Raw genomic sequence first — 287,230 nt, forward strand, 5'->3', positions numbered from 1 at the left:
TGCTTTGTCATGCAAAACACACGCAACACACAGCAGCAAGCAGCAACTGTGCTGCTCTGGTAACAGCGGTACTATGGGCAGACTGGGAGCACAATCGCTGCTTTTGAGACACTGCTGGCTCACACTGAATGAGCCTGTGGTGACATCACCCATCACCTTCAGCATCACATGGTAACACACTACCAACAAACACTTTGTCTTTTATTCCACACACACACACACACACACACACACACACACACACACACACACACACACACACACACACACACACACACACACACACACACACACACACACACACACACACACACACACACACACACACACACACACACACACACACACACACACACACACACACACACACACACACACACACACACACACACACACACGTTTTCACTCATAAGTGTAGTGTATTATAGTGAACAGTTCGGGCTGAACATTGTCAAGTATCAAAAGTGGAGGTTGATGCCGTTTCAAAGCACATCAAGTAAAGACGAACCCACTGCTCAACTCCTTTGTTTGGACACTTTACTTCAATAGCATGTTGACATCATCATGTAATTTGTGACGAGCCGATGCAAACACACACGTGGTAGAAATGTCAAACAGATGGGACAGTTCAGTTCACAAAGCAGACAGATGTGAGGACAATGGGCGAGTCCGTTGAATTTAAGCAGGCGAACTGTGGCGACACCTTAGGACACACACACCGAAGACACACAAGCTTCTGACAAGTGTTGTATGCAGTAACGTTGGTGTGTTTCCCTACAGTACATTACAGCGGAACATGAAATCCCCACATTTAAACACCGCATAACATCAGCTTACATTTTCCACCTGAAAAGCTTCACCAGCGTGTGCTCTGTACACACACACACACACAGGCTTTGTTGCTACATAACTGCTTGCCACACTAAAAACCACAGAAATGTAAAAAGCTTCTTCTGTTTGTTTGGAGATAAAATGAGATTAGCCGCTTCAGTTTTCTTCTACATGCTGAGGTGATTTTACAAAAATATACAATAGCTATGGTACAATTAAATATTTTTTAGCTCACCTGTGGGTATTCAAAAATACCAAATATTTCTAAGATGCATCAAAATAAATAGAATTTTCTCTCTCTCATTCCTACCGATTATATTAAATCTTAGATGAGGCTTAAGGACTTTGGCAGTAAGCAGTGCACATACAGTTGACCTGGACTTGGAAACACTTGTTTACTGGCAGTAATGCAGTGTTAGGCTGTAGTGATGCAAAAGCTCCAACTCTGCTTTCAGCTTTTTTTTTTTTTCTAATAACAAATAGAGGCTCTAAAGATGCAGCTCCAAAAAAGGTGGGAAAGCTTAAAAAAAAGGAAGAGACCCAGGAGAGAAGGTTCAGCCTGCGAGCGGTTCCGTCTGGTTGTGGACGTCGTTCCCTGTAAGGTAAAGGTCTGTGCTCGGTCAGGCGGGACGAGGAAAGCTCCCCTGCGCCGGGAAAACAGCCCCGGAAATCTGCCACCCATGAGATATAGAGTGATTGTAACATGAAGGTTTAAAAAAATCAAATAAAAAGGCTAAAAAGGAAGCCAATGTAACCGCCTCAAGTCAGCGTGACGCGACCAGTAGTTGTAGTAATAGTAACGGTCTGAGGAGACTCAATGATGTCACTGGTACAGTCGCCAATGTGCTGGACAGCATGTGAGCATCTACAGTACGTTGTGATTATCCCACATTGTGAGGACGTGCCGACGTGTGTGTGTGTGATTGGCTGCAGCTCAGTAAAATGTTCCACTACCCGCCACAAAAACCGTAAAAGTTTGAAGTTTGTGCTCAGGTTTGTTGTGTTTTCCTATGTACTGTGTGTCTTCATCCCTACGGCTCTGCTGCAGGAGTGGCCTTGTCCTCGATTGGGGACTCGGGCAGCAGTTGGCTCTCTGGACTGTCCATCCACAACTCTAGGGACTCCTGCGTGTCAAAGAACTCGTCGGGACCCTCGGGGGACTGTGGCGTCTGAGAGCTGGAGCCCGCCTCGCTGCTGCTCTCTCGGAGCTCAAGCAGCACAGGGAGAGAACCTGGCAGGCCGCAGAAACCCTCCATTCGACCCAGAGAGAGTTCGGTTAGAGGGGAACAGGGCGGTCTCAGGCTCGGGTCGAGGATTTCCTCTATGGGAGGCTCCATTGCGGCGAGGGGCATTTCTGGCACCTCCTGTATGAGCTGAAGATTATCGTTTAAGGGCTGGGGAAGGGTGACGTCACAGCGCTCCGCATCCTGTGGCGAGGTACCGGGAGTGATCGGGACATCAGCCGGGTGAGTGGAGAGCGTGGGACTATTTGGGTCGAGAATTTGTGAGCCGACAGAGGCTGGTGGCTGAGCGGGGAGGTTTTGACAGGAGTGCGTCTCCTCGCTGCTCTGAGGTGTGAGGCACAGCTTCTCGCTGAAGCTGAAGCGTGGGGACGTGTCTGCTGTGGTGGGAGAAGAAGGCCCTGCGCTGGACACTGTGCTGGACGGTCCGCTGCTATCTGCAGAGACAGAGAAGAGACACGCAGCACTGAGATGAGATGGTTGAATGATGAAACATGATCCAATGTGATGATGCATTTAGATATCATGTGTACATCAGTGGATTCCAACAGATGAGACAGGAAGTAAACGGTTTAGCCGGACTGCAACAGCCGAGGTGTATGCTAAAAATATCTCAACCCAAGGTGACCTCATGGGGACGCTAGGATACGATACTCACACCAGGGAGGTTTGTCAGAGCGAGACCGAGAGATGGAGGAGGAGAGGACTCTCTGAGGCATGTATGAGTCCACTGACGGATGGTTGTGTGTGTCAAACATGGCTGACAGAGCTGCAGGGATGAAACAAGAGCCGCGGTTTAAGTGACAGGAAAAGGCGGCTCTATTTTAACGTTTTCAATCAATAAATACTTAGGATAGACAAATTACTGGCTGGTTTGGATCTTTGAATGTATCCAAGGCATCTGTGCCTCAGAACCAAAGGTCATAGATAGTTTTGAGCTTTCATTCAATAACTCCAGCTGTGATCAAGAGTCCTAAAGAGATGATGACGATGACGGTCACTTACCTCTGGTGGTCCTGGAGTGCGGATCCCCTGCACTCTCACACACGCCGGTGAGGAACTCGTTCACCTGTTTGAGTGACAGGGAGTTGTGCAGCGTTTCCAGAGGGTAGATAGAGGGCACCATGGAGCAGCCTTCAAAGCCTGCGGCAGAGGAGGGACACGACGCCCAAAGGCACATCAAACCTCAGACTGCACCGGGAAGAGCAGAGCAGGCAGAACCAAATCCAGGTGAAACCCAACACACCCCGAATCCAATGATTACACTTCCCTCTCCGTACGTTGCTCTCAAAATCCTGCTTCGGTTTTCCAGCTAAACAAACCCTGCGAGTCCCCGCCGGTCTGTACGGCTCAACGTCACACAGGCAAAGTTGCAAAAAACCATGCTGGACCATACACCATGACACCATATCAAACAGGAAGTCTGCACATCCTCAAAACTCCTCTCATTTCCAGGAAAGCAAGCAGGTCTCCACAACACGTCAGCTTTGTAGTCAATACCAACGCCATCACACTGCAGCTCTGACAGCCCCAAACAGCCGTACAAGCCCTCCAGACCGGAGCTCAGGTCCAAACGCTCGCACTGTTAGTTTACAACTATGTGCATTTCTGAACAGCCATTCGTAATCACAGAGCGACAAACCACAGCTGGGCGAGATGATCTAAAACCTCGGGGGATGTTTGACCTGGTTCATCTGCACAGGGTGTGAGTATGCCACATGTACAGCAGAACAGCAAAGATCATGCTGGTTAACACACGATAGCAACTGGCATTCAAATGTAAACTCAAAGAGGAGCCGAGTCCCGACGCGGACGAACACGGTCGGGGTATGAGAGAGTGAGCGGAGAGAGTGTCCGGAATTGGAACTGAACAAATTCCTTTCACTGCGTCTGCCACGGACGGGTTTTGACACAGTCCGGGACGTCAGTACGCACCAAAGCAGATGCTCAGACACGTGTGGCTAAGCTTCACAACAAGACGGAGCCGTGTGGCCAAATGTAATCTTGGCCCATTACGTCTCATGCAAGAAGGAAGTACGTATGTCAAAGGTGTGGAGACGTTTCCTGCAGCAGGTACAGGAACGGGCTTTGATGTCCCTGAGTCAAAGTGTTGACGTCCAACTCCAGGGAAAAGATGCTGGAAACTGACAACATCCAACTAATGTTTGTCAAGTGTTTCTATTCAGTCTGTTACTGCAGGAGTGAGGGTTGATCAAATCTAGAAGATACTGGATGTTACACTGGATGGATAGTTTATAAACAGAGGTGCAGGCGGATGTTACCAGGCTATTTACATTAAATATCTCTCATTAAAGGTCAAGGTGTTTACAGTGACTTCCTGTCAGGCAGCACTGTGGCATTGATACAATTTAAATATTGATATAACATTGCACCTGTACATCATGTTATAAAAGTGTGATTTGTTGTGTCTTGTGTCATAAACAGTGTGTGTGCTCAGTGCTGCTCTGTACGCCACATCAGGAGAGCGAGCTGTCGTTCGCCATGAATAGAATCGTGAGAAATGACATTTTGAGTTTGAGAAAAGCACCTCGCTTTAAATATAGAAAACTGCTACATTTTGCATAGTGACACTTAAGGAAAAAGGGAATTTTGGAGAGTACAGATGAACTTTTGTGTTGAGGATAACGCCGGTACCTTTTGATTTCCCTTTACAGGAAGATTAAGGAAAATGCGGTTTTAGTCTCATGGCATCTTTACAGCTACATTAACGGCCCCAACACCAATACCAACTCACAGCACTCCAGCTTGCAGTCTGCATAACCACAGTAACAGGCAGGCATGCGGAAACACCAAGAGGCAAAGCAGAGGAGTCAACCACAGAACAAGCACAGTCATGAACTAAACCGTGGACGTGGTTTCAAGAGAACGGGATTAGGATGGCAGGGCCAGGAGCTGACCGTAGAGGTACTCTAGGGGGTCCTGGCCAGAGATGAGCCAGTTTCGGAAGAGGCGGAGATGGTAGGAGCACTGGTGGAGGTGGTGGGCCAGCGCCCTGTCCAGAGAGATATGGCGGCCCAGGCTGAGTTCTGTGGAGAAACGCCTCAATAACTGGGCCACATGGTGCTCCTCCATGGGCTCTGAAGAAGAAGAGGGGAGAGCGAGGAAGGACAGAGCAGTGGAGGAGGAGGGGGAGGAAACAATAGGATATAAGGGGAGAGGAAGGGACGGATGGGAAGGACTGATGCAAGCAATAGATGAGGCAGTAAACCAGACAAGGGGGATGAAGAGTAGGGCTGGGCATCATCAGAGGCTCCAGAATGATACGTGCTATACAAGATCTTAGTAATTTCTTATAAAAAAAATAGGGAAAGAAAGACTAAATCTGTATTCAGATTAAAAATTGAGAGTGGAATGAAATTGTAAATTTTTCATTAAAGTCTAGTACTGAAAAGATCAAATTGGAAGCAAAGAAAAACCAACAAATGTTGTTGTTTTGAGTCCGAGCCCATGTGGAAAAAAAGAAGGAGAGTAAAAGACAAAAGGGGGGCAGGTGGAGGAGAGCAGCTGTAGAGTGTGTGGTGGTGAACCAAAGATGCAGCCAGCAGCTCACCCCGGCTGCTCAAACAGCCAGAGGACAGAAAAACGGCAGCAAATCACGGTCAAGCAAAAACGTCCTGCGCCCAAATCACCCAGAATGCTTTTCCCCTTCCGACCGCACAAGCAAAGCTCAAAAGCAGCAGACTCAAAATAAAGACGTCACATTGCTCCTCTGCAGTATCTCAATTATTCCTTCAGATTCCCCCCCCCCCCAAAAAACATTGGCGCTGTGTTGAAATCAACTTTGACCCATTTAATACGGAGAGCACACAAAGGAGCAACAAAACAGTAACAAGCAACAAAGCCCAAAGGAATCCTTTCTGCATTGCATTTTAGCATAAAAACACTCATTCATGTTCCATCTTGGCCAGTTTCTCTCTGTGGAAGCTGTTAAAACGTGCAGATAAATCTTGCCACATCAAAAGCCTTTTTCAGTTGTTTTGTTTTTTTGGGAGGGGGGGAGATTTGATCTGATTTTAATGTTTCCACAAAGCTGCAGCTGGACATTTGGCATACACACAAAACTGCATCATCCCAGCTCTCATACCTGTCGCAGTCCACCACAAAGGGGAAAACACTGCTATGGCGGATGTGTCATCCTTTGTTCCTGTGGTGAATGACACAGGTCAGATATGAACATGCTAATCTAAAATACGGAGTGACAATCCAGTTAGGAATGACTTTGACTTGGCATTGTATTGACTTCTTCAGTGGCTAAATCTATGCATGTAGAAACCCCGTGAGTGCCAGGGAACATTTGACATATTTCACCTGTCTCCTTGACCGGACGTTCTCGCAGAAACTTTCCACCGTGACGCTTGACGAATGCTGGAAGAACACAATTATTTTCAGCAGTCACACAGACAAAACGTAACGGAACCCTGCAGGGGGAAGGATCCACCGCTATGTTGCCACCAAGTTATCAAAAGCAGCTTCGCAAACCTCCAAAGCCTCCTATGCGCTGACTGAAAGCAGGTCATTCCTCTTATAAGGGGGCAAGAAGAGGGGAAATCATAAAGCCAGCTGCCTTCTGTGCTGACATATAAACTCTTGCCGTCTCTATGCTCCCCTTTTCTCTAAATCATTCATACTTAAAAATTGATCAGAAAAAAAAAATTCAATAAAAAGGGAGAAATATTCAATCATAGCCTCTGCAAACCCCAGAAGACAAAGAGCACTCATGATATTAAGCAATTCAACATCTGCCCTTGTTGTCGGCATTCAAACACAATTTTTAAGAAGCATTTATGTTTTTAATAGATGACAAACAGACAGGTGGTGGAATGAATAATGCTTTAACCCTTTCCCGGTTTGTCAGTGAGAGCTGAGCTGCGTTCGGGTAAAGACTCAGATGTCGCAGTTTTGGCGAGTATCAATGAGAACGGGGGAAAGGGTAAAACACCAATATGCTTTTTGGTGATGTTTAACCATGAGGTCACATCCTCTACAACGATGGGTCACAGGTGCACATTTGAAATAATTACACACGCACGCACGCATACACACACACAAACTGAGTGAAAAATGTTGACTCGTTCAGCGATGGACAACAGAATACAAACTTTATGTGGGGCGATACACAGGGTTCCCACCCTTGGCAGGTCCATGAAGTATGCTCTGTGCATTTCTACGCTCACAATCCAAATAAAGAGGCATTTAAATGGAGGGATTTGGCTAACTGAAGATAATTAGTTGTAATAACCGACACAGAGAAAAGTTTTCAACCTACCAAGTCTTTTGATCCTCGTAAACCAGGAAAAATCAAAGCTAAAAAAAAAAATCATTGTACATACAACATATGGCAACATCCATGTCCCACATACACATTTCATTACCTCTCTGCCCAAGTTACTTCACAGTCAATACACTTGCACTACAAGAGGAGGATGAGACGGTGCCAGAGGAACGGCAAAGGATCTGAAGACTTCCAAAGACTGAGGCCTTCAGACAGATCAGTAAATGTCTGTTAACAGTTAGATTCCTTGTTTACTGTGAGACTTGTTAATGTTGAAGGTACAGGGGGGAAATTCATAAAACACAAACGCCAGATTCAACACATCAGATAGGCCAATTGTGTCACACTAACATGTTCTTCATCCATGAATCCCTTACTGGTCTCCATCATTGTTTGTGCTGCTGTGATGTTTCCTCCATTAACAACATCAGTCTCACTGTAGATTTGACCTATGAAATTACCTATGAGATGGATTTCAACTCTATCCGCCCCCCCCCCACCTGTATCATCTATAACAATTCTCATTAACTGCGATGCTGCACTAAGTAGTACTTTATTATGTACCAGCTCATTTACATGCTGATGTTCATTGGCACCTCTTACAACAATACACCAATAATGTCATACCAGTGTATGAAGATCACTGAAGGATTAGGAAATGGGCTTCAGTTATTGTGGTGTTGTGTGGTGTAGTAAGCCTGTGGTTTTATGAATTATCCCCTTGGTGTGAGGGTCTGGCTGTTAGCTTGTCTCCTAGTAGTTACTGTTGAAAACAGGGGATGTAGTCAGGTGATGAATCTCAGTATCAGAAAAGCCAAACCACCAGAGGCTAATGCTGTTGAGTCGAGGGGAAGCTAGAGATCTGCTGAATGTTAAGTAATGGTATGAAAAAGTACCACAAAGGCAATCATGTTGGCTGGAACAAATGGTAACCATGGCAACAGCAAATGTGGGTTTTGCAATACCGACTATAAGATGGTAGACTGCAGATTTGGTTCTTTTGAGCAGAGTAGAGACTGAATACACAGCACAAGGTCACATCCAATTGGTAATTGTTTACAGTTTTCCCATCTTGAATCTCGCATTGTCAGCGGTGTGAGGATGGCAATTGGTTCTGCTGCCTTTTGCAAAATTCATTGACATTCCCCGTTTCCAAATTTCAAGATATTTCACAAATTCAGTGACCAGTGGGAACCCTGGTTAGAAAGAGAATGTCAGGAAGTGTTAGGAAAGTAACAATCCAAGACTCATGGAGAAATCAAATCAATACAAAAAAAAAAGAAAAAGAAGAGAACCTGAAATGCTGGAGGGCCATGTGAAAAAAAACCCAAGGTCAAAAAAATAACTTTGATGTTTAGCATGCAAGACAAAGGGAGGTGAAGTGGAAATATACTTGAAAGAAGCAGACGTACCATTAGTCGGATACTTTGCAAACGACACAGAAAATCGTTTTACTGCCGGCATAGACAACAACTCTGAGGAAATAAAAAAAAGTTCACTAGCGTTACCTTGAGCCACAGCAACTTAAACCATGTTTCATCATGCCCTGATCTAGAGTAATGTGAACACTGCAGTGTGAAGTCCAATCCAGATTGTACACAAGGGAGCTCTCGGTTTTTTCAAGAAGCCCCAAATAACGATAAAGTCGTTTATAGGGCAACACATGGATTAAATATCATTTGATGAAAAAGTGAGATGGAATGCTTTCAACATAGGAGGTGAAGACACAACCATGAGACACAAGAACAGCCTTTGAGAAACAAACCTTCAGGGCTGACCATTGTGTGTGATGGCTAAAATGCACAACTGCCCCAGTGAAAAGTTAAGTGTAGTTCAGCATCTCTGTCATGTACTGTGACAGACACCACATCCCAATTTGTATACCGGCAGACACGACCGGTTAAGTGTATCGACAAAGGGAGAAAATAAGATGGCGGCATGCCAATCAGAGCGGCGAACGTTTGGACTAATCACAATTTGGGCCGACTGACTCCGTACAGATTGAAAAATGCTTCCTCCGACTATTGAAAATGAGGTGCAACAAGATGGATGACAGAGACCAACGGCAAGACTGCACGTGAGACAACGCACAAGTAAGCGGATGCCAGCCGACATTAAACAAATCTGGGACCACAGTGACACCTACTGGACGACATGAAAGACACCATGTAAACTAGAGAAGGATGTTTGGATGGATTAAAGCCTACAGTTATTATTGACCTTTCACAATTTCTTTTCACATGCAATATTATTCAAACTTGTCTTTGAATAATATTTGAGATAGGTTAAAGCCCAAGCTTCCAAATGCCATCAGTAGGGCTGATGTACACGGAAATAGAGTATGTGCAAAATAATTGTGTGGATGAGGTAGATGTATAATTGCATGTAAATGACCGTCACCACCCATTCACTGTTGGCCACTGTGACTTTACTCTTGTGACAAAATGTAATTAAAAATAAGGAGGGTTTATAATGAAGCTGAAATACGTCTATGGTCAGTGTGTAGATTCGAAATCATCTGTCGGTGGACAATGCAAAAGAACATGGGAAGATAATGAATTTGAGAATAAAGGGGCAATTTACAGAGACATACAGATAAACTGTTGCTCGTGTACACAGTAGCCCTGTAAATATTATTCTATGTCATTCAGAATTAGACATTAACTATGGCTATGGTATGAGCCTTTTTCCAAATTCCAGATTAGAGGCAAAACAGCTGTGGCCTACAGTCTGGACCTAAACCTGATCCCAGGAACAATAACTCAACCCTAACTGATTTAGCATTTTCTCCAAGTAATTGATTAATAGATCTGGAAACTGATACTGTGTTATTAAACGGGCAAGCTGTTCCTGTATTGTATGTGGAGTTTGAGTGGGGCCAAGGCATCACGTTTACGTACTGCTGGAAAGAAGTACATCAATTCTACTGAGAGAGAATTCAAATACTCAGTAGAGAACCAAGTATACATGTATTTTGTTTCCTTCTTCTTCTGACCACAACAACTATAAACACGATCCTTTCCATGTTTATGGATAAGAATTAGTGATAGTTTGAGTTTAAATGCATTTCTTCTTTTATAATTCTCTCATACTGCTCTTATTTCCCCTCAACCTTTTTAAACATTACCGCTAGTACACAATCTAAATAATGTAATGAAAATCTTAACATACAAAGCCAAACCATATATTTCTCCTAAATGTTTCAGTCCCTCATTTCCCCTCAAAGTATGCCTGATGACTTCATTTCTTTGACACTAACATGAGGACAAAAGGATTCCCTGTTCAGTGAAGGAGCCCGGTAAACACATACCGTCTTTGTAGGACAGACTGCTGGTGGAGAATTTTTTGCGGTGTGCACGTGCGTAGTCCTGCAGGTTAGGGGCGCTAGAGGAACCACCTAGGACAGTGGTGCTGAAGAGGCCGGCGCACTGAGAGCCTGCGAGGGGGGGTGGGTGGGGGGGTTAGTCACCACTGTATAACATGCAATTATCCAAACAATTACTCAGAGAAGGAAGAGACAGATAGACAGCTTGAAGTAACACCATGCAACTCAGCTTGAAGTAACACCATGCAACTCATACCAACATTCCTTTCTCCAGCTGAGCATGTATGCAGCTGGAGAAAGGATGGAAGGATTGAAAGAAGGAGTCCTGCAATCCTTTCACGCATTAAACTGCCATGTTCAATGCGTCAAGTACAACTTGTGGAATTACACACTGAATTTCTCTATATTCTCTATTTGCTTTCATCTTCAGTTAGTGATTTCCTGCATTTCCCAGATGCGTCATTCGTACATGCTGGTAGGGAGAGCAGTAGTGGCACAGTAACAAGAGAGAAGTTAGTGCAGACACAGTGACAAAACAACATTGGTTTGCATGATTTCTCTCTGGTGGATTTCCCGATGTATTAGTTAAAGAGCACAAAATTATGTCCAAGAGATAAGTAGATGTTGTTGAGGTGACAGCAAAATGTCATACCACCATCATATCACTTACTGTCTGTGTGTCACGTTTCTCTTATCACTGCCTACACAAACAACAAAACTGACCTCAAAAGGCAACTGAGTTCGTTTTAAACAACTCTAAAATCAATCCATGAGGGTTAATGGCTGCAGAGTCAAGTGTTTCAAGGCTTACGTGGAAGGATTAGTAAGTTTGTGAAAATGAAATCCACTACTACTACTGAAATCTGTCCGGAGAACTGGCCTTTCATTATGTGCCATTTGGACTTTGAGTTATAGTGTTGACTGAGAGTTCCGTCTTTGCTGATATATACTCCAAAAATGAGAATTTAAGTGAGACATCTGTTTGTTAACAGTGAAAATGTTATAAAATACAGAATCTAGAGTAAATAGCCAAACACCAAATCAATCAAACAATGAAACTGTTAATATAATAATACAGAAAATCTCAGTAGTATTCACTTGTGATTGATGAGGAGTCTAATAGACCGATTTCAACTTCTAACAGCCCAGTCCTCACCGCAAGTATCATTAATATGAACCCCTGAAGAGTTTTTAAGCAAATAAAAACAGATAGACTAACAGTCATGTAAATCCATGCATTCCCAAGCACAATGAAAAGTGCACATTAGTTACAGTACATACAGAATACCACCATGCTCACCCAGATCAAAACTTGTGAAATATCCCTCCCTCCCGGCCGCATGAGCTATTGCATAGCATCACCTATAAACAGGGTTGTCATGGCAACGGACACCAGATATTTACCTAATCCACTTTGCTTCATCTCAGGGGACTGACGTGAGCAGAGGGAGAAGAGGCGATAACTGCCTACTTTGGATGATGGCGTCTCTGACAGGACCTGATAGAGATAAAATGCACATGCACATGCACACAACCCTCAGACAGTGGCAATACTGTAGGCTAGATACACCAAGTCTGTTCAAAGGACAACAGTGTGAACATTCTGGCATAACAAGTCTGATTTGCGTGACTAATAGGCCCTGGTGTGTGTCTCACCTCCATTGATCCACTCTTATGATTACGAACAAGTGGGGACCGCCTCTGAATGGTGATTGGCTCAGAGAGTGGGACAGCCCTATCAGTTTCGTCACGCGACAGGTCCTCTAGGCTGCCCGGGTCGGTCTGTTTCCGCTCATTCTGGTTGTGCGGAGCAAAGAAGACAAAGGAAGAAGACAACGTGCTGCTCTTTAGATACATGCACAAACAGGCTGATGTTTCCCCCAATAATTCAGCCTGCAGCCTTACCTCAGCGGACGCAGGCCTGAAACCACAACCAGTTGGTGCATTCTCCTCCTCTTCCACACCTTTGACACCCGGGCTGAAGTGAAGCTCCACATGAAAGCGCTCTTCTGAGGAGATGTCCTTTATGGGGAATAAACACAGATGTTCTCACATATGCAAAGAAACATAAGAACAACATGAGATGCATTTAACACTTGAGGCATTGCTATACCCTCAAAATTATAGGATTATTAGTATCAGCTGATAGTGGTGAGGTGTACTTCAGTGTACTGATATGAAAGTTCACAAAGCAGTCGCACTGATCCAAACGGCTTGTACCGGATAAAACTTTGTGATCGCACCGTTTCATATATACATGCATATTTGAATCAATGCAACAACTCTAACTTGCATAGCTCTACCATTGCCCTTTTCTCCTTTTCAAATACCCATAGTGGGAGCTCTCTGATTGCTCTGAATTCTCGCTATCAGATCAGCTGATAATATATCACAGATACTGCCAGCCTCAAAGAGAGTGATTCAGAAGTGAGTGATTCAGGGGCAGGTATTGGTAGGAAGGCATGTCTTGTGTGGTGTGTACATTGTATTATGCGTCATGTTATATGCTGTTACACTGTTCCGGCAGAGACTACTTAAGTCATACAGTGTTCTGACACCTTTTGACATTTGAGGTACATGTGAAGAAAAAAACCTGACCTTATTATTGTCTTCATACAGCATGATTACGATCTGAGTCATGTAGTTGAGCTCAGAGACAGCACTGAGGTAATCCATGGCACGCTTCCACTGCTGGTCATTCTCCTCCTGTTGACACAGCAAACCTCCATTTCAACTTTTACCTGTTTGATAAATATTCATGGTTTGGAAGGATCTGACTTGGACTGCTTACGTCAAGCAAGCCTCCATAACGGAAAATGCTGAGAAGGGAGTGGACGTGGCTCTCACTGGTGAAATATAATCGTGTCCTGACATGGCGCCCGGGAGACATTACCCCGCGGGAGTACCTACAAACAAGACGTCACTGTATTAGAACTTTTCATATTAGACCTTCATCAAGTTTGAGGAGGAATGTTAGGACTCACAGAGGGTGTAGTTTGTTGACAGACTCATCCTCGTGGGTCCTCTGCAGGTCAAGCCGGATTTTTCTCACCAGTGGAAGGCAGTAGGCATATGCTATGTCCAACTTCTCCACTTTGTTAATGCCATATTCCTGATAAAAACACATAGGAAATAACCAGAGCTCATCCTTTCCTCATTCTGCTGGGTTTGGACCCACTGCTGTTAGTACTGCCCATACCCAACAACTACTAGAAGATACAGTTTTATTGACCATTAAGGTGAACAAAGTGTACTCAAATCCCAAAGCAAAGTTAGCTTATCTGACACAACTCTGCCTCACTCAAAACGTAGGAGAACATGAAGTGATTCCCATTACATCACACATAAATAGACAACCATTTTAAGCTCCACGAAACCTTACCTGTGGGATGACAATGTCAGCCAAAGCCCGGGACAGTCTGAACAGCTCCAACGTGTCCTCCAGCCCCAGGGTTGCATTGTGTATAACATCGTACTTCACACAGTCGTAAATGTCAGGAATCTTGCTAATGTCATAGCGGCCATTCTTCATGTGGAAGTCTCTCTCGAGCTTAGACCAGCGCTGCAGCATCAGCTCCAGTGTCTCGCTGTGGTACAGCTGCAGGTCTGTAGTAAGATCAGAGAGACGGAGATAAGAGGGAGAAGAGCCAGAGAGGACCCAGGAAGAGTCAAACAATTTCACACAGCATAAACTAAAGCCGGGTTGAGATTACTGTAGTGCCGACAAGAGAAATCAGGCTCACCAGCAGATTTGGGATCCTCCATTCTTTTGCGGATCTGGGATGTGAGGCTCTGAATGAGGGCGTAGACGCTGTCACATATGGCCACAGGGTTTTCGACCATTTTCATTGAGTTCACCAAAGAGACACCACAGGTTGGCGCCAGCTGACAAAAAAACAAAACAAAAGAGCTTGTATGAAGAAATCTATGCAAGCAATAAGCTAGCTTGTCATTAGAATTCAATAAAGCAAAAGAAACAAAAACATTTATGCTGTAACAGCTCAAGATATGCACAGTTTTTCCTCTTTAGCAGAAAGTAAAGCCCAGAAGAACAGACAATCATTTAGCTTCATTCCAGTGGTAAACAGCATTAGCAAATCACCCTGTCGTAGTCCTCGTCTTCGAACACTCTGTCCTTCTGCAGAATCTCATGGAGTCGAGCCTTGACTCGATGTTGGCAGCTGCTCAGGGAGTCGCTGTCGTTGTCCAACAGACCGTTCATGTTGGCGCTTTTTACCATCTGGACCAGGATGGGTGTCAGTTCGCCTTCCAGTGCCAGCAATCCCTGCTCACACAAACAACATAAAGTGGTAATGGATAAGGGATGGATGGACGTAAATGGCTGTTGATGCAGTGTTAAGATCATGGGTCTTTGATATGATCCATCTCTGCAAGCACAAGCATGGGCTGTTCTACTTACAAAGGAAGTGATCTGGAATCTAAGATGTTGCCTCACAGTGAACATTAGACATTTGTATACAAAATGATCAACACTACACAGCTGTAGACAAACTCTTTGCAGCCCTCTCTCATATGCTCTCTTTCTCATCACTCTTTCATCATTTTTCTTTTAAAGTAATTTGAGATGCTGTTGGCGCTGCGCTTTACTTTCACTCTATCATTATTGTGTTGCATCAGCTATGACGCAGAACAGCAGAACTAAAATAACAACGACACTGTCACAGATCATCATTACAAATTCCTACACAGCAGGAACCCCTGCTCAGTCGAAGTCTGGAATCTTTAGAGAACGGACACTAAGCTGTGAATATTGCATACCTTTGCAAAAGCTGCAGCCGTCATCTGCACCCGGCCCTCATCAGAAGCGTAGATCTTCAGGTCATGTCTGTAGGTACTGTGTAAGCGCAGCAGCCCGCAGCCTGGGAATCCGGCGTAGTCTCCTGTAAGAACATATCAATATCAAACACAGCATTAATAAACACACACACTGAAAGAGCATAGAGAAACACAGTAAGAGGCACAGAGAGAGACACATTCTATGCTGGCACTCTACACTCATTAACATGTAAAATAGCATTGTCCATTTTTTGGGCAAATTTTAAAATGATTTATAATGAAATATCAGATCATTGATTACATTTCTGAAGATGGAAAATATGTTAAGCTTACTTGGAATTGTATAGTTATTCTAAAAGTATATGCAAAAATAGTATAGTCTTGTATATTTTGTAAAACAAACAAGAAATAAAAACAGACTACATATATCTATAAACCCATCTATTTATTTGGCCTGAGGGGACACCTCAGCCAATGAGGGCAAAGAGACGGCGGCTCTGCTCGACTATGGTACATTGCAACTACAAAAGAGAATTTATTAACCACCGTCTTGCCTGTTATTGTGACCTTATATGGATCAATGGCTGCTCAGGAAAGAAATTCAAGGTCTGTCAACTGCAAAGCCAAAGCCTCTTAGATATATTCAAAGTGTGTGTGTGTGTGTGTGTGTGTGTGTGTGTGTGTGTGTGTGTGTGTCCGTGTGCAAAAACGTGCTTCAAAAATGAGTGAATGTACAATTTGTTAAACCAATGCTTGCAGATTTCCTAATGCTACCTTTCCACTACAAGCTGGGTGCTCATTCATTAACAGCATGTGTGCTCTCATGGCAGAACAGCGCAAGGAATAGAATATTACCGATGTTAACAAAAGAGATGACTTTATTTCATAAATCTGACTAAAACAAAATAGAAACACTCAATAACAATTTCATTCAGCATCATGACTCTAAAATCCGGCGGCCAGCTGATAAGCGTGTGTGTGTGTGTGTGTGTGCGTGCGTGTGCGTGTGCATGTGTGTGTGTCTCACCTTGTCCTCCAGGATACATACAGCGGAAGGCCCTTCCCAGCTCCTCAGCTTGTACTCTGCCAGCTGGAGTCAGCTCTCCTCCCCACTTCAGCACCAGCAGGAGTGACGCACCTTCCTTGCGCGAGTCTGACAAATGCATTACAGGTTGGTCATATACAATTGGTAGGCAGTGCTACAAAAACACCTGAACAATCTTAAGAAATTTAGTGCAATAGCCCTGCAAGCATTGTTTAATAATCTGTAGTGAGTGGTGGTTTAGGAGACAGATTACCACAAACACTTCCAATAACAAACAATATATGCTTAACAAATGTAGCAGGTGCTGATGCCCCACGTCATCAAGCAGCACCCTCGGCAGGGGCTTGGGAACCGTAGGGTCGCCGGTTCGAGCCCCTGCCGAGGTGCCCCTGAGCAAGGCACCGAACCCTCAATTGCTCCCCCCTCTGCCAAGGGTGGTAATGTAATGTAAGTCGCTTTGGATAAAAGCGGCTGCCAAATGATCGTAATGTAATGTAATGTCATGCTTTGATTGACCTGGATTCACTTTCCACATACAAGCACAGACAAGGTGCAGGTTTACAACTCTGCCATTTAACTGTGTAAAACACCTCGAACGCAGACACAGCATGTAAACAAACCACTGTTCACTGTGTAGGGGCTTTTCCTCCATCGTTATGTTAACTCTGCTTATGTCACATACAGCTGATCTCTTGTCGGTAGCACATTTGAAAGACACTGGCAGATAGGTCTAAGCTGAATTTGATTGATCTCAAGCGTGACAGCAAAACCAAACATTTCAGTACAAGGTAGGGCAACTACTCAAATCCATAGAAATAAGGCCAGAGAGGCACATGTTTATCACTGATCGTGCCAGCACCTTCAAAGTATTTTGACAGTGTCCCTTAGTTTCTTCTTACCTTCCTCCTCACTTGAAGTTTTGGGCTGCCCGTATGGCAAGTAGGTTAACTGCACCTTCCTGTTGATCCCTGAGAAGTGGCCATACCTTATCAACAAGAAAATGAAACAAGTGAAATCCTTAGAGCAGGTATTTATCGATACATCTGGTTGTATGCATACTACTTCCTATGATAACCTAACAGGGGCCCGCCATTGGCAAGTGTTTGTTTTCAAAAACAATGTAGCTATGACTGAAAATATATTTGAAGAAGAAGATGCCAGTTTTATAATAGCACTTTGCTGAAATGACCCAGAAATTAATGAGATTAATAAGAGAAAGTTGGGCTACGGTGCCCCAGGTGATTTGTCGCATACATTTCCAGAACAGTCTTCAGCTGCTCTAGTTTGGATTTCTTCTCCTCTATCTCGCAGTCATTGTGCTGTCCCAGATCTGCCAACAACTGGCGTGTGATGTCCAGCACCTCCTGTTGAGATTTACAGAGTAAGCAAACTTTCTTAGCGATTCAAAGAATTCACACCAAGGCTGGGAGGCATATGAAGTTGAGCATTGTAAATCAATCCTACATCACTGGGTCTTGTCTGTCCATTATTTCTTACCTGCAGTTGTTTTGGCTTCTTCAGCTTTAATTTCCCTGTTTTGTATCCTCCATATTTTTCAAACAGATCAAAGAACCTGCATGAATAAAAGACAAGCTTCAAGGAAATCCAAGGGTTTGTAATGCTCTGAACACTAATCAGGAAGACAAAGAGAAAACCTACATGGGATTGCGGACTTCCATCTTCATCTTTTGTTTGGGTGTTCGGTCTCCATGTCGGATCACTGCGATGACACAGCGAAGTTCCATCCTGAAAACAAAAACATTTTGAGGTGAAGCAGCTTCACATGACAAAACTAAGGAACTTTAAAACCCTTAATGAAGCAAAGCACTGGTAAACTTGTCATTTGCCCCCTAACATTCAATTGTTTTGACTCACATGGTCCCAGAGGTTGTAGGAACAATGGGGATGTCCTCTGCCTCAGTAGGGATAGACCAAGGAATCTGAAACTGCGGTGCCAGCTCCCGCATCACAATGTTCCTAAGGATCCACAGAGAGACACAAACTCAAGAAGAGTCACAAGAGAAAACAATGCAGTGAAAGTGGGACTATCAAAACAACAGACATACCCAAGGATCTTGGCGCAATCGTCATAGTATTTCATTGAATTCTTCACAAAACTGAAACCGTTGACATCACAGACATAGGAGTGCCCATTGGCTCGGAGAAGGTCAAAGCCACACACTGTTTGCTGCAGTGGGAGGAGAGGAGGATTCACCATTATTACAACTAAACAGTGAGACAGAGCAAGTGCAGCAACAATGACGTCCAGGATGATGCACAAAAGCAAACTGTGACCAACCAAAGCAGAACCTTTCCCTTACCTTAAAAGCTAGGCAGACCTTACGGGCGACCAGCTTCTCCATGGCTGAGAGCATGACGGGGTAGCGGACCTCCTTCCCCTCACTGTCTCTCTCCACCTTCCCATCCAAAGCAGGTGACTTGCGGGCCTCAGCGTGAGCATAATCCGGCCCCACTGTGTACACCTAACGCCACACAAACAAACACAAACTCCAGCCATTCACTAAACCATTTTATACATTTTGCATTTCAATCCCCAAACAAGCAAAGTTACTTTATGTTCTGTTCAAGTGTCTCTAATTTGAACACAGGGATCATTTATACTCTACCTTCACATCGGTGCCATCTGTTGGCATGAATTCTTCATAGATGTAAGAGCCCGTCTTCCTCACACTGCTCTCTGGTGAGTACACACTGCTGCGGCTGCCAATCTACATGATGCACAGAGTTGGCTTAGTGAGGGGGAAAAAAAGTGCTGCAATGGCGAAAACACTCCGTGGCACTGTTCCATATATAGATTGAAACTGTATGCCCTGCATAGTTCCTGCAGCATCCAACAATCAGAACTAAAGGCTGCAACTCCATATTTATTGAATATACAATCTAACAGATCTTATTCCACCTAACTGATTCATGATCATGCTTTCTCTTAACGCCTGTTTTTACTGAAATGAAAAGAAGAGGAGTGGGTTAACACTAAGTGCCGTTACTTGAGACACACAAGACCACGTGGGGACAAAGGGCTACAGAGTCAAAAATCCAAAACTGATCAAAGCTCAACAGGAACCATTTTTCTTGATCTGGTCTGGCTTCTCATTAAACCACATAAGAAATGGAGTTAAAGTCTGATTAGTATGGCAGAGTGCAACAATTTCTGCAGGTCATATTGATGAAGTTGCAGTTTAACAAGCTAGAGATGATGCATTCAGCACTTCACTTTCTCATTAGTTGCCAGTATTGATCATCCTGGGTATCATCATGCTGTGGGTATCAGCTCTGAGCCGCCCCTGCAGATTGGATGTATAGATGGGAAGAATGAGTAAACAGAGAAAAATGGGAAATAGGCCAAAGACCTTTCTGAAGAGTCGCTGGCTGCCTCCTCCAGCAGAGGTGGGGTAGTAGATGTAGACATTGTGGTCCTCTGCACAGACGGGTTTCTCAACAAAAGGCTTCTGGAATATCTCTCCATTCACTTCCACATGGTCCTCTCCTTCCACCAAGTTACACTCTGACACAGGGATACAATAAATGTTTCCATATTCGGGGAAAGACCTTTTCATTACCCTGATAATATACACAGTTGATGCTTGCCCGTGTCAGTGTTTATTCCCGCGTGCTCTGGAGTAGTCATGCAGTCTGAACTGTGTGAATTTCTTTGGCCATTATAAAAACACTCATTACCATCAAGAAAGCCAGAGACGGAAATCATCTGATGGGTCATCAGTCTGAGGACTATCTGTCTCTAGGCCACTAAGTGAAAACAGGGTTTGAATGCCAGACCCATCATATCACAGCACTTATGTGTGTGTCACTCGCACTTGCTTCACATTTGTTACTATATTTATCCACAAGCTGAAATTAAACCAAAGCCGCCTTCAATTAATGGCCTGGGGATGCTGCGTGGTCACAGGCTTGAGAGCAGTTCCAAAGCTCCAAGAATATAATGAGAGGTGAAATTAGGCGACTTTATTTTATGCTTTTCCAGTGCGATGCTAAAACCGCAACAGTTTTTAGTACCAACAGTACTAGATAGCAGAGATCTGAAATGCTCACTACGTTTCAGGTCATATGTTGGAGAGATTGTTGTAGTGGAGAGGGCTGCAGTTGCATTGTATTCTGGCCTAAAACAATCAGATCTATCTTATTAGCTATCATTGAGAGATAGCAGACTGACCATCTGGTTTGTCTGGGTCACGGTTCAGCACAGCATAGCGTGGCAGATCAATCCCTTCCTCCTGCAGGATGCGATACACCTCCCTCCTGTTAAGAAAGACAACCATGATGATGACTACGTTCATTCTTGGCGTGCATCCCTTCTTCCAACAGTGGTTCATGGGATGTGGAGGATGTACCTGTCCTGTATGAAGTACTGCATGTTCAGGTCATTGATGAGCAGAGGGTTTCTCAGGTTTGCATAGCTCACTGCCTTATCCAGTGGGAAACCTGGCACGCACAAAGAGGAATGATTCATTCAATAAAACTATGGGCTAACTGTGGGCTAAATCCAGAGGATCACGACTCGCCACGTGTGTTGTGACTTTGTATGCACAAGAAGTGGTGGTGTGTGTTGTCAAACCTTTGGAATGGAAGGAGATGAGGCAGTCGCAGAGAGGCCACTTGTCCACGGGTTCGTTGAGGATGGCATCCTCTGGGAAGATGACTACGGTTATGTACTCGAACCTGCACAGCCTCTCCAGGATCTGGGTCATCGGCTTGGACTTGGACTTTTTCATCATGCAGCATATCCCCACCACAATCTGTCGCTCAGGGGGCTGAAGAAGAGAGAGCAGAGCAACGGGAACATTACACAGACCTGTTCATGGACCTCATTCTTGATAATTGTCTCCTAGTTTTTATATGGTACATAATCTTAAGTAGTTCAGTGTAAGCTCATAGAATACATAGTTGTGCATCGACAAACAGACTGAGAGCAGCAGCACTGTGTAACTAGTTCCTGTACCAGTAATTTCAGGTCAGCTAATTTGATGGGTGCCAGGTCAGATCATGGTCACACAGTTACACCGCAATTTGGAGGAGGATGGGATCAGTGGCAAAAGCAGAAACAAGTGACTCTGACCAATCACATGGCACCAGTCACCGGTGCAAGCTTGTGTTGGGGTTAGTGCATGAGGCTGTGTGGTCATCGACACTACTGCTACTGAAGTGAGACAGGCATCTTTGTTTTGGTCTGAAATCCATTAGTTTGTTTAGACACAAATGTGTAAACATCCAGATAAAGAGAATGGATATTAAATGCAAGGTGTAAATCTGGCCCATGTTATCACAAATAAGTTATCGTCGATTGTGAAACACTATCTCCTTAAAGTTGAAGTTTACTTCTCTGGCTGGGTGGGCAACAGCAGCAGAAGTGACACTGTGTCAGTTCCATTCTAGAGACTATGGGTCTACACCAGAGCAGATAATTGAAAGACAAAAATGCTGCTATTCAGAACATAAAGGTCAGGCCTAATTCCCCCCACAGTCATTACAACTGCCAGAGTATCGCTTCTAGATTTTGTGCGTTTGTTTGTCCATCTGAAGTAATATGATTTGACAGAAATCCCCCACCGAGTGTACATCTTCATCGTCCTCATACAGCTCCATGTCAGTCCTCATGCTGTCTTCCTGGACCTCGCTCTCATCGTCCTCGCAGCCCACGAAGAATCTGGGAGCGCCACGCCGGCTCTCGCCCGGGCTTTTGGGCTCTGACATCACAGTCCCCCGCAGCAGCCCTCAGCATCCCACCGCACCATTGTACACCAACACACCGCCAAAGCGGGCCGCCGATGGAAGGGCGCGAGGCCTGGAGAAAAGCACAGGTCCACTCAGTCTGCGCTGGGCGGCAGGTGGAATTTGGAGTGTGAGGTCGAGCAAGAGGGTCTGAACAACAAAATGGTCAAACGTCTGTGTGAAGTGACTGGCTGGTCACGGCTCTGGGATGGTGTCACTACTCCAGTTTCTCATTCTGCCTTCAGCAGATCCACATCTCATATGCGACAGTCCTTAAGAAGACAGAAAACAGATATTATCCGTGTGAGACAGAAAAGTAATTTCTCAGCTGCTAATCACAGTAACACAGTTTGAAGGCCTCGCCACAGCTGTCCACAATATAGTAGACACCATTGGAAACACAGAGGGATTCCGATTCTGGAATAGTCTCATACAGTATTCAAGTGTATAAATCAGTTCCCATTGCTGCATTCTCACACTGAATTACCTCACAACAGCTTATCTGAGGTCAAATGTAATGCTAAAGTAACATTATGTCCCCATGGGCAAGCTTGGCAGGAGGATTCTAACCTCAAAAAGGAACACCAAAACAAGGAAAAGAAGCACACACATTATAGATTCTTCCACTGTATTTCTTTTGGATAATGTAGCTCCAGTGATTTATTGTACATTTTAAAAAAACGTTACATTAAGTTTATATTGTTACTGCATTTAATTAGGTGTTTTTCTGTACATGTTATGATGTACTGTGTGTATTTCATCATTTCACTTTGTTTAAAAGACTGTCCAGTGAACAACTGAATTATAAAAGGGGTTGGGAAAAGGACTGCATGAATGAAAAGCTCTGATAAAGGAATATGGATTAATTCAATAGCCACCTCTACGCAAGGCCCACACATAGCTAGATGAAGAAAACACTGTAAATAATAAGAACAAAAAGTCAGATGACTGCCAGACTGCCATATCATATCATTCCTAGCAGAAGTGGTTGCGTGCTTAAGCAATAATTACCTGCAGCACGTCCACCCCGAGCCCTGACGCTGCAGTCTGATGCTACAGAACACCAGAAGCTCCGGCCTGTTCTGTGTGTGTTCATCACCAGTGAACCCGAGCCAGAATGTGCAGGCAGCAGGCCACGTTTCACACAAACCATAACCACTCATTACACTGACACACAATATCACCAACAACAGGCCACTGTACCATTAGGCGCAGTCAATCAGGAGCCCTGGCCGACTAGTTGCAGAGTAAAATACAGTGAACAAATACATACTAACTGTGCAGGAGGAAAATCTACTTTTCACTCAGTATCGCTAAAGTGATAAAGTGATGTCATGGTGTCTGGCAACCCCCCTCACCCCCTTTATAAATACAATAACAGCTAAATCCTTTGCCATTTGACAAGACAACATCTCTCCCTTCTATTACCAAGCTGTGGGACTGTGACACGAATCAAGAGTGTGTAAACTTAAACCATATGAACGTTCAACCGAGGGTTCAGTGAACGTCCTCTGCACAGCATTTATTAACTTGTGTATTTAAGGGTCCAAATTGGCTGAAGAGTTCAGCACAACTAATCTTCTTGGGTCCACATACATGCAAAACTGTAACAAGTGTAAAAGCACGTGTAACTTTAGTACAAAGGGTTTTTGTGTGGCTGTAGCAGTGATTCAGCTAAAGGGCCGCTTGAGACATGAATGATCTTGCCATTTAAACAAAACTCTTGCTAAACCGTCACGTTGGTTTATGGATATCAGTGAATGAGTGTTTTAACCTTTGTTTACAAATGCTCTTCTGCAGGAACACCCAGCTCATCGATCACAATTACATTTGTACCTGGAAGCAGGCCCCAACAACCAGTCTTATAAAACATGTATCTGAGTGACATTTATGAGCACTTTCTTCAGTTTACATGGAGCCTCTGTGTCTGATAGATGTAAGGATAAATGTTATAGCTCCTCTATCACACAGGTGTATATTTATCAGGCTGTTTGGCTGCTTTGACTCGTGTCGTACACTGTACTGATCTCAAACCAGGCTAATTGTCCAGTAACTTCAACCTCCAACTGCGATTTGTTTTGTAACAGCTGATACACCAGCAATCCTGACAATATAAATCCTAATCCTAACAAATCAACTGACCACAGCAAGTCACATTAACCAGTGCTACTTACAACTAGTTATTACATCTAATCCAGTCAATCATATAATACATGTTGACCAGTCACAAGTAGAATCAGAGGAATCAACTGTTTATGGCAAAGAAATGGCCAAAATTATTTCATTACATTTCTTTAGCACGAATTAAGTCTCTCTCTTTCTCCTTCTCTCACTAACTAACTAACTAATTAATAGAAAATAAAGTCTTCACGTTAATAAGATGCATCTTTCAAATTTAAGGCATGGCAGTTCATCTCATTTATTTCAAAAGTTGTTGTTGTTGTTTTTTTTAAATGAATTTAACCGTCCACAGATGTTCTAACTTCGGCATAATCCACACGAAGTGAAATCAACACAGCACGTTTACAACTTATATCATTATTCTACAGTCGGAACTGGTTGGAGCTCGACGGGACAGATTGATGTGTATTAATCAAAACCATCACACATTATCCCAGAATGGTAAATAAAAATGAGTTTATGCAACAACCACCGCTATTTACAGTTGCTATGTGCAAATGATAGCAATTGAGGATTAGCATTGCAACAACTTTGCTCGTGAGAGCGCCGTCAAACATAAACTAACCCATTGGAGGTATAAGTATGTAAAAAAGATTTTTCCACAAGACATTATTTCACCACATTCACTACAATCGGATGAACTGTTAGTCTGTTAGTGCAAAACACATCCAGCTAATGTTAGCAAACGTTAGCATGGGTCCAGCAGCTATGTAAACACTCTCCCAGACCATTTTGTTCGCGACTGCAGCCCAAAATAAAACGCATGTACCTCTGCCAATGTCAACGATTACAAGCGTGCAGGTGGTATATCATAGTCAGTAACATCAAATGATCCCAGAATCGGATACTTACAGCGGGGCTACAGGTTTAGTAGACCTGCCACCATCGGCTCGCTTCCTCCCGTTTTGACAGCTTGCATGTTAAACCAATCTTATTTTTCAACTTTGAAGCGCACATGATTAGCATCGGACACAGCCAATGGTAAATCAGACATGCAGACTAAGGCGTGGCTTAATGACCGCATAAGCCAATGAGTGACGAGAGAACGTCGTTTACCGTTGTAAACATAAATCCTGATCAGTGGAAGGGCATGAGAGACCTCTAGCGATGAGACAGACGTATTGCATATCGTCGACGTATACTTATCTATTTATTTGTTTACTTACTTGAGAATCTTATCTTTGACGCAATAATGTACCATATATTCAATAATTGATACACTGCAACTAACATTCCAATTACTGACAATTTATATTGATAATAGCGTTGTAGCTGTTTGAACCATATTAATTATTTCAGCAACATTGCAATCAATCATCGAACCTCACATTTTACTGTCAATTAAATTTGATTCAGTTATATCTAATCTGATATCTAACGAATCTAATCTCTTCTCAAATTCAGCATTTTTTGAAAAGGTGAGCCCGCCCTCTTTTAGCAGAGAGTCAGCAGACCAAAGCACTTTCTCTGGATACTGTGTTCAGATGTACAGGCCAAACATTGACGTCAACATGTCTCTCCCTGAGCTGACCACAGGTTTGTCTGACCACATCGGCCGAATGCTTACATGCCTGTGTGCATGCCAGGTGGGCTGTTGTTGGTGCTGGGAACTTCAGGGGTCACAGTGGGCCACTATACTGCTTATGAAAAGGACGTTTTATAAAGACCAGGGCAAAGAGTTTGGAAAAAGAGGCTCTTCTATAATGAAACTAACCTAGAGAAGAGAGGGCGTTACCACTTACTCAAATATTGGAAGTGCAAAATAAAAATGTCTCTCCCTTTCCTGTACATATATTTCACCCAATTCCTATTACATCAGAACAATAAGCTTTAATTTACACACACACACAATGACAGTTTGTGTGTCACATAGGCTTGTATGCAACTGGAAAAGAGTATGACTGAATAGATGTGTTCTTGTACAAAGGACACAAATTTCAGACGTTATAACAAATTTGGCTAAGTAATCCTTTTGCCTTCTGCCTCTCACTACCTCCAGCTCCGGTCACAAAGACCCTCTGTGAGCAGACCCTCTGCTGCTCTCATATGGCTTCCATTTGCCAAAGTCAGTGGTATAAAGCAACAGGTCAGGCCAGGACAAGGAGTCTCATTATGAATGCAGTCCCAGTCTCAGTAGCTCTGTAGCTACTTTACTCAATCTCTGCATGTACTGGTGGGTTTCTGATGCTCATCTGTAAAATGGTATGAACCACTTATTCCACCTTTGGATTTCTAAGGTCATTGGCTGGTAGGTTTTTTTGATATACAGGGCAGCCTTTGAGCCACCAGGTGTGAAACTAAGCAGCTGATGAAGCCATGTGGGTGACATGACATGACAAAGCCCTTCAAGTTACCTTTTCAGTTAAGCTGTAGTGCACACATCTGCATTGGATTTATCTTCTGTGTCCTCAGATTGACATATTGTCTGGAGCTTGGTGATTGCCGAAGTCATCCACAGCCAGAGAGCCCACAAAACTGAGTTTGGGAGGAGCTCCAAAGTAAGAGCTGTGCTCTCTGGGTTTGCTCATACATTCATTCGTATGCTATTTATTTGTAGTTATTTACCGTGGCTATTTTTGCAGTAAGCAGCACACAGGGCAATTATGGTCTGTCCTCTTTATGTTGTGTAGAGCATTGCAGACTAAGGCTCAATTCAGGAAGACGGTTTATTGAGTAAACAGCATCTGTGCTAAGAACCCAGAACCACCTCAAATTTTAAATATGGACGAATGCCAAAACAGTTATAGTGAAGTTTAAACATGGCTCATGGTAGAGAGGTCTTCTAGGGATTGGAAGGTTCCTGGTTCAATTCTTGGCTCCACCTTGAGAGCATGTCAAAATGTTGGCCAAAGATGACGGTGGAGGGGATTCAGACTTTTGTTTCGCTTTCATTTCTTCCACAGAAAAATAACTTCACCAAGATGCACAAATAATAACACAGAAAAGGTCTAAGCTCTATTTGAACATAGGAGCTTCTAACAGTCAAGTGCTGGTTTCAAACCCAGCTTGGACCTTTCTGTGTGGAATATGCATGTTCTCCAAATGTCTGTGGGCCCTACAGTCCACAAAACCTACAGGTTATGTTACTATAGCTCATGTATATCACTTTGGGTAAAAAGCAGACAAATTACTGGACGTAAATCAGAGGTCAGTTTATCGAGCAGCTATGTTGGCTTTGAGTTATTTCAACACTACATGTGAACATGTTCTGTTTCAGTCAGATCAGTGTGCACGGTGTTAGAAGGCCATATAAAACATGTACAAGAGTTCTTTCAGAGGGTGAGCGCACGTGTGCTGTGCCACACCACCCATACAGTTATGTGAGCAATGCAGGGCTTAATGACATTGGGTGTCAAATAAACTCAGACTGGCAGTGGTCTGGTCGCCGATGGACATCGCCTTTTATCAGCTGTGTTTTCCAGCTCTGCTGAGAAGAAAGTCTGTTCTGTGTCCTGCCATAAGGAAACAGTGTTCTGTCAGAAACACACGGAACAAGTTCTCAGATTAAGTACTCATTTACTTAATTTTCACGTTGAAAAGTAGACGTGCATAAACACTATTAAGACATGCATTTGTGCAAAACTGCAGTCTGAAAAAATCCTTTCACTGTAACTACAGGAGCCTCGCTAAGGGCTGAGAAAGCTCCATAGAAGTGGAACTACAAAACGTTTTTGGGGAAAAGCATGGTCATCGAAAAAAGGTCATGAGTTTATCTGCTTATTTAATGGAATCCACTGCTCTCTGGGGTCAAGCACAGCTGAGACTCAACTATACAGCATCTAAAACCAAAACAAACCAGAAAGTCAAAAAAGAAGAAGCTCATTTCAGTAAAGGTCTGATTGATTAAGAATTGAATTGAATAAGAGTGTTGAGGAGTGCTGAATGTTAATATAAAAAATAAATAAAGTAGATTTAACCATATCTTCTGTTGCAATTTGATGAGTATTGAATGAAAATGCACATTCATGTTAGGAATGTTGACATTACGTGACATTCTTGTTATCCATAATTTGTAGTTTGTACCGTGACGGCACATTCTTGTGTCTGAAGTTCGAACCGTGATGTTGTGGACCAACATAAAGTTTGCCAAGGCAAATCTCTGCAAGGACTTGTTTTTTCCACTTAAATGTCAAATCCAAGACACCTCCACTCTTTCAAAATTCTCTTCCAAAATCAACACCAATCGGTAAAGGATATTTAGATTAATTTTATTTATAGACCGAATGAACCTAACAGGAGACTGGACATGTTGCTGGTCACGTAGAACTGGAATCAGGAGCCAATTTTTGATCAGCAGATGAATTTTTACTGCGCAGGTACAGATGAAGCTGTACACAGTCGTCATTCATAAGCACAAGAAAAAATAAACAAGTTCTGCTCTCAACAAAAGCTCCCCTGAGAGGGTTCTAACAAGATCCTCTCAGCAGCAGAGAGCAGACTTCCTGACTTCAGGGACGCTGAGGTCCATCAGAAAGGCATGTCACGTTAAAATCCAAGATTCACTGAAACAGACTGAAGTGTCTGCGTCCTGAGAGAAAGTTAAAGTTTCACGTGATTTACAAATGAGCATACAGCATGTCACTGTCAACAACACAAATGCAATACAAATTATATAGAGCCGATGCCTCAGCTGTTTACTGTTCTTATTTTACTTTTCTTTCATGAGGTCACCAAGAGTGCCTGTTTGTTGAAATAGACAAAACTTGTGATTAAATACAAAACAGATAATTACTATTCACGTTTTTGAAATGTGAATAGATCCATGTTCACCAATGACCCTAGATATTATCAGGATTGTCCAATGACTTTATTGTTGATACAATGAAATGAAATGTATTCTCTGTATGTGCTGTATGGGGTTTTAAGCAAGTGTATTTCTATAGGATATCGTCCCCATCCAGTGGTCAAAAAGCACTTAAAGACTTACATTTCAGTAGTTAAAGTAAATATCCTGTATTAAAACATGTTGAAGTACAACCACATGTATTCACAAATCAAAAGTATGGTAGTAAAGCATTGTTTCATCCAGAGAGTTTGATTATTGATCTGTGCTATCATGACAATTTGTAGAGAGATTTCTTGTCAGTTGAAGGGTTTTATGCTCCTGTACAGTGAGCAAATTCTTTAAAAACAATCTTCTGCTAATGTCCCAGAGTCATAGTGTCGTTAAACTTAAACACACTTGAATTTTGGACATCTGTAATGTAATGTGATGATGGCTATTACATTTAGTAGAGTAAATGACACATTATTTTCCTTTAAAAAATAGTGGAGGAAGACCTGAAATATTCTGGAAAGTACCAGTACAGTTCCACTTCAACGTACTTGGTTCCTGTCTTAACTGAACAGGCAGAGAGCCATTAAATGATTTACAGTTTAACCTCTGCTTATGTTACGTCACTGCATCGCTGCGTGGTAACACAGTGGGCCTTGTTTTACTTTAATGCACTGAGGTGGAGTCTAGAAAACGTGTTCAGTTTGCGAAACAATTTAGTCATACTATCCCTCTATGACTCCAGTATAAATAGACTATAGTTAGTGCCATGTCGCCCCAAGAAATCATTAGACAGACATACTCAAAGTGGAAAAATACAGTTGATAGGAAATAACAGACAATGACACAATTTTGCCATAGATAAACACTCGGCTACGGCCTCCTCTTTGAAGTTCGGTCTAGGTCTTTCAGTTACACAGTTCAGTTCAGTATTCAATCCTCTGAGGCTGACAGAGAGAGCACGTCCAGCCCTAAACCTCTCAAATTTAACATTCTCTCCATTACTGCATCACTTTGCCTCTCATCAGAACAGTCAAGGAGCTCTCCGCTCTTTTGAATTTTACCTAAAAGGGTACAAACAAAAGGGCCAGCAAAGGGACTGAATTATGTAAAATTAAACAAATGGATGAAGGGGAGCACTAGCTGTCATCACCTCCCTACGAAACCCAATCTACACATCCATTATGAGTCAAGTGGTGTTCATTTGTACCCATAGAATCAAGTGTGTGAATATTCTGTAATGGCACATGTTGCTATTTCCTGCCCTGTGAGCAGCTGAAAGAGCGGCTTTGTCCCCGCTCCACTCTGTCTGTTGTCTGTTGGCTTTTTCTTTCCCCTGTTTAACTCTTGGCTGAAAGCTAACGTTAAAGAGGGAGCGGTGTGGCATTCTCTGGTATTTTAGGAGTTAATCAACAGTAGAACAGAGAAGCAGCAAAACATGTTACATTCCTTACACTTTGGTCATCATTTAGTAGCTCTAGTGTCCACATTTGATTGTTTGTAGGTTAGTCTGTAGGATACCTCAAAATCTTTTTAAATGGATTTGAATAAATGTTGTGTACATTTTCTCCTTTTCAGGAAACCTAAGATCCCAATCTTGATGAAAACCTAACTTCAGCTACTCCTTGACAAACCTGCATGTTAATAAAGGCCTTGAGTGGCATCACAGCATGCTATCACAACGGCTGTGCCACTGAAATATAACGCAAACTGGTTTTATTTTGAAAGCCAAAGCAGGAACTTGTCATTTTCACTGAGTATATCTTGACATCAGTGTTTCCACTGAGCCTTGATTTTGGCTCCCAGTCTGCACTCAGTGGAGCATCCTGAGCCTGTTGCTTCTGCTGCTGCTCACTGGGACTTTATAACTCACATCAGACAACCTGGAGCTACACTTGCCCTAAACACATCACCGAGGAAGAGCTTGACTGGAGTGTTCTTCAGGTTTGGAGGTTTTTTTCCGCAACAGGTGAGCAATCTTAGTTATTAAGGACTAATTTTCACAAAAATATTTATGCTTTAAACTTTGTAAAAGATAAACTGTCGTGGTATTATGTATTCGATATTTTGTCACTATACTCACATGAGGCTAAAGCCAGTTTTGCGTTGGTCACTTTATATTTCTTCTTCTACCTGTTGATTCATACACCATTGTATTTGTGATTTTGAGTTTCTTTTCTGAAGACTGGAGATTTTTTACTTGCAATTGAAAGCTATTTTTTTTTATCAAATTTGGACTGTATCCTGTATTAAAATAGAATAAAATAAAATTCAATTCAATTCAATTCAATTCAATTCAATTCAATTCAATTCAATTCAATTGGCAGCAGGTAATTAGAGAGAAAAACAAAACAAGCTCAGCCCAATCTTAAAATAACCTTTACAAAACAGGAGATTCATTACCTGTAAATACACGCTATGTAATATTATATAAATGTTTTTGGGAAGCCACATAGGAGATAAACAGCATAAAATATGACAAAAAGCTTACAAGCTGTTACTTATTGGTAAATTAATATGGAGAGCAAATTGTAAAAATAATTGGTGTTATTTTAAGTACTGCAGGTATTCAGCAACCTTATGTTCAAACTATATTCATACCTAAAAACTATTTTTATTGTCAGGGAGGTAAGTCTCATACAAGGCATCTATTGATTGTGGGGGGCGAAATTGTCAGATTTGACAAATCTGAAGTTTTTAAACCTAAACTTCGGGGTCCTTATCAGTGGATCACAGCCCAGCCATGCTGTAGCCTCATCCTGGACCCCCGGCCCCCCTCGCCAGGTCTGACACTTTCCTCAGTCCTCTGAATGTGAGCAGTGTTGAGACGTGATGGAAAGGGCCTCCTCTGGAATACACACTGCGTTGTTTACATAGGCCCGTATGTCGTCAGAGCTTCATGAAGAACAGATCTGGTCTTATGGGCCCTGGGCTGAACCTCACCGCACTGGCTGAAAGGGCACAGTGTGGAGCCGACCATGAGCCCGACTCACACATAAGCCGACTGCTAATGATCTGTCACTTCATCAAAACAACACATTTTAGTCTGAAATTACACCTTCTCTGGGTTTGAAACACTCCGACCTGCAAGTTAACTCCTTTCATCTTGACCAGCTATTGAAAAACATCAATTGATTTTATTGAAACTTGGTGCAAAGGTGGGGCATGGTCCAGTAAAGAACACACCACATTTTGGTGCTGATCCAGATGCAGGGAAAGATTTCAGGAAATTTAAAAATGCATTCTCTTTCAATTGTTCTGAAGCTCTTCAACAGTAGTACATAATTATCAATAGATACAAATGAAATGCATGGAAAGGGGCCACTGTAACAAATCTGACAGAAACATACAACGGCCACTGATGTGTAGCTGAGACGATGCTTATTCAGGGGCAGGCAAATAGTTTGATGTAACGTTAATCCTTAGCGGGATAGACGCTCTAGTCTTCCTTTTACCTTTGTTTGTTGCGCTCACAAACAAGCTCAAACACCAAATAGCATCATATTCCTGCATCATATGAACACAGTACATAGCCTCATTTCAAGTCAGTGAATGAGTCGTTGTGAGGGAGTGGAAGACATGAGGTGAATATCCTAACAGAGATGCCAGTTGTAAATGGACTGCAGTGTAACTGACCTCACATTCACTCATTCATACACTGATGGCAGGGGTACACAATGCAAGGAGCCAACCAGCACATCAAGACCAGATAGTTAGAGTTTGTCCGTCTCTGTGCATTAGCCCAGTGACAGACGGGTCACCTGGCTGGATAGAATGTGTGGCTGTAGAGAATGAATAGACAGATTTTACTTTTTGCTACTTCACATTGTAAAGGTCTATTAATAAGTGGGTTTGTTCAGGTTGTAGAAAGTGTGTTTGCTCTGTGCTGTTCAGAGGTGTTTGCATGAACATGTTGAATCTGTATTCTGTGCCAGGGCCAGAGTCCTACCTGGACAGATGCCCTCCTGAGAGTTTATCCCAGGATAATGGCCAGCACCAGGGGTTCTGTGCTGCTGGCTTAATGCTTTGTGATTTAGAATATCGTATGTGTGTGTGTTTGATCTCAGCTTTGACACTTTGACTCAGCAGTCCACATCTTTTCTATCAGAGTAAAGATCCCACAGTATAAGCATCTCACAAAATGTCTTGGTAGTGTGTTTGTATCATCCCACATTTGAAATAATGAAACATGGCTACCTATATTGAATATTGTAATGTATTTTTGAGTGCAGTGTGGGTGCTCTGGTTTCCCCCCACAGGCCAAAGACGTGCAGCTTAGTTGAACTGGAAACCATGAGAATGAAGTAGTTAACCTACGTAGGAACCTCTTACTCAGGCTGCTCAGCATAATAACAGCAAACATTTACTTTTGAAATAACTACAGCCCCTTGTCTGCCTGTAAGGAAGTAGGAGGTGGCTGTTGATGAGTAATCAAGGGTCCAACATGCAAATGTCACAGTTGTTGTATGGAGGCTTTATTCCTCTTGGAAATGTTGTGGCTTCATAGGTTGGAAAACTGAAATCAGCTCAGTTTTTCAGCACGGTTTTATTACTCTACACAAACCAGGGTGTGGGCATGAGTCAGACATTACATTACGATCATTTGGCAGACGCTATTATCCAAAGCGACCTACATTACATTACCTCCCTTCAGAGGAGGGGGGAGCAATTGAGGGTTAAGTGCCTTGCTCAGGGGCACCTCGGCAGGGACCCACTAAGCTTCTGCCTACTACAATTTAAAGTCAGACTTGAATCACAAATATGATGACTACTATAGATCTCAGTTTTTTTTTTCATTTACGTTCTATTTTTAACCCTTTGCAATACTTTGACATGCAAAAATACCACACCAGTTCCCTTCTACATGACTTTGCCGCAGTACTATGGTGCACAATGAGTGAAACATGACTTTTTAAGAGCTTTATCTTGAAGGTCCCTTCTAAACTGGCCAAACACTCTGGAACTATGGAACTTTGGAAGTTTTTAGTGCAGATCAAGACCTACGGGTTTGTCTTACTGGGCGCAATCAGTGTCAACCTCAAGTTTTGCATACTCTATACTAAATTATACTTAACATGAGACATTTGCATTTGCAAATGATAAAGCAGATCTTAGCATATGAAAGCCAGATTCAATTTAGAAATGACAAAAATACTTAAAACTTTCTGTCATGGGAACTGGAAGAAAGGGTTACAGTTTACACATTTATTTCTTAGTTCTACACAATCAGGTGTGTTGCAGTTACATAGACTTTGATCATATTTGATTTACGCTCTGTTTTGTTTTGTTTTCAGGTAAAATATGATCAGGTGGACTGTGTTACTGTCTGTGTGTCTGTGCATCACCTCAGCATCATTTGATTACTATGAAGAGCACGCCTTTCTGGGTGAGAATGAGAGCTACACCTCTAATCCTAATTAGATACATTTTACAACAGCTGCCTGACTAATGTGTATTAATAGGTCAATACAGTTATAATACAATTCTATTCTAAAAGGTGCTTACTTGCCTTTTGTCCCGGGTGTATTGTGTGTATTTCTCTCTGACAGACCCTGATGATGTGCTGAGTGTGAGCATCCCTCTGGGGGAACCACAGCACCCTCTGCTGGGAGGAACTCTCGTACTTCCATGTTACTTTGAGGTGTGTGCTATTGATGCATTCTTTTTTACAGTTGTAGTGTGTGTTTGACAGGTTTTGATTCTATTCAAGACTGTGATTCCTTTACTTGACATTCAGCTACAGAAATGGAATTCATGCTAAATGATGCTGTTCCTCATGTAGGACCATACTATCCCAGACCCAGGAGCACCCACTATAGCTCCTTTTGCCCATCGCATCAAATGGAGCCATGTCACCAAAGACAAGGTGACAAACGTCCTCGTGGCTTTGGGTGGCCAGGTGCATATCGGTGACAACTACCTGGACAGGGTTCATCTGCTGGGCTACCCCATGACCCCCACAGATGCTAGCATCAAGATAACTGAGCTAAGATCCAGTGACACAGGAGTGTATCGCTGTGAGGTTCAGCACGGCATCGAAGACAACCATGACATCGTCCATGTACAGGTTCAAGGTAAAAAGTGTTACAAATACACAAACAACACGATGAAACCAGAACCATAGTGACCTTAGAATTAAGGGGCTTATATATGTCCTTACAAAATGAATGTTTTTCTTTTTAATGAGTCTTGACTCTGTAATTTCAAACAAAAGGTCAATTTTTACATTACAATCATTTGGCAGACGTTGTTATCCAAAGCGACTTACATTACATTACCACCCTTCGCAGAGGGGGGAGCAATTGAGGGTTCGGTGCCTTGCTCAGGGGCGCCTCGGCAGGGGCTCAAACCGGCAACCCTCCGGTTCCCAAGCGGAAGCTCTAACCACTGAGCCACTGCCTGCCTATCTAAGTTAATTTAATTTAATTCAATGGATTAGGAAACCTTTAAAGGTGATATGTTTGATTTTTTTCACTTTGACAGAAAGACAATAAAGGAGACTGAAATAAGAGTAAATAGTTTCAGTACGAATTCCACCAGTCGGAATTGTGTTTCCGATCTGCAAGGAGAGAAAGTTAGAGGAAGGGAATGAGAATGGGAAGGATAAGATAAGGGAGAAAGGAAAGAGAAAGGAAAGGAAAGGAAAATTCAAAGCTGAGAGAAAAAATTAAGAAGATGCAACAAGACAAGGAAAGAAGCAAGCAAACGTGGAATAGTTGAACGAAGGATGGATAATCATATTATATTGTGATATTATCTGATTTTATCTCATGTTAGCTAATCACTAATACTTGCTTTAAAAAGTTAAATATTTCCCTCTGGAATGTTCTGGGAGAAAAGTTGAAAGATGAAAATATTCATGGACCAGTCATGGACTTGGAATGGAACAGTAAAAATATAGATGCACCTTTAATGACGTGCTTCTCTATTTCTGTAGGTATTGTGTTCCATTACCGGGCCATCATGGGGCGCTACAGTTTAGCTTTTGAGGAGGCGAAGGCAGCGTGCACACAGAACAGTGCTGTCATTGCTTCACCTGAGCAGCTCCAGGCTGCCTATGATGATGGGTTCCACCAGTGTGATGCAGGCTGGCTCTCCGATCAAACTGTCAGGTAACATGACGAGTGTGAGAGAAAAATGTACACTGTCACACAAACACCTCCAGACTTACAAATGGCTTCACTCTCTAATATTGTTTGCCCTGTTATTGGTATCTCCTTTCTTTTCTTTTCTTTTCTTTTCTTTTCTTTTCCTTTTCCATTTTCTCTTTCTTTTTTACACCATGAAATGTCAATGTATTATGGTTGGGCCATTTTATCATTCTTACAGGCGGTTACACTTTAGGTTATTTCTGGCACGATAACATTTTATGTTTCATTTTCATTTTATTTCATTTCATTTTATCTTACATTTCCTACCAGTATTAATATTTACGTGAAGTGATGATACCGAAACGCACTCTATACTCACTATACTATACTCATGCAAGCATTTCACATCCTACACTATTATTTTGGATTGATTTCTTACCTTACAAAGGCCCATTTATTTCCATACATTTCAGTACATTGCTAAATATGACCATAAAAGAAATTGCACAATGTACTTGTGTTTTGTAATTGGGTGGGTTTTTTTTGGGTGGTTGCATGGTCAACATCAGTCTTTGAAAATCAAATCCAACATGAAAAAAGCAAATAAGGATAATGGGAAAAATATGAACGCGATATTTAAGAGAGTGACCTTAAATGGAAAATTAATATTTCAGAAGAATCCCTTACTGCAACTTGATATTTTAAGTTTCATAATTAAGACAAAACATGTGATATTGAGTAAGACACTTGCAGTAATTTTTTTCAAATTAACCTTAGATATCCAATCCATGATCCTCGGGTCAACTGCTATGGTGACAAAGAAGAGTTGCCTGGAGTCAGGACGTATGGAGTCAGGGATGTAAACGAGACTTATGATGTCTACTGTTTTGCTGAGAAGATGACAGGTACTTAAAATGATCTGGGAACTTTTTTTGCATGTCCAAATGTTCTTTTTTTAAACCCATTCTTCCAGTATTACCTTTTTAATTCTTATGAACCTCTCTTATCTCATATAGGCAAGGTTTTCTACACAGCCTCAGCACCTAAATTTACCTTTGCTGAGGCTGTGCTCGAGTGTTTCAAGCAGGGGGCTCAGCTGGCCACCACAGGTCAGCTGTATCTGGCCTGGCAGACTGGTATGGATGTTTGCAATGCTGGCTGGCTGGGCGACAAGAGCGTCCGCTATCCCATTAACATTCGCCGTCCACAGTGTGGAGGGGGCTTGCTGGGGGTGCGGACTGTTCACCTCTACACCAACCAGACAGGGTATCCACTTCCTGAGTCCAGATACGACGCCTTCTGCTACACTCGTAAGAAGCCATTTAACCCAACACATTTTTTGGCTTGTGACACTGTCGACTGACAACTTATTTCATGTGAATAATTATCAAAACAATATAGTATTTCAGAATAAAAAAAGCAAAGATATGAGAAAAACACTATGTGCAGACTATAATTCTTTGGGGTATATGTTGTACGCAGTACAAAATCAGTCATCTCTTATCCCTGTTGTCTCTTATGTTCAGAGTTTCCTGATGAGGAAGGTTCAGGCACAGATACAGGAAGTGGCATGATTAGTGTTACCACAGTGACAAGGAGCCCAGAGGTGTTCTTCAGGATGACGACCACAGAGAGTGAGGCAATTGGTGAAGTTGAGACTCAGAGACCCACCAAGGTGGACTTCACTTTCACAGAGAGGCCCACTCAGCTGCCTCTGCCACAGCCACCCAACATCACTGAAACACTCATCGAGCTGATACAGCCAGTCACCGCCCTGCCTGGCGTGGGCAGGGAGCCCAGCAAAAGCTTCAAGTTGCCACCAACTGGTCAGTGATGAATTGTCTGCATTTTCTACCATTTTTACATTTTATAGTGATGATAACTGATGTTTGTATTTCTGTATTTCCCTCATGGTTATACTGTAATCTGGTAGGGAGTGTTTGTTTAATATTGCCACAGTGCCAAAACATAGGGTTACATCAATGGAAATCAGAAAAAGCCATAGGACATGAACTGCCCTGAAAGTTTAGTTTTTCATCATTATTTCTTCATAATGTCAACATCTAATATGTGGATTTACACACTTGGTTAGAAGTGCCAGGCTGGTGAGAGACTGTTGGGACAGAATCCATGTTTCACAGTCTGTGGGTACCAGCTCAGGCTTGATACATTTGGCCAATCAGAACAGAAGGTTTAGTCATAATACACTTCATGACAGATGTCTTTCTTTCCATATGCAGGGGTGGTGTTTCATTATCGCTCAGGCTCTGGCCGCTATGCTTTCTCCTTTGTGGAGGCTCAGCTGGCCTGCCAGAACATTGGCGCCTCCATTGCTACTGCAGAGCAGCTGCAGGCAGCATATGAAGCTGGATATCACCAGTGTGATGCAGGGTGGTTACTTGACCAGACTGTCAGGTAAATCTGATATCTAGGAAGGAAATCGAAAAGATCTGCAGAAACTGCAATCTAAATGCACAATGATCATATTTGTCCCTCTCCAGGTATCCAATCGTTTTTCCAAGACAGAAATGTGCTGGTGATATGGGAGATGAGCCTGGAGTTCGGTCTTATGGTCTGACACCAGCAGATAAGCGATTTGATGTGTACTGCTACACTGATGGACTCAAAGGTGACAAGGACTATATTACGCAATATTCTTTACATTTTATTGTTTACAAACTGTTCCTGAGGGGTTCTGATCTTGAGAGTCCACTTTGAAATTAAAGGTGAGAGATTGCGGACAAGTTATGATTAAAGTTCCCTGAATAAGTGAGATTGTTATTTCCTAAATTCTCCTGTTCATATCTGTAACACTGCAGGATAACAGGGGCACACTCACCAACAGCTGTAATGTAACAAATGTTTATCCTGAGGTCTCTTCTCCGTCTGCACCTCAGGTGAGGTTTTCCATGTGGCCTCCAGTGAAGGTTTCACTTATGATGAGGCCATTTCCAGCTGTCATCAGCAGAACGCCATCCTGGCCTCTACAGGAGACCTCTATTCTGCCTGGAAACAGGGCTTTGACAAATGCCGCGCTGGCTGGCTCATGGATGGAAGTGTCCGTTATCCCATCCACAACCCGCGAGTACAATGTGGAGGAGGGAAGATCGGAGTTCACACTGTGTACATTCACCCCAACCAGACAGGCTACCCTGCACCTCACTCCAGATTTGATGCCTATTGTGTGAAAGGTAAATACTTTACTATTGTTTATTAGGAGGGTTTTTACTTCTGTTGATGACAGATTTCGACCAATTTTGACCAAACTTGAGAGCAAGGTTATGGCTGGTGTGGTTTCAGGAATTCTTTTAGAATTAGAAATGTTTCTTACTACTGCACTTACTTGAATTGAAAGAACTATTTGTCAAGATGCAAATTTAAACGTTTTCACCATCACTCGTTAAACTCATTCATTTATTGGTTATTTCCCACAGCGGATATTCAACTTATTGTAAATGAAACTGGCCTGAATATAACAGAAATTGAAGAGGCTATGGTTAACCTCACATCAGTTTTTGATTTGTTGAGGCCCGGTAAGTTATATTTCACATATTATTATCAATGAGAGAACAATGATAAACTGAGATAAACATTGATGATTCACAGTCTTCTGTTTGTCTCTTCAGCTATTCCCTCCATCACACCCCCCATCGCTGTGGAGACCTCAGGCTTTGGTTCAGGCTGGTCGAGCTCAGGATCTGGAGTCACAAGTGCCTCTGGGGAACATTCTGGAGAGCTATCTGGCTCTGGAGATCTGTCTGTCTCTGGAGACATGTCTGGCTCTGGAGCCCTCTCTGGTACTAGAGACATGTCTGGCTCTGGAGCACTCTCTGGTACTGGAGACTTGTCTGGTTCTGGAGACATGTCTGGCTCTGGAGCCCGCTCTGGTACTGGAGACATGTCTGGCTCTGGAGTCCTCTCTGGTTCTGGGGACCAGGTTATCCCTGTAGACATGTCTGGCTCAGGAGTCCTCTCTGGATCTGGAGACCAGGTTATCTCTGGAGACATGTCTGGAACTGGAGGCTTGTCTGTCTCTGGAGACTTGTCTGGTTCTGGAGACATCTCTGGCTCTGGAAGCCGGGTTATCTCAGGAGATCTGTCTGGTTCTGGAGACTTGTCTGGCAGTATGAGTGCCGAGCTGCCCAGTGGAGTGTTCAAGAGCAGTGGGGACACTTCTGGTTCAGGTCTCAGTGGTGAAGGATCTGCAATTGTAGACATCTTCTCAGGCATCGACAGCATTCTCTCTGGAGATGGTTCAGCTTCTGCAGAGGGAAGAGCAGGGATTCTCATCTTTCCCTCATTTGAATCAGGCTCTGGTGAGGTCATTGGCAGTGGGGCCCTGTCCACATCTGGTATTGGGTCTGGTTTTAGCTCCAGCAGCTCTGGGGAAAGTGAACCGTTATCTGGCATTTCTTCTGGTTTCATCACCGGCCAGGAGTTCTCTGGATTCAGTGGTTTCCCATCAGGATTCTCCTCCTCTGGAAGCACCAGTGGGCAGTCAGGAGATTATTCTGGCAGTGGAGATGTTCAGATTTTACTGATCGATGGCAAACTCATTGATGAGTCCATCTTACAAACCAACAAAGAGTATGAACTTGGGGGAGGTCTTCTTGCATTTAGTGGCTCTGGGGACATTTCAGGATCAGGTGAGCTCAGTGGCTCAGCCTCTGGGAGCACCTCGGGGCTTTTCTCAGGTGTGACTTTCATTGGTTCAGGATTCACTGACCATATGATGTTATCCTCTGGAGAGCAAGAACAGGAGGCTTCTGGGGTTCTAGTCTTCGGCTCTGGTCAGGGAAGTGGTGGACATTTGTCTGGATTTGGAAGTTCAGGTTTTCCATCTGGTTCTGGATCGGGAATGTCTGGATCTGAATCCTCTTCCAGCGGAGAAGAAGGCAGTGTTACATTTGTGACTGGAGATTTTCTGACAGAGTTATCAGGTGAAAAAACATCATCTATGGAGCTTGGGCAGGGGTCAGTGGAGTACAGCGGAAGGGGAAGCAGCAGTGGCAGTGGCTTCTTCTCTGGAAGTGGAGATGTCAGCTTGTCCGCAACAGGCATCCTCTCTTCAGAGTCTGCATCTGCACATGTTCCAGTGGAGATTTTGCCCTCTCCAGCCAGTGAGTGGAAACTAACAGAGAGCACTGCAGAACCAGAGGAGATCCTCACAGGCACTGGACTGCCTGAGACCACAAGTGATGTCCACGGCACCGTCAGCCCTGTACCTGCACCTGCAGGGCTGGCTGCCCCCCCAACCACCACTGCAGAAACCTCTCTGCTACCACCAGGCACCAATGAAGAAAAGTATTCTGTAGAAGGTATGTCAACACGAGTATTAAATGGGCAAGTACTGTGTTTTCTCACCTCTGAGTAAGGGCTTCCTGAGGGCAACCCTCACATGATGTGTTTGCTATTTTATTGTTCTCGACACTGGACTTTGGCAAGGAGGTTAGGGCACTATCAGCAAATGTAATTCATGCTCTGAAGTTTCATTCCAAGATTGGATTTTTCGTAAAAATACAATGATATCACTTGATTTCCAATTCAGACATTGATGACCAATGATGGCGATGCAAAATTTTGCTAAAAAGTGGCACATTGTATTGATAGTTGTCATTATTATTCTGCCAATTTTGATTTTGCTAGGTGATTCTAGTCTATGTGAGCCAAACCCCTGTGGTGCTGGCTCATGTACAGTAGAGGATGGGGTCGCTCTCTGCCATTGCTCCCCTGGACTAAGTGGAGATGCATGCCAGTATGGTGAGTGTTCAATTCACAATGATGTTAATATTTCTGCATTTTCTTTCTCTCTTTTTTTCAAACCGTCTTCAGTACTGTCTGATGATGTTTCAGTCTAACATACCTTCAAGTTTTGCCGCATGTTTTGTGTTGTTGGTCTGCATTCGAATACGGTTAGCCTGGAGTAATATTTTCAGACATACACCCAACTGATTTGATTATATTTACTGTTGTAAGGATCAGCATTAATAGATTAAACAAAAATAATAATTTTTCTCTCCCCTCTGTTCCATCCCGATGTATTTGCATCGTATTTGTGTTTTTTTCATTCTGTCTGCATCTGGCTATGGGTCTGTGTGTTTATGTTGCAGAGTGAATACTAGGGTGTTTGTCAAACCTATTGGTCTTGCGATGTGCAAAGTGTTATGGCCTGTGTGTCAAACCTGTGTATCCCAGCCAGCTTTGTCTTATGTTGTTTTTGGTCTGCTGTGCCAGCACGCCGCCGTTCTGTTCTGCTGCATGCATGCTAAGCAACATATATGCTTCCTGGCATTATATGGGTGCTGCCGCCCTGCTGGAAATTAAATACTGATCATCTGCTGCAACTAGCAACTGATTCAAACATAAACTTACTGCAAATGTTAAACTTACTGCAAATGTTATATGCCCTAAAACACACGATAATCCAGACTTCCTTTAATCCTGGTGGGGTTTAGAACAGTGTGTGTCTGGATCTGGATCTGCATTGCAATACACAGTTAGACAATCATGGTAACGGTTGCTTGCCATAAAGGATTCATTCTGTGAGTCAGACCCGTAACCATTAAGTTATTATAATGACTCATGTAGAATACATCATACAGTATATGCCATCATACGTATATGCCATGCTTGGAAGAATTTGGCAAATAAGCAAGCAATAGAATATCCAGAAATAATAAGAAATAAATAATAAAAAGCTCATCCAAATATTTTATGCACCACATTGATAAACTTGGATTACATTTATTATTGTGTTCATGCTCTTATTTTCTCCTAAAACAGTTATAGTATTCCTTGAGACAGGCTGCATACTAACTAAAAGTCAATAAACTAACAAACAAACATGGCTGAAACAAAACACCCTGGGTGGAGGTAAAAAAAAGAGGAAGTAACATTGATTCCTGTGTGCAGCGTCATTGATGCAGTAAATTTAATTTGAATCAGAAGTTGCAGCAGCTTTGTTCACTAACTTCATCAGTGCAGAGGTGTAATACTCCTCCTATCACACCTCCACCCCCCTCACCCTCACCCTCCCCTGCTAAGACAGTAGTGTCACCCCGCCCCTTTTTTGCAGAGGTAGATGTGTGCCACTCCAACCCTTGTGCCAACGGAGCCACCTGTGTGGAGAGTGCAGACTCTTACAAATGCTTATGCCTACCCAGCTATGGAGGGGAACGCTGTGAGATTGGTATGAGATCAGCTTCAGCTAATACTAACAACAGCCTCTCAAAAACAACCGAGAGAGAAGTTCAACAACACCATCAGACCAGTGCCATTATTTGCTGTGGCTCTGTGAAAATACTTGGTGTAGCTGCACTTTTCTTTTCATAAAATAAGTTCAACAAAGCATTCATTTAAAGCAAGAAAATGAATGGAGCCTCTGAATGTTACAGTAGAAGGAAAGTGGAAATTTACAGCTCATCACAGTGCTGTTGGGCAGGACCCTCCCCATCATGTTCCATTTGTATTGGAAGATTTTAGTTAACTTTAAAATTGAAAATTGCCCATCTCCACTATCTTCATCATCATTTGTATGCCAGCTTGAAAGAGGTGATTCCTGCTCCTCACATATACCTAGTATGTGAAACTGAAAGTACATGGTGCTTCATTAATAACATGAAGTACCATATCACCAGCAAGTAGATATCGTGCTTACTCATCCAACCTGTAGCTGTGAATAAGGAATGAAGAAGCTCAGCAATGAGTCGTAAAAAAGTGTGATTATATGACGTCTGCCACAATATTGCACATTGTTCCGTAGTTACTTAATGAATGTTGTGAACTTTGTCTGTGAACTTTGTCCCGATGTACCCTCCTTGGTGTTGCGGCTGCAGATGAGCAGCAGTGTGAAGAGGGTTGGACTAAGTTTCAGGGGAACTGCTACCTGCATTTCTCTGAAAGAGAGACATGGCTGGATGCAGAGCAACGCTGTAGAGACCTGAACTCTCATCTGGTCAGCATCGTCACCCCAGAAGAGCAAAACTTTGTAAACTGTGAGTGCCCCTCTGTGTGTTTGAGCGTGTGTGTGTTTTGTTGTGTTGTGTTGTGTTGTGTTGTGTTGTGTTGTGTGTGTGTGTGTGTGTGTGTGTGTGTGTGTGTGTGTGTGTGTGTGTGTGAGGGAGAGAGAGAGAGAGTAAAAGATTTAGTCACATTATCACTCTGTCTTCCCACAGCAAACGCACAGGACTATCAGTGGATTGGATTGAATGACAAGACAGTCGAAAATGATTTCCGTTGGACAGATGGCACGCCACTAGTGAGTATAGTATAGTATAGTATAGCATAGTATATTTGTGGTACAGTTTGACATTTCTTCCTCTTCCTCAGCAATTTGTGAACTGGAGGCCAAACCAGCCAGATAATTATTTCAACTCAGGAGAGGACTGTGTGGTAATGATCTGGCACGAGAGTGGCCAGTGGAACGACGTGCCCTGCAACTACCACCTGCCATTCACCTGCAAGAAAGGCCCAGGTACCCCAGCCTGAATGTACATGAGATACCAAAACATTGAAATACAGTGATAACATCAGTGTACTGCAAGATTTACTTCATAATGGAAAAACATAATGTATGATGTATGTGTATGTGTGTATACTGTATCTCTCCTTTGTTCCGCTGCTCAGTGTCATGTGGCGCTCCGCCTGAGGTGGAGAATGCTCACATGTACGGGAACAGGAGGGAGCAGTACCCTGTGAATGCCATAATCCGGTATCAGTGCAACACAGGGTTTAAACAGCGCCATCTACCAGTGGTCCACTGTAAATCAGATGGACAATGGGAGAGGCCCCAGGTGGAATGTAGTGACTGTGAGTACACAGAAACAGATACAACAAGCACTCAAATACTCCATCCTATCAGAAAATATAGTACCATTATGCTTTAAAACACATTATGCGCAATTAGAAATAAATGTTCTGTGCTAAAACTTGTAAATGTATAATAAGCTATTAGAAAAATACTAAAAAATACAAGACTTCTGGTGAAAACATTGTATCTGCAGTTTTTAAATAAGTTAATTCCACTGTGTAATTCGTCCTCATGTCTTTGCTTCACCACAGTGAAATCAGGTAGAAGAAAATAACAGGAGGACCAGGAGGAGTAAGACAGCCAGTGGGAAGAAGGAGATTAACTGTTCCAAAGATTGTTTTGGCTGACTGAAATGCATTTTCAATTTTAGTGAAGATGACTTAATGGTTGGATTATTGGAATATCCAAATTATGGGTGCTACATCATGGTAATGTGACTTTGATCTGTTCTTTTCCCTGTCCCTTATAAACTATTTTAATTATATATATATGAATTATATTGCTGAAAGTTAATTGTCATTGTGTCTATTGTAATGTTTCTGTACCCACATACCATAACTTATTCTAATTTATAAGTGAGAGAAAAAACATGACTGAGGGGGAAAATTTAAATTCTACTTCTTAGAAAAAATTCAGGGGAAATACATGTGGGCTTTTTAAAAAGTCAGACATTCATTCAGTAAATAGTTCCTGCTGGTTTCTGCACACAGTCTGTGTAATTGAAGATAGCAGGATAAATATCCATGTGCTGTCAATCAACCATGTGCGGTAAGAAACAAAATTGAACAAAGTGATAAATTTTGCCCCTTTTTCCCACTTTGGAGGGGAACAGATTTAAATGATGTTGGGGTTCTCACATTCTGCTAATGTGAAAAACTCCTGTAAGTCTTTGTTGAAATAACTAATTGTGTATTAGTAAGCATGTGAGCAGATAGCTGTTTGGCTTAGAGTTGTGGTTCTCACATTTTCTGACCAAGTAACACTTCTATGCAAACCATAATCTCACCAGTGAGCCATCTCCAATGGAAATCACAGAACAAACTCATGTGTGCATGTGTGCTGTACTGAAATTGAGCTTGGAGTAAAAAAGAAGACCATTAAAAAATATATTTCTAAATGAAATCAATTTATTTATGATGCAATAATGGAATTTTCATAGATTTGAATTCTCTACAGAAACTAACAAAAACATTTCAGGATAACAAGACTGCAAACACCAAAGCTTCATTTCCCTGCTTAATCAGGTGATAATGTCACCTCCCCTTTTCCTCAGTATGTTTGGAGTTTGTTGAAGGTTTCTTTCCTGGCCGGGGCAGCAATTCAACCCAACATAGGTTGGACACAATTTTTTTTAAATTTTTAAATTATGACTAATGACTCCAATTACATGACCAAAATAGTACAAAATGGAAAAACTGTGTTTGTTTGTTGTAGTGTTCAAGCATTATAAAACAGACTAAATGAAAATAGTAACTCTGTAAATGTGTCCCAACAATGTTTTTATTGGGAACATGAGAAATGGTATTAACTATGCCTATTCAAATGATTGTTAAAGCACAACATGTTTTTAGTTATTTCTTCAACACAGCAAGTCTCTTTTTCACACACTGACAATCTTACAGACTGCATGAGTATCAGTACTGTTGTTAGCGTGGCTACAGCACCACAGATTGTGGATTGTTTTTGATATTTCATTTCTGAGGATGATGAAGGTATAGGTTGTAATTACAGTTTGTCACCTTGGTTGGTGAGTCTTTTGTTGTCTATATGTTGTCATCATCGTCCACAAGGCTGTGCAGTGCACAGTGTTTCTGTGGAGCCAGTGTCAGTAAACTGAATCTGTTATCTGTTTCATGTTCTGTTATCTGAATCACGAGATTCAGTGTTTCTTTTTTGTGCGTTTGTTTGTGTCATAGTTGCTGTGTCTGGAGGCTGTGCCTCTTTCAATCATACTGTCACCTGCTGCATGATAAACCAAAGAACCTGCACGTTTTTCTGTAGCCCCATGACATCTATTCCATAAGCACCATAGCTGCTGCAACTCTCAAGCTGTGCAGTATGACATCATCAGTTGCAATTAATCACTGGTTCTTTGCATGGGGCAAATAAAAGAGATGTGAAATAAATGTTAGATAAGTAAATTAATTGCAAGTAACGTACATAGAAACTGATATATTTTTCCCATAGCAATGTTTTTTCCCCAATTTCTTCTTATTTAACATGGTGTGTGAAGTTCAATAAAATATACCAGTATGTGTCTCATGTCTGAAAACAAAGACACCAAATAAAACAAATTTGTCGTTACTCTCTGCATTGGGTTCAGTTCTGCTGATAGCTAACCTGGGCAGAATCAAGCCTCTTTCATAAGTGTGAAAGTTATGTAATTCCAAACAGCAAACAAACAGCAAAGATCAGTCAATCCAGGTGGGTCACCGCCCAAATATTCCAGGTAATAACAACAAACAAGTCTCTCTCCTTCCGTCTGAGACTCAGTGACCTCAGTGTTTCTCTGGCAGTAGCTGAAGTAAATAGGATACAGTACTGACTCACAGGAATAATAACATTTCAGCAAAGTTCTATTTGCACAGCAGGGTGGGTTGCTCATGGCGTCGGTTTTGCCCTGTGACTGAATGGAGTCCTTTGAGGGTTTCTCTGCACCACACCCAGACTCTCTCACACCGATTCACCTCTCTGCCTCAGCCCTCATCTCTCTGGAGGACACTTGTACATCAGTAGAAAATCTTTGTAAGATAAAATGTAACAGAATTCTGCCTGCGTGGTGACTGATCTCAGTATAGCGAGTCATTTCGGGGTTTGTTTCCTCTTTACCACAGGTTCCATCCAATTTTTTTAAATAAACTATCATTAATTATGTAACCTATTCAAATCTGATGATATTTAATTTTACTACTTGTTTTCTATATTTCTATTCCTTTCTTTGGTGCGAATTTTGTATCGAGGAAAGCATTAAACAATAAATGCATATGATTTGAGCATACGTTTATGAAACAATATATTTATCTTTCTATTTATTTTAAAATGCACCTTTAAAATTGCAATTTTTATTGTTGTTGTCGCTGTTTTTTCGGAATCGAATCTGTGCAATGTCACACACTCGCGTCTCGTCAAGTGAATTTTCCGACTGCACGCCTGCGAATACATGTGCGGAACCATAAGGAACAACAACATTTTTGCCGTGCCGGAACTGTAAATGAACTGGACTTCCGGAGGTTTCTCGTTGGGTAACGATGGCTTTCCCAGAGTTTGCGAGGAAATAAAGTAACGGGTAGGATTGTTGATAAAACTCTTAACACACAACAAATGTACGACTGAATGTTTTGATTCTTGCTCGCTGCTTAGCCTTGTTAGCCTTTTAGCCAACTAGTGCCGATGCGGCTGGAAAACGACTAAGAAACGCAGCTACCTTGAAAGCGAGTGCATGTATAAATGCACTCTTTTTAACTTCTTGCACAATTATTTAAGGAGCTTCCGCAACACTAACCGAATTTTAATACATTTAAGTAGCTGGTTTAAACTCAGAGAGCTACACACGCCGGCGTTAGCTGGAGTGCTGTTGGCCAGAATGCATTTGCCCTGCGTTAGGACGCAACCAGGCTGGGCGGTGACACTTTATTACATTCCATCTGAATGTGTGTCAATTATGAGTTTGCTGCAGGATGGGATAAGCTGTAGTGTAAGACATTCATTTATTTATTTTTCATTTATTTAATACTACAAACTAAAATTTGAATGAATCAATAAAGATCAAAATGAAAAAGCATTTTAGTTTTAGTGATGAATATTTTTATTGAAGAAAGCATTTGACAATGTGCATGCAGTTGTGAGACTTTTTGGAGATTGTTTTTTTAATACCAGAGTGGGGAGGGAAGAAAAAAGAGGAAGAAAATAAGCAAGGAAAAGGAAAGAATTAAATTAATGAGACCTGGGACATGTGACTCACAGATGGACTAGATGCATAAGGAGAGGACTCAATGGTGACTTGTACAGTCAGGTTGGACTTGTGTTGAATAATAACAATATTGCTGATGAATCATTGTGTTATGTGCCAGTGATAATAGTGAAGCCTAGTTTTTAATTCTGCTGTGTATTTGTTTGAATACAGGGTGATGGCCAAACTTTCCCATCTTGCCTCGCTCCTCTCCTCTGTGCTTCCCCATGGCTTCGCCGTGGGTCCGTCACAGACCTGCGAGGGCAGAGTGGGACTCTGGTGGGTCGGCCGCTCTCGGCAAGCTGGCTCCCTGCTGGGGAGGGACGGGGACACAGAGTGGACCGGGGTAAGCTGCACCGTCCCCTGCTGTCAGTCCAGAGGGTGAACACACAGTGACCAGCACAAAGGTGCACTGATAAACATACAAAGAAAAGGCCATCACTTACAGGAATGAACCAGTATTCCACAGTTAATGTTTGAACCACTCCAGAGGCGTATTAGCAACAAAATAGCTGTCAGCTGCCATTTTTGACTATTCATCAAGATTGATTTAGTTTGATTAGTTCCACTGACTTATATACACACCAAAAGAGCCCCTAACAACAAACCAATATATAATATAAAGACCCAAACCTCAAAACAAGAAAAAGATGGCCCGTCACACATGAAACAGCCTGCTTATCAGCTCATTATTCACATTGAGTCATTTTGGACAATAATATAAACCATTTGAAGTATTTGTACACAAATGCTTTCAATTTGTGTGTATTGCTGTGCTTTGTAGGAAATGATGGACATGGTAGTGGATAAAGAAGCTCAGCTGGAAAAAGCTTTTTGGATCAGGTATGTTCACACATTTGTCTTGTTTTCAGCAAGCAAACACATTACCACATCACCAAAGAACTCTAAATCAATATCCCTCAAGCACAAAAGGTCACGACAGAAGTAAAGTATTAAAGCATTCATGTTATAATAGAAACGGCACATTTACATACAGAAAAACACAACATTATTTAAATCTGACCTCAGCCCTGTGAAACTTCCAGATTACTCAAGATGGTGCAAATACTTTGTTTTAGTAATATGTGTGTGTCTGTGTGTGCGTGTCTCCCCCTCAGCTTTGCTTGCCAGGCTCTGAACAGGGCCCAGCAGAATGTGGCCGTGCAGTGTGCGTGCGGGGAGACGTGTGCGTACAAGTGTGTGGACGTGTGTCTGCATGTGTGTCAGGACATCCTGCCGGGAACAGAACTGCTGCTGTATGGAGGCACTGAGGGGAAGAGCAAACCCGACACAGAAGACAACACCACAGGTAACAGCAGTGATGAGTGTTGGTCTAAATGTAATACATAATTAGATAAAGAATTTCAAAAAAGTCATTCTAAGAAGTTGCACTCTGAACTTTCTTTCTGGTTACATTACATTACGCTACATCCTGCTCTTCCCAGGTTGCACGTATTCTGTGATGCAGCTTGATAATTACACACTGTATTGTATAAATCAAAGTAAATGTAGGGTTATCAGTGTGTGAGTCTACTTTTAGCCGAAGGCTCCCTGTGGTCAGTGTGCATCATGCCAACGTAACGCCGGCGTCATTGGCTTTGTCCGTTCAGCACATCGGCTAAACCCAGAATAAGAGCGTGAAACTTAAAGTGGAAACCCCCAATTAGCTGTAAGCCCGCTGTTGTAAATGATAGTGTGTCATTAATAAATGCTTATTTGGCTAATTACTCTGAAACACAGCAAGTCAAACTGCTACAACCACAGGGTGTTCACCAACCCAAGAGCTTTGACAGGGTTAATGCTCTCTCTCTGAATTCTCACAGATGCACACACACATACTCACTCACACACACACTCACACACATATATCATACATCATATTTTTTTTTTACATTGATTTTCTACGCTTGCTTGAGTTAAACAATAATAATCTGCAACATTATCGATCAACATTTATGGATTCGATGCAGCTCTACACGTAGATATACCGTACTATATGTTTAAAAAGTTAGTGTGAGAGTGTTTTCTGCTTTATTTGTGTGTAATACCGGATTATTTTTGATGCATGAAGCCGTAATTATCATGATCAATTGATAGCAGCCTGTATGCCCCTGATACGTTGATCTTTCCCTAACCTGCCACCAAGCATGATTATGTGGAGCAGATTCAGTTCATATTCATTCATACTCTCCATCAGGTGGAGCCAGAGGGATATTTAACTCTGAACTGCTGAACAGCTGGACCCTAAACATCCTCGTTTAGCATTCTGCATGTTTCAGCTTTAGTTGAGGCCTTGCTGCAATAAATGACAATGGGGACAATGATGTAAAGCTGAATTTTCATTTAAATGTCAGATAATATAATATATCAGTTTCTTAAATGACCTGGGTTAAGGAAACCTCTTCAGTCAGCAGAAATACAATAAAATGAGGGTGAAAATTGGACAGTGATTAATTTAGGAGATGAATCATTAATGACACAAAATAGACCAATTAATTAAGTGAAATACCAAGCAAGGGAATTCAATCATAAAAGCACACAGGAACAATAAGCTCTCGCTGTCCTGACCTTTCATTATTTCATATTAATGGAGGATGTATGTAACATGATGGATAGGATATTGAAGAGCGCCTTCATGCAGAAAACGACCCAGCACCATCAGCGTGAACACTGCAGTTGTGTTTACGCGGCTATTATCAGGTTTGCTGACGTCAGCGTTGGGCTGCTGTCATGTTATGACTCTTCTCTCGCAGATTGTTGGTATAAACAGATTATGCCTATAAATCATGATTAAATCTCTGAAGAAAATAATGAATACCAGATGAAAGATAATGAGCTTAGATGAACTTTAACGATCCCTGTGGAGAAATGAGGTCATAGTGTAGCAAATGTGTGTTTGAGTCAACAGGAGAAAACACTAATGCAGCTAACAAGACGAGGAGGATGAAAACAAAATGTATCTCTCTCTCTCTCTCTCTCTCTCTCTCTCTCTCTCTCTCTCTCTCTCTCTCTCTCTCTCTCTCTCTCTCTCTCTCTCTCTCTCTCTCTCTTATGATGGTGTTATATTCAGAAGTGTTTGTTGAGTTTTGGTCCACTTCCATTTTCATGCATAACGGCAACACCTTCAGCCAATTATATCCTCAAGGTTCAATTTCATCCCCTGCCTCATTAAACATAGGGTACAGTGATTTTTCTGAACGGTTAGAAACCTCTGTTGTTTCTACTCCATTTCCCAAATAACTTAAGCAGGAGGTAAATTATACATTTGAATTTGTGCCGTGGTAAAATCCAAATGGCTAAATGTTCTGCTGCTATGTTTCAGGCACGCAGGCTCAGAGAGGAATCCTGATACAAGAATAAAAATGAATCATTTTGTCAATCTGTAATTCTGTCACATTCCACGTTACATTTCCATTAGTGCCCTCTGTAGCCAGAAAATGTCCAATGTGCCCGGAACATTCAAACGTTGCTGTGCTGTTATTAATGTCACGATAGCCGCAACCAATTTACACGATTTCATGTGTCCATTTGCCTTGTGCCTTTTGTCACAATAACATGTATTGATTTGTTTTCATTTGATGTTTCTTTATCTGACAGAGGACAAGATGGAACACAAAAAACACACCAAGATGGTAGCTGCCAAGATGTCAACACAGAAGGACAAGTCCAGGGACGGTCATGGATGCATGAAGAAGAAGAGTCTGCAAACTAGAGACATCAAGAGCAAAGATCAAATCCCAGCTGAGATACAGCAGAGCAACAGTGCTGATGTTCACGCAGACAGAACAACTGACACCAATACCGCCACCACGCCTGGAAGACACACACTCACTACAGGCGTCGACGGTCAGTCAGGCAAACGGATGGAGCCCAGGGGCCAGTCGGGGTCCCCGCGCTGTAGCTCCCGCCTGGCTGCCAAACCGAGGAGGGTTCACTGTCTGTCCGGCCGGGTCAAGCAAATGGGGGCGCCGCTGAACACATCTTGCACCCAACCTCCAGGACGAACAGACATTCCAAGCACGAGCCCCGCCGAGGGGGCAGAGCCCACTGCAGGGGAGGTGGTTTCCATGGATACAGGCAGGGGAGGTGAAGGCGCCGACGCAGCAAGTCGTGTCGTCGCCAAGACTCTTACCCGGCAATCGCAGGTGTTTGAAGCGGTTGGCAGGGAGAGGCGGTACAAGTGTTCCAGCTGTGGTAAAAGCTTCTACCAGCTGTGTCATTTAAAGAAACACCAGTTTATCCACACCGACAGGAAACAATTCAGCTGCCAGTACTGTGGGAAAAACTACAGCTCTGCAGAAAACTACAAAGCCCACCAGGTAATGAAGGACTGAGGAGTCATTTCTCTGGCTCGCAGTTTATTTCCTTTTGGTACAAGAATGTTAAACAGTTATCCCATACAGTATACCACTGGTCCCCCTTTTTCTGCCGCGCCCCCCTTTTGTAGATCAGAGTTGTGGTAGTGGCGCTGCAATAGCTCCTGCGCCTCCCCTTTCACTTTGGGAACCACTGCGATATACTAATATGCGGTTATGTGTCATTCTGAATGAGCACAGGATGAATTCAGGTCACAGCCAAGGTATGTGAGCGGGGGAGAAGGGGAACGCTGTAGGGATTCTTGACATTGCTGCATCTTAGCGTCCCACGTGAGGCTTGTTGAGCAGCACGTTATAGCGTAGGGAGGCATTATTACAAGTCCCTCTGAGGGATTAAAAGAACAGTGCCTGCAAGTGGATGCTGGGAGAGGAGAAGGCAGCAAATGGAAGGAAGAGGGGAGAAAATAAGCAGATGACTCTCTATTCATTCATCGGCTCCTTTAATTGATGTTGTTATGCCCGTGCAGTTCAACACAGCAGTCCAGAAATAAATCCAATCCAACAAAGGTCGGTGCCACTGTGTTTGAAAGGTGTTGATTAAACACAGAAATCGTTTCAGAGAGTGGAGACGGTGCTGATGAGGTCGCTCAAATGTTCTGTCCCTTAAATGGAGGTTGACGGCGTTGAATTGAATATTCTAATTCATATTCATAATGCAGTCCAGCCTAAAGCTACAGCTAACTGCAACCTCACAAATGACAGTTAAATCAATCAAAACTGAACACAGGCATTGAAAACAACTGATATGTGTGAATGCGTAGAGGAAGTCGGTCACGGTCTTAGTCACCATGGAGAGCAGCAGTTTCCCACATCCCCCATTGAATACTGACGGCAATAATAATACCCTTTATCCCAAATAATAATAGTATCATTCCCAGCTGAGTCATCGTGGCGAGCGGCCCTTTTCCTGTCCCCACTGTGAGAAGAGCTACGGCCTGAAGCGGGACCTCAGGGAACACATGGTGCTGCACACTGGAGAAAAACCCTATGTCTGCGAGCTCTGCGGCAAGGCATTCGCCCGCCGGCCCTCCTTGCGAATCCACCGCCTCTATCACTGCAACAGAGTGACACACACCCAATCACCCAAGGTAGGCAGAGGTGTTTTACGCCCCATGCTGTTATCCAATCGTCTGGCTCTAAGTTCCCATTGGCCTTTTTAACAACACCTCTAGGAAGCAACTGTAGTGACTAAGACAGAATATTTATCTGAGACATAAATTCCTCCTACCCCTCACAGAACGGTGTCTGAAAGGTAAAGGCTTTGGTGTCCTTGTACTGCTCAGTCAAATACCAACATCTCTCCACATTAACGGGCCGTTGTGTTGTGTGTTTCAGGTTCAGTGTGCAGTGTGCTCAAAGCTGCTGGCCAACTCTGGCTCTCTGAGAAACCACATGAAGCTCCACACTGCAGAGAAACCCCACGTATGTCAGTACTGTGGGAAAGCCTTCAGACAAAGAGGTATGAGCACCTGGGAGCAGATGTTTCAGAGAGACAAGGAGGAATGTAATATAAACACTCAAACAAATGATATTGAAAATGTTGGATTTAGTCACAAAGTATTCACCAACAAAATCAAATTGAAATATTTCTCTCTGTCAGGGAACCTCCAGGGCCACCTCAGGATCCACAGCGGAGAGAAACCGTTCGCTTGCTCCCAGTGTGAGAAGAGTTTCTCCCAGAAAGCAGAGCTGCGCCGACACCTGCTGTCCCACACGGGAGAGGTGTTCCTCTGCAGCTTCTGTGGCAAAGCACTGAGGGACCCGCACACCCTGAGGGCCCACGAGAGGCTGCACAGTGGAGATAGGCCACATCGCTGCTGTATCTGTGGGAAAGGTGAATTCAATTAAAAAGACACAACACTGAACCAAGGCTGAGAACAACTCTTATCTCATTTTGCCAACATTCCTCTAAGTAATGACAAAATGATGTGAATTTGACGATTTTAGTAAGTATTTCCCTCTGACCTGAGAGTTTGATCTTCACAGTTTCAGCTGTAACTGTGTGGTCTCCCTGTGGGGCGTCACAGATGGCTGTGTGAAATGGATTTTGGGCGTAATTGGAATAATAACCTTTTTCACAGCGAGTGCCAAAGTATTACTAATGACGTGACAGCTCTGTTCCATTTTCTGATCCACTGATTGCGTATAATCTATATGTCATGCGGTCTGAGGACAGCGTGTCTTCTTTGCATAAAGTAAAGCATGTGCAGCAATAATGCCTGACAAGTTAAAATGTCTTTTCTAGGATCTATACTTACATATAATTGGTCTGCAATTGTTCTCAGGCTATATCTTGGCCACCAAACTGAGGAGACACATGAAGTCGTCTCATCTGACGGAGAAACCATTCAGCTGCCACTGCGGCGCCTCTTACACCCTGAGGCAAAGTCTGCTGAGGCACCAGGCCCAACACAGGAGCGAAGAGGAGAGAAGAGGGGCAGGGACTGAAGAGGAAGAGGAGGTGGAAGAGGATGATGCTGAAGGAAGACAAGGAGAGGGGAGTAGGACGAGGAGGAAGAAAGAGGATTTCCAGGAAGCAGAAGCTACTCTTGGGTCCAGCCACGCAAGGCCGGTCAGAGGCAGACCCAGGAAGAGTGTGCTACCCCACCTGGCAGCAGGGAGGAAGGTGGCTGTGGTGGAGCTGAGAGGAGACGGGCAGAAACCTGAAGGTGTGAGGGAGGAGGAGGAACCAGAGCAGACAGCGATCAGGGATACAGATGATGTAAACCAAAGAGTGAGAAGTGGAGGAGGAGGAAGTGAAGAGGAGGCTTCGGGGGAAGTGGAACACACTGTGGTTTATGTCCACGCATGCGGCCTCAGCGCACCGGGCTCCACCCCTCTGCTCCTCGCATCCGAGAGCTCTCTTTCCAATGGGACGGGGCAGGAACTGGTGGAGGTGGTGCTGTCAGAGGGTGGGGAGCAGTGCATTGTGGTCCACCGACACCCAACAATGGGAGAGCTGCTCATCTTACAGGAAGAAGCCGAGCTCTGCTCTGTGGCTCAGACAGTTGAGATAAATACAAGGTAGCCTCAAGTCGAACCACAGCCTGGCTGCTCTCCCTCTGCTTCACTGGACTCAACCTGCTGATCTCACGTGTGTGAAGTGTGACTGAGACAGTTTGCAATCAAAAAGCCAAAATTTCTATTAAAACACGTCACAAAACAAAAATACTTTTCTTCCAGGTCATCTGTCTTAGGTTCTATATAATACATGACTTCATCACTACATGGCTGCTCATGTTTGGTGTGAGGGCTGCTGGATCTGTAGCATTTGTCATCATCTGCTCATTGGCACTTTTCTGGCAAAACTTTCCAATATGGTTGCAATGAATTGTCATCTTCACAGCTTGGTTATTTATGATGTTGTTGTGGTGCAGATGCAGCTCATGGCTCACAATTCCTGATAAGCAGCGTCTGTCTGACTGCTACTGGCAGATAGATAGAACAGCTAAGATAAGCAGTTAGGTAGGATGGCAATATAGCAAACAATGGCATCCAACTAAGATCCATACCATGTGTCCCTATAGAGTATTGTTAAGGATTTTGACTTTAAATTGCGTATAAAAGGGAAAGTTAACAACATGACTTGTGTTTGCACCTCTTTGTAGTTTAAATTCTAGCATTGCACTCCTGTCTTACTTAACATTCCAAGACATAATTCCCAAAACATTTTAATTGGTTTTGCTCCCTTGGCAGCAGTAAATAACTCTATTTCTCAGCTTGGTTATCCGACTCTAAAAGGGATTAAAAATGTCATTTTCTGTGATATCACACATTTTATAAGTTGTTAGCCTTGGAGAAATTGCCTTGGCCGTTTTGGAGAGGGTCTCACAGCCTGTGACTCACAACCGGTCTCTGTGCCTGTGTTGCTCCTTGAGTGTGTGTGTGTGTGTGTGTGTCTGTGTGTGTGTGTTTATCTGCTTTCCCATTCATCTGCCTCTGTCTCCCTCTCTGCATCAACCTGCCTGTGAGAGCTGGAGATGTGACTCATCCACAGGGTCCAATCGTCACTTGGCTTTCCAGACTATTAGATGGGAGGGGGAGGGTAAGTGGCAGGGCAGCATCTTTCAGCTCTTTCTGCTCTTTCTGAAGCCAAAGTATTGCAATTTCTATCCAACGCTCTTTACATTGGGTTGCCACAGAGCTTTGTTGCTGGTTTCTGAGCTCCATGCTGCAGCAGAGGTCAGTGAAGGTCCACTACACTTTGACTCGTTACGCATTATGACTGATGGCGTGTTTTCATTGGGGGAATGCAGTCTGACATTTACTTCAGGAGAGCTGGAAAACGGGCACTGATGAAATGGCAAACACCTCAATGTTCTGTGGTTTTTCCCCAAATATCACAGCTCACACTTGTGGCTCGTCAATTTCATTTACCTCATTATGACTTACTTGGAATTCAGCTCCCACTCATTCTTACTCTTCTGTGCTCTGTGATGGGTGAAAGCTTTCTGTGACATTCATTTCCCAGAGCCAGACTAAGTTCATACATCATAATAAGAACGCTTACTAATTACACCGTCAAAAACTAAAGCTTGTGCTTACTGCAGAGAAAGTAAACACTGAAAGTCTAAAACTAGTCTCCTTATTTTGTACACTGACATTTGTTCTAATCCATTCTTTTAAAATTCCACGAATGAATCCATGTGATGGTGAATCTAAATGGAGCGCTCCAATAAATGAGAGGGAACAGAAGATTTGCTTTTAAAATGCGTTAAATGAATTTTCCATCAAAGTGGTGTCGTTGTTCACTTCTCTATAGGACTCATGCAACCTTAAAGGCCCGGGTTTCATTTCGATGTATAGACATGAACCCAAAGCACCGTTGTGTCGGTGCAGCACAGGAGCCTGCACAGCGGCAAACACTGGGATCATAACACATGAACACAAAGCAAACATGCAGCATTGACGGTTTGAAAGAGTGAAGGCTCAGATAGCCTTCGTGAAGTGAGAGGTCATGACTGACTGACTGACTCAGGGCAGGTGAGGTAAGATGGTGATGTAAGACATGAGATAGTATCTTATGGCCTCTCCTCACCTGTCCCTCATTATATGTATCTTACCCGTAACAAGTCAATCTGTCTTTGAGTAATTCGTTCCGCTCCAGCGATGCTTCTAGGTGACAATCGTGACAAGAGACTCATATTTGGCCTTTTGCCACATATTTATTACCACCGTAATTATTGTGGCCTGCGGGGTAATCAAAGAGTTTTATTGTTCACAGTCTTCTCTGCATACAAATATAAAAATGAATGAAGTTTCTATTTAATTTGAATATCTACACTTGTGGAGTTTATTAAAAGTCAAACGCCTCAGGCCAGAGGCAAACTGGTGCTTGATCCTGTGAGCCACGATCAGGTTGAGCTAAACACCCGGACCTGTTGGGAAATCCTGATGGAATGTGTGGTGAGCAGCGATGACAGCACAGGTCAAGGCCGAACAACAGAGGAATGATAACACCTGCAACAAAACATCAGCAAGAATGACTCTTATCGCTTTCCCTCTTTTCTCCTGCAAAGTGTTGACTTCATTGTACCTCTTCTGTTGTGGCTCTCTGCCAGAATGTGCAGGGTTGTGTTTATTTTCCTTCCAACATCTGCTAAATCACATAAACACAGGTACGCTGGCACCGTGTAACCTGACAGGCTGCATCACGCCTACACACCGCCTACTGACAGAGGAAGCAGCTCTCCTGGCTTCAAACCACAAACGACGCTAACGCGCATTTGTTCTCTTCATCTAAGTACTTTAATGCACTGTGTGTTCCATCAAGCACATTGAGTTTATCACCTACTAGTTAGTTAATTCGCTTCCACTGTGTAAACAAACCACAGCTGAGAACTTAACATTGCTACATCTTTATTTCCCTCGTTGAATGCAACTTTGTTTTAGTCCTGTTTGCTTGTAGGCAGGATAGCACAGTAACTCATTGGTGGAACTCAATGCACTGAAGTTGGTTTGTCCACGATCCAAGGATCAAGTGATTAATTTTTGGCTTCGATCCAGGTTGGTTATGATCACTCAGGGATGTGAGCAGCCTGTAATGTTGCACAGCGACCAGTCAGTGAGAGTTATGAGCTTTAATTATGTTTGCTGTGTTGCAGTGATGTCCTGGTGTTTGGAGAAACCATCTCAGGATGAAGGCGCTCAGCGTGGGGACGTCCAAACCCAGCATGATGCATTTGAGTTCCACCCAGAACTGTAGTGGGTTCCATTAGTAGTACGATTCCCACCTGTAGGGTCATTGCACATTTATAACCCTGCCTTGCTATAACTAAAAATACTACAATGTTACCATACAGGCATATATCATACAATGTGTTCTGAAGTTACCGCAGGTATGTGCTCTCTCAGGATTAAAGCTACAAACAAACAGCTCCAAACTCACCTGGAGGACTCATGCTGGTGTTTATCCCACTTGGCAGAAGTAGCTGGTATCCTCCTGAGAAGACGCAGCATAATCCACTGCTGTGATACTTCAGATCACAGCAGTCTGGAGGCGGCAGAATCTCCGTCTGGATTCATGTCAGGCGGTTTTCTGTGATGGGTGACTTCGGCTGCATTCAGAATCAGGAAATTTATCAATCAAGTTGATTCCAGTCCAAGTCCCACCAAGACTGACCTGCCCGGGTCATCATTCAGCACCAGGCAGCTTAATAAAGAGCAGCAGCGAGCCATTAAATAAATCACTCCCTCTTCTCAGAATACAAGTTATTTAATGGGTGAACACTTCAAAATGGACCTGTATTTAGAGAAAGTTGCTCTCTATTTTCAGAGGTATAAAGTAACCACCCCATATTGTACACGTTTGTCCCTAAAAAAAAAGGCAAAGGGACAGTTGCCCTCTGTATAACTGACTATAATGTGATAACTATTATGAATCAGTATGAATGAATGACGGATGAATGATGTTACGCCATATATGTCTTTCCTGGCTATGATCATGAGAACAAAGGCAGGCGGTGAAAGGATGTGGCCAAGAATAAACAAGTCCTTCACAACCAAGATGTCAGATGTTCACACAGTTCATGTTTATACAGTATTTCTAAGTTATTTAGTTACTTATACCTGCTAACAGCTTATTCTCTCTCATCTCCTCACCCCCCTGTCCTTCTTTCTGTATTTGTATAATGCCATCCTCCTCTTAATTCCTTCCTCTCATCTCTCCTTACAACCCCCTCTTCTACCATCTCTCTCCTTACTCATCTCTCAAATCCCACTCTTCTCCTTACAGCACCTCTCTCCCCCCCTTCTTCTCTCTCTCTCTCTGTCTCTCTCTCTCTCTCTCTCTCTCTCTCTCTCTCTCTCTCTCTCTCCCCCAGCGGTAGAGCAACACTAAGCAGCAGCGGCAGCAGCAGTGTCACACAGACGTGGGATCGACTTGCATGAAAGTGAGGATCTCTTTTTTTCTTTCTTTTTTGTGTCTCTTCTTGCTGGAACTCCTTCCTCTTCAGCTCCTCTGCCGTCTTCAGTCCTTCCCATTTCTTCTTCACTGTTCTCCAGCTCCATCTCCATTCCTCTCATCTCTTATTCCACTAAATTGTTGCTTTTCAGAGCCCAGCAGTGTGAGGATCCAGTGCAGTCTAGACAGGTTTTCTGTTTTGAGTGTGTAGCCTTATGTCTTTCTTTGGTCTTCATGTAGGAGCTCTGGGTTCACATATGCATGTGGATGGTTGTGGTGAAAGCGATGAGTTTTTACAGATTTGCTGAGGATTCAGGGTGTGCAGACACAGACAGTGTCATCTTTATTCTGAGACTGATTCCCTGTGTTTTTTATACTTTTTCCAGTGTTGAGGGCAGTATTTTCAGCCAAAGAAGCACCTTTGGCATTTAGTTCTATCAATTCTGTTTCAATTCAATTCTGTTTTCCATTCTATCCTTCTTTTAGCTGGTTTTAATGTTATTACCTGACTGGTTGGCTTAAAGAGACTCCATGTAAAATAAGATGAAAATGGGCATAATAACCATCATCATCATCATCATCCTCACCATCCCAGTCCCTTAGGCAGGATGGACTTAACAGAGCTGTTAACATCTGGACTGGCCACAATGTCGGCCACCTTAGCGCCTAACTCTTCTTCGGAGAACACCAGCCTAGGATCTTCTTCCTCCTCGAGATCCTCTCCTCTACCTCCTCATTCACAGGTGGCGTCGGTTTTCATCATGTTGGTGGTCACAGTTATTATCTTGGGGACTGTGGTAGGGAACGTGTTGGTGGTGGTGGCCGTGTTCACCAGTCGGGCACTACGGGCGCCTCAGAACCTTTTCCTGGTGTCCTTAGCATCAGCTGATATACTGGTGGCGACGCTGGTCATCCCCTTCTCCTTGGCTAATGAGGTGAGGAAAATGTTCTCTTTCCATCTTTTTATACAGTGTGTATGTTGCAAATGCTTGAGCAAAGTGGATGGTGATGCTAAAAACAGCTTTCAAGATGGCACAGATCATCTGTCGGATAGAAGAATGAGTGGATTTATGGAGAAAGTTTGATCTCCTTGTCCCGCCTCCACAGCTCCTCACATGAAGCTTGATTGACAATTGCAGTAGTAATCCTTCTTGTGGTAAATGGTGGGTGTGTGTTTTTTTTTGGTGGCTCCAAAGTTTTTCCCAAACCACATTCCATCAGTAGGAGGCGCTACAGAGGCGCTCTGATATTTACAAAGAGCACTTTCAAGATCCATGGATTCCAGTCAGGATGTAACGAGGATCTCAGCAAATTCTACAAAGATTCTACTATTTGGTGTTGCTGAAGAGAAACATGACTCTGTTCTTCCATCATCTACCTGCTTATATACCCAACAGACACAGATCAACACAAGCATCACTTTGATTCATATTTTGTGCAACCTGCTCACACAGACAAGGAGAGCAGCGTGTTAGTAACACCCTCTATGCAGTTATATCACCAAAATCTGTCTGAAAAAGGCAGCCAGTGTCCACTGTGCACCACCGTCAGTCCATAACTGCTCCCCCCCCCCCCCCACCCCCGCCCCCCCGTCATTCATCACAGCTGCCGTGCTCCCACAAGCTTCCCGCGGCTGCAACACCATTAAAGGGTTGCAGCCGCAAAGGAAGTTCTCCAGCTAATCCAGCTTAATCCACTCTGCCTCACATCTCACCAGAAATTCAATATTGTCTCATATGAGCCAGACGAATAGAGACAATGGAGAGTTGCAGTGTCTTCGTCTCAGAAAAACGCTGTATATTCTAACAAAGCTGTAGGGGAATTTGATTAAATTGGAATTTCATCAGAGCGGTTGAAAGATCTGTCAGCTTTAAGATGGAAAGACGAATTGATTTGCTTTTCTGACTAACTAAATATAGTTTCTGCTGGTGTGGACATGATGAGATTTGGACTTGATCCTGTGCTCCAGGCATGTTTGGGTGGCTGAATGTGACCAGAGAGCAAAGCACAAACACAACTTTCCTTCTTCCTTCTCTCCTTTAGAGGATTATTTGTGACAGAATTAAAAGGTTCTACCTTGGATTTGGAAAATGAGTCACACACATGATCAGTGAAAGATGTTTTATGCTCTTCAGTTGGTTATTTTTGGATTTACTTTTCTTTATTCATGGGTTTAATAGATGAAAAAGACAGGGGAGGTTGGAGGATAGAGTGGCACAAGTTTAAAGCCCTGCATAGAGTTCATACTGATGTCACATATCTGTGTTTAAACTAGAAATTAGTTTCAGAAAGTCTTCAGATCTGGTTTTAAAGATGGTTCAATGTTTCAGTCAGTATTTTAGATATAACTGACTAGAAACAAAATTAAATGAAACATGGATTTGATTGTTGACACACTTGCCTAAAACGTAAGACAAAACAAGATGGCCTCCACTAGTCACTTTAAATGAGCTGATTGTGATTCGTCATGGCGACATTTTGACGCTGCTTACAATAAATATTTCAGTTTGGCTTCTGTCCGATTTTAGACACAAGTTAATGCAACTAGCTGAGAGGATTCTTTGCTGTTTTGTGGAGGGGGATTATTTGCAGTGCTAACGTGGTTCTTCCTTCTTCCAGGTCATGGGATACTGGTACTTTGGATCCACCTGGTGCTCCTTCTATCTGGCTCTGGACGTCCTCTTTTGCACGTCGTCCATTGTCCACCTCTGCGCCATCAGCCTCGACCGCTACTGGTCTGTCACCAACGCCGTCAGCTACAACCGCAAACGGACACCAAAGCGGATTAAAGCCATGATCAGCGTTGTGTGGCTGATATCAATCGTCATATCCTCGCCCCCACTGCTCATGACACAGAAAGAGGAAACCCAGAGGCCGCAGCTGCAGGAGGAGGACGACAGCGTACAGAGACAGGAGTGTCTCCTCAACAACCAGACGTGGTACATCCTCTCATCCTGCCTGGTTTCCTTCTTTGCTCCAGGAATCATTATGATCCTTGTTTACTGTAAAATCTACCGTGTTGCCAAGCAGCGAGCCTCTACTGTGTTTGTGGCGAAGAATGTGATGGAGCGGCAGCCATCGCAGTCAGAGACCTGCTTTGTGGGAAACTCGCGGACATGCCAAAGACTGGGGAAGAGCTGCGGTGAGTCCGAGTATCAGCTGGACAGCCCGCGGCCCGCGTGCCTGCACGGCTGCTCCAGCGTGGACAGCAGCAGGCGAGGAGAGCTGGATGATATTGATTTAGAGGAGAGGAGTTGTGAATCAAATAGGAAAACAGCCTCCTCCATTTCCTCTGCACTCCGCTTCCCCAGGAGAGCCGGAGTGAGGGTGAAAGTAGAGCACGGAAAAGACTCCGTGGGAACACCAACCAGGCTGAAACCGCCTCCTCCCCCATCCTGCACCTCCGTATCCTGGGCATCATCTGACCACTGTTCCCACCACTTCCTGCTGCCTTCCCCGGTGCCTCTACGGAGCAGGCAGATGTCTTTATCCAAAACTAAAGTGGCACAAATGAGGGAGAAGCGCTTCACCTTTGTTCTGGCAGTGGTCATGGGCGTGTTTGTCCTTTGCTGGTTCCCGTTTTTCTTCACCTACAGTCTGCACGCTGTTTGCAGAGAGAGCTGCACCATCCCAGACACACTTTTCAACCTGTTCTTCTGGATCGGATACTGTAACAGCAGCCTCAATCCCATCATATACACCATCTTTAACAGAGACTTCAGGAGGGCCTTCAAGAAGATTCTGTTCCAGACTAACAAATGAACATACTCTGTGTGTGTGTGTGTGTGTGTGTGTGTGTGTGTGTGTGTGTGTGTGTGTGTGTGTGTGTGTGTGTGTGTGTGCGTGTGTGTGTGTGTGCGCGCCTTACATGCTAACACACACACACACACTCTCTCTCATGCAGTTACACAATCGAACAAACGTGTTCACACTGTTTTAATCTTGGTTTTCCACTGTGCAGTCATACTTGACATTAAAGGGCTAGTCATACTGTCTGTGTGCTGATTTATTATTCAACAGCTCTCTCATTAATGAAACATTGCTATATCAGTGTAAGCAGGTCGGTTACTGTTCACTGGTTTTGAAATCATCAGTAAAATAGCCTCAGGGTCTGGAAATCAGAAAAACAGAACAAGAATCTAAGAGATGAAACGAGTGCATTTGTATTGGAGACAGGTTTGAAAACTGTTCGATTTGTTTCTACTCAATAGAAGCTAGACACTCATCATCTTACTGAACCATGTTTAATATGAAATTGATGCTTAAAAATCCATCATAAATAAATGGTTATCTCAACCTGTTTTCTATGCAAATAAATGTTACTGTCCTGGATGTTAAATACACATACAGAAGATGGCTGCCACACATACCCTGCTGTCATTTGAAATGTAGGTTGTGTAAATGCTAAATGCTGAAATTGATAAAGGCAGAGGTTTGAATTTTGACATTTGGCAGAAGCTTCTACGCTCGACTTTAATTTATGTTTCAGGCTTGGAACTTTCAGATAAACTGTTTCTTCTGACCAGATCGGACATCAGCGAGTTTTTTCATTTCCACTTTTGACCAATGAGAATCGAGAACACAGGTGTTTAATCCCCCAGAGATATGTGAGTATCACCACACTCAGGCACAAATGTATGCATGATTAAACGTAAAGTGAAAAGCAGCCTACAGCACAAGAATCAAAATAAATCACAGTACATTTCGGAAATAACCAAACTTAAATGATTGTGCAGTTACAGATTTGTTTTGTGGAAAGGACTCATGAGGAGGATTAGTGGTTTGTTTTGTTTTGATGTGGGAGTATAACTGTGTAAGGACTTGAGAAAATCTATCTGCACTTCTGTTAAATGCGTTTCTGTGCCTCTGAGTACTGAAACGCGACCATCATCCCAAAGATTTACACTCTGAATAAAGACAAATGAAAGTGTGTTTCACACAGCAGCGATGTGCAGCTGTTGACACTGCAGCGCTCGGAGGAAAGAAACGCTGAAGATGTATGTGCAGGAAGCAGAAGGGCTGAGCTCCTGTAAACAGAGCAGACAGACCAGAGAGAGACCAAGAGAGGGAACATCATCATTATGATCATTACTTGAGCTGTGTGCTTTAAACAAAGTCCTACAATTCCTCTGGCTTAGCTGAGTCCAAAACCACAATTTCGTAATGACTCCATATGCAGCTTCCACCATTCAGTGGGAGAAGCTTTGCTATCTGAAACTGTTTGCCCTAAATGATGCAATAAGGAAAGAAAGAGAGAAGAAATAGATCACCTCCTTCCCCATCCCCTTAGCCTTCTTTGTATCCCTAAAAAACTATAGTATATTTATTGTATACTTCCACAGCTGCCTCCGGTCTCAAGCAACTCATGACCATTCTGCACCCCACAGCATGGAGGAGCATAAAATCATCTCCATCACACATGCAGTGTTCTACGGGTCCGCCTTTCTCTTAAATGGGATTTACACCAAGAGCACAAACTATAAAAAGAAACAAATAGCGATTTTGATTCTCAACAAATCTTCTTCTGTATATTGTGTAATGGCTTGTGCCATAAAAGTGATAAATGCTTTATAAAGTGTTTAATAGAATAAGTCCACTCTTCTCAAACACATAACTCAGCTATGAGTGTCGGTGCTGACTGACCAACAGGCCCAAGGCCACAAGCAGCATTACATTACGCTGGTTGCTATGCAACCTCAAGTTTGGCTGTAACTGGACAATATTGCAATTAACATGAACCACAATGATTTTTCTATATTACTGAAGAGGGGAGGTAACATCCTGTGTTAATAAAACACCAAGGAACATCTTACAATGCAAAGGGATGAGATCTTCAGGATATTGGGCATTAAGCTTATTGAATAAGCATAAAGCTTTTTCTATGTATTGTAAACTAAGAATGTCATATAAACATATAGTAATGTCAGTCATGTGGTGTCATGGTTCCAGTATTGGCTGTGGCTCCTGCAGTGACACTGGCAACTCCCAAATCAGCTCAGGAGCCACTTCATATATTAGCCTACGCAAGCAGGATCAGACCATGACAAAAATTGTGTTGGCCATTCTTCAAGTTATAAATTGTGAATTAACATCATGTAAGAGCAGTAAGAAGAGGGCAGGGTAATGTTGGTAATGTGTCCCAGCTTTATGGAGCACATTTACACTTGGTTAGGTGTGACAGTCACCATATGTAATTATACACTTACACCTGCATTATCATGAGTCCAATAATAACTGGATAAAGATTTCATTGTAACACACTGTGTAAAGGAAACCATGCAGTGTGTGTGTGTGTGTGTGTGTGTGTGTGTGTGTGTGTGTGTGTGTGTGTGTGTGTGTGTGTGAGTGTGTGTTCCATAGGGTGCATTTATTCACAGTCAGTTAGTGAGACTCACTTCATTCAAATGTGAATCTGATGTGTTGTGAGTCCCATGTCTTTTGTGTGAAGGAGTTGTGTGTCTGCTGGATAGACCAGTGAAAATAAGTGTAAACCCTGCGTTGGTGTGAAAAGCATCCTTGAATCAGCTCAAGCTTTTCTCTTAAAAGCTGCTGGTTATTTCTAAAGCTCTCACAAACCAAACAGAGCTCACAATGGCCTCTGCCAGTCTGAGCAGAGTCACTGGAGATGAGACCAGAGCTCCATATTGTTGGTGTCCTGCCGCATCCACATGGTATTTCATTAGCCGGCACATTCACTGACTGTATAGCTGTCAGAGGCAGTTCCTAAGTCAAAACAAAATGATTTTCCTTTTTAAATCAAAAGTTATTTACTGCATTTCTGCATGATTGACAGACTATGTAAAGACATGAAGAACACCGGAAACGGGCAGAAATTACACCAACTGTACCAACAAACACAACACATTGTACAAACAGTAACCCAGTAACATGCTATTGAGTCTTTTTCACAACTTTTGAAAAATAGGTTCCTAATGTCTGGACTTTGCATGTGCTTTAAAAATGTACAAACTTACATACAATACAACATTTTCACCAAGAATCACAAACTTGCTCTCCATATAGTTTAATTTTCAATCATATCCAACAAATTATTATTATTATTTCTATTATTACTATTATTATTGCAAGAAATCTGTTTTTGTTTTTTTTGTGGAAAAACCCCATTTGACTGAAGGAACTCAGAGTGATGGAAGAAAGAGATGAGGAACTGCAGTGTCTTGTTCAACTGAAAAGTGAAAAGCTAAAAAAAGATCCAAACAGTGGAGAGTGGGCTGTGATACAAGAGGAGGTGTGGAGGCGACAGGAGCAGAGTCCATTTTCTCCAGACTGTGAGCTTCAACAGGTCAAACGGGAACAATAAGAGCCTGTCAAACACATGATCTAACACAAAGACCAAGGAAGGAGAGAGAGAGAGAGAGAGAGGAGGAGGAGAAGGAGAGAGGATGAATCAGATTCAACACAGTGAAAGAACCACATGCGAGACTGGAATGTGTTATTGTTTCATCACAGATACTTCCAAGACACCAGTGCACCTGCTCTGAATGTTATCCTGGTTTCTGTCATATTCAAGATACGATGTGTAAGTCCATGATTCTGACATCATCCATGTTTAACCATCTATGTCCACACAGGTGTGTTGTATCTCCATCAAGCAGGATGAGGACACTTTAATTCCAGGCTGTTGCTACATTTATCCAACTGCACTGCACAACACTGCACACATACATGAAGACATACAAAGTCAATACGATGCAACAAATATGTTCTGCGGTTAATTTGGTCACTGAGTTAATAAGAACAACAGAGTTTCACGAACCATTTCTAATTTTCCAGCTCAGTTCATGTCATTCCTCCCACAGTCGGACCATAATTGCATCCTTACATTCCTTGAACCGCTCCAAAACTTCACAAGATTTGCTTGTTTGTCAAAATAGGCTACATGCAAGGAAACTGGTGTGTTGTGTTGTTGCTGCATATGTTCTCACAAAACTCATGAAATACAGTACATGTGTACAATACAGTGCAATACAAATATAGCACCGTGTCACATTTCCACAGACTTCACAGAATTCCGCAGGCAGTAATTCAGCTACCATTACTTACTGTTGAGCTTTGGAGATACCAGATCAAAGGTGAGAAACAACTTGGGGACATAAGTAAAGAAGTAAAAGTTAACATGTCACCTTCTGCTCTCAGCTCAGATACATTTTGAGTAGTAAATGAATTTCCATACAAAGTGTGCACCTTAGTTAAGTATTCATTGAAATGAATGAACTTCCTATCATGGAATATACTGTCAGTTTCAGTTAACACACACAAAGAATCACAGCCACACAACTGTCACACAGGAACACAAATGCAGTGAGAGGGAAATCAACTTAATCCTTGATTGTTCCTCTAAATATCCTCAGTATTATTGCTTATAGTCAACATGACGCAACATTGATTCTTTTTCTGTTTCTGCCTCATCTATCTGCACATTCTACAGTTATCGACTACCAGAAATTGTGACATGCCTTAACATGGAATAGCACACGTAAAAAAGAATTAAAATTGGATGAAACTTGCAGGCAGAACTCATGAGGAAGCTTTGAGTATAACTGAGGTGACAGTGGCTGAGCCTGTAGTGTAGGACAGCAGGGGAGTCAACCACTCCACTGCTGTGCAGGTATTTGGGTTCAGCTCTTTCTAAAACTGGCAAATGGTTGTGTCATCATGTCACATGTTGAGTATCAACTGTCTTCTAAATGGAACTAAATTTGTAAAGCTATCAGCTGAGTACAATGAACATTGGATTCATCTCACAGGGAGGAACTTCTTCTGGACTTTTCACCCTTGTGTCCCTTACAGTAAAAAAAATAGGAGGATTCTAGGATTCTATGAAACGTTATGCGTGACAGGTGGTTATGTCAGACATGGTTGTGTGTGTGTGTGTGTGTGTGTGTGTGTGTGTGTGTGTGTGTGTGTGTGTGTGTGTGTGTGTGTGTGTGTGTGTGTGTGTGTGTGTGTGTGTGTGTGTGTGTGTGTGTGTGTGTGTGTGTGGGTGTGTGTGTGTGTGTAGGCTGGGTGCAGAGTAAGTAGGATGAGCTTTGGCTGTAAAAAAAATTGCCGGTTTTGATTTGTATTGAAAGTCGGTGTGTTTCCATTGTTGTCTCCCTGTGTGTGACTCATTCTCTCACTGTTCAACACCTCTGTTCAGTGTTGAGATCCTCTCACTGTTCTGCTGACAGTCCAGTGTGAATTATGAAGATGTATGTATATTTGGTCAATTTGATATTCAGCTTTTGCCTTCGCCTTCCTATCCTCTTGAAGTAATTCAACTGAGAATGATATAACATATATGTCATATAAAAAGCAAAAGGTTGACTGCTTTGCAAGTTTAATTAATTAATTAATTAATGTTTCACTGACATCTAAAACTTCACAGGAGATGAAGTGGACGCAGACAGAGGGAGAAGGAGAAACGTTATCATTGTCTTTTCTTCCATCATACTGTCCATCAGAACACTGGGATTTGCAATTTAAAAGAAGAATAGACAACAAAAGGAATAATTTAAAAGAAGAAGAAGTAACTGTTTATTTTCCAATGTTTTCAATGATAATGCGTCACAATGCACAGTGAATAATGCAGCGTGGTCCAATCCAAAGTCATGGAATATTTTCTCATATTGTCAGATTGTGACAGCTGGCAGTTCTTGTGACTAAACTGAGTAGACAAGTAGAATGCAGCCACTTTGAAATTCTTATAACCCAGGATGACAAACAATGGCTGTCCCAGTTTCCAGGCAGAAGCTTCTTCTGAACTGCTGTCACACAGACTTTGAGCTGACCGAGGAAACATCTTTAATGCAGCATGTGAAGCATTTTTCTTCCTCCTGGCCTTGTAGTTATGATGAGAGAACAACATGCTGATGTTTAAGAGATGAGAGAAAAGCCCCGTTTGAAAGAACATGGTTAGTTATGTGTAAAGCTAGACTTTCACACGCCGTAGTGAAATGCACTAAAATGAATGAACAAGGCCGAGCGTAGCCATAAATGCTGTTTTTTATGTAATAATACAAAGATCCTTTAAAACTGGTGTGTTTTCATCTAGTCATCATACCTAAACATGTCACTTTACACTGTGCTTCCAAGAAATCCATTCATTGTTTGTCTTTAATAAGCATATATTCTATTGTCCTTCCTCCATTGGGAAACTAGAAAGTCTGTATTTTTCCAGTGGCACAATAAGGTTTTAAATGGAAAACCTCCCCATCTCTCTCAGCAGCAGTGATAACAAGCTGCTAATGAGAGAGGATAATGAGCCGTGTTTCCTGGGCTCGGCGCTGAAAAACACTCGCATTTTAACAAGTCATCTGGTTCAGCACAGAAGATTCTGTTACCTGAGATGACAAGTTTCCTTTCAGTTACATGATAATCTACAATCAAGGAGTCATACCATGATGATGGAACATAATCTCACCTCTCTTTGATTAATAGTCAATAAACTAAAACAAAACACAGACATTTTAATGACACGATACATCACAGCTTCCTCTTCCACTGCTCTGTTGAGAATATGTCTTTCTTTGGCATTCATTTTCATCTCTTTATTGAAATCAACTTTCCAATTCCACCCTCCATCTCTCTCTCTCTCTCTCTCTCTCTCTCTCTCTCTCTCTCTCTCTCTCATTACTCTGTTGTCTCTGTTGTGTGCCTCTTGCTTACCTTGCCCTTGACACATCTTTGAAACATCTCTCAAACAACTTATTTTCTGAAATCTATTGAAGTCGTGAGGTTGAATATATGTATTGATAATGATTGTTGACTCCATTGGAATTACGTGGATGTACTGATTGCTCATCAGATGTTGTCTGCTCTTTATCACAGTCACAGTAAAAGACAAATAATCTGCCTAAAGTGAGGACAAATAATCAATAGTGCTCGATACTAAAGACACTTTTAAAACACTAATGTGCTCTGAACAGTGAATCATTATAAGCGTCATAACAGACACTATTTTCCCACCATGCAAAGCAGAGTAAAAATAGTAAAAATAGTAAAAACAATCGTTAAATATAGTTGTTAAATGGCTCTATAATGCACAATACTGATCGGTCCATCATAGCATTATATGGAAATATACTAAATTAATAATGATGCTGAACTTGTACTACATCCATTAACTCAAGTGTTTGCTGCTGTTTACATAGCTTAGCTACTTTTTTCTCAGCAGTAGTCATAAAATCATTTAAAATGAAGGCACTGTGTGTAATCATTTATTTCCTTTGTGACAAGCGGCCTAATTAGTGTGATAACATCCTACATCCACCATCCTACTGCTCAAGAAGACAATTTTGTCCCGAAACAGAAACTCCAAAAAATAAAGCAATTTGTCTATGTTCCTGGTCCTCTCCAGACTGCGTCATGGTCTGATAAGCACCAGGAAACTCTTTATATATTGTCTGACGTACGAAACTCTTCCAATAGTATTCTGGACTGTTGACTGAGAAGTTAACATACCCCTTTCCAATTGATAAAAATGTATTGATTAGTTAGGAGAAATGTTAATGTGGCATTCATGACCTGAATCATACAGGTTTTGGCAAGATTACAGGCAGGTGCTTTAAAGGGAGGGACAGGCAAGGGAGGGACAGGAGACCTGACAGGTGTGGAGTAGACGCAGCTGATTACAATCATCTAAATGTTCCTTTCTGAAATGGAGATGAGTGCCCTGCATCAGAATCAGAATCAGAAGAGCTTTATTGCCAAGTAAGTTTTCACTCACAATTGATTTGCTCTGGTCGATGGTGCGAACAACATCTCAGCTCTGAATATGAATAACGTCTTTTGATTGAATCAGTCCACCTTAGGTCATCACCTCTGATTCGGGCCAATACTGTTTATCACAATTGCAAATCAGTAGCCAAACGTTGTTCTGGTGGTGCTAATTATGGAACAGGAATTGTACAATAGTCACCTTCGGTTTGCTTCTGCTGTCATTTGGGACCTTTTTGTAAATATAGCTGTAAACATAAACTTTGATGAATTCATCAAGATCTCAATCTGTACCACCTACAATCCTCTCATGAACGTTATACAACACCAAAATCACACTTATATAAAACACTACGTACAGTATACTGTCCACAGCTGACTCAGTAACTACAGAGGCCAGAGAGTGGAGTCAGAAAGTGCTGCTTCAAAAGCCAGAGTGAGAAGGAATGGGAATGGCAATCCACACTATGCTGAGATTTCAGAAAGCAAAAGCAAACAAAATGCTAAAATATTTCTGGAATTAAATGTAAGAAATACACAGTGTAAAGGAACAGTCTAGTGACAAATGGGATTCAAATGTGCCCCATTTACAAATCCATTAATGGTATCTGTACATGTACCCATGTATCCTGATCATGAACATCTTGTGTTTTCTTCTCCATTTCTACAAGAGGAACAATTTTGTTCTGTTCTGCACACTGGGATGCACACAGGATTGCATTGTTCAGCGCATTGCAGTAAATAAAGCCAACAGCAATTAATCATCAATAATATTTCAGCTAAATTTGAACAATATTTGCAGCACTCTGCACTGACGCTTAGGGCAGCAAACTTGACAGGCGCAGGGGAGCACCTTGTTTGTACCCTTTCTATGCAGAGTGCAGGTTTAAGATTTAAACACACAGTTAGGATTTAGATATAATACTTTATACTTGATAAGACTGTCTAAATGGAATTGTGCTAAATCATAAAAAATAGGACGGCTAAAAAAGGGTTAAGAGATATTTATAAACGGCAGGCCGTACTCTGCCAGGGCCTGGGAGCTGTGTCTCAGCTTCAACGCCAAAAAGTTGTAGCGGTCAAGACAGTCCAACTGTCCAGAGTTCAGTTCAGCAATTCAGCATCTCAAGCTGAATCTCATCCACCTTTGGCGTTTTACCAGTGAGTGCACTGAAAATACTTCTTTTTAAATCATCCAAACTTTGCAATACACAAATGCCAGGATTCTGTATAAAATCAACTCAGGGGAAGACAAGAATCATGCACAAAATAAGAAGGGAAGTGCTGTTAGGAGGGGATCACCTCCAGAGGGAGACAAATCTAAATTACCTGACAATTTCACTGAATCATTAGATTTTCTCCTTGAAAAACTAGATAAATAGGCTTCGTCTTACTTCTCCTTCCTGAAAATCTGCCAAGCACTAGATAAAACAGGTAAACATTTCGCTATCTGTCAACATCACTGACAAACTTTGACCGTTGATATTGATAAATTGATGATATATCTATAAACCTTTTTGCAGTTCAGTGCAAAGTTAAACCATCATTTTTGCTGAAGATAAAGCCATCATGTTATTATTAGTTAGGAATCCAACTTTTACACTTTCTTATATGCAAATGACAAGTTAGATAAGCTCGAGCTGAAATGTAACTTTTTTTAACGTTATCAACCGCGAGAGGAAAGGCAGCGGAGAGAGCATGTACAGTTTTGATTGGAACAACTGAGGATCTTACACAGCTCAATTCCCAGCATATTGGTATCCAGCCACAGATGGTCTATGAACTGAAAAGGGACTTGAGATGGTGTGTTTATGTTGCTCCGTGCCTAAGTGCCACCAATAGACAATTTGTGAGATGAAGCAGTGAATCCCAAACATTTTCTGTATTCATGTTTGTTTGCCTCTTTCACTCTGTAATGTCAAATCTCAAGCTGCTGCAGCCCAACACAGCTGCAAGGATCCAGGAGAAATTCTGGCTGCTGGCCATCCTAAACCTCCACCTCCTCATCTGTCAGAGGTGGGAGCTGCACAACTCTAACACTGCTGCGAGGGAAAAAGGGGATGGATGGCTACGAGCGACATAGCTGGAAATCCAAAAACAAGATGATGAAAAAGCAGCTCAATTGGATTAAAGAGCTGACAGTGAGGAGGCAGGCTGGAGGAGGAAGGAGGAAGGAGGAAGGAGGAAGGAGGAAGGAGGAAGGAGTAAGGCTGGAGGAGGAAGGCAGAAGGGTGCATAATGTGTCTTTAAAACCGGCTGTCACATGCATTTATTACAGAATAGTATGAAAGTGGCAGCGACTCGGTGCAGCAACTTCACTTGTAATACTGTCTAACTACATTTTCCACAATGTTGATTTGTTCATTAATATAGCAAATTTGGATGACAGTAAAAAACAAAGAATGATTTTCTTTAGTTTTTTGATATTCCCTCTTTATTTGGAGTTCTTAGCCTCCTTTACAGATTTTTTGATGTGAAACAAATGGACTGTAGCCCCATGCCAACAAATGTCCCCTTGCGCACAATCAATTCTATTCTATTGAATGATATCCAATTAATTTCTATTCTATATTTATCAGGAAGACTGAAGTGATGGAAGCAGACAAGTCAGAGTGTCAGCGTCACCAAAAGAGGAACCCAGGCAAATCAGAACACCAGTTGCTCACTTGCTCCATCCTCGGTCAGAAACAACTTCACGTTCATATTCCATTAAATATGACCCGAAAACTCATTGCAGACACCCACTCTCATTTAATGAGGCAACGCTTTGTGGTTCTGAATTTAAATAATTTATATCATCTTTCTTTAAACCCCTGTCCAAGAAACACTGATTTGTTATGATGGCATGTGGCGACTGTGTACCAGAGACTCGATTAATGAGCTACCCACCCAAAGCCCTAGTCTCACTGCAACCAAAGGGCCTGGTGTGATTTGGAATAATTGTGGAGCTCAATCCTGTGTGAGTGTGCTGTGCCTGTAAAGGTACAAAATAAAAGCATCACAAATCAACTCACAATTTGGGTTTTGAGCACTGACATCTGTTTGTATTTAGAAATGATTCAAAACGTCACTTTTTTGCCTTCTTTCACTGCACTGCCACTCCACAGTAAAACAGCACATTCTAACAAAAACTAATTTTCTTTTGTCATATCACTCTTGACAAACCCCTCTACGAAAAAAAAGTTAAAACAATCAGTTATCACACCAGTGCACCCAACCTCAGCTCATCAACACAAGCTGTAGCCCTCCATTAAGCTAAGCCTGGCTCCCTGCTCACACACCAACCAAAACAATGCAAGAGCAGCGGCAATGAAGAATATCCAAACCTTAATTTAACACGTTCCTTTTTGCAACATAATACTGCAATGTTACGGCTTCATATTTCATCTATTACCATCCCAGCTGGCACAAATTATAATGGAATTTCGAATTAAAGGTAATTTTTCAGACCTGTAATGGATGCCATCAGAGAAATAACAACCTCATTAGTAAGACACATTACACAGCTGAGGGCCGAAGCTTCCATGCTGAGCTAAAAAGGGTTACAGGCGGCTGTTAAATTAAACTCTTAGTTGTCTGAATCCCATCTTTGTGCTACATAATGTACACCAGATGGGAACATTTAATATCTAATATACATCACGTGCTTCGTCAGCTAATGTCGAAGTTTGTTTCCGGTGAAATTGATCAACGTCTTCAGGTGAGTCGGAATCTTCTATCCACACTCAATGTGTTGCACAGCAAACAATGCACTGCACGCAGGTGTTGATTAAGTGTTGATTGCAACATCACAAAGACCATCAACATCAGAGAGGAGTCACAACAGAAAATATTGCAATTATGTAACCTAACTAACTGCATCTGTGTATCTGTTACATCAAAATAACATGTGGCATTGTACCTGAGTTCGGATCCAAACCACAAGGAACACAAACACACTCACACATACAGATCTACTTCAGCAGATCAAACTGCTTTGGGTTGGGAAAGATCTTGATACGAACAAGGATCTCTGGTCACCATGGAAACAAGATGTGCTTTCATGTCTGTTACCCAGATGTGTGTCATCTACTCTGCCTGTCAATCACTTTTTGTTGTATCCTCTCCTTTTTCTATTTGGTTAAATATCTCGACAGCACTGTTTGTTTTGTCTGCTTAGTGTTGTTCCGTCCGCCTGTTCACCCGCTGCTCACCATCTATTTGTACAAGAGCGGAAGAGTTTTGGCAATGAGAGCTCAAGCTGAAGAGCAGAGCCAGGTGGAAAATTAATGAAATCACTGTTCCCAGCTTGTTCCCAGTTCCCAGCTGTATCTAGATAAAAAAACAAGATGTAAAATGCTGTTGTCTTAAACGTGTGGATCCTCTCAACGCCATACACATGGAGGATCAAATATGTGGTAATCAGAAACTATTTACTCAGCAATCTAAATAATTGTATAACATATGGACATATGTGTAGGGCAACTTATGTCTCAACTCACAAACTTCATTACTTCAGTTATCATGGCTGAAGGAACAGTGTGTAGGTGTTGTGTGTGTAGGTGTTGAGACCAATTAGATCAATTACCTATATTCTTTCACTCACAGCTGTCACAGGCTTGTTACAAGAAAATTACACTCACATCTTGACTCTGGTTCCAAGGTCTCAAATTGAATTAGTGTTTGTGAGGCAGACATATGTATCAAAGATAAATCAGAGAACTGAGAAGGAATGTTCACTTTTCTCTTGCCAGTCATTCTTTATTAATCCATGTACCCACTGTCTGGTCAATGTAACAGGGAGCTTGAGTCTATCCCAGAATGCACTGTGTGAAAGGCAGGACACACCCTGCACAGGTCATCAGTCTATCACAGATCTAAAATAAATAAATAAAAAGGGTAAATTAAACTAATTAAACTGTATGATGGGAAGGGACAACAAATACAGATATTATATTAAATGTGTTAATATGCTGTTTATCTAAATCTCTTAAACTTCTATGAGCAGGTGTGTAATTCCACATATGTGTGATCAGTGTGCTGGAAAAGTCCTGATCCCATTTTTCTTACAGTGCTTTCTGTATTGGATGGTAAAGTTCTAAAAAAAAATTAATCTGAGAGCTTTAACAGGTGTCCTCAGGAGTAAGTCCACTTCAGATGGCTATGGCTCAGTGAGACTGAGACCATATAACTGTTGTATTTTATTAAATGGGCACCGAACCCTCAATTGCTCCCCCCTCTGCGAAGGGTGGTAATGTAATGTAAGTCGCTTTGGATAAAAGCGTCTGCCAAATGCGCGTAATGTAATGTAATGTAATGTAATGAGGGAAGGAGCCCTATAACATGAGATGAAAATGCATGTATTTTGCTGTATTTTACTGAAAATTAATTTTTTTCTCTCTCATCATTTTTTCATATACGTAAAGCTTGGACTGTGTGTGTGCATCCTGCATTTCAAATAATTAATTGACAACATTAGAGGGTAAATCAGTGGAGTATGTAGGTCAGCATTGTCATCATGACAGGAGCTAAAATGTAACTTAATTATGGTGTAGTGTGATTCCTTCATTTCTTTGAATGCAGGTGTCTTTGTTTAAAACAGCCGCATTTGGCTGGTTTCATTACAAGTGACAAGTAAATAAATAAACTTTTCTGCTGTGAAGAAGCAGTGAATAGAAGCAACCATGTCAGTCACTTCAGAAATGTTGATTTGAACTCGCTGTTTTGAAGAGGTCCTTAAGTTCACTGAGGTGATTTTGAGTTGTGTGATGAAAGTAAATGAGTCATGTGTCACCTGTCTGACTCACCGTTCAGCTATATTCAGACAGGGAGTAATACAAATTACAACAGATTGAATGAACAATCAATTCACGCACAAATTACATGCAATTGAAATTTTTACATATCACACACACAAACACATGCCTTACAGAGGGGGTGCAGGGCAGCCATTTTTCAGCACCCATGGAGCAGTTGGGGGTTCGGTGCCTTGCTCATGTGCACCTCGGCAGTGCTCTGGAGGCAAACTGGCAACTCACCAGCTACCAGTCTGCTTACTTGGTCCACACAGGGGACTTGAACCGGCGACCCTCCAGTTCCCAGCTGTGGACCCAGCAGACTGCCGCCCCAGACTGAGCTACTGCCGCCCCAAGTGAGCTTCTGCCGCCCCAGATAGATAGATTGATAGAGTGATCGATCGATCCCAAACTGGGAAATTGTTCTGTCACAGCAGCATTAAAGTGAAACACGCTAGAATAAATGAAAACACAACAAACACAGTAGCAAATAAAAACACAGTCATAATAGATCAAATAAAGTAGTAAGATGCTAAATATTGATTAAAGGGCAGAAAGATTGGATGTGTCCAAAACAAAGACTGTGTGTGACTATGACTATGAGGTGTTTTCTGTCAGTGTTGTCTATCAGACAGTGGTGAGGAGTTGTTATTATCGGTTCCACTGATGAAATCATCAATTGTGATGAAAATGAGAAATATCACTCAAGAAACAATAATGAATGGATTTGTCCAGACTATGCCATGTAACTTATAACTTTATTGAGGCAAAGTCAATTAGTACCACGGCTCCACTTGAGTAAATCTGTGGGCATGGCGCCACCATGTGTCAGCATTTTAAATAGTGCACAAAGACAAAATAGTTGCCTGTTCAGATGCAAGAATCATTATTTAGAATATTCATTTTTTTTTTTAAATGAAAACTGTTTAAAGTTCAACTGAACAATTTTAATAATAGTAACAACAAATCTTAAATCTTAGGCCATAGGAATCTCTTAATCTTTCCCATTACCCATCCATTCTCTGTACTCAATTATCCTTTTCAATCATGGTGAGCAGGAGGATTTTTTTCACCTTACCCCTAATATCTGAGGTACACTTTGTGAATCTGCTCCACCATGTAGGCTTCCTTACAGAATTTTTTTTAGTGTCAGAGTCCTTGTTTTTGTCTTTGTCCTCCTCCTGGATCATGGAAGGAGCAGGGCCCTTGCATGGGACCTCATTCACCCTTTCAGTGCAGTCCATGTTGTTCTGGAGCAATCTCTGAAGCAACCGAATGTCTTGGTTGAGGGCAGAAACATATTCCTGTACGGTCTTTTTCGACATGTCCATGGCTTTTTCTTTCATTGCCAGCACCAGTTTGAAAGTGTCATTGTTTGTCTGGGGGGTCCTGGGATGTGGGAGCTCATTATTCATCCTTTCAGTGCACTCCGTGTTGTCCTGCAGCAATCCTGGAAGCAAATCGAAGTCTTGTTCCAGGGAAGCAATGTATTCCTCTTCCTGCATTTTCACTTTGTCCAAGGCCTGTTCTTTCATGTCCACTTTGGACATGTCGTTCTTTTTCTGGAGGGACCAGGGACATTGGACCTCATTCACCCTTTCAGTGCAGTCTGTGTTGTCCTGGAGCCATCGTTGAAGCATCTGAATGTCTTGGTTGAGAGAATCAACATATTCCTCAACCTGCATTTTCGCTTTGTCCAAGGCCTGTTCTTTCCCGAACAGCTCCAATCTGACCATGTCATTGGTTTTCTGGTGAGACCTGAGACAAAGGACGCCTTTCATATTGTCCCTGAGTTTTTCTTGATACAGGAGCTTGCTTCTAGTGAGGACTGCAATGTGTTTTTTCAATTGCTTGTTCTCCAGATTCTGTTCCCTCAAGCATCTTCCCTGAAAGTCCATTGCTGTTCTGTAGCCTCTATTAGTTTCTATGAGGTGTTGGAGGCTGAGCCGCAGCTCATGTCCTGAAGTTGGCATTACTTTCCCAGAGAGGTTGGATGCCATCTTTGAGCTGTTGCAACCTCCAAATATGCATTTTTAATAAACTCTGTGTCACGGGAAATTATGTCATAGCAAAATTGAGAATGTCATCCAACTAAAGGAAATTGACCGAGTATGGTGTCATCATATCCGCAGCGTGGTCAGAATTACACGCAGAAAAACATTCAACGAAAACAGATCTGAGGGCCTTAAACAAAGATCTTCATAAAGCTATTGTTGTTAAACGGTGGATGTCTATTTTATATGTAGAATATGTCGGATGTTTAAATGAATAAATGTTTTTAATCCTTTTTGCAGAGTTCAATTTTTGAACGTAACGTGTGAAATTCTGTATTTATTATTAAATTCAATTTTTATTTTTATTTTATCTATTTATCTGTTATAGTAAAATAGAGAAGGCTTTAAAATAATGATTCAATCGTTTAGTTAGGAAATGGCTCTATGCACAATATGGTTGTGTTTATATTTCTGACGGCGCTGGGTTGGATGGTACCAAAATGACACAAAGGCACAAACTGTAATCTCGTTAAATACATCGTTCTGATTTAACTATTAAGTAAAAAAAACAATAGTTGTGTTTAAAACATATGGCGTTACCATAAATCCAACACAATAGTTAAGAAAAACGTCACAAAAACATGATTTAAATACTTCTGCCACCTGCCCTGCAACGGCATGGAACAGTCTGAGACTGACGTCATCGCTCGGTCAGCAGGCTGATAGAAGAGGGGAGAGGTAGAGGAGCTTGTTGTTTTGACCAAGATTAGACTTATAATTACACATTTGAACTGTGACTCCCAAATTGTTTTTAATATCAGTAACACAGACCTTTAGTATTTACCAACAAGCCTCGAGTTGAGTTTATAATCTGCTCCACTGAGCGAAAAGTCTGGAAACATGAAATGGATGTTCAAAGAGGATCACTCCTTGGGTAAGGGTGGAGAATGATGGGTCATTTTTACTTAATAGACACTAAAATGTAAATTTTTATTAATGGTTGAAACAAATAACAAGTGAGGGATGGATACCAGACATTGCCGTTGGTACGTCGGAGTCACGTCAGCCGCTCAGACTGGCCTCTTCCAGGCTTTTGTTTGTAGCTTTGGCTCGTTCTCTCCACAGTCTCAAACAGGGCTTTTAATGTTCATGTCAGCTCGTTCTAAAGTCATGTCGATGATCACCTCGCTAAACTGCCCTGCGTGATTCGTGCAGGTTTACAGATAATCGTGTCTTTGTTCGTATTTCTACCCGATGACGGCTTGCTATCAGGGTGATAGTGGATACATTAAGCTGCTAAGCGTCCATTTGTGCTGATGGCAGATACAGTGTCACTGGATAGCAAAGGTTCGGGTTAGTCTGATGAAGCTTTGAAACATCAGTGCGTTAGTTTTCCTTCCTCTGCTTTAAACTGGAGAGGAGGCACACAGAGGCGTTACCAAACTGCAAAACAACTTGTTATGACAGCGCAGGCCTGCAGGCTGCTTTGCATCCGCCATCACTGCTTTGCGGCTTTATAAGAGCCATTATTTCTTTGCCGATCACTTTGATACAACGACTCATCGCACGAAACATTTAAATTATTGATACGTTACTATAATGAGTTATTAGACATCAAAATGACGCCATAATATTTCACTTAGCATGAAATCATTACAAAACAGAAGGGTGGCGCTGTTGTTCCAGAGCAAATAGGATTACAGCTCTCATGTTTTGGCTGCCAGCAGTATGAGGCAGATTCACCTCCAACCGCTCTTATCCTCATCTGAAGAAGATTACAAACAGTATGCAGAGCAACATCAGGTGACAAATGGCTGTCAGATTGAGTTTTCCACTCTATAACATCATTGTCTGCCTAAACAGAGGATGGGGGAATGGGGCAAACATGAGCTGTGTTTGAGACCTCAGGATTTGTTTACAAGCTGGGCGGAAGTGTATGATTTCTTTCAAACCAAACTTATGAGATGGTAAAGAAAAGCCAGCTTTAAAGAAAAGATAAGTCAAATCTTTAGCCTCCATAGGGGCAATATTTGAGAGTGTACAAACTATATAGGTATAGATAATACCTTCCAAAACATCACTGACAAGTATATTAGTCTAGTAGCTTAAATGATAAAAAACAAAGTACAGTTGAATTTGAAACAATATTATCAAAGATGACGGCGACAACACATTTTACAACCCATTTGTATGCTACACAAATTTGATCTTTGATATGTCAACTTATTATTGTTGTTTAGTTATAGTTATTTTAGACACAGCTTCTACACCAAAATGTGAATCTCACTTGGAACATCAGTATTCAAAATGTGGTCACTTTTTTATACTCCTGCTGCCACACAGATTCTCATATATACAGTATATATAACTTTTCTTATTTTTTAAAACAAAACCAAAATGTTAGACACTCCAACAACACAAACAACATTGTGATTTCTAGTATGTTCATGTTGTGGGATTAAGAGGTGCTGAAAGAAACTTTTGCAGTGGGTGTTGACATTGAAACCCGTTATTGATTACTTTTTTAGCCCCCTAATGTATTATAGATAAATAAATATAGCCAAATATCAGATAAACAATAAATCCCACACATTTGTGCCGTCAAAATCCTCTGCCTCATTTCAAGGGTCCTTGTAAATGGGACACCCTCGTCGAGCATCTAAACTGTCCTTCCGTGTGTGAGAAGCAGCCAGTACATGAGCAGCACCACCCGTGCAACCTATGTGAAGTTAACGCCACACATAAACCAGGAGGGAATTTGTGATAGAAGGAACTAGGAATGGACATTTTTGATTGACTAAAAACCTTATAAACATCGAATAACTGTTTCAGCACTGTTGCCTGTGTAGAAGAGTAATCACAGCAGAGACTCCAGGTTGATCCAGTTTGCTGCCTGAGAGTATTTGTGTCACCTGAGCTGTTAAATATTGATCCTGGCCTGTCAATGGTCCCCTTTTATGTCAGTACAGAAGAGAAGGTGTTATCTAACAACATCCATCGTTTTTGTCCTCCAGAACATCGATGCATAGAGTCGGCGAAAATTCGCAGCAAGTACCCTGACAGGGTCCCGGTGAGTGAAGATACCCTCATGTTACAGCTGATGCAGAGTTATTTCTTGTATTGTTGCTTATAAACATGTCTGTGTGGTGGTTTGTTAGGTTATCGTGGAGAAAGTCTCTGGATCACAGATAGTAGACATCGATAAGAGGAAGTACCTGGTCCCCTCAGACATCACAGTGGCTCAGTTCATGTGGATCATCAGGAAACGCATCCAACTGCCATCGGAGAAAGCCATCTTTTTGTTTGTGGACAAGACGGTGCCTCAGTCCAGGTCAGGGTCTTTTTTAACTTCTTCCCCAAAATGTCTATACTGCACAAAATCCCAAAACTTTGTTGGTGGCATCTTTGTTTGAACTTTGTACAACTGAACTAAATTGCAGTTCCAACATATCCTCTTCTCTACTCAACTTGCCTGGTCCAAAGGCACAAACATGGGTAGCAGCCAGATAGTGCATACAGTACATGGTCATAGCATATTGGCTTGTTTGACTGTCATGTATAACTCACAGAGGCAGGACCTCTGATAATTAGTTAAAATGACTGAGCACAAATTATTGCCACCAGTGTGCAAAAGCAGCAAAGGAACGATCACTTTCTCCAAAATGCTACAGCCTGTGCACATTTCAACATGTGTCAGGCTCAGAACTTATCAATCAACCAGCACTCATTGAGGTCTTACTTGGGTTATAACAGTTGCTCAGATATGATAAGAAGATGCACATCACCTCAGTTTCTCGCATTTGTTGTTGTCTTTTTATTGATAATATGATAGACATTGGATAGATCAACGAAAATGATTTGCAGTCATACTGTGACACTGAGCCTCTGTTTATGTTTCAGCATCACGATGGGACAGCTGTACGAGAAAGAGAAGGACGAGGATGGCTTTCTATATGTGGCATACAGTGGGGAGAACACCTTTGGTTTTTAAAACAAACCAACACGCCATTATGCTGGCCTTACTTACAGATCCACAAGGCCACATTGATACACACAAACACACACACAAAAACACACAGACACACACACAATCGCAGCCCTTGCTTGTACCCCTGGAGAAACTGAGGGAAATCCCAGAGAGAGTTGGAGACATGAATGTGCAGGAAAGATGGACAGACTTGCCCATTTAGTTGGATGATATATCACTAAATGCACCGGAGTGTTTGTTGTGACCCATGTTGCACCGATTATTCATAGACTCATAGACAATGTTTCATTTGAATTATTTGTTCTGACAATGTCTTGAATAGAGCCATTACGCTTTTTGGATTCACCTTGATTCCTTTTATGTGCCCCGTTTTTGTTTTGCTTAGTTTTGCTTTCATTTATGCTTTCTTTTCCCCAAATTATATTATTTAAAAGAATTTTAATTATTTGAAGGTAAGGTAGCTGGATGACCTAACCAAATAAAAACTTGAAAATTCCTCCTGTGTTTTTCTTCTGCAAAGTATACATCTGTTGTTGTTTATTTTGTTAGACCTTAATGTGTAATTTTACAAATACCTCAACTGTAGCATGCGTCAGTCTGTCTGTCTCTTGGGCAGACAGTAGGTGGCGACAATGAGTGTGTTACACTTTTAAGAAGCTGTGGCCAATCCTTTGTGTAGAACATTAAATTCCATTTCTGTCAGAACAGTAACAAAATACATTATTTCCGGTCTTGAGCATCTGTGTTGCTCTTCATCACTCATACTGTCTGACTTCTCACTCTACTAGTGACTGGCATGTTTCAACACACATTACAAATCAAATCAAAACATTCAAATTACTGTCAGGTAATTATGTAACAAACACCTTTTTAACTGAAAGTATTTACCTTCAATGAACTCCCCTTTATTCTGTTTCATTATTTTAACTTATCTTTAATACTGAAATTATGTCTTTTGTATATACTCTTATTTTGAAAAAGCCACGGGGAACAACTTTTCCTGGGCTGGTCTGCAACTGGTCTGAGCCGGAATCAACGCGGGCTTTATTATAATTTAGTTAGCATTAACTTTGCTTCTTCACACACAAAGTTTTTTAAAACTTTACACATCCTAAATTAACAAGGACTAGCTTTGAATTGTGTTCAACCACTGTTTGTGTTTTTTGTTCACTTTAGAAGGATACTTCTATAACTTTTCAAAATCGGTATCGTCGCAAGACATCCTATACATTCCTTTACATTACTTCAAAGCTGTATACGCCCCCCCAATGCAGTAATAGTATTATTTACAGTAGAAAAATACCAATACAGTAACTTTTTAACATATTTTAAAGTCCATAGCTGTTCTCTACTCTCATTGTTTTGCTTCTTCCACTGCACCGGATAATAATCAAAGGCATTTGGGAGAACAAATATGCCTTTGATTATTAATTGGAAACCAATGATTCCGACATGATAGACAGGTTTACTGTTTATAAGTATCCCAAGAGTAATACTCTTAACTGATCTTTGAAGCATTTGTATGGAAGCCCAGTGAGAGTGCTAACAGCCAAATACCACATAATGTAGGCAGCTTAGAACAGGACCCGATTTGTATGTTGAAATTAAAAGATACAAGCATCTTTTCTCTCTCTTTCTCTCTCCTTTCCCCCTCTTTCTGTATAAAAAATGTCTCGTATGTCTCCAAAATATCCTTTAACTGTCATGTAAAATGTTTGCTTCAATAAAAACAAATAGTAAAAAAAAAAAGAAAGATGCAAACATCGGCCAGACAGTAAAACAGGGGTATTATAACATCATAATTCCTGGTGGTGGTGCAGCAGGTCAAGACACATTCCCTGGCCAAACTTGGAACCCTCCCGATGAATAACATGCACATCAGACTGCAGTACCTATTGTATCAAACATGTGTCATATGCGCAGGGAGTTTTGGTAGGTTAGGCATGAGAACTGTGTGGAATACATCAGGAATGTTCCATCAGGAATCTCTGGACAACACAATTTCTTCAAGTCAGATGTAAGGGTTTACAATAAAAGAGAACAATGTTTATGATATATTTTGAGAAACGTTTGACTACACTTGGAATTTCACCTTTTTTGACATTTTGGTAGTTGAAAATAATAAACATTTTTAGTGATGCATCTAGGAACAATCAAAAAAAAGTAGACTGCATGGTACTTACAGAGCACATTCAGCAAAAAAACGCAAAAAACAACATAAAAGTAAGTGCTGTAATAATAAAAGCCAAGATAATTAAATGATATACGATATAACATATAATTCTAAACGATGTTTCATTCATTCCTTGTTTGGCTGGCCATCATGATGTGACAGTAACACTTGTGTCAGCCTTTCTCCTTTACGAATTGTACCTTTCGAGTTACGGAATGTGATTTGCCTCATTTTTAACATATTTCACGTTGCATTTCGCACCGTGTCCCTACTCCAACTTACGCCATTCTCGATTACGGTTATACCAAATTTCCTGCGTAAGAGAATAGCCCTGTTCCAGGCACCGGTTTCCGCGTGTTTTCTTTTATTATTTATTTCCGTGTATACTGCAGTCTTGATATAAAAACATTGATGGGCGATATTTTAGCCCTGCGTTAAGTCCCCAGGGGAGGACAGGGAAGGATTATACAGACAGCAGCTCCAGCTTCTATCGAGCAAAATGGCTCGACCACGGCCGCGGGAGTACAAGGCAGGAGATTTGATCTTCGCTAAAATGAAGGGATACCCGCACTGGCCGGCGAGGGTGAGTGTGGGATACAGCCGGGCTGGGAGCACGGGGAGGCGGGGTTCATTGACACAATACTGCCGCTGCTTTACTGGGTGAATTGAATGATGCTACGGTGCCTAGAGTTCCTTTTATCTGCTTTGACGACAAAACATTCATTCAAACCTAGTTCGCGGAAGGGTTTAGTAGTAATGTGTAACCATCTAAGTGTGTGTGTGTGTGTGTGTGTGCGCGTGTGTGTGCGCGTGTGTGTGTTGGGGATCACATTCAATACTATCTTCAGCTGCAATTCAGCTTTTCGTGGGCTTCGTAGGATTCGTTCTATTTTCATGCATCTAATTATTATCATTTAGCTATCTATTATACAGCAGCTGACCCCAAGTAACCCATTGCACCTCCACCTTCACAGTAAAATAAAGATTCAGATTCTGAAAGCTAGCTTTATAATTTGTTTTAGTCGACGCTATTTAATACTCACACAATAGACACACAGAACAGCACAGCAATCAGGATCGGCCCTCTAAATGAAATGGCATTTGGCTTTTCATTCATACTGTGGATTTCCACAACATGGGTCAATTTTCAGCCTCAGACACGGAGATACCACCAACAGCTCTGTCAGATTAGTTCAGTTACACCATGCGTGCCCACACTTTTTCAGCTTGCGAGCTACTTTTATAATGTCCAGGTCAAAATTATCTACCTGCATTCAAAATACAAAATATATATTTATATATATATATATATATATATATATATATATACATGTTATGTTGGCGTACCTTGCATCACTGCACGAACCCTTAAGGCACAATACCATTCAATACATGGTACTAATAATAGTACTAATACATAATGGTCACTACCTTACTCTGATGACTTGCGCCGAATCCTCTTTCCCTTCTTTAGTAGATATAAATTGGAAGGTCAACTATGTCACTTAGCTTGCTGGAGTTGTGCAGGAGCCTGCACATTTTGTGCTTGGTGACCCGTGTGTTAGAAGAGAAGAGATCTCATATCTCGTCAATCAAGTGGCAAATGCCATAGGGAGGATAGATGATCGACAAACATTAACATGGCACTTGGTCTACCCGCACTACAGGTCTGAGTTACTCTATGTTTTATTTAACAAGCTCATAGTTCAGTATCAATCCCTCCCCTGTCTTTCAGATTGATGAGCTTCCAGAAGGGGCTGTAAAACCACCTGCCAACAAGTATCCTATCTTCTTCTTTGGCACACATGAAACGTAGGTAACCTTCATCCTGGATGGGCATCACAATAGGATCACTTCTCCACAGCCCCTAGTATAAGTACTATGTAATTCTGTGGAGCTGCGGTGCCATAGTACCACATTTTAGAGTGTTGAAAGTAAGCCTCAAGTTGTGGTACTCAAGTAGTCGCAAATCAAGTCCCAAGATATGATAGACAACTCACAAGTCCAAGTCAAGGCACAAGTCCTAAACTTTGAAGTCTGAAACAAGTCATTATTGGTGGACCTTTCATTTTTTTGTATAGTAATTCAGATGAAATGCATGCTTGTCTCAGGTCTTCAAATCCTCTCCAAATGTCTCCCCCTCCCTTTTTAGTGCATTCCTTGGCCCTAAGGATCTTCTTCCCTACAAGGAGTATAAGGACAAATTTGGCAAGTCCAACAAGAGGAAAGGTTTCAATGAGGGCCTCTGGGAGATTGAGAATAACCCTGGAGTAAAGTTCACAGGCTACCAGGTAAGTTTCTAGTCTAGTATGTTTGTGGTTCAGGGAGAAAACAAGAAGATGAAAATATTGAGGGGTATTCAGGATGCCACACATGCTCTACAAAACTGTATGATGTCCTTGTGAGATCTATAAGACATCAATAAATCTAAAAAAAACCTCCTCAAGCAGAATTCCATTGAATAACAAAGAGGTATTCAATATATATTCAATGGTCCTCTGCATTGCTCTTTCCCTGTAGTCTCATACTGATTCACTAAGGATGATTGAGTGAGTCTGATTCACTTGTGGCATTAGATTGTAATTTGCTGTGTAAAGACTTGGATTTTTGTGTTCTATATAACTATAGCATGATGTACAAGGTACTAGCCCATTTTGTATTCCCTGTTTTTTCAGATCACGTTTTTGAGCGTTCAACCACAAACACTGTCATATTCATTAGCAAAAATGTAAGGCATGGTCAATAATGACTTCAATCAATGAACAATACTTTACTCCAAAGTGTAGTTTTGTACTCAAGTATCATCATAATAAACATATTCAAATACATGTTACCTCATGGGTCCAGGCTGGGTTGGATGCATTGGTATGTGGTGAACAGGGGCATCTGGGTCAGACATGCTACAGACATGCTACAGACATGCTACAGACATGCTACAGCTCCTGACCCACTTTCCACACATATAGTGGAAACTTCCTGAGAGACGAACTTTCATAACATTACCATAACATCTTTTTCTTTTTGTGAGTTAAATGTTTTATATTAATTTAGAAATAACAACAAATAAGATGTGAGATGACGTTCCAGATGCACATATCCAATGTTAAGTATGGATTGATTGAAGTGATATCTTATCCAGGTCCAAAGTATGTTAAAAGTGACATAACCACCACCATAATGAAGCAGTCATGAAGTTATAAAATACATTTTTATTTTTCCACATTCATTCATCCTTCCAAGTAAACAGCATTTTTACAGGACACTTCCCTTCCACAGGCCATCCAGCAAGAAGAGGGTGGAATCACTGCTGATGGCAGCAGTGAGGGCGAGGAGGGAGACTCTGTAGAGGAGGAAGGTGACAAGGAAAGGTTCAAGGGAGACAAAAGCGGGTCCAAACGGACAAAGACAGCCACCTCCAAGGTACAGTATGTTGCACAATTGAAGTAGACCTCTGAGACAAACAGTATCACAACAGCAATAACAAAGCTCATAGGGGTTTTCACATCATATTTACATTTTCATTTGTACATTTCATGTGAATGGAATAATGTTGAAAAAGTCATCCACATCCTGCTCTTTGCTTAGCAACCTGCTGTTGCTTAGCAACTATGCTCCATTATGCTTAGCCCATGTGGTCCATCCAAAGGAATGCTGGAGAGCGTCATATTGCTGAAATATTGAGTGTGAGTGGAAAAGGGCTGAAGAGGAAAACAGAACCTCTTCGGCTTAGGTTAAATGTGTTCTCAATATTGCGCACACACAAACACACACCTAGATTGCTATTGCCATTTGAAATTGAGCACCTGAAATTTTTTTCAGGTGAGTAATACATTTGTAACTCACTGGCAGTGTGATGAATATTTTTTTGAATGAGTGAATGAATGAATTTTTTTTATAATACACTCAGCTATCAAGATGCCAAATTGGATTCAAATTCGATTACAACTATTCAAGTTATTGCTGTGACAAAGAGACAGACCGGTGTGACGGCGCAAAAAAACACTGGATCCAAATACACAACTCGACGAAGGGGTTCATACAGCAAAAATATCTTTTACTCAAGAAAATAACAAACCTAACAAACCTAGGCTAGACTGCTATACTTGGGTTAACACACATAGTGAACTTTACAAGACAAACTGGCACAGGACAAGGAGAGATATGGACTACTTATACATGAGGTAAGGGCACACAGGTGACAACAATCAGGGGCGGGGCAGCCGATCACAGGAGTGGGAAAACACACAAAGGCAGGAATTTAAGTGACCTGGAACGAGAGGGAAAGGTAAGTATCTAGGTATCAAGACAAAACAGGAAGTGCAAGACAATGCTAGACATGAGTGACGGTAACTTAACATAACGTGAGAGACAAGGACGAGACATTAAACACTGAACATGAACTAAACTATAACATGGCCTGACTATGACTTAAGACATGACAATAAGTAAGCTGGCGGGACATGACACTCCCTGCTTCTGTAATTACCAAATCAACCTCTGTATAGTTGGTTAACCCTCAAAATAATTTCGTAATGCGTTTTATTAATAATGATGAAATGGTATTTACACTGCCCTCATTAATCACAATCCATTTTCAGTTCATCATATCCTATCAAGCTCAAGCATACAGAAAGCAAGTGGCAATACCGAGTGTGTATGATCAATCAAACACATATGTACAGACTTTTCGGTGGAAATAGTTATTGCTCATCGTGTTCATCAGTCCAGTCTTATGCTTTTTTGTGTCTGTAGCAGAAATCCTCCAAACTGTCAAGGATCTCGTCTGGAGAGGACAATCTGGAAAAGGATGGAAAAGATGATGACCAGAAGAGCATGTCAGAAGGGGGAGACCCTGACAACGACGTCATCCAAAATACCTCTGACAGTAAGGTGAGCTTCATAAGCATTCTCTCTAAATCAGGGGTCTCCAATAGGTCGCTCACCTCACACCACCCGTTTCTGAGTAGCTTGCTAAAGGGTTAAAGAATACATACATTTGACAACACAGCGTCACTTGGTAAACCTGTTTAAATTTCTGTCCAATCAAATTCACAGATATCTCGCCCCCTCCTGTCACAAAATGATTATAAGCCAATCAGCTGTCAGTTAAACAAATGTCGCTTGAATGCTGTCAAGTTTGGTCACGTCACGGACACGGTATTTCTTACCCTCATGTTTTCCACAGAAGCAGCACCTCACTGAAGAACATTAATTAAAGAAGCATGAAAGGAAGTCATCATTTGTAGCCTGACGTCTCTTCAACATCATCTACTAGCTGCCATTGCCTTTGCTTTTGTTTGCTGGACTTGGTATGAAGATGGCCTCACACTGACAAAGCTATCAGGTGTCATGTTGATACTGTAAGGTGTAAGGTTGACCAAAAGCTCAAACATGCAAAACCTGCCATGGCCATGTCAGAAATCCAATCAAAACCAATTTATTTTCTGAAGTCAAAATAAAAATGTAATAAATTACTCTTAATGAACTGTGTTACCAATATTCTATAAACAGATTCCACAAAGAAAGATTCCAGAAAGTATATGATATTTAAGAGGACATCACATACTAGAATGAGTTACCCCTTATTGGCAACCATTGCAACTTGTAACAACATCAGCATTTACACACCATCTGTTATTGCTTTAAAAATCAGAACAATATTCCAATCAGCATATAATAACAATACAATACATTTGCCCATTCTGTTTGAAAGGCATAGCATAAACCTTTAATTGTATTTTTGTTCACTAATGACGATTACAATTGAAATATAGCCTCCAACTACTTATATAGTATATCTGTGCTCTCTCTGGTTTTGCCTGCTTTGTGTCTGGAAGATAGTGAATCATGGTGTTGACTGGCTCTGTTTTGTCCTTTGAACAACTATAGCATTATCCATTCTGAAACAACCTTCTGATACCAAACATGGCATTAAGAGTAACAGTAACATTGTCTGTGTGATGTTTTTATATATTCATAATACTGATTTTTGTTTCCGATACCTGTGGAATGCATTAGTTTTTTTGTGGGGCCAGTGTTACGAGCAACAATTACAAGAGTTTACGTTTCAGCATGTTACATATACTGTCGTCACTTTTCTGCTTGTATTATTTTGTTGGTAGAATGAGGCTGTGTAGCTTTGGGAGCAGAAATGTATGCAGTCATAGTTGCTAATAGTAATCTTGTTTAATTGGTAAGCAGTTTAAACGTCAGTGGTTGGGTTTTGTGGCACACTACTTGTTTGACTTTGTTGTTTGTTTGACTTTGCTCATGATAGTCCTTACATGATAGTCCTCATATGAATAGAAACATCTTCCCAATAAATCTAAAAGGGTGTAATCAATATTAAAAACATCACATTGGGACACATTTACATATATTTGTACAAATAAAAGTGCCAAAATCCACAAAAGGACAACAGTATGATAAGTGAATTTGTGTCTGAGAATGAAATGTGAAACTGATGATAGAATACATGGCTTTTAAAAAGCAAATGTATATTCCATATATGAGGAATTAACATTGGAATAGTGTTTTTCACTTTTGGACAAGAGAGTACAGTGTATAGACCAGAAGTTCGAAGAGCCAGAAGTCTCAGATTTCAACACAAAATTTGTCAGGGTAGAGAACTGAAAGTGAAAAGCTTCAATACATTTAGCTCATTGTTGTGCCTCTCATATGATTAGTTTTTCGATTTGAAACTTATGCATTAATGATTACAGGATTTTAGTAAAAACATTCCAGTCATAGTTATATCTTCCAACAGCAACACAAGTACTTAGTATGATGTATATGTACACATTATATACCACAGCAAAACCAGCTCCATGATGATTGAAATAAGGTAACAAGCGTAAGTTAATGTCATAGCCAAAAATAGACTTGGAGAAACATGGAGAAATGCTACTACAGCAGCAGTGCCATGTGACAGTGTGGCACAGCTGGAAATGTTGTACAGTTGTAAATGTGCCAGCTGATTTGAACAGTGGACAAGTGGCTACACTGCAAAAATTGGTGATACATCTCGGTGGATTGAGCATGACAAGTAGCTGACTCTCATTACAAAAAACATTTGACTAACATCAAAAAGATCACTTAAGGAAAGTTCCAACCATTATTATAATTCATATATACTTACGTATTCACAAGTTCTTGCTTTGCACAAAATGAGTAATAAGGTGCAGTTTGGCAGTCCGTTATATGTTGAGTATCAATCTAGTTGTTGAAATAGCTTTTTTCATAAAGCTAATGAAGGGATGGCCTTGTGGAACATTCAGTAACTGTACAGCATATTACCCATCACACTATACAGTATGTTACCCTTTTACGTAGCCAGAAAAAAAAGATTGATGGATATACATAGATAATTGTATGACGTGTTGTGCACAACTGGGTTACGCATTGTAACTCTATATTATCTATATATGTATATTTTACTTTTGTTGTAGAATATAATACCATTCTACTTGGACTGCTACAGATAATAACTCAACTTTTCATTGAAAAAGTATAAATCTGTTTGGTGTATCTATGGAAAAGTCTGAATATTTCAAAGCTTTTATAGTGCCATGCTCTTCAGTTGTACCCCAGGTAATGTTGTTATGGAAGTATCTGTTGACTCTTAGTTTGAAATGGCTTATCTGTTGATATGCAGTGGCTGTAGAGACCGAGCAAAAAAAGAAAGAATCCACTTCTGTTTCTATGTGCAGACATCCAGACCTGAAAGTTAAAGGAGACTTAGTGGTGTTAAGAAAGTACATTTTCACCTGACAATAACATCAAGCGTGGTAATGCTCTACTGAAAAACAATACACAAACAAACAATAAATCATTACCTCAGCATTCATTTGAATGGAGTAGGAGAAAATTACCCTGTCTACTGCCTTTAACTGTGTGCCCCTTCCCTTTAGTCTGGCTTCATATGCCTTTTGGTTTTTTGTTGGCAGAGGGGTAGCTGATGTTGTAGACACAGTCTCCATGTAAATCCAGGCCTTTCTAATTCCTTTACTTCCAATCACTATTATGTTTGAATATGGAGCTCTTTTTTTTCATTTTCAAAGTTTATGATTTACTGTTAATTGTTTCGCTGTTGAGACTTTTACAAAATAAATTTTTTTGAATGGATTTGGTGGTGTTACTAAAATGATTTCAGTCATGTATTTATTTGAAAAAGCAAACAGATACACAAGACTTCATTCTTCATTAGTACAATTTATGACACATTTCCCCAAAAAATCTAAAAGCTGAACTTTTAATTGAGTATGTTGTTATGTTTGTTGTTAGTATAGGGGTCTGAATCTCTGAATGGAGCGCCAACCCATCCAGAAGCTACAAAACAGGACTCAGTCACACACTAAAACTTCAAATTGGCACACCACTCATTTTCATTCTGTCACAATTGTTCAATCGGTTCAATATATCGGTTCAATATATTTCATAATGCATCGACGGTGGAAGCAGCATCCTGGCACTTGCACTACCCCCGCTGTCCACTAGGTTGGCTCTGCCACCCGCTTCATCCAGATCCACCGGGTTGCCGCCACTACATACTTGGTGATGTTGGCTAACTTAAGAACGAGGGACTAAAGGAGCGTGGACACAAACATCTGACACTCAACCGCTCACATCCACTAAGGCCCTGGGTGAGATGAACAGTGAGGAACACCCGGCATCAAACAGGAGGGCGAGCTGGAGTAAAAGCTACAATGAAATGGCGGCACCAAGTGACCAGAGGAGAGAAACAACACCAGCAGCTTTGACGCAAGCCTTTAATCCAAGCAGTCGGGGACCTCTCAAGAGCGATGTCCCTGTAAATTCACTGCACCAGCTGAGGTTCCAGGCCTTTCATCCATTCTGTTGGCTCTCGAAGATAAATGGGTTATGAAACAAGTGTATTAGTTCGTCTGCGCAGACCACGCGCAATGCTGTCACTCCTTGGTATTTGTAAGGACGCATGCGTAGTAGGTGGAGAGTAAATCCGCGCTTAAAAGGAAGAAGCAGAGTTTCGCGCTGCAGTGAAAGCGTTTGGAATACTAATAAAATTAGCTTAAGTGGCGTCTTTTGGCCTCGCTGTTGAATTTCGTGACGCAGCGCTAAGTTTGGAGCATGGCCGATAAAGAAGGTAGGTGAAACATAGCTACCTGGCGTTCGGCGAGCTACTTTACCCGCGTGCAGCTCTGAGCGCACATCACTGCTGTTTACTACCATCGCTGCCGCTAGCATGACATGAGTGTTATCTGGAGGCTAATTTGTTTTAGCTACATCGCTGCTATTCTTAGCTCTAAGGATAAAACAACGAGTTGTAAACTTGTATTTTCTTCCGCCGTTCATGCACGGTACAAAACAACACTTATTTCAACTACAATTCAGAATTCGGCGGGGTGTTATTTGCGACTTATTGTCATACCTTAATTTACTACAACTCCCTTCGCCAAAATACGCCGCTGAGGTGAATGTGTTGTGAAACAAAGTAGATGTGTACGGTGTGCTTAATGTCAAATGGCCCTTGAGCTGTAGGCTCACTGAGGCCAAAGGTGACAGGTAGTGGGTTCCGACTTAAACTTCACTGATGAGTGGAATCTAGCTTCGGCGGTTATTGTACTCAGCTAAACTGGAGATGAGCAGGGAAGAAAGATGCACTGTATGCATGCGTCTGCTGAAAGTAGAATCTTTACTTCAGTTACTTCTCACCCTATGATGCGATTTGTACCCCCCTACATTGCTGTTTGACATCATCCTGTAAACACTTTATCCCTATGAGATCATTGCAATTTCAATCTACTTGTATTCTACCTCAGGGTCTACATATAAAGTTTAACAACAACACCATTAATAATCCAACCTTCCTTCTTTCTCTCTCTCTCTCTCCCTCCTCTTCCCCCTCTTTCTGTATAAAAAATGATCTCCAAAATATCCTACAATTGTATGCGCAATATCATGTAAAATGATTGCTTCAATTAAAACAAATAGCAAACAAAAACGTTACTTCTCATGCCTGCTGAAAGTGCAATGAGTAGAACATATCGCTTGATTAGTATTCACTAAATAAACTGTGGTTCGTACATTAATTCGGACAGGTTGATATTCTATTGCAAATGGGATGTAAATATAGAACATTTATGGTAGTTGACATGAGTATCAATCAAGATAAGTGTAATATTTCATCTTGTGTGTCATCTTAAAGTGTATGATGATGCTGTGGAAGAAAGGGTGATCAATGAAGAGTACAAGATCTGGAAGAAAAACACACCTTTCCTCTATGATCTGGTGATGACTCATGCACTGGAATGGCCCAGTCTCACTGTCCAGTGGCTCCCAGATGTCAGCAGGTACCTACTTTTTCTTCATCTTACTGTCAATAAGATATGTTCCTCAAATTCATAGTGATGAATAGACTAATTTGTTCGGTGGCATATGCTGTAGGTGTTGGATGCGCAACACTTTAGAATGTTCAGCAAAGCTGTAGTGAATAATTCATGCACGCCAGTGAACCTGAGTTGTTACAAGTCATCATTTCAGATTATAGACATTTTGGGTCGGTTGGAATACCTAGTGAGTTGCCTACATAGGCAGCTGCCTAAGTAGTCAGCATCATGCTATGCAGCTTATCCTACGTTGCCACAGATATGTCACAAATTGTAAATCGCAGCTTTTTACAATTAGATTTTACTTTTCTTCTTATGTTTAACATCTTAACCCATTACATTGGTAAATATATTCAAACACATTGGTGGTTATATCAAGACTTGAGATAAATTGAATGGCCCTTTTCACAGTACTAACCCATTAATAACAGATTACAACATAGAATACGCAAACAAAAAAATCCTCAGATCCATTACTGTAACTGTTTTAAGCTATGGCATTTTTAATTTCCCTTACAAGTCAGTTTATTTCAGATGTTGTACAAGTTTCCCCGAGAATGCATCATCCTGTATTTGGTATCTTTGATAACACTGGATTAAAATCTAAAATAAAATGTTATAAAGAAGAAACCATTGTTGTTTACCTCCAGTTAAAGTAGAAACTTTTACTCCATAAATAATAACTCTACTTGTATAGCACAGTTTACAAAGTGCTTTGACATACAAGTCAAACAGGAACGAGGCAATTGAGAGTATAACACATGACGATGCATAAATATAGATTGATACAAATAAGAGAGCGGAGCACAGGCACTCTTCCTCTCAGTACAGCTGCAGACTGCAGGCTGTGTGCAGTCACCAGGGAAACTTCCTATTAGAAACAATCGGCCAAGGGGACACAACATGCTAATCCACAAAAAAGATTGATGTAGAAAAAGGTTAAAGCATTTATACAGCTCATGTACAAATTACACCATTTTGTCAAACTATGACAAAACAAATCTAAAAACTCCACAGTAGTTAAAATAACTTAAGTTGGAAAATGACCTGCTAGTGGCTCCACTCTTGCCCGTGTCCGACATTGTGGAGCGAAAAATTTCTTATTGCATTGTGGGGTTGCCTTACTCGATAAGTCAACATTGGCACTATGACTTAGGATTCGGTCAAAATATGGCATCTAAGCAGACAGCGTCTAAGAATTGGGACAGCCTTTGTGTCGCGGGGGTGTGCACATGATTACTTAAAATGCTGACTTTGTAGGCAGCTCACTAGCTTTGTTTTACACGATCACTAATAAATCTGTTGTAACAAGTTCTCATTGAATAGAGCAAACTTTAGCAAAGTTGTACAAAGCTGCACTTGATTCAATGGTTTTTTTCAAATGTTTGGGCAAGTACTTGGGCATCTAGACGCTCCTTACATTGGACAGAAACAAGGTTTTGACCAAACAGGGTTAAACTCGTACAGTGTCTTTCTGGATTAAGGTACTGTGAATGACTAGCAGAAGATAATACCCACACCTGGGATTTTTAACTCTGCAGGCCAGAGGGGAAGGATTATACTGTCCACAGATTGGTTTTGGGGACCCATACATCAGATGAGCAGAACCACCTTGTCATTGCCAGTGTCCAGGTGCCAAATGATGATGCTCAGTTTGATGCCTCCCACTATGACAGTGAAAAAGGAGGTAAATACACCAGGAGTCATTTTGAAGCTTGGACTATAGTCAAAAATGGAATGCTTTTTAGATACACTTAAAGGACATGCTAGAAAACCTCTCCCTGTCAAGATAAAGGATCAAACCTTGAAGTCTTGAGTAGGGCTGTCACAAATAATAAATTATAATGAACTATTAGAGTTTAAAAAAACTTGTCGTTTGAATCTCCCCTTGTCTCTCTTACAGTAAGAAACAGACTTTTAGAGCATATACATATATACATACATATCAATTAACAACAACTTAACAATTAGAATAATCAAAATCAAAACAATCACTAGTGGCAGCCCTAAAGTGAGGTTCTGTTGAATATTGTCTTTTTCAGGAAGAGTTATTCCTCCAGAAATGAAATGTATGAATGAGACCTTTCACAATATTAAGGACTGACTGAAGTGAGACCCATGTCATGATCTGTTTTATCTGTATGCTGAAACTGTCCTTTTCTGTCTTCCAGCAGGTATGTTGATAGGTGTCCCATTGTGTGCTGAAGGCTCTGTGGCGTGGCCTATAGAGGTAGTATTAGTATGTGTGACTGTAAGGGCTCTAGACCATTTGATGGTACAGTTGAAGTATACAGAGAGTGCCTGCTCACAAGGTTAAAAGTAATTCAGGCCTTTCTCATCCAGCAGGGTGAGTTTGAATTTAGTTTCTTTTTATGTGAATAATGTTATAAATAGATCTGCTGATAAGAGCCTCAACAGCTCTTACTTAATGTTTCAATTGAATTACAAAATGCCAACACATCAGAAGGCTTTACATAAAATATAGTGTTGTTTCTACGGCCTTGCAGAACTCCAAATTTCATCAAGCATACATTTATTTGTGGATCTAATCTATTCATACTGAGTGTTAATCACTATGATCACTGGCATCATTAGTGAATAGAATAGCCCACTTATCCTGATTACCTGTCATGAATGTACTAATATCCGACTGAATTGTTTTGTCAGAGTTTGGCGGATTTGGTTCAGTAAGTGGCAAGATAGAGATTGAGATCAAGATCAACCATGAGGGGGAGGTGAACAGAGCACGTTACATGCCCCAGAATCCCTGTATCATTGCCACCAAGACCCCCACCTCGGATGTGCTGGTCTTTGACTACACTAAGCACCCCTCTAAACCAGGTTGGATTTTTGTGTCCCAAACACTGCAGTGAATAAACAATCTGACTATAAGACGTTATGATAAGTGAATTTGTTTTGTTTGTTTTAGATCCCAGTGGAGAATGTCATCCTGACCTGAGGTTGAAAGGCCACCAGAAGGAAGGCTATGGCCTTTCCTGGAATCCCAACCTGAGTGGCAACTTACTCAGTGCCTCTGATGACCATGTGAGTGACAGTGAGCAAAACTCAGTGGGACCTCAAAGGATCCTTTTTTAAAGATCTAAGCCAAACCACAACTGATTTTTATTTTCATGGTCTTTCTCTACATTTCTGACAATTGTATGATTCCAACCTTATAACAGTGTGGGAGAAAAGGGGAGAAACACATTGGTCATGTAAGCTGACTGGCGCATTTGCGGCTCCTCCTAAAGCCCATTCAGCTCTTCAAGTCTCCCCACGGCACTGACATTTACTGTTGGTTGGTTATAATCTAAGTATCGTTGAAGTGGTTACTTGTAGCCGTTGCAGAATGCAATTTACAACAAGTGAAATTATGATGATGCTTTTATTTCACTTCATTTTAACGTTGGTGACAAATATAAACAATTAATATGAAACATGTTAAAGGTAGGCGTAGGAAATAACAGACAGTAATGTTTGGCAGGAGTACTCTTAGAGCAACAGGAGTGCACACAGAAAAGTTTGATAATGGAAAGAGATAGGAAGTTGTTGCAGTGAAATCAAAAATTGTGAAGTCCTTGGGGACTGAATGTTTCCTGAGTTTCATTTTGGTGCAAAAATATCCTTTTGGACCTGAACCTTGTTTGTTTAACCTTCAGTAACAACATGTCAGCCTTTGTCGTTACAGTTCTGTTGTGGTTGTGGTGTCATAAGCCAGTTGTATGTGTAAGACTGCTTTCACATTACAAGAGATATTTATAGCTAGGACCAATAATGGAGTTATGTAATTGCTATAAGATATCTGGAGATTCCATCTTTTCTCTTGATTTCTGAGTTTCTCAAGGTTGGTCACACCAGGCCACAACCCCCCCCCCCCCCCCCAACTCCTCTATCATCCCAATTCTAGACTTGGTCAAAGAGTAAGAAAAGTCAAATCGTAGCAATTGAAATCTGCCATCCCTGTGTGAATTCTCTGCAGACCATTTGCCTGTGGGACATTGGGGCTGGGCCGAAGGAAGGTAAGATTGTGGATGCAAAGACCATTTTCACCGGCCACACAGCAGTGGTGGAAGATGTTTCCTGGCATTTGCTCCATGAATCCCTGTTTGGCTCAGTTGCTGATGACCAGAAACTCATGATGTAAGTTATTTAAGTTAAAACCTCTCCTTTTAATTTTTTATTTCAAACTTTGCCTTTACCTTTTGTCTTATCTCCAGATGGGACACTCGTTCCAACACTACATCCAAGGCCAGTCACGCAGTAGACGCTCACACTGCTGAGGTCAACTGTCTGAGCTTCAACCCTTACAGCGAGTTCATTCTCGCCACTGGCTCTGCTGATAAGGTAGAACAGAGAAACAAGTGAACTGCATAGATCTTCAGTAGGCTGTCATCCTGAAAGCAAATAATTAGTCTCCATATTTGCTGGGTTTTTCTATTCATTTACATTTAAAAGAATTATGTTTTTCAAATGAAAAACCACTTAAGGTTATTTTCCAGTTCCAAACTGATACTGCTCGAGAATGATGATGTGCAAGTCTCCCAGAGTGAGGAAAAGTAGCTTTGGGTTCAATATTGAAGTAGTTAAAATATTTAATGCAGTGTTTGCTCATCTCTGTGTTTCATTCAGACTGTTGCATTGTGGGATCTTAGGAACCTTAAACTGAAGCTTCACTCCTTTGAGTCCCACAAAGATGAAATTTTCCAGGTAATATCTTATGTGATTCAATTGTTATTTCCATTAAGAATGATGTAGTGACTGGGGATCATTCAGTAGAAACATTACTTTACCTTTTTTAAATGATAATAATAGAAAGCCACTATAGGAACATGTCTGTGACATGTCTCCACGGTCATCCAAGGAAAGTAGATCTAAGGCAACTGGACTTGCTAGGTAAGACCTGAAGAGCTTTCACCTCTCACGGGAAAGGTTCTGACACACTGGTGGGAATTCCCAGGATTTAACCTCTGTGAAGTCGTGGTCAGGTTCATCGCTACTCCAATTGGTCATAATCAGGGTTGAACTCCTCCTGATTGTTGTAATGTCATTGTGGCCAGGTGTGGACGGCAGTTGTTGGTGTTCTCAGCAAACAACAACAAACACATGGCTCAACATAGTAGGGCCAGCTCTTCAGGACAAGACTCACCAGTACACCTACACTTGACGGACAGGGGACACTCCTTTGAGGACAACAGAGTGCACACCGCACCACCACAGGGAAGATGGATGCTTGAAAGAGGAGTAAAATAAACTATGTTTATCTACGTGAAGATCGAGAAACCATCTCTGAGCCGAGGAGGTCTATGACACCACTTATCACCCATGTACAATGCTGCTCTCTCATCCCTCCCCAGGAGGCTAAACAATTGTTCAGTCTCTAATGAACAACGTTATGGCACAAAGGAGAACCTCGAGTGCCGTCCACACCTGGCCACAGGGGACTCCAATTACTCTAGCGACGATCCTTCCAACCAGGAGAACTAATCAGGAGTATTGACGTCCCTGATAATGACCCATTTACAGTATCAACAACCCTGACATGGACTCCACAGAGATTACATTCTGGGAATTCAAACCAGACTGTCAGAACTGAAGATGCCTTTCGGGTGAGAGGTGAAACCGCTTCAAGTCTTTACTAGAAGTCCAGTTGACTAAGATCATCTTTTCTTGGTTACCACAGGATCATGAAATGACTGTAATGTATTATTGACAATAAGAAAGTTCCATGAATACCAGCAGCCAAATGGAAATGTAGTATTTGTTCCACTGTAGATTAGATGGGTATTATTGCTCCATCATTTTGTGGCATTGTTCTGATTTAGGTACAATGGTCTCCCCACAATGAGACAATTCTGGCCTCCAGTGGCACTGATCGGCGTCTCAATGTCTGGGACCTCAGGTAAAAGCATCAGCCATATATTCAAGTTAAACATATACTCTCATGACCCGCTCCAACCATCATCATTGGTGGTGGAGAGAGAGTATCCATAAACAATAATTAAACAATCAAACGTGCATGGATGGCCACAAATGTAGATATATATATTGAGGAATACTGATGCCACATATTTGTGTTGCAGTAAAATTGGGGAGGAGCAGTCGGCAGAAGATGCTGAGGATGGTCCACCAGAGCTTTTGGTAAGTGACGCCCTAATCTGAAGCCAAGGCCACATTCCACAAAAGCCCCCTTCAGATTGGAGCCCTGTAATCCATCTGGCATTAAAGTCATGGTTATCAGTTATTCAAACATACAAAATTACAACAATGCAAAGGCTGCCAACAGAATAACATAATGGATTTCATGTCTAGAAGAGGTTTAAAAAATTCAAACCTCTCTCCAGATCAAAACTTGTTTTCCCTTTCACTCTTAAATGAAGCTTATTAAAATCACAAATTGCATTTTCATGTTGAGCTCAAGCAAAAAAAATGTTTTTAAAGTATTTGTTCTCGGTGGAGCACCAATCACAATGCAGGAACAATCTGATAAGGTCTTTAATGTGAGGTGTAAATGTGTGCTTCTCATCAGTTCATCCATGGGGGCCACACAGCAAAGATCTCTGACTTCTCCTGGAACCCCAATGAGCCATGGGTCATCTGCTCAGTGTCTGAGGACAACATCATGCAAGTGTGGCAGATGGTGAGTTCAATTCACCTACTTAAATGTTGACAGACTGAAAGATACTGCTTCAGCTTACCATCAATAAAATGCACTCGTGGTATGCCCACAAAAGCTAGAATCAGGGAAGGTGTTGAGAAAATAGTTTCAGCCTCCTCCTTCAGCAAATGCATCCCAATGTAGCGTTGAGATTAGGCAGTCATAACCACTGTATTGGGAAAATTGGACTCCATGAAATCGAGTGGCAAATGGGATATTTGAACACCAAGTTATAGTGAATGTTATCTAAAGAATTGTCCCTGTTTCGCTTAGTTGGAGTAAGTGCCCTTGCTGTTCCAACCACTAAATGCACATTGGACAATAATGCTTTTGTATCTTCCTCCAGGCTGAGAACATCTACAATGACGAGGAGCCAGACACTCCTGCATCAGAGCTGGAAGCCCAGGGTTCTTAACGCACCTCTTCCTTTCTGCAGGGGTCTTTGAACAGGGACAAGCCCACCTCAATGCTCTGAGCTCTAGACCCAGCCCGGTCAGTCATTTCCCCCTCTGGCTCATTTCTACTAAATGGAAAATGTGCTGCTATTCTCTGAAGAAAGTGGAAAGTGAGAAGTAATATTGACTCAACCTTAGTAAAGAAAAGATGGATTCAGTCTTTGCATACGTTGTATTGTCCCAGGTACCCAAAAGCAGGTGTGCGCCGAGTGTTTTCCTATTGGTCCTGTCAATTTACTTTGAATCAAGGGCAAGGTGGAAGTTTTTCCATGTTTGGATTTATGGTAAATAAAGGCATCAGAAGATGTGTGTATGGAAACCCAGATGAAAGAACCAATCTGAGTACCACAATGCTTTTGGGAAACCTGATCCCTGTGGCTTTCATAGTTTATTTTTTTACATATTACCATATTTACTGGTATGTTACAGGTGTCCTTAAAAGTAACATTCTGTTATTTCTGCACCCCACTTGTAGCTGAGACATGAGGTACACACCCTTTTTCCCACTAAACAGTTTGAGGGGAAGGTGTGGGACTAAACTAGTGCACTTGAGGTGAATGCATGTCTATTTTTCTTTTCTCATGTAAAAATACCATGTTTTATTTCTCGTGCAGTTTTGCAGAAATTGCAATACATTTTTTTTTCTTACTTTGCAAAAAAAACGTAATTGTTAACCGTCATCATTTCCTCAGACTGAAGGCTGACTGGCTTCAATCAGCTCTGTATGCTCTCTATGTAAGAAATGCTGCCGTCTATGCATTTTCAGTTGTGCAGCGCCTACAGACGACTCTGTCAAAAGCCTTTTCAAGAATGAATGCTTCAAGCAGACATAACTTTTGGAGTGATAAGTTCACAACCCTTGGAAATTCTAGAAATTGTTTATTGAAAAGCAAGGCAGGACTATAAGAACATAGTACAATCAAAAAGGGGGTGTGGCTCTTTTTTTTTAAGAAAAGAAATAAAGCTTTCTGAAGCCATGTGACTCATGTCTCTTTCCCAGTCTCACCTGCAGAGGTAGATTCTGACATTACCCTGAGAGTCAATTTGGGGCAACAAAGAAAAATAATGGCTGTGAAACATTCGGCTCAGGGCGTTGCATGAAAACGGCATGCACCCACTGTTTCTCAACCCACATGATGTGGAAGACAAATGGAAATGTCTTTTAAAGAAAACAAGGTGGTGGTCAGGGTATTTTGAGGCCAGGGGAGCTCACATAAGATCAAGCAGACTGCAGTTATTCACACCAAAACCACAGCATTGACAAAATGCTTACACCCACTGCTGCATTTTCTTAGCCTATCGGGCAAAACAATGGGCTGTCTATACCCACTCTGAGAAACTCTTATTTTTAATTATATATTAAGTCTTGCATCCTTCTGTTGATTTGTAGTATCGGTTGTAATTTTGGGATAGCAATGTTTTGTTATAATACAGCTCCATTACCTAAATAGTGACTCTAGTACAGCTATGCAACATATACTGTGCATATGTATTGTATTTTACGAGTTTTGAAGTTTAACAATTTTTCATTAGTCTTAGTGTCATTAGTCTATACCTGCCCATATATAGTACAGCTACATATGCACAGTACATGTTGGTAATGGAGCAGGTGGGCAGGAGCTAAACATGACAAGGAAGCAAAACTGACATGTCTTATCTCTACCAACAAGTTGGTCCATGGGTGATAGGAAATATGTTGGAAAGTGAAATGAAAAATTAGTAAGACATGATTGTGTGAGGTAATTCACAACACTTGTGTATGTGTTGTATTAAATCAAAATCATAATGCAGTGATAATTGTACTATCCTCACTTGGGTAGTACATATGAACAAACCTGATACTTAAATTGACCCCGGTGATTTCCTACTGTCCTCATGAGGACTCTACATCTTTTTACACTACACTTTTCTGCAAAACTGCAGCTCCTATTGTAGCTCCTATTAATATGCACTGCTGATTAAATTAGATTTTATTCAAATCCATTAGAAAAGCAAATCACATTCAAAGACCTGTCAATATAAAGATGACAAGACGTGTTCCTCAAATATAACTCAACATTTTTAAACTTGATACAGGCTCATCATATAGAAATAAAATGTCACTACTCAAAAGCAATAGTTGGAAGTGACAGCTGAAAACAGGACATGGCATGATTGAATCCAATACCATCAAAGCAAATTCACCTGATTCTCTTGTAGCAGTACCTATCCTGCACTGCACACCTCACCCCCACTGAAGGCCTGGAATCACTTACAAAATGTTATAAATCAATTTCGATTTAAAAAACCTGATTCATCTGTGGGGCAAAAGTGGGGGTGGATCATTACCCTGTGGCTAGTCCTGATATCAAGCTCTTCAATTCTTCTATACTGTTGTTTCTTCCCACAGCATCTGAAAAAAGAATCTCACTATTAGGCTCCATTTTGAGTGACAGTGCCCTTTTTTTTTTTTGGCCATTTTGAATTTTTCGATGAGACATGCAATGCTGCAGGGAAACACGGCGAGAGGAATAAAAGTCAATTTGAGTCTGACTCCGTAGCTTCAACGCAACTGCATGGGATTTTCCTATGAAAATACAGTTATGATAGAAAACAGGGAGTACGAAGTGCTCACCACAAAGCCAATTCTTATAACCAATGTAAACATGGGTGAAATATTACAATATAATCCTTGATACAGTCATTGAACTTTTCTAATGCACAAAATATATCAGTTCAGTTTTCAGTTTAGAAACCTGCAGGTGCAGGCCCTGGACCTTAAAAATAAAATGAAAACAACAATGATGTTTTTTTTGTGGCGAGTTGTGGAACTAGGCTGTAAGTTAGTGGACAAGTCTTTCCAAGCCCTTCTCACCTACAGAGGCCACACGGGGAGGAGGTCTTTTCAGTCCTACACTGCAGAGCTGGGCTGGCTGCTCCCACTCAGAGTGATTTCGTCAGCAGCAGTTGGGGCTTTCACTTCAGGAGGTCTTGGTGCTTGGTGGATGTCCTCCCCCTCCCTCTCCAGCTGCTTGCCATCTACCGCGTCGCCATCTACCTCTTCATCCTCATTTTGTTCTGCAGCCTGTGCTTGGCCTTCATGGGATGCAGTGTCCTGACTGTGTCCTTGCTCCTGGAGAAAACCAAGCTGGTTGTTGAGGTCGTTTCTCTCTTTCTGCAAAGCTCTGCACAGCCGCTCCAGCAGCTCCAGCTTCCCCTGCAGGGCCTTGAAATGGCCATCACGCAGAGTTTTCTGAAACATGAAAAATAACATGTGTTTAGACTTTCCAACCATAAGAAATATCACCACACTGCTTTGTTTAGCCAATAACAGCTCTTAGAAGGACTTGTTTACGCAAAAGGAAGGTGTAATCACACAACATCAATTCCAGGACTGAACACTTGCTCCATTTTTGTATACTGACTACATACCAAAGGGTTAAGAAATCCCACAGTCTAAACTTACAAGGCAACATTTGAAATGCGATGAAGTCGCATCAAATTTTATGTCAGCCTTAGACTTCCAGCTTAGAACCACGTTCAGGTCCGAGCTCAACTTGGACAAACTGCAAAATTAAATCAAACTATACAGGCCTGACAGTGCTCCACTTATGCATCGACAGAACATGGCTGTAAATGTAGCCTCCTTGCCAGCAGTTCCAGAACACAGCAGTACATTTCCACACTAATTAAGACCTAAGCAATGTCAAGCAAATAGGAAGAGAGTTATGATGATCACCTCCTCAGCCATCTGCAGCAGGGCCTGGTTGTTGCTCTCCCATTTGGTTCTCCACTGAGCCGTTTCCTTCTCAAGCTTCTTGATCTTTTTGGTCATCTGGAGATAAACACCAACAGTAAGCAATGCACCGTAAACATCAACGGGGCCAAAGCCATCTCAGTATTTACACATGTTCTCACCTTCTCCATCTCCTGTCTAAAAGTGGTGAAGACCTCATTGCTTTTAGCCAGAGTACTCTGGAACTCTTCAAACTTGTCCATGTAGAGGGAAAGCTGTGAGGGACAACAGTAAACAAGGGCAGTGAGCAGCTACACACACTTTCAAGGCTTTAAACTGGTCTGGCAACATTAACTATATCAATGCCTTATAAAGGGTAAAATGATTCATTCCATTATAGCTGTTTGGTGTTTGGAGTGTTAAGGCTTAAGAATGTTATGCATCTATAACTAGTTTGGTCAACAGGGTCCAGAGTCACGTAATATTGCATGATTGTGATGGCACTTCTTCTCATGAAAACTGTCCAACTGTCCACCTTTTGCATCCCTAACCCTAATAAAAAGGATTCAAGGAGACCAAAGCTGCCAATTTGAAACTTGGTGGGCAGGTTGGACATGATCCTGGAAGAACTTCTTTGACCTTCCACATTTGTATCATAACCTTTTAACCCCAAGTCATAGAATAACTTTTCTTGGGTCCCTCTGCATCCATATAGACACACGGATGAACACATGAGGAGATTTTTCACCAAGTAGAATTTCTTTCCCAAAGTTTCTTTAATCTCCTCTAGAGCTTGACATTTCTAACCAAACAGGACCTGATCGTTCACGGAGAGAGTCAGAGTTAAAGAAGTCACGACAAACTTTTGTGAATTGGCCCAGGTGCATCAACACAAAAGCCACAAGGGTAAAGTGCACACACTGTACAAATTACAATTGGTCTATACAAATCCATCTTACTCGACTATACAGGGGGTTCTACAATGCTAGGCACGATAGAATTGTGGAATTAATTGCTAAGGATATAGCACATTCCCAGCTAGCCCATGCCTTCATCTATAAACATTGTAAATTCATTCAAATAGGCATGTTTGAACTGTGTAATGTATTCAGGTGGATCTCAGCTAACACATCGTCACATTGTTACTTAACTAACTAAACCCTAACTCATTTAACAGCATGTGAAACCACTACATGTTCATCAAATAGTGTTTATGTCACTCTGTTCTCTTTTTTATATGTAGATATAAATTAAAGTGTGTGTGTTTACCTGTTGTTTGAGCTGCATTTCCTGCTCCTTCATCACACCACACTTGCGTCTGGACTCTGTGGCGTCTTTGAGCAGCTGAAACAGCAGAACACAGTCTTACACATTGGGCTAAAGGCCTGTTTACAGCCACTCGGAATGTTTCACACAAAATTATAGGATGCCAGCATTTTGAAAGGAACACATTCTATATAAATAATAAAGTAGCCATTTATCTAGTATGTGCATGGGGGCCAGAAATGTTACAGTGGGACGTCAATCAAGGAGGAAAATGAAAACCCTACCCACTTTAACACCACACACACACCTGACCAATAGGTGTGTGAAGTGGTGGATTGATTAAAAGTGACATATTTTGTCAGGTGGTGTGTGGGTCTCCCCCACAGTCCATCTTTTGGACGTAGTAATTGGGTTGAAACTCACTGCAACCTTTACTTTTTTACTTTTTGGGGCAACAGTAGCTCAGTTCATAGGGGACTCGGCTTGGAAAACCGGAGGATAGCCGGTTCGAGTCCCCTCTGGACCAAAAGGCGTGGACTGGAGTGCCAGTTTGCCTCGGGGGCACAGCCTAGGTGCCCTTGAGCAAGGCAACGAACCCCCAACCTGCTCCAAGGGCTGACTGGGCATGTGTGTGTAGGGCGCAATTTCAGATGCGTGTTATTTGCATTGTGCATTGTGTTAAACATTGTGAGTAAAAAGCATGTATGTAAGAACAGCATGAAATGTAACCGCATGTATCTGAATATACATTTCTGTAACTGCTGGGATAATAAAAGGATGCTCTTCTTCTTCTTCTTCTACTACTCTGGCTCGGGTGTCCTGAAACCTAAGAAAGATGATGCAGGAAAAGAAAATACTCACAAAGTCTCTTTCCCTCTGCTGTTTCTCTTCAAGCTCTTTCATCATCTCTGTGATTCTTTGCAGCTTGGCATCCATCAGCTGTTGCTGCAACTCCTTGTGCTTGAACACCTTGTCTATGTGCTGAAAGGGACAAGTGAGACCGATTCAGTAGAGTTCCTACACTGTGCCAGACTGCGCTAAGAAACAAGACTCAGTTTTGTTGTGGCTGTATTTTCCAGCGTAATATTTACCGATCAACTTATAAAAAGACCAAAATCTGGATTTATTTCATTACTGGTAAAAATAGCACTCAATAGCGCTCTGAAAAAACTAGCTACATTTGTAATATTTTCTACAGAGTCTCACATAAGCCCAAGGCAAATGCAGATCACACACACACACACACACACACACACACACACACACACACACACACACACACACACACACACACACACACACACACACACACACACACACACACACACACACACACACACACACACACACACACACACACACACACACACACACACACACACACACACACACACACACACACACACTGAAGGACTCTAATCAGTGCCTTACTAAGCCAAATGACTCGATGGCACCAGTTTCTCATGCCATCTTAACTAGACAATTTAATACAGTATAAAATCAAGAATATTTCAAATAAAATGTATTTCAAATAAAAGCCAACAAATCTCTGACCAAGCACTTGGTGCAAACTTTCTGTTAACATACATGGCTTTAACAACTAGGTCAGTACACCAAGGTCTTAGATGTTTGATGCTGAGCCCTTGTCACTACAGGTTTTGGTTAACTAACAAAATAAATCAGGAAAAGCCTGAGCCTCTTACCTCCTCTCGGAGCTCGTACTGCTCGATAAGTTTTTTTAGTTTCTCAGCCAGCTCCATGTTCTCCTGTCGCAGCTTGGTGTTGTGGGAGCTGTGCTGTTCCATCTGCACCTCAATATCACCAAGTGTCATCTGGAAATGCAGCATGGCCTCCTTACGCTGCTCTTCATACTCCCTGGACCGCTGGGCATTCTCATCCTGCCAGGAGGGGGAAGGAGAGGCGTTGTGCAAAGGTTGCCACATTGTTTGATGGAAATGACAATGATCAACCTACAGAGGGCTTAAAGACACCCTGGAATTGCTGCCCCTCTAGTGCACCTGTTCATTTTATTTACACCAAAGCAGCCGAAATTGATTAACAACCCCCTCTGCTACTTAACTGACCAGATCGATATCCCGCAAGTTCATTCAATGTGATGCTATACTCTCATTAAAGTCTTCCTTTAATTAAAAAAAGAAAGACATGTTTCATGAGGTTACACTGATGCATACCTTGAGTGTCTTGTTGTGTCTCTGCAGCTCTCTGCACAGGCTCTCCAGCTTGCTGCGGGCCAGGATGGCCTTGCTGTGCTCCCCCTGGAGGTGTATCTTCTCCTTCACAATCTGAGACTGCTTCTTCTGTAGGGCTTTAAGCCGCTTCTGCATGCAGCGGCTCTCTTCCAACTAAACAAGCAACATGAGAAACAACATTGGCCACACATGGTAGCAAGGGTCTACATTTTTAAATGCTCTGAACTCAACTCAATAGCACAATGCCAACAGTAATGCAATCAACCCCAAATAACATCCACAATAAAGGAACATACACTTGGAAACATGGGTTCCCAAGTCCAAATGGAAACAATACAAACTGACTAAGGTTGCCTGTCAGGTTGGATTTGTGTTTTTACTTACTGAGATAAGTCAGTTTTAGCACTCGGACAGACTTTGATAGTAAAACAACCTTCTCCCCAAGTGGCTTGACAATGGGTCATTTTAGATGACGTTCAGAAAAAGAACATCATCTGCATGAGTCTTGGTGTGACCTTTCTCCTGACCCCAGATCATCCAGATACAGACTTACTGCCCCAGAACTTACCAGGTCTGCATATTTCTTGCAGAGGGCAGCTAGCTTCTCCTCAGGGGTGGCTAAGGAGTTCAGGGCCTGCATCAAAAGGAGAACCTCTTTCCCTGTGACAGAACAACGGAACAAATCTACCAATCAGTAACTAATTAGTTACTACAAAGTCACGTGACTCACATGCAGAGTGAAATTACAAGATAATTGCCATGACGGAAGGTAATTTAAAAGTGACTTGTTGTTTTTCTTTTCCATAAATCGGAATCGATTCTTTCCAAAACAGCTTTAAAATGTTAAACTTTCAGAAATTGCTGCAGGAAGACAGCATTATGGACCTACCAAAAGCTTTGTCATCTCCAGATTTGATGTCTCCTCCAGGGTCAAGCTCACTCTCTCCCAGGTCACTGGGACTGTCCTCCCTGCCTGGAGTTTCTCCCCTCACCTCCTCAGTGCAGCACAAGCCCAGACCAAACACTGCTACCTCCTCCTGAAAATACACAAAAGGTCCTTCACTCACTTCCCCCGGCCATATTTTCTTCTAAAAATGTGAAGAATCTTCCTACTAGGTGCCAACATTAGTGAAACCAGATCAATAGCTACATTTGGTATAACACTTGTTGAATACAAGCCACCACCTGCAAGCCAACAAACTTTAAGAACAGGAAACATGATACATGGTGTAGTAACTTAAGAGATCAAACAAAACAACATGTTGAGTGTTTACCTGACACGGGCTGTCCAGGTCAGGTGCAGAATCACTGCCTCCAACAATTCTTCTGGTCTCCACATCAATCTCACAAACACCGGTTGTCTCCATTAGTCTTGATCCAAAGCCTGAAATGAAAGGTCACTCATTGATGAGTGGTGGGACAGCAACATCACAGTACTGTTTAAGTTAACCATCAAATAATCTAATCTATTTCAATCATATTACACTTAATGAGAAAAAATAAGCAGTTTTAACTAAAATCACCTATAAAATACTAAATGAAAGTGTTAGATTCTCAATAAAAATCTGTTCTTACAATTCAACAGTCAGTCATCAGTCTTCTTGTCAACCTCCATAAAAATACATTTGCAGACAGATGTTTATTGTTTAGTAGATGCTCTCACACAACTTTAAAAATTAATTAATCAAACAAGAGTGATGTCATCAAACTAACAAAGTGATGTTATCCAAACAAAGGTTCCAATGATGAACATTAGATGTAGTTCATCTTTTGCCTTTCTTATAGAGGAACTTGTTAAGAAACTGCATCAGTTGTATCCAAAACATGATAAGCAGATCATAATTGACAACATCAGAATACCAATATATATACACAGCAGAAACCTCATCACAGATACACAATGTACTGAATAAAGAACAAGAGACTTCAATCAGCAAAGAGGCTAGATAGCAGCTCTTAAAGGACAGGTAGTGGTCTCTGAAGTTTAGAGACCTGTTAATTATTCAATATAAATGTTATATTAACAGGACAAACAATGTTTAAACCTGGGTGGACATCTGTTGTTGCACATGTTCAGCTGGTCAGATGCTTAACCCTGACTAAGAAAAACCCCAAAGATTTAAATTGACTGAATCCTCATTGTAATGCCACATGCTTTCTACAATCAAAAATATATTCTGCAAAAAGAAAAACATGCCTGGAACCATATTTACGACTCAGTCCTAACCAAGATTCAACGAACAACTGCTACACATCAACCACATGTTTACAGCCTGACCGTTTGCCACATGGGACTGAGACTGTCTATACAGAAAACATACTACACGCAGCGATCCACCTTCACACATGGAGATCAAATGTCCGGATTAGTCTACGATGAGAAGACATGCACGTGCGCATGTTCCCAAACCGCTCTATCACTGATGGTGCAATTGGCGCTGGCTAACTCGCCGTCAGCTCTCTGGCCTACAAATATAAATGTTCACTTTCACATCTTGCTACATAACTAGACACGTGGCTTCCACCAGATATGAGCTATTAAAATACAGGTTTGATTCGACAATTAAGTGACACAAATGAAAGTGACGGAAGTCAATCGTGTAGCTATCCTACCGTGTTGTTCGCAGTTTCGTGCTAACGCTAGCGTGCTGTGATTCGGCATCAGCTAAAATAAGCTAACGCTAAACAAGTACTTTAGTTTAGTTCGTTAGTTACATCAATCTGGTGGTGTTCCGCTTGAAGCAGAATGTAGCGTATAAGTTATTTCAGTGAATAGTACTTTGAATTTATGGGCGCGGTAGAAACAACAAAAATCCCCAATAGATCTTATAACTTATTTCCTACTAGATCTCACTAGGTAGCAGACAAGTGGCACATAACTAATAACTATGATTCCCGTACCCAACGTTGTGGCATTTTCACTGCATACTCACAATTACAAGACGACCTCTTTAAAATAATTATAATCCTACCGACACAATTCAAAGATCAGTTTCAAATACATTATATCATTTACTTATAGAATGTGGTTTCGTTTAGGTAAAGGCGACAGAAGTAGAAGCATGTAGAAACGCTAGTCGGTTGGAGAAAAATGTGTAAACCGAATAACAGTCTAGCTCAGAATATACTTCAATTTTCCTGATTAAAATGATCTCGGCGATGCTTTAGATAGATCGACACGGTACCTACAAAGCTCCAGGTTTTCAAAGGCGGACCGGTGTGCCGTCCTCTCCACACTGAGCGGCGCGTTTCTGCTCTGTCGTGGATGTGACTTGGCTATGCGAGCACTAAGCAGCCAGTGTTTACGCCTGATGCAAAGTTGGCCTGTCTCAGTATGGGCGCAACTGGACATGACAGGTGTTATCTTGGATATTAAAAGTTAATGTTAGCCAAATTGTTAACTGTGGAAATGTATAGCTAATTGCAAAGGATGTCTTACATTAGTTTACTGTTGTTATCATTGCTACCCCTGCGCAGCTAGCTCATTGGCTAATACTATAAGTGAACTTTACTCCGGCTAATTTCATATGTATGATACACCTAGCATTCACACAATTGGATCGGTAGACGTCGGTGATATACCACGTTGAAATGAAAAATACCGGGAAGATAATACTTACTCAGAGCGTTACCTGTGTGTGTTACTAAGGGTGGTAGCAGGGCACAATTATTAAGCAACTCAAACTTCCGTCTAGTTTTCCAAAATAAAATACTCTTACCAACGTGACAGCTCTCATCTGGACATTTTTATAATTCGAAAAACCCACCATGTAGTCGTTTGTCGTTTGTAAGTATAAAGTGACGTAGCAATTATTTTTGTAAATATCCGAACTGTGTTTTGTGAATTAATTCAAGTGGTCGGTGCCCTTTTACGAAGTGACAGACTATTGGTCGATGGGAGGAAACGCATTCAGGGCAGAATACAAAAACATCCCTGTTGCACATCCAAGGCAATAGTCTTAACCACGACGAACCACAAATGTATCTCTCTTATATTACTGCCCATGTTGTTTGTCAACATATAGGAAGAAATGATTCCCCTACTTATGTATTACAGTGTTGTGCACTTTTGCAGCATGTGTCATCTCCATTTGCAAATGTTTCTTAAAAAATGCTGGTGAGTTGGTGGTCCATATGGGTTTTGCACATTGTTCTGTGAGCAGTACTAGTTACACTATTACAATTACAGCTGTATTCCGACCTGTGGTTAGTTTGCTTTGTTCTGGTTCAGAGAAGGTTTACAAACAATCCTTGGTTGGCTTTGTGTTCACATAGAAACATTTACTGGTGGCCCAAGATTTGCAAAAAAACTCATCATGCGCTTGCAAACTGCGTTAAGATTTACCAGATTGGAGCAAGAAGTGACCCCACAAACACATTTGAAAATGGAGTATCAGCCCTATGTGTGTATAATTGCTTTTCTTGCAATTAGTTGATTTAACAACGTCAGGTACATCAACAATACATAAGTTTGAGCAAGTATCAAGGCTACAAATCGAAATCAATGTTCTGATTTACATCACTTCCATTGGAAAACGTGCTCTGATGGAGGCAAACAACCATCAATTTCTCTTCTGATATTTCTATATTATATTTATATTTATAATATATATGACCTATACACATTATAAACAAACTATTTTTCATAGCATTTACAGTACAGCCAGAGAGTTGTATCGGTTTATTGTGCTTTCTCACTGCAAATTAACGGCTCTGTGGAACAATTTCAACTGAGCTGAGACCACCCTCTCCAGGTGGTCTCTGCCCGGTTGATTTGGTCCGGACCCAAGTGTGTCCTATCATCTTGTGCTGCAGGGTCAGAGCCAGAGGTCCAAGACGGCAGGGGGCAATAAAAAAGGAAAGAAGCTAAATGGGCAGGGAGCACCCCCCATCCCAACTTCTGTGGCTGACCCCTCCCAACCACCACATTCCCACCCTGCCATTCTCCTCATCCCCAACTAACCTCCCACCATCTGCTCTGCCAAGTTGCCTCCCCCCTGCATCAACCTCAACTACATGCATGAACCGCTGCCCCCATTGTAACATTGTACATCTCTTTCTCTCTCTCCCTCTCCCTGTCTTGCATGCTATTTCCATATCTACCCCCGAATCAACATGAATACATTTGAGATCAAATGTTGTGTATGAGAGAGAGAGGTATAGAGAGAGGGAGAGAAAGAGAGAGGGGGGGAGAAAAAGAGAGAGAAGGGGGAGAGAGAGATGCTAAGAGATACAGAGAGAGGAAGGGAAAAAGAGAGAGAGAGAGATACTGAAAGATATAGAGAGAGAGGAGAGGGAGGCAGGGAGAAAAAGTGAGAGGGGACGAGAGATACTGAGAGATGCAGAGAGAGGAGAGGGAAAGAGAGAGAGAGAAAGAGAGAGAGAGCGAGAGAGAGAGAGAGGGGGGGATGGAGGGAGGGAGTGAGAGAGAGAGAGAGAGAGAGAGAGAGAGAGAGAGAGAGAGAGAGCCTTGAACTATCGCTTCTCCCGGTGCTGTAGTAATTCTAACTGGAAGGTAACAGTTCGCCGACCAATGAGCATAAGGCTGTGTGCTATGAGCAGAATCATTGGCCCTTTGAGCGTGAATGTGGGCATACTGATAGCTGATTGGTCAACCTACCGTAGGACCCGCCCCTTTCTCTCCCCTGAAGACGTATTCGGACAAGAGGCAAAAAAAAAATCCTGTAAAAAGAACAATCGGCGACCAGAGGTGTGTGCTGGAAAAGGAAAGCTGTTTTGTTGAACTGGAATCAAAGGAGACATTACATTGCACACAAGGTAAGTCTGAGCTCCGTTCGTTTTATTTGTGCTTAGCTGATCTTACCATCGCTATGAGACACACTGGTGTCAAATGACACTATTTTATGTCTTAATGCTTTTCTGCATCTTTGTTTTGTCACATCGCACCGTAGCTAACACATCACATGTAAATGTTTATGTGTTGCTTTATCCACGCATGTATTCACAGCAGCTTCATCGTTAGGAAGGGCGCCTCCTCTACATGGACGGCTTTTTTCACACGCATAACTTCCCTTTTTTTCACTCATGTTTGTCATGAGGCCCAAGGTTAAACATGTTGAATGCATTTCCTATTTAAAAGATCTACAGGGATTGTTATCAATGTTTGAAAGCTCCCATTGTTTACACCGAACTTTACTGGTGCATTGCAACGTTTGAAACTACAATACTGACACTACATATTCATATTTACACCCATTTGATTTGGACATAGTCAATCTCTTAGAACAATGTTACCTATCATCTAATGAGACATGTAGGCCCAGTAAGAGATGTTTCCATTCCAGGAGAGGCCTCTTACCATTTGAAGTTGTAGTGACATTCTCCTATTCTTATCACTGATTATTGTATAAAAGGAACCACGCAAAAATAAACTTGAGACACAGGAAATTAATTACCTTAAACTTTCACAGGGGAAAAGGGGAGAGGTCAAGTGGGCCCAGAAACCAAACACAACACTGTACAAAGTGTGCTCAGATCAAGATCATAACATGGATATAACATACCACAACAAGGGATTTGATTTAAATAAAGGACTTATATTGGGTTGCACAGGAAGCAGGTTCATGTCAAAGTAACTGGGAAATTGGTGATCCAGGGCTCTTCTGGTACAATTGAATCACTTTCACAACTAAGTGTCAGTGAATGCTTTCCAAACCACGCACTGGAATGGAAAAATGTTAGAACATAGCACAACAAAGTAAACAAAAAACAAAGTGGAGGGAGGTGGTTCAGATCTGAACTACCTTTAGGTTCCATTACCAAGCTGAATTGTTCTGAAACAAACAGAGCCTTCAGGCCACTTAGCCCTATTACAATTCAAGCTGGAAAAGGAGATTAAAGGTGGGCAGGCAGGAATAGGGACGGATCCCTCTCTCTTGCAGCGTCTCCTTTATGGCCAGATAAATGCCCTCGCCTCCTGTGCATTGCAAGTTGTTTTATCCACTCTGTAACTCTTGTGCATAATGCCCTCTTAATGGCAACAGGATGCTGTCTGCACATCCTCTGCTTCAGATCTGTAGCTGACACAGATATCTACCTCATTTTCCCCCTCAGTTCATCATCAGTTTATGTTTGCTCAAAGTGCAGGGGTTTTGGTTTGTAATGGAGTTGTACTTTTTCACTTTTTGTGATGGCCTCTGAACATAAACATTACAGGACAAATGATTGTGTATTTGTGTTTGGGTTCATCCTCCTCTAGAGCTGTTTTTGGAGTTAACTCTTAATTGTTTGGAACAAGCCATTTATGTATCTGTGTGTGTCACTCTCTTCGCCGATCTGCATTTGTCTGTCCTGTCTCCGCTTTGGCACTGATGCAATTGGTCAGGAAGCAGCAAATGACCATGCAGCTCTGCTGAGCTGCTCTTTTAATGCCTGTCCAAAATCACACCAAACTATTATTATAATTCTAATATTCAATGTTTTTGGGTATGGATAAAAGCTTCTTGCGATCTGGATTTGATTGGGGGGGGATTATGAATGGTGCAACATTTGTTGTGATTTGAAGCTATATAAATAGTTTAAAGTTCATATGTAATTTATAAAAGTTCCATTTAGTTGAGTTGAATAGCAGTGGCAGGATAATGATGGACAAGGTTTTCACTGACTGTTTTGTTCTAGCTTTTGTTGCCAATTCAGCCAGTACATTTAGGCATGTTGACCATACTGGGGCCAGTTTGTAAAATTATAAAGGAAGAAAGAAACCATGTACTCTAAGAAACAAGATATTAAACGAAGTAAGTTCTGGGACTGAAAATCAGGTTTATTTTCAGCAGTGGCACTGACCAGCTCGCCCCAGTTGTGGGTCATCTTGCCATGGGGAAATGCTAACCCACATAAAAGAGTCATTCCTCTTGATTGCATACTGTGTATCCTGTTTCCAAGGCTTTTCCATCCAGACAGAATACTTTTTTGATAGGGAGGGCTGTATAATAATGTAGTTTGTCCTGTGTTTTCAGTATGTAGCCTTTTGTCTGTCTGTCTTCCTGTGCTGTCTTCCTGTGTGGACTGTCAACATCCTGTTCCCCTTCAACTGAAACTCGGGCCTAGCCAGAGGAACGAAGACTTCATAGAATCCCTGACTTACTCTGTCTGCCTCAGGTGATCTCTTTCCCATCTGTCTTTGGATGCTTCATCAATTAACAAAGAATATACTACTCTGTCTTTTAAAGAATAGCATGTCCATACTTTTAGCTTGTACAATAATGGTCTGTAAATGATAGTTGGTATTCACAGGATGGACACAAATACTGCAGGCAACAAGAGCCCCAATGTTTAAATCTACTTGTGTGTGTGTGTGGTTTAATCCAGGGTCTGTTTCAACAGTCAGGAAACTTACATGATGATCCTAGTTCAGTTAAAACAGTCAGTCGTTTTCTATCTTTCTTTTAATCGGTTTGAAATCTGCACAAATATACATTACTGTACTCTAGTAACATTGTTACATCATATGATTGTAACTCTTTTTATTCAAGCATGTAATTGCTTAAATCAATACTCCTGTGATTCACATACCAGCTTTGTAGGCCTTTATACAGACCGCTATGGGTCCATGTTGCTATTTCTTCAGCAGCAAGCAGCAAGTTTTGGTTTTATCTATTATTTATTAACTTAAACGTCCCCTGTGGGGTTAATGAAGTGATATTGTATTACAACTTGTTCGGACATAATGTAAATGCTCCTCTGCTGTGAGACACAGTTAAAAACATGCAAAGCTACATGAACTGTCATTTGGGTTAACGGCTTGCATGTTGAATGCAAACACAAGTCAATGTCCTGTTTTAGGATTTAGAGCCAATCAAAAACATTTATTATACATGACAGCGGTATGAATTATTGAAGCATTGTTTGAAGGTATGTGTGTGTAAACAGTTTGGTAATTTTGGAAGCTGTTGTAAGGGGATTTTTGAAACTTTAGATAATTATTGATGAAGCAAGCGAGAGTGTGTAGAAAGCAGAGCGAAGTGTCTCTATTCTAGCTATGTGTGAGAATTGACTCTGAAAGACCATGGTAGGAAGAATGCAGTCATATTTGTTCTGGTGTGGCTGATGGCTTGTGTGCCAAGTGTACAGTGCCTTCAGTCACTCCGACTGCTTAAACACATTCCAATCCCCATCCAAGCCCCTGCCCTGTCCTTCAGCTTTTCCCTTCTCCTTCCCTGTGAACTTTCTTAACCCTCCTTTTCTGTCCTTTCCAAACAATTCATTTCTCTCAATTGGCATCTTTACATGTACTCAGTACTCAAGAGTATTGGTCCCTAATATGATTAAAGGCAAACATTTGATAAAGCTGAATACGTGCACAGAATTAATAGGATTCTGCTAGGGCTGGGCAAAAAATCGGTATTACTAATCCTTCGGCAATATTCAGAATACTACTACAGTATAATGAATCATGTATGCTGTTTGAGGCAATGGAATGAAATTTCTTTTTGCTTCCAGATTTGGTAGCTACAACCTTTGATTGTATTGTTTCTATTTGCTTTCTTTCTTTACAAAACACCATTGACCGCTCTGACTAAGGTTTCAAATGATATACTTCTGAATGCTGATTCTGCTGCTATCGGTTCTAATCCTCTGCTCATTGAAAATAAGAGCAGGTGTAGCTAAGAAGATGAGGCCTTTTCAACTTTTGAGTGTTTTTTTTTACACTTGTCTACTTGACACGTGACAGTGAGCCTAATGTGAGACCAGATAGCATTCACATCACACTGCATTTTGCAAGCAATTACACCTGGAATTAACATGTAATGTCATTATCCAGATAATGTTGTCAAATAATGGGATTGCATGTTAATGCAAGGTGTAAATTTGGCCATCATTTCCATGTCGCATGTCTAGATTGGGTGGATCAAAGCGAGGAATAGTTCCAATAGGGAAGTTCTGAAAATATAGTAACAACAAGGATTTCTGCATCAGCAGAATAAAGGACTAAATTTACACCATCTTAAAACTGTTTTATTCAACAGAAACATCAGTGAGCTTAGGCCGTTTTCTTTCTCTTGACAAAAGCAAGTAACGACTACAGACAACATTCCTTTTAAAATACCATTCTGTCATGACAACCAGTAACAAAAACAAATAATGTGTTTTGTTCGGGATCCAGGCTGTAGTCCACTTATTGTGGATTGGTAGTTTCAAGTGTAACCATTGCAATGTTTATGTTTTGTTTTATCTTTGTTGAGTTAGTTACTAACTAACTGTTGGACCTGACTCTACAGGTTACACAGTGAAAGAACAAGAGGATGCTCTCCTGACCTGCTGACCTACTCGCCCTACTGTCCTCTTCCTCGCCATCCGCTCCATCATGAACCACAACCCTAGCCCTCACCTGTCGGAGGTCAGCAAGTCAGCTGAAGGGGGCTTGCTCTGCAGTCTAGGTCTGGGACATGACAGGGGGATTCGCTCTCCAGACAGCCTCACCCACACCCCCAGCCCCACCGGAGGAACCCCCAGCTCCAGCCCCCCACTGCTGCTGTCACCTGGGCTTGGAGGACTGAGCCTAGGAGCTCTAGGGGTCATGGGTGAAGGAGCTGGAGCAGACTGGGAGAGCAGGGAGGAGCTAAGGCTCAGGGAGCTGGAAGAGGCCCGTGCCAGAGCGGCCCAGATGGAGAAGACAATGAGGTGGTGGTCAGATTGTACTGCCAACTGGAGAGAGAAATGGAGCAAGGTAGACTAGTCATTTTCAGAATCTAAAGGAATAGTGGCCTACACATACACTAGTTTTAGTTTAAAAGCGAAAATAAATGTGTTGTATAAATCAGTAGTGTCTGTTTTTACAGGTTCGTGCAGAGCGTAACCGAGCACGAGATGAAGTCCGTCAGCTGAGGCAACGTCTGGACGTCCTCACTAAAGAGCTCACCAGCGTTCGACGGGAGCGGCAGGAGCTTGCCTCTGAGAATGAGACACTACGGCTAGAGACAGTGCGTCTCAGTGTTGATCACACAGCTGCTCCTTCTATCGCCACTTCTCCTGCTTTTTCCCCAGCACACCCACCTCCTAGTGCTTGCTCCTCATCATCTCCATTGATGCCTCCCTCCTCTCGTGCCTCATCCTCCTCCTCACAGACCCACACTGACAGCAAATTAGACCTAACGGGTGAGGGACCCCCTGGGTCTCCAGAGCCAGAGCCAGTGAGGGATGTAGACTTGGAGAGACAAACGATTGACCAACAAAAGGTGAGTCAACAGTGCACATTTATTTAAGATTAGATCACCTCAGTTGATCAGTTGGGTTGGAAAACGTATTGTGGTACTGATACACCCCTATGAAACTTGGCTCTTTATAGGACCCTGCTGCAATTCAAACTCAGAACACACCCTGTGTGCCCTCTATGGGGCTTAGTGCTTGATTGATGTGTGTGTGTGTGTGTGTGTGCATTTACCAAGTGATATCCGTCACAGGCCAAACCTGGCTTTTGTTTTATTTACGCCTTGGCTTAGATGCCGTAGAAAAATGCACCTTTTTAAATGAGGAAATTAAAATTTGTTTGTTTTTGGTGTCCATTACTCATAAAATCCATGCAACAGGAGTCAACTGAAGAACTAGAGCACATTTTAAGAAAGCATCTGCTTATGATCCAGTAGATGTCACTGTTTCTAAAGATGAAACTGTCATGGACTGAGCCGGCATTCTTTGCCACAGCATTTGTTTTTTGTTGAATAGTTTTATTGAAGAAAGCATTGGACATGACAATGAGCATACAGTTATGGGACAGTTTGGAGCTTATTTTTTCATACAGAGAGAAGGGGGAAGAGTGAGAGAGAGTAGAGAAAGGAAAACAAATATTGATTGGGACTTAGGGAGTGTGATACACATGTGGACAAAATGCACACGGTGATGAGGAGACGGTGACTTGAGCTAATGACTTATGGGTTGCGTATAGTAGTGTTGTTAGTGGTGAAGAGCTGTGATCTGTGACAAAGTGAAACTAGTGAGGCCACATTGTCACATTCCTGTTAGTTGGGTCCGTTTGAAGCCATACACAGTTTTTTTTTTCCATAACATTCAGGAGATGGAGAGAGAGGAGAGAACTGAAACCCTGAAGAGAAACTATGGCTATTTCATGTTCATGTTAATCAAGATAATAGGGTGACAAGCAGGTCGACAGCAGATCAAAGGTTATGTCAAAATGACACAATCGTGTGGTCGCAGAGTGTTTGATGACATCAGGTTTAGTTTGATGATCTTGTAGGTACAGGTTTTACAGGATGAGATCTTATGGGGAAATTGAGGTGTTGGTGCCCTGGCACAAGCTATGGTGTGCGACGAAATGCTGACTATGACATACTACATTGGTTTTAATACACCTTTGCTAATTTTTCGGCTGCTTATTGGAGGCAGTGAAAATTCATGCAGAATTGACCCCCGCTACTTGTGTGATTTGAAGGTTGAATTAACCACACCTCTAAGATCACCCCCCATCATTTGCATATTCCTCCCTTAAATACATGTGCATAAAAGAAAGAAGCACACCTTGCGATGACATATTGCAAATAAAACTTCCAGGTCTGTGAGACAGATGCATGTGATTCTGATCAGGATGCGTCAAATCTGCGGCCCAAACCAGCACAAAAGGTTTCGTACATCTGTCCCTGGGAGCCAGACATGACCTCACCCACAGAGCTGCAGATTGTAAAAACATTCTGCCACCTTTTACAATGCTAGCGTGAATATCTACTGTTTTTGCAAGAAAATATATTACTTAGATTTTTCTTATTCCTTCCTCCTCTGTTCTGCCAGGACTCGGTACTGCTGGAGTCTGTCTTGCATTCCAGGGTGGCGAGCAGCAATGCCCAAGACCCCTGGGAAAGTCGGAGTGGTGGTGGCTCGCGCTCATGCTCGGGTCTTAGTCGGCAGGAGCGCAACAGACAGCTGTGGGAGGACATCACCACCTTGGAGGAAGACTCTGGCAAACTCAATGCCCTGCAGCTTCGCCTGGATGAGTCCCAGAAAGTCCTGCTGAAAGAGAGAGAGTAGGAGAGATCGAAAACACTCTAAAATGTCTAAATTCCAGTAGAAATTTGACGTGTTAAATATCAGCAGAAATCAGACAGACAGACGGATCACTTCAAGAATGGACTTTCAATTCCACCACAATACAATACAATACATTTTTTTTCTTTTTTAAAAATGGTTTTATAAGTGGGTCAGAGACCAGTGTTACTTTCTCCCAAGCAGATTACCTGTACCTGAGATTTGCATAGTGAAAAAAGCATCAGTTTGGACATGTTGTGTTATAATGTAGATTAACAGAATCATTGATTGTGTTCAGATTTGCCACCAGGGACAAGGTGTCTGTTTGAGCTGCATCAGATAGGCACCTACATCGTAAGGCCATAATAACAACAGGATCTTTGATACTGTAGGGTTAATACCCTTAACATTGTGAATCTGTTACTGAAAACCCCAAATAATAAGATATAATGTAATAATAATGATATGAAATATTTATAATATAAACATATCTTCAGTAGTACTGCAGCTACAACCCTGATCTTGAGTAGTGGAATGTATCTGCCATGTCCCCCTGTAGGTAGGAAGTGTTCTCAGTAAGGTGTATAACACGAGACTGGTGCACCTAAAAGAAATGCAAACACTTGATTGATTAGAACTGACTTTCAGCCTGCCACAATTAATTTACTCTTCCAAATCCACCATGATGTCTATTCACATGATCTGTGGCATTTTAACAGTTTGATTGTTGTTACTTGCGACGCACATTAACAAACACGATTTTACCATTTTATAAAAACAGATCTTATTCCTGACTGCTCTAGCTATGGTTGAAGGTTGACGTAAAGTAAAACTTTAGAAAGTGGCTAAAAAAACACATTTTTCAAACTGCATTGTGATTCCAAAATTGTAAATAATCACCCACACAGGCATTACAGTTGTTCACTTGAAAATCATTAATAGCACTTTGTCTTTCTGTTTTCTACAGAGACAAGCTGGCTCTGAGTAAGAGCATCGAGAGGCTGGAGGCTGAGCTCAGCACGTGGAAACATAAATATGAGGAGCTCAGTAAAAGCAAACAAGAGGCTCTTATACAGGTGAGATCTGCTCTACATATGTTGAAGACCATTTTCCTATGCAAAAGAACCGAGATCATAGCCACATATATGCAATGTTATCCTTCTATCTTTTTATGTTCTTCTTTTTGTCTGCTACAAAACATATCTTTCCTTTCTCTCTCTCTCTCTTTTCCCCTCTCTTTTTGTATCAAAAAACGATCTCCAAAATGTCCCATGACTATGCTCACTGTCATGTCAAATGCTTTCTTCAATAGAAATATACATTAAATAAAAATAGGAGACAGGTTGATGATTTAGATGAGGAAATCATGGAAGATTATTGAGTTAGGTCAATTAGAGAGAAACTATCGAAATATATGAGACGAACACCCCTCTTTATTGATCTCACGAATATTACATTACATGCACACACACAATGCAATCCATAAACCCCCCCAAGGCCACCCCCCCTTCTACACACACATGCACCGGGGGGGCACCGGAGGGGGCACCGCAGGCAGCCAGCAGGCAGCGCCCATGGAGCAAGTTGGGGTTTGGTGCCTTGCTCCAGGGCAGGGGGAGAGAAGGCAGATGCCATAGGAGTATAAAGATTAGGATAGCATTACAGCATAGAAAAGTCATGGGAAATTGTGGAATTTAATCAACAAGTGTTGAAAGACTTATACTGTGTATATATATATATAGTTTTTGATTATTTTCTAATTTCCCAATGCTGGGCAGCTGAACCTGCTGAAGGATATGCACCAGGATGAACTGGGACGCATATCGGAAGATCTGGAGGATGAACTGGGAGCCCGAACCAGTATGGACAGGAAACTAGCCGAACTACGAGCTGAGGTGAGAAGAGGGAGGGAAGAAGTTGTAGCATCATATGATTTAGCAGTTTGTTTACAGGAGCACAAAGGAATACATTTCAGCATGACAGGATGATGTATAATAATATCATAATATAATATCATAATATGATATACCATAATATACCAGCGACATAATCTTATTCATCTTCCTGCAATCTCCTCTTTATTATAGGGTGAAGAAACAAATTCAAAATGTACTTTAGTGCTGTGTAATATAGACACAATCTCAATAAATGATAATGTTTTTGAGTTATTATTTACTATATCATATTTTGGTTGCAAATCTTCTCTCTATACTGGAGGTGGGTGATATAGGCATCAGTTGTTCCTTCACTTCACTGTCCTATTTTCCATAGCCAACGTCCGATCTATCTACTCTCATCATTGCTCTGATTTTTATAGTGTAGCAACTATAAAGTACATAATAATAGCAATTTTATAGTGCACCCCTCAAAACAACTTGCCCATAATATTGCACTTGTTGTAATAATGTCAGTGAAGCTTTATGAATGAAGTACCTCCTGAGAGTGTAACAAACTGAAAGAATTACAGCCATCCTACAGTTGACTCCACCTGTTTAGGTTCCCTTCATTTGTTGGCATCTCCTCTGGTTCGCTTGTTTGGTCCACTGACTCCTTAGAACAATGTATGGGTCTTAGCTTGCTGGACTAAACTTGTTAAGCATTCTCTTTTTTTCTTTTTTTTGTTTGCTCTGTATTTTCCTCAGATGGAAAGGTTGCAGGTGGAAAACGCTGCAGAATGGGGTCGTAGGGAGCGTTTGGAGACGGATAAACTGGCTCTGGAGAGGGACAACAAGAAGCTGAGAGCTCAGGCTGAAGACCTGGAGGAGCAACTGGCCAAGAAACGCAGACAGGCTGCCTCTGCATTGGACACTGACCTCAAAGCCATCCAGAGTGAGCTGTTCGAGAGAAACAAGGTAAGCAGAATTCTCTCCCTTTCCTTGTCCTCTTTCTCTGTCCTGTCTCTCTCTGTGACCAAGGACTTCCCCTATAATATTTGAGAAGTTTCAAATATTTGATGGTCTAGTAGAAGGCACTCATTCATTCATGCTTGCCTCTGCTGCTCTGGTATTGGCCTGCAGTTCTTCAATTGTTATTGTTTTCTTTAACTTGTTGAAGAAAAGTTTCACAGCTCACAGACTGCCACAGGAGAAGCTCATGTAGGCTGAGTAGTTTTAAGATTCTTTGTTTTGTCACATATGCAATTCCATTCAATGTTACCACACAGAATTTGAAATTCTTCTTGCACCTCCTCATATATATCACACACACACAAACACATGCATAACAGAGGCAGTGCATAGCAGCCATGATACGGCGCCCCTGGAGCAGTTGGGGGTTCGGTGCCATGCTCAAGGGCACCTCGGCAGTGCCGTGGAGGCAAACTGGCAACTCTCCAGCTGCCAGTCCACTTTCTTGGTCCATACAAACCCTCCGGTTCCCAACCTGAGTCCCCTATGGACTGAGCTACTGCCGCCCTGGCGATTTCAGTTCCCCAACTCAAATTGTCTGCTTATATCACATTTCCATTCTCGTAAAATACAAAGTTCCTACCTTATTGCAAGATCTGCCAGTACCCAGGTAACTAAAGGAAAGCCTGTTTTGTTCTCCGCATACTTCCACAGCACAGCACAACATGTGCCTTAGGTTAACATAATATAGGTTTTTACATGCAAACGGTTATAGTGCTACTCTATGGTTGCATAGAATGTCAATGCATTCCCATATACACGCAAAGGGTTAACAGATACACAGTAGATATGATTTGCTTTGAAATGTCTCTGGACATTATTATTTATATGTAATTTGTATTATAGAAGACCAACCATAACAAAATAAAGCATGTCGCATGAACATTAAGGCACAGGAAACAACCGAATCATAATAGAAAAGAGCTCCTAAGAAAACGATGTTTGTCTCAGCCTCCTCCTCCATCTCAGTTAGCATTTCTTTTTAACCTTTTTGCTTCTTCTGAGCTTGTGCTTGGGAAAACAGATGATATGGGAACTACAGGGACTTCCCTGAAATCAAGGGAATGTGAAGTGAAATTGCGACAGTGATATGTGGACAGACTGAAAATGTGAAATATGAAAGGTATAGTATTGATAAAACAGGAAAATAAGTAACTAAAAGTTTTGTTTTCTATGAGATTAATATGATGTGAATGTACAAGTGTGAGCTTGACACAAAGAAAAAAAAACATGCTCATGTTGCTGAATTGAAGTGCATTTTGATACAAAATGTGACTGTTGCATAGCAACATTTGGTAAACACAAAAGAGGCTTATTCAGCTGGTTTGGGTGAAGAATCAGCCATGTGGATAAATGTTACTAATAATGTTAAACATGAGGAGCTCTCTTACACTTTTTTTTGGTCAAAGTAGCTCTCAGAGACAAAAAGGTTGGAGACCACTGGTCCAGATTGATGTCTCTCAGTGTAAAAAGCTCCTAATCTTTTTCACTTGCACAGCATTTGTGCATACAAATAATAACAATAATTGTTATTGCATTTTGCACATGATTATTGAATATCAATGAAGCTGAGATTGCTTATCACATATTAGATATTTATATATTATTTAAAACAGAATTCTTTATTCTAATATATAATTCCTCTCATCAAAGACATATACGTATATTGCTTCTGTCTGCATGCAGTAAATGCTGAGAGAAGTCTTATTCTTGGGAATAAAATAAATGAATAATTTAATTAATTAATTTAAGATCTCATCCCTGGGTGCTAATCATTCTGCATTTCTCATTGCTTCATATAGACTTGTGTTTTATTGTTCCTGGTGATCTCATTACTCTCCATTGCACTGCCTCCCATAGAGAAAGGCTTTTTGGAAGCTGGTCTGTCTAGGGAGCCATTAGGTGTGAGACAGTAGAGTTGAAAGCTGAATCAACGCCATGAAAGTACATCAAAGTGCAATGAGTGACAATGGTGCATTATTAATGATTCCATTAGCTTTCATTGCAGGCTGTACTTTGTGATTCCATATGCAAACCCATTGAGATGTTCAACCATGTCTGAAACCACTAAGCCTAGAAATGTTATTTGCATAATTTGAAATCCATCAAAAGTCCAGTTTGTAAAAACTTTTGTTTATTATTATAATAATAATAAACTTAAGTTATTATTCAGTTATTGCTGAAATTGAGCTCCTCTCTATTCAGACTTCAGAATCACACTAACTGTCGATGTATGCCCCTTGTGGGTTAGTTTCATTCCCTTATGTGTGGTCCACAGAGAGCTGTAATAAGTCTTGTGTATTTTAAAAGATCTGCAATGTTAGGAACAAGTGCTAGGTTGTGTGTAGCACGGAAGTGAATAGATTAGTGATCAATGACTGCTTGAAGCTTTGGTTTGGTGTCATTTGAACTACATTAGAACTTTGCCAACAAGTAGTGATTTCTGAACTTTAATTTAAGGAATAATATATGAGCTATAATAATATATGAGGTCAGTGTGATGTTTATTAAAACACAAATTATGAGATCTTCAAATGTGTGCTCATGTTCTAACTGGAGTTTGTTCTCTCTCCTCCCTGTGTGTGTGGTGTGCTTAGGAGCTGGCTGACCTTCGTCACATACACACCAAGTTGAAGAAGCAGTTCCAGGAGAGGACTGCAGAACTCGCCCATGCCCATCGGCGAGTGGAGAGCCATGAGACTGAAGTAAAGAAGCTACGACTGAGAGTGGAGGAGCTTAAGAAAGAGCTTGGACAAGCGGAGGACGAGGTGGGAAAATACACGTTACATTTTACAGTTAGGTGCTTTCAAACTAGTATAGTATAAAAAATACTAAAACAAAATGTTAAAATGAACATTGTTTTTATACTTGTTGGTAACATTACCAGTATAACACTCTGTTGTGCAGTGCACAGGAACACACACGGGATTCAAAATAAAAACGCTGTCTGCAAGAATAGTCACAAATGTTGCCTTGTTCTACAAACATTAATGAGGCTGCAGCGGATGCAGCCATATTTTATATACACTGTTGCCCATAAAGTTGGAATAATTTTGTTGACACATTCCTCTTATATTCCTTATACACGTCAGTAATCACCTTTTGACCAGGTGCATTGTCCAGGTTTAGCAATTGTTTGGAGCTATAACCAGTAACCTGAACCAGGAGCTCAGACAGGTGGGGTCTGATTCTCCTCGTAATGTTCAGGGTAAATCTGCATAACGCCGCAAAAAGATATTTGATTGTTGCTCCATACTTTTGTTGTATACAGTAGACCCAAAAAATTAACAGACAAAAAAAGCATTAGCCGTAGCAAATGTACATTTTATCTGTTATTGTTATGGCCTACTGGCAGATGCAGACAGAATTACAGAAGTACAGAAACACCCTTCATTGACCCGTTGCTATGTTTTTGTGCTAACACATCCACAAAATCGTCAAGATTTATTGCCCTAGCCCTTCTCTACTCTACACTCATCAGACACAGTGTTTCTCAAGACAGTCTTGATTAGCATTAGCAAAGAAGTACTACGCTATCATTATGCAGTGCCCACAGGTAATGTTAGTGCAGTTTTGCACAGTTAAATGTTCTCATGGAACACCTTCTCATATGGCTCCAGGAAGACAGTGAGCTCTGTTAAACTGTTGACTGTATCCAAACTTCACTTAAACTGGGGGATCTCATATTCTAGATCAGTGCTGCAGTTGTATGAGAGAGGCAAATGGAAACAAGATAACATGTGGGACTGCAGTGATTCAAGGCAACCCTGTAGCAGTTTGAAGGCCATGATGTGTCAGTTGAAAAGGAGAATTTCTTTTCTGTGTGTTCTCTCTGTGATGGTAATTCTGATCATCTGGCGCTGCTCCTAGGCCTGAAGAAGAATGAAACAAGAAAGAACACATAATGAAGTAAACTAATCATGGTCATGCTTGTGAATTACAGTTAGACCCACAGTTATTCGCACAGACAGAGTTATTATTTAAGCTGTCCAGTACAGAATGTTGTGAAATAATTAATGTGAACTTAAAATGTAGACTTGAAGCTTTAATTACAACTTAATCAACTTTAAATGAGGCTTTTTACATCTAACCAGTGTAGGAAGTGAGATCTTGAGTCAGTAGCTCAAAATTAACAGTTCAAATCAAATATGCATATGTCTCCTCTAAAACTTGACTGCTATCTTTTATACAAACAAACCTAAATGAAAGTTTATTGAGATTTATAAGTTCTACTTTTAGAAATAACTGAGCGTATGTGTGTATGTGTGTGTGTCCAGCTGGATGAGTCCCATAATCTGACCAGGAAGTTGCAGAGGTCTCTGGATGAGCAGGTGGAGCAGACTGAAAACCTGCAAGTACAAGTGGAACACTTACAGTCGCGGTAAGACACACACACACACACACACACACACACACACACACACACAAAAGTGTCTGTCAAAGTTTATACAACTTTTATATATGAAATAAAAAGTATGTGTAAGTTGCAAGGTTAGACAGAAGTTGAAGAAAAAATGAATTTCTGGCAGAGCAGAAAGCTGTGTGCAAAACTCAACACTCAAATTTCCGGCTTTGTGGCTGATCGATCAGAAATCAAGGTTTACCATCCAGTTCATGTCTCATGTCTGACATATCGCAGAGCATAAGCATTTGAGAGGCTGCTGTCCTGTACAGGCTGTTTCATATGAGGCTTTGTCATCGTATTTATAGCTGTCTGCTTTGGAACACAGTGTTGCTGCTTTAAAGCTGAATGACACAGTGATGGGTCTGACATGTAATTTCAATCATAAATGTATACATTTCAATTGACATATGTAATTTATAATTGACGTGTAATTTCAATTATAACTGTATGTGTGTGTATATATACGTATATAAAGTGTGTGTGTATACAATGTGTGTATGTGTATATATATATATATATATATATACCAGGTTAAGTGATTTTCAAATGGAAAACACTCTGAGTCAGATAGCAGCCATTAGCCTCACCTCTAATGGAAGTTATATTGCTCCTGGTAAGTGCACGGATAACTGCAAATCCAGGAACACATTCACCAGCTGCTGTTGTCTTGAAAAGAACATAGAATTATTGCTGCAAAAGCAACTGACACAATCATCGTTAATGAACGAAACAATATCTGTCAATGGAATATTTGAGTGTTCGCCAATCTGCAGTCCATCTCTATGTATCAATTTTGTAGCATCAATCTAGTGATCATTGCTCAAGGTTTCCATGAAACCTTTTTCACTTATCACTTATTCTTGAATGAACCGAAGTGAAGACAACAGAATTAGGGAGGTCCTCAAAGAGACTGGGTTGTGTTTATTTTTATTTTTTGTCTGTCTGTCTGTCTGTCTGTCTGTCTCTCTCTCTCTCTCTCTCTCTCTCTCTCTCTCTCTCTCTCAATCTCTCTCTCTGTCTGTCTGTCTTTGCAGACTGCGGCGACAGCAGCAGACTCCTGGTCTGTTTGGGAAGATGCGATCGGCTCGATTCAGCCCTGAAAATCCAGATGGCCCAACCAGTGACTTGGAGGAGGAGGACGAGGAACTGCAGCTACAGATCCCATGATGATTACACACATCTAACACACTCCTCATTGCAAAAGATTTTTCAGTAAGAATAAAGTGTCATTTAATTAATTATTCAATCACAACTTGGCCTGCAGATTCTGCAGAGAATCTGCCTTGCAGATTTCTTTATCATATTGTTTACATTCAAAATATTTCATTTATAGAAGTGACATTAAAAAGTCAAAGGAAAAAATACAAAAATGGAGCCAATGACTAAATTCCACTTTTTCAGCAGAGAATGGCACCAAACTCTAACAGTGAAAGTGCAAGTTTAAATAATAGAAAATATCCCTGCAGATGTCTTTGAAAAGCTCTAGAGGCTGGAAGATAAGAAAGTGGACACATTATATACTGAAATATATATGATATGCTTTATACTTTTGTTTGTTGTTTTCTGATGGAGAAATAGAAATAATTCACTCCCTGGCTGTTAAAGGATCTCTGACTTTTGCACAGGTCAGGATTACCCCAATATTATATAAACCCTTTATGTAATATTTTGGGAAATATGCTTGTTTGCTGTCCTTTCTTGAATGAATCTAGAACAGGGCATGTCAGAGGAGTGAAGCATGCTGGCTGCAGGGGGGAATAGCAATACAGCTCCGTTTACATCAAGGGCTCAGACGTGCTGGTAAATCCAGAACGAGATCCAGCTTGGAAGGAGCAATCATTCCCCTTCTGATCAGATTGATAAGATCAGTTTGGGAAAAGGACATCAAGCAGTGGAGTGGGACAGGTTTAGTATAGCGTAGCGCAAAGACAAGAAGCGGGGAGCTACAGTGGCATTATTATTCCAACCAATATTTGATGGACCACAGGAGGAGGTTTAGACTGATGAAGGTTGTTATCAGACTGTAGCATGCCTTTACATAGATCAAATCTTGGTCTGACTAAAGGTCTTGGTCGAAGTAATATGGGACCATTGCTGTGCATGAAACCGTAATTAATGATGTAATTAACCTCAAACCTGGAAGACTCACCATGAGGACAGGACGTTTGAGACTGTGTCCAACAGTTATTGGTCAAGAAATAGTTCAAATACCCGACTGCTTCTTAATCCTAATGTCTCAATTTTTGTGAACAATCATGTTAAATAAACTCGCTGACTGCTGAGAAGTGTGTTTTGACGAGAGCAAGGTTAGCAATTTCCAACTGCTTTCCAGTCTCTGTGCTAAGAGAGGTCAAACATGCCCTGGACATCTGGCTAATGAACTTGGATAGAGGGAAAGGAGGAATAAGACAGCAAATCAGCAGGTTTCCAAAAATGTGTACATCATATCATCATCGGTTATACCACTGTCCCATCTGAACTGTGCTACTGTATTTCAAGAAGAACCATATCCCCATGGTTACACTGTCAGTATTAACTCCCTTTTCCCCTTCAGCTCGACCATGCTGTAAGCTTTGGGCAATACGGCCTTTTTATCGTTACCCCTATAAGTCACAGTGGAATAATACTAACTGTTAGGATTGATATATTACTTTTCTTGACTAAAGCTGGGAGCACACTGCACAACATTGAGGCCACATGTTATCTGGATACTGAAATCATATGTGAACTCAAGATGTTATCATATTGATTGATGATAGTCACAGAATGCTTTATGATTATTATTATTGTTATCCGTGCACACATTTAATGAGTATGAGAGCAGAACCGTTCATTAGCCATGTTTTCCCTTTTTGTCTTAAAAAGTCAACAATGTTTGACTGCAAATGGACGGGGGTTCCCTTACATGTTATGTGAATCAGGTATTTCTCATCTGTAATATCATGATTAGAGGTCAACATGGAGCAGCTTTCCAGCAGGTCTCAGGGAAATAGAATGAGAGAAATAGGCATCAGCATGGTTTAGTTCTAGTAAGGCCCTTCACACAAAAGTGCCCATGTTAGCAACACCATTTGTAACAAAGTTGTGTGAGGTCGTCATCCCAATATTCTCTCCATGTGGTCAAACAAAAATCTATTTAGTCTTCAGTTTCGCTCAGACATGTGTGTTTCTGTAATTATTTATAAAGCAGGACTGTTGCCACAGTCTAGTATACCGCAAGTTCTTTTTCTTAGATTAATTAAAAAACAAATCTCAGTCCCCTCTTTGGTCCAGTCACAATGTGCCATAATTTGTAAACATTTGTCACCCCCATCCCAGAAATGAAACTCTAGACATCATGTTTTATGTAACTAATTACAAACATCAGCTTCACTCCGCTCCCACTTGGCTCTGTTCACATGTGATCGGTGCTGATGCAGCCGTATTTGGCAGTTGTAATGAAATCCTCCTGCTTTTTGTGTTTTGGACCACTTACATCTGTACTATAATTTATGAGGTTGAGTATGAGGCAACGAGGCAGTATAGCTGCTGGAGCTCCAAACACTTTGTTTCATGTCAAGCTCAGACTACAGACTGAGCAGTAGGGAGGATAGTTACTGTCCTTGCCCAGAGAAATCAGTAATGAAAGAAAAATTTACAGTGTTTGAGTATTTAAATTGTGTAAATCAGATGAGCTGGTTCTGTAAGTTACAGTAATTATGGGCAGCAAGAAATGACTTTTTCAGGGAAAATCATTGAAAGTTAAAAATAGAAAATGCACAACTTAGTTGTACAAAACAACAGATTGCGTCTGCTCAGAGAAAAATGAAGGGGGAGACTTGAGTGCTCCCTGCTGTTTCTATGAAAGGAGAATCAGACTGGTGAATGTTCATTAATATTGACTGAACTGTATTGCAACAATACCTGAAATCAGTGGCATTCACCTTGAAGAGGTAAAAGCTCCAACACAGCCGTGTTTGTGGCCCTCTCAGTACCATCAGTGTCCTTTAATCTAACTGATTTCATGTGCAGGATTTGATGATGTGGACCTGCTTACTTTCAGAGAGCATTTGTGCGGAGGATAACGTTTCAGATTTTACTCTGATACAACTCCCCATGTATTGAAAAGCAACATTGGGTGAACTGCAGAGTTAATTGATTCATTCAAACTCCTGCTGGGCTAAATCATCCGTGAAAGAATCATTCAAAACAATGATACATTTATTAAAATCCAAAGTCCTATTGCTTTGGTCTCATCTCTGTTGTTGGAAGGGGGCCAAGATATTTTTACTCATCAGGATTATGAACTATTTATGTTATTGTTGTTTAGATTTTATAAATGATCTGTACTGCAGCGTTTTTGTATTAACTCTATAAATGTTAAATGTACATATAAAGGGATTTGTTTTATTGTCTGTTTTCTCTGCACTTGTCCGTCTGTCTGTCTCTCTGAACCTTCGCTAAGATAAGATACAACTTATACTAGTGGCTGTTGCAGCAAACATTTAAAATACTGAGAGATTTCTCACAGAGCAGCAGTACACCTTATTCAAGTGACACTGTCAGGGCACAGACCTGTTTATATGCGTGTGTGTGTGTGTATATATGTATGTATATATATATATATGTATGTGTATATATATGTGTATATATATATATATATATATATATATATATATATGTATGTGTATATATATATATATATATATGTATGTGTATATATATATATATATATAAAATGTTCTCTTAAATAGGAGGAAACCGACAAATGCAATTGTCAGTCACCATTCTTTAGCCCATATTAAATAGAGCTGATACTTGACTTTTTAATGTAAAATATTGTTTTAAATAAAAATTTTTTTAAATGGTCTAGTCTAGTGTAAGTCATTGGATTGTAGTGTGTAGTAATGTTCTTTAATTAGTATGACTTCAATCTTGTAATCAGTATTTCAGTGTATTGAAATGGAGAGCCTCCTTCTGCTGCACCACACCCACACTGAATTTTGAAAACTTGTTGTGGGACTATTGCAGCAGTAATGTGGTAATGCCCTCCAGAGTGTTGTGTCTCTGGACTGGGATGTAAGTGTGTGAAAGAGACGCAGTAATGAAACTGAACCTCACTCTGACTTCCTACATGCAACATGATTAAATGGCCTGCTCCTTTGAGCTCATACTCATTACTGTGTGCTTATATTTGGGAAAAAGAGAAGACATAAAATGAATATTCTACCCTTGTGTAGACTGGAGTCAGGAAGAGTGAATGGGTGGATAAAACTCTTGGGGGTAAAATTAAGCAAGATTAAGGATTTAAATTCAGACTTGTGTGTCACAATCTTGCCTCACTTCTGATCACACTGTGTCGCCCTGGTAACTGATGCTCTACAGCTAGCCTGGTACAGAACAGATTATGTTTGAACTTAGTTGGGCTGAAATATAAAGCATCTCCTGTTGACCAATCAACTCCTTTGGACTGAAAGCGAGAGCAGATGTTCCTCTGCTGGTACTACTACCCCAACCGTGTCATGTTGTTCTACTCCCTCCCAAAGCTCAAGAGAAAGATCAGGATGTTTGTCACATACCTATCCATACTTGCTTACATGTAGTGAAATGCATTGGCATTGGCAAATAGTATCAATAAAACTAAGCCATATTCTAAGGGTAAAGGTGGTGGTTTGGGGCAGGGGTTGTTTATGTAGCCTGCATTTGCAGGTATGACCAGATTCCTGCAAAACCAAGAAATAAGCGCGACATGTGACAATGTCACATGATAGGGATTGACCAATCACATCATTACAGTAGACTCCCCTCCATTCTAATGTCTACCCGTGTTAAACACAAACGCTTGTGGTCTCAACCGGCTTTTATCAGTATTACGGTAGGATGCAGCGCCAGCTGCGTGTGGCTGCCGGGTGGGCGTGGTTAGTCTTTGTGTATGTTGTTCTGTCTGGCCACCGTCAGCTGCTTCACCACGCCGGGAGGAGCGACGCACGTACGGGCACCGACAAGGGGAGGACGATGGGCCGACGCTGCACTCCTATTGCGCACACAAACAAACAGCCTCGTTCTGCATGGGTTTACTGTCCATCTGCGCCGCGCATCCGTGTGAAGTGAGCCGAGACCAGAGTCGCTGCAGCTGAGCGGAGGGTCGACTCAGGGGCCCCGCTGGACAAGCGGACCCCGCCCGCCCGCCCACAGCCTCCGCTGTGCTGCAGGAGCCGACACGGTCCCAGCTGTGGGAAAGAGAGGGATACCAGCACGCCTCCCCCATCTAAGAAGTCAGTTTCTTGTGACCTGTGTGGTGATCCTGCAGTGGGGAGGGAAACTATTTCCACAACAAGTAATCCCACTTTAAATGTGGTGTCATTTATTTAGATTGATATTGTTGTCATATCCCAGAAGTAAAAGCTAATACTAATAATAATATATCATCATATTATATTATTATCATATATATATATCAGCAATAATATTATGGTTGTTATATGATACTCTGGAATGCCTACTATAATTCAACTGTGGTTGCTGTTGCACAGTAGGTAATCATTAGTGTCGTTATGCTTAATGACATTTGTTTAAGTCTCAGTAATAGATTATCAATGTCATACCAATTCATAAATGTTCTTGGAGAAGTAATCCCAAATCAGATCCCCATTTGTTAAAAGTACAAGTGTGGCGATCCTCCTGCAGAGCAGAGCTGTTTTATTCTGCTAATGAGCCACTATTCTGTCTTATCTCAGCAGTGAGTAAGTACTCAGTTAAGGGTGAAAGGATGAGTCTTAAAGTTGCAATGCGCTCCATCTCACCAGCCTTTTATGAAGTAACTCTGTTCCCTGTTCATAACTGTGTAGCTATTGCAATACACACAGAAAATTCTGAATTCCTGTTAACAACCACTCCCCTCTTCCAAAGTGGAACACATTTATATGATTAATAGAGTTGATCAACACAACAAAGCACACACACACACACACTCACACTCACACTCACACACACACACACACACACACACACACACACACACACACAAACACACACACATACACACACACACACGCACAAGAGAGATAGATTGAAGCTATCTTGTATGAAAGCTATCCGAATGATACGTACATACGTACATACATGATATTACATTTTTATATTCTACTGTGTTTTGTGTGCAGGCCTGTATAAGTTTATGTATACTGAACTCACAGCTTGTGTGCATTGATGTCAATCATGCAGGTGTGTGTGTGTTACAGTCTCAGGTTAAATGGGGAGAACGGGGACTACAAAAGAGAGGGAGGACTTGAGGCGATAGAGAGAAGGAAAAGGGAAGGATGGAGGAAGAGTACGGGGGCTTTTTTCAGTATCGTTGTCTCTCTGATTTGCTGCATTGGCCTGGGCCATGAACAAAACCACTCTGTTGTGTCAGCTTATTGCAACCTTATTACATGATCACCAAGTAACAATTAAGCTTTTGACTTTCAGTATTGTTTCGGCGCATGTGCGCACACACAGACACACAGACACAGACAGAAAGACAGACAGACAGACAGACAGACACACACACACACACACACACACACAACTCAACACAAATCCACCTGAACTGTCAAGCGGGACTCACTAGAGTAGAAGCTAGTTTCCCAAAGTATGGGTCATGGCTCTCTATTGTGCTGTAAAGGTGCAGCTGGTGGGCAGAGATGTCATGTCCAATAGAATAGAAGAAACAGAATTTGGGGTTTCTCTTATTATCAGTAATTCATTTGGAATAGTAGGCAAAGTGAAGTGCTTGTTTATAATCTCATAAGCTATCTGATGAAAAACTTCAAGTTTGGTCAGACACCACTTCCGTTCTGGCCGTCTGCAGGCCTGCTTAAGTGAACAGAAGTACTTGTGAACAAGGAGCCAATTTGTCCCGTTTGCGATCCCTTTGTTTTATAGGAGCAATAGACTCAAAGTACTGGATAATAAGGAATTCATGTTTTCTGTTAGCGTATCCAATGAGGTTTTAATGACTTTAGAGCTTGTGGTAGTTCCTTAGCAAGCTGACTAATAATGCTAAGACTAACACGGCTTAAGAAGGCATTTGACTTGCCTTTGTCACAGATCAGTCCATCAACATGAAAGATGATGAGGGAATGATCTGATAATGTGGGCAGAACAGGGAACACTAGTCAGAGACAGGCATAAGGTCATCATCTTCGAGCCATGTTTTACAGAGGCTCAGCGTATAAAGGTTGTGCTCTTGGATCAGATCATTAACCAGTAAGACTTGTTGGTTAGGGATCAGGCATCAATAAGGCCCAAATTCATGCCAATCACTCTCACATTGGGGCATGACAGGTCCTGTGTACTAATGTGCTAATCAGATTGGAAGTGCCAGAGTTACGAGCACCTCTCTAACCAGTGTGCCGCACAGATACTACATAATACATTTTCTGCGGCATTTCAACAAGAAACCATGGAATGGTGGAGAGAAGAAGCACAGTCTCAATGGAGGAAGCTACACTGTTGGGAGAATCTCCATCCACAGCGAGCGAGTGCCAGACAGGTTCTCTAAAAGCCTGTGACCTGGCAAGCTCTAAGCTAACGAGTCACTTTAATGCATGATTTATGTTTTGAGATAGGAGGTGGGCTCTGGAAGCATTAGGGTGGAGGCCATCCCTCTGGAGCAGGCCAGGTTTGGCCCAGAAGGAGAACCAATTGTCTACAAAAACTAAGTTCTGCTCCTTGCATTTTCCTTTTTCTGATAAATAGCTAAATGTTGTAATGACCTATGGTCTGTAATTGTTTTAATCAAAGAATTCCGTCATATGCAAAGTACAATGCTGGCACTTGTGACTGCCAGACTTTAACTATAAAAAATATGATGCAAACAGAAATGATGTTATAGTACAAAATTAGAATAATTGTACGTTTTACGGTCATTTGATTGCAGTGAATCACAGTAAATATTACAGGATTACAACATCGTGCTTCACTGTTAAATTAGCATTACAATGTATTTTAATACAGCCATTTTCTGTCATACTCATGTTTAATTTATGCTTAATTTACATTTAATCCCATTAGATTTCATAGCTATGACATTTCGGTTTGGTGGATGGTCAGAAGCAAAAACGCTCACTGTCAAAATTTATCGAGCACCTGAGTGTCTGGGTCTTTAAACATACAACATATCTAAAAAAGGAGAAAGTCACAAATGACACATGTAATCTTACTCAGGGTTGCATCATAATGACAAGTCTACTGTAACTATAAACTATAAAACTCGTGAGAAATATGCACGACAGAACTCAAACAGACTACAAGACTGTTGCTACAAGGCATGCAGGGAGATTTCTCTGACAACCTACTCCGGGACGCTGCAATATATTAACAAAATTGTTGTATTGTAAAATTACGATCAAACACTGTATTATCTTAATTATGAATAAATTACACTTCTGCAATTATAATTCTGCAAATCAAATCAAAACACACACTTCTGGTGCAGAGTGAGGACATTTGCAGTCACAATGGCCGTCTCATAAAGTTCACTTGTATAACCTTTTTTTTTTTGCACATGCACACATGCAATTTATTGTGAGTGTGTGTCTGTGTGCATATGCGCGTATGTGCATGTGTGTCAGTGCCATCCGCTTTGGAACAGTGGGGCAGACATTTCCCAAAGCACTCATTGGCAAATCTTGCTGACAACGGTGGAACACAGAGATTATATTTAACAAGGGGATCATTTATACACAAATACACACAGGCTTGCAAAAAATATGGGAAAGAGATAGCTAAACTAACATAATGATAAGCGTATAAGTGGTTCGGACAGCAGTATCACAGACGCATTAACTTACTTCATTTCGAATGAAAGAGATGCAGTGAACACAATCCTCAGGATACCATTGATTGCAAATAGTTTAAATTGATTTTATAAGTGTGTGTGTGTGTGTGTGTTTGTGTGTGTGTGTAAATACAGTATGCTGATACACATACATTTCCTAAACCTGCATAAATCAGCGTTTCAGCTGGCCGAACTACTCTCCAGTGCCATCTTCATTCACCTCAGGTGAAACAAGCACCTTTGGTTTGTTTACTTTGAGCACCAGGTAGGCGAATTAATATGTCACCAGAGCACAGTTCAGTATAAAAAAAACAATAAAAAAATTTAGTTCTGACATTTAGGGGACCGCGGGACTATATAGATTGCTAATAAACATTCTCTAACAAATGTGTTTTTGTGCAATGTAGAATAGTTTGTCTCAAGCGTCAAGGAAGGTGGAGGCTTGAGTTACTAAAGGTGCCCATTTATTTACAGTTAATGTCATTACACAACTCAGGCAAAAAAGAAAGACAAAGAAAAGAAAGAACTGAGAAAACTAAGAAAAATTCATGAATTAATCAAACCCAACAAAAATCCTAAGTATTTATATGCCATTCATTTTAAACCAAACAGCTTAGATGACTTAATTGAGGAGAAGACTTAATTGATAGCTTAGGTTTAGGAAATCCTTGTTTTATAACCACACAAGATCTCACCAAAGGATACTGGCAGGTACCCTTGACTCCAGCCTCCAAGGAGAAGACAGCCTTCACCACCCCGGATGGCATTTTCCAGTATACCAAACTCCCGTTCAGCCTCCATGGCACACCTGCCACATTTCAACGACTGATGAGTCAAGTTCTCAAACCTCATAAAAGGTATGCCGCTGCTTATTCGGATGATGCAAAGTCCTGATTGGGAAAGCCACTTGCCAGGGGTGCAGAGTGTGCTATATTCTCTCCGGGAAGCAGGGCTCACAGCAAACCCCAAGAAGTGCAAGCTGGCCTACAGTGAGACCAACTACATGGGGTACACTATCGGATGCAGACTGGTTAAACCCCAGGATGCGAAACTAAGGGCTATACAAAGCTGCTTACCAAGAGACAGGTGAGATAGTTCCTGGGCCTAGCCAATTATTAGCGGAGGTTTGTTGCAGATTTTGCCGTCCTGGCAGCACCACTAACTGAGCTGACCACCAAGAAGCATTCCAGGATGGTGAAATGGAATTCAGGAGCGTCAGAGGCATTCAGCAACTTCAAGCTGGCTCTGTGTTCCAGTCAGATTCTGATGGCCCAGGACTTCGGTAAGAAGTTCATTGTCCAGACCGATACCTCAGAGGTGGGCCTGGGCGTGGTGCTCTCTCAGGCCCATGAAGGTGAGGAACACCCAATTATTTACCTGAGCTCCCGAACGTTGCTTCCTAGAGAGAGGAACTATTCGTCTGTGGAAAAGCAGTGTCTAGCGGTGAAATGGGCTCTCACAACACTGCCTTACTATCTCCTTGGCAGGCAGTTCACTCTCGTGACGGACCATGCCCCTTTACAATGGATGGCCAGAAACAAAGAAACAGACAGTAGGGTGACCAGATGGTTTTTGAGTCTTCAAGCATTTAATTTTACGATTGTTCACAGATCTGGCCAGCGCCATGTAAATGCCGATGCTCCCTTGCGATGGGATGCCCTCTACATCGCCCTTTAACCAGCCAGGAGAGGCTGGGTCCTGGATATGTCCCCCTCTGCTGGTTGAACTCTGGACTACAAAACCGAAAATGGTGGCCATAAAAGGACTACAAAGATGGTGTACAAGATGCTGTTGGACATCAGGATGGTAATCACCTGTGCCTATATTTAGACAGGCAGCAGACAAAGAACGCCCCGATGGTGGAAGGAATAATCTGGGGCCTGATCTACAGACTGTTAATGTGTTGAAAAACCTGTTTATTTTTCATTTCGCTTTTTGGTAGTGTTTTTTGAAGAGACTCGTGTTTTGCCTATTTGGATAAGAACGCTTTCTGTTGAACCTTTTGGACTAAACCCTGTGGAAATTAAAAGCCTTTTTTTTTTTTTTTAAACTTTGTTTATTGTATTTGTCAATACCGTACACCGCCTAACCCTGACATCCCAAAGAACAGCCTCTCATATTGTCACAACACATAAATATTCCATTGCAGTATGAAATATTTGTATGAAATTGGTCTCAATCATTGGCATGACCAACTTATTTCTGATGTGTTAATTCCCTGAATGGACCACAGTTGTCACAGTTTAGCGTAATCTGACTTGGTCCGATTCTATAAATGAGTCTGTCCATTTCACAACTATAAGACAATCAATGGTTGATGTGTTCACAAAAATAGGGGCGAGATACAGTGATGTTCTAGCACTGACCAGGGCACACAATACATTACAGACAACAGATAGAAAAATAGCATCATGCAACTAGGTTTGATCAAATAAACGTGTTACTTGTGTTACCATTTAATATTGAATTGTCAAATTTGTTGACAACAAATGGACTATCTAGCTCCTGCACATAACACATATGCTTTAACTGTTGTCAAAAGCATACAAAACAACAAGTAGTAATAAGACTACCTATGGGCCTTCTTTACTGTTCATCGAGGAATATGATGTGGACTGGCAAAGTAATGGTTGCTTCCGATAGGTCAGAGTGCAAGCTGCACTTTGAAAAAGCTTCATTAAACATTTCCTCTAAAACTGGGGCAGACACAGAGTTTATAAATCTTTATAAAATCCACCCCCTTCATCAGGACCAGTTTAGAACAAGTGGTGACCAAAACTGTGTTTCAGTATCGCATGCCCATTGAAAATCGGAAAAAAAGAAAGAGAAAAGTTCATATATTGTATATCACCTTCTTCCTGTTTATACATTCACTTCTAGAGGTCATAGTTTATGACAATTGAGCAATCCATAAATGATGCATCCATTTCCTGATTTAACTACCCCACCTTTGGGTGAAATGAAGCACCACACTACCAACAAGCAGGGTTACAAACAGACAAATATGAATGTTGGGATAAATTTATGCAGAAACGGTTAATATTTTTGACTTTTGAGTAACAGCAACATTATGTATTATCTTATATAAGATATGCAGTATTTATATATTATATCTTTCTGGTCTGAGCTTTCTGTGAATTGGGATTGATAGAATACTTAGTTAAAATAGTTCCTATAAATACTTTAATAAAATACTTTCTTTCCTTTTTCTTTCTTCATTCATATAAACAATTTACAATATATATATATATTACATTACATTACATTACATTACGGTCATTTAGCAGACGCTTTTATCCAAAGCGACTTACAATAAGTGCGTTCAACAAAGGTAGATAAAAGAACTTCAGGTCATATATATATATATATATATATATATATATATATATATATATATATATATATATATATATATATATATATAAACCAAGCTACACAGGGAGCCACACGGCTCTCATCTGTCATGAGCTGCATAACACTGACTGACACATTGACTTCAGTAAACAATTTAAGTAATCTACACTAGCATATTCACAAACACCACAGCAATGTGTCACCAGCCATGCTGTATACTTGTCCTCGGTAAACAGTATCTGCCACCAGTATGAACTGGTACTGATGATACTGGGAGATAATATTATGCTCCTCACTCCTCAATGAATAGTTTGTATACTTATACAAACTCTCTCTCTTTCTGTCTGTGTGTTTCTTAGGTGTGCCAAAGAGGATATTAGATGGAAGTCGGAAGATCTGTCTAATAATGAAGAGTGAATGAAAGGACAAACGAAAAAAGGAGGGAAAACAAGAACAAGGCAAAGAAGGAGAAGACAATATCATAAGAGAGCACTAACGCAAACAGCTGGTGAAGGTGATAACAGTGTGGCGCAGAAGAGGGGGAGAAAGGATGGTGGGCACTCACAGGAGAAGCAGTGAGATGGGCAGCTCTCTGAAAGAGGAGAGACAAAGTTGAGGTTAGATACGATTAAAGTTTAACTAGGGAGACAGCACACAAAGTCATCAAAGCGTGAAAGAGGAGTGGGAGAGGAAAAAACAGAGGCACTGAGAAAAAAACAAAACAAGGATTGGTTGAGAGGAAAAATATCTGGATGGTTTTCACAGCTACGGACAGCAGGTTAACCCCCTCCAAAGATGGCATCCAATTTCAATGACATTGTGAAGCAAGGCTACGTACGCATGCGCAGCCGCAAGCTTGGGGTAAGTGACTGTGTCTGTGTGTCATTTGGCTCTCCAGTGATTAGTCTCATTCAAGGAATATCATGTTGCTGTCCACAAAACACCATGTACTGAATACTGACAGTACTAAGTGGCACATAATCATAATTCCTCCATTCAAAGAAGGAAGAATAAGGCAAATTCCTCTCATGATGATGAGAGGTCAATGTGATCAATGTCATGTATTGATGGAAATATGAAAATTCTTTCATATTGAATTATGAAAAAGGCAAAGTGACATCAGGATATGCTTTTTGACCCAGATCGCTGATTATCCCCATCGTCCATTCTGTGAAGCTTTCTGCCTCTGATTTGAGCTGCATAAAATGAATGAGAAATGCTCATTTGAGTAAGTGAGTCACTTTCAAATGGCGTAGAATTCAATCTCTTTTTGCATGAATAATCATAAAGTCACTTAAGTCAGTTTCTGTTCTCCTGGAATATGCAAATAATTCTAATAATAAGTCTCCTCTGCCATGAAGCTGAAAATTTCCACAACATAATGAACTCACTGTTAATTGCTTTTCATTGATTTATATGAAAAACAATTGACCAATTGATGATGACAACTATGATGTGTGATGTAAACTTGAATGGTGTGTGTGTCCGTATGAGGATATGAAAGTGTTTATAACAAGAACAAAACATTTTTTGAGAAATCGGGAGCAGCGAGAACAGGTGTGTTACAGAGAAGAGCTTTAGCTGCCTCAAAAGAGTATTGACATTCTAGGGTCCAACTGAAAATGGTGGTGGGGCTAGTTAAGTCAGCCAGAGGACCCTCAGACCTCAGGGAAGTTCCTGCAGAACCTCGGTAGTAACCAGTGATAGAGAGGAAACCGTGCACTTCACGTCTTGACTGGGGTGTGGGAAAGTCAAGCACTGCCAGAATTTTAGCTGAAAAGTCTTGGCCCACCTGTTTCCCTAGAGACGAGCTGGTGGCCCTATCAAGTTCACATTTTGCTAGATTAAACGTCAGCAAGGCGGCCAAAAACAAGCAAACACAGCAGAAAGGGTCCAGGAAGATTAATACATCATTACATCATCCAAATAAGCTTCCCAGTTCTTACCAGCTAAAACTGGGAATGAGACGTAGGAAAGTGTCAGGGGCATTTCTTAGTCCAAATGGCATATCGTGATACTGTAAAAACAAATGCTGAAGTTTTGGAGGTCCTAACGGCACCTGCCAAGACCCCTTTAACAAATCAAATGTTGTGACAAATTTGGCATCCCTGACCGTTTCCACACAATCTTCCATTCTTGGTATTGGATAAGATTCTGGTTTTGTCACTGCTTTCACCTTAAGGAAGTCAGTACAGCATGGAGAGGTATTATTTGGTTTTGGTACAAGGCGGTAGGGAGAGCTCCATGCGCTGCAGCTAGGGACAGCAAGTCTGTTCTCCAGCAGCACAGGTTTTTTTGCTTTCACTCTGTAGGTGTGTGGTTTAATGCACGCGTGATCACTAATGTCAATGTCATGGCTTATAACTATTGTTTGGGAGGGAGTATCTGAAAAGATAGAGGAATATTCTCCAAACAGCCGGACTGAGTCATCATTACATGCTCCCTCACCCAGATGGGGCAGATGAAAGGGTAACTTGCTCAATATCTCGGAGTTTTGCAGTCTGGAGTCTAAGGCTGGGCTCCTTACACTTAAACCATGACAGTCAGGTGCGTACTGGGGAGTAGTGAGGGATGTGACCGGTGCAACAACCGAGGCAACCTCAGCTTTAAGGGTGAAGTAGAACTATCGTGACACACAATTGAAGTGACACACAATTGAAGTGACACACAAGCGTTTTGCAATGCTGCTCAGGAGTGTGGATCACATAATCAAGCTCACGCAGCCCAGAACCAAATTCTGTGGTCCCTATCGGAAGTAACACAAGGACTTTGTCACGTTACCCTCCAGCACCACTTGTTAGTTTCTCTTCACAGCCTTCCTATCAAACTTCCTTTTTATTTTGGCGTGCACAATTTTGCAAACTTTATGTAACCGCTCTCTGAAAAGCTCACATAGTCACACAGTTTTTGAGGCAAGCTACACTCCTCACTGAGCCACTTCCCTCTGAACAGCCCCAGTGGACCACATACTGTATGCCCTAACACCAACTTGCCTGGCTGAAACTGGTGGATGCCTGTGTGGTTTCCCTAATGGCAAACCAATGAGGCAGACCCTCATCCCAGTCTTTTTCAGACTCTAAACAGAATTTCCTTTACATGGACATCAGGGTTTGGTGGAATCTTTCTAATGCACCTTGTGATTCAGGATGATACACACTGGATTTCTGGTGAGTAACAGACAATGTGGATAGCACCTGGCAAAACAACTTGGACATGAAGTCGAAGCCTTGATCAGGCTGAGCTACTTTTGGGAGAATATGTGGAAAAAAAGAGTGCCTTGACGATAGCTTCTTACATCTCTGGTGAGTAACACAAAGCCTTTGCTTTGCTGAACGGCTGAAAACTATCATTCAGGTTGGAGGTGCTCTTTGTCATCTTCAGTGATAGAGCATTATTCTGCACAAAGGCAATGGGTCTAGTTTTCATCTCACAATGGTTTTCCTCTTTCTTCTGAGGGCTGGAACAGTTTGCAATCAGGTGACCAGTTTCATGACAATAGAAACATTCTCAGCCGTGAGATGGGTTTGTGGGGTCTTTGATAGAAACTGGCACAACGCTCTGGAGCTGTTGTTCAGAGATGGTTTCTCTACATTCACGTAGATAGCCTCTTTTACACCTCTTTCAAACCACCTGTCTTCCCTATCCAGTATGTGTACATTGTTGTGCTCAAAGGAGTGCCCATTAAGTGTAGGTGTAGCTGCTGAGTCTTGTCCTGAAGAGCTGGTCCTGTTGTATTGAGCCATACATTTGTTTAGCGGTTGTTTGGTTTCCCAGATGGAGAGGTCTGTGCATTCCTCACTGTATTGAACTGCATACACCAGGTTGTTCTTGTGCTTGGGTGTAGTAGGGTCTTTCCTGTGGACGAGTTTCCCTCTCAGTTTGTTGCTGGGTTTGAAAAATATTGGGATATGGTGTTTGTTGAAGATCCTCCCGAGTTTATCCGATTATCCTGACACATATTGAATGACAATGTTTTTTGCATTTGTTCTTCTTCTCTTCATCACTCACAGTGCTGGTGTTCTTTCAGTCCAACGACTGGTGTCAGCAGGGCCAGCACTCTCACTACAGGACCTATTTTGCAGCTCGGTGAGTCAATTTGTTTGTTTGATGAAAGAAGTTATCCGCATATCAGAAGATAGACTCAATACGATGCCCATGTGTCTGAGATATGGGAATAGTAAATCAGATCAGATAGTTTTGTTTTGTTGTCAGGGCCGTCCGATTTGAGGGCACCGTACAATTTCTGTGTAGGTAGCAGGACAGACGATTGAACAGGCCCCTTGCATTCCTCCACACAGAGAAGTCAGGGTTGGTGTTGATGAGTTGTGGAGTCTGAGTGATCCTGTGAATACCGGAGCCAGTGAATTACATTTAAAAAAAAGACTGATTTGCAACAAGAGATATCTGAGCTGATTAAGTCTCAGAACAAAAAAATTGCTCATTTGTAAATTGATTAAACACCGTAGTGACTAAGCAAAAAAAAAAGAAAAAGGCATAGTTGTAACATGCCCCTGCTTAGAATTTGTTTAGAATATATCAATGCTTATGATGAGTTGAGAGGTCTGCCCCAAGGTGGCTGCTTGTTTATATACCTTATATTGGAAGCTCTGCAAGTGTGTGCTCTGAGTCTGGGTGTGTGCTTGATGTGGGAGGCCCGGGGTTTGTCCCAAGGCTGGTTGTGTTGATGATGTGGTTAATGTGCTTGATGTGGGAGGTCCATCAGAGGTCCACACCGAGTCTGGTTGGGTGCTTGATGGGCGAAGCGCAGAATGGGTTTGCCTGGAGGTTGGTTGTGTTAACGATCATGCTCAAACTTGTGATTGAGTTTCATGGCATTTGTTACACCCCGAGGAGCATAGTTCTAGGGTTGAGGTTTTCTGTGTTTTGATAACCTGCCAGAAAAGACTGGACCACTCGGTTTGATGTTGCTAATGACTTCCATTCACACTCCAACATCACCACAACCCAAAGCTTGTGTCGTGTTTCTAAGGTGCCTATTTTTTTCATTGAATGCTCAGTATAGCTCTCCATAGGGGACACCACTGACAGGGTTAGAGTGAGTCTGAACATGGCATTTGACACATCTGTAAAAAAAAAAACAGACTTCAATGTATGGCTAACCAAGTATAAGCCACATATTGGAGTCACTGCACAGACATATCTGAATACGCTTCATTCTGCTAAATGTATGCCCCTTCAAATGCTATGGCCACAGTGCTTTTCGCGAAAGAGTGTTATGAATACCCCCATACAGCTGGATGCTAAGCAGTGAATGAAAACATATTTTGAATGAGGAAGAGAATATATTTACTCAAAGAAAACAAAAGCGGTAAAGAACAAATGTCGGAAGTAGATGTGGGACCATCAAAGGAGAGCACTTACAAACACACAAGATGGCTTCCAGAAGGGTCTGTGGAGAAGTTTCCACGGCACTGCATCCCTCCTCCTATGCTTGGTGATAAGAGAAGGGGGGATGTAATGTTATTAGGTTATTCTGATTATCAGGTTATCAAGTCACATTATCATAGGCTACACAGTTTATCCAGGCGTGGTGGTCAATTTTGACATTGCGTGAATGTTTTAAAAAAGTAATACATTTGTGTCTTAATTGTGTAATTGACAATCCAGGCAAACACCTGGACAGCTAGAGACATGTCTTGTCATAAGTGTGATATGGACAACCGGTCTGACACCTGGACAGCTAAGTTGTGTGTAGACAAAAGTACATCCCAAGAAGAGCAAGAATATGTTACAATGCGAAGTTGACCAAGTAGAAAAACATGCCACCAATAGAGTTTAACCAATGATGAAAGAAATGAAGAAATAAAAATGGGTGTATATTTAAAAATTGGTCAAATGTGCTAGGAGGGACCATTTGAGTGTATACAAGTTGATATCCAGAGACATAAAATTCAGTGTCAAGTGTGGAAGGTCACTGTTTTTTGCTGAACTGCAATAAACCTTGAACTGCACCGGAATCTGTGATTCTGCCTGTTGGACTGATTCTTCAGACTCCTTTGACTCCTAGTTTTGCGACTTTTAGAAAGTGTTGGGAGAGAGCTCCAGAACTTTTCTGGGCCGATCTGGTGGCTTTTTCCTTGACAATAGGTTTAAGACTGTAACTACTTAGGATTCATTCTGACCTGACACGTTTCTCTGTGCACATCACTGCTGCTACTATAATTTTTCCAACAAAAGAATTTTACCTCAGTATTTGTCTTTGATCTCCAATAATTCATTGTGACCTGACCAGAGTGACAATCAGACAGATCATGCAAATGCTTGTATTTATTTCCTTATTCAGTGAGAAACTACCTTCTCCTTAAACTTATAATTTTTTTCCCCAGTGTGTTGTCTGCTGTCAGGTGATTCAACTAATCAGATTGTTCTCAGTGTGCTGAATCACATGATACATTGTTGATATTTGCGACATGTGCACGGCAGCCTGTATCTATCTATACCCTTCTCAAGCTCTTCAACCCTTTTCCCATAACATGCTCTGCTACATAGGTCCACAAAGATGTTTACGTGTGTTTAGAGAAGAATTAGTCCAGATGATAAATTTTTTTGGTTCTTTCAAATAAGGTCTGTTAATCAAAACAGGATTTCTTACTGAAAATCAAGTAGGATTGGGAATCTGATCCTTTGTCTGTGTGTTTTGTGCAGATCTACCGGCGTTGCTGGCTGGTGTTGAAGAAGTCATCTAGCAAAGGACCACGGCGGCTGGAGAAATACCCTGATGAGAAGTCTGCCTATGTCAGACCCTGTCCTAAGGTGTGTAATTGTGAGCAAGATTACTGTGGTGCCTAGCCGGTCTCCCGTGTGGAGGCCTAACCCAAACTGAACCCAAACCTGCTCCACGGGCGCCGGCTGCGGTGTGATGTGTGTGTGGATGTAATGTAATAAATGCATGTGTCTGATGCAGAATTAAAGTCTTTATGTTCCTCCAAGACTTTTTTGGGATTTATCCATGGCTAGTGAGTCAATTCAGTTCACATTACTACACAGATGTGAAAATGTATATACATTTAAAATAATTTCCAGATTTATATAAGTTGTTTTATGTATACTGTATTGTTATTATTGTTTATTGGTGAAATTGCACTTGTTTTCTTAAGAAATTTGAGGTTGTTCATAATATGTTTTGTAAAGAGATAGTTCATTAAATGTAAACATTTTCAATATGTACTTGTACTTCTTTGCACTAAAACAAAGACAAAACACATAATTTGAGTCAAACTACATTTTATTCTGTGAAATGTACGAATACAGTTGCATCAGTGGATTGTTGCAACACTCCATTGTGAATTATTTTACCTTCGATTTGTTGACTAGGTGACAGAGATTAGCAATGTCAAGAATGTTACACGGTTACCACGGGACACCAAGCGACAGGCTGTGGCAATCGTGTTTACTGATGACACCTCACGCACCTTCACCTGTGAATCAGGTAGGATATGCACACACACACACACATACACACACACACACACACACACACACAGAGGATCAGATTCTCAATTCTATAGGTCTCATTGATGGATTTCACATATATGGATTCTTTCAAAATAGGTCAATATGATTTGTATGGTTATTCCATTTCTGTCACACTTCCGTTATATACCTTCTATTTCTTGTTGCCATATTTCACAGTATACATGAGACCTATTTATGGTGAGAACACTTATTATTTAAAATAAGCACTGATAAACACAGAGATTTATTTATGATAACATGACACATGATCCTGTTCAATAGTGTGTGACCTTTAATACTGCAGTTGATTTACCCACGTCTGTTGGCCTTAATCATGTCTTTTCAAAAACTTAAAAACCTATTTGTAGATATATATTACTCAGTTTGACTTTATAAGGGTTACAGTTGCAGCAGTATTGTTGCAATAATAACATTAATTTATTAACTAATTACAGTATTGATGATTATTTTGAATCTGGAGTTGCAGCTTTTTGTTGATGGTTTCTTGTTCTTTGGAGTTTGGACAGCGGCAGCCAAAACAAAAAAGGGGTAAAGCTTGTCCAGGCAGCAAGTAGGAAAACTCAAACCACCGAAGGACCTGCCTATCTGATCACAATGCCAAATCCATATAATGAGTATGCTTTTTATTGTTAGTGGTACATGCACTCTTAACATAACCATAACCCAGATGTATGTACCCCTTTCCACTATAGAGCTGGAGGCAGAAGACTGGTTCAAAACACTGTTAATTGAGTGTCTGGGCACACGCTTCAATGACATCAGCATGGGAGAGCCTGACCTCCTGGCTGCTGGGATGCAGTGTGAACACACAGGTTAGTCACCCACAGTTTTGTAGAATTTTGTATAATATAATATATAAGATTGAGATACAGTGTAATGTGTTAAAGAGCTGAGTGTCACACTGTGATTTAACAACACATAATGAACGGCATTGATTTTTCAGTGCATGTAAATGTGCATAAATGTTTACGTTTATTGTTTGTAGATAAGATAAGATAGAACTGTATTTATCCCGAGGGAAATTGTTGTGCAACAGTTGTAGTACAAGTAGGAGATCAAGAGATTCACATCTAGTGCAAAAAAACGTGTATGAATACATAAGAGCAACATACAATAAGGGGTACAAAGTACAGAATGTGCAAACTGTTGTATGGTCATATAATGTGAATATATACAATTTATAAAACTAATTTATATATTGTGCAATACTACACAGATAGTACACAGAGTGGACTTAAATAGATGAAGTCAAGTCCACTTGAAAATTCCTTGACTCACAAAAGTAAATGGAACGCAGTGTATAGGAGGATGGTGAAGGAGGATGGTTGTTCTAAGATTTTAATCAACAGAAAAGGAGAAAGTGAGAAGTAGAAAGAGAGAAAACTGAAAGGGAATTAAATTCTCTCTCCTAACATCAATGTTGTCCTTTCTCAGAGCGTTTCAACGTTTTCCTCCTTCCCTGTCCCAACCTGGACATCTATGGGGAGTGCATGATGCAGATTACTCACGAGAACATCTACCTTTGGGACGTCCACAACCCTCGTACAAAGTTGGTCACCTGGCCACTCTGCTCCCTACGGCGTTACGGACGGGATGCCACTCGCTTCACCTTCGAGGCTGGACGGTAGGGGCAGAAATGGAATGAGCCATTCATATTTTGAAGGAGATGAAGGAGAAGCACACCCTTTTTAAGTTTTACATTTCAGATCACACACACATCTGAAATTCCGCCTCCTCAAGCCGAGTCCCCTTTGGACTAAGCTACTGCCACACATCACACCCACATCAGTGAAATCTTGAATATCAGCTGGGTAAATGTTTCCCGTTGTGTTTAGGATGTGTGACAGTGGAGAAGGCCTCTACACCTTCCAGACCAGAGAGGGGGAGCAGATCTATCAAAGGGTTCATGCATCAACGCTGGCCATCGCTGAACAGCACAAGAAGGTCCTGCTTGAGATGGAGAAGAACAGCAGGGTGGGATATTGACTAAAGCCACACACACGTACACTCTCTCACACACACACACACACACGCACACACACACACACACACACAATTGCTTTTAGTCACACTACAGCCACATCTTTAGCAATATGTTTCATTGATTGTCGTCCATTTCAGTCATCCAGGTAATACGTTAAAGAAAATTAATTTGCAATGACCACAATTAGTTATTAGCAATAGAACTGCAGAGTGACAACATTTCTAAAAAAAGGTGGTAGCCAGAGGCAATCATTTGTGATGGCATTACAGAGCCAAAAGAGTCAGAATCAGAATCAGAAACGTTTTTATTGCCAATGGTCGTTGGTACAATCAACATATTAAGAGCAAAAAAAATACCGTATAGAATACAAAATAAGAATAAAGAGCTTATAAATTAATTGTACATATGAATATGGTGTATATGGTGAGTATGCACAATATAACTATATGTATATAAATAGAATAAATAAAATGTGCAAGATTATTCAGATTATTCAGTCAGCGGGTGACCTCAGCCTCTTACCAGAGGGGAGGGTTTCAAACAGTTTGTGTCTGGGGTGGAAGGGGTCGGACGCAATCTTGCCTGCCCGCCTCAGGGTCCGGGTGGCGTACACATACCAGAGGGACAGCAGATTGCAGCCAATCACCTTCTCTGCACAGCGAATGATACGCTCTGGTTCGCAACCAGATGGTGATGGAGGAGGTGAGGATGGACTCAATGATGGCAGAGTAGTGCACCATCATTATCTTTGGCAGGTTGAACTTCTTCAGCTGAAGAGGTTCAGCCTGCCAAAGACAATGATGACACGCTTCTACTCTGCCATTATTGAGTCCATCCTCACCTCCTCCATCACCGCATGGTTCGCTGCAGCCACAACCAAGGACAGGGGCAGGCTGCAGCGGTCTGGCCGACCCCTCCCACCCTGGACACAAACTGTTTTTGACCCTCCCCTCCGGCAAGAGGCTGAGGTCCATCAGGACCAAAACCTCACGCCACAAATCCAGTTTCTTTCCCTCTGCAGTGGGCCTCATCAACAAGGCCCGGGTCTTTCACTGACCACACAATAAACCCCCACACTTTCACTTTATTTAACAGCATTCAATGTAGTTAATTTATTACAATAAACGTTTTTTTAGCACTTTATTTAACAGTATTCAATTTAGTTAATTTAATTCATTTATTGTGATTTTAATTTAATTATTTGCTGAGCTGCTGTTTCTATATGTTGTTTAAATGTTGTTTTTTGTTGTCTTTTTATATGTTATATGTTAAACGCACCAAGGAAGTGTAAACTTAATTAGCGAATAAAGTTATTCTGATTCTGATACTTGAGGTCCTTGGAGATGATGGATCCCAGGAAGCTAAAGGACTCCACAGTGTCTGCTGGGGAGTCACACAGAATGATGGGGAGGGTGGGGCTTCGTTCAGTTCAAAATCCACAACCATCTTCTTTGTCTGAAGAGCATTAAGGTCCAGATTGTTCCACTCGCACCAGTTCACCAGATGGTCAATCTCCCACCTGTGGGCGGACTCATCACCACCAGCAAGTCCAATTAGGGTGGTGTCGTCCGTGAACTTGACAGGAGCTGGATTGACCAGGTCGTTAGTATACAAGGAGAGGGGCAGAGCGGAAAGAATGCAGCCTTGAGGGGAAACGTTGTTGATGCTCCGCGAATTCAGAGACATGTTTCCACAGCTTCACGTGCTGCTTCCTGTTGGTCAGGAAGTCTGTGATCCACCTGCAGGTGGAGTCGTATGCATGAAGCTGAGAGAGCTTGTCCTGCAGCAGTGACAGGATGATTGTATTGAAGGCAGACCACAAACAGTCCAGGTGCTGGAGGGTGAAGTGGAGGGCCATGTCTACAGACCTGTAGGCAATTCCACAAATGTAATTGTAAGCAATTCCTTAGATGTAAATAAAAAAGTGGGAAACAAATCCACTGGAGTTGTTCCCCTGATGTTTATGAGCTCATCTCTGGTGAGTGAGGCCCAAAAACAGAAATTTATTTCACTTTTGACGATGAATGCAGGAAGAGATGATAAAAGAAGGACAGATTCACAGTTAGGGAAATAAGGGCCATGAAGACTGATTCCTCAAACCCCTGTACGACATGTCGTGGTCATGAGGATTTTGTGCAAAGTCTTATTTTTGCGTGCTGTCCACCTTTACAATTGCCAATGAGAAGGACCGCTACTGCATGAGTTTAAATGCTGCTACATTTCCATCGGTTGTTACAACTGAAAAAGCTTTTTGGATTAATTAATTAATTAAATGATTGCACTCCAGTCGATTGCACTTGATTGCACTTCAGTTTTATACATAAGTCTATATGTTGTTAACTAAATTTACTCTTTATGACTTCTAGTTGATGTTGAAGGGTTCAGAGGTAAGTTCCTATCCCTGCACGCCCACTGCAATCCTGCCCCGATCCGCCTACTGGCACCACATCACTGGAAACCAGACCTGCACAGACCCTGGAATCGGTATGGCACACACAAGACACATTAAAGACTGAACTTTCTTATATCCAGCTGCTGTGTGTTATTTAATGTACAGGTAGTTTTAGGCACTGTAGCATTATTAGCAATTTGCAAGATAGATATTGTCCACCCTAATGAGTAATTTTAAGACTGCATTGTCAAGTGCATTGTTTCTTTAAACAATTTCTGAGTGGCACAGTCAGATTATTAAAATGGGCCACATCCAGACCGCGCCTCTGAGTCTGCAAGGTTAAGTGGGTGTTCGGCTTTATTATTTTCTCAGACATTCCTCCCTTTCCAGTTTTTCTCAGTCGCTTTGGTACATTTCCCTTTTTTGTGTCCTGAATTGATTAATTGCTTGACTTTCACTAATGAAGGGCAATGTGTGAAGTATTAGATCAACTAAGGATCATCCAGGTCCCTAAAATAGCTCAGAGGTGCGTCTCATGAACCTTCAATTGGCAAGCGTACTGTATATAGACAGAGCAGAGAGAAACAGTGTTGCAATGTCTGACAATGGAACAACAAGGCTGCGTGGTGGAAGGGTAAGGAAGCAAAACAGAGGAAGAGGTAGAATAGGCCAAGGACGTAGACACATTCCTCATGAAATAAGGGCCACAACTGTGGACCGTGTTCTCAATCATGGCCTTACAATGGCCGAGGCTGGTCGAAAGGTGCAGCCCAATGTTAGGAGAACAACCGTCAATCAAATGCCTCATAGACGGAACAAGTCTGTACACAAAAATGTGCACTGTACTGTAATAGTCTATACTTACTATATGGTGGTATTCCACTTGCATTTTATAGTACACAGTTAAAGTACATTATGCAGATATACATATATATATATATATATACTGTGCATATACTGTAACACAAACACACACATATTTTTTGAAGTCTTACTCAATCTTGTGTTTTGCATTACTATATTTATAAATGTGAGTCGCATCTAGTTTCTTGCACTAATAAATAAACCTGTCACAGTGCGTGTGTTTTTGCATTTGTTGATAGGTAATCCAGAAGAAGATGAGCTGCTCTCCACCCGCCTGCCTCCTGAGCATCATGCAACTACGCATCCCTTGCACGCACACGCACTTATGCACACACAGACACACTCCCCAACATATAACCCCACCTACCCTGGACAGTGACACAAATGTACATGGACAGACACTCACATATGGACCAAAACTCTTGACATATGACAGAAACACACACAAACACTTACATACACACATTACAATCTCATTCCATCTACAACTCACTCTTTCAGCCATACACTCAACGATCCAAACAGTAAGACCCAGACAGTTTGTGGCTGATGTTTAAATTTTGAGTTTGTGTATGGATCATAACTACATGGAAATGTGCACTCATTTCTTTCTCCTTTCTCCTGTGTATCAGTGCCAGCCCTTCATAATGTCAATCTATGTCCTCACATGGGTCAACGCATTGGATTTAACCACTTTTGACTTTTGCATGAGTCCTCCATGTTGACATTCCACTGTATTCACACATCCCTGTTATTCATTCAGATTATATCAAGGGTTAGGAATGGAAGAGGATTGGCTAATATGTGTGTTTGACTGATATGAGTTTTGAAAGCCCATACTCGGATTTGGTGTCATTACATTTTACTACTTTTGTGCAAGACATTAGCTTTCATGTGAGAAGAAAGTCTGCACTGAAATACAGAAAAAAGTTTTTTGTTTTTTTCAATATTTATGTTTCTGAAAATAAAACAATCCAGTGCAATTTTGTCAGGAATAATTTGCTGTTACTGTGGTTATTCATTTGGCTTCCTCTGCTCTAATGATAGACTAGCAATTCTCAGTATCTATCCTGACAATGTGGTATGTGCCTAGTGGATGCAACTGATGCCATCACATTGAGGGACATCACACTCGTGCCATGCCTCACATTTAGCACTTTCCCACAAACCTAACACCTCTTTGGGGTTCTCCGGCATATTACCAGTGCAGTTTGACTGCAGGTAGCAGGACGTACAATCTCAGTCCTCCAGAAAAAGTCTCCATCCCTGAAGAAAGACTTGGCTTGACTATCCATCAACAATACACATTGCTTAGCCCATCCAGATTTATAATATAATACAATGTAACCTCATTTATTTAAGGCCACTAATGATCAAAACAGTTTTTACATAAATTTAAAAAATCCTAAAAAGATCTCTTTATCAGCACCGAATCTCCTGGCTTCAGGTCTTGTCTCTCTGTCCCTCTGAAGGCTGTGGGAGTGTCGCTTTGACCTGTGTGTGAATAGAGCTCAACATTTTGTTCAGATGAACACAATAAGCATTACCTCTAGAGAATATCTCTATTCTCTCTCGCCACTCCTCCACCGCTCTGTGGGTGAAAAGTACAAGGTTGTTAAATCAAGTTAAGTCAAATTAATCCTCCAAAATTGTGAATGATCACAAATAGCATTATCCACAAAATGAGTTCTGTTGTTGCTACTAATTTTACTCTGTATTCAACTGTCTTATCAGTGTGGCTTTGAGGTGCTGCTACATCTGTGAGTGAGGCAAAGGGAGTTTCATGAAAATTTGACAAACGCTTTTTCGCTGTGCAGCAGGTTTAGCAGCTGCACAGCAATAGCAGTGAGAAGCAGAATTAGTTGGGTAGTAGAGGTAGAGTTTTGAGTGCAGACCTGAGCTATGAGGCACTAACAGAATGGAAGCTACAGAATGTGATACTAAAAGTGTAACATTCTGTTATTCGACTATGTCATGTGACGCTATTATCATTTTCTCTGATGCAGTTACTGCTATCAGGTAAAGTGGCAATCCTATAGCAACATTATCTCGTTTCAAAGATAGTTATTCTACAAGTAGTTGCTTGCCTGCATGCGCCTGTAAAAATCCATATGTCATTTAGCATTTTTTCTCATCAACAGTCTAAAAGGTGAGAGGTTTGCTAGGGTCATCTTATCGGTCAGTCTCCGGGCATGCCCGCCTCCAGCAATGCATAATACCCAAACCACTGTTTACAGTAGCTGGTCACCCTTTTGTTTTTTAAGTGCAGGTTTTGGAATGTTAAGGATGGCGTCCACTCTCTCAGCTCAATGCTTTACCAATACAGGATATTTTGTGTCCTAGGAAGCTGACTTTTTCCTGGACAAACGGCAGTTCACTCAAGCTGGCCTTATGGCTTTCCTATGCTATTTGTTGCCATCGTCTGTACTTCGCAGGCCTGCTTCATTGGTGAACTAACCATTAAATCATGAACATACTGCATCAGAGTGCTCCCTGCAGTTAAATGTAGATTCTCGAAGCATGCAAGCAAAACCTGAGAGTAGACTGCTGGGGATACAACATAGTCCAAGTATATGATTTTTTCCTGAAATGTAGAAGCAAACCAAAGGGTCTGAGGGCCAAAGAGTACTGGGACACCAACGAATACATTGGCCAAATCAACAATAGAGAACCATTTGCTAGTTACTGGTTTAATCCCTTCCACGGCCTCTGACCTGCGTGTGCCCTTGGCTGTCACATGGAGGGATTCAGCCCCTTTAACTCAATCCACATCATATTTGTCTTTGGCCCAAAATGTTTGTGGCACCTTTTGCATCAATGGTAATTTAAGGGAAAAGTTCCCCTGTCTTCTGAGTGGAATTTCCAAGTTTATTTCCTTCGGCAAGGTACTCTTTCATGGCCGTCTATATTGTACTCCTCCTTTACTGTCATGTTTGCTTTTGTGAACACCAGCACCCAAAGGTCCCAAATTCTCGCAGTGCACATTATGGGCTTTAGCCAAAGGTATTTTTGATGTTGATTTGCACACATTTGTAATGATCCTGGATTGTTTGGTTCCCCGTTTCATTTTGTTTTCCACTCTGCTCTCATTTCTGTTAACTTCACTTCCAAACCTTTGTTTTCCTGCCCGTGTCTCCTGATTCCCGTTCCTGATTAGTTTCCCTTTGTTCATTCTCCTCGCCTCCTGATACAATGTCTTTATCAACCAATCATTTGTTTACTCTCTCCAACCTTGCACTCCTGGTCCGCATTTCCTCATTGATTGTATAGTCTGCACACTATACCTGTTTTACTTTCTTACTTCGTCTTATGTCTCTTAGGTTTCGCAGTGGATTAACTTTTTTCTCTGATTTTATCCATTGGATCACATTTCTGCCTTTTTTTGATTCGTTTGCTTGATTATTTTCATTTCCTTCTCTCTTTTTATGAGCTTTGGCTTTGAACTACTTGTATTTGCTTTTCCCGTTTTGCTCCCTTTATTTTGTGCCCTGTATTTGAGCCATCACCCTTAGTTCAGTGAGAGGCTGCTTCGCCGGCGATGCCTCACAGAGGTCTTTCCTTCCTGCAGCAGTCAGACTATCAGCACCTCTCCCAGTAAACCCGGTCTAATGACACACACACACCATGCAATATTCCCGATGTGTGTAGGTGTGTTGTTGTACTTCGGTTACGCTCTTTACTTTTATTAGGCTCTTATTTTATTTTAATGCCCTTTATTGTTTTGCGCTATCCACTTTGCTGCTGTAACAATGTGAATTCCCCGTTGTTGGACGAATAAAGGATTATCTTATCTTATCCTATCTCTGAGGTGTCTTGAGGCAGTGCATCTTCTGATTCGATGCTTCAAGACGTAGACTTGATGCTCACTCAAAATGTATGTTTTGGTGATAAACTGAGAATTGGTAAATCAACATGACTGTGACGGAGAGCTCCATCAACTTCGGGCAGTACCCAGTTAAATGTGTGAGTTCCACCCAATCAGCACACACGCTTAATCATAGCTGATGATTTTTGTTCCCTTCATCACACTGTTTTGCGTGTTTGTTGTCTTAAAATGTGCATTGTAATAATAAGCATTACTCTCATCATTGTTTTGGTTGCAATCCTGGCAGTGTGAAACACAAGACAAAGCAAGTAAGAAGCGAACATAAAAACAATCTGCGTTCCGGCGAGAATCTATTGCGATAGTTAAGAATATCCTCTGGGAAATTAAGTTGATTTTGCCTCTATCTAAATATACCAGCCCTGCTTTATACCGGGAGACCCCCGAAAATTTGTCAAGGGGATCCTGCAGGAACGTCGAGGCTTTCTTACAAGGTGATTGGTCAAGAGGCCGTGGTTTTTATTTCAGTCTGTCTAAGCTCCAGCATTCTGCTCTGAACCAGAATTGCCGTGGAGTGCAAAGTGTGTCCTCCTGTCTGCAACATATGATATTTAGTATGACACAAACAAGCAGGGAAACTGTGTAGAATTGATTGTTTCATGTAATGTTTAGTTAGATTAATAAGCTGGAAACTACAAACAGCTGATGGATATGATATCCACATATCCATTACATTCTGATGACTGTCTTTGTAGTTAATGATCAGAAAACAGAGGTGTGTGTGTTTCGTTGTTTTCAACAAAGTGGGTGTTTGTGTGTGGGCAGTGTAATTTGAGTGCCAGCTCACAGAGACATAACAAAACGATTGGCGCATGTCGACCCCCCTCCAAAGAGGTCCACAGCTAGGTGTATATTTCACTTAAGGGCTTTGGTGCAAAGGGGAAACAGACCCCTCTCACAGGTATAACCAGGGTTTACCATTGTGCCACTGGATTGACACACCCACAGGTGCCCCTCTCCCCCCACTGCAGTGAAACTTGCATCACCAAAATACCCACCTGGTATGACAGCACTGCAGGACAATCTCACTGAAGCCTTGCCTGTACTATACTTGCTTGGGTGACAGCCCCCTCACAATCTCGTGACATGTCGTCAATGGGGCCCAGAGCGCCATGGCTATTTTGCAGGTTACTTTATATGTGGCACAATGAAGCATAAACGTAGCTTAAGACTGCATCTTGGAGGCCCTAAAACTCACTCGTATTCAGTGTCGGAAGAAAAAGCATTCATTATTAACAAGCAATATCACCATGGCGATGAATTTAGGTCAATAAGAATGTTGTTAAATTCTAATGGCCAAATAAGCCAAATAAGACTATAACGACAAAACTTAAACGAAATATAATGCAAACAAAATTAATAATTTGGACTTGGGTTTAGACAAGGAGAGACTCAACATGTGTCCAATGATCCTTCTAGTATGACTGATTACATCAACATCACGTTCACGACCACTGCAACTTTGTTTTTGCCCACCATTAAAGTGTGGGGATTTTTTAAACACAGATGTTTTTCAAAAGAAGTGCAGTTTTGGTAATATTATCTGTTACTTAATTAGCTAAACTTATCAATAATGCATACAGGATCAGTTAGCTAAGGTACAACAAAATAGCTGGGGTGTCTTTCAGAAAAGTTGAACAAGTTTGTTGAACCTGAATTGACAGAAGTCTCATATATTTGCAATCTAGACACCAAGATAAGTTAACTTTTAAAATATATTTGACCAGTTGACAGTAAAATGTTTCTTCCAACCAGCCTCATATAATTCATTATCATAGACTTTAAATAAATATTTTCTTTTAAAATGATAAACCTGTAAGCAAATGAACAAAGAATAACACATTGATTGCCAAATTATCACTGCACAAGAAAAACAAAATAAGACAAAAAAAAAAAATCAGTAGAAAGGATGTTTCCATCCTTTCACCATTTACAAACTATCTCCATAAATGTGCTAAAGTTGTAGAGTACCAAGGCTTGTTAGTGGTGTAACACAGATTGGTGATCAGTTTATCAGTTCTACAGGGATTTTTCCTACAAATGTCTATGAGAAAACGCAAAAACAGCACATCTGTTTGTGAATCTGGATCAAAGGCATTGGCCTCCTCTAAACCTCATTACAAGTGCGGGGATGGAACATTCTGCAGGGTGGGCGAATGTTTCCCTCTTGCAGCAGGAAATGGGTGAAGCCTTAGCCAGAATTATGATTCCAACATGCTTTGGATTGTGTAGGAAGCCACCCCTGATAGCACAGGCTACAGGTTTCCTGTTGGGGGCCAGCACATTTGCCTTCCGCTATTGGTGGCAGGAAGGGTGAAGAATGCCTCACAGATTGTTGTTTAGGTTTGTAATTTTACATGGTTACCAAAGCAAAGGTAGCAAAATCACAATGGGAAAAGTTTTTACTAACAATTTCTTGTCCTTAATGCCTTTTATTGAAGTAAAAAATAACTAGTCATAGGACTAAGCAAGAGCCTGGAATACCTTGAGATGACATCTCCAATTAATCACTTAAATAATTGTGTAAATGAATTTCTCTGGCATTATTTGTCACCAAGTAAGGTGAGATCGATGTGTGCCAATGTCAACCTAATTATGGCATTAACATGACATGTAAAATTGTTTTCCTTATTCACTTAGTATGATGATTTTTTAAGCCTGTATGAAACCATCCTGACTGCCAACCCTCAGTGAATTAGAGTTTATGATGTAATGATGAACTGACAGAAGTATAGTTATATTTCCCAAATCTGACCCTGTAAAAACCAACTATTGGATAGCCAAACCAACATGACCTGAAAATAACAATGCGCTGCCAGGAAGTGAACCTCATATCCCACCACACCTCAGATACGAATGTGTGTTTGTGTGTGTTGACATTTCTGTCTGATTTAAGACACTGTTAAGAGTATTCAGTTTTATGTCTGTTATACTGAATTGAAAACAAATGTATTTAAGCAACACTATCACTATCACACAAACTTTGATTCTCAATCAAATGTTATTATTCCAGCATTCAACAATCCTACTGCACTGTATACAACTGTACACACACACCTATTGTGCCATGTTTTTTAACTAGACTGACCCCCATTCAGTCAGAGCCTCCTGACCCCCACAGCCGCCCCAGTTATTCAAAACACATTAGCAACAACAAAAACCAATCAGACACCACATTTTAATAAATGAAATAAATACTCCATTACATGCATGATCAAAACACAACATACTATGGTAAAGTCTTGTAAATAGTGTAAGGCCTATGGCACACAGTCACAGCAGCTTGTACAGTTTAACAATTCACACGTTGAGAAACAAAGCATTGATACACTCTTCCCTATCTCACAAAGCACATGGTGAACCAGCCACAGGCTCACAGCAAGGCTACATCCATGATCATGAAAACTGAGGTAAACATTTCTGTTTGTCAGCCGAGCCGACATCAGGCCAGCCAGGTCGAGAAATCAGCTACCTGAACAGTTGAGGTCACATCCAGCATGACACACAACTGTGTAGCAGATGTTTTCATGCTCTTTGACCCTTCACTCTTCATTCATTAAAACAGTTGCCTCACTGGAAACCCACTGAACGGGTCACTCTCCTTGGTATATGCCAAAATAAGGACAGACAAATGCATCAATCTGTTCCTCAACTAATTCACAGAATGAGAGTTGACAGGTGGTAGTGTCCTTGGAGAGGAGCGTTCCCTAAGTGCCTGAGTGAGCAGAGTGCAGCCATCTGAGACGGCACAAGCGGAGTTCCGGAGACGTTCCCGGTAGTCTGCCATTTTCGAGCTGCTGTCAGGATGCTGGGCAACATCCCTGAGGCCCTGAGTGAGGAGGACACAGGCTGAAACCACACTCATAGCACCTCCTAAAACTGCAGTCTGTACCCCCTTTCCTTCAGTGGAGATGCTTGCGGCTCTTCCCAGGAACTGAGGCTCTGTGGCAAATCCTACCAGAGCACTGACAGCCTGGACCAAAGCTACACTATAGAGGATACAGCGATTCCTTGTCAGCTCACTGGGCTGTGTCTTCACCTCCTTGACACACGCCAAAAATGCAGTTCCACTTGTGCTTATGCTCTTCACACTTAATTTGAACTGCTCTTTTGAAAAGCGGTCCCTGGACTTCTCGCTTGCCAGTGAGGAAATGTCTGTCAGAGTCTTGAGGTTGGAGGAGATGTTCTGCGAGAGCTCCAACAGGATTTGTGGGGTGAGCTCCGACAGCGATGTGATTCTCAGGACACTGCAGCTCTGCTCCACCTCATGCCGGCAGCAGGTCACCTTGTAGCGATCCACCAGACCTGGTAGGCAGGGTTGAGATCCAGGAGTCTCCACAGCTGCCAGATAAGCCGCATGGGCTGAGCACTCAGTTAAGGACACCACAAGGTCTGCCATCTCCAACAGGCGGTCTGCCACCTCAGTGAAGCGACCCATGTTGAGCTGGCTTTGGATGTCATGGGTGAGAATGGAGAGCTCTTTAGTTCGAGCGATAACTGTGTCTCGACATTTATCGAATGTATCGGCCAACACCACCACACTTTCAGAGTTCATGACTGGTCTGGTCTCACTGGACAGCAGGAGGAGGTCAGCAGCCAGCTGCATCTTAGCCTTACACGTGTCACAGACTGAGGAGAGCCTCTTCCGCTGCTGCAAGCTGCTACTGGGTGTGCTGGTTGATCCCTCACTAGCTGACTTACCAGAGCCACCACTAGCCATAATAAGGAGGGGTGGGGGTCCAGCTATTCCTCTGGAGGGGTGCTGTTATTTCAACCTTTCTGCTGTCGCACACTACATTGTGACGTTTAAGACATTTGCCAAGATGTGCCTAACCAGTCTTAACAATGCTCAATGAATTAGTTTAGAAAAGTGGCCGATTAAATGCTGACAGGTGGAGCAGGTAATCTCAATGAAAACTTCTCCAAAAACAATGACATCATTCTTCATTAATAACCCCACAGTTTACCTATGTATGGCTAAAATCTAATCAGAGTTATTTGCTGCCTATTTACAAGTCCTTCTATAGAACGCATTCAATCAAAATACCCACAATTTCTCAGTCATGTAAAAGCGACCAATGTAAAAACCAGAATAAAACTACATTGAATTTATCTTAACAAATTCATTTCAATGCCCCGAATAACAGATGGAAACATGATATCCTTGCAGTAGTCCCATATGTTTGGACTGAAGAATTCACAGGTTGTTGAATTATCGATGACAGAAAATGTCACACAAGCTGCAGTGAGCCGGTTCCTTCAGACAGTGCGAGTGTGTGTCAGCTCCTAACACAGAGGAGTCCAGTTAGCTGTGGGCCTTTAGAAGCGTCTCTCTACTGCTCATTTACAGGAGAAATCAACTACACATCTCAGTATTGAGTAGCTTTCTTCTTTGTAGCGTCATATGAAGCGGACATCATTGCGTGTCCCTTTGCAGAGGCGCGCATGGTGATGTTGTCAGCCTTGTTCCCACTGAGTGTGACCGGCCTGCCTTGCTGATGCAGCTCTTGTGGACAGGGTGCGGCGCGGTTCCCTTCAGCACCATCGTTTCACACGTACAACTCACCGAGACGGCGCGAGCTCCGAGTCCTTTCACGTCTGTTCCCTCTCAAACAGCCGAGTGTTACAAGCTAGCAGCGGCTGCTCGGGTGGCTTCGGGTCCAAACGCATCGTCTGTATATCCGCCCTCTGCTTCCTCCCCGCGTCTTAACTCGGGAACAGAATGCGTATAGTCCCACATATCCTGCGTGGTGACCTGGGCTGGATCCCCATGCGGGTCTGCAGTCCTTCAAACCCAAACTCTGTTGCTTTGGTTGTTTAATTTGACATAAATTCCTCACGCGGAGTTAGAAGTCGTAGTAGTTCCCAAAGTTGCGAGAGGAAGAACGGAGGGTGTGGTCCACTCCAGACCAAGCGACTCAGGACCGGAACCACCACAGCGCCCCCTCAGCTCTGCCTCGCACTTTATTCGGCCTCTAGTCTGACATTCTCCAGGTAGCGACGGTACACGCCAGATGAACAGCCCCAATTTGCTCGGAAACTAGCTTCATGGCGGACTGCTCGTCTGTGGCTACACTGCTGCATCAAGCCAGCGCCTTCACGCGCGTCATGCTACCGGAAATCGAATGGATTCTCTTCAAAGTAAAGGCGAATGTGTGGGCTTTTTCCAGGGAGGAACTTTTGATTTCAAATGTACTGAAGCCTTTTAAAAGCAAACAGGAATAAATATATAGCTTCAAATAGATCGATGCAAATTGCCACGCCAAACTTCACATGTTGTAGCTGTTGTTGTTGTTGTTGACTCTTTTAGTTCGACTATGCTTACCAAATCATTATGGTCCCCTTCTGAGAACTTACTGAACAAATAACAAGAACATTACATGTAATGTAATAGCACTGACATCTAACGAAAAGAAAGAAAAAAGTAAAAAAGTAATTTTAACAAGGGCAGATTTTTAAGGAATAGTCTACAAGCTTGAGAGTATTTGCAGTGTTTGAAAACTAAGGCTCCTCTGTGCATATGTAAATAAACATATTGTGAAATGCTGTTCAGGAAATCTATATGGAATAACACTTGGAATGTATGGACTGAAATGCTGGTACATTTTGAATGAAAGCTACTTGGTAGAATCTGACTCCTCATTTGTTTGAGCTAGTTTCGAGAATTTAGAATGCTAATAGAATGTTGACAATATCGGTCACAAAAGCATAATTTAACTCATCCCATACAGTGTAGGCATGTGTGTAATATTGTCCTATTGGCAGGCGTGAGGCTTGTATAAAGGGCTCATATGAATGGACTCATTGCTTGTTAAACATATTAAAACAAATCAGTCGTACCTTTGTTGTATTGAATTGAATCACATGCTTTAAAAATTATTATACATATACTAATAATCAAATAGTCACAATGACTTAAATAATAATGTGGCAAAATGTAGAACACATGATGGATGGACTAAATATATAGTGAAACGTAGGCAGTCAAGTTAATTTCTTCAAGACTGTGGAACAGTTTTTGCATTTTGCATTTTCTCTCTCTCTCTTTCTGTTATAAGCCACTGACATGTTGCCATGGTAACTCCAGGTAACTGTGGCGTTAAATCACGCGAGGCTAATGGCAAACCATGTTCCAGCAGTTCAGAAAGCATGAGAAATCCTTACAGGCCTACATTATCTATGTGGCTGCTAGACTATGACAATGACTTGAGTGTTTACGTGCAACTTATCTGAAATCACTCTGGGTGCTGCCTAGTATTGTGGCACAGTATTCAACAAGTTAAATTGTTAAAATTCCTAATAACATCATATTTGGCAAAATAAAACAAAATAAAATAATAGTAAAATAAAAATGCTGCAAACGCAAAAGTCGAGACAATGAGAGGCAAATAATTAAAACCCATTTTGTCACCAACATGTTTTGAATAGTACAAAGTCGTACCACTACACTCGGTATTGTAACGAGTGAGTCCAAACCAAACAAGACATACGCGCAATCCACAGTGGGTGGCGATATTGTACGGTCCATGGATATTAACCGCGAAGAAGAGATTTGAAGAAGTATTTGTTGTTGTTGTAGCATTATTATTATTATTATTATTATTATTATTATTATTATTAGTAGTAGTAGTAGTAGTAGTAGTAGTAGTAGTAGTAGTAGTAGTAGTGGTGGAAGAAGTAGAAGAAGAAGAAGAAGCAGCAGCAGCAGAAGAAGAAGAAGAAGAAGAAGAAGAAGGAGAACCAATCACAGTCCAACATGTGGAAACATGGCGCTTCAATCTAGTTGGAAGTCCGTCCTGCTTTTGCTCTGCACATATTTGTTATATGTTGTTGCATCTGACAGCAAAAATCATCCGAAGAAAAAGAAGGACATCCGAGATTATAATGACGCGGATATGGCGCGACTTCTGGAACAATGGGAGGTAGGAGACTGTAATATTTACGATATGAAGTGCCTGTGTCATGTGAGCTCGTAATGTTCCTCCGTCTGTTAATGCAGGAATCGACAACCAAACAATGACAACCTTAAGTGAAAGATTAAATACAGTTTGCAGAGTAGTAAATTATGAATAAACAAAAGTTAGAGTTTTACCAAGAGTTCGAGATCCATTGCCGCCATCTGCAATTTTCCTGTATTTTAAGGAAGTAAAATATGTTTGATGGTGAAGTTTGAGACATGTTACACATCCATATTTCATCCCCATTGAAGCCTCATTCACAGATCACTTTTACATTTAAAATACGTCCTCAGTATTTGACAATACCTTTTTTTGAGATATGACATTTATAATATGGTTACAAATTTTTATTTGCTTTCAGCCTTAAATGTTGAACTTTCAACTCAGTCTTGAGTTTCGCTTTGAACTTTGGACTCATCTTCTACATTTTCACTCATACTTTTCAGCAGTTTGCAATCGCAGCACATTTTCTGCAGTCAATGCATTTCCAGTAAATTTGAAGCATACCATCAAATATTGTTGTAATATTGTGGTGGGATGTCTGTAGCACATCACTATGTGTCTTTATATGTAAGTATTTGAGAAGGGAGAGAGGAGAAGAGGTGACTCTGCATAAGTGTGCTGAATATTTATAGGTACAAACTACTCTCTGTAAAAAATGTTCATTTAGTCACTTAAACGTGACCTGGGTGATCCTTTGTCAATTGAACACGCTTTTGGACTGCGTTATCACTGAATTGAATGAGATTTGACATGGTGGTTTGGACTCACCAGAGACCCATAGAACGCAGATTAGATTCTCCCTAAAATAGCCCTTTAGAATTTGGAATTTGTGGTCAAAGATGGTTAGACTGACACCACAAGAAGGTTTGATTTTGGCTTTTTGAGTCGTTGCTAGGACTGATTCTGGATCAGTCCTGTGAAGCTGTACAGTGGTGCCCCCCTGTTTGCTGTAAAACAAGGCAAGTGTACAACAGGCATCGGCGACGTAGGAACTGCTGCGAAGAGCAGAACAGAGCAAATTTACTTAAAAGAATTGGAGCAATTCTCCAAACTCCTACTGCTGCTTGATGCTCAGGAGGTCCGGCGCTGAAAGAAGTTTGCCGGCGGGGAATACGTGAAAATATCAGTGCATCTATTATCTGACAAAAACAAAACAGATAGTTCAGACAATTAAAGTTATGCCTCTGACTGCAAAGATGGTCAGAGACAGAAACATTAAACTGGCTACAAACATCATCAGCAGTTTGGAATTGTCCTTGCTGCTGCTTGACATGTATTAGACTGTTATTATATAATAGTATTTCATCATGTTCTTGCTTATCCAACTGTATTATTTCTTAACTTTGTTCCACAGGAGGATGACGATATTGAGGAGGGTGACCTTCCAGAACACAAGAGGCCTCCAGTGCCCATTGATTTTTCCAAGGTAGACGCGTCCAAGCCAGAGGAGCTTCTGAAGATGTCGAAAAAGGGAAAAACTCTTATGGTTTTTGCTACCGTGTCTGGGGATCCCACGGAAAAAGAGACGGAGGAAATTACCGGCCTGTGGCAGGGCAGTCTCTTCAATGCCAACTTTGATATTCAGAGGTATGAACTTATTCTTATACATCTGTTGCTGGTCTATTCATAGAACATACATTTATAGCAGTGATCAATAAGACAGATAAGTTTTCTCAATTGGTCACACATTTGTGGAGATACGGTGCTTTTCTGTCTCAACTAAACTAAACTTTATGCTCAAATTTACTTGACTGTGCATTGATAAACTTTCTTTGACATTACTTGATACATTTCCAATAACTTTTATTCACATCACCACATTGTCTTGCACATTAAGGAGGTTGCAAAACTGTGATTGTGCCTGTATGTATATAGAAGTGGCTAAAAGTGTTGGTACTTGGTATTTCAACTCACAATGTTATCTGAAGCTGACCAAGAGAATGGGCATCCACCATTTTTTATTCTATATTAAATAGAACTGACACTTTACATCTGATTCTGATGAAAGATATTATTTTAAATGATCAAACGGATGTCCTGGACAAAATAAATACCCCTTAGACCAGTGGTTCCCAAACTTTTTCTTTCGCGTCCCCCTTATATAGATCAGAAGTTTTCCGCACCCCCCCATACTCTGGCTTACATTCACACACACTACTGTCATCCAATTTGCAGGCGAATCTATGGAAAGAAACATCTGTGACAATTAGGCTGTAGAGAAGTTATGTCAACTATTACAAACAGTAACCATGTGTGAAGAAACAGGAACCTCCTGTGCCTAATGAGTCTTCTTAAAGCAAATTTTCCTCATCCTGCTCCAGGTTTGTGGTGGGCTCCAACAGGGTGATCTTTATGCTGCGGGATGGCAGCATGGCCTGGGAGGTCAAAAACTTCCTTGTCTCACAGGAACGCTGCATGGACGTTACTGTGGAGGGACAGGTCTTTCCCGGGAACGCTGCCAAGAAGGACGACAGCAAACTCAAACAGCAGAATGAAGTCAACTTAAAAAAGAGCAAGAAGAAGCTGGAGAGCAAGAAGCCAAACCTACAGGGCAACAGTGCCAGCCAGCTCAAACAGGAGCTGTGACAGGAGGAGGCCAGAGGTGTCTAAAGGTGCACATATAGCAAATGGACAGTATTTCAACGGTGAATGATCATATTTAGTGTTATGAGTGAACCAATAAATGCTGTCTGTCTGTAAACAGTCAGTAGCCACTCAGTGGTTGTCATTGCAAAGTATTGATTCGCTTTGGGATCAGACAGTTTTACAGTAGCAGTTCCTGAGTTACGAACGCCTGACTTAATAACATCTGTACTTACGAAGTGATCGCCATAAAGCCTGTTTTTGAGTTACAAACGCGTCTTCAGTGGTTTGACATGTTTTTATCTTTCTATTATTTTGTCATAAATGATACCATTTTTTATGTATGCAGGGGGCTTTGGTGAAGCTATATGATGCTGTTCGGATGTACATACAAATCAGACTCACAGACGTCGGAATGGAACTTGTTCGTAACCTGGGGACTTCCTGTAACCGATAAAAGCCAATGAAAATCAGTAAAAGCAAAGTCGCTGTGAAATCGTCAAAGAGAACATTGTCTGCTTTAGAGCTCCATGTTGTAAAAGGTGAAGGGTCTCTCCTGCTCCTGGCCTTACAGCTGAGGGGGGCAGTAATGTGCCTAAGATCAGATCAACCTTTATAATTTAAATGCACTGACTTAAAATGGGCTTAGATATTGGATTTATTGAACACTGTGTGAATAATTTTCTATATGTATAATCGCATACATGCATACATAGGTACGCTCATGTTTGTACATGTTCTTCATCCAGGTCTCACCGATGTACAAAACTGCCTTCTGCTCTTTCCTTTGATGGATGGCGCTTGTGTTTGAGCCGGACCTAAAGTGAATATTAGTGTAACATTTCACAAGGCTTCATTTTGAATATTCCAAATTAAGACTTTCCATAAATCAAAGTTTGTGTGTTTATTTCTGTTTCTGATTCATTTGTTTTTAGAAATTGAGATATGAAGTCAAAGGGTTTGAAAGATTGAGACATTTACAACACATGTTCTGTTCAATCTTCTCACCAACAATACCACGAGTTATGGGCAGTCAGTGCTTTTCTTATTACTGTATGTAAGAAAACGATTTTAGTTTAATTTAGGCCCTTTCCAGTTTAGGCCATAATATAATACATATCACTAACATATCTTAATCTATTCTATCTGTATAAGAAGTATAAAATAGACCATCAATCTGTGAATTCAATAAAACAAAAAACTTAGCTTGTTGCAACCTCTGAAGAAAGTCATTTATCATCTTAATTGTTCAAGTTCCTGTATTAGTATGTAGTTTTAGTATTATAATCAGTGAATATTATGATATACTCAGTGAACTGTTGCTACAGTGAGTTGGAATCCCTTTCACTGGGCTCATCGCCGTTCAACTTTTTCGGTTCCTGGGCGTCTCCCTGGGGTTTAGTCACCGGTCCGCTGACGATGATGTTGTTCGTGCAGGTGTACTGCTTCAAATCAGCCACCTGCTTCTCCAAATAGACACTTCTCTTCTTTCTCTGCCTCATGGCTTTGACTTCCACCAAGTCCAATATCAGAGCAGAAAACTCCTTTGCCATTTTCTCTTCTAGCCCACGTACACTCAATCTAAATTTGATACCTGCAACACTCTCTGGCAATTAAAGACTGGAGACGTTGCGGAATATACAGGTTAATAACAGGAGATGCAGTCATGATTGGTTATAAAATCAGCATCCATGAAAGGCTCGGTTGCAAGCAATGATGGTTCGACGTTCACCAATTTGTGAAAAACTACATGGGCTAATATGCCAACAGTTAAAGATCAACATTCTCAACGCATGATTGCAAGGAATTTAGCGATTTCACCATTTACAGTCCATAAAATTATGAAAAGGTTTGGAGAATTCAGAGAAATCTTGTGTGTAAAGGTGAAGGCTGAAAACAGTGAGAGAATTCCAGTGATCTTCCAGCCCTCAGACGGCACAGCGATAAAAACATGCTTCTGTCATAGATGTCACCACATGGGCTCAGGAATACTTTGTTGTGAGTAAACAGTTTGTTGCTGCATCTACAAGTATAAGTAAAGACTGAACTACACAAAGCAGAAGCCATATATCATCATCCAGAAGTGCTGCTGGGTTCAAGCACATCTGAAATGGACAGAAAAGGTCCATCCTGATTGTTGCCAATGCAACATTCAAAAGACATGGTTTATCAGGTAACATGTTCATCTTTGAAGGCACCATTGATGCTGAAGTGCATGTGCATTTTGGACCTATGCATTTCAAAGTCCTCTTTTTCAGGGACAACAGCCTGGCTTCATAGTTTTAGAGTGTAGGTGCTAGACTGGCCTAGTCCATACCTGTCTCCCATTGATATGCTTCATTATGAAGTTCAAATTAAGATACCGGAGAGCCTGGAATGCAGACAACAATGGGAAAAAAATTTCCACTTTGAAACAAAACATCAGACTCCAAAGACAAGACACACACACAGATTCCAGTGGCTCCATGGCTAATGTGTATCAAGATGATTAAGACATGTAAACAGGATTACACACCAGCTTCACTCATGTAAATCGATCAACATTTACACTGGAAGATTTTGTAAAAATGTAAAAACAATTGCAACTAAATCAGGTGGCTCTTAACTTCCTTTAAAAAAAAAAGTACATATCAAAGAGAGAGCTCTTATTAAAAACACTAATTTAACAGATAGACAACTTCAAAGGAACACATCGACCCCACAATCAGCAAGTTGCTGAAAAAAATCTGTTTTTACTTCATCTGTATCTGTTTTCCTTCAGAGTGCTTAATTACTTTGTTTTGCAAAGATCAAATCAAAATGACTGACATAGGTAACAGAAATTGAAATGTGCAGTTTGAGCACTGACTCTTCCTTGCATGGTCCAGTCTGTCTAGTTGGCAACAAAGGAGGTCCTTGCTCATTCCTCCCAGCCACCCAAAGGAGGCGATGGTATTCACATAAAGCTTGGTTGAGGTACCTTGCTGTCAACAGTTTATATAAAGCAGAATATAGCTGCACATTAAAAGTGTTTTAAATCAACCCTGAATGGTAACTTAAGATATACAGATTCAAAATCTTCAGTTGTGAACCATGAAGTGCAAAAAAAAAAAAAAAAAAAAAGGGGGGGGGGGGGGGGGGATCAGAATCAAGTGCAACAAAAAGGATTCCTGAGAAAACAGAAAAGGATGAGTATCAAGACACAAGTTGCCGATTGAAGGTTTGGTAATTGGTTTAGTTGGGTTAGTAGTGGTTTAGGGGTTATCATTCAGGATTCACGGTTCAGAGGCCCAGAGTAGAGAGTGAATCTACATTGATGACAAACAGTCTCAGTCTCAGTTAACTCCGGGACACTGTGAGTCCAGTCTAAGCTGGACAACTGGAAGAAATTAAAGTACAGACTTCACCCGGTCCTGCCCTGTCTGCTACGGCAGGCAGATCATAACGATGACGTTGGATGATGATGATGACGACGACTACAAGGCTTTCCGAGGTGAGATGAACACTGGTTCCTCTCAGGAGGTGGGAAGCTCAAATGAGACGAACTGCTTCAGTCGTTCCAGGTACTGGGCATAAAGTTCAATGTCATTGTGACCAGCCCCCTCCACCCAGAGTGGCTCGACGGCACAAGGGCAGCGCTCGTACATGGCCAGACCATGGGAGAAGTCAATCACTTCATCGTTTGTACCGTGGATCACGAGCACCGGTGATGCCACCTTGGACACTTTCTCAATACTGTTCAACATAGAGAGACAGATCCAGTGTTAGCTAGTTATGGAAGAAGACATATGCTACAAACATGGGACAAGGTAGGCAAAGTATTATACAATCCAGTCTATTCCAGTGGTCAAACTGCTCACCACTGGAATCCATTCAAAGTTCCTCATTTCTACTATTCTTTTGTCCTGTTGGTTGTGTATGAGCTTAGTCCGCTTGTCTGAAATGCAACTACTTCATTGATCAAATGAACACACCTGATTGAGTTGATCATGTGTGTATGAAGTCGGAAAAGATGGGAAACATGCAGGGCCCAAAACAGAGTAGAGATGCGTGTGTGGGATATAACGGCGCTTTGAGACTTCAGACCTACCTGAGGCCATTAAACACAGTGGCATTTCAATGGCAAACACAATCTGAATATGTTTTGATTAAGACTGCTATTTACACTTATCCCAAAGCAACAGTGGTTGTGTAAAACGTTATCTAAAAATTACACAAATGACTTGAATAGAAACCCTGTAGTTCACAAACAGGACTCTCTTCAAGCGCATCCACACAGCAGATGCCGAAAGGAAGTTTAAACAGAAGCGAGTATGCAGTGAGGACACAGTTCTGCCCACTACTTCATCCCAAAGTCCAATACTATGAGAACAAATATTCTTACACTTTTGATGAACATACAGTAAATCCAAAATGTAACTTTAACAAGCTTGATACATACCAGGCCCTACTCACTGTGTGACACTTACCTGGGGAAGGCATCAAAGCAGTAGGTCTTGCGGGTGTCGGGGAAGGCTACGCGGAGACCTGACATGAGTGGAGAGTGCAAGATGACAGCGGCACATTCGTAACGGGCAGCCAGGTCGATGGTGGGCACCGTGCCAATGCTTTGACCGTACAGGATGATGTTCTCTGGTGTTACACCATACCTGCAAAATATCACACAGCCAAAACATTTATTTTTAAACACCAGGACACCAGAGATGTAGAACAAGTTCACCAGCATTTTCAACAAAATGCTTTTACTATCAGAATATTCAACTCTTCCATTGTTACATTTTCTTTTCTTTTCTCTTCCAATGACAGAAAAGCTACAATAGCAATACAACTAACAAGGTAAACATGACAGCAATTTAAAAGTTAATCCATTTTGGTTGAAGGCTCCCAAAAATAACCGATTACTAATCAGTGCAGCACTAATTCAAAATGAAATTGCACAAACTTCTTTGAAAAACTGGCAAATGATTTCAGAGCTCTATTGTAATGCTACGGCTGATCTGCAGGTCCTCAGGCAAACAAGCAGTGGGGAGGTGGAGAGAAGGACTGAACACATTGAGTCAGACGAGACTTAAGAGAATAAAAAAAATGTGATGATGTCACCACAAGGTCTCAAGATTACTTTGGTGTGGTTTGGCACTGTGCCTGATCTGAGACAGGAACTACTTTTGCGATTGGCATGACTCCTGCCTCAGCATAGGGGAATTGCTGTGATAAGCACAGTAGTGTTTAGCGAAACCTGGACATAGTTTAAAAAAAAAAAAAAAGACTTGTATGTAGAGCTTGAACAAATGTGAATAGTTCGATATAGCACATGGAGCTCACATTTATTTTCCAAATATTGGTAAAAGTTGTGGTCACAAAAATGTATATAGAAATTGTCCACCATTTTCCATCTTATACAGCTTTTATATTACAGTGAACATTATTAAAACAGTAGAGCACATTGAGTGGAACTTTGGATGAACATGAAGGTAGGGTCACTGTGACAGTGACACTGCAGCACACTGACAGATTCCCACTCTGCCTCTCCTTCTTGGGCAAAGAACTACAGCCTCTGATCTCACAATTTGGAGAATAAAGAGAATTAGTGTTCCAGTGAACATTAACAATTGGAAAACGCTTAGTTGTTTTTTCTTCTTATGCTGCTATAGACAAAGACTGCTAGGGGACATTAACAGATTGTACTTTTCATCTACACTAAATGAATATTGGAGTCAGGAAACTAGAAAAGGAAAATGCAGTTTTCCAATCTGTGTGTATGTTATCTTTGTTCTCCCATATAAAGACGGATACAGCCGGTTTGGCAAAACCCAACACAGCCAACAGAACCACGTGTGTCCGAGTCTTTAAACGGACATCTTCTAACGTCAGCCCGTATGTGCTCAGCATCCATGTCTGCGGCCATACTCACTTGTTCCTCAGCACCTGCCAGGCCGCCTCGATGTCGGCGTACAGGTTCTTTTCAGACGGTTTGCCGGAGCTGGCACCGTAGCCTGAATAGTCGTAGGAAAACACGTTGCAGTTGATCCTGGAGCCGAGTCCGATGTAAAAGCTGCACATCTGTCCCAGATCCACTGCGTTTCCGTGAGAGAATAGAAGAGTGTAGCGACTATTTGGGGCGCAGCGCACAAACATGCACCCCAGGCGGTTACCCCGACTGGTCCTGGTGGTGAACACCTCCACGGCGTCCAGCTCCCGCTGGGAGTACTGCCAGTCCGCCCGCTCGGTCAGGTGTAAACTCGTCGCTCCGTCAGCGTCGGTGTGAACAGAGTACGTGGGCTCTGGCGGGAGGAAGGCTAGCTTAGCCGCGATGCGACTGGGACAGGGCGGACAGCAGAAGAGCCAGCACAGCTCGCCGAGAGAGAAGCCGTTCATCCTGGGGCCTGACTCCGGCATAGAGACCGGGAGGCTCGGAGGGAATGGGCGGCTTCAGAGCGTCGACCAGTGCTTTCAGCAAACGTCGACGGTTAACACATTCGTTATCAGATAAAGATGCGGAAATTTTCACAAGCGGGACTGTGTCTAAATGTTATCTTACAAATTAACGGGAGAGATAGGCATCTTTGACACACTTTTTCTGTGAAATCGCTTCCGTTGCTAGTGGACGGGCAGACCATATGTACCCCTTGATACCGGATATCCGGTCCGGCATACGTATGACGTCACGCTGTTGTTCTGCAAGGCCAAGTCTTGACTGTTGTGTGATATACAATGGGTTGGATTGTTTATAGTTTCATATGGAAAAACAAATAGACATATAAATGGTTTGACTTTCAAAGTATGAAATGAGAGGGTAACCTTAAAGCATTGTTGACGCATAAAGCATCAATGCAATGCTTTAAGTTTGAAGCATGACATTGTTGATTTGTCCAAGGTAAACTGGCTCATAATGCATTTTTATTTGCTCATATTTTCTCAAAAATATTTTAAAATCTTGTCCTTTTCTGTTGCCTAAATTACATGTCCAGCTGTCATAATTTCATCAACATCAATTTTCTTCCACCAAACACCCTGAACAAATCCTCCCATTGAAATGACTCATCTTAACATACAACGTATGTGTGCTAAATGGTCTGGCTCTTTCTTAGCTTCCCCATCCATACACACCTTCCAACTCTCTCTGATCCTGTGACACTGGTCTAATTTCTATTCCTCTCACACAGCATCTCTGTGAATGCTCAACTTTGTTGTTATTCAAATAAAAAAAGACACAAAACAAAATCACCTTTTCATCAAACACATCAAACTAATGTTTTTAACATCTTGTTTAGTCTTCTTTTGAACCTGTTAGTGATTATAATCAATGTGTTTTATTACTGTTTATACCAGGAAATTTTAGAGCACTTCAAGATTTCTTCTGCTGACAAGCTTTATGGAGATGCTGATTTCATTTTCCAGCAGGACTTGGCACCTGGCCACACTGCCAGAGGTACCAAAAGCTGGTTCAGTGACCATGGTGTTACTGTACTTGATTGGCCAGCAAACTCGCCTGAGCTGAACCCCATAGAGAATCTATGGGGTATTGTCAAGAGGAAGATGAGAGACACCAGACCCAACAATGCAGATGACCTGAAGGCCGCTATCAAAGCAAACTGGGCTTCCATTATACCCGAGCAGTGCCACAGGCTGCTCGCTTCCAGGACACGGCGCATTGATGCAGAAATTCATGCAAGAGGCCAAACCAAGTATTGAGTGCATAGAAATGAACATTCTTTCAGAAGCCTGACATTTCTGTTTAAAATATCCTTTTTTGATTGATCTTATGCCATATTCTAATTTTCTGAATTTTGCATTTCTGTTAGCTGTAAGCATAATCATCAAAATTTCCAAAAATTAAGCCTTGAAATATTTCACTCTATGTGTCATTAATCTATATAATATATGGGTTTCACTTTCTGAGATGAATGACAAAAAATATTGGACTTTTTCATGATATTCTAATTTGAGATGTACCTGTATGCACGCACAACACAGAACCATGCCATTGACCTGTAGTCTCCCAGCATCATTTGTGTCCAACACATTTTCTTGGCAGTAAGAGATGGAAATGAAAAATGAACATATGAAGAGAAACATTGTTTAAACAGATACCACATAACCAATGAGAATTTATTGTCACAAGCACAATTTGTTACACAAAAGTAACATTTACACAGTTTATACAGGTCTACAACTCCATGTACAAATAACAGACTAACTAAATACCAATAGTTAAATATGGACTCACATTGCACACATTGTCACACGAAAACATGTACTGTGTGAAAGAAACATGAGAAGACATAAAGATCACATTATTTACAAAAACCCCAAACATCAATGTGAGATTCTTTAGCAAAAACACTGAAATATCAACTCAAGATTCTCTGTCGATCTTACAGGAGACATTATACAATCTATCATGTAAAAGCTTCCAGGCTATAAAGTATTATTTAGTCTCATTGTGGAAAAGGTTATAAACAAATAAAGTGGAGTAGCAAGAGCTAAAGAACACCAAACACATAAGTAAATACAGAGCATTGCTTTTCCCTTTTATAGCAGGCTGGTGAGATTAGCATTTAGCTTCATGAAGTGCACTTTAAGCCTTATCTGAACATCGGACTGAAATGACTTTTTCTGGGTTATATAGGTAGAATCTACACAGTAAAGGTGTTCTGCTCACACCACGTTATTGGAAACACAACAGGGTCATCACGAGAGCTTTAGTCTTGTTTCACACTCCCGCTAACAGATAACTGAACTGATAAAATTTTATACATTCACGAATGTGCCGTCTTCATGAACATGTATGGAGCAGTGGCTCACTGTGCCCTGCGTCACACATGATCAAACTTAAACACATTTATACACACATGAACACTCCTTTTCCTGTGTTGGATGGGCAGAAATCAGATCTCTCCTGTCCTTTTTTATTTCAATATATATATATATATTTTTATTGAAGAAAGCATTTGACATGACAATGAGCATACAGTTATGGGACATTTTGGAGATTGTTTTTTGATACAGAAAGAGGGGAAAAAGTTGACTTGGACATCTCCCAACATCCACTAATAGCATCTCAGTCAATATGCACTAGTTAGGTCCAGTATAATACAGGGAATATGGACCATCATGTGTAGGCTGTAACAGTCTACACATTCAAGGTTGACTTTAACATGTATGGTTTGGGTAACCACATCTACTCATCCTTGAATCAAGTCCCAGGTGAGGCTGTGAATTGTCTAATATGCAGAACTTTCCAGCCTGCATGAACAAGAAGCTCAGTGCAGTAAAGTGATACCAGAAGGGCCAATCATGATCATCACTGGTAATATTTATTCTAAGTGGAAATTAACTTCTACACCAAGTGAGAAGCTTCATCATGTTTGCAATATGACACTGAAATGTTGAAACCAGAGATCATAGAAACTAAGGAATCACTTTCAAGGAGGCAAGGAGGAATCTGTGCACTGAGAGGTGCTATGCTGTACTAACACAATGAGCGTCACAATAAAAGTCTTTGTCAAATTACACTGTGTATCTAAAAGATTTGCTTGTCAGATTTGGCTCACGAAAAATCTTCAGGCTCAACTGTGGAAGATTTGTTCATTTCTGAAGTAGTCAGATTCACTGATTCAAAAAGAGAGGATGGGTGAAATCCACGAAAATGATATACTAGTCCTTCATTTAGGATCATCAGCACCTCCCCTTGCGGTGAAGGATGGGAACCAAAAAGATGTGATGCATGCTGAATCATGTGCCTTCATACACATATCTACATGTATATTCATACAAACCTGCACTCAGTGTGCTGCACCACATGCATGAACTCATCACTGTGTGTTTTTGACGAACATAGAAAGATGAGAGAAGAGCGATGCCATGAAAAACGCAAAAATCAATTCATTTGTCTGTTTGTTGCTGTGAGAAAAAGGTGGGTTAATTCACTCTGAGAACGGTGGAAACATGCCGAGGTCAGCGAAATCCTCAATGTTGTAGTTGGCTGTTCCCTGGGTGGGATCTCCAGCCATGGGTAACATGTCCTGCAGAGACAAAAGGGGGGTGAGGGTGAGAGTTCTGGGTTTACCCAAGGACAGCTTTATAGTGTTGCATAAATATTCCTCCATGGAGATTTAAAACATTCATTATTTTTGCATTAAACCACATAGCTATATTCAGAGTGTTCAGTCATTAGTGTACTCTTCATTATATAATTATTCTCTCTCTCTCTCATTCAGGTTGTGGGGGGGGCTGGAGCATATCCCCGCGGTCACAGGGAACACTATGGAGGTCACAGGTCCTGCTATATATACCTATTTGAGTTATAATTATAAACAAAATTTCAGTTATTATTCAGTTATTATTTAAGTTATATTTTGGAGGATCAAACTTAGGGCAGAAAGGTCACATGTGATAATAAAATGTTTGTCCTCGTAATTCTTTGCTGTGTCAGGTGACTGTGTTAACTAGGTGCCACTGAAGATGTGACATCATTGCCCCTTCAAAATCGGTATAATGTTTGCTTTGACCTTATAAACCACCAATTAGAATATGATCTTACAAACCAGTACTGCTGATGTGTGTCAGGTCCTGTAGGTTATAAATCTAGAGTGTGCTGACTTCTCTCTGATTTTCTGAAACCTTCAATGTAATTATGGTGCTTCAACGAACTATGGAAAGGGAAGCCTATCTAAACCACCGCCAAGAGGGTTTGAAGTAAATGTCCCTTTTGATAATATAAATCCAACCTGTATGTGTGTATGTGTGTATGTGTGAGAGAGAGTGCATTACCTGGAAGACCTCTGTCTGGTTGGGGTTGGGGTGTGTGTGTTGTTCTCCAGCTGGCTGCGAGTGATGTTGGTTCTGCCACTGGGACCAGACCTCACTTGGACGACCCTGAAACTGGGCTCCACTCTGACTGCCCTCCCCCGATACATCTAAAACACACAATTAAATCATTCAAAAATGATAAGAAAATTGTGGAGATTAGCTGTAAATCAATAACAAATCCGATGAAAAAACAGCACGTGTAGGGCAAACATGTTACCATGGTTAACTGTCTCGTTTACTGAGTTTTCTGTTTTGTTTCTGAGTTGTATCTCCACCAGCATATAGAATCTCTTTAAAGTTTAAACAAATGTGTGCCTTTGAATGTTGTCCATATACATACCCATAAAGGGTGTCCCCTGCCTATGCAAAAGAACAAGGTCCAGGCCATTGATGGGCCATGCATTCAATGTAATCATTACTCTACTGTCCTCTTCAATAACTTCAATTTATTATACTGCTGCTCATACCAACACAGCTGCTCATGACACTAATGCTGTACCAACAGTCCCTTTCATTAAATTAAAGATTAAGAAACTTGCCAAAAGCTGATAGAGCCGATGCTGAGGGATCTAAGAATATTTCAAGTTAAATGAAATCGTTAATAACAGTCCTGTTGCAGAATCAAGTCAACAATATGGTAACAAACCTCTTTAGTCTACTGTGAAAAACTACACATCTGTTGTTGACTGGCATTAACGACTGGAGACACGGTGTAAAATGGAATATGGCAGTTTATTCTCACAAAAAGGTGAGACAAACCTCTATGAGACAGAACTCTCTTTTCAAACACTGGTGGGACACAAACAAGAGCAACCATTGGTATTTTAGGATCAAAGACAGTGAGGTCTTACCAAAAGCTGTGCTGCGGTTGGTCAGCCCAGAGTAGGCGTTTCCACTGGGAGAGGATGTGGCTGGAGATGACAGGGGACTGTAGGAAGCCGGGTCAGTCTGGTAGCTGTGGCCAGAACCAATAGCAAACGGACTGGACTGGGCTTTACTGGACTGGAAAGCAGACACACTAGTTACAGGCATAGCAATGAAAAGTGTAAACTCCTCTTTGTGTCTGTGTGTGTGTGTGTGTATCATTGTCATTTTCCTCTGTTGTACGCTCAAGTTTTAAAATGCAAAATCTACAACTCTTTTCTACAACTTTTACACCTCTGTCTGCTTTTGGGTCCTGAACCAGCTAAATGTATTACGACAATGGTTCCAAAGAAGGGTGTTCCACTGGATCAAAGGCCTTGTAGAAATCCATAAATGGAATAAAACATACATAGTTTCCCTCTGAGTGAGTAGTCAAACAAAACCAACAAAAATTCTTCTGACATATTCAGCTGTTTAAAGTCCAGCTGCATGCATACGCACACAATCACAATCTGTTACCAGCCAAATGGCGTCACGGTCACAGTCAATTAAATTTGGCAGGCCACAAAACAATGCAGCACTGTGTGTATGTGTGTGTGTGTGTGTGTGTGTGTGTGTGTGTCTTGTGTATTACCTGTCCAGAGAATGGGGGCCGGTTGCCTGACCAAGCCACCTGACCTGGGTTTAGCTGTCTGGAGATCTGAGCAAGATTCTGATTAGATGAACCTGACGGCTGGATGTCATTCACACCTGGGACGTGGATTACTGAGGAGCTACACGCACACATGTCCGGTTTAAGTTTCTGAGACACCACATTTACACATATTTACAGGTTCACGCGCACACCCACACACACACACCCATACCAACACCCTCACACACACACACACACACACACACACACATACACCTTACTTGTTCACTGTAATGTACCTGAAGCTTTTTCCAGAGTGTCCCTGCTGAAAGGGAGGGTTCTGAGAGTAAAGCTGCTGCCCCCCAGCTGTAGAGGAGGGAACCATCATCTTCTTATCCCCCGCTACACAGACACACACATAACTTTGTTGACTGGTGTCAGGAAAGTTTTCTTCACTTAAACATTTCAAAAAGTGATTTGAACTGATTGAATTGAGAATATCTATTATGAACAAATGCATATAACTAGGGACAATAAGTAACTCAAAGCTGGCATAGGCTCAAATTCAGGTGCTATGTTCAGGGATAGAGTAACTAGAGACATATACTGCATCTTGTTTTCTATCGCTCATTCTGAAATACTATAATAGAAATTAAATTAACAATGCAAGCTTTTATAACAAAAAATGTGCACAGCTGCGTAGATTCAAGTGGTGGGTCAACATACCCACTGACTCATCTTACCCTAATCTCACCTATGTACTGTATGTTTTTCTTATGTGTGTGTGCTTGTCTTACAGCCAGAGATACCCGTGTACATCTCAGCGAAGCGTGGGTCCCTCTCCTGGGAGAACAGGGCTTCCGTCTTGTCAATGTTCTTCGCTTCATGAACTCCGCTGCTGACACTGGCCACTGGAACCTGTACAGGCATAATAGTAAAGTCAAAGTCAAGTATCTGTGAAGACCTCTGCCAAGTGAATGATGTTGATCAAAAAGGATGGATGGATCATCCTGACATATCAGCAGTTGCACAGTAGGAATCACATTATAAATAATAAACCATATACTGTGTTATGTTTCAGGTTTCCAGTAAGCAGTGTGACGGACCTTCTGACTAGGTCAGAGGTTTGCAACTCTTACCTGTGACAGATCATATGCAGCTAGTCCATCTCTCTGGTGAACCTCCAGCTCAGCTTGCTGCTGTTGCAGTTGCCTGCAAACAAGCGCACACAAACACACACGCACAGAACATCATCAGAAACAACAGCAACATACCCAGATTGCATTTTTAACATATTCATTGAGACAAGAAGACAGAAATACCAGTTTCAATTCGAACATCTTAATTGTAGGATTCTGATTAAAAAGCTCATTTCAATTATTTGTACTGCAATTAAATCAAGAATGTAAATCACCTGTAGCAATGGACAGGATTGGACAGTGTTTGCCCATTGAGGAAGTAGATTGATAGATAGATACCTCAGTCAATGTAAAATTGAATCACATGGTGTGTGATCAATTGAGTTCCTTATTGAAAATGTAATCAAAGTTTTAACATGCAAAAATGCATATAATGTGTATCTGTTTCTTTGTGTAAACCTACTTGACATTGGTGTTAGTGCAGATAATGTACTCAATCTCGTCAGAGTACGGATTTTGGAAGGTGAAGCTGCTGGTCCGGATCAGCATCCACTCCCTGTTCTTGATACGGAATCGATACATGACGGACAGAACCTGACCCTTCAGCTTCACCACCTGCACACCGAAAAAAGCAAAGCAGAACAGCAACCAACATTAATGGTCAGATCTAACTTTCTTACAACTGTGCAGGAGCTCCAGGCAGAGATTTACCTTTGGGCCTGAATACCTGAACACACACATCCAGGTTTGTGTCTTAAGGCAGTACGTCTTCTTATGAGATAAATTGTTTGAGACGAAGCCCTGGTGCTTGCTCAAAATTAATGTATTGTGATATACCAAACATTGGCAATTCAACAAGACAAGAGCAAGCAAGGCCATAATGCACAGACACTAATGATGCACCATTTAATATTTTGTTTGTGATGTCTGGGCGAAGATTAAACGTTTTGCCAGGTAAGGGGTTAACTTCCTTGTCAATTCTGACACAACAGATTGCAAGCGAGTTGCGTTTGTTTACACATTTTGGACAACTGTCAAATGTTGTGGTGTGAACACATATCCTATCAAAGGATTCCCAAAACAGAACAAAGCCAAGGCACCACAGGTTTGAATACAGTCTTAACGCCTTCCAGGTTCCTATGTGGTTCTGTATATGCAATGCAGTCATACCTGTTGAAAGCTTTCTCTCAGGTGACTCTGGTCTTCAGGATGGCAGAACTCGAGGATGTCTTTTCCCAGCAGATCCTATACAACGTTACAGCCATCATGTCAACATCCAAACTCATACAGAACTACATGCATGTAATCCAAACAAACAACCCTTACTTCAAGAAAATTGAACAAGGGGAAAATTAAGCGTGGACTAGGGGTAAGGGCCCGGTGAAGGGGCTGAATCATCAGGGGGAGGATGTTGAAGGGGGGTTGGCGAGAATATGTAAAAACGCTCAAAGAGCGTTGCTAATATTTACGCTACTACAGTGGGCTGGAAGAAGGTTCAGTGGAGGCTAGGGGTAATGGCTCGGCTGGGGTGATGGGTGTGAAACATCAAGCAAAAGATGTTACTGGTCGGCAAGACTGAAGGTTTTCATTGAAGAGAAGGAAGTGGTTAGTGTTAGGGGAAAGCACTTTGCACTAGTACATATAAAACGTTGATGAGGTCGAGATAAAATTCTTAGCTAACCTGGGGCTGATAACCAATGACATTGATGCAGCGAGGGTCAACAAAGGTGATGACACCATCAGAGTTGTGGCGTGACAGGAACTCTGTGGGCACTGACAGACCATTCATGTCCATGGAGACAGGAGAGCTGGTCACCTAAAGACACAATGATTAATGGTTGAAAAAGATAAAGTTTACCAACCAAAACCTAAGCAAACCTAACCAAGGGAAACCTGAAACAGAACATCACATATCCACACTCCCTCAGTGCGTTTTCCTGCTCACTGTATTAAAATGTTCTTTTAATTAAGATAAAGTGTGGAGTTACACAAAGGATTCATTTATTAAGGTCAAATTCAGAGTGGAAAACAGAGGGAGAGAGACCAGCAGATAGTTTTCCCTTCTTTGAAAATCACAATAATCATATGACTTGACGCTCCCACCAGAGAGTGCAATGTAATATTTAAATCACAAACTCACAAAAAAATTATGAAAGACGGGCAATGGAGGGTTTACACAGATGGAGACGGCTTAGAACCGTAGCATGGGCTACTATCACTGTTTGCTATTTGGCTTCTATGACCACTAAACCTTGTTTTTTGTTCTTAATAAGAAGCATAAGTGGTAAACAAAGCAAGACACAAATATACTATATTTCTATATATAGTGAACCACACACACACCTGCAGTCTACCAATAGCCACCAAGCAGTATTTTCCAGTCTGACCAGCCTCTGTGTCTTCTTCTGGTATTGTCATACCTGGGTGGGGGTGGGTTAAACAGAAATAGAAAGAATTAGAGTGTTCAGCATCTCTTGTAGACTCTTTATATTTCAATTTGCTGTGTGAATTTTGCAATGTCGAAAGTTAATCTATTGACAAATGATCAACAAGTTCTATTATTTCACCACTAGGTGGGGAAAGCCAGGTAGAGATACCGTTTACAGAACAGAGTAAATTAAACAAAAGTTAACTGGAGTTTAACTGAAGTTTTCACGTTTATGTAAACATAGTGACAGTCATAGAACAAGTCCATGTTTGTGCTACCTGTCCTTCCTCTCTCTCTCTCTCTCTCTCTCTCTCTCTCTCTCTCTCTCTCTCTCTCTCTCTCTCTCTCTCTCTCTCTCTCTCTCTCTCTCTCTCTCTCTCTCTCTCTCTCTCTCTCTCTCTCTCTCTCTCTCTCTCTCTCTCTCTCTCTCTCTCTCTCTCTCTCTCTCTATGTTGTTCTTGGACAACCCCCCCAGCGGTATCTGGTGTAGCCTCTCCCATGGTTTCTTCCTTTTCCTTATAGTACATTAAGGTTACTCTCGGCAGTCTGGGCGCTCAATCTCCTGCAGCGAGACGAAATCGCCTCATTCATTTACCTGAGGCGTTACTTATTCCTATCGCTGCAGGGCCTTTGTACACTGTATCGTATCTGCTCTTGCATGTATTCTTACATGTTTTTTGCAGTAGAGGTGAATCTTTCAATCTCAGAGAACTCATGCAGTGAAGGGCAGAGCGGCTATTAGCTATTTGTATGTGTGTGTGTGTGTTTACCTGCAGGGGGCCAGGCTTTGATGTATCCAGTACAATGCACCACAGAGTACTGAGCCTCTCCGTCTTTGGATGGTCCAAGACCATTCCTGTCAATCAAAATTAAAAACATCACAACTCAAAATACACAAAAATACAGATAGAGACACAGGACAAACTTTTAACAACGACTTATATAGACAAAAGTCAAACAAAATACTGGGGACAAAGAGAAGACAAAAAGAGAGGAAAAGAAGGAAACAGAAAAAGCAGAGACAGAGGACAAACATATAAGGGAGGACAAAGAAATGCCCAATGTTGTCCTTGTAATGTAAGTATCATCCAATTATAGTCATAATTTACCCACTTAACCTGCCCTTCAGTCTGTTCATCATTCCAGACCGTGTGAATCTCCCCCTTCCTTGCTCCTCCCTCTGCCCCTGCCACTAAATGTCAAATGTCCCCATATCCTTATTGTCCACTCCCTGAAATAAGATGAAACTGACAAAAGTTATTGGCCAGCACTTTTTACATATCAAATCGAACTGACGCTTTGCCTTTGGTTTTGGAACATCATTTTAAATAATAAAATAAAAGTAAATGGGCTGGACAAAATAACTGATACCCCTTGGAAGGGATAGTAAATAGTGATATTTCAAGCAGTCTTTTTTCTTTATTTAGTATCACAGGTGTTTTCAATCTTTAATAATATAGTCATTAGACTAGAGTCATAATGATTCAGACAATTTTATATAGAGATATGTTCTCCCAGTGTTGTTTGGTGTCATTGTGTGCACCAGAATGGACATGGACTGATGGAAAAAAAGGAGAGTTGTCTGGGAAGATGAGGAAGATAGTAATTGCCGTGCATGGTCAAGATAAAGGCTACAAGATCATCTTTAAGCAGTTTGATGTTCCTGTGACTACTGTAGCTATAGGGGTGTACGCAACTTATCTATTAACTGTTTTCCGGTAAGCGGATTAATCTAACAATAAATGATTGCGTTATGTAGCACTAAATAAACCATAAAACATTATTATTATTGTGACATTTATTAGTGTTTTTCCATTTAAAAAGAGCTCTTCATCCCTGTTTAACATGTGAAAATGACCATAGATAACTTAGTTAAAAACATGGACACAATCAGTGAAAAGACTGTCTTGACCGAGACAGTATTTTCCCTGTGATGATGGTGATAATGAAGGATAAATATTGACACAACATTGACATAATTATTGGTGGTTGAACCTGAAATAGATGTAATGGAAGACAGAGGATAAACCCAAGCGAGAGAACAAAACAGAAAACAGAGGATAGACCAAAGGCCTTAGAAAACAGAAGGCAAGCTCCTGTAGTTGAACCTGTATCTCTTTCTCATGTTGGACAGACGATTTAGGGAGATGTGATCCAGAGGAGCGCTTCCACACCTAGACAGAGACAGAGAGATAGAGAGACAGAGAGAGAGAGAGAGAGAGAGAGAACAGATTCATTGCCAATCAGAAAGCCAAAGGGGGTGGTCACCCTAAATATTCAGTTAAATGCGTCAAACTTTTGTCACAAACTATTCTGCGGCGACAAACTCTTGTTAACAATGGATTTTAGTTTCATGCAGAGGCAGCCTCAGCCTGGTCCTGTTGTCTATTCAAAAAAGAAATAAAACAACGCAAGCCAACTAAAGCTATCCACACATTGATAATATACACCGATATTATTCAATTACTCGTGATCTTCAGGGAGGAACCTTGCACATCCATTTGCACAGCTTGCTGCAGCAAAGCAAAGCCACCAGTGAACTTGTTAACGATATACACAAAAAGATGAAATGCAACTAAACCTCTGCTAATAAGCGGCAAGTTACCCACAACGAGGCGTGTTTAGAGCCCCGGTACCTGTGCAGTTCCAGACATTTGTACAGTTTGTAGCCATTGAGTCCACAGCATCAACGTTTCTGTGTCAACTGGCTTTATTGACTGTCCAAAGGAGTCGCAATAGATCATCTTTTTTAATTGTCATAGATACACCTTAATGCAACTCATATCGCCACAAATCAAGGTATGTTTACTTTGAGCAGCAGATCTAGATTATGCAATTGAATAATTGTTGTATTGTGTATCAATTGAAATACTCCAGTAGGGAGACTGCTAACATAGTTTAGCACAAGGACTGGAAACAGGTCGAGCTATCTGTGGATTAGAGATTTCTCTCTCTCTCTCTCTCACCTCATGCGACAGATGAAGGATCGTCGGGAGCCCATGCACATCCTCATGGACGACTGCTGTCCCTCTTTCTTCACCGTCCCAGTCTTCAGGTCCAGAATCCTCCCTGAAAAACAACTCATGTGAAATGGAACTTAACATTGCCCTAGTTTTATTAGTACACACCTTGGACTTGGATCCGTATGTTTGACACCCCTGATCTTAACCCATCCAAAGTTGAATAATACTAATAATAAAAGGGTCAGGAGTCATTTCTTAAATTTGGTGTATAAGTTGCACATTTTTACATTTGGAGAATGCAAAACTCTAATAATAATACATGTAAATGTGAAAAAACATTCATTTCCATGTAACTTTTTCAAAGCCACAGGGTAGGTTGCCGTTTATATTAACAATTTTTTCTCCTTGTTTGAATATTTTGTTGTTTTGAGTTTTCTTTGCTCCAACCAAATGCCGTTGTAAATCACTCCCAAATGTAAATAAAATTTGGTAAAATAAAATGCTGGTACCTGTCATGGAGTTTTCTGATGTACTGAGCTGTTCCCTTAGCTTGTCCACATCATCTGGATGGACCTGTTCATAGAGAGTACTGCCAAACCACTCGGACTGTGGATGGTTCAGCACAGGCGTCACAGAATCTGACACATAGATCACACGGCCTGTCTCAGCTGCTACCACAAACAGGAAACCATCCGCTGCCTCCAGGATCAAATGCTTCAGCTCCTACAGGACACAAATTGGAGGAGAAATGGCCTCATCAAGAAGTGACAAGACACTCAGAAGCTAAAGCTTAGCCTTCATGGAAATTACGCACACAAAACTGTCTGTTTTGATATAATTGATCAAGTGTCATCACAGATGAAACAGGAATTTCTGAAGAAGTTAATAGAGACCAGGAGTAAGATCACAGTTTTGGCCGATGAGTCAGTGTTGGCCACCTTAATTGTGTTTCTGAAGGCTTCTGTTCATGGAGACATGGAGCCCATTGTCAATCATTTGGACCTGGTTGAGCTGGATAGTCTGTGTGCTGCTCACACAAAGAAAAGCTTGTAGGCTGCTTGTTTAAGAATGGCTTCACTATTAAGTAAAGTCAGGTGTTGGGTTTCAGGATGACTTCCCGGGAATTGTGGCACCACCTTAATCAAAGACCAGAACTTGTTGTGGACCAGGTACTAGATGTAACAGGGGGAACAAAAGACTTCTAGGCCTTCCTAAACAGTATATATTCCCCGTAAAATATGTGGGAGCTGAATGAATGTTCTCACAACCTACACATCACCCTCAGGAGATAGGAATAATGTTCAGTGTTCCTCGGTAGCTTTTTCATGCAAGGCAGTCCTTGTACTTTGGTACTCTTATCTAGCCTTGGCACAGCCTTTACCTACGCCATCAGAAGATGTTACAAGCAGAGATCTAATTCAAAGATCTACTTTTTAAGTCATGCTCCATCAACTTCAGAAAGGAGAGACAACACTCCCAATGGCCCATGACATCAAGACAATGTATGGTAAACGCAAAGAAAGCCTCAGGAGGCACCCAGGACAACACGCCAGCCAGGCAAGGAAAGTGATGGAATTCAAGTGAGAGCAGTTAAGAGTTGGCAAGACTGTCATAATTAACTCTGCTCAGTTCATCCAAGCAGTGGCAGAGAATATGAAAGAAAGACCCCTCACAACAAACAGCAAACAAACCAGTGTCAGAGCCAACCGAAAAGAGGCTTATAATAGCAATCAATCAAATGACAGTCCTCAACCCTGACATTCGGGTCCACGACAATCCTTGATTTAGAGGATGAGGGCTTTGTGGGGGGTGGCAGTAGTTCCAGCAAGAACGTCTATCTACTTTTACCCCTGGTTTCAACCCTCACCTATGGTCATGAGCTTTGAGTCGTGATCAAGGCTAGGATCACAGACACAAGTGAAACTATTTTCCTCCAATAGGTGTCTGGGCTCATTGTTACAGATAGGGTGAGGGTGAGGAGCTCAGACATCCAGAGGGAGCTCTGGGTAGAGTCGCGTCAAAAGGAGCGAGTTGAGGTGGTCCGGGCATCTGATTAGGATGCCTCTTGGGCGAGGCCCTTTGGCAGTTTTCCAGGCACGTTCGAAATGGGAGGAGACCCCGAGGTAGACGCACAACTTGCTGGAGGGATTCTGAATCTAATCTAGTCTGGGAATGCCTTGGGATCCCCTAGGAGGTGCTGGAAAACATTGCTGGGGAAAGGAACATCTGGAGTACCCGTTAGTCGATTGCCAACACAACCCAACTCCCTTTCCTTATACAATAGCCTAATCTATATAAGGGCAGCTGGATATTGTAAAAATGCAAATGTAAACTGTATATCATGTTGTTACAAGAAGTTGCAAAAACAAAACCTTAGATAGATCCCACTGCAAACAGCATTTTTAGCTTTTATTTACACTCTGAAATCTTGGCAGTATTCTTGTGAGTGTTCATGTTTCATGACACTTACTGAATATCTTATGGCCCATTTCACCTTTGAAATAATGACTTGGCTGGTCCTCCATTCACATGACAATGTATGATGTGACCAGAACATAGTAACCAAAGTTATGATGGATGTTCTGAGCCAAATTTGTATTTTTGTACAATGTTTTGTATGTGCTAAAGAGACAGTTTATGCTGTTGTACAGTTTGTGTTGTTGACTACAAAGGATTTGAGATTTTCCTGACAAACAATCATTGCTTGGTTGCATGGGTTACATTGCTTGTTTGGTTACATGGGTTATATTGAAAATATTGTGACAGTGCCATACCATCAGGTTAGGTCATGTCCATCGTGATCAGTACCTGTTCAGTGAGGAAGGAAGGCTTGTATGCCCCATCAGTGGAGGTGTTTCCAGTCCCCCTCATGGATTTCATGTGCGAGACAGCCATACGCAGGATGGTCAGTTTGTCAGGCTTTCGGGCCAGCGCACTACAGGTAGGGACCATGTCAGATAGCTCGGTGATGTACTGGGTCATTTTGTTGCGCCGCCTTCTTTCAATTTCGCTGTGATTCTCTCTAAAACAGAGAAATGAGGAATTAGATGCTTTGAGGCGTTAAAGACTGCAGGCGCCTTTTCATTATGCATAATTTCCTGTGGCCTTCCTGCAGTCCATAATGTTTTCTTGTCAATGAGTATTCCTCGACAACCTACATGTTACTATAGAAATTCATTTTTTACTAACTTAGCAAAGGATTATGCTCTCAAAATGTATCTACTAGTAGTACTAATAGAAAATTGATATGTGAACCTGACCCATGACCCTTCTTGACTGAAATATACAGTACAGAAAAAATACTGCAAAAAGAGAAAAAACTTTACTCTTTTAAGAGTAATGAAAAGTCTTTAGAAACTGAATTTGGTACAATCAGGTCACATGTCTTTGATACAAAACACTTACAATGATTGTAATAATAATTCAATTTGTTTATTGAACATGATCAAGCTCATCAATTTGATCCCTATTTGAAACCTCATGTGAGTGAGTATATGACTGACCGGTGTAAACCTGTTCAAAGGCGGACCACAGTGGTCTCTGAAAAAAAATCCATGTTGGCCACTGGCTGGCTAAGCCTACCTGGCATCTCCTTATCCCCACCCAGAATCATCATGAATCATCATCACACCAGCATCAAGAAAGAACACAACATTTAACATGCGGGACAAAGTCATTGTCATCATTCTAAGACTGGACGGTAGACAGCTCAGGTTTTGATGGTGAAGAAAAACAGGTGGTGTGATGGTGTGAAGATTAATAGAACATCCATTATTCCAAATAATAAAATGGCCTGGGTCTTACTGAACCCACTGCAAATGATCGCTTATGATGATACCTTTTCTGTCGTCATGCAGGGTATTTACTAACACTAATGACCTAATGACTAATCAACGTAGATGCAGTTAACATACTTTTACATTAAGTATAAGGATAAGCTGTTTGTACTTTGAAGGCCCAACTATGCATGTGTCGAAGACCACAGTGTGTCAACGCAAACTTTTTTTGATTTAGAACTTTCGTCTACTACTAGTATAAACAGTGAGATTAACTGGAAAAAACACAATGTCTTGTTTTCTATGGAGCAAATAAGGATGGCAACAATTTTTTGTGAATCACTTACCGAAAATTTGAAACATAGAAAAAAGAGCAAAAGACTAGTGAGAATGTATCATCTGTACTTTTTGTAATTTGTCTAAGCTAGTCATGTCATACCACTGTTGCAAACCCTTGTATGAAGTCCAGTTTGTTCTTATTATTCTTCCTTATTGTTCTCTTTTAATGATGTTGATGAATTTCACTCAAATTTAACATGGCAGCTCCCGTTTTGACATTGGGATGCAGCTAAAGTTTGAGATGAAGAGATAAAATAACATAATTTCTGTGTTTTTGATTTAGAAAATACTAATGAGCTATGAAGCAGACACCAAACTAAGTTTGCTTAAAAAAGCTTCCTGTCCGTTTCATGCGTTATAAGATTTATTCATGATATTTTCAGAGAAATGTAAGGTAGGACTCATATAAAGCTGTCAGCATATAATTCATGCTGATGCATAATGTAGTAGTAGTCCAGTTTGTAGAAATCTGATTTAAGGCACTGAAATATGTTCATTTGTTGGACCCAGAGACACCCTGAAACACTTAGTTTGATCCTTGAACATTTCAAACAGAGCTGCAGCTGTCTCTCTTTTCCATTTTCTCACCTTGAGAATTTGCTAGGTCCCTCGCCGTCCTCGTCATCGAAGTCAATTCTGAGAAAAACAACCACAGAGAGAGTTATTTCAGTCAGAGGTTCAGTCAGTTTTTCTTATAAAAAAGATCAACATCAGAGTTTCTTCTGCATTTGCTTTGATATATTCAGTGGTCAATAAACAGGTAGGTTCTTTAATCTCAAAACGTACACACACAGTGAAGAGACTTTTCATCCTGGATCAGGGTGATCACTGAAAAATCAATCATCTGCCAGGACAAGTCATAAACACGTCAGGGGCTGATACCAGATACCACTGTGAAGTTGGCTTTTGAAAAACTCTCCTCCCAGAGGCTTTGTCCTCCCAAGCTTCCACTGGTCCCCTGACTGCATGTCCGTACAGAAGCTGTAAAGGTGAAATACCTGTTGATGCTTGGGTAACATCTCTGTACGTGAGTAATGTAAGAGAAGAAATTTATCGCAATTTGTCCCGGCTCACAGATGAACCTCCTCCGCAATGGTTTTGAGGGTTTTATTGAAACACTCGATGAGGTCATCAGTTTGTGGAATTTGTTGTGTTTTTGGTAGGGACTGGTCTTAACCCCATGAATCCCCAGCATGCTGCAAAGTTCTTTCAGTAGACATAAAGTGAGGTTGGTACCTTCGTCTAGAATAATCTCCTTTCGGAATCCCCACTGGAGAATAGCTTAATGAGGCAGTCGCAATTTGCAGGGCCTTGATCTTTTTCAGTGGGAAAGCTTCCGGGTACCTCATTGCATAATCACACACTCAGTATGTACTTGTAGCCTGCACTCCTTCTTTCTAATGGACCAGCAATGGGCCAATAATGTCTAACAGGAGAAGGGGACATTAAGGTTAGGCATGGTGATGAGGGGAGCCCTATCTCCGTTCATGTTATGATGATGTTACCTGGCACTGTGGACATGTGTACTGCTGAGGCAAATAAAATCATGACACCATTCTGTCAAATGTTTTGGCCTGACTCAATTGAGCTGACCAAGGGATCGAATAGCTCAGCTTTCACTGTAACACTGTAGACTCTCACACTCCGTGGAACAAATAGCTGGTCACCAATTTGGCTGCGGCAATTTAGCCCATCAGCCTTTAGCACAAAAACTTCCTTGCCTCTCCCTGTCACCGCAGTTGATTCAGAGACACATTTTGCAAACACTTTTTCTAGAGATGGATACTCTTCAATTTAACAATGTCACAAGCAATCACCCACATATCTGACTCTACAGGACTAGCTATAAGCTCAACTAATTCAGTGCCATATACTCTGTCGCATCTCCTCTGTCTCCTACTTATTCTTGTCCTGGAAACTTTACCCTGCTCAACACCATGTACTTCCACATAATTAAAAGATAGATTCCCTCAACCATTGGATTGCTTGGACTGTTCTTTCTTAAAACTTAATCGTGTGACAGCTAATTAACTCTCAAGGGTGCTTTCCCCTGGTTTTACACCCATCACCCCAGCCCTACCCACTGCCATAACCAAAGCCTGTCCACCCTCTCCCCCCTTATTAGCGCCCTTTGGGTGTTTCTACCTTTTCTTGCCGACCCTCCCATAAAAACGCACACCCCTCTCTAATTATAGTAGAAGGATGAAATGAAAAGCACACTATGTAAATGTCAGACTCCTGAACAACCATACAATCAAGCACACACACGACTCTACTGAAGACACTTATGTCTCCTCTTCACCCAAAAAGCTATTGCCTTACAACTGGCCACACGCTGATATGCCAGTTTACAACTTGCTGCTTAGTTTTAAAATGAATTAATGCACTCAGACAAGAAAATATCGATGTAAATTTTTGTAAATATACACTAATTCTAAATTTGTTGCCTGCAACACATTCCCGAAAAGTTGGGGAATGCAAAACTGGGCGTGTGGAGGAATATTCAAAAACCATTCCACAGGTCAACGCGTTAATGGGTGACAGGTGATGCAATCTCGATGGTGTACAAAATGCCCGCCCATGAAAGGCTCTGTCGTTCAGTGGAGGAAATAAGTATTTGATCCCTTGCAGATTTTCTAAGTTTGCCCACTAACAAAGAAATCAACGGTGTACAATTTTAATGGTAGGTTTATGTTTACAGTGAGAGACAGAATATCAAAAATCCAGGAAATCACATCACATTAAAAGGTATACATTGATTTGCATTTGAGTGAGGGAAAAGTATTTGATCCCCTAGCAAAACATGACTTAGTACTTGGTGGAGAAACCCTTGTTGGCAAGCACAGAGGTCAGACGTTTCTTGTAGTTGGTCACCAGGTTTGCGCACATCTCAGGAGGGATTTTGGTCCACTCCTCTTTGCAGATCCTCTCCGAATCGTTAAGGTTTACCACCTCCATGCTTGACAGTGGGGATGGTGTTCTTGGAGTTATAGTCAGCATTTCTCTTCCTCCAAACACGGCAAGTCGAGTTGATGCCACATCACCTTCTTCCATTGTCATTGGCAAACTTCAGACAGGCCTGTACATGTGCCTTCTTGAGCAGGGGGACCTTTGCGGGCGCTGCAGGATTTTCATCCATTACGGCGCAGTGTGTTACCAATGGTTTCCCTGGTGACTGCGGTCCCAACTGTTGGTTCTGGGCTGATCCTGTTTTCATGATCATCGATACCCACTGAGGCAAGATCTTGCGTGGAGCCCCAGACCGAGGGTGATTAATGGTCATTTTGTGTGTCTTCCATTTTCGGATAATCCCACCAACAGTTGTCTCCTTCTCACCAAGCTGCTTGCCGATGGTCTTGTAGCCCATTCCGGTCTTGTAGCCCCTTCCAGCCTTGTGCAGGTCTACCATTTTGTCCCTGACATCCTTAGACAGCTCTTTGGTCTTACCCGTGGTGTAGAGGTTGGAATCTGATTGATTGATTGATTCTGTGGACAGGTGTCTTTTATACAGGTAACAAGTTGAGTACTTTCTTAAAGCGATAGGACCGATCTAACCGGTCTGTGGGAGCCAGAATTCTTGCTGGTTTGTAGGGGATGAAATACTTATTTCCCTCACTCAAATTTAAATCAATGTATAACTTCTATATGATGTGATATTCTCGATTTGTTTTTTGATATTCTGTCTCTCATTATGAACATAAACCTACCATAAAAATTATAGATTGTTAATTTCTCTGTTAGTGGGCAAACTTAGAAAATCTGCAAGGGATCAAATACTTAATTCCTCCACTGTGTATGACAAATAATGATTAACTGCATGACACCATCAGTTTTGCCATGGGCTCATCTGAAATCGACCATCGATTAAGGAAATTGTAATTGTCAAATTTGCAGTTTTAGGTAACAGATTAAATTATGATTACATCCTCACAAATCAGTTTTCAGATCTGTCCACGTGGACATAATGTGGACACTCGCGAAATAGGCTGCTTCTGTGTTGTTCCACATGTGACAGGCCAAGATGACAGCTCTGTCCCACCATACGTCACACACACTTTTCATTTCAATTCATGTCTTAAATCACTGATATGTCGTATCAAAAATTAGTCAGAGGAAGGCCTCTCATCTCAGCTTCACACATAAAATAAGATCACTAAATCAATCAGAAAAAAATCTTTTGTTTATTCCTAAGACAGAGTGTGTGCCTATTTAGCACACATGTGCACACATGCCCAAAATAACGGCCAATCAGCATATAGAGTATACAGTGAAATCAGCACTTCGTACAAGAGAAGGAATAGAGACTAAAGTGAAACATTGTTGACCAGAAGAGATGAACACAGAAATAGGTAGCCAAAAATGTCATTATCTTGACTGCTAAAAGTCAGTTAATTATTACCAACATCGCTCCCATAAAAATACTATTTGTAGTGTAGTTTCTAACCATGGCAGGTTATAAATGAAGATGCTCACCCTCCGGATCTCCTCTTGCCTCCCCGGCCAGGCATGGCTCCACTCATCCTCACCTGGCTTCCACCAACTGTCCCCGGCATGGCAACTGTCCCTGGCAACTCATTGCCCATCTCTGTAAACACAGCAACAGGACAGCACATGGTTAATACAAGCCAGGCATTATTGGCAGTATTTGTCGATGTACTATCAAAAAACTCACACTTCACATTTTGAAGACCTGTCTGTGTTTCAAGTAATACATTTAAATGAAAAGTAATTTCAGAACTTTTTTTCGGCCTGTGCCCCTTCACCCCCTCCACCCTGATTAATTTTTGGTCCCTCTTAGGAAATAATTTAGGCACCTCTGCTATACAGCTTGGACAAGCACGATTTCATCCACATGGAGAATGTATTTCGATTTCATGAAATTTCCCTTTTTTTTCTCCAAACAATGGACAATTTTCAAAAAGCTCTGGCAGCACAGAGTCAGAGAGAGGATTCATGGCTTCTGCTGTATCAATGCTTACTCCACATTTCCAACATATAAGGATGGAACATGATTGTGTTTTGATGTTAATACAGCTTTCTGGTGAGACTCAGTGCCGAAATAGGAGGCTGGACAAGGCAGTAGTATTTCATATAAGAAGTAGTAGTACTGAGCATGTAGACAATATTCCTAAATAAGAATCAGCAGGACAAATGTCTTTCAGGAGATCTTGTCAAGCTTTCTAATTTGGGGTAGGTCTTAATGCTGATTTATTTGGTTTCTGTTTCAAGAATCTCCTTAACCATAATCAGTTGCAAAAATGTTCAACTTCAATCAAGTGGTTTAAATTTGCATGCCTTCCAACTGCAATTGAATAGCTCAGTAACAGATGACACATGGTTTGTTGTAAGTAAAACACATTCATATCCAGTATACATAATGCACAGTTCATACCACACTATGAGGCAATACTTCTCACTGATTAAATGCATGTGGATGTATCTTTCTCCTATTTGTCATTTTACATTCAAAATTACATTTCCAATCGGACTGTCTATGTCTGTTACTCGGAGTAAGTGTACTGTGATTTGTGTCGATTTTAATTGCATTAAAAGGTGTAAACATTACTTCCGAAAAAGAAAAAAAACATGTATAAAAGGCAGCTAAGGATTAGGATAAATGCCTGAAGAGCAGGAAAGATGGTTCTGGCCAAAGGAACGTAATGGGATACATTTGACCATTTGTTTACCATATTAAATAGCTTCACTTGAGGTATTTTTGCAAAACTGTCAATATTTTCAAAAGTTTGAGTTTGTGTTATAATGTTTTGTGCAGCCTTTTTTGACACCAAATGGTGCCTGTGGTGCCGAAACAATGACACTCCAAACAGGGGTGGGCCATAGAACCTTATACCTTTAACCTTACCTTATCTCTTTGCCCTGGCCATCGAAACACTGGCCATTTCATTAGTCTTCCACTCTCTTTAAAGGCGTTATCCGTAGAGGTGTGGAACACCAACTATCGCTATACGTGGATGATTAGTTGCTCTACTTAACTGACCCCATATCTAGTCTTCCAGCTGTCCTGTCCATCCTAGATACATTCAGCAGTTTTTCTGGCTACAAAATCAATATTTCAAAGAGTGAATGTTACCCCATTCCCATCCCAATCTCAGTAGCTCGGGGTTGAAGTATCTCAGCATCAATGTGCCTCGAACATTCTCAGACCTCCTGCCAACAACACCACCCTCACCACAACCCTGAAATCTGACTTTCTAAGATGGAACAGTTTACCACTCTCCTTTATTGGGAAAATAAACGTGATCAAAATTAATGTTCTGCCTAGATTTCTACGAGGGGCCACACTGATAAGTTCTATCAGAGATGGCAACTATTTCTCTCTGACGTCCAAGATCTACAGGCTATGCCAGACCAGTGACTGAAACCTCAACTAATGTGGGAAGACCTGCTAACGTTCAAGACACCACTAAGAGGGACCATCTCTGAGATCTATTGCTGCATTCTGGACCTAGGGGGCTTATCAAATTCTAAAACAATGGCTGCCTGGGAGACTGAGCTTGAACTCCATCTAGACATAGACTGGTGGGACGAAGTCATACGTAATCTACATACTGTCTCGTCCTGTGCTGGTTCGCTCTCATTCAGTTCAAGGTCGTACACAGGGTCCATTTTCTAAATCCAGATTGGCCGAAATGTACACAGACGTAGAGGACAGATGTAATAGATGTTCGAAGCCTCACTGTAACCTAAGCCACATGTTTTTTCTCTGCCCCAGGCTCCACAATTACTGGTCTGGTTACTTCAACACATTGTCTACCATATTGGGAATGCAAGTTCAACCCTCCCCTCATATTGCCATCTTCGGCACCCCACCCCTCCCTCATATTGCCATCTTCGGCACCCCATATGACTCACACTATATTTAACACCTCACAAAAGGAAATGGTCATGTTCACCTCTCTGCTTGCTAGACGCCGCCTGCTCCTGCATTGGAAATCCCTTACCCCTCCCTCTATTTCACAATGGCTGAAGGATACAATGTATTTTCTTAAACTGGAGAAACTCAAATACACTATGAGGGGCCACACTGATAAGTTCTATCAGAGATGGCAACCATTTCTCTCTTACTTCACAGATCTACAGGCTATACCAGTCCAGTGACTGAAAACTTGACCGCCGACCAGTTCCTTTTTATTTTTTCATCTTATTTTACATCCCAGGCGGGCCAGGAAGGGGTTGTGTGACTAAGGGGCTAGTAGTCTTTGGGTGGAAGTTCCTCTTCTTTGTTTTTGTTGTTTCTCTCTACCCTCCTTCTCTTCACCACAACCTATGCTGCAATGTGTAGTAGCCTACATTGCTGGTTGACATCATCCTGTAAAAACTGTATTTATTTGATGGGATGGCAGTAGCTCAGTGGGTAGAGCTTCTGCATGAGTACCAGAGGGTGGCCGGTTTGAGACCCTGCCGAGGTGCCCCTGAGCAAGGCACCGAACCCTCAATTGCTCCCCCCTCTGTAATGGGTGGTAATGTAAGTTGCTTTGGATAAAAGCGTCTGCTAAATGATTGTAATGTAATGTACTCTATGAGATCATTGATGTCATCACTGCTGCCATCCTGGACTCTGCGTCCACACTACTGTGTCCTCACAACCTCAAACTGCTTGTACCTCATGTTGCCTATTTTACCTCAGGGTCTACATAAAAAAACGTAACAATAATAATAAAAATAACAATAATAATAATAATAATCATACAACCTTCCTTCTTTCTTCCTCTCCCTTAACCCCTCTTTCTGTATAAAAATGATCTCCAAAATATCCTATAACTGTATGTACACTGTCATGTAAAATGTTTGCTTCAATAAAAACAAATAGTAAAGACAAAAAAGAATCTTAACATAACCATATTTATGACAATATGAAAACATATATACAACATTTACAATTTGGCCAGGACAACAGCATACAACACTAGAAATAGGAACAACATATCAATCTTCACAATGAGAAGTTAACATTAACGTATCCATTGAGTATTTTACATAAAATGTCCAGTGTGAATATAAATAAACCCAATAACTAATAATCCATTTTATATGGAGGCATCCGGATCGTTCGCACAGAGTTGATCGTGCTGCTTATACTTTGTCACCAACATGACTTGCTTCGCACTGTTTGGCCACAGGTTTGTGACACGCCTCCTACTCAACACAGTACTTGTGTGAAATGTGTTGTGTTACCCCCTTTAGCTCTTATTGTCTTTCTGCATATTTTGCTTGTTATCATCCTTTGTTGTAGCCAAACTACCTCAGTAAAGCAGAAGTAGCTCAGAGGCAGAGACGCTACTTTGTTTGTTGGGGCTTGGTGTTCTTAAAGATGAGCATGCTATGTAATAACATATTGAAGATGTTTACATTTAATAAACTACCTTTTTACAGAAGATCTTAAGGAGAACCTGACATTTCTTACAAAAAAACAAGAGCAATTTCAACAATAAACAATCATTTTTGGTTTTGGCCCACAGGCAATATGTTTGGCACCCCTGGATTAGAGTATATGCAGTATAACATTGAATCCAGGATGTTCTTTATTTTTTGCTGTGTAGAAAGTACAGAATCTGACAAGTGATTTTAGCATCTGATCATTTTGTCGTTTTTAATTAACAGTGAACCCTAAGACACTCTGGACTGTTTTACCGACAGGTTAAGAAGCCAGTGCAAAGTAACTGGTTTAGTAAAAATTGGTCATATATTACACTTTAATTTACTGTATGTCAAATAGGCAAAGACTCTTCAAAAGTAGCCTGAGGGTTTCTTTTGTTTTTATGCTCACACAAACCACACGAACACGTCAAAATGATTTATAGAATATTACGACAATATTGAAAACAAACGCCAGAGCACTGGGCATCGAGCCTGATAGCCAGAAGGAGAACGTAGAGGTCATGGAAGCAACGGAGGTTAGAGCACAAAGCCGAGTCCAGCCTCCCTCCATCACACCTTCACACACACACTCTGCCTCTCCACGCTATTCACGACATGGAGATCACACAGAACTATGGAATATTACACGTATGAATACGGACTGTACATCCACTGTACAACCTCTGCTGTTAAATGTGTTTTGGAGTGTGGTGTTCTCTTAATATCTCAGCCTTTAAATTCAGCTCGGAATCAACAGGCGAGGGACCGTGAAATGGAAAGAAGTATGATGCCAGCTAGCACTTTGTCCACGTAGTGTTGCATATTCACGCAGCATCTAAAGGGCAAACGGAAAACGGAATCAGACTTTCCGTTCCACAGACGGTACACAGGCACAGAGCTGAACCCACATGAAACCGGGACAGAGACACACGAGAGGGGAGGGGGAGCACTAGTGTGGAGCAGAGCCGAGAATAATAGCAGCAGCGGCGGAGGCGGCGTGTGGGGGAAGGGGCAGCCTCGGCGGCCTTTTGGCAGCTTGAGCCTCCGCTACCTCCGTCAAACAAACAAACAAGCTACAACACAGCTACCTTTGCTTTTTCCTATCGGCAGTAACCGATACTGAGATTGACTTACCGGACGGGTTGACAGCGACAGGAGTTGCCATGTTTCCTCACCGAGAAAAGGGGAAACGGCAGCGATGGAGATGGCGCACAATGAGGCAGACTGAGCGTGGAAAGTCCGCGGGTTTGACACGCGAGGCAGCGTCCCGGCGATTAGCTTACATTCGCTTCACCCGCAGAACGAATCCAGATCCACGCGAAAAATTACACAAGGTTCGACCCCGAGAGAGACAGAGGCGTTTTAAGAGCCAAAAGCTTCCAGACTGAGGCGACTAAACGCAAGCCGTCTGAATTGGAAGCACCGCGAGAGTTTAGGCTGCTGAATAAATTAATGTAGACTCACGGAGCTCCGCGCCGCCGCCTTAACTCACAATGATGCTGCTGCTGTTGTGGATCAGGGGGTCCACAGTCTGATTACCTGCTGAAGGATCCGCCACTCAATGCATGTGGAGGAATAGCCATGACAACAATTACTACATACTCTCTAAAGTAGCCATATACAGCGTTAAGTTGTAATTACCTACAGCAACGTGGCTAATAATTCAGATCCAGGTGAGGTCATCCCATAAACAAGTATGTTCTCACATTATAGCATGTGTGTTGTGAATGTATGTTCTTCTTCTTAATAAACAATTTAGTTGTTTGTTGAAAATACTTATTTAAGTTATAGTTGTTAAGTTATAGTTATTTCATGCACATAGATTGAGGAGCATGAAACACAAGACAGTAAAGACACAGACAATGACAACAAAGACTTAATTCAACATAATGGTTCTGTAGCTACTTATGGGCTACAGACACTACCAATATACCCATCATTCATCTCTGACACAGTTTCAGTTTCAGTTTTAGAAGTGTTTTAAGTCATTAAAAAGCCAGGAGGGTCAATCACCTGGACTTATTGGTTTGGCTGATCATGATAATGCAGTATTGATCCTAGCATTCTGTCCATCTTGAGGCATGTGCCACGGTTTCATTTGTGTATTTTAACCAAATAAACACACCCATTCACACACCCAAACACTCCCAGGCCCATAGGCCCATAGTCAGGCATATTTGCAACAACATTAGAAAGTTGTTAATTAAAACAAAATTAGACTTTAATGGAATTTAATTAAAACACATTGTTATCTGTTAAACATGATATCAGTGCCCATTTTACCTCCACCTCTCCACCACCACCAGTTTCTCTATTTTTATCTTTAAAATAGTTCTGCATTTGTTCCAATATATACCTTCAAGTTCATTTACTCTAGGTTCCAAGTACAACTTTGTAGAGGAATTAAAGTTTATTTTGTTGATTTGAGGTCCATTAAGCTTCTGGGTGTAATACTGTAGTTTAGTGTCATTTGAGCAATCTATCTGTAAGATTAATATTCAAAAATGACACTGCACAACATAAAATCCATCCAGGTTGCTCGCATATGCAGTATAAAAAGGTGTTAGATTATTCTTGAAACACCAATTAGTTGTCTCTGTTGTCAAAAATCCAGAGACTACATTGTGAAAATAAATGTTACAAATATGATAATTATTTCAAAGGTGTAAATAGATGTCCCCTTTATGGTATTAAATGCAGCTTCATTGACCAAACACGCTGATAATTTTTTTTTTAATGTGCAACTTACCATGAGTTAGTGAGTTACCATTATGCCTTTTGCTTTTTAGCAGGAGCACAGGAGATAGCATGCACACCAGATGATATAGGACAGTAGGACAGTAGAGAACAAGAGAATAGTAAGAGAAAGAGAATCATCTGCTGTGCCCTCTCCTGTACCTATACTAAGACTGATCTAAGCTTAAACTAACTAAGCAATCACTCTCCTGCAAAAAGAGACTGTTTTCACATCCTGTTCATCAGCAGTTAGTGACATTCACGTGTCACGTAAAAAGGTGTGTTTCTTACCTGGATTTAGTTTGCCTCTTTAAGGAGTGTGGTTTCTTATTCCAAAGAAAAAACAAGGATGTTCTTTGTGTCCAAAAAGATGAATTAATACCAATATAAATACATTGAGTCACGCAAGTCTAAAGGTGCAATAAATTGGGCCATTATACAGTCATTATCTAATCATATAGTGTAACATAAAACAGTATCATTCTGTGAAGGTTTAATTTACATTTGATACAGAACATCAGAGCAGAGCAAAGCAAACTGATTGCGAAGATGAGAAGCGTCCTAACAATGATGATACTATGGGAAAGTAGCTGCTTGCACAACAACTTGGTGCAGCTTCATTCATTAAAACCACACATGTGAAAGGTCAAAGCACATTCTGAAATCAGTGAAACGTGTCATTTTCACTGAGGGGACCACTGCTAGTTAATATTTAGTCAGCCGCTTTCCATTTTCGATCACTGAGCCTCACATACATGCCTATAGTCTGTGTGCTGACTTCACTAATTATGCAGTTGTGGCAAACACTTGATTCTAGAACACTGGACATTTGTTTAGACTTATTATTCACATTGACTGTGCCAGTAATGCTATATTTGCATATATTATGTGTGGAGGGTGTGTTTTTAGTGACTTCCGGGTTCGTTGTTGGTGTGTGGTCTTGAGGAGTTAAAGCTAATAAACGGAGAGTTTTCTTCAACCAAGCTTGGATTATTTCATGTACCTGCACTGCCCAATCTCACATTAGTGACCCCTTTTTACTCGCGGACAATTCCAGAGTTAATGAGCATGGCTAGCAACGCTGTTTCCGTTAGTTATCCAAGTTTTGGGAAAGAAATTCGACTGGTTCGCGCAAGCTGAGTCTCAATTCACCCGTACCCTAATCTCCAGTTTACTCTTCAAAGTTTGAAAACATTTATCTGTTTTGACTTTCAAAGCATATTCCATTTCAGATATATAAATGTATTTATTTTAACCATATTAGTATTTAATCAGAATACAAAAATTTTAGATCTGAACCTATAAATATGCTGTGTAATATTCATCATCATCATCAATGATTCCCACCAGCTAGACACTTTCAACCCTTTGGAGATCTGAAGCCAACAAATCACAGGCTTGAATTCCATACAGCAAACCGGACCTGACGCATGATGTGAGGATCTTCATATGGGTGAATAGATATATTTCCCTGTCAGTCAAGCAGCGTTTCAACTCGTCCCACTTCTTGAAAGCTGATGAAATTCTCAAATGCAGCGCTGCTGATGACTTTGCAGTATTAGTTATAATGTGGCCAAGGAACCAAAATTCTCTAACTTTCTTGATTCAAGGATCCCTGAGCCATGATTGATTCGTCAACCTTAAACGACATGGTCTCTGTCTTACTATAAGACATCTGTAGCCCAAATCTAGTAAATATTTTGTTGTCATATATATATAACTTAACTCTTCCTTACTATTCAAGAATATAATCACGTTGTTGACGTATAGTAACTCAGTTACTCTTCTTTGACCTGCTGCGGGGGCTCTTCTATGGAGTTCACAAGGTGATACCTCATTTGGTATTTGGAACTCGACCAGAACACTGTCGGTGAACTTTTTCAGCAGTTCATGTCTTGCGCACTGCATAACAAAGTCCATATAGATATTGAAAATCGGTGGTCTCTCGAAACCCCCTTGTCGACATCCTGAAAATGTCTCAAAATATTGACGAGTACCCTTTATGCATGCTTTTGTGCCTGTGTACACTGCCCTCAATGTTCAAACAAGTTTGGAGCATCGGAGTCGAATCTCAAGCACACGGAACATAGCATCGCGCGGCACCCAATCATATGCCGCTTTCAGGTCGATGAAGCATATTTACAACGGTCCTTTCACAAAATATGCTGTGTATGGAAAACAAAAGACACAAACAACTTGAAAAATGATTTAAAATGAATTATTTCATTATAAATCACAAAGATGTTATCGGTAACACTTTAAACTCCTTTGAGAGTAACAAGCTCCGACAACTACTGTGTGTTTGTCATTGCTGCAGAGCAGGTAGAATGATTCCCATGTAGGCTCCAAAGCCCACTCTGTATTCATCTCCTTCACAGTAACCTGGGTACATCAAACTAAATAAAAACACATGGCTAATAAATAGGACAGGTGATTAGCCAGTGATAAATTACAATCATACCAATATATTTTATGAAATTCTAAGGAAATGTTCTTGGTCAAATTTGACTGAAATACAAAGACATTTAGATCGACAGATATGTTATCACTGTAATGTTCACTGTGTTGATTTTAGACAAAAAACAGCCTGAAATGCGTATGAGAAGAAAAGTGACTCCACAGTGTCATGAGGAAGTGGCGAGTTAATACTTTTAAAACAGTTTTTGAAAATAGAGAGAGTTGAATGAGAGACATCAGCCTGCTGCACTGCATGATAGACATTTTACACTAAGAGAGTAAGATGCCATCACTAGCTAGATGCAGAAACAACACTTTGATCCACAGAAAAGTATTACATCAGCGTTTAGTCCAGGGCGTGTATGCGCAAGGTGCAAAATAGAATAAGAAATTCACATTTCTTTTGTGTGTAGAATCTATAATTCCTCTCTGATATCCTAAATCGACTATGGCACCTGTTTTTACATTGAAAGAAAGATCAAATTTCAGCGTTGCCCAAATACATTTATTTTATTTATTTTGAAAAACATAGCTTATATAACATGCAAAACCTTCACATTGGTAGAAATGTTTGAAAATGGAGACTATTTGAGCATCTGCCCTGTGGTGTAGGGTGGAGTGCCGACCTGTGATGGTAACTTCATCTCCATCCTGCAGGAAGGTTCTACTTTGCCATTCCCCCAAGTCAATGTTCTTAGATCCCAGCCATTTTGACCGACTCAACACAAACTCTGTGATACCCAGCCCTGCACACAAACCTAACACACAGAGATCTCTCAAACTGGGGCTCCGTCCTACTTGTGCAAACACACACACTCAAACACACTCAGACACACTCAGACACACATGCACTCAGCAGTCCTCCAACTGTCCCTACAGTGCTACTGCCTTTGGGCAAAATGATAAAAGACAATTTAACGAGCATGCTGGAATAAGGAAGCAAAGGACTCTGGGGAAAAAGTGAACAGAGACACAAGCAACGTTTTTCTGGAGCCTTTTGAAAGGACCCGGCGTGAGGGATGCGTCTCTGTGTATCACATCGCCTTTTGTAAGTGAAAGCTAAACCACATACTCCCTGATAACCACCATGCTCTCTCTAATGCCACTCATCATTTGTTGCCATTTCTGTTTATTAACGTTTTTTACTCAGCGTAGGTTTGACTCTTTTTTTTGGTGATAGATAGATAGATAGATAGATAGGTAGATAGATAGATAGATAGGTAGAAATATATATATATATATATATAACCACCAACCAAGTCCAATTATTCTGGGCCACAGTTGATGCTCGGCCCATCCCAGGCCTTTAAATGAAACGGCAGTAACAGCATTTGGCCAGGGAATGGAGCTCTAAAACCTCTTATCCACACAGGCGGGCTTTGGCCCAGAGGGAGTAGAAGAAGACTGCTGATGAATAATAACTGATGCACTATTAAGACACCATGTGCGTGCGTGCGTGCGTGCGTGCGTGCGTGCGTGCGTGTTTCGTCTGCCTGTCCATCCACTTTTTCACTTCATGGTTCACTGAAATGACATAAAATAAGACAGCTACAGACATACATATCTTTCCTTATCTTATTTTTGTCTTTTCTTATGTATAATTTATGCTCAGTTAGTCCAAAAAGCAACAGGGAAATCTTTTTAAAAAAACAAATTAGAACAATATTAGAACATATCTTAAGCAAAAAGTAAGAATCAAAATACATAAATTAAATTGGGAATCAAAATATTAATGTTTGAAATACATAATAAAAAAGTTACGTTTATGAAATACTTTTATAATATAATCATAACAAGACAACGCCAAAACATCCGTTCCAGGAGCTGTTCACGTGATCCTTATTGACCAATGGCATAAACTATTTTAGACTCCTCTACTGTCAGTGGTTGTTTGGCAGGAAGTACATTCGAATGTGTTTGAATCGCCCTATTAACCAACCACCGTCGCCGAGCCAATCAGCGACGAGCTTTGCAGAAAGCACCAGTTTAAAATCAGCGTTTGTTTTCGGGCAGACAGAAGCGAGTTAAGACCGAGGCGCTCCCAGAGTCGTACCTAGTGAAAATTCGACCAACCGTTGAGACTGTATTGTTTTTTGGTAAGTCGGCTATACGCTACAACAACGCCATGTAATGACTGTAATAGAAGTAATGAATGTAATAGCATAATGATAGTGTGTGACGTTTATAGACAACATGGCTAGCTAACCTTAGCTAGCAGGTAGCTGACTTTGCTAAGCTAACTGACATTTCTTTTCGTATTGTCCAATTGAAATCTGTGTCATCCAGCTCGAAACAGCCGTGTCGTTCAAAACTTCGACAACATGACGACACAAACGCATGGCAATATTGTACACACGCTTTGTTTGTTTTATGTTCCATATTCAATCATGAATCCATCCTCAAACTCTTCCTCATTTATTTTCTAAGAATCCATCACGTTGACATTACATGACTGTCTGGTCTCACATTTCTGCTTTACACAGAAATAAGTGATCTGCACTCGCCACCATGGGGGATGATAGTGAGTGGATGAAGTTACCAGTCGACCAGAAATGTGAACATAAGGTATAACAACACAAGCCACACACACACACACACACACACATACACACACCAGCTGGAGAATAGCTGCTCATAAAGGAGTTTCATTGAAGGTCATCAACTAAAATTCTATAGTTTCATGGATCTAGATCACTCACACACAGCTGTGCTTTGCTCCAGGTGTGGAAAGCTCGGCTAACGGGTTATGAGGAGGCGCTGAAGCTCTTTCAAAGGATCGACGATGAGAAGAGTCCAGAGTGGGGGAAGTTCCTGGGCCTAATCAAGAAGTTTGTGACGGAGTCCAATGCAGTTGCCCAGCTGAAGGGCCTGGAAGCTGCCCTGGCTTTTATAGCGAAGGCTCACATAGCAACCAGGTACAACACACAGGAGCAGATAAGTGCATGTCTATCATTTGGTCTCGCTGTGATGCCATGACTCACTTTTGTCTTCTTTGCAGGACGGCGGGGGAGGTAGTGAGCGGCGTGGTGTCCAAAGTGTTTAACCAGCCCAAAGCTCGGGCCAAGGAGCTGGGCTCTGACATCTGCCTCACGTACATCGAGATAGAGAAGGCAGATGCTGTGCAGGAGGAGCTCATCAAGGGCCTCGACAACAAGAACCCGAAGATCGTTTTGGCCTGTGTGGAAACGATACGCAGAGCGCTCAGGTGAGGCTGGATTTGAATCAAACACGCTGCATGCTTTGTGCTTACCAGTCAGATTTGCTGCTTGGCTCTTCCGACTTACGCCTCTGTCTTCTTCCCTCCAGTGAGTTTGGATCAAAGACTGTAACTCTAAAGCCCCTGGTCAAAGTTCTGCCAAAACTGTTTGAGTCCAGAGAGAAAGCTGTGAGAGATGAAGCAAAGCTGCTGGCCGTGGAGGTCTACAGATGGATCAGAGACGCTCTACGGCCTTCGCTCCAGAACATCAACACTGTGCAGGTCAGCAAGCCATCATGGCTGTTAATAAGTGCTGCAGTTGGCAACTGTTACTGGAGTCATTTCAGTTTGTCAGATATGCTGACAATACGCATGAAGTGTGAAATTAAAGTACAACAAAGAAGAACGCTGCAATTTTTCAGTTGGAACATAATGTCAAAATTATCAATGAACCGTTTATTTCACTCTGAATAATCATTGTATTGTAATCACAGATGTCTGCGGCGGCTGGGTGTTCGTAGATCTGAGGGTGCTCATTCATATTTTCATTGATTCATTACCCTTGTGGTGGGGGCAGCAGTAGCTCAGTCCATAGGGATTCAGCTTGGGAACCGAAGGGTCGCCGGTTTGAGTCCCATATGGACCAAGTTAGTAGGCTGGTAGCTGGTGAGTTGCCAGTTTGCCTCCAGGGCACTGCCGAGGTGCCCCTGAGCAAGGCACCGAACCCCCAACTGCTCTATGGGCGCCATAAATGGCTGTCCTGCACCCCCTCTGTAATGCATGTGTGTGTGATATGAGGGGGTACAAGATAAATTTCAATTGTGTGTTGGAAGTCGCTTTGGATAAAAGCGTCTGCTTAATGACTGTAAATTTAAAATTTCAGGGTCAAGAAAATAAATGACTCGTATTGCGTTTTCAGTTGTCACAATCTTGCATCACTCAGACTCACGCCTGTGTGTCTCAGCACTTAAATCATGATGTTCTTCCGCCGGGCCTTGGATTAAAGCCATAAACTTGGGTATGTACTATTATTAAAGTACGTGTGTGCTTGCAGTTGAAGGAGCTGGAGGAAGAGTGGGCCAAAGTGCCACCAGGAGCTCCCAGGCAGGCTCGCTTTCTTCGCTCCCAGCAGGATCTGCGCACTAAATTCGAGCAGCAGCAGCAACAACAGGCAGCATCTGAGGCAGAGTCGACGGACGGTAAGCAGCTCAGTCTGCCAGTGGATACCGGAATGTTTCACACCTGAGCTGAGATGAATCACAAAATCGTATTGTTCCTCTAGAGCCAGAGGAGTCGGCGCCACAGGTGGACCCCTACGAGCTCCTGGATCCAGTTGAAATCCTCGCCAAACTGCCCAAAGACTTCTACGAGAAAATTGTAAACTTTGCTTGGTTTTTCAATAAGTTAAACTGTTTTTTGCTTTTTAGTTTAAAACCTTAAAAATGTGTTTTTGGTTTTCAAATCCAGGAAGCAAAGAAATGGCAGGAGAGGAAAGAAGCATTGGACGCACTGGAAGCACTGACCAAAAATCCAAAATTGGAAGCGGGAGACTATGGGGATTTAGTGCGAGCGTTGAAAAAGGTGCCGTAGCTGAACTCATCTGCTGTACATTTCAAAATCGACCCTGCTGATGTCGGTAGTGTAACATAAACTAATGTCGGTTTAGGTGATTGGTAAAGACACAAACGTCATGTTGGTCTCCCTGGCGTCCAAATGCCTGGCTGCACTGGCATCGGGGCTGAGGAAGAAGTTTGGGATGTACGCCGGCCAGGTAAGCTCCTCCCACAAGTTCTACAGCCATTTCATCATTATTCTCCGACTTATTGGAAATTGAAACGTTTACAATTTTCTTTTCAAGGTGGTGCCGACTATTTTGGAGAAATTTAAGGAAAAGAAGGCCCAGGTGGTTCAGGCTCTCCAAGAAGCCATCGACGCCGTGTTCCTGACTGTGAGTCTGAGGAAGTAGATGTACAGCTTCCCTTAGAACATCTGATTTACAACCATATCAAAGCCTAGTCAAACCTACTCAGCATTTGATCAGCGGTTTTATACCAGGGTTTGCGTTTGCACCTTAGACTACTCTCCAAAGCCTGAGTGAGGACGTTCTGGCTGTGATGGACAACAAAAATCCCTCCATAAAGCAGCAGGCCTCATTGTTCTTGGCCAGGAGTATTCGTCTCTGCCTACCATCAGCCCTGCCAAAGTCACTGGTCAAACCCATCTGCACTGCAGCGTTAAAGGTTTGTTCATTCCTCATCTGCACCCGCTGGCGTCTTTCTCCAATTTGGTTCCTCGTAGCCGAAGGAGTTATGGTGCAGTACGTTCATTTCAGAAGGGTGCTTGAAATTGAGTGCTTTCTCCTGATCTGTGTGGTGTTTCCTTCTTTCGGATAGCAAGTGAACGATTCTTCTCCTGAAGTGCGAGATGCTGCTTTTGAAGTTCTGGCGAGCGCCATGAAGGTCGTTGGAGAGAAGGCCGTCAACCCTCTCCTGGCTGATCTCGACAAGGCCAAGCTTGATAAGGTGAGCTGATGTTTTGACTTAACAAGACTTTGGACAGTTACGTTGCAATCAAGGCTGCAGCTCTTACTCTTAAAGCTGTGAGCCATTTTTCTGTCAAATGCCATTTTCATACAATGTCAGGGCTTTTACTTGATCATATGAGTTTTCACATGATGTGACATTTAAATTCATCCTACACTTGTCCAGGTGTGTTGCAAAATGTCATTTTTGATATTGAAGTCTATAGCCATGCGTATTTGAGTTTTTAGGGGCAGGTTTTGCTGTTTGTCCCTGGTTTGAACGTTCTAGAGTGCATCTTGAATCACATGCTACCCTTAACTCTCAAATGGCTGTTCCAAAAAAAGTCTGGCATTTACTCTTGAGTAACTGCTGTAAGGTGGACAAGTGCAAGACGTTTTTATTTTAACTTGCTGCTTGTTTACCTGCTATAACAAGACTGCATTCCATCATTGCCAAGCACCAAAACTCCACATCCAAGAGATTTTTATCCCGCGACTTCTCGATGAACCTGCATTGCTTCCTCTTCGTGTGAATGTTTGATCTCTGCTCCCTCTCTCATATTGTTTCCTCAGATAAAGGAAAGCGCAGACAAGCTTGAACTAACAGGAAAGAAGGGTGGAACTGAAAAGGAAAAAGCTTCAAATCTGCAGCCAGCGCAGGAAGCTTCAGCCAAACCCCCGGGGCCTCACAAGCAGGCTCCTGTGAAGGTGTGGAGTCTGTACTTGCTACTGTATCACTGAGATAAGAAGTGAATATTTGTCAAATTTTTACAGACGTTGAAGCAGTTATTTGTCTTCAGTAATTGATCAGCAGACTTTATTGATCAAATCTTTATTAATGAAGACGGTGATGGTTTGACTTCAATGAACGTCCCGTCGTTTTAAAATCATTCATATCATCAGCTGCTTACTGTGAGTGATGTTATTGGCGTGCCTTGAGATAAATGATACAATTTCATGTCAGGTGGCTGGACCTCCAAAGAAAACAAAGCCTACAAACCCTGGAGGCAAACAAGATGGAGGGAAGAGCAAAAAACCAGCCGAGACCAAAAACCTGGTGGAAACGGAGCTCTCTGTGAGTGAGAAGAGGTGGCTTAAAACATGTGCTCCAGGATTGATGTGGAATAACCTGGCACTTATAGAATTTATGTATCCGTCATCAGATGGAGGCTTGTGAAGAGAAGGCGGCTGCTGTCCTCCCTGCTCTGTGTGTCCAGCAGCTTGACAGTGCAAACTGGAAGGAGAGGCTGGCCAGCATGGAGGAGTTCCTCAAGGTCTGCAGCCGAATGATGCACTAATTCATTCGTTACTGTTTACATACTTGTCTTTGATGCGGTTAGGCTGCGTCAACATCAAACTTCACGACTAAACCTGAAGACATTTGTATATAGTGCATGAGGAAGTTGGATGTTGCCTCATACAAAATGGTCAAATGCAATCTTTAACTTGCGTTTGTTCAGTATTCAAAATAAACCTAAATTCACTGATGTCTGTTTTGATCTTCTGGTTGTGCCATGTTCTTGTGTAGGCAGTGGAGCAGATCGACAGCAGTGTGATGCCCTGCCAGGCTCTGGTCCGAATGCTAGCCAAAAAACCAGGCTGGAAAGAGACCAACTTTCAGGTACGTGCTCATTTATTCATTTCCCGCAGAGTCTTTAATGATCAAATCGCCAATTGCTGTATTAATCACTTGCTTTTTTAATCCTCAGTGATTGATCATGTAGACATATGAAACGCTTTCATTTACTAGCCTTTCCAAATAAAGATTCTAATGAACTGCTTTTGTGTTTTTCTGTTACCATGAATTGAATTCTGTGGAGCCAGTTGGCTGTTGGATAAACGTAATCAGTAATCTTGCTGTTTGTTACTTCTGATGGCCATCTGTCTGTCTGAACTTTTGATGTTTTGCAGGCTAGATGCTTTATGAAAGGAGTTAATAATTTATCAATCGAGATAAATGCTGCAGATGTAATTTGAAAGATCTCTCTTTTACAACCCCAATTGTAGGTGATGCAGTTAAAGATGCAGGTGGTGGCTGCAGTGGCCCAGGGGGGTCAGTTTTCCAAAACCTCTGCGTCTGCAGTCCTGGATGCTCTGGTAGACAAAGTGGGAGATGTGAAGTGTGGCGCGAAGGCCAAGGACGCCCTGACTGCTATTGGGGAAGCCTGCTCTCTACCGTGGACTGCTGAGCAGGTTATAGGAGAACCTATTATATTATATTCTGCTTCTGAAATTCTGTTTTAATTCTGTATTTAATTCTGTATTTCTTCTGCTCTCAGGTTGTTTCAATGGCCTTTACACAAAAGAATCCAAAGAATCAAGCTGAAACTCTGAGCTGGTTGGCGAACGCCATCAAGGAATTTGGTTTTGCAGGGTAAGCTTGCAGTGTTACTCGACCCGTTTAAGTCTGAGCAGAATACAGCTGACAGTCTCTGTCATCACGGATTCAATCAAGCCATCTCCCTTCTGCTTCCAGAATAAATGTGAAGGCTTTCATCAACCATGTCAAGACTGCTTTGGCGGCTACAAATCCTGTGAGTGTTGCATCTCCACTCACTTCAGCTTGCCTGCTTTGTTCTGCGTAGATGTGTTTGTCTGTTTCTATTATGGAAACGTCAGTAATCCTGAAAGGCTTTCTGTTGCACTGATAAAGTATTTAGGGGTTTGGGAATTGTCAAACGTTAAAACAATGTGTTGCACACATTATTCTCTGCTGAATTTAGTTGTCTCTCTCTGTGCAGGCTGTGCGAACAGCAGCCATTTGCCTGCTAGGAGTCATGTATCTCTATATGGGAGCTCCACTCCGGATGTTCTTTGAAGATGGGAAGGCAGCTTTGCTGTCACAGATAGATGCTGAGTTTCAGAAGGTAGCAGTTTGACCCACACACCACACAGTTTGGCCCACCAAAAAATGTATACCATCACTTGATAGTCACAGATTTCCTGAATAAATAAGTATACTACATGTTCCTCTATCTATTTATTCTCTTGGTGACATTTTACCTGTGCTGACCTCAGATACAGGGTCAGACTCCTCCTGCTCAGACCAGAGGTGTGAAGAAGAGGTCAGAGGAGCAGGAAAACAGAGGGGAGGTAGAAGAACAGGAGGAGGCAGGTTCCATGGACGTGGTTGATCTAGTGCCCCGAACAGACATCAGGTCTCAAATCTTTTTACTCTGGTCCATATAATCATATCGTCGATTTTTTGTTCAGAAATTGTTTACATTCATGGGCATTGAGATAATTGTGTTTTGGTGCAGATTTATTCTAACCTACTCCTATGTGTATTCATGCAGTGCAAAGATCACAGTGGAGATGGTGTCCAAACTCGGAGATAAAAACTGGAAGATCCGTAAAGAGGGTTTGGATGAGATGGCAGCAGTTGTCTCTGAAGCTAAATTTATCAAGTCCACTGTCGGAGAGCTGCCCACCGCACTAAAGGCTCGACTCGGAGACTCCAACAAGATCCTGGTTTGTAGCTTAAATTGGCACTGAAGGCTTTTCAAACAATCTCATTTAAACCCCTTATTTCGGACTGAAAACAAAGTTGAAAGTATCCATCCTTTTAAAGGTGTGCCCTTTAAGGTGTGCCATGTGCCCTCTGCATTTACAAACGGCATGTATGTTCAACAGAATTTCATGGGTAAAATGTTGACGCTTGGCTGCTTTTGCACATTCTAGGTCCAGCAGACACTGTCCATTCTCCAGCAACTGGCGACAGCCATGGGTCCTGGCCTCAGACTGCATATCAAGACTCTGGGCATACCTGTCATCACAGTCCTAGGAGATGGCAAGGTACTGGAGGGTGGAGCTGTGCTTTTATTGTAGCTGGACTGTTGGCTGCATTCATAACTGTTATCTGCATTCATATCTGTTATCTGACTGCATTTCCCCTCAATCGTTCCTCCTCAGAACACAGTTCGTGCTGCAGCGCTGGCCACGCTGACGGCCTGGGTGGAGCAGACTGGTATGAAGGAGTGGCTGGAGGGAGAGGAGTTATGTGAGGAGCTGAAGAAGGAAAACCCCTTACTCAGACAGGAGGTGTGACTCTTCTTTGTCTAGTGTCGCCTCAGCTAAGGAGGTGTTTAACCCATTTGTATGCAGGAAACAAATTTGAAGGAACGTTTTCTGTAGATTACTGTGACTGTAGAACTGTCTTTTGAGGGTGCCACAATCACAGTGTACACATCAGCTCTCCACCGATTTCTGACAACGCTGATTTTGTCACTTTTGCCAAACCAGTTAATTTTCCTGATCATCTAATTTTTTAAAACACATTTCACAGATATTTCTATATCCTTAACAGAAATCCAGTCATTTGCTTGTAATATATTTTGCTAATAATTTAGGGCATGGCTTATTTTAAATTAATTACTTAAACCATCAAACATTTGCAACAGATCATGATACATTTGATGGCATTTTACCAGAGGGTGGCATTACAACAACATGATCCCCATTGTCTCGAGAGTATCTCTTGGCCATAACTGCATATTAAGATGCAGTTCTGGATCTAGAAATGCATTAAACGTAAAGAAAACATTTCTATTCTGATGAAATGATGAGCTTGGACTCCCCCTCCCACGCTGCACAAGGCTTTTTTATTTTTATTTTTGGGTCATCACTCGTGTGTATTGGGTACTTCCCAAAATCCGGCCCGGAACTTGGGAATCTGACTCCCAAGATCTGCCGGTCAGCTGAAGTGACTGGCAGATCTTGGGAATCTGATTCCCAAGATCTGCCGGTCAGCTGAAGTGACTGGCAGATTGCAGCGCAAATTTCGAAGCATGCACCCAGCCCCCCTCCAACAAAAGCTTTATTTGATAATTATGTATGGCCACTGAGGGTTGATGGCAACATAAAAATGGCCCACGATAGGAAAAAGGTTCCCCCGACCCAATTTATCCCTTTAGGCTCCGTTTGCCCTCATGCATAAAGCCTCTTTCTGTCCCGTTCTAGCTGCTGGGCTGGCTCACGGAGCGTCTAAGCTCTTTGCAGGCGGTCCCCTCTGACCTGCAGCTGTGTGTGACTCCACTATACGCCTGCCTGGAAGACCGCAATGCAGATATAAGGAAGAAGGCCCAGGGTGCTTTGCCTATTTTCATGACTCACCTGGGCTTTGATAAAATGAACAAGGCGGCAGCAAAACTGCAGGTAAGCAGCATGGACCAGCTGAAAGGCATTTATCTGCATTGACAAAGAATCTTGGTCTATAGTCTGTCCCTTATGAAAGCTAAATCAGCTTTATTTTTTGAGTAATATACATCAGATACACAAACTGAAAAACTATGTTGGTGTTTGACATATACTTAAACTGATCTGTGTCAACATCAAAATGATCACAGCGGCTCACCATCTGAGAGAGAATCTCCAAGGACACCTCTGACCTGCATTCCAAAAAAGTTCCTAAATACATTTTAGGGCTATGTGGCCTGAATTTACACACTACATATCCACATTCATTCTAAATCGAGCAAGGAGTGAGACATCGGTTTCTAATGCAGGTCAGAAATGTCCTTTCAGACGCTCCCACAGAACTGATGGACAGAGTCCTTCAAAAATTAGAACAAATTCCCCCTGACAAAATTGCAGACTGCTACTTTAAGCCTGTGAATCCAATCTGAGGAGACCAGTCATACATTTAGCATAACATTTATAAAAACCAAATGCTTCCATGGAATTATGGTGGCATTTTATCAAACCAACAGCATAATGGCCATCAATTACAGCTGAGTCATGCCAGCTTGCTGGGGATTTAATTTTTTTTTTACATAACATGCTGTTTTTCCACCGACTGCAGCCTGTATCTAAAGACCAAGTGGTAGCTCTGCTGGAAAAGGCGAGAGCCATCATGCCAGCCAAACCTACTGCTCCTGCTAAAGCTGCTCCTGCTAAAGCTGCTGCTGCCGCCACAGCTCCTCCTGCCAAACCTCCTGCAGGTGAGTCAAAATACCCTCTGCCAGGCAGGAATTTTCTATTTCTCCCTGTTGGCATTTAACTGTGAAAGAGAACATTGGCTCTCATTGGTAGATCACTGGTGAAGCTTCAAAGTCACGTCTTAATCCTCTCTGTCCCACTGCAGCACCGAAGCAAGCAGTGGCGGTCACTGAGAGCTGTGAAACCACAGAGGAAACTTATGACGCTAAACCTGCAAAAGCAGGCACACAGAAAGGACAAGTGAGTTCATGATCATGGTTCGTCAAGGAATTTTAAGATGCAGTAGTTGTTTGACCTCTTTAGTTTGTTCTACCACGAGAAACGGTAGACGAAAGCAGCTGTGACTTTGTTTTGGGCAGCAAAGGTGGCAGGAGCTGAATTCCAACTCCAGTAGTAGCTCCAGTGTTGAGAAAGAGGCCTGTTTCACTAAATTCTCCTCATCCAAAAAGACAAAAACCAGAGAATTCCTACAACCATGATAAACGCACATTTATGAACACACTCGCACTTGTTATTCGAGTCTGTATACCGTTTCGCCTTCACTCTGCGGGTGAATCTTTCTGACACTGCCAGGCTTGTTAATGAGTGAGAAGCACAGGGTTGTTCCTTTTTCTGAATTTCACCTGGTTGCTAAACAGAACTATGTGCTTGCTTTAAATAGCCAGTCTGGAGCCCATTTTTATAGTCCTATTATGATTTTACTCGTATGTCAGCGATGGGCTCTCCATTTGCTTTGATTTCAGTGATCTGTTCTTTACTTGTAGGCGCCAACAGCTAAAAAACCACCCGCAAAGGCCAAAGCTGAGGAGGACAAGTCGGGTCCACTGTTCGTCCTTGTGCCCAACAGGAAAGAGCTTCGCATCAAAGAGGAGAAAAGCTTGAAGGTGAGTGCGATGGTTCAATCAGTGCAATCAGCAAGGACACAATGTTAAGGTGTAACAGTTCACAAACCAAACAGAAGTTTTTGTTGCGTTTACCTATGTGGTTTTATGGGCAAAAAGAAATGTGCAGTTGCTTGTTTGTCAGTAGTCTTATTTGCAGCTGATGTTTGTAAGATGTGTTTTTTGTTCCAAACGCATTCATCTCAGGTGCTGAAGTGGAACTTCGCGTCACCCCGTGATGAATACATTGAGCAGCTGAAGACTCAGATGGCCCCCTGCGTCGCAAAGTGGCTGCAGGAGGAACTCTTCCACGCTGACTTCCAGCGTCACATTAAAGCCATTGGTGCCATGATAGAGGTACGCTGTTTTATTAATTCATTTTTTACATGACGTAATCACTGAGGGCAACAGCAGGGTGTGAGAGTGATGAGTTGCACTGATCAGTTGGGGTGTTGGCTGCAGTGGCGTCAACGCCTCAATCTGACCCAACCTGAGGACACACAAATGTGCACAGGGGCCATCTGACTCCACCCTTCAGTCATATCACAGTTCAGATGAAACGGCTCTAAACACTTTTTACCATTCTGAAGATGAATTCCTTTCTGTGTGTGTGTGTGTGTGTGTGTGTGTGTGTGTGTGTGTGTGTGTGTGTGTGTGTGTGTGTGTGTGTGTGTGTGTGTGTGTGTGTGTGTGTGTGTGTGTGTGTGTGTGTGTGTGTGTGTGTGTGTGTGTGTGTGTGTGTGTGTGTGTGTGTGTGTGTGTGTGTGTGTGTGTGTGTGTGTGTGTGTGTGTGTGTGTGTGTGTGTGTGTGTGTGTGTGTGTGTGTGTGTGTGTGTGTGTGTGTGTGTGTGTGTGTGTGTGTGTGTGTGTGTGTGTGTGTGTGTGTGTGTGTGTGTGTGTGTGTGTGTGTGTGTGTGTGTGTGTGTGTGTGTGTGTGTGTGTGTGTGTGTGTGTGTGTGTGTGTGTGTGTGTGTGTGTGTGTGTGTGTGTGTGTGTGTGTGTGTGTGTGTGTGTGTGTGTGCTAGTCCTAAATCTGGTATCGGCTGAGATGAAAATCTATTTTCTACTACAACAAATGGCAATCATCTTTTATTGATGACAAAACTTTTATCGGCTCAATACTGCAGATTTCAGCAATGTTTGAATGGAAACTTAAAAAATCAAACAGCCAAAATACATTATATTGAGACTGATAATGGATGAATATGCAAAGAATCAATAAAATATTTACTGCAATTTCTTTTCACACATTTGTCAACACAGATTCAGGTGTCTGTAAAAAGCCAGTATTGGACCATCAAAATGTTGACCAGTTGTAATAGTGTGCCTCAGAATATAATGAATGGAAATGAGCTTTAACCTTTTTCTGATTGGATTACAGAAATTATTTTTATGCTAATTTATTATATCTGTTTGACTTGTGCAGAACCTGAATGCAGAGAAGGATGCTGTGATTTCTTGCCTGGATTTAATTCTCAAGTGGTTCACAGTGCGTTTCTTCGACACAAACACCAGCGTGCTGATGAAATGTCTGGAGTTTGTCAAGCTCCTCTTCCACATGCTCAGCAACCAAGACTATCAGCTCAGTGACCTGGAGGCTAACGCCTTCATTCCTTTCCTCATCCTGAAGGTGGGTTGTTGCATGGACATGTGCTTACTATATATTGATGATTAGTTCCTTTTGTGGAATTTAAGATTAATGTTCGAGGAGAATAAGCAACAGAAACTTCTTCACATCTCAACTCTAGAGCTGGGCGTTTTGACTTTCAGGGTTTTTTCTAATTCCTTTCCTGCTTTTCTTTCCTTTCCTGTCTTTGCACTTTGCAGAAAATACCTTGCAAACAGTAGTTTGAGTAGTTTGTATTGGCTGCTCTGTGGATAATTGCACCTTCACCCATGCACCACACATTACAGTTAGATTCCTAAATTATGAATATTTGTCTGGCGTGGAAGTGAGAAGAGAGTTCAGACTTTGAAATAATCATAACACATGTGCATTTTGAAAATCAGAGTGTATGCATTCAGAGTTCTTATAATGGAAACATGTTCAAGGCATCAAAGATTCAACAGTAAAATCATACTGCCACATAAGCTCAAACTTTGGTGCTTTGCATCGGAGACACTCACCTGGCATATAGATTGTTACTGATAAATAATTCAAAACTGCTACCACCACCAACACACAAGTCTAGCTGAACGTTTCAGAGTCGCTGGGGTGTGACGATGATGAGTTGCACTGTTTTGACGGGTCCAAGATTGCAGTGGCAAAGTGGACTCGTCCTGACAATCTGTGGTGACACCAAGTGTGCACAGGGGCCATCTGAGTCACCCCTCACCTGGCAGAAACACAATGATTCACGGCATAAAGAGGTTTTCTCCTGCCTGTCCCCTCGTCTTTAAAATTGTGTTTTCTGTTCTCTTCCCCTCCTGGCTTGAAGATGGGAGAGCCAAAGGATGGTGTGAGGAAGGATGTGCGAACCATCATGGGAATCCTGTGCAAAGTTTACCCAGCCAGCAAAATTTTCCCCTTTTTAATGGAAGGCACCAAGTCAAAAAATTCCAAACAGAGAGCGGGTGAGGATAGAGAGCATAATTGATTTCTTGTCTTGTGTACAAGTTTGTTACTGGATTATGTTTGTTCCATCAAATGCCCAAAAATATACTGTTTGTCTACGGATTTGTGATGTGTGAAGTTCAACATCTGATGTCAGCGGCTGCGGTGTTTCAGGATTTTGTGTCCGCATGCCAACTTACACATGTGCTAGCTTCTCGGGGACATGTGATTAAAAACAATGAGAAAAAGTCTATTGTAATAAATCAAAAGTACCTGAAGTAATCACTGAGGGCAGCAGGGTGTGAGAGTGATGAGTTGCGCTGATCAATTGAGGTGTTGGCTGCAGTGGCGTCAACGCCTCAATCTGACCCAACCTGATGACACCAAATGTGCACAGGGGCCATCTGACTCCACCCTTCACTCCTATCAGAGTGTCTCTGCAAAGAGGCCCTTAAAGAAGTAGATTGACGGGGAACCTGGTCGTCTTCTCGTCCCAGGTTTCCCCTCTGGCTCTGTGGTTCAAAGTGACCTCTCACTGAAAGGCCCAGATCTCCACAAGCTTTACTTTTTGTCATCGCCTGAATGTGAACAATTCTCTTCCCTTTTGATGTTTCCTGACTTCTTCTTTTTCTTCAGAGTGTTTGGAGGAGCTGGGCTGTCTGGTCACGCTGTGTGGCATGTCTGTCTGCCAGCCAACGGCCTCCAAAGCGATGAAGGAGATCGCTGTGCACATTGGCGACAGAGACACATCAGTCCGCAATGCGGCTCTCAACACCATAGTGGTGGCCTATAACGTGTGTGGAGAGCAGGTCTACAAACTCATTGGCAATGTACGCAGCTCTCTTTACAAGTTTAAGCAACATCTTTACTTATTTGACAATTAAATGGAACTTTAATAGCCCTTTTGATCTTGTACAAAATCCTCCGTAAAAGCAATCAGTGTAGGCAAGTGCCCTGGTGGCTCTCCAAAGGAAAAGTTCATTTTCTGCCTGCCTGAGCACCACAGTCTTGCCTGTGTGATCAGACGAGCCGTGGTCTCGTGTCAACACTCACACTAATACCAGCATTTTGTCCCCAGCTGTCAGAGAAGGATATGAGCATGCTGGAGGAGAGGATCAAGCGTTCGTCCAAGGCAACGGCTCCAGCTGCTCCTCCCCAGCCCAACGCCAGCCTGCTGCAGAAACACCCCCCCGCTGAACACGCACCGTCAAAGCTCAGGTACGCACCTGAATCATGCACAGTGACCGATGGATTTGCTTATTTCTTCACGCATTCAATGGATTCAAATGCGTGTATTCTAATATTTTTGGTTTCCGGAACAAATCGAGTTTTTTTTTTTTTTTTTTGCAATTACTGAGTTTGTAACAGTTGGCCAGCTGCTGGTAATGAGATTTCTCGAGCAAAATCCATCATTTCTCGAACACCGCATCATGTAGAAGTGCACAGCAAGCAAAATTTTACAATAATGCATTTAAGTCAGCAGTTCACATGTCTGGGCCTGAAGTGCCACAGCAATGCTCAGTTTCCATCTCTCCCTGCGCTCGACCCTCAGCAGAACAACCAGCCATTCAAGATCTACATTATTAATATTCAGGAATGTTGAGTATACTTGAATACTGAATGTCACCCAGTCCATTTCATAACTATTCGACAATTATTATTCAACAAAAGTACAGAATTGTTTGCTGCAGAATGTACATCAGACTTTATTTGCCAAGGACATGACTGTGAGGAGTTTACCTTAACTATAACAGATGCAACCACAAGAGGACGACACAGTATCATAGCAGCTAGAATTCACTTGAAGTCGAACAATTCCATAATGTACAAACGTAGTAACACTTTTTGAAGAAGATGCGTCTAGAATTATCAATAGTGGTGGACAAATGTTCAAGTCCAACATTGAAATATGTATGTAAGCTTTTGCAGACTTTCTTCCTCTGCGTCTTATAATTGTGGGCTGCATCAGCTATAAAATCAAGCAGATCATTTTTGACGCTGCTCGGCTACTGTTTGACCGTGGGCTCCTAATCTTCAGTTTTTATTTACTTTGTATTCTCACTTTTAACAACTTCCCTGAAACGGTGCCGTGGTCACCGGTGACCTATTTAAAATGCATATCTGTGCACGGGTAAACACAAACTGCACATACAAGCAGATTTCTTCTTTCGTTTTTCACATTGTCCTGATTACGACTTCAACTTAATCATAAGCTCTAAGTTTATTATGATCTCTTTACGTCTTCTTGTTCTCTTCCCCTTCTTTTATCCCTGCAGACAGCTCCGTGCCCAGAAAGCTCTGGCTGCTCAACCCCAACAACCGCAACAGAAAGATCACCTGCCGCAGCCATCTGTGGTCAAACAGGAGTTTAGCCTGGACCTGGACGTGGTGGAGACGCAGTTCCCTGATTATGAGCTCCCTGAACTGGTGGAGCATGACCTGGATGGCTTGGACTTTGAATCTCTCCCAGTACCGAAGTAAAAACATAAATCAAATGAACGTTTATGACCTTGAATGAAAATATTTGACTTGAAATGATCTTAAAACAAAATGATTTTGTTGTACGCAGCAGTACACGCAGACTTCCTGCCTTTGATCTTGAACCAACTCCCACAACATCCCTCATCCTGGTCATATCAAACATTGCATCTTCAGACCCAAACACCTGCAGGCAGGCCCTGGCGCAGGTAAGGGTATCGGCACGCTTTCTGTTCATTCTACGCTGATTTCCATCCAAATTTCAAATGCTTCTGAAATTTCAACATGTTTTTTTTGTGAGGGTGGGGGGGGTATACCTCAGCAACTCCTTCCTTCTGAATTTCCCCTCTTTGGGGTGAATTAAGGATTGTTCTTCTTCTCTTCTCACTGTACAGATGGATGAGGTGTTTCAGAAGCACAGTCAGTCGGACCTGATGGTGAAGAGCACCAACCAGTTCCTCATCACCAGTGTGATGCAGCTGCGCCTCATCCACAGCACGCATATGTCTAACCGAAGCATTTCTCAGGACGAAATCTCCAATCTCTACAGCTGTATCATCGGCAGCATAATTACTGTAAGCAAAGTTTAGTGTGAAGCCGATTTTGATCAAAGAATCTAGATTAGTTTGCAGTCTTGGCGAACTAGTTTGGAAGGGATTTTCCTCCAGTGGTGGTTTGTCTTGCATCGCTGCGGGGGTCTCGCTCTGACTATCTGCTTGTTCTCCTATGTGTTTTTCGCACTGCCTTACGGCTTTTAATGTGCTGTTGCGAGAATTTTTAGTTATCAGTCCAAATGCAGCGTGATGCGTTCTGTGGTTGTTGCTCTTTGACATGGGGGCAACGCAGCACTTGGATCTGTAAAATGAGGACGCATTAACATAGTTTTGGTGTCTGGTATTTTCTTATCTTCCACATCAGTGCAGTGCTGCCTACTTGTCTGCCTCCCTGTGATCCTGCGCTGCTCTTTACCTGTGATTTTATTTTAGTTTGTTACTCTTTGGCATCTCATGAATAATTGCGGCAAGCTACTTGGAGCCTTCACCTTAAAGGCCCCTTGGTGTGCTTAAAATAACCCAGGTCGCACACACGGGGTGGCATAACTTGACGGGCACTTTGTTTGATGTGTGCTGAAGCCTTGAGGTGCTTGTGCTGTATTTCTGTCTCAATGGAAGCTCTGCAGATATCGGTGGGTAAGCCTTACATGAGAAGCGGCAGCGTTTGGTTTGCACGGACAAAGGGTAGAAGAGGGAAATGTGGGCTGCTGGAAATTAAGATCGCAGTACAATGGGCACATTCATACTTGCTAAACCAGGTCTATACCTCGTCTCTTAAGCTGCTGTGCTTCCTCTGCAGATGCTGGACATTGACGTTCTAGCTCGAGAAGTTTCCTCAGGTGTGCTGAAGGATCTCGTGGACTCTATGCTGACAGTGATGTTGGACCCCAGGGTGCAGGAGCTGCGTAATGGACAACAGATCATCAGTGTGGTTAATATACTCTTGGGAAGACTCTTCACGAAACCAGAGCAGGCCAACTTATTCAGGTGTGCGAGCAGAACGCCTGTATTTTACCATTTAACACTAAAAGGACTTTTTGTTTAAAAAGCACATTTCTGTCTCTGTCCTCTGTAGTGCTTTGCTGTCGCTGCTCCAAGACGTTCTGTCCTCCTCTGTGTCTTCAAAGTTCTCTGAACTTGTCATGAAGGTAATGCAGATCTCCTAATTTAATGGATATGCAATTATAAAAAAAAAAATATGGTTGTAAATGTCTGAAATTAGTCAATCTTGAGCTTGTTTGAAGACAGATTTAAAACAATACATATGAAAATTGATAAATTCTCAGATCTGGAACTCAAGACCTTCAGAAAGAAGCTCACCTGAGTTGTGAACAGAAAATTACAGCTTAATCAAACAGTAGTTTGCTCATGCTTATACTTGGAATTTAAACTTTGTCTTCTCAGTGCTTGTGGAGGATGATCAGGTACCTGCCTGACACCATCGGCAGTCTGAACCTGGACCGGATCCTCCTGGAGATGCACAGATTTATGAAGGTTTTCCCCAGAGCGAGACTAAACAAGCTACCTGACGACTTGGCGCTCCGCACCCTCCGGATGTTGGTGTACACACTGTGCCGCCTCACAGGGCCAAAGGTCACCCAGCTTATACTTTGCTTTGTTATTTTTCAATGTGACGAAGGAAATTGCGATTTATCTTTAGACTGAACATGTTTTTCACTTGGTGCTAAGTGAAATGGTTAGAACATCTTAATTTTAGATCTGTTGTGTACAATTCCATACAAATCAGAATGCATATGAAAGGCTGAATAGTTAAGATCAATACATTTACATCAGCAACAGCAGAGGACAGTTTCAGTGCCACTCATCTTGCGGTGTACAGTGCTCGTCTAAACATCGTTCCCTCCAGCTTTTCTCCCAAATGTCCATTTAATCCTTTGTGCACCAAGTACCACAGAAGAAGCAGAACATGCGCTTTTACTTCTCGTTTTTCTGGCACTTAAAGAACCTGTGTGTTTTAGATCCTGGATCACCTCAGACTGGTGGAGGATAGAAATGAGTCTGAGCTGGAGGCTTATCTGAAGAAAGTCTTACAATCACCAGCAGCCAAAATGGACCTTGGAACTTGGAAAAGGAGGTAGGAAAACACACACACACCCGTACTCACCATTGCTAACCTCACATTGGAGCAACTTCCTCTCATCATCCTGAGCCACAGAAAAAAACCCATCAGAAATTGTCACGCAACATGTCTGATTATTGGTTCCTGTTCAGAAATGTTTCCTGTTCAAAGACTGTCAAACCAATCAACCAATACAAAGCAACACAACACTGTCACCACAGCAGTGTTTCTTCAATTGTAGTTTTAAATAAATATACTACATTTATTCACCTGCAGCAGTGCAAGTAACTTTAACATTGCTGATAGAGGTTATTGATCATTGGAAAGAATAACACCAGAGTGAAGATCAAACCAGCAGAGCAGAGAAGCTCCAAAGCACTGCTCGGGGCCACACAGGCTTCTGTGATGGCATGTCAACATCATCGTTGCCATAGTTACAACACAATTGTTGAAGCGTCAGTCAGTGAAACTCGAGCTGCTATCAACTCCTGAGCCTGAGCTGTTTTTGAAACCGAGTCACACATGGAGACTGACGGAGACGCAAGGGGACATGTCTCCTGACTGACTGACATGGAGAGACTGAATAAGCATCTGAAGAGATTTGCTTATGCATCTCTTTTCAATAAGATTCCAAATTTGGAAGCCTATCAATAAGAAATGCATAGTGTGATGGTTATTCCATGTTCCTTATTTTCCACATGGAATGTAGCAACCCTAAAGCCCCGCAATCAGTTCAGCATGTGGAACGTTATTTGCTTTATTTTCTCAGCATGCAGACAGCCCCGCCGCCGCCAAGCTGTCCCACCTCCTCCAGCAGAGCCCCGGCGCTCACAGAGCCCCGGCAGAGCCAACCTCTGACTATGGATGGATGCTAACGAGAGATAAAGTTTTATGTGTGTGTGTATATATATATATTGTAAAAATGAAGTATTAAACGTTAAATTGGTGGAGTCATGAATACAATGATGTCCTATTTTAATATGCACTAGAAGACGGTTTAGAGTTCGGTGATGCCATTTACTGGTTTATTTCATCATTCTAGTCTTGCCTTGTGCACCGTTTAAAATCTAAGGGATTTAAGAATGGGGTTTTCTATAAATCATTTTTTTTTTGCCATTTTATGATTATTGGAAGCCTATTCTGTCGTTTTCTAGTCTCTGCACTGGTCTTTACTTTGCTAGGATCAAATATTGGATGCGTTTCTGTAGTGAAAACAATTTTATCCCACCTGTAAAAAAAAATCTTCCAAAAAGGCACTTCTGAAGGGAAAAAAAACAACCTGTCCTTATATTGTCAGACTGCCAACATTTTCTGCTGTACTCCACACGATGGTGCTACTGGACTGTGGAACAGATACAAAGCTCAGCATCACTGTAAGTGAAGTACAGTTGTGCCTGCTTATGTTGTGAAGGACTCTCTTCACCTAACTTTTGCTTTCCATTCCTAAACCACCCAGAGAGAATAGGAAGAAGTATTCATCCGCACCTAGTACATGTGTTGTACGTCCATATTCGTACAAAACCGACACCGACGTACAATATTTCAGTGTTGGCACCCTGGTCAGAATTCTTTCAGATTCTCCTCCTGGTTTACTGCCTCCCTCCTCTGCTCTGTAGCATCTGTGTAGCCAGGCATCACGGCAACTAGAGCGAGGTCACTGACAAAAAGTGGAGAAAAATAAATTGCAATTTGACTTCAGAAATCATTTATATGCAAATTCACTCACTGACATTGTGCTTTGTAAATAGTATCATTCCGGAGATATTTGCAGGCCTTTGAATGGACAATTATGGAACCCTGCTGTAGGTATATTCACTTTTGGCAAATATTGCTATAAATTTAAGTCCTAGGGGAACCACCAGATAATTGACATCAGCCTCAAAGATTCACCATAAATCTTATCAAATAAAGTTCTTATTAATTAAACTGGAGTAATTTAAACATTAATTTTGCGCTCGAAATCAATCTGGAAGGGTGAGACTTGACGTGAGCAGAGGTTGAATCATACGAACATTCAAAGCAAACAAGATCAAACACTTCGGTTATATGAAAGGATTTATTAACGTACAATAAAGTCATCACCATAAATATAAATCGGAAGGACATAAAACGATAAGAGGAAGTTCAGATAACGGATTCAATCACAAGGAAAGTGAAGTGTGTGGGTTTGTCATGTACAGGAAGTGGCAAAGTTATAAACACACCCACGAGGGCAGAGTCCTTGGAAATAAGGTTTAAAGCCAAGTAGGCCGATTCAGTTTTAGGTCAATGAACTTTGGCCAGTGAGAGAGAGCGTGTGTGTGTGTCTTGAGACCGCAGGGGGTTTATCACCCAAGAGGCCTCTGTAGTATCAACTGGACAGAGCGGTCTGCTGCTCAGGGTCCAGTGAGTCGATGGTTTGTCCGTTGTGGTGAGCTTTGCTCCAATCCTTTGGTCCTGGTCTTGAAGAAGTTGGAAAATTGCCTTTGTGATGTAGGTGAAAAAGCCGAAGTGTATCGCTGCTTGGTCCACAAGTTGAGTCACGGTCAGACAATTTTGAAAGCAAACAGAGGTGCAGGCCTTGGACGTTCTGTGTTCACTGGACCGGAAAATCCAGGGTTGGGGTTCTTAGGTCTGCTTTGAGCTGAGCTGCTGAGAGGGAGCTCATGATGTTGCACTGCTTTTATACTGCAAATGACCAAGGTGTGCAAAGGGGGTTGACCCTAGGTAACTCTGGAAGTTGTAGTTCTTCAGCCTGTTTTGTGTCAAAGAATTCCAGGCACATGGCCTGCAGCCACATGGGGACAGGCCTCAAACCTGTGTCGTTGGCCTTACACTGCATATGGCGTCCAATCTGCTCTGGTGCCATGTTGCACAGTGACGTCACACAGACTTTCTATGTTACTGCTACTATGGGAAAACCAAGCAGAAGTCTGTCAAGTCGCTTAAGCAGAGAGTTTGAGAAGGGGAAACCTCGTCCACAAAACTGGAATGAATGTTTTGTTTTGTGTCTGGGATTAAAACAACTAAGAAGAGAGAGAGACAACACAGTTTTACAGCTCTACAGTATGATGCATGTCGCACCAGGTAAGCCATGTTTTTAACTCTTCTTTGAGAGTTTGCTGGCTGTCAGACATTTGTCACACAATCATTTACATCATGTGGTGTTTGGTGGAACTGTAGAGCTGTGTGTGTGTGTGTGTGTGTGTGTGTGTGCGTGGAAGCATTCTCTTCAAGAACCACATATAACAATACAACAAATCACACAGTGTTAGGATGAAAATTGGAGCCGAGTGTGTGTAGTTCTATTTGTAAAACTAATCTGGGTCATTGTTTTGGTGCCAGTGTGGCCACAGTGAGCTGACGTGTAGCTGTGGTGCTGCGTTCCTGTTGTGTAGTTAAATGTGTGGGTGGATGAGGGGGCTTCAGCCTTTTTGTTCATCTTTGTGCATAAATCTGACACAAACAGTTTAAATCTGCAATCCTTATTGTTTCATTATTCACTGTATTTTTAATGTTTCAACTGCTGTTTAAAAATAGCCGGGCTGCAGCTTCAGCAGGGCTCAGTGATGATTGTTTTGTTATTCAGGTCTGCAGTGAAGGCTGCTCGCTCACTTCACTTTATGCGTAACAAGAGACAAATCAATTATTCATCCGCTGTTAATTGTGGACCGACACCAGCGTTCCATTCACATAGTCTGTTATGGTTGTGTTTATGACACTCACACACAGCTTTGTTGTTAACTTGTCAGATTCCAGCTGGATGTGGGAGTCGTTGTTCTGTGCCTTGTTCCAGCTCATGTCCATCTGATCTTTGGTTTCCTTCAGTGTGAGCCAAACTGTCAGTCAGGCTGTGGCTCAGAGCTCAAATCGGACTCCTTCTCTGGTCAGACTGCACCAAACAAGCTTGCATGCACTCTGAAATACTACTATAGCAACCGCGCTGCACAAGGCTGTGTGTGTGGGGTGTGATGTTTTTTAAAACTAGTTTTCTGTCTGTGGTACTCGGAGTGAAATTTAAGTCTGGCTGCTGTGCTGAGCTCTGATGTCGGCTCTGTTTCAGTGTCATCTTTCACTCCTGTTCCCCCTCTGGCGGTCTGAGCATCGCACTCCTCTCCTTCGCTTCTCCTCTCCTCCACTCTCCACTTTTCTTCTTCACTCCTGCTATACAGTACGTGAAGCAGACTTCCATCTTCTCCCTGCGTGGATTGTGGAGAGCAAGTCAACACGGAAACTCAAAATCCCTGTCCATCAATTGATGTGTAATGGAAGTTTGCACAATGTTAAAAATGAAACCACATCATCCTGCAGCTTTTATATGCAAAAACAATCAAGAAACAAGAAAGTCTCCATCCAAGCCACTGCCTCACTTCTTGCTTGGCATATTCTCCATCAGCTTCCGAACCTTCTGTGAGCAGTCTCAGGGTGTAGCCAAAAGGTTACATGTGTTGTTTCATGTTGATTCGCCAAATGTTTTCTGAGATACAGCTTCACTTCCTGTTTGAGTTCTTCGCCAGAAGCGTTGCAGGCATGTCTGAATCATTATGTAAATCAAATGTTAAGAATCCCAGTAAGAGCCACAGATATATTGGGTGGATGGATGCACAATTTAGCTCAGTATAATTGTGAAATCATTGTAACTTTGTTAGTTGACATCACATCAAACTGTGCTATGGTCTGCAGAGTGAATACTTGTCAAAGCACTATTAGTATTTATTAAATATAAGAGCTGCTGTTTGTGTTGTGTTTACAGACTTCATGCCGTGATTTGTTACCTGTAAAATTTCAAATCAGTGGGGAGCTGGGACGTCGCACGCATGTTTGAAACTGTCAGGTTTGTGCTCTGCTGTCTTCCCATATTAAATTTGTTATCTCTTCCTGTTTTGGTGTGTTGCTCATGTTGCTCATCTGACTGTATCCTCTTATATCCTCATCCATCGCCAAGTGGATATTTCACTGGCAGAAAATGCTTCCACAGTCACTTTCATCTCTATCAGGGACTGAAATCAGCAGCACCTTTTCTTCACCCAGTGTTCTGGTACGGTGATGGCAGGAAGCTGTGAGCGCAGGCTGGGATTGACAGGCCAGCAGACAGCTGATCATGGATGAACTCAAGAACCTGTGGGAACTCTTTTGCTTTCAACTGAACCGGGTGGGCAGTGAAAGACCTTCCAGCTGCCCACAGATGGACCCCACCCTCTTCTTTACTACTACTGCACTGTAAACATACTTTATTACACAATACAACAAAGCCCAGCAGCTGGACATGTGGACATTTCTTTCAGACTTTAATTAAGTAATTTTTGATAATTTCAGATATGTTATATTTATCTTTTTAAACATTTATGACAAAATATTCTAGATATTTATGCATATTTGGAGTTGATACCTTTAATTTGTAGGATTAAGCAGAGAGTCCAGACCCTTCTAGACTCAAGAATGTATTTTAGAGTTACATTTTTTAGGTGCTCTTTCCTTGGTTTTTTTCTACAATGAAGTTTTTTTCTAGAAACAAGCTGACTTGGTCTACGTGTCAAGACACTCAAGATCTACCAATGAGGGTTCATGCAGTTCTGGACACATTTGTGCAGATTCTTGTGTCGAGTGTTCACAGGACGGAAATCACCTTCTCACATGAACCTCATGCGTGATGGATCCTTCTGTTACCTTTGTGGCGTTGAACAGCTGAAATCGACTGATCAGGCCCAAACCCTCCACTCCAATAAGCTGTGCACATGAATATGCAGCCATATTGATCACACACAGCAGCTTGTGTTAATGGAACGAGGCCATTGTTCCTGTTAATGAAGGGACTTGGTAGCATACTTAACACTTTGAGTCTCATCAGTCCCTCAGAAAGTTTCGGTTGTCTGCCATTTATCTGCTGCAAAAGTCCCCCATTAGAGAATAATTACTATTTTCTTGTTAATAGTGTGACAAAATATGTGGCACTGAGGTGACTTTCTGTTCACTTTCCAAATCATCTTACGCCGGCTTTTCACTTAATTAAAGAGGAAATAAAGTCGTCGACTGTCAACAAAGGTTCCATGTTCACATTTTCTTTACCATTAACCATTTTTTGAAGTAATGTATTTTAAACAAAGTAAGAATTCTGTAACTCGTTTGATGAAATAATCTCTTTATTTTGCCTCAACTACTACACATTTTAACCGGCAAATTCTGCTACCATTTCCCTTTAAACAAATACTTAATCCAGCAAATGTCTGACACAAAGCTGGATCTGTATTAAAACTGCAGATACTATAGAAACGTGTCACACTGTGTTGGCCGACTCGTTCACATTTCCCTTTGAAGTCACTCCAATGTAGTAAGCTACTTTTTGTCAGGGGGGTCATGAGTAACTTGTAGTTTTTTTCCCCCAGCACTGTAGCACTGAATGTGAGCTAAACCCACAGCTCAGGGCTCCTTGTGATGGTGACGCACCTCGCCTCAGGTCAGCAGGAAGAACAAAGAGTGAAGCACCAATCACAGCTGTGCGAGGGAAATGAACTTCCTGTGCAGGCCCCTGTGGTGAAAAGGCCAGCGGTGATCCTTCAGGTAGTGCAGTGCTCCTTCTATTATGGCCCCATTGAACCATCTGAGGGAGGCGTCTGAGCACTCGACTCATCATCTTCCGCCTATGCAGCTGTGTGTGTGTGTTTGTGTGTGTGTGAGAGAGAGTGTGTGTTTGGTTGGTTGTTTTCAGTGTCACTGGCAGCGTCTACCCATAGCTCTCATACTATCCCACTTACCTCTGTAGTTGTGTGAATACCCAGAATGGTCCCACACACACAGAGACACACACAGACACCTCCTTAAATGTGTTGCAAATGCAAATATCCTCAAAAGCACATTGAAATTGTTATATTCAGATGAACACATCTTGCTCACACGCACACACACTTATCAGCTCAGTGTGTGTGTTTTCTCAGTCATAATAACTCACACAGACAGACTCGCAGGTACATAAACACACACTGATCAGCTTGATTACACACCAGTTTTCCAGCTGTGAGGATGAATCTCTGCTATCGCATAGTATCGTATAGTACTTTCACTCGTGCTGAATATTATTATTACCTTTTACTTCATTACATTTATCAGACAGTTTGTAGTTACTAAGCAGATTTTTTTCTTTCGTTTCTTTGCCTTTTTATTTGCCTTCATCTCTTTGTTTGTATGTAGGAAACTAACTGCAGAAGCGTACATGCTGCCACCTACTGGGCTGGAGGAGCCACTGCAACACTTCCTCATACGTCACCAAAAGTCGACTATTCTCCGTCGGTTGTTGTGACCCAGAAACGGATCCAGACTCTTCGTCTTCTGACTGCAGCTTCCCTGAATATAAATCACCATGAACTGAAGTCAAAGCATTTGTAATAATTAGGAACAGCTAACGCCTTTGGCTGAGACTGTGTATGTGGATGTAGAAATAAAATGGAAAAAAGAGCAAACCCACAAGGGAATGACAGACCGACGAAAGCACGTTTGTTTATTTCACCTCAGGAGGATGAAAACTAAATTAAGCCGAGTTGAATAGATTTTTGTCCGTCCTTGATTCAGGTTCAAAGACGCTGTCATTATTTTCAAAAGCTTCATGTCTTTGGGGCGAATCAAAGTCGAAAGTGTCCATTCTGATGTCAGGAACACTTTCAGAAATATTGCAACACCTCGCCGCTCTGAAATCATGTTCTCGCTGGGATGCATTTTTATGATATATGTCAAAGAATGTTTCTCCCACTCGCGTTTCCATATTCACGCGGCCCGCATGAATACGTCATGATTTCTCTGCCCCGCAGGAGGCAGACAGGTGATCTGTGTTTCATGTTTGCTGTCAGAAAATCCACTGGAAACTTCCCGAAATTGAGCTGTTAATCAGAACTGTGCCATGTCAGATTAAAGCATAGATCAATACCCTGTCATCGCCCTTCCTCCTTCCTCCGTCTCTCCAGCTCGGTCCTGCTCGTCCCAACCAGCCGAGCAGGAGCCATGTCAGATTAAATATGCAACAGGCTGCAGGCTCACATCCCAAAATGATTCAGAGGAAATGTTCCCCCTTCTGCTGTATAAAATACTCTTATTATGTGTGAATCATTATGAGATTATGTGCTGTGTGAATTTGCATATGGCAGAGAGAACACATGCATACTTTGAATACTAAAGTTCCAGTGATGTGGGTTAGTAAGCATCTTGTTTGATGAAACAGCGAAGTATCAGCGTGTGGATCAGGGCCGAACATTTAGGGGCCCGGATCCAGACTTTAATGGCACAGTCTTTCAAGTAAATAATTTAGAGGGTTTTTTATTTCTATTTAAACTACCGTGGAGGCTCCTGCGCCATCATGGTGTCTGATATGTACGGCTCATATATGAATATTAAAAGACAATGGAGTCAAGCATCCATGAAATCATGAGTATATTTGGAAACTCTGATAAAAAGTGAGACGACTGTACACCGTAACACCAGAATGTTACTTCACATTCTGGTGGTGTTTTTGTTATTTAACAAAACATGACATCTGATCCCTTTAAGGTGATGAGGTTCCCCGGCTGAGCAAAGTCCCCTTAAATTCCAGGTACGGCTCTTGGTCTATGGCACCAGAATGGTCAGAAACGTCCCTTTGGATTTGTCTCCCTGGATGCATCTCTGTAGACATCAACCTCATGTTCTGACACGTTGACATTGTTTGACTCATACAACCTATAATAGAGCAGTGACTCATGGGAAAAACAAAAAGCAGAATATTTCCACTTTATGGCAAACGGGTCATTTAGCAGTGTGATTGCAAGTGTATCGCTATCTTTGTGTGTGTGTGTGTGTGTGTGTGTGTGTGTAGCCTGCACCTGTGCAGCTGTTTGTATGGGAGCAGATGAAAGCTGCTCTTTCGCTCAGCATTGTCACAGGAGATTTGGCTGCTGAAGAGATGCGAGCTTCTGTGGGATCCAGGCCGATGTTAACCTTCCCTGCTTGTCCCCTGGCTTTCTCAGAGGTACATGTGTGATGGATGACACTCCCCCAACTCCCCCATACACACACGCGCACGCGCACGCGCACGCGCACGCGCACGCGCACACACACGCGCACACACACACACACACACACACACACACACACACACACACACACACACACACACACACACACACACACACACACACACACACACACAATGCGCTCAGCTCTCACTGCTCATGCCCATTAAGAACATATCCTTAAAACCGGATTAGGAGGCTGGTGATGGAAACGCAGGGGAACTTGGTCCAATAATCTCCAGCCTGATTCCTCTCGCTTCCTCTCACTCTGATCAATCTTTCTTTGGGTGCCTCGGAGGTAGAGTCACTAAATGTCATTGGCTAGAGGTTGAGGGGGTGAATCCGTGTATGTGTGTGCATATGTATGGTGGTGGGGGTATTATGTCGGGTGTCGGAATCATTTGTCTAACTTGTTGGGTGCAGATCCATATTGTGCATTGGCTTGAGGGTGTGTGGTGGGGGTGGGGGAGGAGCCATTAGTAATTAGCAGTGAAGTGTGCTGCATTTATGATTTATCCGGCGCTGCAGCTGAGATTGCTGGGCTACATTATGCCGTCATTACTTCAAGCGTGACCTGAATTTTCCTCTGGACCTTTTTAAGTTGCACTCCAGTTGCTCCCCCCCCCAAGCTGTGCAGCTAAATGTTACTTGGGCAGGGATGTTGTTAACTAGCTTGTCCAGGTGAAATAACATGTTCAACCACTTTTATAAAGCATGAAATGCCTCTTGTTTGGAGGTTGAGGTGTTTATGTGTAGACAGATGAGGTACATGTTTCATATGTACACAGGTGTGCTTTCTAGGCTAAATCGAGGGCAGTGTGCTGAAGATCTAGAGCGTTTTTGTGCCGGTGTGGTTAACCGAATAGTTTGATTTAATTAGATGAATCATGAGCGACGCAAATCCGGGTGCGGAGTCTAGAATCAGAGTAAGGAAGCATGTCTCACTGTGCAATAATGGCTCCGTGTTGTGACGCTGCTTCTCAGTCCTGTCATCACCCTTATGTGCTCTTTTCCCTCTCACACTCTTGAACTCTCTGTCCTTTGCTGCCACTTTCTTCTCATGGCTGTCTGAAGGTGACATGCAGCGGTGGGAGTCCTTGGCTCAGTCTGGCTGCTCTCTTACAGCGTTTTTGCACCTCGATGGTGACCAGGGAAAATGATCAAGTTGACTTTCAGTGTGAAAGCAGCCCAGCCTGCAGTTGAAACCTGCGCAGCAAAGCAAAGCAGGTCATAATCTGATCCCATGGAGGATGGAGATACTTTATGACTATTGGTGCCTGAGATAATGACCCATGTTGTTCTTACATGGGAGTTCTGAGTTCTGAGTCCCATCTCTGTCTCCCCTTCATTGCCAGGACCCACCTCAGCTGTCTCCTGTCTCCTTTCTATCCTAAGATCATGCCCCTAAGGGTGACAGCTGACGCCCTGTGAAGAACACTAATTTAGGCCATTGTATCTATGATCATGTTTTCCTCTTGCTACACAGAATTTGTACCTATAGGTGAGGTTTGGAACACAGATCAGTTAACTTTAGCTTCGGGCTCAGCTCTCTCTTCTCCACTCTACTCCTGAATAAGACACCAAGGTGCTTCACCTGGGGCATCTGAAGAATGCAATCTAGCATCTGAGAGTGCCATGGCCCTCAGACTTTGAAGTGCTGACCCTCATCGCAGCGCCACGCTTATCATTTCTCCACGAGCTCAAGTTGCATCAAGTTGTGGCCCTTAACCTTGTGAAAACCTTTTAAAAATTGTAACATTCTTGCGATATCCCAAGAGAAAATTATGAAAAGTAAAGTGCAGGAGCGATGGAGTCAAATATAGGACGAAGCATCTCTAATATCCTTGTTTGTGAATTGCTCTTGGTTCATATGTAGTTGCAGGCTTTTGAGAGCCACTACACTCTGAATGGAGATAATAGGGGACAAATCTTTGTTTACAAAACAAAGTGTGCTAATTAATTTTCTTTTAGCGCTCAAGAGGTTTTGCTGAAAAAATGGCTTTCATCTGCTGTCAATACATACACAAAAACAAAGAAGGAAGAATTTTCTAGAATAGATAATTTTCTAGTTTTTTTTGTGGTATCTGTGTGGTATTCTGAAATTTAAAAAAGCAGTAGAATCAATCATTTATGTTAGTTTTTTTTCTAATGTTGGAAAATTGTAAACAATCTTTATTTAAATGCAGAGGATTCTTTCTTCCTGGATTTTTTTATTACACATTCTTCATTTTCTTCTAATTTTTAGGAGGAAGTTAAAAATCTAGATAAAACATTTTATCTATATTTTTCAAAAACATTTCTGGATTTGAAAAAGACTTATTTCGACACAGTCTCTCCCAGACGTACGAGAGAAGTTGAGATGCTGTCAGATCAGCCATTCAAATGCCAAAATATGCCCCGTCGGTAAACACAACGTGCAGCATTTTAGATGGCAGATAAACTCTTCAATTCAAAGTAAAATGAGCAGAAATCACTTCAGACTCCACAGAGCTGACGCCTCACTGGGCCCAGCAGCAGATACCAGGCTACAAAACGTGATTTGAATCTGTTGAACCAAATGATAGTAAACACAATTTCCTGTCACACATCCACGTTGATTCTGACGACTCCCTTCACCTGCAACAATCACTTGGCCGTCCCTGCTGGTCCTCATTAACATTTTCATGTTTTATCACAAGCTTGTGCCACATTTGGACAGTGGGCTCTCTTGTAGCTCTGCCTTGGGAAATCAAATTGTTGCAGTAGAGAGAGAGAGAGGTTCAGCCCGTGATCATATCAGCCTCAAGTAAACATTCAAATGTACAGTACTTATTTCCCATCATTCCCCATATCTGCAGTTATAATTAACCCTGCAATCAAACACAGAGCAATAATAAAAGACAAACAATTATTTTCATTTTGCATTCAGGAATACTTGGCAGAATGACTTCATGGAAAACATCTATCAATCAGTTTAAAGCTTTGATCACCATTTAGTTTTAATGAACCTGCACTGGATGTGGATACAGGATGTAATTTGTCTTTTAAAACTAATGATGCAGTGATTAGCTCTGAGCTTTCAAATGACCCAAACTCTGACTCGGTGCAGAGGATGGATGGGTGTAAGGAGGGATTCCAACTTGCCTCACTTCTGCAAAAGATGCTTCAGGGATTTGATCCCACTGTCCCCACTGTCCTTCCCCCCAGACCACTCTGCCTACCAATCACCATTTATCAGAGGCTTACACCTGCAGATTATTGGCCTCCCTCTAGCAAAATACATCAATTCATATTCATCACTATGTTTCATCACCATGTTGTCTTTATTCATAGTTTTTGTGTTTGACCTTCCTGAATTTATTAATATATCTTGCTCTTGTTATGTCATTAGAATCCAGTATGAGTTTTGAACCAAAGCAGCAAGCACCAGGCGCTTGGCTGTTGGGTTGTGTTTTGTATCTTCAAGTGAGCTGTACTGATGTTTCATCTTAAAAATTGCCATTTAGTTTTTATCTGTGTACTTAAAAATGTTACCATGACATCAAGAGTGCATCGATTCTGGACCCACAAGCCAATAAAATAATAATAAAAATGTAATCCTTGCCCATTTCCAAAATCCATCGCTGCTCGCTGGGCTTCTTCTTCTTCTGTGCTGTGCCAGCGTGCAGCGCGAGTTCAGTCACCTGTTAACATGGCTGCCAAACACAACAGCTGCCCTGCACACACAGCCAATGTGACACGGCACACGGTGGTGTGCAACGAAAAATGCTGTTGTGTGACTCATTTGAACTGGAGGGGAGAATGTTGCTCCACTGTTTCATCGCTCCGTTAGTCGGAGTTTACAGTTTATTTATCTGCATTACTGCTCCCTCAGCAACTGCAGCACCGTTATAAAGAAAATAATTGCCGGCATAATGCAGCGACAAAACATAACAAAACATAAATGAACATTGTGTGAGTGTAAGGTAAAAATAAAGGTATAACATGTGTTTAGTATAACAATTTATAGTTTACAGCATAACAATATATATAAACAGCACAGGCCTGCACTATTAGACCACACAATTCTAGCAAAAACTAGACATGTTTACTATTCCTCTGTATACCTTGCGTGAGAAGCCCTTGGGCGTCAGAAGCCTGGAGCGCCTCCTGTTCGCCTCCCTGAGGAGATGCAGATGCAGAGATGCAGAGATGCAGATGCCCTCAACCCGGCCGCTCTCACAATTCTCTTTTATTTGTTGAGTATATAAGCCATATCTGTATTTCTCCTGATGTCCTTTCTGCCTCACACCCAGAGAGATCCACTGCATGTGTGTGTGTGTGAAATGAACAGAGTCTCATCGATTGTCTTGCACCCTCAGAAACAGATTTCCACCACAGAGAGAAGCTCATAATAATCCACTATAAAAATGCAAAATATGTCCCCTTTAAGTTTGAATACATGAGCACAACAGTAACTAGGCCAGTTAAATAAGAATCTCTCTTTGTTACAGTTCAGTTTTCATATTTCCTTTAAATACAGCTGTGCCCCTCCAGCCCCTCGCTCTCCTCGTCACCCCTCCGCCTCCCATCCTGATGAATCATCAGCTTTCAGTGAGGATTATCCGGCTGACTCACCTATGTGCTCCCAATATCATTCCGTCACAGGGGGGCTCCACATCTCAAAAGGTCCTGTTGAAAGAAAGTGCACAGCTTATTTTTCCCAAACAAAAGGGCTGATTTAAATGCAAATGTCACATTAGTTTGGAGTATTTCATATCATTTGACAAAATGTATAAATTACCTGGAGGTGTATTTTCCGTTGGGACTAGCACCGAGTTTGCAAAAAGGAGAAAGTTTTGAGGATTTTGCAACAAAAGCGGCCAATGGGAGAATGTAAAAGGACGTGGCAGCTCTTTGTGAGTATATTGTTACTTCTGCTGACCAAATCTCTGACTGATATTACAGAGCTGCCGGGTCTAAAGTCGACTCTGAGCTGAGCGGGAGAACATCCCTGTCCTTTGCTGCGGCTCCAGAATGCAGAGCAGCTGTGTTGGGAGTCAGCAGGTAACTTCTAAGCGTCCAGCAGCACAGACACGGAGACCTGCGGACTTTCTCCAGCTGCATCATTAAAGTGAATGATGACTTTAAGCAGTACATTTGATGCCATCTGTGCTGCATGTCTAAGTTGTGCTCACACTCACAGGGACTCACATCTGCCCAGATTGTCAACGAGGAAAAGACGCAAGGCTCCCACAGACCTTCAAACAAGATCTGAGGTGCACAAGGAGACACGAGGCCACGTGTCCAGAGTTCAGTGTCTGGTCAAATCCTCCAAGTGTATGTTCTGTATTTACAGGAAAGGAAGGTAGAACAGAGATCTGAAGGAAGGATGAAAGGCAGGGAGAAGAGCAGCCGGGACATCTTCAGTGTGTTTCACATGAGACAGCCAAATGCTACAGTAAATTCATTATTATTATTAGAAAGAAAGAATACCTGTATTGTCTCATGACTGAGAAATTTGTCTTACAATACATGCTCATTTACATTTCATGCAGTTATTTTGCATACATGCTACACATACTGTACATGTTTCGCACACAATGCAAATCACACCCATGGTAAGTTTGCGCCCCCCTCCTACACAAACACACACACACACACACACACACACACACACACACACACACACACACACGCCACCCTCCGGTCCCAAACCGAGTCCCCCAATCATCGTAAATGTAAGAAATATTCCCACCTTCGGTTCAAAACTTTCACTTCCTGTTTTTTTTTTCCACTTTTGGTTGTAATTGTGCAACATCCGGATTTCAAAATTTCCACTTCTGGTTTGCTGTGAAGTTGTGGAGTTGTGAAGTTGATCCTTTCTTCCCATAGCTTGAAAAAAACCTTCATAAAAGGATGTCAGGAGGACTTGAATAAGCTCATCATCACTTTAATTGTATAGCATATAGCATATAGCATATAGCATATAGCATATACAACTGGACCGATAAAAATACAAATGTTTGCTTCATCCCTTCTTCTTTTTTTTTCTTTTTAGTTTTCCCCTTTTTTTTTTTTAGTTCATTCTACAGTAACTCACATCCCTCATACTTGAAATGAGAAACCTTGACTGAAATAGTACAGGAAGTTGAAATGATAGATCAGCATTTTGCAGGATATTTGATATTTTTATTCCATGCAGCTTTGTTAAATACTCTCATCCATTTCCTTATGAACCTTGGAACAATTGGAGCTGTTTTGGTGTTTACTTATTTACCTAATTATATACAATACGTTCTCACTGACATGCTGTAACACTTTCTGGCAATGCAGTAAACCAAAAATCATGATATTATTTCTGCTTTTTGTAAACCTGTTTGAGCTAATGAATAGAATTGTGTGTCATCATGTGTGTGTGGTGAAAAAATGACTCCTCTCCCTGAAGCCAGCGAACCTTCAAAGCAAAATTAACTCCAATCTTCACTTTCCCAACGTGCGAAGAGACACGGAGAAATGTAATTTCTCCTCTGTGAGTTTCCTGTGAAATCTCTCAGTCCACCTCCGCGTCGAAATGAATAATAACACTGAGTGTAATGAAAATGAACTCCTGTGTTTCACGCAGAGCAAAGTGAGAATTCGGTTCACAGCAGAGCTGCAACTGCCGAGCCGTCGTGTTAATTTGCTCACAGCAAAGCGACACATGAAGACAGGCGGCTGCTCAGACTTCAGGATTGGAGCTGTTGGTTTGCTTAATGAAAGAACGCAGCTGAAAGTCTGATTTCTTGGGGTGTTTGTGATATTCTTAATCAAGTCCACCTGTTATTTCTCTTCAGATTTTCATCATTGAATTGAATTTGTAACGATTCATCCAGTGTTGCCTGCAGCTCCGTATCTGAATCGCTGATTCTCAAGGTCGGGTTCACGAGTGAGAGTGAGAGTGAGCGTGGCGACGTCTTCCTGGTTTGATTTCCTTGCTCCTGTGTCAAACACAATCTCTTCGCTTTTCATCCTCGCGTAGCAAAAGGTTAGTGTTCCTGCTCTGACACATGCAGACTTATTTAGTTCATCTGAACGCCGACTGGAGCAGCTTTCTGGAGGGAGGGGCGCTGATTATCCCTGTGTCTTGTTTATTCAGGTTAAGGAATTTATCACCATCATCATAACCAGCTAAACAAGTGTTGCTATGATGATGCTGAGCAGCAGGGACATCTGATCTGTTCACTCTGAGATGGATAAAGATTTGGTTGTTGTAGAAAGAGAGGCTCACAGTCCTTCAGAGAGCACCAGGACTTTATCCATTCTCTGTATGGAATTATTTAAGGCAAAACTTTAAATTAAGATGTCAGATTACCTCATTTCCATAGGTTACAATCTATTTTAATGTGATGGGGTCTTATTTAACGGCACCACTAAATATGGCCTCAACCATTACCAGTGAGTTAAATCAACACCTTTCTGGCACAATGTCAACACAACAGCATTCCAATGAATCATCTAATATAGCTGCTGCTGTGTGGGAAATTAAAATACTAAAATCATTCAATCTTTTGTCTAAATTCACCCCTCCGGTCATTCGCACTTGGTTAGGAGCTTTCATTGAAGCCCTGGTTGCCAGTGGAGATCTGCAGCAGTGATGCATTCAGGTGCCGACTCATTACTCTGACTATTTCTTTCAAATGAACCCAATTCAGCATATGAGTACACACACACACACACACACACACACACACACACACACACACACACACACACACACACACACACACACACGTTTTGATAATGATTCACTGCTGTTTTGCAGTTGAAAGGGGTGATTGCAGCCCACAGTCCATGTTATAATGGCCTTTCTCAGTGGTATAGAAGTATGAAATGTGACACGCTGACACTCATTCCCGGCCTCAGTCAGTCTCTGGTCTTTGCTATTTTCTTTGTGTCTCTCTGCTTTGTCACTCTCTTCACCCTCATGTCACCGTGCCTGGCTGTCCACCTGCCACGTCAGGTATTTTGTTTCTGTCGCTCTGTCTGGAACAGTCTGTGCAGGACACCGAGCCGCTGTTGTTTCTGTCTTCGTGGAAGGAGTTTATGCCCACAGTTATTGTGGATATTACTTGATATAAAGACTTGACTTAAGAAATGACAAATACAAGCAGGGGATGGAGATAACAGACACATGTGGGCTGCACTGATCCTGGCGTTACGTCAGTGATTAGAATTTTTGGACTGATTTCAGGGAGTGATCGGTACAAAAAGTAAAGATGTGGACACTTTCTGCTGCTGCCTTGCATTAAAATCATTCCACCAGGGAGGCACTCATACTTTTATTATATACTGTTATACAGCAATATACAGCAAATCACACTATGTGTTACTCAAATAAGTATCAAAGCCCAGCAAAGCAAAGAGGAGGTATAAAAAGAGCTACAAAGACAGAACAAACAAACAATTAAGTATATTATGGGTTTTACTAAGCTGGATCTCCTGAAATGTACATGAAATGAGCACAAGTTGTTAACATTTCATTTGTTTTGATGGAGCAAAGTATTAAGGCTTGTTCTGTATGATGGATACAAATGCATACAGTTTAAATATTCCGCAGGCACATCTTTGAACAAAGCAAATCTTTGAACAAAGCTTGGCTGTTACCTTCAACTTTCCAATTAGACTGAATGAATGAGACACCTGTGGTACTTCTAATGAATATGGGTAATTTTGGCCCACAGGGCTGCAGAACACTCCAAACATAACTCAGCAATGGATGAGAAGAAAACATGCCACTGTTTTGAAGTGGGCAGTTTGCGAAGATTTGTGGAATGCTGAAATTGGCAATTGTCCAAACCGAGCAGTTTACTCAAGAGTGGGTCAAAGTACCGGTGTGAAGTGTAGACATGTCACCCAGAGAAAACACAAGCTATAGTTATGGTCCCATAAAGCTCTGCTGCAAACACTCCCAATGTTTGTGTCTATGCTATTTGTTTGTGTCATTTATTCAAATTAAGTCTGAGCAAGAAAGCTTTGTTTTCTGGTTTAGAAGCATGCAACAACTAGTACTGGTCAGTCATACATGTTCAACATATGACCTCTAAACCTTAAACATTAACAGCTAATATAGGAAGTTTCTCAGGTGTTGCAAACTAAACAAGCAGTATAGTCTGATGTCTCTTTGTTGATTTTTAAAGTTCTGCTTGTCAGAGCATGTAGGCAATAGGCTTGTCTGCCTATTTAATATCTCAACAAAGCTGCTACTTGACATTTAGTTATATTTCTGATTTTAATGTAATTTGGTGTAATTCTGAGGTAAGTGTTTACCTTGCGTGTGTCTGTGCACAGGAAGAGACAGGGAACAATTCACAGCAATAACAGCGCATGTAGAAACACAAAGTGTGGGTGTGAAAACTGTGACAACACGCTGTGAATATGAAATACAAGCCGTGAACGACTCAATGATGAAGAATGATCAAAAAAATTGTTTTTTGCTGTCTGCTTAAAAAAGTAGAATATCTGTTTCTTTTAATTCAAAGACCTGGTTGATGAAGAGTTAAAGGGTTCTGCTCTGTGTGACCAAAAATCCCTCATGAAAGTAAAGAATTCCTTGGTTCTTTTGTTAGAAATTAACGAGGTGTCACACAATGGACATGTTGCCTTTTTAGGCTTATTTTTTTTTTTTTTTGGTTTGTTGGCTTGTATCTCCACTTTTCAGCAGGTAAACACATCTGAATTCAAACTGGGAAAATGTTCAGGCTGTGTGTTGATGTTGCCGTAGTGCCTCAACTGCTTGCTTTTGTCAATTCCGGCTGCTTTTCTTCTCCAGCATGTTTCTACAGTCCTGCTGCCTTTGCAAATGCTCACTTTCCTTCTGCAGCCTGTTCTTCTCCCACGTTCTTTTATGCCGACTAAATAAAGCTAAGTCCATACATCTGCTCATCTGTGTCTCATATCCAGCTTGAGGCAGACGTTGGTGAATCTACTGCCTTTGATGTCTGACCATACGAGGACACATTTCCACCACCCGCAGTGAAACAAATTTAAGTGACGCGCTGCATCCTGTGCTTTAGGAGCGATCACTGACAGGTTGAGTCCGCTGAACATCTTTAGCTTTTGTTGTTTTTAGGAAGCGGCTCTGTCTCGCCCAAGCTTTTGCCCTCACGTTGGATTCTCATAACCTTGCGTCAATGTTTGCTGAGCAGTTCAAGGCCTCCGTAAGAATTATCACAGCTGACAGCTGCCAGAGTGATGACGGTAGATATTGCTTCTCCCGGTTGAGCATTCTGAGTAGTTTGAACCTGGCTTTGTCTGGATGTCAGAGAGAGGCGTCACCTTTATCTAGACAGACAGATGTGTTTTAGAGTCCAGGCCACAGCTCAATTCCACCCTCCTCTTTCTGAGGTTTCCTCTGCTTTGGAACCAGAACCGCAAAATGGAGCCCACATGCAGAGAAAACAGCACTAATATGTCACTGGGCACCGGCATTCTGATGCCCCACACACTTACTGTACATGTGCAGCATTTTGTTCCAGTTAAGTGAAATAAGTTACCCAGGTGTCAATTGTCACTGAACCATTTTGACAGCATTACATGTGTAGCAATCACAGTACAGCAGTCACAGTCATCACCTTTTCACTGCCATCGTTTGTCCATGATGAGGACACACTCTGGGAACAGGATAGTGCTGAGTGTCTCCAGGTGCACGGCCCTCTCTCAGGGTTAAAACATTGTCCTTTGATGTCTCTTGGTTGATTTGGTGAATTTTCTATTTTTTTAGATATTTCAGTCAACAAAGGATGGATTGATGCTTTTGTAGTATTACATTACAACATAACTCTGACTTCTCTGACACCCATAAATTTAGTATCACAAAATATTTCAGCCTTCTTCTATTTATCTTGAAGTGTTAGCGTAGAAATAATTCAAATATCGCCAAATAAGGTAAACACTTTACAGTAGGTGCTATCATCTCACTCTGGCTTCAGCTTCTTGTCAAGGTTAACATTTTTGCTCTCATAAAAACCTGTCCAGGGGATTGAGCTGCTTTCTCTCCACAAATTAAGGAATGAATGGTGGAAATAATTTGAGGTTTCAAAGCAACCCTGCGGCTTTGCTCTTAATTAAAATATGCCTTTTAACTTGCCCCACCGAGGCTCTGGAAGCTTAATTAATTTGCATGGAATTACAGGAAAGCAGAGGGCGTTTTGTTTATCTTGATCGCTTTGGGTGGAATAAGGTTACTTTCATTTTTTACCCCCAGCGTTTCTTCCATCGGTGAGCATGGCTGTGAATTTTCTTTGCTCCTACCATCGAATAGCTCTTTCATTCCTGCTGCCACGGTAACGTCTGTTTGCTCCTCCAGTCTTAACTTTCACTCCAGAATAGACACGTCAAGAACAATATCACAATCAGCTGCAGGTCTCATGGGTTATAGAAGTATTTCCCTTCTGTGGAGAATATCGTATTTGAATCTGTTGTTATGAAAAGATACAGTTTGTGGCACAATAACAAATTTAGAACTATGCATTGTCTTGATCACAATCAGATCTATGTTGTTCTAAAGGCTGTTCAAAGTCATTTTAATCAGTGAAATGGCTCTTTTGTTTCACCCCGGTGTCCAACTCCTTGAAGTGATGATTCACCAAACAGTGTTTCATGTCCATCCAAGTCTATTTTCTCTGTGTGAGTGTGTGTGTGTGTATGTGTGTGTGTGTGTGCATATGTGTGTGTGTGTCTTCTAACCTCCAGTATACTGTCAGTGCTAAAAAAATGAATCGAGAACTTGTCCGTCAAAGTGATGGTTCTCACAGCTTGAACAGGCTTGAGAGAGAGGGCTACATTTCAAATGTCCGTGCTTCTCTTCTTGAAATGAAATTTAATGGTCATACTCAAACTCCAGTGTGGAGCAGAGGAAAAGGCTGAGCCACCCACAGTGACTACGCTTTAATAATGAAGTACCCAATTGAAAACGCAGTATCTTCTCCTTGCTGGGCTCCAACTAACTCCAACTAAGCAGTATGAAGTAGGAGAACCCTAGTTTTCATTTCAACCACAGTAAGCTGTACACACATTTGAGGATTTATTGTCTTAATTGCAGCATAATGAAGGTTTTAATATGCTTGTAAATATACTAACTAAATCTCTTACCAAGGTCTGGAATGTGGACTTTGCTTTAGCGCCAACACTGACCAATATATCATCCAGACAAGTGGATACCTCACTCACAGCAGACTAGGTTGATGTCTTCAAACTACCAGTCTTTACCTCCTGCCTCATTTTAGCAGGAATTGGTGACAAGCACTGTGACCTTTTGCGACCAACAAGGTAATATACCAGTGTATCATTAGAAAGGTATTTAAGTAGATTTTTGACATTACCAGAGTCTCCGTACATCACGATTTCTTCCGAGAGTCTGCAAACTGCCACAAAGGCTTTATTAAAAGGAGGGATTTATCTCATCTGCATGGAGGAGCAATCATGTGTGGATCCATGAGAGACGATTAAACCCCTCTGATATCAGGGTGATGGTCCCTGTCAAATCTAACTTCTTGTCAGACTTTAAAAGAACCTTCTGCCGTGACAATTTGTCTCCGAAACTCTCCATCATTGACTTGCTTCCTTTTATTCTCCTCTTTGTTCTTTAATCCTCAGACGATTTGGCGGAAACACAGGTCCATAAAATTAATTGCTGTGACGATTCACCTCGCAGCAGGTGAAGCTGTCACCTCAGGTTATGACAAACTTCCTTTTTCGGATCAGATCAGTGGAGCAGATTAGATAATATTTCAACTTAAAAATATGAAACTATTAACTACAGGGAATAAGGTTTGAGCTGACCAGGCTGTATGTGAAATAAGCAAACAAACCAAGAGTCTGAAGATGAACAAGCAGATGAAGAAGACTTTGTTTAATAATAATTATAATATTAACCCATTTGTATTTCCAAGAAACAATAAACATTAAATCGGAGGGATAATTTGAAATACACACACACACACACACACACACACACACACACACACACACACACACACACACACACACACACACACACACACAACATACATAGACAAACATAAACCACAATACAAAATCCATAAACTGTGATATATAAAATGGATAAACTGTATGAAGCCAGTAAAATACAGATAAAAAAGTTACATCTTTAACTTTTTACAAATGGCCAAAGTTAAGAGGCATACAATCATAGGCGGCCTCGCAAGTTTTCTTATTTATCTAAGAGAAAAGCAGTTGAAGCCCGTAGTGCCGTTGTAGTCTTTGATGTATAAAAGAGCGAGCCGATTTAAGTCTTCATAGATAAATAAAAGGACTTCTCAACGGATTCTAAAAGACCCAGGTAACTAGTTGTGAGCAATGACATGACCTCTTGTCTTTTATCTTGCCCTAGCTGCAGAGTTCTGAATGAGTTGTCATGATGTTATTCCTTTCTGAGGTAGGCTCGGATTGAGTTATATTAATCCAAGTGGCTTGTAATGAATCCTTCTATAAGTGTTTTTTTGTGTGCCTCTTTCTGGTTTAAAAAGTGTCTGAGCTATATTTCCAAGATAAAGGAAAGATATTTGAGTCCCCCTGTGAAAATGAGAGTTTTGATTTGTTTTGTAAGACAGCCGAGCATAGAGTGCAGCTTGTCTCTTTCAGTCCTTGGCCCGACTGAGAGGATCTCAGTGTTTTTGGCAGTGCAAAGTTCTCAAAATAGAAAAAAGAACATGAAAATCTGGATAATTCATTCACATTTGACACTTTGTACTCCTTTTATATAGTATTTCTATTCAAGGTTTTTTTTTCAGGAGAATCTGAGCATGCATGCATTTTATAGTCGTAATTCTGCAGAAATGTTTACGTGAACATATTATTTTTATACAGTCAAAAAGTTCAATTTGGGTGTTTTTGAACTTAATTTTTTGTGCAAATCAAGCCTTTCCTCATAAAGTTAGAGGGCTTTCAGACAGGTCCTTCTAACATTGTTTCAACAGCATGCGGAGCACCTAAGTGAATTGTTCGGTTGTGCGACATAACCTCAGTACTGTTACCTTTAAATATCCATGTAAGAACCTTATTGGATATATAATTTTGTAAATATTTAGACTTTTTGTTTCCGTCTTCATTTAAATTTCTGCTTCAGGTCATTTGTATATATATTACATAATGTGTAATTATATCCATTTACAAATACGTATCTGCAAATAAAGCACACTCAACCCATAACAACAGGACATGTTCCAGTTGTTCTCATTCTGTCGACATGGTGTGAATGGAGCATTTGATGAATAATTGTGTGAGTATGTGTGTGTGTGTGTGTGTGTGTGTGTGTGTGTGTGTGTGTGTGTGTGTGTGTGTGTGTGTGTGCATAATGGTAGCAGGCTGCTGATGGCAGCATGAAGAAAGCAGGGTCTTGATGTATAAATAATACAGCCCAGTGAGATTTTCATTTTCTCCCTGATTGACTCTGAATTGGAAACGCATCCTCTGGATACTGATGGCTTGGAGTGACATCCCGGTGAAGGCAAAAAGCACAGCAGGAAGATATATGAATGAGATACAGCCAGGAAATGTAAAACAGCAGAGAGGCTGACAGCATCATCTCTTTAACAGGAGCTTATGTAGAAGGTCTCCCCTCCTCCCAGCCACGCTCAGGAACCCATCAATAAGTCATGGCTTACATTATTATCTTTGTCATTTCTGGTTATTCATTCATATTTCTGGTTCCTCCTCTTTGCCGTAACACTACACGGCTGGTTAGGTCAACAGGTCGACTAAACTCTGCATTTGTTGAATAAACAGACACTTCCGTCAGAGTCTGAAAGAAGAAAAATAATAATAAATATGACTTGGACTTAAGTAAAGTACAGACATTGCCTACTCCTCTCTAAATCACTTCTAAGAAAAAAAGTTGATTGCCCTCACAGCAAGAAGATTACTTTTGTTCATGTTAAACATGTATAGTAAAGTTTAGCCACAACGTTTTTTCTTATTGGCTGGCAGGTGTCTATTCAATCGTTTGCAGAGTCCTGGGTGGTAAATTCATCAAACACTCTGCTTCCTCTTGTTTATGTTGAAAGAGGCATTTAGAAAATATGAACTTTGTTTGTCTTGTCTTGTATCATGGAGGTACTAATTGCAGTATACAGTACTTGTATACTTTACCTCTGTGGGCGTCTGGGGAGAATCCACTGTATCCCATCCATTTGACTTCCTAGTACGTCAATGCTGTGGGCTGTTTGGTGGCTGAGTGTGTGTGCGTTTGTCTCTTTGTCAGGACACACTGAGCTCTGGAGAGTGTCAGACAGTGAAAGCAGCAGCACAGCCTCTGGTCTGTACAGCCAACAAGCTGCTCTTATTGACTCGCTGTGCTGTTTCAGAGCCAAAAACTTAACATTGAGTGTTTAACAGCAGCAGCTACTGCATCCATAAGTATTATACCACACTGACATTTTAGCTGCTACTTCTGTTCCAAAGTCTTTTAACTCTGTGTTGTAGCCCCAAGGCTTTTCATATACAGTATATGGGGCCATAGTGAGGAGTGTGGAAACACTTTGAACAGAAGTTACTGCAGTACTTTCCACATAGGAGGAGTATTACCCAGGGACCTCTGCTGTTGTTTGTGCAAACCATTCATATGGGATTAAACTCAGATTTGCAGAAAACTACTAAAATACTAGTATTGTAACTGGATACAATTGGAGATCAATCTCTTTGCACATATCACATGTAGTGAGTGAACAAATTTATCATAAACCAGAGGCCATTGCACATTTTTATTTTATTCATAATTTAGCACGAGTGCTGCCATACTGGAATACATGAAACTGCTCTGACTCCTTACAAAACATGTACACATTACTTGTAATGTTTCTAAACCTGTAGTCCATTTCCTATCAGGACAGAATTACTAATTGAACATGTACAGGATCTGTTTGATTGGCTCTGGGTAATTGCTATTTAGTCAGAGGTCAGAAATTTGTGTTATCTGGAACGCACCATTAGATCTGTGCTCTTACCTTGATTAAGCAGGCAGTGGCTCAGTGGTTAGAGCTTCCGCTTGGGAACCGGAGGGTTGCCGGTTCGAGCCCCTGCCGAGGCGCCCCTGAGCAAGGCACCGAACCCTCAATTGCTCCCCCCTCTGCGAAGGGTGGTAATGTAATGTAAGTCGCTTTGGATAAAAGCGTCTGCCAAATGATCGTAATGTAATTAAGCGATCTACAAGCTTTGCTCAAGAGGAGATAAACTGCATGCCCTTCAGCATGACACTGGGACAAGATATTGCATGATCTTGCTTAAAAAAAAGGTCATTAAGATCAAGATTCTTTATTGTCATGTTACATGCAATTCACGATGAAATCCCATGCAATTGAAATTTTTCTTGCACCCCCTCTTACACATCACACAGAGCGGGTGCATTCTGGAAACATTAGATATTGTAAGACACTAGGTACGTTTAGGTGAATATTAATGTAATCTGTAGGGTTCTGACATCAAAGACTCTTGCTTGCATCTGACCCAGTAATGTTTCCCTTTTCTCACATAACATATCATGTAACCATCCTTACATACAGATACCAGATATATCCAATAAATAAACACCAGTGGCAGGAGCTTTGTTCACTGAGCCTGGCAGAGAGTTTCATTCGTGGACTGGCAGTCTCATTGTCTCATTGTCGGTGGTAAAATATGCTGCTCTCACTTTCTGCTCGGCAATGATCTTGAACTTTTCAGTGAAATTGCAATATTAAAACTGTGAGGTTCATCAAAGGACAACTGTCTCAGTTTGGTGACGACGAATGACTGCCGTAGGCAGATTTCAAAGCGCTTGTTGCTCACCTCATTTTTCAGGTAATTCAGATGGAAGCAGAGAGCCGAGGACCCGCGGCGGCGGTAAAGCAGCGCGGCGGGAATGAGAGCAGTAGGTCGACGATGGAGAAGATGGAGGCTGAAGAAAGGTGTTTAAGGTTAAGAGATCATTAAAGCGTGGATGTGTCCAGGATTAGAGAGGATTGATCTCTGCTGAAGATGTTAGCTTTGGCTGTCTGCTTTCCTCGCTGCTGAAGGGATGATGAAGACTTCACCTTCAACTTCTTATTACACGCCCATCTAAAGTTAATACCTCTCGGGCTGTGAGTCTTTCCAACACAGCTGGGTGGTTTGCCTTTTCACTTAGTTTTGATTTCTGTCAGTGCTCTGCACTAGACATAAATACCCAAGTGTGTGAAAGGCCAGCAAGAGACTGTGTGATATAACAGCCTTGTGTGTGTGTGTGTGTGTGTGTGTGAGTGCCTGTGAACACAGATTCACAAAACACACACGCGGTCTAGTATGTGTGTAGTGTGACATGAGCTTGGTGAAAAGAAAGCATCTTTGGGGCTACAACAGAAGTAATAACACTTAAAACGTTGCCCAGCACTGCTTTAAGCAAAATCGGGGTAAAAACCCTCAGGTGAAGCACCGTTTAGCTCCTCTGTAGGTCATTAGCTACATCTGAATTAACTGGACAGAGCTGGAGCGATGTGCACAATGAAGCAAATAATGAATACGCTGAAGAAGTTGAAGACAACAGCTCAAAAATGAAGCTGGACTGAAGGATGTCATTCGTTCAAGCTTGTATGAATACAGAATCAGTTCTAAACTCTTTGTGAGGGTTTGAGCCTCTGAGCTCTGCAGCACTAACTGTGCCTAATACAGTGCCAGTGAGCCACAAATGAAGACTTAACATTCAATTTATGCAGTTATAAAAAAAAGAACAGGCATGCTGGAGGATAAATGTGAGTAAAAGTAAACTCCACCATGTGAACTCAGAGCAACACTTTATTGATTTGAAGCCATATTTCTGTCTCCTGCTTTGTCAGGTTTTTGATTACAGCTGTCAAATATATGGTCACGATAATTAAAATTAAATTGAAGCAAACAAAGCATGTGGTGGATCTGTGCCGTTAATTAGTCAGTGAACGTGAACGCCTCGTTACAAAACCACACTGTCATGTAATACGTTGTGTGTGTGTGAGAGTCATAAGGACAAACTAGGCCAACATGTTTGTGTTTGTGTACTTCCAGGCTGCTCGCCACAATTGTGGCTTTGAACTACTTCAAGCCAACCAGCAGACTCACCTGCTTTGACACAATCAGATTTTCATTTCCTCCCAACATGAAAAAGGCTTTAGCTAGAACCTGTTTGGCGTCAGCTTGTAACTCATTTATCAGTCAGATGCAGTCAGGTCTTCCTCCATACAAGTGATACTGCAGTATGAAGCAGGCAAACATCAAGAAATGTGGCAGTAACTTCACTTAGAGGAAAGCAGACGAACCCAGAGGCTCCGGCACTGTCAGGCAGGTTTCTGCTTGAGAGCTTTGCATAATTACAGTAGAACAAGAACAAGAACACACGGATGTCCAGGGCTGTACTGTCCTCCACTACAACACTATGTCCCCCTGCGGCTGTGACCCCAATGTCACCGCTGCATTAGGAAGCCGATCGTTTCACATTATTTCCACAGATAGAACCACACTTATGCAGCATTTGATTTTTTTCCATTATGAATATGGATATAGTCCAGGTTTCCTGTAAATGGGGAGGATTTGTTTTGTGCTCTCAGCCTCAGGCGGGTTATAGATGACTTTTCACTTTACAGGCTCAGTGTTTTTCACAAGATCATTTCTTTCGTGCTTCATTTCCTCCTTTCCACTTTTTATTACCATCTGCAGTCACGACCGACACCAATCATTGAGTAGAAACGTGTGCACAGTTTACATGTAATCAGATCAAACCTTTCCTGGGGACAGCAGAAGCAAATAACAAAGCGTGCATGATCAGGACCTCTGACTGCCCACATGTCGGACTTGTTTTTGGCAGTGCTGTTCATACAAGAGAGACATTGTGAATACATTTCTACATATAAGATACACAGAAGTATACAGAAAGCACCTTTATCCTAAAGATCTAATGAGCTCTTCTACTGTTTTCACTATTTTCTATTTTCACTTCCAAAACTAAATATGTTATCTTAAATTAGGTTATAAGAATGAATGACTTGTCAATAGTGGGTTTTAAATGGGTATATGAATATATTGTAATATGCACATATTTCACACAACCATAAAGAGCTTATAATATTTTACCAAATATTTTTAAACCAACCAAAATGTGCCCTCTTATCAGGGCTTAGTCAACAAATTCTTAACCAAAGCTATTTCTAATGGCATTATGCAGATAAATAACTCCTTTTTTGTTTCTTCAGTTATTAAATTATATATCAAATTATAACACCATTAATTTAAATGAAATGTGCATCAATCAAACACATTCAACATGTAACCAAACCAATACATAAGTTAAATACACCCTTTAAATGGTTTTGTATTACTGTCATTAAAAACACTTAAACATAAATACACCCTTATTTTCCTCAGGGTTACATACATTAGCATTAGCACACTCTGCTTTCCTTAAGCACGTAACGAAATTGAAAACCTTGTTGTTGTCAGTATCCTTGATCGGTGTGAACGAGGAGCCAAAGCCTAGAAAGAGAAGCTGTGATCCTTCAGGCTGTGAGTATTAACAAAGTGATGAAGCTACTACTTCAAAGCTTCACTGTTGACTATTCTCTGCCAAATGTCAGGTGTGTGTTTGCAAAGAAGCTGTATAGGTGTTAATATCAGACGCAAGTATGTGGGAAGTAACTCATTAAAAGGGAAGCTTATTGTATAAATTTAGCATTTGTGGTTTTGTCTTGCCTGAGGTCTTTCTATAGGTGTTGCCGTGGAGTTCTGCACCTTTGCAACAACGCTCAACTCTTGAGTGTAATACGCTATGTAAAATAGAGGGAAAGGACAAAACAGCAGAATTCCTCATCTTGAAGACAATAATGCACAGTTTGCATGTCTGTTAAGTTTGTGCTTTCAAAAGCTGCAGCAGAATCTACTTCTTATTGTAGCATTTTGTGTAGTTAAATGTTTGGTTCAGCATAATTTGATGGTCTATCGATTCCAGAGTAAATTGTGTTTAACAATTTTTATCTTTTTGGCTTTTCTAATCAACAATTCAGTGAGAAAACCAGCTTTGTAATACGTATTGATATTTTTGCACATTTCTGTCTCAGCTCCTCACCCATTATCGTTCGGTTTCTCTCAAAGTAATCTATTCCGACAGACGACGTAATGGTGATGATGAATGGCGGAACATACCGAAAAGTGATCGTACCGTCTGTTTTTGAGCAGGTGGAGTAAAGTGCTTTGATGGATGACGTGTTTGCAGACACGGGGAGCGTATTCCCGTTGAACCGGAGCGGCAGGAGCTGGCTGTGCACGATAAAGACAACGCTGACATCGCTAATAAATGAACACGCTGACACAGAGCGCTGTCAGAAATATTGAAATCAAGAGTTTAACAGCATATAAATGAGAAAAGGGACATTTAGGTGCCAGGAGGACGTTTAGGAAGCAGTTTATCCACAGTTGATGGTGAAGAATCCTCCTCTGACAGTCTTGAATGAAATTAATCTTTTGTTCTGAGAGATTGAAGAGTCTTCACTTTGCTGCAAGGCACACATGATTACTGGCACCCTAACAAGTGTTAAAGAACAAATACACAAACTTTTAATGAATACCACAACTGAAGTAGTAATTACTTGGCTAATCAACATGCTGCTCGCCTCGTAACTCTGACGCCGTGACATAAAACAGTCCAGCCACGACTGACTCCCAAAATAAATTAACAGCCTTCATAAAACATTGTGTTATCATGTTTATTATTGCCACTTGATGCAGAGGATGACTTTTACTTTTGAACTGCGATGTTGAATATCAAAGTTTACGAGCGGCGCCTCAATGCAGCGCTTTCATTTTCAGCACGTAAAAGTAATACGTTTCCTTAGACGTGCCTTTTCATCCTATTCTATTATTAATAATGGGTTCTTGTTGCAAAGTCATCCCGAGGCAGGTAAACAGGGTGAACACGGCGGGGAACCAGCAATTTGCACACCTGTTAACCCTTTAATGTCAGCAGGCACTTCTCCGCACATGCTGACATTTCCTTTCATGTTGACAGAAAAGGTTGTTCATGTTGCGTTTATTCAGCTGCGTCTTGTTCGACTGTGACCAGAAACCCATGAAAACATGCAAGGATTTCACTCCTGCCAATCAATACACAATGGTGGCATACACAACAAATTAACTGAGTAGATTAATTAAACTAATAAGAGTGGTTGTTGTAACCAAATTGTACACAGCGCTCCTCTTTAGGCTGTTGTTGTTCTGTATAGTCGCCGGCAGGGAAGTGTGTGTTTTTGGCTTGTGCCTGTTAGGTGGTTTGTTGAGTTGTTCACAGGATTTCTCAAAAATCCAGGAGGGAAGCCATTAAATTCCGGTCCGGTCCTTTAGCAGGGACAGTAATGTTTTAAATGAGCTGTAAACTTTGGGAGGTGGAGAGTTTTAATGGATTATATAGCAAATGTGAATGACACAAATCAGACATATTTACCAGGAGCTGCAATTTGGCCCAGGACTGGATATATTTTAAAGATGACTGATTCTTATGACAAATGAAGCCATTACATCGTCTTAATTGTCTTGCAGTTTTTCACGCTGGTTTGCGTTTGCTCTCACACACGGGAGCTCCTTTTTATGTGATTATGAAATGTGACATTTATTCCCCCAAAGTTTGTTTTCTTGAGCTCTACACTCATCTGTTATAATGATTCACGCTGTTTTCATGGTTGTTGATTCAACAATCATTATTAAAATCCTACTGTAGCTAGATTGGTTTGTCTCATTGTGTCAAGATCTTCCTCTTTGATACACACACACACACACACACTCACACACACACACACACACACACACACACACACACACACAGACACACACAGACATTGCTGTGCATGTAAATGGAGCTAATGATGAATTCAGAGAATATCTGCATGTTATTAGACTGCCTAAAAGAAATTGTAAAACCTCAGGTCTTAGATCTTGGGTTGAAGTTGTAGTTTGGACCACCTTAAATAAGATCATGTAAAAGACTAGGCAGAGTCGTTGTGTAATGGCCCTCCTTACGCTCTGTCAGGTCTGAAAAGAGGAAGATGTCTGTCTGCAGCCAAGCCTCCATAAATCCCTGAATTCTCTGGGAAACTGAGCAGAATAATCAGTATGAGCTCGGGTGCCCCACAAAGCATCATCCCCTGAAAACAGAGGGTCAATCTTTTCTCAGGGCCTCTCTGTCCAGCGCTGTTAAGGATTGAAGGGTATTATCCTGGATTGGACCTGCGGAGGGGAGGCGGGTGGTGAGAGAAGGCTGGGGGCAGACGAAAAAAAGGTCCAAATTGAAACCACACGCTGACACAGAAGTAAATCCAGAGAAGAACAAGAGGCGTAACAATGCTGTTGGGCACCTGCGGTGCCGCCTCAAGGAAGGAAGCTCACACACAGAGAAGGCAGGAACGTACATTTTCCCACCACAAAATGATGGTTTGGAGACACGAGTAGAGACGGCAGAGACTGAAGCAGTGACCTCTGATAGTGGAAATTGACTAGAAACACGAGAGAGCGAGAGCGAGCGAGAGAGAGAGTGTGAGAGAGAGAGAGAGAGAGAGAGAGAGAGAGAGAGAGAGAGAGAGAGGGACTACAGTGGTTGGAGTGACGCTTGATCATGTCTGGAGCTTATAACATTAAGTAAAATCTTTTTTTCACAGGTTTATGTAGGGGTGATGTGATCTGCATTATCTGCTTCATTTAGCATCTTAGCTGCCTGTCCAGTTGCTCTCTCTCTCTCTGTCTGATAGTGCAGCAAAAGGCCAGTAAATGTCAAACGCACTGGCCTGACACCTCGTCCTCCATCCTTCCCTCGCTTGATCCCCGTGCTGCCGCGCTCATGTAGCACTGCACAGCGGGAGTTCAACATATCCTGTAGCTAAAACATATCAATTCACACTACATAACGCACAGCTCCATTACCTCTAAGTGTGCAGTCATATTTACTGCAGTGCAAATTTTGCTTTCATCCAGAAACCAGCCAGTGATGTTGATTTGCAATTCCCTACTCTCTCATTTTGTTAAATAGCTGCTAGCTAGCAAGGAGAGTTAAAGTTTGTTAAACAAGGATGCTTTTGCCTCTTAATGAATAAATAATGTTATAAAAAATGGGATGTTGTGAAAGCTTTAAGCTACATCCATAATAGTACGGGTACTTCTGAAAATTAGAGGAGCTAGCTGCTGGGCACAGATTGCAGCTCTCGGCTCTCGGCTCTCGCCACTCAGCGCGGTTGATCAGGCCACTAAACCGGTCACAATGCTCACCGCAGCAGCTGTGATTGTAAAGCATTTTACCTTCAGTGCTTGTGTGTTTCATAAAGCCAAATGTAATTCTAAACAAGCAATATAAATGGAGAGTAAACAGAGCAACAGTAGTGCGACAGCCAGAGCGTGAATGGCCCCGGCAGTGTCACGTCAGCGCTTTCAGAAGTTTAGGATCTGAATCGATGAGCCTGCGTCTTCAGATTGATCCACTCTGGAGAGTTTTCCCAAAGCTCAGTTTTAGAGGTTTGAAAACGTCAGGTTTAGTTTGGACAGAAGGCATAAACAGATAAAAAGAAAGGATGCTTTTCTTACTCCTCCGTGTCAGAGTGGACGAGGCCTCAGAGGGGTGGTTGTTTGCTCCTCTGGGTCTTGGCTTGGTGAAGTCGGCCTCCATCTCTGCTCCCGCTGAGCAACAGATTGTCTGTAAAACCAGGACACAGTATTTGGCACAGGGCTGAGCTTAGAAAGGCAGGGGAGCCAGACCCAGATTGGTGTGTGTGTGTCTGTCTGTGTGTGTGTGTGTGTGTGTGTGTGTGTGTGTGTGTGTGTGTGTGTGTGTGTGTGTGTGTGTCTGTGTGTGTGTGTGTGTGTCTGTGTGTGCGTGCGTGCGTGAGTGTGTGTGTCCATGCCAGATATACCAGCACAGTTAGGTCATTGAGCAGCTCAGGGCCGGTGGAAGAGTTATGCCGTTGACCTACATGTCTCTAGGGAGGGAAGTTACTTGGATTTAGACTTGAGTGTAATTTGGAGGTACTGTTACTTCCCTTGAGTGTTTCCGTTTTGTACTACTTTCCACAGAGTTGCACGGGGAGGATACTTTCTCCACAATACACACAAAACAGTTAAGTTTAGTTGTAAGCTTCCACCCTCGCCACAAATATATGTGTTTATGTGTGTTTATATTTTTGTGTATGTCGGTGCATGAATTCCATCGGGTGAATGTGTGTGTGTGTTTGTGCGTCGTTTGGCCTGCTGTGTATAACATCCAGTACATTAGTGAACTTAAGAGCAGATTAGTTGACCCATGTGAACTGCAACTGTGTGTGTGTGTGTGTGTGTGTGCGTGCGTGTGCGCGCACGTGCGTGCATGTGGGTATGTGTGCGTTTGTGCGCGCGCGCGCGTGTGTGTGTGTGTGTGTGTGTGAGTGTGAGTGTGAGTGTGTGTGCTTTCCGGATCGGTCCTTTATATCAGCGCTATGATGTGAACCTCACCATTTCATCACCGTTCCCATGGGAACACTGTGAAGTTCATCCCCGTTACGTCCCAACTCTCTTTTTCTACTTCTGCTACATTTCATTCACAGCATTCATCTGACATCTACTGTTTATAGTGTGCGACTTTAAATTGAAATTGAAAGAAAACTAATAACACAGATAAAATATTGCACTTTGCGTGTCTGTGAGGTCAGATAGCATCTTATCTCCTCCATAAACATGCTTTATGTTAGTGCGTCTCTGTCATCGTTTGATGAAAGCTGCTCTGCTGTGGGGTTTCCTCTGCATGGCAGGTGAGTCGTTCATAAACCACAACGCCACTCAAACATCCAAACAGATTCCAACCATTTATTTTTTATTGAGATCCAGAGTTTTGATATCTATCTCACACACATTCTCATGGCTCTGAACTTTAAACATCCTCCTCCTCCTCCTCCTCCTCCTCCTCTGTCTCTCCATAGGCGCCGCCAATGAGCTTCTGTCAATGTGGTGCTGATCTCTGCTGTGTTGTCACTTGAGTACTTCAACAGTCGGCTTTTGTGTGGTAAGACATTAGATTACTAATTTGAGGTTCCACAATATTCCTTACTTTTTTACTGAAATCATGAAAACTATACAAACTCAAACTCAAAATTGGGCTGGCTGTCACTCAGCACTTACTAACTTGTGATTTGTTTTGACATAGAGGATCATTATGGTATTATTACCGGAACGAATGTGGAAACAGAACAGCAAAGCAATACTTCTTCAGTCCAGCACAGCACAGTGGGGAGTGAATATGACTCCCCAAACTTTAAATATACAACAGCCCATGAATTCAGCACGACAGCTTCACGACTGCCCCAGATTCATTTCATAAACAGAATTACACACACTCTGCTTTATGTTTCATCCAAATACCACAAACTGGAAGAAGAACCGCGTGTTTAAATGAAACTAATGACTCACATTCCACCCTACAATTCATTTAAATACACATAATGTAAAGCAATTATGAGCAGGAGCAGATTAAATGTGTTAAAATACAACAAGGTAGAATTCCAATTTCCATGTCAGGCATCATTCTTCACAGTGATGAGTGTCATCATTTTACTTTTAATGTGGAATTACAAATGTAGGACTTTTCCTTCAATTTTGCAATCAAAACTTTTACATTATTTTTCACTTTGACTACAATGAAATTCATTCATACAAAGTGTAATTCAATTCAGCCAATGTCAGTTTTCACAAATGTATAGCAGCGTTATTGCAGTTGTGTGCACGTCCCTTTGAATAGAGCGAATAATCTGAAATGCAGAAGGCCGTCTATTGTACACTCGCCACAAATTGGCTCAGAAATTCACTCATCCGTTTCTCCCGCCGCTGTCGTTTTTCATTTCTACCTTTACCTCAGCCAAGACACGCTTTTAATTTTCAAATGTTTTGCTTATTGCGTTGAAATGATGTCAGGGAAATGGGTGCCTGTCTTTTCATAATGGAAACCCAGAAATGGTTCCTCAGGCCTTCTCTCTGCACGAGATACAGAATTCAACACTGGCATCTGGATGAAAGTGTAATACAACCTCCATCCACCCGGGGTTAATTGACTCTTTGAATCCATTTCCAGTACTTGTATTTCTCTGTTGGCCGAGTCGTATCAATATCACTTCATTATTCCAGCAAACAAAACCGTCTACCAAACATAACAAACCTCATCATAATTCGCCAACCCTCCGGTCTTGGTGGTGGTTGTCGGGTGGCGGTGGCGTTGGCTTCCACAGGGCGTTGTCCATCTGTTCCCCCCTGATAACACCTTCCATTTCATTCAGCCGCATTTCCCGTTCCCATTCTGACGCAGAAGAAAAGGCCAACGTGCTGGAAACAGGAATTCCAGAGGGAGTTTTTTAGTTTCAGCTCTTGTTTAACTCACCCAAATAATTAACTACCTGCATCAGAAATGTTGTGGAAAGCCAGAATATGATGATGAGTCCAGACTGTGAGATCATTAAGCCGCCGCAGCTCTGCTTTCACAGCAGAAGGTGAAGATTCTTTGTCTGTGTCCCTCAGAGGGTCTTTGTTTTGTTTACGTGTTTGCAGCTCTTATGTGATTTGTACCCGAGACAGTGTGGTGTTTTATATGCAGGAGATTATCAGTTGTGAGATTTTTATTGCTTCCATTCGAGTCCAATAACGGAATTTCTTTTTATTGTTGCTTTTTTTCCCCCAGACTGCACTTGTTGGGCTGAGAGTCACAGGAGAGGATGGAGCCTCATGTTTAGACCCCTTTCCTCTGCAGACCCCCCCTCTTATCTCTCCGTTGCACTTTCAGGTACATCCATCCATCTGTGTTTCTGTGTATGCGCGTGTGTGTGTGTGTGTGTGTGTGTGTGCGTGTGTGTGTGTGTTGTGATGGTAGAGTTTGGTGCACAGACGGCGTGGCTCCATTTCCACGGCCCATTGTCCTCCATCAGGCACGATGGGATGTTATCAGCCTCAGCCAGGCTCAACCTCTGACAATGCTTCATTACCTGTGTGGGTACTATGTGTGTGTGTGTGTGTGTGTGTGTGTGTACTATGTGTGTGTGTGTGTTTCATCCCCAAACAATGCTTCATTACATGTTTCTCTCGAGGCTCCCTTAACATTCCTGCCGTCTCATTACCCAGTGTGAGCAGCGTTATCTGTCTAAGTCATATTTACTGAGCAGACCTTTGCCTTCTCACACACACACACACACACACACACACACACACACACACACACACACACACACACACACATACTTGTCATATCCATAATCCTGACATAATGCCACATAATGAGTAATTATTCAGTGTTTATATGCTGTATGTGCATGTTTGAGTGAACATGTGTCTCCATTAGGGAATAGTTTAAAAAAAATGTGACTGAGAGAATTTATACAGTGGTCGTAGTCATTTTTTTGCAATTTCTGCTTCTAGAAACTGAATGACAATCAGAGGCTTGTTGCAGACAAAAAGACGGGTTAGAGTTCCTCAGATTGATTCTTGTCCAAACCATCCAATCCAATTCTCTGACTCCACAGTTTCATGGGCTTGAGTTGAAAAACCTCAAACAAAACACATCACTAATAAAATCGGAAGTCAATGAACTTTAAACAAGACAAAAGAATCCAATAATGACATGTTGATGATTCTCCGTCAGATAATTTTGGTTTGATTTCTATGTTATCAACACAGCTGGTTTGTTCTTAAAGAGACAGTACGTCAGACAGCTGGTGATGTTGAGCAGCATGGAAGCTGAGAACTCTGCCAGGTTACAGGTTACATGTAATGAGCCACTTCACAGGCCTGGATTATAGATGTGATGTGTGTTCAGGCTTAATACACGCTTGTAGTCTCACATGTCAGGTTTTGTCTTTGCTGCTTGTGTGTGGATGCAAACGTAATACCTGGAAAATATCCAATGACCATGTGGATAAAACTAATCCTGCAATGTTTTGGACAGTTGCCCCGGACAACTTTTCTGCCAATATTCCACAATCTATGTGTAAACGAGGCCTCAGTGTGCCCAGCAGTGCTACATCCATCAACGGGGAGTAGAGGTTTATCCATGTGGTTGTTGCACATTGAAGCACAGCAGAGATGAGCCGAAAATGGAAACAAGAACTGATCTATAGACTTCAACACCTTATGACACCTTTAGTCATCATGAAAGAATTTATGTAGCCAAGTGTTTCATGAGAGATTCTTCATCGCTTTCTTCTTCGCTTTCTTCATCACTTTCTTTATCCCTTTTGAGCAAAGACTGAAAGACAAAGAGAAGTTGAACTCTTTTCCAGTGTGGAACTTTCCTTTGCATGCTTATCACCAATACTCTCTGCCTCTAGGAAACAGCATTGGACAGTATAGAAAGAATGTCTGTGGTCTTTGCATTATTTACACGTTTTCCAAAATCTTCAGAGTGAGACTGGGTCAGTGTGAGAGCAGCTGAGGTTGAAGCTGCAGGCCATCACGTCCAATCAGAATCTGTCAGTTTATCCTACAAACTCTATTGATCGTCCACATGTGGCCCAGTTTCTCTCCTCATCCCAAGATGAGGCATTTCACAGCCCAATCAATGGAAATTAAATCATTAAGACAACAAAAAAACATGAAATGTGAGATGTTGGGGGTGTATAATTATATGTGATTATGCAGCATTATGCAACCGTTTTCAAGCTATTTTGAGGAGATTTGTGCCACAGTGATTTGTGTGTTGTGTGAGCTTGATGTTTAAATCAGAAAAGACACTAAAGAACTCCATGTAGGAATGAATTTACATCATCTTTGAGGAAAAATAAATGTTCTCAGCCTCATTACCTCATCACAAACCTCAGCACTCCACTTAGAATATGAGAACTTTTCTTGTCAAATAGAAAGTATAATAATAATAACAATAATGTAAAAGACTTCTCGGAATTGTAGCCACAACAAGAATTAATTCTACTAAAGTAAATTAATAGAGCCAAACATTTTGATTGATTTTTGAAACAATTGACCTTTATAAATACAAATTAATTAAAGAGCTTGATTGACACGTGTGAAGAAGATTCACACAATGACATTTTTAATTTGTTGCCTTCAGACGCTGTTATGATAAATTATATCAATTAACAATATTTTTTTCTCTTTTAAAAAGAGTGTTTAATATAAAACATCCATTCTTAGAATAAAAATAGATGCATGAATATCAGCACAAAGTCAGAGTGAATTGTGTGTGGAGAGAACGTGCGTCAAATGAATGTGTGTTACTGCATCAGTGTGTGTGATGTGTGAGGTACATAATGGTGTGTGAGGTGTGTGAGGTGTGTTGCTTCGGGTGAGGCATTGAACTCACAACCTCAACACAAAGCAGCAACACGTTCTTACTAATTTAGCTCGTTTTCGTCTTAACAACATGATGATCAGTCAAACGTGGGTCACGTGACGTCTCGTCTCTGCAGCGATCGTAAATTAGTCTGCGTTGTTTTCCGGACCCCAAACCTCACCAACATTCCTGAAGCGTTTGATTTGAAGCGATCTCACTTTGACCTGCAGACAGAGCTCGATGACATCACTGTAAATTAGACAAAATCATCTGAAGATGACATCAGGTTCCTTCCGTACTGTTGTGTCCGGATTCTTCTCTGATGTTGTTCTTGTTTATAAAATTCTAAAAACTTTTCATTTGTGTTTTGCTCATAATAGATTGTTGAAGTTGAAGTTGAATAGCTGCTGCCTGTGTTTTAATAAAGGCCAGCTGCCCCTCAGCCTATTAGATAGATAGATAGATAGATAGATAGATAGATAGATAGATAGATAGATAGATAGATAGATAGATAGATAGATAGATAGATAGATAGATAGATAGATTGATTGATTGATTGATTGATTGATTGATTGATTTAGTACTTTATTTACTATTTATTTTGACTATTTATTTACTATAATCTGGCCTCTCTACATGCAGTGATACATATGCATGTTGCAGTGTCTTCTGACACGTCCCGGTGTGTGTGTGTGAAGGTTTTGCAGGAATCCATTTCTGCCTGGTGACCGTTTGTAAATGGGCCTGGCACTCTGGCAGCCGCCGCCTCTGGGCTGCGTGCCCTCGCTAATTCAAACCTGCTTTGCTAATAGATAAATGTTATCGCTTAATATGTTGTGACAGGAAATGAATGGCGCCGGTTGTGGGAAGAGCGTGAAGGTCAGCGGTGGAGGATGATGGTTGATGGTTTAATTGGTTTTCGCACAGGGTTTCAGTCATTCCCAACTTGATGCTGCGTCCTAAACTGGCTCACTGGCACTTTAATCAGCATCAATTCCACCAACTCGTACGACTTTATGATCCGAGCCAGCGCCCCCTTAGTTTAGGCAAAAGTCCTTTACTATCTTAAAGGATACATGAGTGGAGTTTTTGTTGTTTTCCTTCATTTCTGCTGTTTGATATAGTAGGGACTCATCGACAAAAGAGAAGAAATTGGTGTAATATGTGGATGTTCTGTTGCACTCGGTGACTCTGTAACGCCTCGTGGTAAAAATGGTTAAATGTGTTGCTGTACTGCTGTAAAGTTGAGACGTTCAGGGTACAAAACTTTCACTCACGAAACATGTAAACCTGTGAGTGTTCATAGGATTCCTTCACTTCCGAGATGTACGCAGGTTACGTGGTTCTTCCATATGACCGCCTGCTATCTTGTTGGAATTCTGGTGGCGGACGTAAGAAATGAACAGGAAATTTGAGTCCAGCACAGTTATGTCAACTGTCAATCATTTATCAATCTTCTAAATCTATCGTTTCGTATTTTCAAACCATTAAATCTGTGGACAGACGGGTGAACATGTCTGAAAGCATAAAACATGATGGCGGGTGGCTGCGGCAACTCTTTCTCACCATGTCGCCAAACTTCTGATTAATGGACGAGCACCTGAGCATGCAAGAATTTTAAGCAAATCTAATCTTAACACAAGCAAAAAACAGACAAGGTGATAAGGTCACACTAATACATCACTCTCTCTCTCACACACACACACACACACACACACACACACATGCAGGCACTGGGTTAAACAAACACTGTGCTGCTCTGTCTCGTCGCGGGTCAATAGCCGAGGTGTCAGTGGCTCAGCTTCAGTCTTTAATTACACACACATTGATTGGTTGCCACGTCGATAAGGCATTTAAGCGGCTTAATCCTCCTCGTATTAACATGAGCAACATGCACGTGCTTTATGTATTCACTCTCAGCCTGAAGTGACGCGCTCAGATTCGTGGCCTCTCGCATTTCAATTCTTCCCGCTTGCCTTTTCCACGAAATGCCAATAGAGAGTAGAGACTGATCGATTCAGGAGGAAGAGGTGGAGGAGGAAGAGGAGGAGGGGAGTTTTTCTGAACCAGTGCCAAACATCCGTCTTTCTTCTGTTTTTCTGCTGCAACACATCTATCAGAGTAAAACATCTTTCAGGGTGAAATTAAAGTTTGATTGGACAAATGTGAGCACGGAGGAATCAGGTTTTGGCAAGTGTGAAGAAATAATTGCTATATTCTCAATTCTGGCTTTTAAAATGTTAGCAGAAGAATAAATGTGGGCACTAAATGATTCAAAACAAACATGCTGACATAGTAATGAGGAATTTAAATTGACTGTCATTGATGTAGTTTTGGGGATTTCCGGGTTCAAGATCAGATGAAAAAATAAATGTGTAAAAATCATAGGGTGTCATGCATTTCTAAAAATGCACAACACCTCCATGAGACATCTTAACTAGCCAAGTCAGTGTTTATATAAAGGTTTTATTCATTGCGAAGCCTTTTGTCTTCCAACATGAATTGATTTAAACTTCTCCAAGGTCGCTGATTCACAGTGGAAATGAGTTGAAACGACCTCATTCAGCAGCTTGTTGTAAGAGAATAAGACAGTCAGAATTCAATATTTCTACAAAATGAATTCCCTCTACAAAGTCAAAGGAAGTAGTGCAGTAAACAAGCAATATCACCGTCTCCCTCTAGTAAAGTATCAGTGCCTCAACGCGGTACAGAGGCGAAGTGCTGTGTGTGAATGTACATGTGGCCTCCTCTTGCATCTAAACAGTAGATGAGAGTTGCTGCTGCATCTCTTCAGAGGGTCCAGCCCATGAATGCTAAGTACCTTTGGGTGTGGCTGGGGTCAGAGCAGAGGGGACCCTGAGGCCACGGCTCACCGGGACGGGGATGGAATGACACACACAATGAATCACACACACTTTACACAAAAGACTGCAAAAACTGAAAAACCTTTGTCACAGCACAAGAAACAAAGAAAACTGTTGATCGATATCACCATTAATTTTGAAAAAGTGATGTAATCGCAGTGCACTTTCAGATTTAATTTCACTTATTAAAACATTTTAACTTTTTAACTTTGTGAAAAGTTTGGGAGTGAAACAAACATTAAACCAGGAGAGACATCGACTAAATGAATGCAATTACAAGAACACAACTGTTGGGGCATACACAGATTTGGGGCCCGTAAATATGTGAGGCCTACAACATTTTTTTAAGCCTGTCCCCACATGGCTGACTCTGATAAGGCATGGAATCCCTCACAAAACAGGACTACAACTACCAGAGTACCTAGGGTCAACCCCGTTCACACCTTGGTCGTGTGGGGTATAAAATCCCACAAGGTCCACAAACATTCTCTCTACCGTTGCTGCTCTGAAGATGGTTAGAGGTCCGCCTTCTATCTCTCTCTGGACAAAGACAAAGGCTTTGTTTCAGTGTACACCTTTTTCTCTGAATCTGTTGCCGGTGAGATTTTTTTCCCCTTGATTGCTCGACCTGGATCCTGATTGCAAACCAAGAAGGCAAGCGGTTTCCTCCTGTTTCTTCAATTCCCTGTCGATAAACTTCCAAATCTCCCCACTTGGACCAGAAGATTTGAAGCTCTGCAGACCTGCCCTTGTGATAAGCTCACCAGCGCACAAATCTGACTAAATCCGCCAAGAAGGCCCAAATAGACTCTCAATGCAACAGGCCTTCATCAGAACTGACTCCATTCCATCCTCTCCTTCTCTGAGGGGTGGGACACCCAGTTTACCCTCACGCACAGGCACATGTCCACATATACAGGCTAAGCTAGGAGTGAATCCGCCATCTTAGTATTGAACCTTGAACCCCTAGAACTCCGCCCACACACATGTGTTTACCCGCCATTTTGTATAGCCCTGTTTCTAAACTAGATTCCCCATTTTAGTTTAATCCAGGTCCTACTAGTGGGTGTGTCAACAACTTGGCCATCATCTCTCTCTCTCACACACACACACACACACACAAGCTTTACTTCCCTTGTGATTGAAGACTTTAATTTATTAAAGTTATTATTATTTATTTTTTTTCATTTTATTTTGATAGCAATATTTGATAAAGTTAATATACCAACACAACACAAGAGAGTTTAGTTGTTTTAAAATAGAACAGCAGCTCTCTGCACTCAGCTTATCCCTCTTTTAGGTCCTTTTTGAAAATGTATTTTTGCCTCATTATTTAATCCTAAAAGCCTTGTCTCATAACCAAAACAGTGTCAGAATCTGTTTGCGCCGTGAGAATATTTTAGCAAACACACAAACACACAAACACATTTTGAGAAACTAAGAGTGTTTGGGGACCCAAGTGTAGACAACAGTGACTGGATCAGACAGAGCGTTTTTGCAGTGTGCAGCTGAGTGACAGGAGGTTAATTGAGTGAACCCACCAGTGAGCGAGTAAGCAAGCGTTTCCCCCCGGAGGCTTTTTACATCACCATCAGACACTGAAAGAGACACACACTGTGGGAGTGGCGACATCATAGGTGTAGCTTATTAAAAGTGGGTGTGTGTGTGTGAGACCTGTTGCCGCCTTAACTCATTGCAACATGTACAGATAATTTACAGTTTCATTATCAGAAAGCAGCTACATACACACACTGTGATGTTGTGTTCAATTTAACTTTGAACTTTGAACGTAGGCTCGCCTTCAAATGTCAAATACAGCAACTGGCCAACAAACGAAATTCAGAGAGAAGTAACGGGTCGCCGACAGGATCAAGGTTGCCTCTCTTCTCTCTCTCTCTCTCTCTCTCTCTCTCCCTCTCTCTCTCACACAATGTTGTTGAATGAACCATCCATGGCACTGTATTTTGAAATGTGATGGATAACAGATCCAAATTATAAATGTTGTTTATGTTATCTTATAATTTGATAGAATGTTGTTACATTATCTTAAATGCCAATAGGAATTCTCCCATAAAAATCAAATAAATCACAAATGTAATTATTACTGCACCAATAACAATAAATTACTTTATTTTACATTGTTCCTTTACCTATTATTTTATTCTGTTGTAGTAGCCCATTGTCCCTGTGTTGAATAACATGTCTTGCATATGGGGGTCCTTGGCTGGAACCTAATGGTACATTATGGGCCTTATCATGAAAAAGTTTTAGAACCCTGCTCTAAGGTGCCTGAATGTTTGTTTTTGAGTGTGTATTTGCAGTCAGTGGTGTGTAGGTGTGGGTTCTGGTGCCTATATGTAAAACAAATGAGGTCATTGTAGTTCCGGTTCCAAATGTGTCTAGTTTCATCAAAGTACAAAATCTGACAGGAAATTTAAATTAGATTAGATTCAACTTTATTGTCATTGCCTGTCACAAGTACAAGCAACAAAATGCAGATCAAGTTTACACTGCTCGCTGGACTGTAGCATGGAGCTTTGAACACATTTTAAAGGTGCGCAAACATGTTTCATAGTTTCCTCAATGTTTCACAGAGTGGAGAAATGTAGCGTTTGCCATGAGCCTGATGACATCACCACCTTTGATCACTAAACCTCTGTGAGATTCCTTCTGCCTCTCTGTGCTGTGACACCGCTGAGCCAAAGTGAAGACAGAGCGAAGTGAGGAAGTGAAAGCATAGCACGTTTGTTTAGAAGACAGCAGACTGCATGGAGATTAAATAAGGAGCAGTTCTTTATTATCAACTCGGGTGTCAGAATTATGCCACTAAAGGGTATGCCAAGTGTGTGTGTATGAGCGTGTGTCTGCGTGCTCATACACTGGGGAGCTTCGGGGAAGTGTAAAACATTGTCTTCCATGTTGTGCTGCATCCTTTCTTTTTTTTTTAATGATAACCCTTCAAAGAGCTGCTGTGGCGGCTCAGGAGTTCCATTAAAGCATCAAAAGGAAACTTATCTGCACTGCAGCACAGCCTTTCATAAAGCTCCAGTGGGACGCAAGGAAACGGCTGGATTGATAAAAGCTCCAACATAAAAGAGTTTTCCTCAACCGTTTCCCCTCCGTTCACACAGCGCAGCATGGAGATGCTGCTTTTAATGAAGCTGCCAGCGGATGGTGTCACGATGGAGGACAGATCTGATGACCGGCTCAGACTGAGCTCCATCTATGGTGCTGGAGGAGCACATAAATATCACAGTTGGGAGGGAAAGAAATCTTAATTAGAGAATCAAATAAACAATCATTCAAAGTACTTAAGTCATATATTGAATTCTGGAGTATATATGCGAAAACCTTCATTTCCAGTCCTGCTATGCAGTTTTTAATTCTGGTAATTGGTAATTTAGTGAAGTAAAGGAGGATATCAATAAGAAAGGAAAAGGAGTGGAGGAAAGAAGAGAGAAGGAAAGGAAAGAAACTGTGGAAAGGCAATATGGTACCGACAACATCATTCAGTAAATCCACTTATTTACTTTCTTAGTTACTTCAAAATGTTCCTTCATTTCTAAGCCAAATACTCACAGCCGATGAAGTAAACAACTAAAGTATTTATTAAACAAAGGGCTTATTTCTTTTGATAACAGCAAACTCTTTAATCACGACACAGTCTTCAAGTCAAAGTGACACCTAACCCTTTGAGTACAGTTAGTTTGGCCACTGGGGTCTGAGGCAACGATGGGCGCAGAGTGACTCATGAACGAGGACATCAGGACCGGACTCGTCACAATGCAGCAGAGAGGAAACACAACGGCTCGGCTTGTGTTTACATTGTGCTGTTTACTTGGATTGTCGATTGTTTGTGCGGATGTTTTCGAGCTCTGTGTGTGTGTTGGACGGTTGTACATCTCTATATTCATTCCAATATCCTTTGATGTTGGGTAAAATCATTAAAAGGACCACTGAAAAAAAAATGAAAAAAGCTAAATGTGATGTGATATCCAGGCGAGCGCTAATGCACAGCCTGTATCATCCGGTATGGTTCAGAACAGAAGAAGTCTGTAAAGTATCTTAGCAGAAAGGAGTGTTTGAGACCAAACTGACCCCGGCTGAGCAGTGAGGCTTGTTATTGTGGCAAAGATGCATGAAATTGTCGTAGAAACCATGACAGCGCAGGTTAACTGCAACGTATCTGCACATGGATGGATGACCTATGACCCCATCAGCTTATAGCCCATATACCCCACAGTCAACACAAGTAGTTGGCATTGATCATGAACGAATCGCTTAACCACAGCAGAAACCAGGGTCGCAACGGGTAAACATGAGGCGAGAGCTGATGGATGCCATGGAAACAGAGCCTCCAAGTCACGGTACTGAACAATGAATAAAGTCACGGTACAGAGAGTGAAGCTAGAACTGTCCTTATTAAACTCCCAATAGGAGAATAAATGAGTTAATGAGTCGAATGAGGCGAGTTGACCACTTTTCTCAAAGTGATTTCCCAAAATATACAGAATCATTCTTGCAAGATGACTTTTCTCACAAAACTATAAAGTGAAATTAAATAATTGTAATATCGCAACACTTTTATTTGCATGATAGTACAACTTTTTTTCTCAAAATGTTACAACTTTAATCTCATTTTAACATTGTTTAGTTTTTTTTGTTTAAATCCTCCAACAGTGATCCTAATACTCGTAATTTCTAATGAGAAACATTGACCAAAGATCTGTACATACACGTTGTCAAAGCCATAATCGAGTTCATTGATCTAAAACGGTGAAAGGACGGTAAACAATGGCAAATACTAAAAGGGTTAAGGCAAGAATACAAAAATAAGGAAATAGTAAAAACAATAGAAACGTGGCTTCTCTCTCTCTCGTATCCAACTGGCAGAGCCCAGATCCTAAGAAGAACAAGAAGCTGTGGGAGTGAGAATCATTATTCACACAGTCATACTCTCTTTACAGAATCCTCCACTTTACACACTATTTACAGCAAAACAGCATCTATCCCACCGAAAAGAAGAAAGGACTTCACGAAAATTAACACATTAGTCATGAACACAATGATAATTAAAAAACTGTATAATATATCATATCGTCAGTATGTAAAAACATTTACACACAGACTTGCAAATAGTGTTTTACAGTTGTCATTACATTTCATATCAAATCAAACAGAGCAATCTGAAAACCAGTGACGTCTTCAGTGATGTTTTATTTTTACAAATGTCGTATTTTTTCCCCGGTGCATTGGTGTAAACCGTCGCGTTGGATACAGAAATGCTTTGCGACACTTGTTTTTTTGTGTTTGTGTACTTGAATCGCAGATTGAATTTCGCGACGGGGGGAGGGGGGGGGCTGCGACGACGGAGAGGTGGGACACCAGCAGTGGAAAAGGTCACGGTGACGTCATCACGCAGCTGACCTGCCTGACCTCGACACACAAACAGCGTCCAGTGCACAGGAAAGGTAAGGAATGTGTTCTGTCGTGGAATGTGAGGGAGGAACCACAAACCAGAAGCACTTTGACACTGAAACTGTGATGGATGAAGGTGTGGAGGCTGGAGGCAGGAGCAGTGTGTGTGTGTGTGTGTGTGTTGGTGTGTATTGAATCTTAAAAAAGTCAATACATTTTTTTTTTGTATCCATGAACGAAACCTTTGTGGTTATTTCTCACCTTCATTGTTTGATCTGAAAGGATCAATACACTTGTTGTGATTCCTTTAGCGAGGCCAAATTTAGCCAACCACAAACAAACTCTGGGTGTGTGTGTGAGTGTGTGTGTGTGCCCTCTTTAGAAAAGACAGCGTCGGCATTCAGAGAGGTTTAGGTGTGTGTGGTTACTGTAAACTACACTTTGATTACTCGTAGTCAATCAAGCAGAGTCACAAAGCGTCTCCATACATGATTCTCCACATGTCAAACATAACAAGTCTAATAAATTTGCTTGGTAAATGGTCCAAATAAAGACTCCGGCTGGGTTTCCATCGCCAGTTTTGCGCAAAACTTCACACTCCTCTACAGTAGTGGCGCAGTAGTGGTTACATACAGAGAAGAGGAGTTTCATCTCATAAACACAAACATGGAGCAAAGGTTCAGCCATCTTGTAGCCACCAGGTGAATTAATAACACATTTTACTCTGATTTAAATTCAGGAAATCTCCACACAAAATGCGTCATGTTTTCCTATAAACAGCCGTCACCCCCGATCCAGACATTCAATACTAGACGTCACCAGTACACATGTAATCTCAAATTGGGAATTACATTTTTTTTTTGCCACAAAAACCACCGCACACAAGCAACAAAGACCTTTTTTTGTGGTTTATTTTCTAAATCTGAGCATTTCTATTGTTCAAATATTTTTTCAATTTCAAAATGCGCAAAACAAGTCAAAGTCGCCCAGCTCACGTCTGGTAAGGTGTCATTGTTACACAGTAACTTCTTCCTGTTTTGATTTACTTGTTCACGCCCCCAGACCATTTCTGACCAATCAGCAGAGCAATCAATCTCTCTGGGCTTTTGTTTCTTTGTTTGGCTCACTTGAAAAGATTCGAAGTCAACCAACAGAACTAAATTTTTTTGAAAAAGCACAAAGTTGAACCAGAGTGAAGAGACATCGGGTTTGAAAAAGCTTTTTAGTCATTTTAGAGACTTAAAGATGGAGATAACGGTGTCGTGAGCATACCAGTATTTAGAATAAACTAAATCAGAGTTACAGCTTATGTTTGCATCTAGAATATAAAGTACTTCACTCTCTTGCCCCAAAATTGTGTGTGTCAATGTTTGTCTGAGCTTCAATTCAGAGTTTGATTTACTCTCAGCTTCTACCTTCAACTTTCACTACCAAGGTGCTGTTTTTCATCTTTAATCAAACTACATCCTCGTCTTCGCACTGAACACAAAGTCTATAAAGTGGCTCTACTTTTGGTGACTGTCGATGTTAAACTGACGTTCAAGCAACAAGAACGAATGGAGGCTTAACATCTGTCTAGCTGTGGGAACACAAACTGTTTTGGTGCTTTAGTCTGCGATTTCGGGGGGCTTTAAAATGGATGTTGGTGGAGACTTAAAGTGACATGGAAACAACACAGAGAGATTTACAACACAGTGAGTGTGGCTGAAGCGACATGAACGTGCTCCGCCTCCCACCTGAACCACACTCGCTGCACATCAACAGTGTTACAGCGTAAAAAGAACGCCCTCGTCATTGTCCGTCAAGTGTGTGTTTGTATTCAGCGTGCACACACTGGCATGCACGTTTGTGTGCAAGATTCTATCATATGAATCCAAGGTGAGGGTCGTCATGTGGGACGGGCGTGGCAGTCCTGGAGTGAAACGAGGAGAGGAGGAGAGGACAAGGTTCTGGCGGAGGGCTTCAGTTGTTCTGAAGGCAGTCGAGGTCCACCGAGCAGCACACGTTTCCATTCTGACAGAGTGAAGGGAGGAGGGAGAGGAAGAGGAAGAGAAGGAGGAGAAAAGTCAGATACAGGACACTTACACACACACATCAGAGCCTGACTCTTGTTTTTGTCCTCACTGCCCACAGGTTTGCTGTAAAGCTGCTTGCACACAAGTGGCGGTTTGGTCGAGAGAGCAACAGCGACAGCATCACTTTGCTTCAACAAGACAGACGTAAACACCAATCCTTGATAGGTGATTAACATTGGTGAGTATTGGACCAATCACAGAGCAGCAGACTGATCTTAAGGCCAGTTAGTAACAACAAAGATCCAGCAGGAGATAAATGCGACGCCAACAAATTGCTAACGACGATAACGCTAACCTGTGACGCTACGTAGCTAGGGAAAGATTAAATCACTGACACTGACACTGATTTAATTAAATTTAGAGAATTTTTTTTTAGGAAAAGCTATTTCCTATGATCCAAGAAAAACAATTACAAAATGAAGTGAATCAATTAATAAAAACATATCGCAAACTACCACTTCCAGCTCTGCAGAGATTTTAGCTTCTTTAGCTCATTCTTCAAGGACAGCTACGCAGCTGTTTCCTGCATTTCCTGATAAGAGGCAGCACGCTACCTGCCTGTCCAAAACCGAATGACAGAAATAAAGAATGAAGAATGAAAGATAAAGTAAATTAGTGTTTGGTTGGAGAGCAAAGCAAAGCAGCAAAGCAATAAACTAACAACACGGAGAGTTTTCTCAGTCTAGCAAAGCTAAAAGCAGGGGGAATGTTGGAATGACGCTCAGCAGCTGCACAGAAACATAAGTCCAATCAAAAGTGATTCTTGTTCTCTGGATGCCGTGGCAACCGTGTGACCATAAATCGGTTGATCGATTGAGCTTTAAGTGGCGTGAAGAAAATGTGGCATTTTTTCTCCACAGGTAGGTCAAAGATGTTTAATGAGCTAGAAACCCAGTTTCATAAAAACATGTAGCAATCAGTAGAGAAACACAAAATGCTGAGTTTTGATTTAGAAGTCAGGCTGATGTGGTTGTGCAGTACTTATATATGGTCAGAATCCGACGCAGTTGTTACAGTGTGTGCGCCTGCCGTCATCCCTACCTTGCACTTGCAGGTGGTGCAGGCGGAGTTGGGCATGTGCCACGTGTCCCCACTGAGGCGCGTGACGCCGGCGGGGTCCTGGCACGTCTGCCAGATGTCGTAAGACATGTTGTCGGCCAGGCAGGGGTCGGCGACGCAGCGCGGGCAGCATTCGCCCTCCGCCACTGCGGTGTACTCGCACATCAGCACAGGACAGACCAGAGGCCAGCAGTCCACCTCACCCTCCTGCAGAGAGAGACGATAAGACACTGTGACACACTCACACCCAGCACATTACTCAGTGTTATTATACTGTTTGCTTCTGCAGCGTTACACCAAAACATACAGAGTAAAAATAGATTTCCGGACAGATTTTTCCCTGTGTTTTTAATGAGTTTGGTGCAGAGGGTTTATCATCCATTTCCGTGTCTCGTCTCTACCATAGAAGGTCGGTTTTATAGATTTTGCTGCAGCTTTTAATTAAATAAAAACAAACATTCCTCTGCAGCAGGTGAATGGACGCATTTGTGTTTGGATCAAAGAGTTCCTCTCTAGTCTTTCTCACAGAATCTTTATAAATGGAATCAGATCAGATGGTCACTTTTAAACGGAGGGACAGGGGTGCAAAGGGTGACCCATTTTGGTACAATTCTAGATTCCATTGTTGTATATTGGAGTGTGTGTGTGTGTGTGTGTACAGACCATGCAGCGGCATTGCTGGCAGCCGTACAGCCAGGACCCTCCGCTGCGGTACAGCGTGCGTCCGTTCTGGTCCAGACACTGACTGCTGGGTCTGTCGTCACAGCTGGGACAGCACAGCAGGTCCTCCTCAGGGTCTCCACACTCACAGGGTCTCCTCCTGCAGTACGTCTGTCCGTCCTACGGGGGGCACATATTGAACTCATTATATATTGATCTTGTATACTCGGTTTTGATATGATGATGGATTCTTCCTTATATTTGATTGTTACATGTGCTAAATGTCTACAGTCATGCGTTCATATGTCTGTGCTGAGCCTCTCCCACTCCAGAAAACCCAGTTGTTGCGTTAAAAAAAGGCCCAACAGAAAACTTTCTGTCTGCTGTTTCTGTTTTGCCTTGAATTCGCCCACAGCCAACCTTAAGTACCTGTGTAAAAAGGCCTGGTAAAGTTTCTGCTCCTGAATGAGCAGATGACCTGAACGTCTCTGACCTGCTGACGTTTATGGAATCCATCCTGCATCTCCATCTTTTCATTTTTACTACACTTGTTCGGCAGAATACATTTTATATTGAGCAATTTCTCCACATTTCCTTTCCGTTTATTCATGGTAAATGGACTGTACTAATGGAACACTTTCATCGTTTACATTGACCCCCCATTCATGTCAAACTCTGTCTGAAGGGTCTTTTCACTGAAAGACGACATCAGGCAGAGAGTTGTGTCCCAATAGAATGCCGATGCTGTTTCTGAAACTTTCCTACACTGCCGTACAATGAAAAAGATAATTAAAAAAATGTTGAGTGTAGAGAAAAACTGTCATCAAGAATATCATCATCAGTCGTCAAAGAGCCATATAAGCGAAACTGTAAACCAAAGCCTGAGATGTGGGAAAAGTGAGCATTTGAATTATCTCTGCTTTATGGAGAGCCAGCGTACTATTTAACACCCTGTACATTCACAGTAATTATTCCAGGCCTGGGCATCAAATTTATGCACTGTAGCAGCTCTCAAATTTCCATTTTAGAAAGGTTCTTTATTAGAGCTGAATGAAGCGTGAAAGAAATTCAGCATTGGGGATGGAATCCAAACTCAAACACACAGGCACCTGTCTGAGGCCCACTTCCTGTCCCCTTTCTCTCAGTGCAAACTTTATGATCCGTTTTCCTTTGTGGAGCCGGCACAGACTGGCCTGGGGACCAGAGTGTAATGGAGATGTAAAAATTATACATAAAAGGGCTGTTACCAAATGTATGGCGAACGTAAAAATATCCAGCTTACCACTAAAAGGGCAATACAGAGCCAAAGTTTTATGGATGCATATTGTCCTGCAACACTAAGTCCCGTGGTGCAAATAACAATGGCCTCCATCTTTACGGCTACAGCGCTGGACTGTCTGGGAAATTTCTGCTAAATGTAGGGAGAAGGCCAATGCAGACTTCACTTAAACAGCAGGAAATAGACCAACTAACCCTGCGCTGTGGAGAAAAACAAACACCCTGATTTTTGTTTATCTAAATGTAGGAGTTGGGGAAGACGGAGGAAGAATTCAACTGAAAGTCAAGGAATGTACTTTTATCCTCCTTCAGCTGATCTGAAAGCAGGAAAAGCCTCAGAGCTGGACATATGAGGTTTCTCTCTAAGACATACTTGAAGTACATTTGGGAGATGAAGCATGTACTCGTACTCCTATACCAAAAAGATAAATTCTGACAAAAAAAGAGAATCGAAGTTTTGTTGCTAAACTATGAGCAGGCAAGTTTTAGATGTAAGATCACCGTAAGAGAATCAAGAGTTTAGAGCAGGGTAGAGTTTAGTTTAGCCTTGTTGTCAGTTTTGGGGATTTTCATATATTGAAAAAATATATTGAAATAAATTAAAATGAAGGAAACAAACAATGGAATAACAGAAATGATGCAAGGAAGACGGATGCCAGGAAGGAAGAGCTCAAACTTGGAAATATCTGAAATATTTTGTTATTTTTAGCTTGAAAGTCAAATGTGAATATCAGTCAAAAGTAGGACTGAAACAGCTAATCCACCCATAGACGAATTGATCTTAAATATTTTATAAGAATTATGAATTGTTGTCATTTATCAAGTCAACAAATGCCAAAGACATTTATGAGACAGCAGTGTTTGCTAGTTCCCTCTAAGATGTAGTGCAGTTGTTGAGTAAATGCACTTAGTTACTTCCATCCTTGCGTTGGCTTTATCTTCTGCTGCAGAGCTTCTTCAGGTCGTATAGTTTCCTCTTTGACTTTATTATCATATTAGTTGTTATGTTTTACTACTGCAGTGGTTTGTGTTGGTCAGCATTTTCCTTTTTTTCAGAACAGACCATCCTGCTGCTCACAGCCTGCTGTTGCATCAAGCTGTTATCTAACATTCCAGTTTCCCAGCTGTTATAAGAACTTTACAGGGGATTATGTCGTCTTTACAAACCTCCTTGTTTGACTCAATACTGACAGTCACCAGGCCAGAACCTTCTCCCACAACGTGGATTAATGAGCTCCCAGGATTTAGTTGTTGATGATTTAGCGTAATCCTGCATGTTGCGGTTCTTCAAAGGACTTCAAGTTGATGTCATAGCAACACATATGTACGATCAAACCTACTCTCTCATACAATATAAACAGGATTAGATCACAGCTTGAAACCTTCACACACTTCCTATAACTGTGTCCAACTCTGTGCCATCGCAGATCCATCTCTAAAAGATCATCAAATAGGTTGCAATGGGTGCAATAATAATAAGGGCAATTGCGCAATTCAATCACTCAAGATGCCATTGCCTAGAGACTGTCTATATCCACCTTGGTGTTAGCTTGGTTCGGATCTCGTATGTCGATATACCAAGAATACCCCTACTGGCTATTCAGTCTCCAGGCAGTGTTTAGTGGCAACAGAACCATTAAACACTGTCTATTCCTATTCATTCTGTCAGCTACTACATTCAGCCCTGAAGCCCCCGGGCATGAGGGTATCTGAAGACTAGGATTCCAGTCATAGCTTTGAAGTTTTCTAGGCTTTCATGCTTATCTAAATGTGATCCAAATTATGTGAATATAAATGGACTTGGCCTACAGGGATGGTCACCTTGAACCAACCAATCAGTCTTTCAGATTTTAATTTTTTGCATGACATTTTTTTGCAACACAATTTTCTTGCAGTGCAACATCCTGGTGCAAAGTTCTGACAGTGATGAGGAGCGCCTGAAGGCACTATGAGCCTTCCCGCCTCCAATTAATCTTTCTCCTCAAGCCTTCCCTTTGCAAAAGATGAATCTGATCGATATCTGACTCTCCTGCAGCCAGACTACACCAGCAAAGCCCAGAAATGAAGCTGCCGCCAATATTTACCAGGATGTACAGTATAGCAGCATAATGACAAACAGATGAAGCAGTGAGAGCTTTAACCCTACAGGCGACTTTGGTCTCCTGAGGTGAGAGGGATTGGAAAAGTCTGAAAAGCAACTTTAATAAACATCCAAAGTTTGCATGATTCAGCTGAATATACTGCAATTACATTCACAGCAAGAAGTGCTGGAGGGCATATATTTGATTAAGTTATATAATCCTGTAAATAAAGATTGGAATTCTGATCTGTTTCTGTGAGGAGGGAAGAGCTGCATCGATTCACTGAATACAAAGACATAAAAGAAGAATGGACTTTTTGACTGTTCCATTTCTCCAACCAGCAATCCTCCCTCTTATGCTTTAGTTTCCTTCTCTCTCTTTCCTTCTCTCTCTCCCCACTGCAGTCATCAATATGTAGATTATGTAGAATAAATAGAAAGTCGACCATCTTCCTACCTACTAGATTCAGAGTACTGGCTGGTTCTCTGTCCACTCGTTTCCTCTCTCAAACATGCATTGAGTGGCATAAGACAAACTACAGTTCTTCCACGACTAACAGCTCATGTTGTTCCAAAAGCAAACTTCCAGTTTCAGATGATTTGAGTGATCTCACATGGCTTTTGTTTGCTTGAATTCTCATTTTCTTTGTGAAGCTAAACTGAACAAAGATTAAGTTCAACAAAAGTAGTAACTTCAACCAGAGCAAGAGAACCATAGGTGTGTGTGTGTTTGTGTGTGTGTGTGTGTGTGTGTGTGTGTGTGTGTGTGTGTGTGTGTGTGTGTACCTTGCAGGAGCAGATAGCACAGCGGTCAAAGTTGGGTTTCCAGTCCTCTCCGTTGCGTCTGATGACGCTCTCTTCCTGTGGACAGTCCCCGCTGCAGCCCGGCCCGGACGTGCACACGCAGTCATATCCTCCCGGGAGGTTCACACACACGCTGTCGTTCCAGCAGGTGTGTGTCTGCAAACTGCACTCATCGATGTCTGGAGGAAACATGAAACATCCATTGACTAAAGTAAGCAAATGATGAGGGTGATGATAATTTTTCAATTGATCTTAAGCCACGTCATTTACAAGATCAAAGTCACAATATGACAGGAGAACGCAAATCGTGAAATTGTGAAAAATATACCAAAACAATAAAACCAATCTGTGATGAGTAAAGACGTTTAATAAGACGGGAAGAAGAGAGGAAACATTGAAGGAAAAAGAAAAGAAAGGACGAAGGGAAGTGCAATGAAAAACACAGAAAGCAAGAGAAGTAGTAAAAATGAAGAAGCTAGAGAAAGTATGTGAGAAGTTTGTAACTAAGTATCTTCTCCAGCTGTGTATGTGTGTATGACATGAGGCTTGGCCTCTTTTTCAGCAACAACACACACTGACAGCGCTGAACACACTCCTCTAATTGGTTGCGGTATCAAGTTTGTTGGATGGTTGGAGCGGAAAACAGCACAGCCCAGACTTTATTGTGCCTGTGATGTGGGTATTTGCATACGTTAAATGAAAGTCCTCATCAGTGAGACAGACGCACCACCAAATAAAGCCTGTCAGGCTACACACACCACATTCACACAAGCTGCTGCCAAGTGACAAAGCAAAACTCTTATAAGTAAAACCAGTGTAAAAGGCAAAACCCCTTCTCAGTACGACACACACCTACATGTACAGCTACACATGAAAGCACAAATCCTGCTACACACACCCACACCCACACACACACACACACAGACACACACACACACACACACAAGTCCCTCTGAAGACAGATGTTGGTAATTAGAAGTCATCAGAACAGACAGCATTCATGTATTTAAATTACTTTTTTTTATGTCTCCAGGCAGCCCATACGGAAAGGTCATGTACATCAGAGACAGAGAGGAATACAACACGTGCACCCGCGCGCGCACACACACACACACACACACACACACACACACACACACACACACACACACACACACACATACACACACACACCACATGGTGTGGTGCTAAGAGTTTTGCTGTGTTATACTCATCTTTATCGCTTTATTAAAGCCACCTGCCTCTCCCTGAGGCTTTGAGAATAATAAAGGTGTTTTGAGATGCAGCCCATGCAGCTCTCAGTCTGAGTAATAAAGCGTAGCGAGTGCTGCTTACTGCCGCGTACATCTGCTACCAAACACACAACCCTCCAACACAAAGACACATACGCAAAGCAGCATGTGCAATGCAACACTATGCACTGCATCACAGTGCAGAGTGTGCACATCAATCATTTAGGAAAACAGGATCATGAGCTAATTTACAGTACTAGTTGATTGATAAGTTCTGAGCCATTGGACACTGACAGTGTAGCACGCTCAGATGTGTTATGATGTGTGTGTCTCAGGTCCTTGGTATACGGTGAAACAAAAACAGTGAAATGCTATTGCAACAAGAAGTCTACAGAACAACAATTTTGCAACTCACTAATAGCATCTTATATGAGGATTCTTGCAAAAAACTTTCAGTTTTTGAAAGCAGTTGAATGTCAGAGGGGGAATAAACACAGGTGAGTAGGGTGTTGAATGGGTTCAAAGCCACAATTATGGGGAGCAGCCAGCAAATACCAAATCACTGCATGTTGGCCATATTTGTCCATCTTGTACAACTCAGAGCTTTGGGCACCTCTGCAAATTGAAAGGTAAAATCACCAAACTCAAAGGAACACAGCTGACGTGGGAAAACCAAAGGGATAAGGTGAGAGCACTTTTGCCAACTCCTAAGTGAGGACAGTCACTATTGGCTGTCCTAAAAGTCGCCAGAAGTCGCTAAATTACGTCATCGCCAAATTTGCATAATTGGCGATTTGCATATGATTGTTAATTGTAATTTTATTTAGCTTTAGCAAAGCTGCATAGAAAAAGACCTTTAGACTCCACAGGGTTGACCCGCCTAAGTCATTTATTCATTATTATTTATATTTCTATCTATTATCTTAAGATCCTACTTTCAAAATTAGATTTATTCTTCAATTGAAGCTGTGTCAGTTTCCTTGACAATTTGGGTTTAAACATCTGCTGAATTCCATGTCACCCCATCACAAATATATTATTGTACTATTGACACATGAGAGAAACTTGTTTCATGGACTGAAACAGAACTTCTTTGGGAGAAGAAATTAGGCCGAATTGCAGACATTTACACAGCGGACACACAGAGACCTTCTGTCTTGAGATGTTATCGTCTTTTGTCTCCATAATTTGTATCCCTGGCGCTCCAGCATTCCCCTCGCTTGGTTGTTCTACAGTTTGGGCTAAATTGCAGCTGTTGACGTGACTGTTCTGCTCTGAGCTGCTACACAAACGTGGCTTTCTGTTTGCCCCACTCAAGAGGCTGCTGGCAGGGAATCGTAGAGGAAAAGAAATCCTGTTAAATTGTCATTCATACTTATTTCCCCTGTTGGCTCTAAACTGAAGACTGCAAAGTGGAGGAAGAGAAGGTGGTGGTGGAAATGCTGTCGCAGCCGCAAGTGCTTATTTATCTGCCGGGTGACACATAGCTAACACCAACCTTCACATTCTTTCAATTCTGATTGTTTGTCTTTGTAAATGATGTCTGTAGCCAACAGTGGTGTTATTTAATCTCTGACCACCATATGAGGACATTCAACAGAAAATGTGATCTGCATGTACTCAGGCAATTTGTCAAATACAGGAGATTGATGCCTGCTTGACCATTTCCCTCACAACCTCAGAAATTGCTTGGTTGGCTTCACCATATACAGTAAATCCCACAAATTCACAATGTTTTCATCTTTTCGCTCAGTCTGTCGATGTTGCTCTTCTCCTTGTTTACGATTCTGGGCTGCGAGGTACAAAGACTGAATGATGATGGCGGTGATAAGAGGAGTGCAGAGGAGTGAAACCACAGATGCAAGTGGCCCAAATCTGATTTTGTTTGTAGACACTGCTCAGAAAAAAGAGATCTGTGTCACATGTAGGCCAGAAATTAGATTTGGTCCATTTCAACCTGTAATGTGAACATAGCTGTACTGTATTCCACTCATTCTCTACACTCACACACCCTGTTCAGAGTTACAGGGTTACAGTATGTGAAACCGAAAGCCTGGTTGAGCTTAACTAGGTGAGCACAGGCAACTAAAACTACTTGGACATGGAAAGATGGAAATCAAGGCTACATTAATTCTAAAAATGTTAACAATGAATTCCAGTTTGAATCTTCATTTAAACTCTTTCTTGTTATGCGCTCTCTCCCATCAATCCCGGCCTCCTCACTCCACATGTTCCTGCACGATAAGAACATCACGCTTTAGCACCAGACATCACCACGACTCTGGTGTCTGTTGTTGTGTATGAACATCAGACACCAGAAAGATTCTCTGGTGCTATTTTCTAATGAGTTTACCTCCAAACGCAACTTGCATGGATTTTTATCATATTTGCTGGGCTCAGGCTGTATAATTTGACGCATTTGCAAAAGTTTGTTCTTACAGGGACTACACTCTGATGTTTAACCTCATCATACCTACATAGTACATAATCTTCTCCTAGTATTCAGTCTTCTTGGAAAACACCAAGTGGCTATTATCAAAAATGCAGCATTGTTAAAGCAAACGTACAAAGTGGACCCATTGGGTCGTGAGCTGTAAGTATATGGGCGCATCACTGTGGTCTAAATAACGGTAATATATCAACATTTCCAAAAACACAAAGCACATCCTTTATGTAACATTAAAAGGGTACAGAGGCTGCATGGCTCATACGTCTCATGTAAGAGGTAAACTCATGTCCTGTGAACTGTGTGCATGTCCTGATTACTTTCATAAATATACAAAGATAGATATCTGATATTCTATTCCACAACCATTGTACCAGGGTCAGTAGTTTTCACTGCTGTGTAAATACCCTCACACAGAGGCCAGGTTTATGATTCCATGCATGCAACACTTTTTATCGCCCTAAGGTTGATTAACTTATGTCTGATATAATGTAATGCATTCAAATTCTACCTAGTTACCATGAGAGACCGTTCAATA

The 287,230-nt window shown here is 41.6% G+C and overlaps 16 protein-coding genes and 3 non-coding genes across 35 annotated transcripts in view; 13 read left to right on the plus strand and 6 right to left on the minus strand.

Moving 5' to 3' along the window:
- Positions 1–308: 308 nt before the first annotated feature.
- Positions 309–25,402, minus strand: ppip5k1a (diphosphoinositol pentakisphosphate kinase 1a). Of its 8 annotated transcripts, XM_076147015.1 has the most exons (34): positions 25,314–25,402; positions 22,453–22,552; positions 22,119–22,353; positions 21,127–21,322; positions 20,903–20,993; positions 20,725–20,810; positions 19,904–20,058; positions 19,160–19,261; positions 18,854–19,015; positions 18,599–18,720; positions 18,408–18,509; positions 18,192–18,278; positions 18,030–18,105; positions 17,787–17,896; positions 17,432–17,517; positions 16,515–16,640; positions 15,470–15,591; positions 14,793–14,975; positions 14,434–14,575; positions 14,073–14,296; positions 13,675–13,802; positions 13,482–13,596; positions 13,289–13,396; positions 12,596–12,712; positions 12,347–12,487; positions 12,095–12,188; positions 10,676–10,801; positions 8,778–8,840; positions 6,402–6,458; positions 6,178–6,237; positions 4,991–5,170; positions 3,078–3,215; positions 2,731–2,841; positions 309–2,509 (listed from the first exon to the last, which is right to left on the minus strand). In XM_076147015.1, the coding sequence occupies exons 3-34, from the start codon at positions 22,260–22,262 to the stop codon at positions 1,863–1,865; spliced, it is 4,401 nt and encodes a 1,466-aa protein (XP_076003130.1). In that variant the 5' UTR covers positions 22,263–22,353; positions 22,453–22,552; positions 25,314–25,402; the 3' UTR covers positions 309–1,862. The 8 variants fall into 8 exon arrangements, with proteins under 8 accessions (XP_076003130.1, XP_076003129.1, XP_076003131.1 ...); XM_076147014.1 differs by having other exon boundaries at positions 22,119–22,552; XM_076147016.1 differs by lacking the exon at positions 4,991–5,170 and having other exon boundaries at positions 310–2,509; positions 22,119–22,552.
- A 5,650-nt stretch (positions 25,403–31,052) lies between these two features.
- On the plus strand, positions 31,053–46,209 carry LOC142996116 (aggrecan core protein-like). Its single transcript, XM_076147003.1, has 19 exons — positions 31,053–31,204; positions 34,530–34,621; positions 34,785–34,876; positions 35,018–35,309; positions 36,173–36,347; positions 37,104–37,231; positions 37,343–37,636; positions 37,853–38,152; positions 38,567–38,741; positions 38,828–38,955; positions 39,224–39,517; positions 39,761–39,859; positions 39,953–41,644; positions 41,973–42,086; positions 44,162–44,320; positions 44,501–44,583; positions 44,655–44,799; positions 44,952–45,134; positions 45,387–46,209. Exons 2-19 carry the CDS (start codon positions 34,537–34,539, stop codon positions 45,407–45,409), a joined length of 4,461 nt encoding a protein of 1,486 aa, XP_076003118.1. The 5' UTR covers positions 31,053–31,204; positions 34,530–34,536; the 3' UTR covers positions 45,410–46,209.
- Positions 46,210–48,335: 2,126 nt separating this feature from the next.
- On the plus strand, positions 48,336–57,042 carry LOC142996118 (uncharacterized). The gene is made up of 9 exons (XM_076147005.1): positions 48,336–48,421; positions 49,259–49,430; positions 49,869–49,927; positions 50,203–50,393; positions 52,682–53,403; positions 54,339–54,548; positions 54,796–54,919; positions 55,061–55,294; positions 55,746–57,042. The coding sequence occupies exons 2-9, from the start codon at positions 49,263–49,265 to the stop codon at positions 56,486–56,488; spliced, it is 2,451 nt and encodes an 816-aa protein (XP_076003120.1). The 5' UTR covers positions 48,336–48,421; positions 49,259–49,262; the 3' UTR covers positions 56,489–57,042.
- Positions 57,043–61,470: 4,428 nt separating this feature from the next.
- LOC142996103 (alpha-2Db adrenergic receptor-like) lies at positions 61,471–64,624 on the plus strand. The gene is made up of 2 exons (XM_076146992.1): positions 61,471–61,797; positions 63,482–64,624. The coding sequence occupies exons 1-2, from the start codon at positions 61,471–61,473 to the stop codon at positions 64,622–64,624; spliced, it is 1,470 nt and encodes a 489-aa protein (XP_076003107.1).
- A 16,424-nt stretch (positions 64,625–81,048) lies between these two features.
- LOC142996114 (gamma-aminobutyric acid receptor-associated protein-like 2) lies at positions 81,049–84,488 on the plus strand. The gene is made up of 4 exons (XM_076147001.1): positions 81,049–81,282; positions 83,363–83,418; positions 83,507–83,679; positions 84,249–84,488. The coding sequence occupies exons 1-4, from the start codon at positions 81,249–81,251 to the stop codon at positions 84,337–84,339; spliced, it is 354 nt and encodes a 117-aa protein (XP_076003116.1). The 5' UTR covers positions 81,049–81,248; the 3' UTR covers positions 84,340–84,488.
- A 2,413-nt stretch (positions 84,489–86,901) lies between these two features.
- On the plus strand, positions 86,902–94,591 carry hdgfl3 (HDGF like 3). 2 transcript variants are annotated; one of them, XM_076146975.1, is made up of 6 exons: positions 86,902–87,092; positions 88,245–88,321; positions 88,662–88,800; positions 89,786–89,929; positions 91,262–91,399; positions 91,695–94,591. In XM_076146975.1, exons 1-6 carry the CDS (start codon positions 87,009–87,011, stop codon positions 91,719–91,721), a joined length of 609 nt encoding a protein of 202 aa, XP_076003090.1. In that variant the 5' UTR covers positions 86,902–87,008; the 3' UTR covers positions 91,722–94,591. The 2 variants fall into 2 exon arrangements, with proteins under 2 accessions (XP_076003090.1, XP_076003091.1); XM_076146976.1 differs by having other exon boundaries at positions 91,265–91,399.
- An 865-nt stretch (positions 94,592–95,456) lies between these two features.
- LOC142995995 (histone-binding protein RBBP7) lies at positions 95,457–104,626 on the plus strand. Of its 2 annotated transcripts, none has more exons than XM_076146862.1 (12): positions 95,457–95,630; positions 96,693–96,837; positions 98,415–98,560; positions 99,538–99,714; positions 99,803–99,918; positions 100,853–101,013; positions 101,091–101,217; positions 101,503–101,580; positions 102,696–102,772; positions 102,954–103,011; positions 103,400–103,510; positions 103,875–104,626. In XM_076146862.1, the coding sequence occupies exons 1-12, from the start codon at positions 95,615–95,617 to the stop codon at positions 103,941–103,943; spliced, it is 1,281 nt and encodes a 426-aa protein (XP_076002977.1). In that variant the 5' UTR covers positions 95,457–95,614; the 3' UTR covers positions 103,944–104,626. The 2 variants fall into 2 exon arrangements, with proteins under 2 accessions (XP_076002977.1, XP_076002978.1); XM_076146863.1 differs by having other exon boundaries at positions 99,541–99,714.
- A 1,312-nt stretch (positions 104,627–105,938) lies between these two features.
- txlng (taxilin gamma) lies at positions 105,939–114,894 on the minus strand. 5 transcript variants are annotated; one of them, XM_076146858.1, is made up of 12 exons: positions 114,364–114,541; positions 112,449–112,558; positions 112,064–112,211; positions 111,743–111,834; positions 111,157–111,327; positions 110,668–110,862; positions 109,826–109,945; positions 108,968–109,042; positions 107,881–107,973; positions 107,702–107,797; positions 106,838–107,215; positions 105,939–106,375 (listed from the first exon to the last, which is right to left on the minus strand). In XM_076146858.1, the coding sequence occupies exons 1-11, from the start codon at positions 114,524–114,526 to the stop codon at positions 106,874–106,876; spliced, it is 1,605 nt and encodes a 534-aa protein (XP_076002973.1). In that variant the 5' UTR covers positions 114,527–114,541; the 3' UTR covers positions 105,939–106,375; positions 106,838–106,873. The 5 variants fall into 5 exon arrangements, with proteins under 5 accessions (XP_076002973.1, XP_076002974.1, XP_076002976.1 ...); XM_076146859.1 differs by lacking the exon at positions 114,364–114,541 and adding an exon at positions 114,795–114,894 and having other exon boundaries at positions 105,939–107,215; XM_076146861.1 differs by lacking the exon at positions 114,364–114,541 and adding an exon at positions 114,807–114,835 and having other exon boundaries at positions 105,939–107,215.
- A 1,920-nt stretch (positions 114,895–116,814) lies between these two features.
- On the plus strand, positions 116,815–133,755 carry ccdc102a (coiled-coil domain containing 102A). 2 transcript variants are annotated; one of them, XM_076146994.1, is made up of 11 exons: positions 116,815–116,952; positions 119,151–119,292; positions 121,413–121,861; positions 121,974–122,369; positions 123,934–124,166; positions 125,135–125,243; positions 125,946–126,062; positions 126,810–127,019; positions 129,671–129,841; positions 131,351–131,454; positions 132,513–133,755. In XM_076146994.1, exons 3-11 carry the CDS (start codon positions 121,499–121,501, stop codon positions 132,643–132,645), a joined length of 1,836 nt encoding a protein of 611 aa, XP_076003109.1. In that variant the 5' UTR covers positions 116,815–116,952; positions 119,151–119,292; positions 121,413–121,498; the 3' UTR covers positions 132,646–133,755. The 2 variants fall into 2 exon arrangements, with proteins under 2 accessions (XP_076003109.1, XP_076003108.1); XM_076146993.1 differs by lacking the exon at positions 119,151–119,292.
- Positions 133,756–144,999: 11,244 nt separating this feature from the next.
- dok4 (docking protein 4) lies at positions 145,000–158,345 on the plus strand. Its single transcript, XM_076146964.1, has 8 exons — positions 145,000–145,495; positions 151,301–151,408; positions 151,970–152,084; positions 152,824–152,943; positions 153,566–153,755; positions 153,967–154,105; positions 156,482–156,599; positions 157,611–158,345. Exons 1-8 carry the CDS (start codon positions 145,430–145,432, stop codon positions 157,748–157,750), a joined length of 996 nt encoding a protein of 331 aa, XP_076003079.1. The 5' UTR covers positions 145,000–145,429; the 3' UTR covers positions 157,751–158,345.
- Positions 158,346–164,413: 6,068 nt separating this feature from the next.
- On the minus strand, positions 164,414–167,364 carry tlnrd1 (talin rod domain containing 1). The gene has a single exon (XM_076147008.1). It carries the CDS (start codon positions 165,972–165,974, stop codon positions 164,907–164,909), a length of 1,068 nt encoding a protein of 355 aa, XP_076003123.1. The 5' UTR covers positions 165,975–167,364; the 3' UTR covers positions 164,414–164,906.
- A 1,442-nt stretch (positions 167,365–168,806) lies between these two features.
- On the plus strand, positions 168,807–172,705 carry mesd (mesoderm development LRP chaperone). Of its 2 annotated transcripts, XM_076146930.1 has the most exons (4): positions 168,807–169,176; positions 170,570–170,802; positions 171,537–171,827; positions 172,148–172,705. In XM_076146930.1, the coding sequence occupies exons 1-3, from the start codon at positions 169,021–169,023 to the stop codon at positions 171,799–171,801; spliced, it is 654 nt and encodes a 217-aa protein (XP_076003045.1). In that variant the 5' UTR covers positions 168,807–169,020; the 3' UTR covers positions 171,802–171,827; positions 172,148–172,705. The 2 variants fall into 2 exon arrangements, with proteins under 2 accessions (XP_076003045.1, XP_076003044.1); XM_076146929.1 differs by having other exon boundaries at positions 168,810–169,176; positions 171,537–172,705.
- A 1,936-nt stretch (positions 172,706–174,641) lies between these two features.
- abhd17c (abhydrolase domain containing 17C, depalmitoylase) lies at positions 174,642–178,414 on the minus strand. The gene is made up of 3 exons (XM_076146928.1): positions 177,689–178,414; positions 176,247–176,426; positions 174,642–175,512 (listed from the first exon to the last, which is right to left on the minus strand). Exons 1-3 carry the CDS (start codon positions 178,171–178,173, stop codon positions 175,293–175,295), a joined length of 885 nt encoding a protein of 294 aa, XP_076003043.1. The 5' UTR covers positions 178,174–178,414; the 3' UTR covers positions 174,642–175,292.
- A 3,204-nt stretch (positions 178,415–181,618) lies between these two features.
- Positions 181,619–204,565, minus strand: arnt2 (aryl-hydrocarbon receptor nuclear translocator 2). Its single transcript, XM_076146989.1, has 19 exons — positions 204,246–204,565; positions 199,206–199,317; positions 195,321–195,368; positions 193,426–193,639; positions 191,127–191,340; positions 190,621–190,723; positions 189,763–189,828; positions 188,425–188,510; positions 187,570–187,646; positions 186,908–187,042; positions 186,397–186,471; positions 185,690–185,841; positions 185,227–185,299; positions 184,885–185,005; positions 184,387–184,489; positions 184,088–184,226; positions 183,441–183,591; positions 182,551–182,696; positions 181,619–181,802 (listed from the first exon to the last, which is right to left on the minus strand). The coding sequence occupies exons 1-19, from the start codon at positions 204,274–204,276 to the stop codon at positions 181,704–181,706; spliced, it is 2,145 nt and encodes a 714-aa protein (XP_076003104.1). The 5' UTR covers positions 204,277–204,565; the 3' UTR covers positions 181,619–181,703.
- Positions 204,566–210,291: 5,726 nt separating this feature from the next.
- LOC142996130 (cytoskeleton-associated protein 5-like) lies at positions 210,292–229,407 on the plus strand. 2 transcript variants are annotated; one of them, XM_076147024.1, is made up of 41 exons: positions 210,292–210,400; positions 210,788–210,869; positions 211,026–211,219; positions 211,303–211,509; positions 211,611–211,782; positions 212,555–212,699; positions 212,783–212,877; positions 212,968–213,081; positions 213,167–213,271; positions 213,359–213,448; positions 213,576–213,740; positions 213,894–214,022; positions 214,595–214,729; positions 214,986–215,096; positions 215,185–215,295; positions 215,550–215,642; positions 216,029–216,214; positions 216,301–216,395; positions 216,498–216,555; positions 216,763–216,888; positions 217,040–217,179; positions 217,318–217,492; positions 217,703–217,816; positions 217,934–218,062; positions 218,981–219,175; positions 219,822–219,960; positions 220,104–220,198; positions 220,723–220,842; positions 221,047–221,196; positions 222,266–222,469; positions 223,278–223,413; positions 224,030–224,223; positions 224,472–224,611; positions 225,670–225,870; positions 225,963–226,080; positions 226,267–226,446; positions 227,225–227,412; positions 227,501–227,573; positions 227,830–228,018; positions 228,405–228,520; positions 229,275–229,407. In XM_076147024.1, exons 2-41 carry the CDS (start codon positions 210,813–210,815, stop codon positions 229,378–229,380), a joined length of 5,490 nt encoding a protein of 1,829 aa, XP_076003139.1. In that variant the 5' UTR covers positions 210,292–210,400; positions 210,788–210,812; the 3' UTR covers positions 229,381–229,407. The 2 variants fall into 2 exon arrangements, with proteins under 2 accessions (XP_076003139.1, XP_076003140.1); XM_076147025.1 differs by having other exon boundaries at positions 225,966–226,080.
- LOC142996148 (small nucleolar RNA SNORD67) lies at positions 221,256–221,370 on the plus strand. Its single transcript, XR_012961731.1, has one exon. It is a non-coding gene; the product is annotated as a small nucleolar RNA SNORD67 (small nucleolar RNA).
- On the plus strand, positions 223,056–223,169 carry LOC142996150 (small nucleolar RNA SNORD67). The gene has a single exon (XR_012961733.1). It is a non-coding gene; the product is annotated as a small nucleolar RNA SNORD67 (small nucleolar RNA).
- LOC142996149 (small nucleolar RNA SNORD67) lies at positions 223,694–223,807 on the plus strand. Its single transcript, XR_012961732.1, has one exon. It is a non-coding gene; the product is annotated as a small nucleolar RNA SNORD67 (small nucleolar RNA).
- Positions 229,408–276,012: 46,605 nt separating the features above from the next.
- The window catches only part of LOC142996066 (protein kinase C-binding protein NELL1-like), a 188,051-nt gene continuing 176,833 nt past the window's right edge, over positions 276,013–287,230 (minus strand). The window contains exons 17-20 of the mRNA XM_076146953.1: positions 282,997–283,193; positions 278,856–279,032; positions 278,175–278,399; positions 276,013–277,071 (exon numbers count right to left, since the gene is read on the minus strand). Coding sequence (XP_076003068.1) covers positions 277,021–277,071; positions 278,175–278,399; positions 278,856–279,032; positions 282,997–283,193 — 650 coding nt within the window. The 3' untranslated portion in view covers positions 276,013–277,020. The remainder of the gene's footprint in view (positions 277,072–278,174; positions 278,400–278,855; positions 279,033–282,996; positions 283,194–287,230) is intronic.

The sequence above is a fragment of the Genypterus blacodes genome, unplaced genomic scaffold (genome assembly GCF_046128005.1).
Source record: "Genypterus blacodes isolate CSIRO-AG114 ecotype Tasmania unplaced genomic scaffold, CSIRO-AGI_Gbla_v1 ptg000036l_1, whole genome shotgun sequence".
NCBI lineage: Eukaryota > Metazoa > Chordata > Actinopteri > Ophidiiformes > Ophidiidae > Genypterus > Genypterus blacodes.

Excerpts from the sequence above, each read along its gene's own strand:
- ppip5k1a (XM_076147015.1), bottom strand. The coding sequence starts at position 22,262 with ATGTCAGAGCCCAAAAGCCCGGGCGAGAGCCGGCGTGGCGCTCCCAGA. Across the intron at positions 21,323-22,118 it reads ACGATGAAGATGTACACTCG|CCCCCTGAGCGACAGATTGT; the intron begins GTGGGGGATTTC and ends TCTCTTCTTCAG. Across the intron at positions 19,016-19,159 it reads CAGATGGCACCGATGTGAAG|GTGTACACAGTGGGGCCGGA; the intron begins GTAGAGTATAAA and ends GTGTGGCGTTAG.
- LOC142996116 (XM_076147003.1), top strand. The coding sequence starts at position 34,537 with ATGATCAGGTGGACTGTGTTACTGTCTGTGTGTCTGTGCATCACCTCA. Across the intron at positions 37,232-37,342 it reads TTTTGCTGAGAAGATGACAG|GCAAGGTTTTCTACACAGCC; the intron begins GTACTTAAAATG and ends TATCTCATATAG. Across the intron at positions 38,742-38,827 it reads TTACTTGACCAGACTGTCAG|GTATCCAATCGTTTTTCCAA; the intron begins GTAAATCTGATA and ends GTCCCTCTCCAG.
- LOC142996118 (XM_076147005.1), top strand. The coding sequence starts at position 49,263 with ATGGCCAAACTTTCCCATCTTGCCTCGCTCCTCTCCTCTGTGCTTCCC. Across the intron at positions 49,431-49,868 it reads GGGACACAGAGTGGACCGGG|GAAATGATGGACATGGTAGT; the intron begins GTAAGCTGCACC and ends TGTGCTTTGTAG. Across the intron at positions 49,928-50,202 it reads GAAAAAGCTTTTTGGATCAG|CTTTGCTTGCCAGGCTCTGA; the intron begins GTATGTTCACAC and ends TCTCCCCCTCAG.
- LOC142996103 (XM_076146992.1), top strand. The coding sequence starts at position 61,471 with ATGGACTTAACAGAGCTGTTAACATCTGGACTGGCCACAATGTCGGCC. Across the intron at positions 61,798-63,481 it reads CCTTCTCCTTGGCTAATGAG|GTCATGGGATACTGGTACTT; the intron begins GTGAGGAAAATG and ends TCCTTCTTCCAG.
- LOC142996114 (XM_076147001.1), top strand. The coding sequence starts at position 81,249 with ATGAAATGGATGTTCAAAGAGGATCACTCCTTGG. Across the intron at positions 81,283-83,362 it reads CAAAGAGGATCACTCCTTGG|AACATCGATGCATAGAGTCG; the intron begins GTAAGGGTGGAG and ends TTTGTCCTCCAG. Across the intron at positions 83,419-83,506 it reads AGTACCCTGACAGGGTCCCG|GTTATCGTGGAGAAAGTCTC; the intron begins GTGAGTGAAGAT and ends GTGGTTTGTTAG.
- hdgfl3 (XM_076146975.1), top strand. The coding sequence starts at position 87,009 with ATGGCTCGACCACGGCCGCGGGAGTACAAGGCAGGAGATTTGATCTTC. Across the intron at positions 88,801-89,785 it reads TAAAGTTCACAGGCTACCAG|GCCATCCAGCAAGAAGAGGG; the intron begins GTAAGTTTCTAG and ends TCCCTTCCACAG. Across the intron at positions 89,930-91,261 it reads CAAAGACAGCCACCTCCAAG|CAGAAATCCTCCAAACTGTC; the intron begins GTACAGTATGTT and ends TTGTGTCTGTAG.
- LOC142995995 (XM_076146862.1), top strand. Across the intron at positions 99,919-100,852 it reads TCAGTGCCTCTGATGACCAT|ACCATTTGCCTGTGGGACAT; the intron begins GTGAGTGACAGT and ends AATTCTCTGCAG. Across the intron at positions 101,014-101,090 it reads GATGACCAGAAACTCATGAT|ATGGGACACTCGTTCCAACA; the intron begins GTAAGTTATTTA and ends TCTTATCTCCAG.
- txlng (XM_076146858.1), bottom strand. The coding sequence starts at position 114,526 with ATGTCCAGTTGCGCCCATACTGAGACAGGCCAACTTTGCATCAGGCGT. Across the intron at positions 112,559-114,363 it reads CTTTGAAAACCTGGAGCTTT|GCTTTGGATCAAGACTAATG; the intron begins GTAGGTACCGTG and ends CTTTCATTTCAG. Across the intron at positions 107,798-107,880 it reads TTAGACAGGAGATGGAGAAG|ATGACCAAAAAGATCAAGAA; the intron begins GTGAGAACATGT and ends GTTTATCTCCAG.
- ccdc102a (XM_076146994.1), top strand. The coding sequence starts at position 121,499 with ATGAACCACAACCCTAGCCCTCACCTGTCGGAGGTCAGCAAGTCAGCT. Across the intron at positions 121,862-121,973 it reads GGAGAGAGAAATGGAGCAAG|GTTCGTGCAGAGCGTAACCG; the intron begins GTAGACTAGTCA and ends CTGTTTTTACAG. Across the intron at positions 125,244-125,945 it reads AACAAGAGGCTCTTATACAG|CTGAACCTGCTGAAGGATAT; the intron begins GTGAGATCTGCT and ends AATGCTGGGCAG.
- dok4 (XM_076146964.1), top strand. The coding sequence starts at position 145,430 with ATGGCATCCAATTTCAATGACATTGTGAAGCAAGGCTACGTACGCATG. Across the intron at positions 152,085-152,823 it reads CACCTTCACCTGTGAATCAG|AGCTGGAGGCAGAAGACTGG; the intron begins GTAGGATATGCA and ends TTTCCACTATAG. Across the intron at positions 154,106-156,481 it reads AGATGGAGAAGAACAGCAGG|TTGATGTTGAAGGGTTCAGA; the intron begins GTGGGATATTGA and ends TATGACTTCTAG.
- tlnrd1 (XM_076147008.1), bottom strand. The coding sequence starts at position 165,974 with ATGGCTAGTGGTGGCTCTGGTAAGTCAGCTAGTGAGGGATCAACCAGC.
- mesd (XM_076146930.1), top strand. The coding sequence starts at position 169,021 with ATGGCGCTTCAATCTAGTTGGAAGTCCGTCCTGCTTTTGCTCTGCACA. Across the intron at positions 169,177-170,569 it reads GACTTCTGGAACAATGGGAG|GAGGATGACGATATTGAGGA; the intron begins GTAGGAGACTGT and ends TTTGTTCCACAG. Across the intron at positions 170,803-171,536 it reads GCCAACTTTGATATTCAGAG|GTTTGTGGTGGGCTCCAACA; the intron begins GTATGAACTTAT and ends ATCCTGCTCCAG.
- abhd17c (XM_076146928.1), bottom strand. The coding sequence starts at position 178,173 with ATGCCGGAGTCAGGCCCCAGGATGAACGGCTTCTCTCTCGGCGAGCTG. Across the intron at positions 176,427-177,688 it reads TGGCAGGTGCTGAGGAACAA|GTATGGTGTAACACCAGAGA; the intron begins GTGAGTATGGCC and ends GATATTTTGCAG. Across the intron at positions 175,513-176,246 it reads TGCTTTGATGCCTTCCCCAG|TATTGAGAAAGTGTCCAAGG; the intron begins GTAAGTGTCACA and ends TATGTTGAACAG.
- arnt2 (XM_076146989.1), bottom strand. The coding sequence starts at position 204,276 with ATGGCAACTCCTGTCGCTGTCAACCCGTCCG. Across the intron at positions 199,318-204,245 it reads TGTCGCTGTCAACCCGTCCG|AGATGGGCAATGAGTTGCCA; the intron begins GTAAGTCAATCT and ends CTGTGTTTACAG. Across the intron at positions 184,490-184,884 it reads GTACACGGGTATCTCTGGCT|CGGGGGATAAGAAGATGATG; the intron begins GTAAGACAAGCA and ends GTGTCTGTGTAG.
- LOC142996130 (XM_076147024.1), top strand. The coding sequence starts at position 210,813 with ATGGGGGATGATAGTGAGTGGATGAAGTTACCAGTCGACCAGAAATGT. Across the intron at positions 211,510-211,610 it reads ACGATACGCAGAGCGCTCAG|TGAGTTTGGATCAAAGACTG; the intron begins GTGAGGCTGGAT and ends TCTTCCCTCCAG. Across the intron at positions 226,081-226,266 it reads GCAGGCAGGCCCTGGCGCAG|ATGGATGAGGTGTTTCAGAA; the intron begins GTAAGGGTATCG and ends CTCACTGTACAG.